The 243,793-nt window shown below is 46.8% G+C and overlaps 2 long non-coding RNA genes and 3 pseudogenes across 2 annotated transcripts in view; 2 read left to right on the top strand and 3 right to left on the bottom strand.

The window, feature by feature from the left end:
- Positions 1-12,345, bottom strand: part of LOC144106612 (uncharacterized) — a 15,768-nt gene extending 3,423 nt beyond the window's left edge. The window contains exons 1-3 of the long non-coding RNA XR_013309061.1: positions 12,301-12,345; positions 9,824-9,963; positions 7,673-7,737 (exon numbers count right to left, since the gene is read on the bottom strand). This is a non-coding gene — a long non-coding RNA (uncharacterized LOC144106612). The remainder of the gene's footprint in view (positions 1-7,672; positions 7,738-9,823; positions 9,964-12,300) is intronic.
- A 66,538-nt stretch (positions 12,346-78,883) lies between these two features.
- LOC144106618 (uncharacterized) lies at positions 78,884-81,186 on the bottom strand. The gene is made up of 3 exons (XR_013309064.1): positions 81,032-81,186; positions 80,466-80,559; positions 78,884-79,205 (listed from the first exon to the last, which is right to left on the bottom strand). It is a non-coding gene; the product is annotated as an uncharacterized LOC144106618 (long non-coding RNA).
- A 45,547-nt stretch (positions 81,187-126,733) lies between these two features.
- LOC144128196 (lysosomal alpha-mannosidase-like) lies at positions 126,734-228,451 on the top strand (annotated as a pseudogene).
- Positions 149,271-150,570, bottom strand: LOC144129157 (P2X purinoceptor 7-like; annotated as a pseudogene).
- A 7,206-nt stretch (positions 228,452-235,657) lies between the features above and the next one.
- On the top strand, positions 235,658-238,548 carry LOC144128197 (uncharacterized; annotated as a pseudogene).
- Positions 238,549-243,793: the final 5,245 nt, after the last annotated feature.

Genomic DNA, 243,793 nt, shown 5'->3' on the forward strand with positions numbered 1-243,793 from the left:
GACAAAGGCTAAAAAAACCAAAAAATTTTGAACAGAGCAGGAAAAAGCAGAGCAAGAAGATGCAAAAAACTTTACCAAGTCATTTGAAAGAAACACTCCGACACGTGAAAAAATGGGGCAGATGACAGACAGAATTTTGAAGACGGTTCCCGAAAACACTGAACCAAAATATACGCGTATAACAAAAATCAAACGTGGCGAAAAAAGAAAAGCATAGTGGCAAGCAAAAACCAACAATGAAAAAGCACAGTGGTGATTGGATAGGCAAATGAAAATTTAACGATACAGGTGAAGCCTACAATTAACGCGGCTAAACACAGAAGATAAAATGCACTGGATAGATAAAACGGTAAAAAACTGGGAGGAGCATGAAAGATGAAGCCAACAAAAAACACGGCTAAGGCTAAAAGATGAGGTGCATAAAAACAATAAAAGCGAAAAGGAGAGAATAGTGGGAAAAAAATTTTTGTTTAACTCCTTTGTAAAACCATTACTACTTCAAACAGGCCCCGATAGAAAGATTAACTCTTTTTTCGACAATGAAAACGAGGGTGCACTTACACATTCACCTTCGTGCCTAGCAATCTCGGTTGCTTCCACTATTTCACGTGTCAACTTGTTCCTGTGCTTTTTTATTACAGTGGCTTTTTCGAACAAAGGATGGCATGGATTTTGTGGGTCACAGTTTCGGCAGTGTACGGGCAGATTCCTGAGTGAAGTACCAGATAAATCGTTCTTGTGTTCCCTCAGCCTATCATTGATACATCGGCCTGTTTGGCCGATGTATACCTTGCTACAAGACAAAGGAATTGAGTAAACGACGCCTTCCACGCATGCAGTAGATGGATCTCTGTGCCGAATGGTGCAGCCTCTTTTTCTTTTCTCTTTTTCATTTACAATCCTACAGAGCTGCGAAAGGCGCTGAGGGGCGGAAAAAACGACGTCCACTCCTGCTTTGCTTCCAATTTTTTTAAGGTTGTGTGAAATTTGGTGCATGTAGGGGATAACAGCAACCTTTTTATATTGCTTGCGCGCTTCAGCCGGAGCCCTCCTATTCTCGCGCTTGATAATTTTCAGAACTTTTTCAGCAACAGAACTAAGCAGTTGTGGCGGGTACCCTGAGTGCGTGAGCCTGCTTATCTGGTTTGTGAAGCTTTCCTGAAGTTTGTGCTCACATGACTTGTTCAAGGAATTAAGAAAGGAAGACTGGATAATACCTCTTTTCACCAGCTTCGAGTGAGCGGAGTCATAAGGTAGGATGGCCTTTTTGCCCCTCGGTTCAAATGCCCAGCACACGTGATTGGGCGTGAAGAAAATCCTTAGCTCCAGGAAGCGCAAGGAATCATTGTCCGGCAGTTCGTGGGTCAGTTCGAGTGGAGCTACAGTACCCTTAAAAACACTAAAAATTTGAGGCACTTCCTGAATAAAAGCTTCGTTGTCGCAGTCTAAAAGGACTAAGAAATCATCGACGAAGCGGAAAATTTTTTGAACGCTGGAATGCTCAAATTGGTTCCCGAGAGCTCTGTCATGCATGGCAAGAAAAAGATCGCTAAGCACGGGGGCAATGCATGATCCTATACAGCTTCCTTGCTTTTGAATGAAACGTGACCCATTCCATTCAGAAACAGTTGATTTTAGGTATACAAAGAGCAATTCCAAGAACCCATCCACTGAAACACCACACTCATTCTGGAAGGTTATGGCGCCGTGATTGTCGATAGCTTCGCGAACGCATTTCATGAGGTCATTTTGAGGGATAGAATAAAACAAATCCTTGACGTCTATAGAAAATCCGCGAAAGACTTTACCTCTATTCGCATTCAAAAACCCAATGACTTGTTCCGTGTTCTTCACCAGGAAGGGATCATTAATAGAAAGCAATTTCAAGTTATCTTGCAAGTACTTAGCTACATCTTTCTGCCAGGTATTTTTCTCCGAAACAATAACACGCAGATAGGGTGCCCTCTGCGTGTTATTGTTTCGGAGAAAAATACCTGGCAGAAAGATGTAGCTAAGTACTTGCAAGATAACCTGAAATTGCTTTCTATTAATGATCCCTTCCTGGTGAAGAACACGGAACAAGTCATTGGGTTTTTGAATGCGAATAGAGGTAAAGTCTTTCGCGGATTTTCTATAGACGTCAAGGATTTGTTTTATTCTATCCCTCAAAATGACCTCATGAAATGCGTTCGCGAAGCTATCGACAATCACGGCGCCATAACCTTCCAGAATGAGTGTGGTGTTTCAGTGGATGGGTTCTTGGAATTGCTCTTTGTATACCTAAAATCAACTGTTTCTGAATGGAATGGGTCACGTTTCATTCAAAAGCAAGGAATCTGTATAGGATCATGCATTGCCCCCGTGCTTAGCGATCTTTTTCTTGCCATGCATGACAGAGCTCTCGGGAACCAATTTGAGCATTCCAGCGTTCAAAAAATTTTCCGCTTCGTCGAAGATTTCTTAGTCCTTTTAGACTGCGACAACGAAGCTTTTATTCAGGAAGTGCCTCAAATTTTTAGTGTTTTTAAGGGTACTGTAGCTCCACTCGAACTGACCCACGAACTGCCGGACAATGATTCCTTGCGCTTCCTGGAGCTAAGGATTTTCTTCACGCCCAATCACGTGTGCTGGGCATTTGAACCGAGGGGCAAAAAGGCCATCCTACCTTATGACTCCGCTCACTCGAAGCTGGTGAAAAGAGGTATTATCCAGTCTTCCTTTCTTAATTCCTTGAACAAGTCATGTGAGCACAAACTTCAGGAAAGCTTCACAAACCAGATAAGCAGGCTCACGCACTCAGGGTACCCGCCACAACTGCTTAGTTCTGTTGCTGAAAAAGTTCTGAAAATTATCAAGCGCGAGAATAGGAGGGCTCCGGCTGAAGCGCGCAAGCAATATAAAAAGGTTGCTGTTATCCCCTACATGCACCAAATTTCACACAACCTTAAAAAAATTGGAAGCAAAGCAGGAGTGGACGTCGTTTTTTCCGCCCCTCAGCGCCTTTCGCAGCTCTGTAGGATTGTAAATGAAAAAGAGAAAAGAAAAAGAGGCTGCACCATTCGGCACAGAGATCCATCTACTGCATGCGTGGAAGGCGTCGTTTACTCAATTCCTTTGTCTTGTAGCAAGGTATACATCGGCCAAACAGGCCGATGTATCAATGATAGGCTGAGGGAACACAAGAACGATTTATCTGGTACTTCACTCAGGAATCTGCCCGTACACTGCCGAAACTGTGACCCACAAAATCCATGCCATCCTTTGTTCGAAAAAGCCACTGTAATAAAAAAGCACAGGAACAAGTTGACACGTGAAATAGTGGAAGCAACCGAGATTGCTAGGCACGAAGGTGAATGTGTAAGTGCACCCTCGGTTTCATTGTCGAAAAAAGAGTTAATCTTTCTATCGGGGCCTGTTTGAAGTAGTAATGGTTTTACAAAGGAGTTAAACAAAAATTTTTTTCCCACTATTCTCTCCTTTTCGCTTTTATTGTTTTTATGCACCTCATCTTTTAGCCTTAGCCGTGTTTTTTGTTGGCTTCATCTTTCATGCTCCTCCCAGTTTTTTACCGTTTTATCTATCCAGTGCATTTTATCTTCTGTGTTTAGCCGCGTTAATTGTAGGCTTCACCTGTATCGTTAAATTTTCATTTGCCTATCCAATCACCACTGTGCTTTTTCATTGTTGGTTTTTGCTTGCCACTATGCTTTTCTTTTTTCGCCACGTTTGATTTTTGTTATACGCGTATATTTTGGTTCAGTGTTTTCGGGAACCGTCTTCAAAATTCTGTCTGTCATCTGCCCCATTTTTTCACGTGTCGGAGTGTTTCTTTCAAATGACCTGGTAAAGTTTTTTGCATCTTCTTGCTCTGCTTTTTCCTGCTCTGTTCAAAATTTTTCGGTTTTTTTAGCCTTTGTCATTTTGCCCCACCTGCCTTATCATCTCTGTTTCCACGAGCGCATAAAGCTTTCGCCGCTTGGTGGCGTCTCTGTCATGGGTATATATGCAGGGTTTCGATGATTCTTGAATAAAGTTGAAGTTCAGCGCCTGTGACGTCGTCCTCTGTGTTTCTTCTGTCCCTGTGCTCTAAACGCGCTGTCAACAAGAATTGTTTTTGACGCACCTCGATTTACAAGTGCCGAACAGCAGAGGAACTCCAACTGCCGCTTCAAGTGCTAGTTAACCTTTGAAGGAGCCTGTTAAGGCTGGTCAAATGATCGCCACGGTCGATGAAAAACTATCATGGCACGATGGTCGATGATCGTACAAGGCAGTTCGCAGTATAAAGAGCACTTGTGTCTTCACACGCTCGCCCGGCGAAACATTCTTGGCTGTGCCAGTCAACTTCAAACTACTTAACGGAAATCGTTTATTAGGGACGGGAGACAAGGTACAAGGCAGTTTAAAAAAAATTATGGCCCAGCTGTGTTAGGCCACGATATACGTAGCGAAATCGCGGAGATTTCTGCATCGGAAGAGTGCATTCACTAGATGCGCCTTTATTCATGGTTAAATCTTGAGCCGTCGTGGCGGAGTGGTAGAGTCTCCGCCTCAAACTACAAAGGCCCTGGTTCGATTCCGAGCCTCGGCACAGGTTTCTTTTTTCAGTGAGTGGGCGGGGGGCTTCAGTGGCTACCATAGGTGCCGCCACTGAATACGTTGGTTAGCGGTTAAGCGCAGGCTCTGTTAAGGTGCGTTTACACTCCGGAGTAATGCGCGCGCGCGCTGCATGGCGACGTCACGTCGGCCAAACCGAGACCCTCTATGCTCCAACTGTGCTTGACCGCCGACGCGTTCGGCAGTTTCGGCGCACTCTGACCGCACTGGCGGAGACTTTAAGCATGTCTCCATTTTGCGAAGGGTGCGCCAGCCACTGCCGGCCCGGCCAGACCGATTCAGCTCTGCGGCGAGGAACGTGTTGTGACGTCATTCAATAGCTTCGGCAGTTGGACGCAGCTGTTCTTTTCGAGCTCTTGGATAATTTAATCCATTCACAGTACACATCTGAAGGTACATGCAAGTGGGCGAGAGAGCCCGATCCAGTAGACCCCGTATCGCCGGAAACGCGCGGAAGCCGTTGAAGCGTGGGCCTTACTATCAAGCCGCCAACTTTAAACGCAAGCGCCCTTGAGTACATATCCGTTTTTTTTGGCGAAAATAAAATAAATAACCTGGCCCTTGCAACCGTGGGAGTCCTCGATGCCGCCTGCTGCACCGTGCAACCGCGCCGTTCAAGGAATCGCAATCTGTTCGCCCCTAAGCCCCGGCCAGCCTCCAATGGGCGCGACTCACCGACCTTGTCCTGGCCCCTTGTGACTCCCCGCACTGGGGTTATGATATTTGATTTGCAACGGCTGCTCATGGCGGAAGGGGGAAACAACCCGCCGGCACCTAACCTAACCGTGCTCCCTCAAAAGCATTGCACGCTCTGTGGGGCTGAGGTCGCTGAAATGCAGGCCGGAGTTTTTGCGAGAACTTCGTCGTCAGGTTCGGGAACGGGATCGATCATAACGCAGACAAGACGCCGGTGCAAACGTAAACAAAGCGACGGTAGCGACCCCCGATAGATGCCTTCAACGTGCGGCGGCAGTAGCTTTCATTTCGGCTGCTAGACCACACTGCTAGCCGCGAGAAATCACGTCTGCGCTTACGTCACTGCGTCCTGTAACGTCATAAGAGTGCGCCGTGATGTCATAAAGTTCTTGAGTTTGAATCGGAGTGGCGAGAAAAACCTTTTCAACTTTGAATCCAAATTTCTTTGAAATAAATGCATCTTTCACTCCCGGACAGGCGGCAACAAAGCCTTGAAATGCCGAACTATCAGATTTTGCTAACAAAAATAATTTGATAGAGTTCTCCTAACTGCCCCTTTAACAGAGCATGCGCTTATCCGCTAACCAACGTATTCGGTGGCGGCATCTATGCGCGCCGCTGAAACCCCCCGCCCACTCACTTAAAAAAAAAAGAAAAACCTGTGCCGAGGCTCGGAATCGAACCAGGGCCAATGTAGTTTGAGGCGGACTCTACCAATCCGCCACGACGGCTCAAGATTTAACCATGAATAAAGGCGCATCTAGTGAGTGCACTCTTCCGATGCAGAAGTCTCCGCGCTTTCGCTACGTATATGCTGGCCTAACAGAGCTAGGCCATAAGCATATTTTTCTTAACTACCTTGTACCCTGTCTCCCGTCTCTAACAAAAAAATTTCGTTAAGTAGTTTGAAGTTGACCGGCACAGCCAGGAATGTTTCGCTGGGCGAGCGTGCGAAGACACAAGTGCTCTTTGTACTGCGCACTGCCTTGTACGATCACCGACCATTGTGCCATCATGGTTTTTCATCGACCGCGGCAATCATCTGACCAGCCTTAACAGGCTCCTTCAAAGGTTGACTAGCACTTGAAGCGGCACGGAGTTGCTCTGCTGTTCGGCACTTGTAAATCGAGACGCGTTAAAAACAAAACCATGAGGCACACAAAGCTCATAGACGCGAAGCGCCATAACAAGTCGAAACTCTCCTGGCCGCCTGTGGCGCCGCCAAGCATCGGCGTTCTTTGCTTCCAACATTCAGGTTGTCTTTTGTCTGTCTTCCTTGTGTAATAAAAGTGCACTATCGGTTTTAAAACAACACTTACTTCAATATTGAACCGCGCAACCTTCCTTTGTCAGCCTCAGAGATTCGCAGCGTCATGTAGAAAGAAAATTCCTCCAACATGGCGTCTCTTGTCCAATGACGTCATCACGCTTGTACTTGCGAGATTGCCCTGTGGCGGCGATACCTGTATTTTGGTTCTTGCTATTTTCTACTTTACAAGAGCTTTATTTTTCAGTAAGAGTAGCGTTTTTGTGATCAGGAGCTCATATTCTATCGATACAAGCCAACTTCAATTTCTCCTCAGTGTTCCTTTAATTGGCATCTCCAGGGGATTTTAAAGCACTTTGAGTTTACTATCACATTACGCTTCTTGAACCTTGTCTCAGTTGAAAGAAATAATTCTGCAAAATAATGAAATGTCAACAACTAGAACACAAACAAACACTGCATTTCGACCACAAAGCCATCGCTAAGCAAAACTGCTCTGAGCTGCCACAGGTTAAAATTGTGCCTAGGGCTGCTCTGCAGGCAATTTTTTTTCTGCTTCATATCATTCGGACAGAAAATTTTCCATTTCCGAGAGGTCTGCAGTGATGCTCATCCCCATGTTTCCAGTTTCTAGATTGTTTGCCTGCATTTATCAAGGATGAGAGCTAAAAGCATTTCAAGCTTACAAAATCATTCTTGTAAGATCGACAATTGGGCTTTGATGCCCCAGCGCCCCGTGCTGAAGAAGGAGCAAAACACAGGCGGAAGACGAGGCTGACAAAGTTCAGTTTGGCGCACAGAACGCTTGGCTACCGAGGTGCGCTGTACTAGCAAAGATTGTGGCCGTCGACACTTCTTGTTAGCACGGTGCACCCAGCCCCTCCACAAGTGTAAAGACGCAAATCAAACAAGAAGTGTGGACGGCCACAATCTTTGTTAGCACGGCGCACCCCGGTAGCCAAGCGTTCCTGAGCACCAAACTGAACTTTGTCAGCCTCGTCTTCCGTCTGTGTTTTGCTCCTTTATCAGCACTGGCCGATGGGGCATCAAAGCCCACTTGTCTTACATTCTAAATATGCGACACCTTCATACCTGGCTGCTGACCTCAGCAAGATATCCGGGTTCTGTGGTGCAGCAGGATCCATGCTAGTGGAAGACTGCAAAGTATGAAAAGTGTTCACATTTGCTACAAAAGACTAATGTACAAGGTAAATTAAAGGGCAACTTCAGAGGATTTTCAAACATATTCTGTTTACTATCACATTACACTTCTTGAGCCTGGTCAGAGTCCCGAGAAATAATTTTCCAAATAAGGAGCAAAGAAATAATGAAATACCATTAACTAGAACACAAAAAAACTTGATTTCAATCAACAGATCAAAATATGATGTTAAAGGGTTTGACTGGTAACACTGGTGACTCACATTCTGTAATGCACCAACTAGCTTTAAAGGAGTATAAACACCCATCTTTTGGGTGTGTGTTTTTGCTTTCTAATGAGGCATCAGGCATTATTATACATGGATTACATTGTCGTATTCTCCTATTCTCAAGTCTAGCAAGAGAACAGCAGTTCACAATTGGTAGCGAGCTAAGAGAAAAGGTAAAGGAATACGTCTATTTAAGGCAGGTATCAATAGTGACAACTGATCCGGATCATGAGGGAATAACTAGAAGGATAAGATTGCGATGGAGCGCATATGGCAGGGTCTCTCAGGTCATGAATGGCAGTTTACCAATATCCCTCAAGAGAAATGTGTACAACAGCTGTATCTTACCAGTACCCACCTATGGGGCAGAAACGTGGAGGCTAACAAAAAGGGTTCAGCTTAAGCTGAGGACAACGCAGTAAGCCACGGAAAGAAAAATGATAGGCGTAACGTTAAAGCAGCATAACACCTACCGTTTGGGTGCGTGTTTTCTTGTTTGTAATGATGCATAAGGCATTATTATACATGGAGTAGCAGCTAGTAATCTCTTACGACCGCTTAATAATTTATAATAGCATTTATTTTTCGTCCAGTTTCGGCTTCAGCACTTGAACAAGGACAGTGACGTCAATGTGTGCTTACACGTCACGAGACATGAAAAAACAGCAATATAATCGCTGCTTGCACATTTGTTGTCATTCCTGTAATTGAGGAAGGCTGATTTCAAGACTGCAGTAAATTAGAACAATGAAGCAGCGATTCTATGGACATTTTTCCATAGCTCACGTGAGGGAAAAGCCCTCTTTGACGTCAGAGCCATCGTTCGGCTGTTCCAAACCTGAAACAGCATGACAGGAAAAAACAATTATAAATTAATTAGCGGTCGTAGGCAAACATCACATGGTGATTCATGCATAGTAGCGTGTTCTGCATCATTGAAGAAAAGAAAACATGCCACCAAAATTAGGTGTCTATACTCCATTAAGAGACCAGAAGCAGGAAGAGTGGTTGAGGGAACACACGCGGGTTAATGACATCCTAGCTAAAAACAAGAGGAAGAAATTGGCTTGAGCGGGGAATGTAATGCGAAGGTAAGATAGCTGTTTATCCTTAAGGGATTCCAAGAGAAAGAAAGCATAGCAGGTGGCGGCAGAAGGTTAGGTGGGCGTATGAAATTAAGAAGTTTGCAGGCATAAGGTGGGCGCAGCTGGCAAGACATGGCTAATTGGAGAGACATGGGGAGGCCTTCACCCTGCAGTGGGTGTAATCAGGCTGATGATGATGAAGATTCTCCCATGACTACTAAAAAATTTATAATCGAATTTCTTTCTCGCGCTGTTTCAGTTTCAAGAGCTGAATGGGGACTATGACGTCAAAGTGAGCTTATAGGTCGCAAGGCATGAAAAACTGCAATATAATCGGTGCTGCTACATTTGTCATTTAGACTATTGAGGAAGGCTGGCTTCAACACTGTAGTGAATTAAAACGATCAAGCAGCAATCATATCGCATTTTTCCCATGCTTCACGTTACATATAACCTCTCTGATGTCACAGTCTTCACTCGGCTGTTGAAACCGAGACAACATGACAGAAAAATTCGATTATAAATTATTTATAGGTCCCAGGCAAACACCACATGATGATTCATTCATAGTAGTGTCTTTTGAATCATTGTAGAGATGAAAACATGCCACCAAAATTAGGTGTCTATACATCTTTAAATTATCATTGGGCTTTCTAAAACTGCCGTGCTCGGAGAGCCTGTTCGCTGCCAGAAAATTCACTCCTGACAGGAAGGTGCATCATGCTCACATGAACTGGTCGCCGCCAGAACCAGCCTGCTGGCAATCATGGCGCCAAGGCCGTCCATGGATCACGGAAGGCGAGTGCCCTCTGCTGCTTTGCTTGCTGTTGCGTCTCATTGCTCGCATGCGTACGGTAGAAATCTGATCCTTGGGAGCGAAAGAATGGACGTTAGTTATTCAGGGCAGCCGCGGACTCTTGCACTCAGATGCATACATCGGCGGCAACAACGCAAGTATATGTCCTTCAGTGCGTTGTGTGCTGTCGTGAAGTCTGCATGTAAGCTTCGAGATATCCTCAAAAGCATATGTGACGGGCAGTCGCACTCTAAAGACTTGCATTTGACACCACATAGGAGGGTTAATTGGACAGCGTTAATTGGAAAGACATGGGAGAGGCTTTTGCCCTGTGGGTGTAGTGAGGCTGATGATGAGGAGGAGGGAAAAACGGCGCATGCACTGCTCAAACAACATGCTGTAGTCTCAGATTATTGCATATTTGTTAACTACACACTAATTACTTGGGTGCCAATGATCGACCCTGCCTATACTGACTCTCCTGTGGTAGTTGCAATTTCTGTTTGTGAACTAATTCCTGAGGGCTGTAAGCAGGAAACAATCAGGATATGTTCCACTTGTAGTCTGCCGCCCTCCAGCTGTTAATATTGCTGCCAGCAAGTAATGCAGGCATTATTTTGACAAGCGTGCATATAAGCTGGTTGAACATTTTTCTGAAGTGCGTGCACTGTACAAATTTAGCTGCACGTCATGTCTGTATGCTATGGCTTTTACTGCAGAGCTAGCACTCGAATGAAAGGCATTACAATCTGACCTTGCATGTAGGCCCCGCACTGTGTGTGCAGTCATGATGATCACACTGGGAAATTTTTCTTTTTGATGAGTCAAATGCAAGGTGAAGTATGCATACGGTATTTCTCAGGTATTTTAAGCACTTGTGGCAGAAGACCCGAGCACCAAGCTTTATGGCAACGACCGAATCGGCACACGCAAGGTTATGCTACATCTTCAGCTGTGAAATGAAAATGACCTCCGTAGAGAATAAAAATTTTGAACAACAAATTTGGCAGAGCACACATGCACGCCAGCCGGCAGTCACTACTTAAAGGGCCCCGACCACCCTCTGGCTGAAAATGTCCTCTACCAAGGTTGTTGTGAGGCACCGTCCCCGGAACACACAACCGCAAACAATTCTTTAATAAAAGACATAATATTGGAGTTACATATATGGCAAACTAGCTACTTTTCCATGCTCCTCTCTTTCCATTCCCTCTCAGAGGTTTTTCTCCCTTCCGCTTGGTCTACTAGCTTTAGTCCTCCATCCCTGCTTATTCTGTGTGGCTGCCCTTCCGTTTACAAGAGTAGACAGCACCCCTTTTGTTTGAAAGTCAAATGGGGAGCTTTCGGTGGCGTCCGCGTTGGGCCTGTTATGAACGGAATGCACACCAGCCGAAGAGGATTAAGGTGCAGATCCCATCGACAGGGATGACCACGGTGGCGCAGCAACAGCAGCGACAATTTCGACAGCGTCATCAGGTGGACGACGACTGCACAAAAAGAAAGGATGACTAGCTGGGAAGGAGCCTGTTCTTCCCACGCTCGGCTCGATGCAAATGACCTTCCCCCTTTGACTTGTTCCCTGCAAGAAGCGACCGACGATGGACAGATGACGGGAAGAGGGGAACGGTGCCTTCCAGTAATTAATCGTGTCTTGACAAGAGCCGGCCCGACCGGAGAGAGCCCACCGCAGTTGTAGCCCACAGCGCGGCACCGGTGTTTTCGATAGACACGTGAATAATTATTATCACCCCTCGTGAATAATAATTATCAGAGGCCCTATCCGTGTCTCACGTGGCCCGATTCGCTTTGGTAAGCCGCATAACCGAAGAATAGCAGGGCTTATAAATTTCCAGCAATACATATATTTAACCAGTATCATGGCACTGAGAAAACAGGCCACCGAGTTGCAAGCCGAAGCTAAGACAACGTGCTGCAATGAGAGAAGTGCGCTGTCCCGTAACGCCGTATCGGTGGGCTCGATACAAAGCTCTCTGTTGCTGAAGGCAGCCTGGCTGCTCCCCCAAACAATAAATATTTTAGACAACAATGCGAGGAGGCAATACGAAAAATGAAACTTGGACCTGACATGAAGCACACAATATATGAGAGAACAAAGAACATAACGATGCTTCCATTCCACATGCGGTTCTCTGGTGTTCTACGCAGTCTTTTACAATGGTAGCATTTAAGCAATATATCTATACTACAATTCAAAGATCCGCTACAAAGCTCTCTGTTGCTGACGGGAGCCTGGCTGCTTCCCGCAACCATAAATATTTTATACACACACAAACAGAGACGCCTGTTTGGCTCTGAAGTATGCTGCTATGTAATGTACATATTGCGACTGGTAAGCGTGCGAGTGGCAGTAGCAGAGGCATCCGCAGTAGAACTTCGCTCAGTACATACATGTATCTGTGCAACTGTTGTTGCTGGCTCAGACTTTTCAAGGCCCATTGCAGTGATTTTTCTCTTCGACATCCTGTGGATAAGCTCCGCTTTGTTACTGGAACACAAGAAATGAGAGATAAAATAATGAAAGCGACAACAAACACACGGCAAGCTACGGAAACGGATCAGTTAGTGTGTCGCGTTTATTGCTTTCCAAAAATCATATGATGCGAAAAATTAGCAGATCTGAACACAGCCGATTTCTCCCTGCCTCATGCAATTACTTGAATTCATGAAAAAAATCACGATATATTATTTCGCTCAGAGTGACGCTTACGTCGAGACCTGCTACAACGCGACCACGCAGTTTTTCCCTTCTTTGGGAAGCATGCGCTGGGCTGCTGTGTGCTCGGATCGCAATCACAGAGGAAGTGGTATCGTAAGCGTTCTGCAAGTGCTCGCAGCAGTAAAAAAGCATGTGCATCGACTTTATGTAAAACGCCACCAAGCTTTGCTAAAAGCGTTAGGCTTGACTGTACACGCATCACACGTTTGGCACTTCTGAAATCTGACCACGTAGCGAAGTAACTGCAAAACTCACCTCCAAGCTCCATTACTTGGGCGGAATAGAATGCCTTCTCATCTTTTCCGCCGCGCCAGTAGACGTCCTTTTTTTCGCCAGGTCGCTAACGCCAGTCGGTGAGGCATCATGGATAGGTGTAGCGCAAAGGAAACAAGGACGACATAGAGACGTGTACGATAGCTTTTGCGCCGTCGGTCGAAGTATTTCACGTACGCATAGCTCGCCGCAGCTGACGAACCCATAGTGGAAGTGTCACATGTGGCTGCAAAACACACAATCTAATAACTGTTACAACCACATACACCGACACGAGTGATGACGCAAACGTTGGACGCAAACGACCGCAGACTTGGATTGGCTTGGCGACGCGCACCGCAGAGGGCGCTGCATACGATGATGATGATGACCTCTTCTTTACAAACCAGAATAATAAATACGTTTTATTCGTTCAATTTCGTCTGTTTGTTTCCTGCGGCAGAACTTGCGTCTCCGACCGTGATCTCTATACCGCTCCATGTCGCAGCCTCCTCGTGCAGCGCACCCGGCCATCCAGTTGACTGCTGATTGACCGCATGTAGTAGCAGACGACGCAGGGCTCTACACACCATGAAATACTTATAGTTGAAAAGTTACAAATACTACTTTGAAGGGGAAATAGTTATGAGTTCCGTGTAAAGCTGTGCCACAGAGCGTTGGTCCAACATAAGCAGAACCAACTGCAGAACCAACTAGCCCGTCAAATCGGTCTTGCACCTGTGACTGCCCATGGAGTGTGAATAGGGTGGCTTAGTGTAACTCTATGGGCTCTATCATGTATGAGCTTTATGGTACCGCTGTAACCTAAATGTCTGAAGTGTTCTGCGATTTTTGATCGCCACTGCATTAAACAAAGTAGTCGCTATGTGACAAATCGCCTTTGGTTTCGGTTTCAAAGCTGGAAGCTATAGTGGCGCGCGGTGCCTGATTGTGCTTTGCGCTTTTTACTTAGTGCTTTAAGCAGAAAGTTTTGTGTGGCTTACGACAAACAGGAAGCGCCTATAAAGTCTGGGCCTAGCCGTCAGACGACGCTAGAACATTTTCAGTTTCGGTTTCGAAATTTAAAAGCTCCTGCTGCGCAGCTCTTGATCATAAATAACGCTGGGCGCTTCCCTGTTCTCTGCGCTGTAAACAGCAACTTCTGTGTTATCTACGATAAAATAAACACTTCTTTTAGAACTTCCCTAAATGCAGCAAGGGCTTGAAAAGTCTGTAATTGCTGCTAAAAAGTATTTTCTGGCACGGTGCATGGTAGATATCATAAGAATACTATATTGCCACTGACCTGAAATCAGCGACTTAGGACCAGCAGAGGGGGAAATATAGATTGCTGAATAGGTAAATTGATGCACTGAAAGAATTTATGTTAAGAAATCAGAAGTGTGCAAGGTACGAGGAGGAAGAGGCTCTCAAAAATATACTGCTAGTGTGCGCTAAAACACAGGACTGGGTAGCACAACCGCGCCCTCGATCGAGGTGCTTCGGTCGAGGTGATCGAGGACCTCTATAATTATAGTTTCGCAGTGTTCTTTGGCACACCGCTGTCGCGTCCGGCTCGTAATGGCAGTGGGTGAAGGTTTGGGCTATGCTCGAGACAATTAGTATAGCCAGGGACTCCGGAACTCATTTTTTTTTAGTGGGAGGGCAGGACATCGAGCTTAATTATTTTGTTATTTATTTATTTAATGCTCATTTACATAATAAATTATATATATATATATATATATATATATATATATATATATATATATATATATATATATATATATATATATATATATATATATTTTCAACGTTCAAAGCTTGATGCAAAGTATCACGATGCGGTGACGACACTCCAGCTGTCAGGAAGACAACGAAAAGGCTTCCAAAATTAACTGTTTAAGGGGCTGACTCACGCCCACTAAGAACTGAATTACTCGGCGGCTGCAATAGGCTTAATCATGCGTGCTCGGCGGTCATCGACCTGAATGCCAAGCAGTTCTTGGTCGTGCTGAATTTAAAGCTGGCAAGGAACCTTCGAGATAAAGAACCAAAAGCAGCAAGAATCTGAAAAAATGTGGAATCATTTGCACGTGGCCATGATCAACGGCATAAGTCTGGTCGCACCTCGCATTCCAAAACAAAATGATAAAGCCGCGTGCCGGAGGTTGTGAGTGCGAACGAACAAACGGTGCAAAGATTTATGGCAATATAAAATTAATTGAAATGAGGAGCTTATAGGTGGGAAGCTGTACGCACGAGGAGTGATCAATTCCATTAAAAAAACATGTGCATAGTTTGTTTAAATTCTGCTAATCGTGATCATGTACACGGTCAGGTCGATATATAGTCGATCGAATTCTGTAGGGACATGACCGGTTTAGGTTACTCATATACAAAATTCTTTACAACTGGCTACTAAGCCAAGCAGCTCATGCAGCCCCACTGTGCTTTGAATTAAGAGTCCTAGAACTAATATGTGTTTCAATTTTCAGAAATCTGATCCAAGTAGAAGCAAAGGGAGATTGGGGGGCACATCCCCCCCCTGAAAAATGTGGGAGGGGAGGCGACCTTCCCCATTGCCACCCCCCTGTTCCGTGGATCTTGAGTATAGCCCACCTGAACTCGGGTAGGCAGCCCTATAGATACGTGATCGGCCCACTGGAGTGGGTATATCTCGCATATTGTATATATGAAATTGGTCGCAAAGCCGATGTCTATTGGTAAACAAGTTTAAAACGTCCGAGGTGTCCTGAGAGATGTTCGATCTGACGAAGCATTCGGTAAGGCAAGATCTTTGAAGGCAGTTTGCAGTGTATACCGGATTGTTTTTTTCCGAATATATAGCTTTCGTCGAATTATAGGAACTTTTTGGAATTCTTTTATTGACATATTTCAAATAAACCCTTCATTTCTGCAAGAAAAAAAAACACACACGGGTAGGCGGCCCTAGTAATAGAATGGTTAACAGAATAACAGAATGGTTAGAAAGGGCCAATGCAACATATTTTTACTAAGAACAGAAATTATGTGGACATGTCCTTAGTGTTCCTTTGAGAAGCAGTATTTTCTTTTGTGTGTTGTGTAAACTATAGTTGAATACAACCAAGAATGAAGTGGCAAATGCTTCTCTATAATTCACTTCGCAAGTTGTTTGCATGGAAGGTACGACGACCTGAGCCAATCAGGATGACACACACTTATAATTGGGTTGCTGCATGCCTATCACACCCATTGCCTTGTGACAGGTAGCTCCATTTTTGTGAATGAAGGTGTGCTAGTGTTTCGGCTGTTTATTTCTTCAGCAGGTGACACTTGATGTCTTTTTATTTTTATGTTTGTTTTCAGATGGGCGACATGTTCACACAGTGAAGAGGGCATATATGGCACACTTTTCTTTTTGTCATTACCTGTGCATATTCAGTTCTTTAGTTCTCACGTCACAGTTGTTTGGATGGACATTTATTCACTCCATTGTGGTCTATGCCCAAGGAAGCTGAGTCAAATCCAGGCGAGAGCAGCCACATGTTGATATAGGTGAAGTGGAAAACACGCCTCTTTGCTGCGCTTTGTCAGTGCACATGCAGTTGAAGTTAATCTGGAGCCCTCTACCATGGCCTCTACAATAGCTCATTAGAGACATTGTCATTCTCATTTTTGCTAATCTCATTGTGGCAGTGTTCGATGTGCTCGGTTTGTATACGCAGACGTTTAATGGATCACATTGGCCTGTTAACGGGCTCACATCTCATCGTCATCATCAAAACTCGCATGAACTGCTGGTTGTGTCCTCCTCCTCCATGCTCATTACAATGCCTGGTCCTTTGAGAGGCATCTGCCACTTCATTCTTAAGTTGTATTTGAGTATAGTAAATATGGAGAAATGTAACTAATATTGTATGTCACTTGCTGCTGTGTTGTTCGTGTGGTCTGTGTACAAAACTCTTACTCATGTTCCATGATATAGTATATATGTAGTGTTTTTGTGTATTATGTAGGGTTGTTTCATTAAACAGATGGTATTGGTGGATTCTGTTTATACGAGGGGTGATCAGTATATTTTTTACCTCCTGGTCTGTAACACATTTATCACCTCGTGAAAGGGAAAGACGTTACAATGAAAAGAAAGTTTGTTGTTCCCACTTTTCATGATATTTTAATTTTGCACATGGCACCACTGATATTGAAATAGTCACAAGGAAAATGTTAGTATACATTAGTGTACGGTTATAACAGTTTTTCGAAACCAAATTTTGGATGGCAGAAGGTGTTCACCCTATCATTATCCACCATCGAATGAGTCCAATTTAGGGTAATGGGTATGTTATGTTTCCAGTCAGAAGGTGGGTACAAACTGTACGTACATGCAAGATCCAGCTGTGTTGAGTGTGAAAGACGAGGAGTGCAGTGGATGCCCACTGTCTGCATCTCGCATCTGAGCTCGTGGCACATGTGGATGAATTTATTTGTGATGATTGTCACATTAAGCAGACGGTTATTGCGGGCATTCTTGAACTTGAGGATGCTGAAGGACTGTGCACTTTTTCTTAACGTTTGTCCTAAAAAAATCCATCATTTAATGTGACAATGCTTGGCATGACAACAAGTTAGGTGGCAGTACCGCCGTGTTGAATAAGCTGCAGTTTCGGGATGTTCTGCATCACCCACCAATAGTTCTGACCTAGTGCCTTGTAGCTACTGGCTATTCCGTAGCTGAAGAAACATTTGAAGACCTTTAGTGTCCAGTTGGGGCCATCAGCCTCATTCTTCTCTGAGGGCATGTAAACAACAATAATGCATCGATGACGCAAGGGCATCAGTGTAAGTGGGGGACGATATCAAAAAATGAATTACACATCTGAAAAAAACATCTGAAGCTTCGTTTATAATTATATCTTTCACTTTCAGTAATTAGCATGTTATAGACAAGGAGGCAAATTATTCAACACACCTCTCAAGCTTGGGATATATGTATGGGAAATTTTTGCATCTGTATAGTCACTTCCTTATTATTGGAAGCTACTTGAGTCATTTATCCCATGGACCAATGTTTTGTGGCCTCATTATCTATTATGTTTTAGATGGTGTCCTTGGCTTAATTTTACTTTTTCTGAGGGTGTTCTAAACTTTTTTTCGAATGCGTGCGCTTCAACTGAGATGTAGCTTTGAAACAGGACAGTATTGGAATGCCATAAGCTTCTCCATTCATGTGCTAAGCTGATACAGCGTAAAATGATACTATACTTGGGATTTAACATCCCACCACGTTAGAGGGATCTAATTTGATCACCTGTGTTCTTTAATTATGAGCTCAAGTGCACCGCGTGAAAGACAAGATGAAATGTTATCCATTTAATTTCATGCGAGCCTCATAAAAGACACACATATTGTTACGTGACGGCAAGCATGGTGAAGAGTACTACATAACCGATGGCGATGGAATGATTTAATGGCAGTGGGCCTAGCGCGAGAGCTCCGTGCCGCGCCACTGCCCACTTTGTCGTCTTCGAGTCCGTGACACTATCCGGGGCTGCCGAGCGATCGTCCCGATCGCGCGAACTGAAAGACCGGCAGTGAAGACGAAACGCAGGGCGTGACGATGAGCTTGACAGGACGGATGAACACGGAAGAGAAGAAGATGCAGGGTTTGCCGTCACGATGAAAGAGATAACAGATGATGATCAGATGAGCGCTGGTCCAGGAAGCTTCCGGGCCGTAGCTAGCTAGGTCACCTTGAGCCGACAGCCGAGGCCCATGAACACACCGAACGGCATGGGCAGGGGCTGTGTTCGAATATGTTGGCGACTTCTAGGGTCAGTGGGGTCACAGGTTCGAGTAGCGGCGGCGTCGTCAAGTTGTCTTGTCTTCTGGCCGGGGCAGCTAGGGGCGGGGCTGGGATGAACGACATGGTCGGTTCTGGTCTGGCGGGCGGGGGCACAACCGGGCGGTGCGGGCAGGAACACACGACCGACGGCCACGGCACACGCAGGACGCCGAAGCTCCAGGACCAGGATGGGGATGAACTCCACACCTCACGCCAAATGTTACGTGACGGCAAGCAGGTGAAGACAGTACTACGTAACAGATGGCGATGGAATGATTTAATGGCGGTGGGCCTAGCGTGAGCGCTCCGTGCCGCGCCACTGCCAACTTTGTCGTCTTCGTGTTCATGACATCAGCTGACTGAGACACGTAGTGCACCCATATGAGTGATACGAGAGCTGCATATTGGCTCAAATGAGTGATACGAAAGACACATCGGCCCATTCGGGTGATACGAAATCCATATTTCGGCTCAAACAACTGATACGATAGACACGCATCAGCACATAGAGGCATACGAGGGACACATATGCCCATACGAAGGATACGAAGGACACATATGCCCATACGAGGCATACGAAGGACACATATCAGCCCATATGAGTGATAGAAGGACACATATAAACCCATACGAGGGATACTAGGGACACATATCAGCCCTTACGAAACACATATGACACACATATCAGCTCGTATGACCACATACTAGACACATATCATCTCGTATGACCACTTACTAGGCACATATAAATTCATACGAGACACATATGCATCCATATGAGATTTTTCGAGGCGCAGTCCCCCAGAAGATACCCGCCATCGCACATTGTGGCAGCGTTCTGAAAAAACGAGCTTTCCCTCAGCACACGCGCATCGTGTGCAGACCCAGGAAAACCGATGAAAACATGCGTGAATTTGTTCTTATTGTCGCAGATTCCCTGGAGGATAATTGACGGAAACTTCTTCCGGTTATAGTAGGAATGTGCAGACTGATCCGGCTTGATGATCTCCACATGACATCCATCGATGCACCCGATAGTGTTCCGTGGCCCCTTGCCACCACTCTTCCGCAGCAGATTACTTGATCTCTGATGGCGTGCAAAAACTTGACGACTCGGTTGACACAGACATGCACCGACGACTCCGTCACGTCAAACTTCTCGGCAATAGAGTACATCGAGCTCTGGGAGCCTATGTATACTAAAGCTATCAGGCATGTTTTTTCTGCCGAAATCTGCCGCCTACCTTGTACGGCATCCGGGAAGAAAGCGGATGCCATGAAGCGAGAGCTCAGCTCGTCGAAAGTCCTCCTAGACAGCCGGAACAGCCTCTTGAACTCCACTTCGAAGTACGTTCCCACGACAGTCTCGCAGTAGCCAGGTACACTGTGGCGACCGTTTCTCGCGACAACACGTGCAACTAAAATGCACATTTCGTTGAATTTTTCGTCACTGTCGGACTCTAGCAGCTCCATAGCCGCTTGTAAGCAGGAAGCCATTACAGAATAACGTAAAGTTCGATGCATCACACAAGAAAAATAGCAGCACGAAGACAGCGGAGCATAGAACACAAAGCCAATGGAGCCGGCGATACACAGGCGGAGCGAGCGACGCTGCGACGCACTGCAGACGACAAGGCCTGCACTTTGTGAACTTGCCTATTCGTTTTGACAGCGACCGTGCGGTGCTAGTGTGTGAACTACTGGAACCGGTCTTGCGCGCTCGTTGCACGGTGCCGGAACTGTTCGGAACTAGTGCAGCCAAATCGAAGAGAGCAATATATATATATATATATATATATATATATATATATATATATATATATATATATATATATATATATATATATATATATATATATATATATATATATATATATATATATATATATATATATATAGCACACAGGTAGCGACTATTTACGGGACATTTAGGGTCTCGAGAACCTTTCTTGTACATACTGGAGCTTTCATAAACATTCATGCGGAGGTAATTAAAAAGCCCTACACGTCCTGTGAAATAAAAAGTCACTACCGTTGTATATAGCGGTCACAAATTTGTATATCTGCTAATTGGTTTGGTTTGGTTTAGGGGGGTTTGACGTCCCAAAGCAACTCAGGCTATGAGAGACGCAGTAGTGAAGGACTCCGGAAATTTCGACCACCTGGAATTCTCTAACGTGCACTGACATCGCACAGCACATGGGCCTCTAGAATTTCGCCTCAATCTAAATTCGACCGCCGCGGCTGGGATAGAACCCACGTCTTTCGGGCCAGCAGCCGAGCGCCATAACCACTCAGCCACCGCGGCGGCGTATATCTGCTAATTTGCATGAAAGATATAGAGTTCATTGTTATTTGAGCTTTACAAATAGCATTTGGCCTAAATCATTCACAGCACAAGCATGCAATTAAGTGCACCTGAATTGAACACAGGTAAGCATGCATTTCTAAAAAGCAGCAGGATAACAGGCATGAAACAACACATGTCGTGCAAGTCGCAAGTTAGGTTACATAGTGTTATGTGTACACAATTGCCAATCTTGCTTTCTCCCTTTCTGCATCTCACAAACAGAGGAAGCTACAAAACCCTGTGTTTAAAATGAGGAAAGCAATGTGGGAGGATGTGGCGACATCGCTGAGGGACCGCTTTCAAGGCAACACAGGTGTCACCCTGCTGCAGGCCGAGAACAAGTGGGAGACGCTGGAGCAGGCGTACGAGCATATAAAAAGATCACAACAGCAGATCTGGCCGCCAGCACAGAACTTGTGATCATGAAGAGTAAGTATGCAGAATGAATGAACCTTGCAAAAAGCAGCTAGGTGCCCAAGTAATTGCATATTGTTGTATTCAGTTCATCCTTCCCTCATCCAGAGGTCATACATCACTGCATCATTAGACTATGAATTGAATTCATCACATAATCATGTAGCACACGACATTTGATTAATCACTACAGCATTGCAGGAGTACTGTTAGAAGGACCAGTTGCCACGTCAAGGTTGAAACAGCAAAAAAAAAATAAACAAGTGAAAGAACAAGTAAGATGAAACTAGAGGTAACTGCCATCTGATTTATTGTAATAACACCCATTCTTTGTGCGCACGAGTGCACCATTATTGAGCAAGAACGAAAAAGGACTTGAAACAGGCACTGAGCAAAATAAATACTACAACCATTCTATGTCAGCGAATCGTATATCTATAGCCAAATGGTTTAAAACTAAATCAGCATGTGCCTACTTTATTGTTCTCTCTGAGATACACACAGCTAGTGTCCAAAGTTACCTGTAAGTAGCTGTTTTCATGTGGAATCTAGGCTTCAAGATTTCTGCATTCAAATTTGTGTTCTTTTGGTAAACTGCGTTGTTTCATAGTTGGGCTGACACTAGCTGCAAGTGGGCCATCAGGTGCCACCCGGAATTATTCAGCAACAAACGCTGTCCTTGCTGTCCCACTAAACCTCTGTAATCATACAAGAAATATTACAAGCGTAGAGCCTGTCATTGAGGCAACAACTAAAACAATCAAGCATGCAAGTAATTAGTCCATTATATTTTGGTGCAAGGAACGTGACCAACAAAATCATCTTTATTTGCAGCTCAGTGTGTGCACATGTAACTTAGACTGAAAAAACTTAGATTGCCACAATTCGACTGTCGTATTGATTCAGATGTGATCATCACTGTATACCGCAATCAATGCATGCAGTTGCACAAACATTAGACTCTTGAAGTACTCACAGCAAATATGCCACTTATGAAGCGCTGAAAGGAGGTTATGTAATGCATGGCTTATACGTTGTGTTTCTTGGTCATGGCATATGCAGGGAGCTGGCTGAAATCCTCGAGCACCACATTCAGCCATGCTTTGTGGCAGGGCAAATAAGGATAAGCTCAAAGTGGGGCACCATTTATTGCCCTCTTTTCGGTGGTGTCCATAGCCTTCTTCAATTAACAAAGAACACCACCACCTTTTTAAGAACAAAAGGTATGAGGCTGAATCGTTGCAACGAATTAACCAGAGCTGTTAATAGTGCCTCACTGCAAGGAACATATTGCTGGCTTAGGACAGGAAAGAAAATGTCATACAGGCTCCGCACACCACTGCAAATAAATTCTCCGTGAAACTATAGCTTTCCTTCTTTGCCGCATAGCATATGCATTCACGAAAAGGGCTTTGGACATCACAACAATTAGACAGGCCAGTCTCACAGAGTAAGTCAGTGCTGTGCTGAAGGCAGTACGTGCTCTCCGAAATCTGCGAATAACTGGCCTATATGAAACAAAAGATGCAGCTCAGTCTAAGAGTAGCCGTGTGATATGGAGTTTTTTTTGTTTGCAATGAGCAGGAGCAATGAACTGTACACACGTGACTGGCTCAGCCTGTGCTGTACCGTTTGCTTGATTCCTGATGTATACAGTACAAAGATATGTACTGCGACCAGTGTTATGTATTGATGTCTTGTGGAGAATAGCAGTTTTGTCTTTCACTGTCCCTAGTTTGGACGAGGATCCCCTACCGGGACCAAGTAGGAGCCAGCAGGCACCAAGAAAGGAGGGCGGGCGACCCACGGCAAAGAAATGCACCAGGCGCCTGGCAGACGCAGTGACAGAGAGCTTTGCTGCAATAGCAGCAAAACTTGATGAAAGCAGACACCGGTGGGACCGCGAGAGAATGGAAGTGCGAAGGGAAAAGCTTGCCTTGCTAGAAAGGCTTGTGTGTGCTGTTGAAAAAACAGCCAGAGCCACTAAGGACAGCATAGCCATATGGCAATCATATAGCGTCGATATTAGTTCTACATCTGATGCACATTTCATAATGCAAAGCTCTCCTTCCTTTACAACTGTGTTCTGCATTGCTTACCTTACTTATGTGTTTACTTATGTGTTTTACATCAGATATATTGTTTTAGAGTACATTATAATGTTCACCTATTTGCGATGACAACACAATCAGTGATGAAAGAAACTTCTACACCTGTGAACGAATTAATACGCACCACAATTTGGCACCCAGATACTTCTGACCTGCTTGCAGTGAACATTGATGGGTATTTCAATTCGATCATTGGATTCCCACCCAGAACGCTGTATCAGTAACTGAATGCTTAGGGCAGTGAGACGCCATAGTGGGAAATTATGCTGCTTGTGCTTAAGGGTAGTGCCCCTGTTTAATTCTCAGCTCGCAACCTGTGTCAAGGTCGACCGCTCAAACGGCACACTAATGCTTTCACCTTCTTAGCACGTAAGCAGCCTGAAGTACCTTCTGATATTTTTTACCTTTTGTAATCACTGCCATCGCCTGTTTCTGCCATTACTGCCACGGCTGTTTTACACTGACTGCATCATGGCCTCCAAGTTAGGAACAGCCTTTTGCATGCAACATCTTTCAGTGGAGACTTGAGTGTCAGTTCAAATAAGCGCAACACAACTGGAATGTTTCGAAGCCATTTTAATTCCAGTTTTTCCTAACATCCATCACTACAAAGGAGTATGTGTTGCGTGAACAACCTGCAACAATTACCTGGCAGTGTACAAACAAGCTACCAAGGAAAACTTTCTCACTGAGAGCTAGCTGTCATGTCACACGTATATACAAACACTATGTACAAATGCTATGTACAAACACTAAGAAAAATTGCAAACGAGTATGCGCTGTGTAAACGACCTATAAGTGTACAAACAAGCCACGAAGAACTTTACGAGCAAGAGCTAGTTGTCATGTACATTATTTACAAACACTATTTACAAACAGTGCAAAGAACCGCAAATGAGTATGTGCTGTGTACCTACCCATATGTACAAACAAGCCACCAAGAACTTTGCGAGCAACAGTTACAGTTTTCATGTCGTTCATACTGACAAACATGATGTACAAATATAATGTGAGGAATTGCATATGTGTATGTATTCTGTACCTGCCAGAAACAATTAAGCTACCAAGAACTTTCTGAGCGAGGGCTAGTCGTCATGTCACATGTGTATACAAGCACTACGTACAAATAATATGAACTGTAAATGAGTACTATTTATGCGAATAAAACCTGTCAGTGAGGGAACAAACACTGACATAACATTGTGGCCCTACTGTATACCAACAAACGGTGCAGTTGAATAAATAAAGCATTTTACAGAGACTGCGCTATGTCATCTCAAGACTGGCTTGGGCAAGGTGGAATGTCACCAGCTTCTCCAACATTACTCACATCCAGCCCTTGACTGGGCAATTCATCATTTTCAGCATCATCATTGGATTCTGTGCACATGTGGTGCAAGACGCAGGAGCCAATAATAATTAAGGCAATTTGTTTAACAGATCGTGAATATATATACAAAACCCATGAAACACATGACTTCTATAAAACATCTTCAAACAACTCCAAATATCTAGCAACGTCTAATTCTAGATTGAAACATTTAAAGAACATCTCAGCAGTGGAGGTTTATCCACAAACGTTTTAATAATCTACTGACAAAAGAGGTTTATTCACAAACGTTTTAAAAGCATACTGACAAAAGAGGTTTATTCACAAATGTTTTAAAAACTTCTCTAAATAAATGTTTTCCATAGGGGTGTGCGAATATTCGAAATTTCGAATACGAATCAAATATGTTTGATATTCTATTCGTATTCGGGAAATTGATATTCGAGAATTTCCAAATATTCGAAAATTCTCGAATACTCGCCAGCGGTCGTATACTGCGCAGACTTTCATAAATTTGACCGTTGCAAAACCACAATATCTGGGAAAATTAGCTGATTATCGAGTTAAAAATTCTAGGAAAATTGCCTATTCCCTTCCCTCTCTGTCGTTTATCACGCGGACCAATCGCATTCCGACGCCACTAGGCTTGACCTCGCGAGAATTTCCCCATGTGGGCTTTCCCACATATCACACGTGCTGTGAACAAGAACATGACGGCCGACGGCCCGCATCGAACAATCACAACGCGAAATATCGCTTTTTTTTAACCCTTCCATAATACCTTGCATATTTAATGCCCACATCCTAAGAATGCGTCCTGTCGCCTTCATAACTCTCCGAGCGTGAACTCCGCCATCCAGTTTTGTAAACTACGCCATGCGGGAAAGCCTGCTTGCGGAATGCCGCGGGAGCCTCCTGAAGGGGCGCGTCGAGTTGTCACAACAGGGCAAGCGATCCTGTAAAAATCTCGCCTATTGCATGGTGCATTGTAACCCGCGCACCTCTTTAGTGGGCATAACGCGAGGCGTGACTACGATCGGAAGGCCCCTGTCGCTATAGGTAAAAAAAATAGCCTGGCCGCGTAGTTTCGGTTTCTGAGCTTCGCTGCTGCCCCGCGGCAACTGCAATTGTTGGCCCGCGCGTTCGCGGTAATCCAATCCCAGCTCCGCGCGGCTTTCGGACTCCGACTGGCGCGTCGCAGGTTATTTCCTTTTCCTTTTTAGAAATGGTCTCGCCCTTCCGATGCCAGTGTGTCTTCCCCGGCCCTTTGCTTGCATTTGTGTTGTTCTTTCAGCACATTGAAACGGGTGGCTCGTCACTGGCTTACAGGTGTTAGTGTGATGAAGTTCCCCTCATAAGGCCTTACTGCATCTTTGCATTTTCGGCAGGTTGATTTTTTCCGGGGGGGGGGGGGGGGGCATGGCTAATTTTATAAACCGAGGCCTTCGGATGAACCGGGCATTTCTTCCGGTCCCTTTAACTCCAAATGAATAAGGTTTTACTAGTCATCATGTTATTTTTTTGTTGCCAGTCTTTTCATTTTATGGATTTTGTTTTGCATGACCTCATTATAGTTTGGATACTGTTATGCTGTCTAATCAAGTAGTATATATTTCTGTGCACATCATTTTTTTATATAGTACTGAGGCAGTCTAGTTTTGTTTATTTTAGTTGCATAGACCATACACTATTTTGAAAAAATAAGGGCAACAACATTTGCTTGTTTATCATTTTCTGAAATTTTTTTGTACTGAACAGATATTCGATATTCGATTCAATATTCGAAGCCATTTTTTCTTCATATTCGTATTCGATTCGTATTCGAAAATTTCAATATTCTCACACGCCTAGTTTTCCACGCAACGTTTAAAAAATTTCTCTGACGAAAAGTTTACTCGGGTACGTTTTAGCGAGGTTTTTTAACAGCAATTTGTTCCGAACGGGAGTGATCGATGCCTAGCGCCATCTATCTGAGAAATTACGATGCACGTCTGCCCGTTGTCGAGCTACACCCCATCAGGATATGTCTCAAACGGAATTTGCTTCGTTTGAGGGGCAACGTGGGCCTTGAATTCGGCCTGCGGTGTGATATGGTAGCGCTTCAATTAGTACTTGCATGTATACAATGTTTACATATGTATTGTGGTTTTTATTTCTATACCAACACCCATAGGGTTTTATTTGTCTACCAAATTAGGTATGCAACTGTCCCGGGATGGGTGCCCGTTGTTGGAGTGTATATATGCTCTGATGCTGTGGCTCATACCTGATACCTGATTTAATATCTGCAGCGGGTCCTTGGACCCGAGATATTAAACTTATTTTTGGAATATGGCGGAGTGCTTGGCTTGAAGCACTCTTGCACAGGTCGGCCCGGTAGCGTGTTTCCGTTTGCTAGCCGCTGCAGGCAAGCCAAATGTTGCCCTTGCCCATGGAGGAAAGAAATTTTCCTTCCTCCATGCCCTTGTCCGTTCCCGACAGCAACTTTAGCCACCTCCTGAGCGAAGTTGTGAAACTAAAACTGCCTAAGAACGTAGTTTCGTATAGCGGACACGTACTAGCATAGAAGTATACCAGTTTACCAGACGCTGGCTGCAGACACGCAGTGGCTGGGGTGGAGCCAGGCGGGGCCACTGTGCATGCGCAGCCAGCTTATGTCTCTGCTATGCTAAAAACATGAATGGCAGTTTAGCATTGGTAAGCACGAAAAATTGTGCAAAACCACGGTTTTTTTAACCTACATAGGTCAAAACGTGATTGAGGTGTCCACTGACCCAGGGAGCCAGTTATGCGCCTGTCCTTTCCTCAAGAACAAGTCTCAGCCACTCAGAGCATGACTAAGGTGTTCACTGACCCAGTGAGCCAGTTACACTTGCTACGCAGAGGCTTCACACAAACCCAGACACACAGGGCTGAAACTTGGGGAGTGCACCTAGAATTGTTTACGCGCTAAAAAGTCTAATATCACTGCATAGTATGTCTTGCCGTTTCAGTCACAAGCATAAGCATAAGTGAAGTTTTTGTCCAGTAGACATATCTTTACTCGTTCATTGCATGTACACCAAGCAACTAAAACCAAGTTCCATTATATCTGATCCTTTAGTTTCCTCTAAAGGAGAGCTTGCATTTTCTGACTGTGGGTGAATATGAGTGCCAAAAAATAAGCTTATTTTTCTTTTTTTAACGATTTGCTATCTTTTGTCCTGCGTGAGTTCTGCTTTTTATCGTGAACTTTTTTTTTCTTTATCTTTGGTACCCTGTTTTTGCCACATGTTGGCTGCCAACCGACTCTCCTTTGCAATGCGTCTGTGCTGAAGAGTGAGTAAAAAACAAAGAAATATAACGAACAAAACTCGTGTCTTCCGGACACTGCTGGTGTCCATGATCCGTGGGATTTGAGGTCTACCGGGGTCTGCTAGCCTGGGCCTCCGGGATCGGGTCTACCGCTCAGTTCATGAGCACCATCATCATCATCATTATCATCAGCCTTACTACACCCACTGCAGGGCAAAGGCCTCTCCCATGTCTCTCCAATTAACCCTATCCTTTGCCAGCTGCATCCACCCTTTGCCTGCAAACTTCTTAATCTCACCCGCCCACCTAACTTTCTGACGCCCCCTGCTACGCTTACTTTCTCTTGGAATCCACTCCGTTACCCTTAAGGACCAGCGGTTATCTTGCCTTCGCATTACATGCCCTGCCCAAGCCAATTTCTTTCTCTTGATTTCGATTAGGATGTCATTAACCCGTGTTTGTGCCCTCACCTACTCTGCCCGCTTCCGATCTCTTAACGTTACACCTATCATTTTTCTTTCCATGGCTCGCTGCGTTGTCCTTAACTTAAGCTGAACACCACCGTGGGGGTAATAATGCGATCCGTGGGGTGGCACACGGAGGGGCCCATGTGGGGTAGCACGTGTGGTGGCACTAGTGGTGGTATGTTCCGTGGCACACGAGGCGGCCCATGGGGTGACAGGTGGGGTGACCCATAGTGTGCCGTGTGGGTGGAGAAGCACCCCATGGAGTGGGGGAGTGGTTGGCTGAAAACAGGGCCGGCAGGACATGCGGGTCGCTGCCAAGGGATGGGGGCGGCTGGTAGTTACTCGGTGGCAGGAAAGAACCCTGGGGGTGAGGATCACCGCCGGCGTGGCTGGGAGAAGGAGCTCGGACGTCTGCGCATTTTTTCAGACACCCTTTTATGAGGAAGTCAGATGTCCGGACGCCAGATCGGGTGCGGTAGTAGAGGTACATCTCAGGCCCTTCGAAGTTGTAGCTGCCTGCATGTGAATTCTTCGTCACGAAACAGGACAAGCCGTACGTGACGCAAATGACATCTCACCACTGCACGGCTTGGTTATACTGACACAAAATGTGCCGTATGGATGATTTTTTTTTAGATTTTTCTGTGCAGCACGAAAATCCAAGGCCAACGCAAAATATTTGATGAAACAAAGAAACGTACAGAGCATTCGAGAGGCATTTCGAAGCGATAGCGGCGCCTTTTATGACCGCACGTCCCACCCTACCACGTGGAAGGTTGTACGAGACAAGAGGCATGAGGTACTTGTGCAGGGTGACCATCTGAAACAGCAAACAAAAGTTTCCGAGCAAGATGGTAGCTCTTTTGCTGCATGCAGAGAAGTTACATTTTCTGCATGCAGCGTTTATGAATGGCAGCTTTTAGTCACCATGTTGAGAAAGTCGTTCGGGGCTGCTTTAACGATGTGTGATCAACAGACGGCCCAGCAAGCATAGTAGTGGCCAAGCTAACTTGAACTAAGAGAGCGATGACCATGAACTCCTGGTTATAATTCTAAGGGATTCCATGGACATAAGCTAACAGTGAGATAAACATCGGCAGAGGAGTGCTGCTCATGTCTCAGCTCGATTTAATAACAGGGGGGAGTGACTTATGGTGTCTTCGACTGGTCGTTTTAGATCGCTCTAGAGCGCTCCGAGAGGCGACTGCACATTCGGCTGGTCGAAACCGGCCGCTCTGGTTACATTCGGCTGGTTCTTTCTGAGCGCTCGCCCCAGCTCCAGAGCGCTCCGACGCGCTCCGAAGAAAAAGTAGGAGCGGCTCCGAGATGAGTTCACGTGACAGAGCCATTTCCACCATTTTGCGAAAGCGATGCGAGGCCTCGGCGTCCCCTACGTGTAGGCAGAAGCAAGTGTAGGCTTTTGACGCAGTCGCGCAATTAATGTAGCATCCTTGCTGCATTGTGTTTTGAGGGTGCCACCATGTGCGAGGCGAAGATGTCCAAGAGACGCCGGATAACTACGCTAGGAACGCGGTCTGTGTTGCTGTCACATGACAACAGCGATTCCAGCAGCAGCTCAGACGAGGACGACAGTGATATCCACAAGGCGATGTTCGAAAAATGAGCATCCCGTGGGACGGAGAGCCGGGGTAACGATCGATACAGGCTACGCGCCGACAGCGATGCAGACTGTGTGCGACCACGTGCTGCTACTATTGACATCAGCAGCGGTGCCGCGTCGTGGTTCCGGAAGTTACGTCCTCCTTCTGCTTCCTGCGCTTCTGCTCTAAAAACTCGCTGATCATTTGGCTTGACTAATTTCACGACGCTCTCAGAGCAAGAGCAGATCCCACTCTGCCAAAACCTAACCGGATCACGGAAGTGGCCAGTCGAAGACACCATTAGTATACCTCCCAGCGGCCACGAATTGCAGACGGTAGCGCCAATTTCTCCTTCAGTTACGTTCATAATGAATGGTGTACGAGTTATCTCCATGCCAACGGACGACCGAAATACGCGAGCATGGGGTGTGTTTGCATGGCATCTGCTTCACGCATGGACTGGTCCAAAACCAGGTCCGCTAGGGGAGGTGGGCGGATGTATCATCATCCACCTGCTCCGCGCAGCCGTGCGCCACGCTTTACTTGGGTTTTCGTACACCCTTTCTCTGCTGCTGTGGCATGTTAAAATTGGTTGCGCTGCTGGTCTACAATGTAGCGCTGGGCCAATGTATGGAGAACACAAAATATATTTCCTGGATTTATTGACACATATATCCTTCCCGTTACTTTCAGTCAAAAAAAGATATTTCTGAAAGTACACTACACGTCTACGTTACAGCATTCTGTACAGTACAGACAATGCGTGTCAACACACCACAGGTGCTAAGTTTATCTCAAATGGCGCAGCTGGCACTTTCGGTACATCATTTTGCGCATCATTCACACAATACATGTGCAATCATTAATGCATAATGTTGACTCAGTACAGAAGTATCAGTCTGTGCACAGTGAGCGCATGCAATTTAATGCGTGCACGATGCACCTTACAATCGTATATATAATTCAAGAGAACATTTCTTTAGTATTTATGTAAACGCGTGAAAGCAAACCACTGCCACGCAATGGCCTTCACTGTCCGTGCTGCTATATGCGACATCAATAAAATTCAGTTAACATACAGTTGCATAATCGGTTCCCATGATGTGCCGACTCTTTGCGGACCAAACCCGATAGCTGCTTCGTCAGCAGCAGTAACTAAATCATTGTTCATGATTAACGGTGCCTAAATGAGTGGTGGCTCGCGAGATAGCGAGCGCAGGTAGCAGTTCCCGTCATATCCGTGCATATCGCTGCGCTCTTCACAGTTTCGAAGGTCACGAGCACAAAACCAAACGCCATCGTAGTTATCGCAGCACCGACATGACTAACACATGAAAGAACACGACGCCAAAAAGTCTATGACTGAGGGAGTTCGCAAAATCCACAAAGGACGCGTGGCGGTCCCGACGGCCGCTCGGGTCAAAAACTCAAAAGGGATAGAGAGTGAGAGAGAGAGCGAGAGACTTTTTCTCTTTTCAGACCTTGTCCTTTACGACAGACACTAGTGCCAATTTTCCTTCACAACAAATGGTGTACAGAGTTACGGCTTCAGCGGAAGTTTCTCCAATTAGCCGGGACGGAACTGGCTTGTGCCTTCCTCCCCGTGGTAATAACTCTGTGGTGAATATTTGTGGCGCTGCATTCGCAAAAGTGAGCAATAGCTGCAAGACACCATAAAATTGTTTGAGACAGCAGAAGGTGCTCCGAGACTGATTGTATAAATAACGCAGTAAGGTGCAACAAAGGTGCACCTTTCGTCTCATCTAAGGCTGTTTATAACGGTATTCGTATCCAGGTGCGCTTGCCTGCACTCTCATGAAGGTGCTTTATCACGTGAACGGTTCATGTAGACAACTCACGGCACCGCCGGCACTTATTGGTCTGTGTCACCTCATTTCAGGTGAGCTTGTCAGAGACTGCACATGGACTTTCGAAAAGGCAGAGGATGAGGAGTAAATCTTGTTCTCGAACGAACGTCACCCACTACTTTCGCACTATCCTTGCATACATTGGGTAATAAGTAAAAATGACACAGTGATTTCGTGCAATCACAGCACACATTACCAGAGGCTAACACAGTAATTTTGCGGTCCAAAGCTTCCCAACTCAATGCTTTTGACGTGAATACGGGTTGCCCCGCATAAGGTCTACGCCATGTGCAGGTAAATGAACGTTAGAGGCATCAAATTTTAGTTGTGTTTTTGCATTTTAGAATGACATGCACAATATTAAAAACACATAGCCCTGTGTATTGCGTCAACCAGCGGCAAATAATTTATAATAGACTTTTTTCTCTCATGCTATTTCGGTTTCAACAGCCAAACGACAGCTGTAACGTACAATGCAAGTTCAGGTCACGTGAGGCAAACAAACACTCTAATATGGTTGCTGCTTTGTTCACTTTAATTCACATCAACTCTTATGCAAGGCTGCTGAAGATTTGTAATGACAAAAAAAAAGAACAAGGAGAGATTATATCGCAGTTTTTGCATGCCTCACATGCCCTGAAAGCGTCTTGTACATCACACCCGCAGTTCGGCTTTTGAACAGAAATGATACGAGAAAAAAATTCAAGTTATAATTTATTCAACTGCGGTAGGTGAATTCCACGTCGTGGCTTATGTATACCACTGTCCAGCGCATCACTCGAAAGAAAAAAATATGCATCCAGAACTTTGGTGATTGAGTTGATATCTTACTTTGAATTGCAAAGAATTAAACGGGCCTGTACTGCAAAGCTAATACCCCTGTCACACGGGACTTCTTCACGGCCTTTGCCGTAAAGTTGTCTTAATGTACTAAAGGAGGAAAACCTAAAAAGGGGCAGCGGCGCTGCTACACGGAACATCCAAAGGAGCTAGAACGCGGCCTCCGTGAATGCCAAAAGTCACCGCTGTGTGTGAAGCGGCGCTAGTAACATTATGAAATTAAGCAGACTGTAGCAGTTCAGCTAAGAGGATAAAAGTGCTTTCGTATATGTTTGAAAAAGTAGCTATCACGATAATAAACGAGCGTTCTGACGGTGAGAAACAGATAGTTTGAAACAAAAGTTTCTTTTTTTTTTTATCGTTCCAGGTCCGACCACGGTAGGCGCACTTTTCCGTTCGGCTCCTCGTTGTGTGTGAGAAGCGTGCTTTGTTGCTTATGTCCTTGTGTGTATTTCAAAGAAATTAGGTTGTGCCTGGTTAGCGTGCTGCCGTAATCATGTGCGACGAACCGCAAGACGTTAGAACGAATTGTGTAATTGCCATGAAGAGCAAACGAAGAAAAAACAGCAAAGCGAGAAGCGCAAGCACGTGTGTGTCGATGCGGCTGCTGAAATGCGTTCAAGTCCTTTCTTAGCAGTGTAGATTCTTAAGTCATCCTCCTCTATGGTTAAGTGCACTGTAACGCAAAATTAACCATTAACTAAGATAAATTAGATAGTTTTTTTACGTTTGCAAAACTAAATATTGCGTCATTTTTTTTATTCTTTGAGCTCGCTAGCTGGCGCTGCCGTCTGGGTTGCTCCTTTAAGCCACTTTAAGGCCGCTGACGGCCGCCTTTGCGGCTACGGACCTTTTTCGCAAAGGTCTCGACGCTTTGCCGTGTAGACGCGTGTCAGGCGCCTTTGGGGCAAAGGACCTTAATTCCTAAGGCCTTGCACGTGCCCGTGTGACAGGGGTATAAGATAACCAATTGTCCTTACGGGTAACGGACTGGATTCCAAGAGAAGGCAAGCATAGCAGGAGGGGACAGTGTTAGGTGGGTGGACGAGATCAGGAAATTTGCGGGACAAAGTGGCCGCAGTTGCGCATGACAGGGTTAATTGAAGGGATACGGGAGAAGCTTTTGCTCTACAGCGGACGTATAGTTAGGCTCATGATGATGTTGGCGGTGCTGTGGTTATTGCATGCGGCAATAAGTATATTGGGACACAAGAAGTTACACTCTTTCGCTACCGTGCCGTAGGCGACCGGGCGCATATGATCGACGTTTTGAAAAAGCCGCTGAAAATTTATTTTGCGCTTGCGGACACGTTGCACCATCCAGGTTGTGCGCTCAACAACTGTTCTTTTGATTGCAGTTTTGGTTTCAGTGTTTCGACATGAGGAGGCGCCGTGAAAAAGGAAACTTTCAACGGCTCCAGCAACGTCGGCCGGTGAACACGGTGTCCGCGTCACAGCGCGCTCCTCGAGATCGAAATCTCACACCGAGCGCTTCGGCCGCTTTCAGTTCCGGTTTTTGCAATGAAAGCAGCAGTGATAAGTCAGACAACGATGTACAAACGTCGGATTTCAGTACTGACGGCGAGACTTTGTCTCAGGGGCCTGGAACGTCAGTGTGTATTTGCACGAAAGTTTTGTTTTCATTCGTTCTATGTTTTCGGCTTTGCATGCGGTTTGTAACTGATGAGGGTGGTTTATTTTTGTGCTTCAGGGCCTTCACAACATATGGCCAAGACAATTTGCCAAATGGTGAAGGTCGCATCGCGTTTTTTCAAACGAGACGACAGCCAGGTGTCCATGTCGGCGCATCGCTGCGGAGCGACATTTGGAGATTTGCTCGACCTCTTGACTTTTTCTTGATGTTCTTCACAGCGGAGGTGATAACGACTGTGTACGAAAACACTAATAAGTATTCTAGGATGAAGATTTTGGACAGGCAAACATGCTCGGCGTGACGGCTCATGGGAAGAGGCGAATCCGTTAGAGATGCTTAAGTACATTGGAATCAATCATGCACATGGGAATTGTTGACCTGCCGCGACTATATCTCTATTGGAATACAAGAATAATCTATTCTGGCCTTCAGCCATCAAATAACATTTGCCAAAATTGGTTTCTCGTTTGCTTGTTTTTCTGCACGTAACGGACCTGGAGGACTCGGTGGCGGCTGCCTCTAACGGCAAGACTTGGAAAGTGTCCTTACTTTTGAACCACATCAATGAAAGTTCATCAATCCTGATGTTCAAGAGCTTTCCCAAAACCCCAAATTTGGTCAGCTGGCTTTCAGGAAGCAGCTCATTCAACAAATCTTGGAGTATGGATGAGGTAGAAGTCCATGCCCCCAATCCTCCCATACAATCCATTCGTCACCAACCGAAAAAAAATGGAGAAAAGGAATTGCAAGCTCTGCTATCAGAGAACAAAACACGAACAAAGATCAAACGCTATGTGCAGCACCTGTCAAGTCTACCTCCGATTTACATCTTCACGTGATTAGTGGCACCACAGTCATGACCACTGACTTAGCCGGCTGTGGAAAATGGAATAATTTTTCCTCAGAGCTGAAACTTGGAGGAATGACAGCTATAAACTTGAGAAAGAGTTTGTATATTCCAGTTTTCCTGTAATCAGTTCGCGCTTAGTGCAGTCGGTAATATTTGTTTCTCTTTATACTTTTTCCGTGTTTTTCCCACATTTGACTAATGTTCAAGTACAGTGATCCCTCGTTATAAAGCAATTGGTTTACTCGAAAGATCATTTTATTCAAAATTTCTTCCGGTCCCGACCCAAACGAATGCATTTTAGGTCGCATTACTCGAAGCGCACGAAGAGCTTAACCCGCTTAGAACGAAGTGTCGAGCGGAGGCATCGCCGCCACGGCGGTGACCCTTTCGCGCATGTAGCGTCAAATTAATAGAGCCGACGAATTAGCCTCAGGCAGGCACAGAACAGGCCACAAAAGTACCAAACCTACGACCGATGACCTGACTAGCAAATAGTAAGCGTGTGCCGAGTGCCCCCAGCTGTTTACAGCGGATATGAACAGAAGCGCGCCCGAACCGGTGGCAATCGCGTCGCTGGTGTCCCCTGTGATAGAATCCAAACGAAAATGAAATTTTCGTGATGCTTTGCAATGCCAGAAAACCGCGGTCTCTTGGATGCCGAAAAGTGGCCGAAAGACCACGGGCAGACTTGCGACGTAGCATTCCTTGGGGTGCACTCGGTGAGCAAAATTTTACCGCTCTAAAGAACATTTCTGGAGCTGAAACGTGCCAAAAAGCACAAAAGAGGTGTGCCTCCAATTATGAGCCCATTCACGCTTGCGAGTAGCGAGCGAGGTGAGCTTTCAGCAACGAACTTAGCTGCTCCCTGGCTGTCGTAGTCACCGCTAAGCCACATCGTTTCACATCGGCCAAAGCAGACGAAACTCTCGAAAGCGCTCGAAAACGTCATACCCGAGAGTTTTTGCTTCAAACGATAAGGCGAACGACCCGCAGGTCGCGCTTGCAAGTGTGAACAACGGTTTGTCGAGCTGCTGCCTGGTCGCAAGCGACTGCTGGTCGCACGCTGTTTGCCGTGTTCGACGCGATGAGCTACGTTAACAAATCGGGAAGGCGACTTTGGCGAAGCTGGTCTAGAAATCTGCTTGCTGCTCGTCATAATCGGCCTGCACCACAATAAAACACCGTCCCTAGCTTCGTTACACTTTTGACGGTGCAAATAAATCATCGATAACTTGCCGAAAACACGAAAAATCCGAGCGTCACCAGCGGCGAGTCAGGCTGTCAACATGGCGGGTCAACGCAACCACGGTGTTTCCCCGGCAATTTTCTCCAGTCGGTCATGCTTGATTTGCACCGTCCGACTAGACAGACTGGCTAAATGCATGGTAGGGTCATTGAATTTTGTTCCTAGACATCTGTCAACGGCGCGGACGCGACGCTGCGCGAACACTGACACTCGAACCGTAGAATTAGCACAGTGTCGTCGACAACGGTGCGCCGAAAAACTCAATTTCTAACTTCACAGTTGTACACGTCGGGAAAAAAAACTGCCCAGTAATCATACGAAGCCCCTGTTGCAAAACCGTTCAGTTTTCACGATCGTGCTGCGTACCTAGAATGAGCGGCTAATCGTTTTTTGAGCACAACAAACACAGCCTTAGACTCGAGCCACGGCAATTTCCGTGCCCCCCCCCCCCCCCCCCCGCATGAAAGCGGCCACTGCCTTCGAAATAGCCCGAAATACTCCCATAAAAGCGGCCACTGCATTTGCGATTCGAAATACCCCGAAGGTTGAATGCATGGACGTAGCGACCGCGGCCTCGTGCAATGCTTGGTCAGATTAGAGCAGGGGTTGCATGCGCCCGGTAAGAACGTGAAACAGCCAAAGCTCACTGCCTTTTTTGCACCTGAATAAAGTTTTGCTTCACTGAATACATTGTATGTTTGACTTCCTCGCCGTTGAGGCGCAATTAAAGCTCGACTGCTTTAGATTTTCTCGGGTGGTCGTTTATATCGATTTACCGCTTACAACGAATTTTTTCGCCATCACGCTGACTTTTTTATAACGAGGGATTACTGTACTTTTGCGCATTCAACTCCGCTGTTTGTTTCATTCAGAAGTGTAACTAATGAGCTACAGTTTCATGTGTTCCAATATGCACTGGGTTTGTTATTTCTTGTGAAAAAAATTTCTTTCAGTACACTTCAAATCGTCCACATTTCCATGGCAGCGAAAAAGTTAATCAGCATGCAAGAGAACAAGCGGTGTTATTGAAACCAGTGTCTGCGGGCCACCTTGCTTCCAGTACACTGCATACTATACCTAAGCAGCATGCTGCTTCACAAGGCCATTGCGGCGGAAAGCAAGGATTGGCTTGTGCAAGAAATAACAGAAGCATTCGTCACACATTACACAGGCAACGAGTGTGTTACCGACCCATCTGTCTGCCTGAGCTACTATAACAAGTGATGCCTGGCTACCATCACCATGGGTGTTTTTACTGCCACGTGCAGACGTTCATCAGTTTAGCGTTTCCTTTTCACCTTGCAGCAAATTTGCTTTTCGGCAGTAAATCATCATCAGCATCATCAGCCTCACTACACCCACTGGAGGGCAAAGGCCTCTCTCGTGTCTCTCCAATTGACCCTGTCCTTTGCCAGCTGCGGCCACCGTATCTCAGCTCTAGACGCTTCATCAGATAGGCAGTGATACTGTTTCAATGTTTTACCCTACCCTGATCGTGCACAGAAGTTTGGAATCATGCAAGTAACTGAGCAGAGCGTTGCCGATGTTGGCATGAACTGAAGTCAATTTTTAGGGGGAGTGTTCTTTCTGCAATGAACTTACACAGGGGCAACGATGAATGCATAACGCTTACACTCAGTCATTTCCTTCCCCAGCCAGAGAGAACTGGAGCCATGTTCTCAGACTTCCATCGCAGTTTTCCCCCATTTTTCAAATTAAATAAATGTGTACAAGTGATGAAACGCTTAGTTGTACTGCACCAGTCTGCAGTCTATCTGTCTCAGGGACCACATATGTTTTGCACTCACGCGTGGAGCAGTGGTCCAGCCTTCCGCATATCTGGACGTCTTGAACCCTGAATTGGTCCTGGCTGCAATCCACGTCGAAGCGCACGAACAGCTACTCCAGCTGGCATTCCTCACGCCTCTGCCAGCGCACGATGAACCTGCGAGAATGCTGTCATTTCTCAACGCTCAACAATGCCTCTCTTGGCTGCGCCTGTTTACTGAAGATCCTCACTGTAGCTGTAACTACTTCATCAAAAGGATTGTGGTGACGAGTACGGACGCCTTTGTGACACTACACAGAAACAGTTCACTGGTTGCCTCATATAATCCAGACAAGATCATTTAAAACGGTTTGAAAACCAACAGGGCCGATTCCTGAGGTCCTGTGACCTTTAGCGATGTGACTTCTTTTTAGTTCGGTCAAGTCCCGTCGAACGGTGCGAACGGCGCTAGAGTCGACCTTGTGTCGTAATGGGGATCACATAACTCTTTCTCCAGGAGCAAAGGGTGCTGGAAATATTTGTGCCCCTTTAAAGCAAGGGCGCAGTATCTGTCTCATATCGTTGGACACCCGAACCGCGCCGTAAGGGAAGGGATAAAAGAGGGAGTGAAAGCAGAAAGGAAGAAGAGGTGCCGTAGTGGAGGGCCGCTTCCAACTTCTAACAGTGCGTACTTTCCTCAAGTCTTTTGACCCGGCCCCACGCGTTAGTATTCCAATTTTTGTATCCCAACCACACCTTTTTTTGACTAATCACTGGCCACGTTATCAGCTTCCGCAAGTTAGGTTCACGCAGAATCTGTTAGCTCCGCTTCAGGTTGATCTGATCTCCTTGCAACGAGTTGCTGACACGCAGGCTGATCCCGTCTTCTATTACGACTTTATTTTCCCGTCCCATGCGAAGCATATGCCCGCACATACCCTAAATGGTCTTCTTTCTGAACACCTACAGAATTTTCCACATCATACTGTTCTCTCCACTGATGCCTCCGGCAGCTGTGAGAAGGCGGCGATTGGCATATATTCGCAGGATCTAGATTGGAGCTACTCCGTTCGTATCCCTGATTATACTCCTATATTCTTCGCAGAGTTTTTGGCCATTGGTTTGGCTCTTCTCAAAATTCCCAGACATGTCGCACGGGTTCTTATTCTCACAGACTGCCTTTCAGTTATTGTCTCTCTCCAAAATTCGGAAAAATCTTTCTTGACTCGTTCACTTAGGTTTTTTGTTCCGAGCACAGTGCGCGAGATCCGTTTGGTCTGGGTACCTGGGCATTCAGGCGTCTATTTTAACGAGGTGGCTGATTTATTGGCAAGGTCAGCTCTCAGCGCACCTGTAATATATCCCGTCCCTCACCTCATTCTGTTAGCAGCTTCACGTTTCCAGCGGTTCCAACATATTTCAGCCACTTTGAGTGATCCGTTGCTGAATACCGTGGACTTTCAACACCTAAAGTACCCATGGAATATCCGGTGGTGTAAGTCAAGGCTTTGTGAAGTGTCCATGACGCTCCTGCGATGTAGAATCTCTCACTTAAACTTGTACTTATGCAGGTGCGGGTTCGCTGCGACAAACCTTTGTGTATCATGTGGGCAAGTTGAATCAATCGATCATTTTCTCCTCTCTTGCCGGCGGTTCGCGGTTCAGAGAAAGCAATATCTGGAGGTTCCTCTTTCGAGACTAGGACTGCCTCTGTCTCTTACAGTTCTTCTATCGTTCGGTGCGAGTGCCAAGGGATTCCCGTTAAGCAGTGTATGCGGCTACCTTCACGATTACACAAGTGCAACTAATCGATTATCTTGTTAGCTATACACAAAATTCTTTCGCATGTCCAAAAAAGGCTAGATTGATTCTATTCCGGATGACTCATACCTCTTGAATTCATTTTATTTTTCCCAATTTTTTTTATCTTGATTCAGTCTTCTGACGTTTCCTTCCCCGCGCAAATGCTTCATTGGCATTCTACCCTATACCTTGGCCAATCCCCCCCACGTGGGTATGTGCCATATTACTTGAGGAGAAGAAGAAGAAGAAGAAGAAGAAGAGGGCTCCGGAATAATTTCGACCACCTGGGGATCTTTAACGTGCACTGCGTTGTTCTGCTTATTTTTATGTATTAGCGAGTTCCTGCGTTGCACATTGTGATTATATGTAATTGTCGTAACAGCTTCTGTCACGGTGGCTTATTAGTGGGCCAATGCCAGATGTACACGACAGAGCTCGGTGCAAGCTCACATTTCGATTCAGAAAATGAAAAGCTGCGACAGTAGAGGTTTGCGTTGAAAATGGGCAAAAAAGTGAGTTGACACTGTTGTTTGGTTTAATAATAATTGTTTTTTTTGGGGGGAAAGGAAATGGCGCAGTATCTGTCTCATATATCGTTGGACACCTGAACCGCGCCGTAAGGGGAGGGATAAGAGAGAGAGTGAAAGAAGAAAGGAAGAATTAGGTGCCGTAGTGGAGGGCTCCGGAATAATTTCGACCACCTGGGGATCTTTAACGTGCACTGACATCGCACAGCACACGGGCGCCTTAGCGTTTTTCCTCCATAAAAACGCAGCCGCCGCGGTCAGGTGCGTTTTTATGGAGGAAAAACGCTAAGGCGCCCGTGTGTTGTGTGCGCAAAAATAATTTCAGAGAGCAAGGTTACGTTCAAGTAGTTGTCGCTAAACTGCTTAGTAAGTAGGAGCCGACAGCGAAGAGCTGGCTGAAACACGCCTCCTCAGTTTAAGCATTTAAACATTGCTCTGTGTCGTCTAGGAACCGGTATCGTCTACACTATCCTACCCGCCTAATCTAAAACAGCTCAAGGGAGCAGTGTTGCGCCGTTTCATCTGTCGGCACAAGCCGAACCTGACTAGCGAGCATTTGATTGTACTGCATCGGCATTACTTGGCCCTTTTCACAGCTCCGCACCTGAACGTAGAAATTCTCTTTTCGGTGGGACTTAGTGACCTAGTGACAATAAGGTTTCTCAATATTACCTATAGGGAAAAGTGGCGCAACCGTCTGTGCCAATTTCTTAAAGAGTGCTTCACCACTGCGGGAATGCCGGGAAGATGAGGTTTCATTTTTGCTTGGTTAGTGTTGGGCTGACAGCGTGGATTCTGACTCTGAATAGGTAGCTGCGGCTCGGCGCTCTCCTCTGCGTGCAGATTAAATATTTTAATAGTGTGTAAAGAAGAAGATGACAAAGACAAAGCAGATGACTCGTGACAATGAAGAAGATGGTCCTGCGCGCCAGCCGTATTGCTATCGCCACGAATGTATGTGCCCGACCTGGTTGCCCTCAGACTGTTCTCACCGCTGCTCCCGTCCTCCCAGCTCTTTTCAATAAACCCCCGCCTTACATTTGGTGGAAGTAACAGCTCTGGAATCGTGCAACCGTACGCTCCCGCCACCTGCAATGCCTAACGACGTTCAACATCAAGCCGTGCAAGAGGGCCCAGCTGTTACCTGCGCCGGCTTTCTTCGCCAACGGGACCGGCCATCTTCAGCGGGACCGATGGGCAGGATGTCGAAGATTGGCTCACGTATTACGAGAGGGTGAGCCTTTACAACAAATGGGGCGATGTGACAAAACTAAATAACGTAATTTTTTATCTCACCGGCGTGGCTAACCTGTGGTACCGGAACCTCGAGGTGGACATCCGAACTTGATCTACTTTCAAGACAACCTTCTCCGAAGTGTTTGGTCATCCTGCTGTCCGGAAACTCCGCGGTGAACAACGATTGCGCGAACGGTCCCAGCAGGTCGGCAAAAGCTTTACCAGTTACGTAGACGATGTCACTGACCTATGCAAGCGTGTCAACCTCAACATGTCAGAAGCTGACAAGATTAAACACATTTTGAAGGGTGTTGACGACAACGCCTTTCAGATGCTGGTAGCGCGCGACTTGCGCACCGTTGCTGAAGTCGCCACCCTCTGCCAAAGCTTCGAGGAGCTGCGGAAGCAGAGGCTCCTGACTCGACAGCACCCCTGACAGGTTGAGTCGCTTGCTGGACTGATGCCAGCACCTGACACCTCATCGCTGCTGCAACAAAATCAGACTTTGTTCGGGAAGAAGTGGCGCGTCAGCTTTCTCTTCTGCCGAGCCCTACAGAGCGATCTCCATATTTGGCTCCGGCTCTTCGACACGCCATCCAAGACCAGGTTGCCGAGGCTCTTCCACCCGCCCATCCGCCACCACCTGTCGCTGCTCCACTGACATATGCCGACGTCGTTGCCCAGACGCCGGCCCCTATGGCCGCTCCGCTGACATACGCGGACATCGTCGCAAGACCTCGACCGCCTACCAATTCTCTGCCTCCAATACCTGCGCGAGCGGTGGTTCCTTCTCTTTGACCGGCTCCGCGAGTCAGCAATCCCTGGCGCACCATCGACAACCGGCCCATCTGCTACAACTGCGGCTTGCCTGGTCATGTGACCCGGCTTTGCCGTCGTCGTCTCCCAGTCTACCCGCTACCTTTTCCAGTTCCCGCGTACTGGCGTTCCACAATTCAGTACTTCGGCACTGCTGAGCCGCCGTCTGGCCGTCCTTTTTCTCCTGACCGTTCGGCCTTTTCTAGACGCCGTTCACCGTCACCGAGGCGCCGCTCCGTTTCTCCTATGCGACGTCGCCCCAATACCCCTCAGGAGGAAAACTAGGTGCCGCAGTTCCTGAGGCGAGAACTGCGTTCCCGTCGAACTTTCCAAGGACTCGCATATCCCCTGCTAATCTGATCGAAATTTCTGTCGAGGGCATTTCTGTCTTGACCCTTGTGGACACCGGTGCTGCGATTACTGTTATGGACGAAAAGTTTTGTTGTTCGTTGAAGAAGGTAAAGACACCGATTGCTAGACTGTCGCTGCATACGGCCAGCGCTGAGCACATCAAGCCGTCCGCAGCGTGTACCGCTCGAGTTGTGATTCAGGACTCCCTCTACACGATAGAATTCGTCGTGCTGCCTTCCTGTTCCCATCCTGTTAGTCTGGACTGAAATTTCCTTTCTGGCCATGAAGCTCTCATCGACTGTGCTCAAGCGAAAGTCGGGTTCTCTTCTCTGTCCAATCCTTTGCTGGACGCGACTTGTGTTGCCTGTGTTAAAGCCCTCGCCGCCGGAGACATCGACATTCCCCCGTGCTCTTCCGTTCTTGTACATCTGCCTTGAAACTCTATCGGTGACGACACTGTCCTCTTTACTCCAGGCCATACTTTTCTGCACCGCAAGTGTCTCTCTCTGCCATACGCCATACTGACAGTGTCCGCTGGCCTCTCGATACTTTTGGTCTCTAACCCGTTTTCCTGCCCTACCGCTCTGCGCTTTGGTGAATGCCTCGGCAGTGTGCAGCCCATCGCATCTCTGCTCATCCACGAGAAGACCGACGATACACCGCTTATCGCCATGAACGCGCTCAGCCCTCCTGCCTCTACGCCAGATCCCCCTTCTACCGAATTGTTCTTGGGCTCCATCAACGCCGATCTTCCCCCGCCGCAAAGAACAGAGCTCCCCACCCTCCTTAATCAATTGCGCTGTTCCTTCGACACCCACCAAACTTCCTTGGGCCGAACTTCCACAGTCACCCATCGCATTGACACTGGTGCCCACGCGCCGCTGCGGCAGCGCCCCTATCGTGTTTCTCCAACCGAGCGCCACACTATTGCAGAGCAAGTCGACCAAATGCTACAAAACGGCGTCATTCAGCCCTCAAGTAGCCCTTGGGCATCGCCGGTTGTCCTTGTGAAAAAGAAAGATGGCTCCATACGCTTCTGTGCCGATTACCGCCGCCTTAATAAGATAACGCTCAAGGATGCCTATCCGCTCCCACGCATATATGACGCTCTGGACTGTTTGTAAGGGGCGGAGCTCTTTTTATCCCTCTGTTTACGTTCTGGGTACTGGCAGGTCCTCATAGAAGCGGCCGATCGTCCCAAAACTGCTTTTTTGACCCCCGACGAATTGTACTAATTTGCTGTGATGCCATTCGGCCTTTGTAATGCCCCTGCAACCTTGGAAACGATGATGGACACCATTTTGCATGGACAAGTGGAAAATGTGTCTATGCTACCTCGACGACATGTTTTGACCTGCCTCTCTGACGCTGGCCTGCAGCTCAACTTGAAGAAATGCCGTTTTGCTGCGTGTCAACTGACAATTTTAGGCCACGTTGTCTCTAAGCAAGGAGTTTGTCCCGACCCAGCCGAACGTCGCGCTGTCGCTGCCTTTCCCAAATCTACTTCCATCAAAGACCTGCGTAGCTTCTTAGGTCTGTGCTCTTACTTTCGGAGGTTTATTCGCAACTTTGCTTCGATTTCTGCGCCTTTAACACAACTGCCCGGCAGTTCCGACTTACTGATGTGGTCTCCGGCGTGCGATGATGCGTATAAGTCCTTGCGGCGCCTCCTCACAGCGCCGCCCATACTGCGGCATTTCGACTCGACCGCTCCTACCGAGGTCCACACGGACAGCAGTGGTGTTGGCAGTGGTGTTGGCCTCGGCGCCGTACTTATCCAGCGCATCTGTGGTTTTGATGAATACGTTGTTGCCTACGCAAGCCGCACTCTTACGAAGGCTGAATCTAATTACTCTGTTAGTGAAAAAGAGTGTTTGGCCATCGTATGGACCCTTGTCGAATTCCGCCGGTACCTCTATGGCCGCTCTTTTGACGTTGTGACGGATCATCATTTGTTTTGTTGGCTTTCCTCCTTGGAAGACCCATCTGTCCGCCTTGCCAGGTGGGCTCTTCGTCTGCAAGAATATGACATCCGCGTGGTCTATCGCTCCGGCCGCATGCATCAAGACGCTGATGCATGCCCTGTCCCGCTGCCCACTTCCAGCCGAGATCGCCAGCTTTTCCACCTCTGACGTCTCCCTGCCGTTGCTTCACATCAGCGCCATGCCCTCAGCGCAACGTAGCGATCCCTGGATCACTTCTCTTCTCGAATTTCTCTCCAACCTCACCACTGCTTCTCTATCCCGCGCTCTCCGCCGCCATGCTTCCCACTTCGGGATTCGCGATAACCTCCTCTATCGCCGGAACTACAGCACCGACGGCCGCAAGTGGTTACTCGTTATTCCTCGCCACCTGCACACGCACATATGCGCCTATTTCCAAGCTGACACACAATGCTGTCACGCAAGAGTTTTCAAGGCATGCACCCGCATCCGGCTGCGCTATTACTGGTGCGGCATGTACACCTTCGTACAAATACGTACGCCCCTGTGTCGCCTGTCAACGTCGCAAGGCATCTCATCGTTCTGCTGGAGATTTGCATCCACTTCCTTGTCCACCATGCCCTTTCGACCGTATCGGCATTGATTTATACTGCCCGCTTCCGTACATTGTGGCCAGCAACCGTTGGGCTATCGTTGCGGTTGATCATTTCACGAGGTATGCCGAAACTCCTGCCCTTCTGTCTGCCACAGCGACAGATGCTGCCTCATTTCTGTTGCAACCTTTCATCCTTCGTCACAGTTCATTTCGTGAGCTGCTTAGCGACCGCAGACGCGCCTTTTTGTCCAATGTCGTCACAGTCCTGCTCCACCAGTGCAACATAATACATTGAACCACTTCCGCCCATCATCCGCATACCAACGACTTCACCGAGCGATTTAACCGCACTCTTGGGGACATGCTCTCTATGTATGTTACATCCAACCACTCGAATTGGGATCTCATCCTTCCTTATGTGACTTTTGCCTACAACACCGCCCAGCAATCCACTACTCGCTTCTCTCCCTTCTTTCTTCTTTACGGCCGTCATCCATCTGCTACAATGGACACCATTCTGCCTTACCAACTTGACGCCTCCGAATATACCCGTTTCCGAAGCCGCGTAACACGCAGAAGATTCTCGCCAAATCGCCCGGTCACTCATGACTGACACCCAGTATCACCAGAAATTCTGCCACTACAACGCTCACACCACATCGTACTTCTCTCCTGGTGCGCTTGTGTGGCTCTGGATACCATCAAGTACTACTGAACTGTCCTCAAAATTTCTCGCCAAGTATCACGGCCCCAACCGTATCCCGCAGCGCACATCTCTTGTTAATTACGTCGTCGAACCCCTCATGCCACCTCCCGATCTCCGCCGCTGCAGCCGCGAGACCGTTCACACCCAGCGTCTGAAGCCTTACTACAACCCGCCTTACTACAACCTTACTACAACAACAACAAAAAAAGAGCTTTCGAACTACCGCCCAGTTTCGGTGCTGCCAGTTATCTCAAAGGGATTTGAAAAAGTCATCTGTAAAAGGATTGTCATTTTGTAATAAGCATAATGTTTTGTCGGAGCGCCAGTTTGGTTTCCGCCAAAATCTGTCTACGGAACTGGCTCTTCTAACCCAAAAAGATTTCATTATCAAAGGATTCGAAGAAAGAAAAATAACATTAGGTGTTTACGTTGACTTTTCAAAGGCTTTCGACAGAATTAATCATCAAACTCTTTTCGCTAAATTAGAGCACTACGGTTTTCGTGGCATTGCCCTTGCTCTCCTAAGATCTTATTTAGAAAACAGAAAACAATGCGTTTCTATCGGAGAAGAGCAGTCCACATTACGAAGCATAACATGCGGAGTACAACAGGGCAGTGTCCTCGGACCGGTACTCTTCAATATATACATTAATGATATAACACGGGTATCCCCAGAAGCCTCTTTGGTAATTTATGCAGATGACACGAGCTTTTTCATTCAATGTGACGATACGACGGAACTCGAGAAATTAGGAAATATTACCCTGAATAAATTGTCAGAATGGAGCAAAATTAATTATTTAGCAATAAACAATAAAAAAACAAAGGCTGTCATTTTTTCGCCATCACAAAAATTTGTTGACCGTTATCTTAATCTCTATTTAGGATCTCAGAAGATAGAAATAACAAAAGAAGTGAAAACGCTCGGTGTCACCTTTCACGAGAACTTGATCTGGGATATCCATGTAGACTGTGTGATTAAATGTCTGGCCAGGGCTTGCGGGATACTTTGCCGATTTAGACAAGTTCTTCCACTCAAAATAAAGCTGCTACTTTATAATGCTATTTTAAATCCTCACCTAAACTATCGTAATCTTGTATGGGGAACTACATCACTAACGAACATCAACAAACTCCTTCTTTTACAAAAAAGAGCTCTCCGTCACATAGCAGATGCTCCATACGACGCTCACACAAGTGACCTGTTCCCCTTACTTGGTGTTGTTCCTGTGACACATATGTACGAGCTGAATGCCCTATTAAAATACAAATATTCCCTGAAATTTAATCGGATGCCTTTTCTACGATTATGCAATTTAACAAAACCACCCGAGGTACCGTACAATATAAGAACAAGAGAAGTATGGTTGGTGCCGTTTTCCCGCACGAATCATGGTCAGAACAGACTACAATACATTATGCCTACTTTACTTAACAACTATCATAATTCAAACACGGACATCCACACACTATCGAAACAACACCTTAAGCGTTTGTTCACTTACAATTTAGGAAGGTAACATCAATGTTTTGAAATCTTGTTTATTGCAGCCTTTTGTACACGTATTTTCAATGATGGCTGCATTACAGCTGTGTGTCGTAAAACTGTGGTCTGCGCTTCTATGCCTGCAAATGTAGCAGGAAATGTTTGTAGTCCTGTATAGCCATATGTCAATTTCGTCGTTATATGTTCTTCAGTGTGCAAAATATTGGTGATTAAGTATTAGTATTCGTCTTATTGAATCCATGTCTATCAGTTACATTGAACCGGTTTTATTACTTTTTACTAATATGCGGCATTTTGTGTTTGGAATTACTATGTATATTATGTATTTTGTGTTTCTATATATTTTGTGTTTACAATTTCTATGTATACTGCATGCTCTTATCTTCGTACAATTTTCAATCGCAGCTTTGTATTATTTCTGCTGTTATCCGTTTCCAAGAGAAAACAAGGGGTAAGAACCGTTGTCAAGCTGCTCGAGAAGCAGCTTTTTGTTCTTATCCTTGCATTTATTTCTGTATTGAAAGAAATGCTAAATAAATTGATTGATTGATTGATTGATTGATTGATCTTACAGTCGCCGTAAGTCGCCAGGATGGCTTCTCTTCTCCCCGGGGGTGATTGTAACGAAGATTACAAAGACAAAGCATATCACTCGTGATAACGAAGATGGTCCTGTGCGTCAGCCGTATTGCTACACTGCTACGCTGCAGATAACCTATTCAGTTGTTGTCTACATTCATCAAATAAATATAAAATGTGATTGATTCCAGAGCAGGGTTATGCTTCGTAATGTGGACTGCTCTTCTCCGATAATCCCTTTCGCCCTTCGTCACTGGTTGAATCATCGCAAAGTCCTCGTTATCGCAGGGATCTGTTAGAAGATGCGGCGGACGAAAAGAACCCGGGGGAAAGACTTGATGTGCTATACCAGCCCAGATGTCTAGTGTGTTTAATGATATTGTCATGTGTCTTTTCTTTCCTTACAATCCAACGCTCCCTTCCTCCCTTCGCACCCTTTATCTACAGGTCATTCAGCCAGCCCTTACCTATGTAGCCCCTGGACGCCTCCCAGGCCCTGTCGGTGCAGCGTGTCCCACAGCTGGCACTAACTGGCGTGTTCCATATCACACGTACGGCGGCTCTGCCCGCACGTCAAGGAACTCCTCCCCTCCCGTTAGAGCTCAACCGCCTTTGCGCAGAATACCTCCTCCTTTACTGTCTGAATCCGGTCACCTTTCGCAATCACACTTTCTATCCCTCTCATATTCTTCCCTCATATATCTGGTCTTACCACCCATCCCCTGTCTGCGCTTTTCCTTTCAGCCGCCTTCTTCCCTCAGGTTTCCCCATGCAAATCTCCCAACCTGGTTTCATATCTACACAGACGGGTCGTACACGTCGCATTCTGCCGGAGCCGCATGTGTCGCTTTTTCATCTGCTGGCCGCTTATGCCACGTAGTGCGGTACCGTGTGTCACCCGCCTCCCGTGCCTTCTGCGCAGAAACGTTAGCATTTTATGAAGGCTACTGCTCTGCTTGAAACACCTTATCTTGTCTTCCCATTCACTTTTATTCCTACAGTTTGTCGTTACTCCAAGCCCTCCTCTCGTTCTCCACCCGAGACTTCCCTGTCGGAGACTAAGCGCACACTCACAGAAATTTCCCTTGATTGTCCCGTTCTCCTCTGCCATGCAGCAGCACATTAAGCAGTTTGGCGCAATGGGCTAGCCGGCAGAGAGGCCTGGATTGATCAGACCAGAGGTTTACCCCGTCGTTCATGGCTATCCACTCTCCATCCGCTCCTCTATACGCGTGACGGCACGTAGGCTATGGGCTAAATCATGAACTAATTCCCACTTCGACACCCTCCTATACACTTTCGGTGCTTCCATCCTTTGTATTCTCCCTCCCCCTGGTCCCCTTGTCCCACTTCTGACTGGACACGGTCACTTCCTACCTGACTGGACACGGCCACTTCCTACCATATCTTTACCGCCTTGACCTCATATCTTCACCTTCTTCCCCATGCGGTCCAGAGAACGGCGATGTCCTGCATTACCTAAGAGACTGCCCACTAACGACCGACCTCGCACACCAGTTACCCGACTTTCCAGACTTTACTCCCCCAACGGCTTTGCCTCCCTTTTGGCCTCTCCACAGTCACGCACACTCCTCCTTCGAATAGCTTCTCGCATGTCCTTGCGACTGCCTTCTGTCTGCCGCACGCGTACCGCTGTTGCTAATAGCTGTGTTCCCACATTCGGGCTCTCATGTCGTGTGTGGTCGGGAGCACCAAAAGGCCAATTTTGGTACACCGGCTTCACGGGGTGTCTCCAAGCGCTGCCTTCGCAGGAAATCATTGGACACAAACAGCTAAAACAGTACAACTGATAGGCATGTCACTAATTAGCTCGATTCATCTTCTGCTCACTGGATGCACCGCATCCGCACCTGCAGTCGAGGTCGCCTGCTCCAAGGTCCGCAATGAGAAGCTTGAGGTACGGTTCACTCAAGACCCAATTGCACAGGCTGGCGTCGGACGGTGGCTTAGACGGAATGGGAGGTCTTGTCCCTGGAGGGGGCCCTGGGTGGGATGGAGGAGCACGCATGCTTCAGCTTTCTTTTCACAGAGACAAGTGCATGAGGAACATCATGCGGGCCAGATGGCATCACAGAAAATAGTAACCGAAAGCTTTTTCGTTTGCATCCTGCCCAAAGAGAATGCTGCCCAGATTGGCCAGGCAGAAGTGCTCCGTCTGTGGAAGAATGGTGGACCTGGGAGAAGCGGAGGATTGCCAGTGACACATCGTTCTTTCTAAGTCTACGTCCATGGGGAGGAAATAGTTTTACAGCAACCACTGTTAAGTGCCCGTTCCTGGGTTTCGCATCACATTAGCATGTCGCAGTCTGTAACAGTCGTCAGAGTAACCGGCGGAAGCGTTGCCATGGGAACCACTCGCAGGGTGGTTGCGTGCCTGGGCCTGGGCCTGGGCCAACCACCAAACTGAAATAAAACTTTCAGGCTGTCGCTACGATATTCGCTTTTCAATGATCCTGTACATGTACGGTCTGCAAGAATATTACTTCCAATGAAGTAATGCATACTCTGCATCTCCGACTGGTTGCGCTTTTTCATCACAACGGTCGAGGTAAGACAGGTGTGCATATGAAGCATGAAAAAAGTTTCTATCGCCGCTTTGTTTTTCAAAGTCTTGAAAAGTTATATGTTTGGGACAGGAAATCGCATCTGAAAACGCAATGATAGGTCCATCTGCAACGAGCTGCAGAACTTTTCTACCGTATAAACGCCTGTAAAGGCCGCATCCATGTATGTGCCGCGCCCTCTTTTCTCGAAGGAATTATTAAAAAAATAATATCCGTGTAAGGGCCGCGCACAAACTTTCTACGACCCACGCGGGAATAACCTTCGAAATGCACGCGCTGTGGCCTCCGCGATCAGCTCCGGCTGAGAGCAACGGCGCACTCGATTTCAGAGGCCACGTATGAGCACAAGAGCTTCCAGGTGCCGCCCCCGGATGGCGCCCGAAGTCACGGCTCATCATCATCATCGTCAATTTTTACCTCCGCCGCGAGCTGCCGCTATCCATATCGGCATCAATATCAGCAGCTCCAGCCTGTTGTTACGGTGGCTACTTTTGTGGCTGTCAAGGGCACGTGAGTTGTGGTAGCGTCAGTAGCGTGTTAGTTCACCGTGGTTGTGGTTTTCGTGTGCTTTCGCCGAGCGTTGCAGTTTTAGCACGATGGGCAAGCACCTTAACAGCTACATGGCTGGGAGTTTGCTGTCGAGCACGGTAAGCGTGCGGCGGGCAGGAAATTCGACGTGGCCGAGAAGTGCGTCCGACAATGGTGCAACCAAAAGGATGCATTGAGGAACACAAGCTGCAAAAAGCGCGGTTTCCGAGGCAAGCCACTCAAGTTTTCCGAACTGGAAGAAGAGCTGCTCTGCTGAGTGATGGAAACGGGGAACGTTAACGCATTGACAGGAGACATGTTGCACTCCAGCTCGGAGTCGGAATACTCCGCGAGTGATGACTGTATGTAGAATAAATGCCACTCATTCCCTGATTGATGTGTTTTTACTTAAATTTTTTTTTCTCGCACATCGCATGTATGGGCCGCACCCCGAAAATCAGCCCACAAATCTAGGAAAAAAAGTGCAGTCCTTACACGCGTTTGTACGGTATGTTTAGCTCCTCAAAACAGATAGCTAGCTAATGAAACGAGAAGGAATCAAGTGCACCCGAAGTTGGCATTGCAAGCAAAATGATCAGAACTTGCTAGTCTTCTAGATCCTGTTACGTCTCGCCTACGACGCGCGGTATAGCCGGCGCGGATGCAACGGACGCCGCGGCTTCGTTCATCGCTGCCGCGACGCCTCCCGCCAAGCGCGTCCAGGCAGGTTTCAGTGCCACGTGTCGTCGTGCGTGTGTGTGTGTGTGTGTGCATGTTGGTGCTCACGCTTGTCAAAGCGCGGCAGCCGGGGAGAGGAGCTCCCCAACTGGGAGGCGAGGAGGTCTGACCGGCGCCGGCCCGGCGGACGCGCCCGTCACGCCTGGACATGTTCAAGCGTCGCCGTATCGGACGCCTCTTCCCAAGCCGTTCCTTCTTGCCCTCGACTCCGTGGGTATAAAGAGAGCTGCCCCCGACGCCAAAGAGAGACTTCCTTCCTTCGAGTAACGTGGTCGCCCTGACCGGCTGCTCTTTTGCGATGCCAGAATAAACAAGTTGTTCTGTTGCCAGTCGACTCATCCTTTGCCGGGACCTTCGGATGTTTCCAGCTGTGCCCCAGGCCGCCAGGCCAACGCTACCCTTGGGGCTTGCAACCCTTTTGCAACAACTGGTTGCCAGCGGTGGGATCCCGACAACGGAGGCCAGCAGCGAAGATATGCGGTCAACTGTAGGCTGAGCAGCACAACGACCATCCGGGAGCAGTGCAACGAGCCCTGTGTGATGACTGGTTGCCTGCAGCGGAACGACTGTGCTGAATTCTTGGCTGCGAGGTTTGGTGAGTGCGGGACTTTCTTCTTCTGAGTTTTGCCAGGCTTTTGTTAGTGTCAGAAACAGAGCTGGTAATTGTGGTTGTCGTTGCTGCCGGGTTAGTTTGCGGCAAGACAATAGTAGGCAGTAGAGAAAGCAGCATTCGGAGCAGCCATGGATTTGAAGTCGTTGCGCAAACCGAAATTGCTGGAGCTTGCAAGAGAGTTGGGTCTTGATGTCTCAGACAAACTCAGAAAACCAGAACTGCTAAGGGCGATTCTTGAGTTGGAGGCTGAGGATGACGAGCTGTCGGAATGCCTTGAGACCATTGAGGAGAGGGAGCAAAAAGAGAAAGACGAGCGCGAACGTAAAGAGCAAAAAGAGAAAGAAGAGCGCGCTTTGGAAATGAAGCGTCTCGAGGTAGAGATGGAACGCGCTCGTAATGGAAGTCAGGCACACGGTGCAGGAGAACGGGTATCGTTCAAAATGACTGACCTGATGCGGCCGTTTAAGCTTGGAGAGGACATTGGTTTGTTCCTGGTTAACTTTGAGCGAACGTGCGAGAAGCAGGGGTTCTCTCGGGAAACGTGGCCACAGCGCTTGCTCACTTTGTTACCCGCCGAGGCGGCCGACGTAGTCGCTCGCTTGAAGAGAGAGGAGGCAGAGGATTTCGACCAAGTGAAATCGAGTCTGCTAAAAAAGTACAGGCTGTCAGCGGAGGCGTTCCGTCGGAAGTTTCGGGAAAATGAAAAAGGCAGAAATGAGTCATATACAGAGTTTGCCTACAGGCTTATGTCAAACATGCAGGAGTGGCTCAAAGAAGAGAAAGCGTTTGGTGACCACGAGAAAATTCTGCAGTGTTTCGGGCTGGAACAGTTTTATAGTCGATTACCTGAGAACGTGCGGTACTGGGTCTTGGATAGGCCAGACGTTAGTACAGTGGCTAAAGCCGCCGAGCTAGCCGAGGAGTTTGTGACGCGTCGGGCTCGCGGAGCTAAGGACGGTCAAAAGGGTGAATTTGGCTCCAAGTCTAAGAGGCCGAAGTTCACACCCATGAGAGCAAGGGGGGACACGCGTAGTGCGGATGCGAGTGAAAGCAGTCCGACCGAACGTAAGGAGACGGCGGCAGCCGAAGCCGAACGCAGAAAGCGGTTCGAGGCGAGGCAAGCGCGCGTGTGTTATACGTGCCAGAAGCCGGGTCACTTTTCGGCGCAGTGTCCAGAAACAAAAACAAAAGTCGTGTTTTTGTCATTATGCAGCACTGACGAGAACATGAAGCTTCTCGAGCCTTACATGCGAGACTTCCTCGTGAACGGGAAAGAGTGCCGAGTGCTTCGTGATTCCGCAGCTACAATGGATGTAGTTCACCCCTCTTACGTAGAACCCGATATGTTCACGGGCGAGTGCGCATGGATCAAGCAAGCCGTGGAAGCTCACAGCGTGTGTCTGCCCGTAGCAAAAGTGGTTATTGAAGGACCTTTCGGAGCAATTGAGACGGAGGCCGCAGTGTCATCTATGCTGCCCCCCCAGTACCCGTACCTATTTTCGAACAGGTCCGATCACCTCCTGCGCGAGAAGGGGCTTTTGTTTGGTGAGGCTAGCGTTCAGGCCTTAACCAGATCGAGAGTTCGGGAGCTCGCTGCAAAGGCGGTAGTTGCGGGGCCGACGTTGTCGAACAATGAGAAAGGGTCGGAGGCGCAGCAAGCTGATATTCAGAGCACGTCCGAACTGAATAAAATTGAGCCTGTAGCGCATAAGGCACCAGGTACTGGAGAGGAAACGCCCGACACGGGAAAGTTAGAAGAGCTATCTGCAGATTTGCTCATTGCGCCTACGTCCGATGGACTTAATAGGTTGCTAAAAGTCAGCCGGTCGGCTTTGATAGCCGAGCAAAAAAAGGATGGCAGCCTAGAAAACATGCGCTGCAATGTCAAGGAAGGTATCGCCAAGAAAAATGTTCGTTTTGTGGAAAGAGGTGGGGTCTTGTACCGGAAGTATCTAGACCGCAGGGGAGTCGAGTTCGATCAGCTGATCGTGCCTCAGTGCTACCGTCAGGATCTGTTGCGCTTGTCGCATGGCGGTTCGTGGTCCGGACACCTAGGAGTTAAGAAGACTAAGGACCGTCTCTTGCAAGAGTACTATTGGCCAGGGTGTTTTCGTGACGTAGAAACCTTTGTGAGGACGTGTGACACCTGTCAGCGGGTTGGCAAACCAGGGGACAAATCGAGGGCGCCGTTGAAGTTAGTACCTATCATTACGGAGCCTTTTAGACGGCTCGTTATTGATACAGTGGGACCTCTGCCGGTAACAGCCACGGGGTACAGACACATTTTGACTGTGATCTGCCCAGCGACAAAGTTCCCTGAAGCAGTGCCGCTTAAAGAACTCAGCTCAGTTGAGATAGTCAATGCACTACTGTCCATATTTGAGCGAGTTGGTTTTCCTGCGGAAATCCAGTCAGATCAGGGCACAGTGTTTACCAGCGCTTTGACGACAGCCTTTCTCGAAAGGTGTGGGGTAAAGCTGTTACACAGCTCAGTGTACCACCCACAGTCGAATTCCGTTGAGAAGCTCCACTCCGTCATGAAGCGCGTGTTGAGAGCATTGTGTTTTGAGCAACAAAGTGATTGGGAGCTGTGTCTGCCTGGGGTGATGTTTGCATTAAGGACCGCGCCGCATGCGGCTACGGGGTTTTCGCCAGCTGAGCTGGTGTACGGTCGCTCGCTGCGGTCTCCGCTTCGCATGCTTCGAGACTCGTGGGAAGGCAGGGGCGACGACCCAGTCGTGGTCGAGTACGTGCTTAGTCTCCTCGAACGCTTAAGAAGGGCACAGGAGTTGTCAGGTGAAGCAATGGCAAAAGCCCAGCAGAGGGCCAAGGTTTATTATGATCGGACAGCCAGGGCCCGTCGTTTTGAGGTGGGCGATGAGGTAATGGTATTGCGCACATCGCTAAAAAACAAACTCGACGTGCAGTGGGAGGGCCCAGCACGGATTGTTCAAAAACTGTCGGATGTTAACTACGTGGTGAGTCTGCCAGGAAAGCGGAAAGCACAGCAAGTTTACCACTGTAATCTGCTCAAACCCTATAGACAACGGGAAGCAGTGGTGTGTATGATGGTAAACGTTCCCGAAGAGCTTCCGGTCGAGCTTCCGGGACTAGGCTCAGTGACGAACAGGGAAGACACTGATCAGGTCATTAGTGACTTAATCATTAAAGCACCGCTGTCGCCTGAGCAGAAAACCGAACTACACCAACTCTTACAAGAGTTTCAAGGTCAGTTCTCTGAGAGGCCTGGTAGGACTTCTGTCCTTACTCATGATATAGAACTTACCTCCCCAGAGCCAGTACGATCCAAGGCGTACCGGGTGTCACCCCGCCAGCGCGATATTATGGAGGCTGAGGTAAAGAAAATGCTACAGCTCGGTGTTATTGAGGCGGGTGAGAGTGATTATACCTCCCCTTTGATTTTAGTTGAGGTACCGGGCAAGGAACCTCGTCCTTGCGTCGACTACCGCAGGCTTAATTCCATTACTAAGGATCAAATTTATCCGATCCCTAACATCGAGGAGCGCCTTGAGAAAGTTAGTAGCGCTCAGTTTATTTCCACCCTAGATCTTGTCAGGGGTTATTGGCAGGTTCCACTTACAGAAGAGGCTAGTAGGTATGCGGCGTTCATTTCACCAATGGGAACATTCCGTCCTAAAGTTTTGAGTTTTGGTTTGAAGAACGCGCCATACTGCTTTTCAAGCCTCATGGACAAAGTGTTTCGGGGACAGGAAGAATTCGCTTTACCGTATTTAGACGACGTAGCGATATTCTCCGCCTCCTGGTCTGAGCATATGGCACACTTGCGGGCAGTGCTAACCCGCCTGCGCGAAGCGGGCTTGACAGTCAAGGCTCCCAAGTGCCAATTAGCACAGGCCGAGGTTGTCTACCTCGGTCACGTGATTGGACAGGGTCGTCGCCGCCCCTCTGAAATAAAGGTGGCCGCTGTGCGAGACTTCCCGCAACCGCGCACGAAGACCGATATTCGGTCGTTCTTAGGTGTCGCCGGCTACTATCAGAGGTACATCCCCAGGTACTCCGATATCGCGGCTCCCCTGACGGATGCTCTAAGAAAAACAGAGCCCCAAACAGTCGTCTGGAGCGAGACAAAGGAAAGAGCTTTTAGCGCCCTAAAGAGCGCCTTAACAAGCCAGCCTGTGCTACGATCGCCAGACTATACAAAAGGGTTCGTTGTTCAGTGCGATGCTAGTGAGCGAGGCATGGGCGTTGTACTGTGCCAAAGGGACAATGGAGAAGTGGAACACCCCGTCCTGTATGCTAGTCGTAAGCTGACCTGTCGTGAGCAGGCGTACAGCGCCACCGAGAAAGAGTGTGCGTGTCTCGTGTGGGCCGTTCAGAAATTGTCATGCTACCTAGCCGGCTCGAGGTTTATCATTGAGACGGATCACTGCCCTCTCCAATGGCTGCAGACCATATCTCCCAAAAATGGCCGCCTCCTGCGCTGGAGCCTCGCTTTGCAACAATATTCCTTTGAGGTGCGTTACAAAAAGGGGAGTCTCAACGGTAACGCCGATGGCTTAAGTCGAAGCCCCTAACGTAGGAATCCGCCTCAAAGTTGTTGGTTACTGATGTTTTCTTCCTGAGGCAGGATTTTTAACATATTGCTTTTGTTTAGTGTTTCAAAGTGATTATGTGCTTTCTAGTGCAATTTTCCAATTTGTGGACGCGTTCCGAGTGCTGCTTGACTACTGTAAGGAACTAGGCAGTAGTATAAAAGGGGAAAGAGCCTGGCAGAGCTTAGTGAGGGTTGTCTCGTGCTTGCTGACTGTGCGGTTGCGTTTCGGCGTAGTTCTAACGCTTGCTGGGAACGAGCACAAAAATGGCAACTCTCCCGAAGTGACTTTGCAGTGTCCTATGTGATCCTGAACCCGAGAACGAGGCCTTCTCTGTGCGCTGCGCTCAAGCAACGTCGAGGGACGATCGGTTTCGATTACGAGCATCATCGAGCGACATCCCTCTGGACAGCGGATGCAGTCCCCTGACCATCGGGATCTCCTTCTCCCGGCGGGGCGGTCTGTTACGTCTCGCCTACGACGCGCGGTATAGCCGGCGCGGATGCAACGGACGCCGCGGCTTCGTTCATCGCTGCCGCGACGCCTCCCGCCAAGCGCGTCCAGGCAGGTTTCAGTGCCACGTGTCGTCGTGCGTGTGTGTGTGTGTGTGTGTGTGTGCATGTTGGTGCTCACGCTTGTCAAAGCGCGGCAGCCGGGGAGAGGAGCTCCCCAACTGGGAGGCGAGGAGGTCTGACCGGCGCCGGCCCGGCGGACGCGCCCGTCACGCCTGGACATGTTCAAGCGTCGCCGTATCGGACGCCTCTTCCCAAGCCGTTCCTTCTTGCCCTCGACTCCGTGGGTATAAAGAGAGCTGCCCCGGACGCCAAAGAGAGACTTCGATTCCTTCCTTCGAGTAACGTGGTCGCCCTGACCGGCTGCTCTTTTGCGATGCCAGAATAAACAAGTTGTTCTGTTGCCAGTCGACTCATCCTTTGCCGGGACCTTCGGATGTTTCCAGCTGTGCCCCAGGCCGCCAGGCCAACGCTACCCTTGGGGCTTGCAACCCTTTTGCAACAATCCGCATCTCTGGACTAGGCAGCGAGGTCTTAGTGGTCAGTTATAGCAATGTGCATCACGGCCGCGATGGCATTAATCCAGTCAGCAGTACACTTCAGGCCCTAAGCCCTCAACGACTCGTTCACGCCTCTGGAGCTATCAACATTAGGGCCCGTTACTATGGGTGGCCACCCAGATGTGGCATGACAGGACTTTCCTTGTTTTCAATGCATAAATGCATTCTTAGTCTACACTTTGCAATTTTCATGTCCGCAAAAAAGAGGCTGGATTTCAATCAGGTCTGCCGCTTTGTGTCACTTCTTTTTTTCCTTGTCCGTTCTTTTCTCTTCAAAATTATTTAAATTAAACCTCATCGGCTTATTTACCCGTCGCTTTTTCATCTATCACAAGATCTGGGATTTCCTTCTTGCTCTTTTTTAAGCCAGTTGACATGTTAAATTCCTGGCAGGTTTGAAGAAAATCTTTAAAGTTAAACTTGCTCCTTCTGACTTGACACCCGGTGTCATTTGGCATCCGCTAAATTCAGGATACAAACCACCCAGGGTTTCAATTCAGCCAACAATATTTTGAGCAGTGATCGGAAAGGACTTAACTCAGCTAACGGCTGTCTGCGTTACAGAAATCTGAGAAACCGAGCAGCGGACATGCAGCATGACAAAACCAGGGGACATCGCGTGGTCCATCTCATCGCTTCCGCGAGTGATGTGTTGTTCGCGGTCTCAGGCTTGGTAGAGATTCGAAGTTCACTTTGCACATGAAGCTCTGTCTACAAATAGAAAACATTCCCCAGGTTACCCTCTGTTGTCCCCTCCCGGCCTTTCCAAGTTAGTACACAGGGCCCTTGCAAGGAACCGTCCTCCCCAAGGCGCCAAAAGAGAGCCCCACACCTGACATTCGAAACGAGACTCTGCAAAAGACCAGCCTGAAGTAGAATATTTCGCAGACGTGTATCACACAAAAAAGTAGTCAACCGACATTATAGCACACCGTATCGAGAGGTGGTAACGGTCTGCGTGAAATTAAATTGCGCACCATGTAACGAGCCATGGAAAGCAACCTGACAGGGGTAATGTAAAGAGACAGGAAGAAGAGTGAGTTAGGAAACGAATGCGAGTAAATGATATTCTAGATGAAATCGAGGAGAGGAAAAAGTCGTCTAATGCGGAGAACAAATAACCGATGGACACTTAGGGTAACGGAGTGGATTCCAAGGGAAGATAAACGTAGCAGGTGCTACAGGATGTCATGTGACCAGAGAAGATTTGGAAGTTTGCGCGGATGGGCAGCCGCAGCTCGTCCAAGACGGCTGATTGGAGGTGGTGGGAAAGGCCTCCTCCCTTCAAGAGAGATAGCTGGGCTGATGATGTCGACAATTTGTGGCATGTGTTGCGCACATGTATTGCGTATCCATTGCTTTTTTCATCATATTATCCAGTACCATTTTTTTCTCCTTCGATATGAACCAACGGCTGCAGCAACGCCAGCTACTTGTCGTTTTTCTGTCTGCAAAGGGTTTTTGTTCTTCCATATGATGACCGCGGCGTTCGGCTGTGAAGTATGGTTCTCTGGTTCAATTTCCTATCCCGCGGCCACGTTTTGATAGAGTAGAGCTACAGATAAATAAAAACTCCCGCGTTTTGCTGCACGTTAGAGGGCTGACCCGGAGCCCTCAACTTGCATGCCTTATAGCCTACATGTGTAGCTTAGGCACCTAAGAATACATCAGTTACACCTGCAGTCAAGAGGGATTTGCTCCTGGGCGATACCATGTGTTTGTTACACATCAACAGCGTTCAAAATCTCTTCAAAGTTAGAGGAACTCTGGTCTTCCCTTCTACAAAGGTGAGGACTACAGCTCAGACAATTTACCGTATTTACTCGCGCATAACCCGCACCAAAATGTTTAAAAACGCGTTTAAAAAGTGGGGGTGTATCTGCGAATTTTTTCTTTGGGGGGGGGGGGGCGGTGTCGCCTTCACGGCAATGCGCGGCGGCATCCCCCATGTAGTCCGCCATCCCCATCGTCATCGACGCTTGTCAAGCCGATGAGGGGCCAACAAAAGGCATATCCACATTTATAGTCTCCTTATTCTTCCCCATGCCAATGGCCACGTTTTCTTCAGCCAGCGTTAATTGTTGAGCCTAGTGTCAGGCACTGTTTCGTGTACTACACACCAGTTTTCAGTGCTTGCCTGCTTTGTTTTGGTGCAATGACTGCAATTCGGCGGCAGTGTTTCACAACCAAAGAGAAGCTAAAGATTATAGCCACTGCCGAAGAAATCGGCAAAAGAGCTGCTGCGAGACAGCATGACATCGATAAGTCGTGCATTCGCGACTGGAAAAAGAAAAAAAAGAGTCTTGAAACAACGAATCGGGACAGGCGAGTGTTTCGTGGTCCGAAGACTGGCACGTACCCCCACGTCAAGACGAAGCTTGCAAAGTTCACTGAGGAGCAGAGAAGTCGTGGCCAGCTGTTTCAACTGAGATGGCGCAAATGGAAGCCCTGACGTTGGCCCGAGAAATGAACATTCCACGCGAGTTTCATGGAAGCCGTGGAACGCTTCAGCGCTTCATGTGAAGAGATGGATTTTCTATGCGGCGCGGCGAACAACCATATGCCAGTGGCTTCCTTATGCCTGAAAACGAAATGATCACTGAGTGTGCAGTTGTAGCTTTCTAGCGCTCATTTTTTTTTCGTGGAGTTCAAAGTTAGGGGTGCGGGTTATACGCAGGGGCGGGTTAAATGTACGGCATAACGTAACCACTTCTAATGCGGGACCGGATTATATGCAGCTTTTTGTCACATCCCTCATTGGATCTGCGCTGCAGAAACAGACGTCCATCACGGACTTTTTCGCAAAGAAAAAAATTTGTGTTTTGACAAGCAACTGTCTTTAAAGCTGTGGTCCACTTACTACGAACTTCAGGATATAACAAACGGACGCCGCGTGACGCTCATGTTCGTTATAAGCGGGCTCGACCGTAGTGCGGTTTCTGGAAAGCCTGGCGGCCCATGTACCGGCACGGGCCCGTGAGTATCCGCGGGCGCAACGAGCGTGCTTCCCAGATTGCGCAAGAAGGGGCCAACAGGCAGGGCAGGGGAGCGTTGTCAGTGTGGTTCAAGGCAAGGCAGAAGGAAGGAGAGGATGGGAAAAAAAAGAAGTCTCAAAGCAGGCGTTTTTCCTCACTCTCCGATGCGCCTCCGTTGGGCACACTGATTGGACAAAACTTGAAAGCACGTGATGGCACGGCCTCACTGATCCTGAGTGGAGCATGCTGTAGCAGCGGCGGTAACGGCGAGCGCATGGCATGACGCTGAAAGTGCTGCTCGTACCACGTGCGCGTGCGGCAGCATCTTGTCACACCTGAGCCCATGAGCGAGGTGTGTATCGTCGAGTGTAGTGAAAAGTTGACAACTTAGGCAAGTCAGCTGACAACACGAGCAAGTCTACCAGCCTTGGTTGTCTTCAGTTCCGATGGCGTCTGCTCCTCCAAAAGCCAGGAAACGGCAAGCTCTCGAAACCAAACAGAGTATTGTGAGGGACGTCGAGAGCGGTTTGAAAAAGGCTATGGTGGCAAGAAAGTGTGGTGTCGCCGACGCTACTGTGTCCGCCATTTGGAAGAACAGCGACAAGTTGCGACAACAGCTGCAGGAAGACTCTGCGTCGCTCGCAAGGAAGCAGATTCATACGTCAAAGTACAAAGATGTCGCCGCTATGTTTGAATGGTTTCACAAGGTCCGGGCACAAAGCGTTCCTGTGATTGGCTCGATATTACAAGCCAATGCCAGGTGCCTTGCTAACATTTTGGGGCATGACGGTTTCAACCCATTGCATGGTTGAATTTGTTGTTGTTGTTGTTGTTGTTAGTGTTTCAAGGAGCGGCACGAGATAAGCTCCTCGTCGTCGTCGCCGATCCCGACAGCATTGTGTGTGAAGTAGCTGCCACAGATGAAGGCATCGTGGCAGCGGTGCGCGGCTGCGATGGCCTCTACCCGAGAATGAGGCCGACGAAGTGAGTGAAAGTGCAGCAGAAATTTCATGCAAAGACGCGCTCAACTGTTGCAACAAACTGCGCCTCCGACTGCGCTCAGAGAAACCTCAGCGAGCAAGCTCTCAAGCGTTTCATTGTTTTTGAAGATGAAGTCATTAGCAAGTTCAGTCGCAGCGCCAGACTAAAATAACGCCGTTCCTTCATTCACTACGACGCTTCGACAAAAAGATCAAATAAACTGCTTTGTTGCCAATGATTTCAGTGCTGTGAGTCTGGTGTGTTGTCAGGGGCACTTTGAAAGGTAGGCTGGCCATTCTGAAAATGCAAATGCATGGAAAAAGCTACATTTTGGTTACAGTGCAGTACCGCATATAATGAGGATTTCCCCGACTCTTGCGGTATGCGTTACAAGCGATGTATTGTGTACCACGTTAGCTGCCGCAACTGTACCACATGGCTTAGAAACAAAGCCCACTGGGCACTAAATTTTTGATAAAGACTACCTCACCTTGTGCTGGGTGAGTGCCACAGCAAGCAGAATTTCACGCAAACATGCTTTCAGTGCCACGGAAGTGGATTCATGGCGTTACGCAGACTGACCTGCCAGGCCCCTAGAGGGCGGATAGAAGGCCGGCTCTCCGGACGTAGCAAACATTCCTGGCCCCAGCGGGTGCCCCCTCTGTGGTCCGCTCGCCCGGTGGTGCGGTGCGCTGTCTTCGCCACAGGCCACCTGGTGCACGCACAGCGTGAACCCCCGGGCCTCAACGACCTTGTTCGAGTGAAGCCAGAAAGCGGCCTGGAAGTCCCGCAGAGGCACCTGCTCTGCGGCCAATGAAATAATGAAAGAAATCACAGGAAGGTTACGAGTTTGTAGCACGAATAATCGCAGACAAGCGGAGACATACAGTTGACGAGCGATTTTTCGGACCCTCTATTGACTGCGAAAACGACCGAAAAATCAGGCAGTCCGGAAAATCAAATTTCACTGAAAAAAATTGCCAACTTGTTACAAATATGGCGGAGTATAGGGAGGAAGGAGTTTTGTGCGCATTTTGATCGTTCTTATGACTAAATTTCGCCGTGCGTCGTGCACAGACGGCGGACAGCAACCGCTTTCACGAGCTCGGCCTGGCTGTGCGGCCCTTGGCATGTCGCCGAGGAACGCACGGGTTGGAAGAACGTCTAGACGCAGAATCAAACACACCACTGTAGAAACTGCGCTGTGCCCACAGTATGAAGGGCCCGGAACATGAACGCGAAGATGGCAAAACAATAAGAACCGATAAACGGCGGAAGCAAGCGCTCCTTCGGCGTAATTAGGCTTAGCGACTAAAGCCAAAACAGGCATCATATCCGGCGATATGCACTCTGTGGTGGCTTGCGTATATTGAGAGGCGTCTTGCGTGTCGTTGAAACGCCAGTTGTTTACAGTTTTACAGTAGAAAAGTCCGGGTTGCGGTGCGTTTTGCTGTGGGTATGCATAGCTCGGCGTACCCGCGCCACCATTAATGTACCACCATTTTCTTCCGCGCTCGTCGTCTCCGTGAAGCTGTACACCTCCCACGCACTTCACTGCTACCTCTTCCCGCATTCGGGACGAGACTCGGCACAGATGAATTCCACAATTTCTGACTACTGTTCAAGTTTGTGTGGCAGACGGCATTCAAGAACAGTATGAATTCGAAACCACGCAGGCGCAATGTGCCGGCTCGCGCATAATTTTAGTCTCGCAATTTAAAAGGCTGTCTTTAAGCTTGAATTCCGTTTTGTTTGATGAAGTTTTCGATCTCTCATGAAGTTTGAATTAATGAGGTTCCACTGTACACATTTTATGACAGCTTGGGTACTGGCGGCAAGTGCAAATGAGGTCCGAAAAATCGAGCAGTAAGTTGCAGTGCGTCCGAAATTTCAGCCGCTCTAATACATTGGCTCTATGGGTCATGTGGTCTACGCGTAGCATGGATTACACCGCTGCGTTTTCCTTAGCGTCTGTGTTGTTTTTGTTTTGCTCTGCATGTTGCGCACAAATCCCTAAGGGAGCTAAACGACAGTGCACATATAAAATAAAACCTCTTTGGCTCTTCTCTTGAGGGCTTCTTTGGAGATGCCCTGGAATTCTCGGCGAGGCCTTTCTGGGACGTACTAGAAACCCCTCCCATGTAGTTGGCATGAGTTCACTGCCATTTGTTGTTTCCTTGCTGTTTCGTAAAGGCCAGCCCTTCCTAGGGGCTTCGCACTCCACGCAGCCTCCCCTTGATCGTGAGGGACACACCCACAACAATGTCACGCACTTGTGCGGCCCCTAGCCAAGTACTGGAAGCTCCCGGATGCGCGTTTTAGTTTCCTGTACATGGTGCCGATGCTAGAGAGAAAACGAGAGTGAGGAAGAAATCAGGCAACCTCTTTGGCCGCAGGACTCACCGCGGATGTTTACCAGCGGCGGCTATCAACCCCCAGCGGTGCCTTTTTCTTTTGCCACCTGAACAGAGCAGCCAGCTGTTCAGCGTGATTTGAACAGTGCTGGCCGATCCATGAGGAGCTAGAGCAAGGTGCTGTGGCTGAAATACAGCAATTTGGGTCCCTTTTTGCGCTGATAATCTTTGAATATGACACTGTCGTATTTGCACTCATTAAAGTCTTTCACACCACTGTGCCCTAAAATGCATCACTCGTTCAATATCAGTGACTTGTCGAGGTTACGTAACTTCAATCGATCCCACCAGCATCATTTACTCCTACTTGCATTCCGCCTGCTCTTAATGCATTGAGCATAAAAACAAGTAATTGTAGTTAACTATGTCTGTAGTTGGCTCATCACCTTAGTGAGGATGAGGAACGTCCGGGCGAACGGGGACACTTTGTGCGCATCTTGTTGTTTTTGTCTCGATGGACATCTGTGGGAAAGATGTCCATCGATTAGACCTATGTTTCTGTTAACCATAATCGAGTTGCAGGTCGTTACTAATGTCGCTGAAAAAGCTCGTTTACATGAAGTTGCTCCAAGCCTTCCGCTCACAAGCCTTCCAATTCGGTAAGCATGGCTTGCTAAGCTGAAACACATGGCTTCACAAACCCTTCTGCTGTTAGAATCAAGTTTGAATTACCCACAACAATTACCCATCACCATCTCATGAAGACACACTGGTGGCTGCGTGCGTCTCGCCTGCAGCGTCGCCGTACCAAAATGTGACTTCACTGAATGCGCCTATAAGTAACCCCTCGTAAACAGTCCCCTTCAAAGGACACGGCAAACTATAGGCATAATAATGTGACTTCACGTGCCGTTCAGTTTGACCCAAGCTTTCCTGTTTAGCGATGTCGGAGTACACACTATGCAACGTTAATCAGTGAAGTGATGGTATGCAGCATTCGAGCTGAAACTTTTCAAGTCTCTGATGCAGATAAAACGTGATTACTAATATTAAACAGCAGCATAAATTATAATGAACTCAGATGCACTCCTGTTTGGCCTACGCGACGGGCAGCTATTCTCTTACAAGTTCATTCACGCAACCTGCAGCAATTCTCTTTATGCTTTTGGCTCCCACAAGCTGGGCCATCCTGCTTCTCCTGACGCACATGGCACACTCGGTCGTGCGGAGAATGCTGCTCGGCCATAATCCAGTATCATTTAATTCACATGGTACTCAGCACACTGCAAAGGGACAGTGGCAGGCGCAACAGGAAGTCATTAACTGGATAGGAAAGGCAGAGAGCACCAAGCATATGGGGGTACCGAAGCACTCTCCACTTTGTAGCTCAAAGCACTGTTCGCATGCGGGCGAGAGAGCGTTCGTGCATGGAAGATTATAATTAGAGCTACTGCATTCTTGTCCGCACTCCTGGCTTTTGTTCTGCCCTGGAAGCTACCTGTACAGAAACCGGGGACTAGAACAGCGAGAAAGAATCCAAACAAACGTCTGCATGCATTAGAGCAACGAAAAATTTACCCACCTGGTTTCCCAGCGGGTAGTTCTCCGCATATCTTGTGGTCAGCCAGTTCTAGGTAGTCGTGGTGGCAGCCAGAGCTATATTCAAGATCTAAGGCTTCTAATGTGACCAGAAGTGCGCACCTAGCGTCACTGGGCCACCTGATGAAGTAACGGCAGTCGAGAACCGGCTGGTACTAGTCCGGGTAGCCCGGGCTCTCCAGCTCAAACTCCTCCAGCGCGTACAGCCGATCGCAGCTGGACTGCTGCTGATGCTTGGTCGCCGGCTGGTACACCTTACGCGGCCCACCTGCAAGTGACGGTGCGTCAAGCGGGGGACAATGCCCCCAAGTGAAAGAGCTAATTATTCCCAATTTGATTTTATAGGAATTTTAGAGCACGCCATGTGGTGTCACCACGGAAGCAACGTCACCACCTTGCAGGTCAGAAAACGCACAAAGTGGAAAAGTGCTTCCTTCAAAACATTTTTGAGCGACGCCACTTGATCAATGTGCAACATGGGAAAGCCAACATAATCAGCTCTCAAAAACATTTTTTTTCACGTTTGGTATCTGGAACAACAATGCCAGTTCCGACATTTAGTAACTGAGCTCGTCCTCAATGTTTGTGGCCTTCAATTTCGCAATATAATCTTAAACCCTGAATGGCGTCTATTGCCTCAGATGTGCACTATGTTTGTCTGAGGGGCAAAATATAAAGTGCTCCTAAGCTTACACTGTTGCCATACCTCACACCGAAAGCCCTTCATGCCGCCTGAACTCAAGTAAGCGTTGAAGGGAGCCATTTAATTTTAGAACCGTCCTTAGCCGCTCTTTAGGTAAGGAGGCGCTCAGAGTGCCAAGGAGCAGCTTATACGAATCTGGTGTAGAGAATATGTGTCAAGTATTAGAGGTATATTCCCTATATCGGAAAATAAACAACCACACACCTATAACTTTGTATCTTTTTTCAGTCATGCGCACTTATGTGTGCTCGTTTCGAATTTCACGCCCCTTTGAAAAGATATATCCGGCGATATCGTAAAACGTGCACGCTGCGGATACGAAGTCCGGCATAGATGTAGCCGATATTTTGAACTCGACGTCAGAGCACCCGCCGGAGCTGCCTTACTGCGTAAGCACAGAGTGAGTGATTGTGTGGTGAAGAAGGCGTTCAGGACAAGGAGCGAGGTAAGGAACCATCAAGGAAGGGTTCCTGAGTAAGTATTTAAAATTCAATCGAAGGAAAGTGAGTCGCTCTTAAGGCATGCTCACAGCGGCAAATGCCATTCTAAAATATGACCGTGCTTCTTCAAAGCAGTCCCTCTTGCTGTGATTTCCTAGCTCTCCAGCGCTGTCATGTTCTTCTTGCCGCGATCCCTGCTTCCAACAATGTGCTTTAGAGATGCGATATAACTATTTACAGTTGAAGCGTTCATGGCGGGTGGTGCTTGGTTGCCCTTCTGGCAGTCGGGCAGTGCTCGTACTTAACGTACAGCGGCTTCATCAGAGCACGGCTCTGCGATTCTGGTATCCGCACAATCGAAGTGACCCCAGGCGATATGAGATCAGCTATGTATCAACGACGCGTTGCCACAAATCCACATCTATCTGGCCAAATGGGTTTTCGAAAACGTCATCTCTCGTTCCTGTTCCATGCAGCAAGAAAAGTAATATAGTGTATTGGTTCTGGTTTGGTTTTATGGCGTTTAATATCCCAAAGCGACCCAGGCTATGAGGGATGCCGTAGCGGAGGGCTCCGGATAATTTCGATCACCTGGGGTTCTGAAGGCGCTAACAGAGGATGTGTGAGCGAGCCGCCTGCAATTATAATAATGACGGTGGTAATGGGTGAGTCAATGCAAGGAGGATCGAAACGTGCATTGCCGCTATCACAGCTTCGTCAACTTAAAAATTAAATTTTTAAATATTGGTAAAATTTAATCCACCCACAAGGTATATTTATTCTATTTGTTGTATTTATTGCGGCATTTCATACTGTAGACACTTCTTGCCACTGTTATTGCTACCTCGTCTGAAGCAACCAGTCAAATTCACTAGTTGAGACAGAATTTTACGGAAAGAGTAATAACGACCCCAAGGTGAATTTGCATTCTATTTATTATGAAGTTTCAGAGTGTCGTTACTTCTTAAAATTTCTGACCCAAAAACTTCAGACAATAAATCTCGCAGGGCAGACGTTACGGGCATTCTGCTTTGAAAGACTTGCCCCAACTGGAGCTGTGTAGGCTGCAATAGACCTCATCTCAGGACGTCGCAAACATGATGAGACGCTGCCCCTTTAACGCATGTGCTTGTGATATTTCGTAGAAGCTTACTATTATGAGGCAAAAATTTTGATCTGCCTTGCTGCCACTCCAAATCCACGGTGCAGCGGAATGCAAAAAAGTACAAAGGGTTTTCTCGGCGCATGAACACTAAAAAAAAGAGAGAAATGCGCACTAGACGCGACCGAGGGTAAACAATAAATAATAAATCTCAGCCTGCATCATAAAAACCGTCCAGGAGAAACTCAGCGGCACGTTCTCTATTCTATTTCACTACCACCTGTGTCAGCTCGCTTCTTGTAGTGAATGGCGGGGTGTCTGGCAGCAGGTGTTGTTCGCGAGCCGCAGTATACGGACCAATTGCCATGACGGGCGGCAGTCTGGAGCCGCAGTTGGCCTGGCGTGCCTTGATGTGGAAGCCAGGGCGGCTTCCAGCCTGGTTGAACCGAAAGCGAAGCACCACCTTGTGAGCTGCTGAACTGCACCAACCCAGCGAGCACAAGAGCACCATGGAGCTGGTGCCGCTGTGTTCTCTCCGGGTTTACACCATGCAGATGTTTGTCGTAGCAATCATACCTGGCGCTTGCAGTGCAATCGAGGCATGCACTGGTGGGCAACAGGAATGCATTGGGCACCGCCTATCTGATAGTCATTGCTCTCCCTAGTGCACTATCTGAAATTCGATTTCACCCATCAAAAAATAAATTACTTAAAACATGAAACATGAAACGGCCGCATGGCAAGACCCAACACAAATACACACAAAGCAGCGTCGCATGCCTGCGCTCCCGCGCATATGCCGGAGCCGGTGTGCGCATGCTCGCAGCTACAGACGCGAGCAGGCGGAAGCGTGGCGCCCAGATCTGTACTTGCCAGGTGTCTGAGGCCACGCTACCCGTGGTGTGCACGCGCTGCAACCACGCTCGGTGGCAGCAGGCATCAGTAGAGATTTAGCATAGCGCGATAAAATTCCTCGCGCCCCTAGTGCGTACGCGCTGACTGGTCCCTATGGGGCAGGGGCGCGAACGGCTGGCTGGCGCCCTGTGGCGTCCCCAGGGTGATATGCGCATGTGCAGTGGTTCCCCGCCAAATCCCATCGCCACAGCGGCCCCAGATCGCGCTCTAATCGGAGGGTGCCCGGTTCCCTTGATCTCCGCAAAACGAGTTTGAGCAGACTGCAGGTGCTCCAGCTGCTGTTCTCCACGTGGAATTCGCGAATCAAGTGCGACGGCCCGAGCCCGAGAGGAAGCTAGCACGAGGCACATTTTGACGGGTGTCGCTTTCCGAAGCCTAACGCGGGGCGGCACTCGGCGCGCAGTGCGTATGCTTAGCAGGCATAGGTGTGCGCACAGGGGATGCAGCGGACGACACCTTTCCCCCAGTCATCTAATGGTGGCGCGAAGTTTCCCCCATGCGTTTACTCTTTTGGACCTGCCCCATTATTTAAAGTGCAGGGCTATAGCCATGCTCAATAATATTCTGAACATATTGCAATACCATCACATTGAAATAAATATGTTATAACCATCCGTCACCTTTGCACTGCGTCTTGACCGCAGGGGCCTGGGTGAGAGGAGGTTTGGAAGGTAGGGGGGGAGCGCTGCAGTGAAACTTGGCTACCTCTAATGGAGAACCCTGCAGACTCGCTAGCAGCTGTCCATGGAGTTGTCGCTTAAAAGCAATAGCTGCGCAACTACGATCAGCACTCAGTGGTCTCAAACCCTCCCAAATGTGCCGGCTCCGCATGTAGGCCAACTCCCCAATTTTCAATGGCCCCTTTTGCAGGATGTCGACACGCTTCAATGAGTGCGGTGAAGCTCAATGCATTTTCTTTTTTTTCTGGTAATGGCCTTGAGTGTTTGAAAAATGCATGATTTTTAAAGTGCCTATTGTGCCCTTCAACTTATTTTGTTTGCTAGAAGCATTTGAAATAGTATTCACTTTGAAATTGTTCGAAGAAAATTACTATTCAATTCGAATTTGCTTCGAACCAAAAATCGCTATTCGCACATGCCTACGCATATCATGTAGCATGCAAGCTGTCACAGCAAAAGCATTGCAGAACTGCACACATGCTCCAGCTTTGCCCATACAGCTCTCCTCTGAAAACCCTCTCCCCTCTTCCAAGTGTCCCTTATCGTTACGATCTAAAATGATAAAAAGTACTGGAACCTGTTCCCTTCTTTCATCAGTGCGCTCACAAGGAGTCATTTGGGATAATGCAATGGCATGCTGCGTGGTGCACCTTACCATCTGCAAGCTGTGGAGCAGCCGTCGCAGCTCCCAATGGCCATCAACACATTGGTTCAAAACAAGGCCTAACATAATTGCGTGTGCACTTTGGCAGCATGCTGGCAGTCGACCCTGTGAGTAAAGAACAGACTGACGTGGCAAGCATGACATGCTAGTACCAGGAAGCACCATTCAAATACACACTGTTTGACCAAGGGTACGGGTGTACAGAAAAATTTGCAGCTTTCAAATGCTCACAACATTTGAATACAGTCGAGGCCGCTTATAACGAACATGAGCGTCACACGGCATCCTTTCGTTATATCATGAAGTTCGTAGTAAGTGGACCGCAGGTTTAAAGACAGTTGCTTCTCAAAACACAAAATTTTTTCTTTGCGAAAAAGTCCGTGGTGGACGTCTGTGTTTGCAGCGCAGATCCGAGGAGGGAGGTTTCGAGTTTATTTAAAGCAGAAGCATGCTCTTTGCCGAGGCCCTAGGAATAGGCAAGTTGTCTGAGGCTCTCTAAGTAGCCCATTGCTACAGGCGTGCTTATAGGTGCTGGCTCCAATGTTTCATCCTTATCTGATTCCTCCACGTCACTCTCGTTTCGCACTTCAGAAACGATGCACTTGTCCGTGCACGGTTCTGCGGTGTCGGCGTTGTCATCGACAGAAATAAAATCATTACAATCAATGTCATGACCCCCCATGTCGGAGTCGACGACGCGCTGCCACAAATCGCCACCGGGCTGGTCATCTTCTGAAGAATCAGGCTCGGCATCAGACACTGTGTCGACGAAGCCGGCCTTGCGGAAGCAGTTCTGCTCGCCAGTGGCCGTCATCTCCAACCAGGCCACTTTAATAATCTCTACCGCTGAATGCAATGGAAATTGGCACGGTGTTCCCGTCCGCCATCCCGAACTACAACCAGGGCCCGAGATTTGAACGAAGCCAACGAAACGTCCGCACCACAACAAGAGTGACAAAAGCATGCAATGGGGTAGACATGCAACGCACACATGTGGCAATCAAGCCAATCAAGCTAAAGATACAGACGCACCGCACCAGCGGAGAGACCAATGAGGGGCGTCCGTGAGCGTCAGTGCAGCCACCTCTTGGCTCCCATGGAAGGCCTGCTTCATGGGTCGGTCAGTATGGCAGCTTTCGAGATGTCCGGGTTTGCTGCCAGGATGTCAGTCGCGAGGGAGATAGCCGCTAGTTCCGCTGTTAGGGATGACGCCGGCGTTTTTAGCCGCGTCTGTCGGATCGCTGGCAGAGTGGGGGCGATGCACGCCACTCCCGCGGCCTCCTCTCTCACGGACCCGTCCGTATATATGATGGTGTGGGCAGCGAAGTCCTGATGGAGTTTTCCAGCAACCTCCTGGCGCAGGGCGCAACGCGGGGTGCTGCGTTTGGACATGACGCTCGGCAGCGTTGTGGCGATTAGGGGCGGCCGATACAGTTGCTGCGGCGGAAAGCGGGGCGGCGGAGGAGGTGGCGGGCCCAGCAGTTGGTGAAAGTGTCGGACCACCTTCCCCATGTGACTGAGGGGTTGCGCCTTCAGATGGGACAGCAGGTTTTGGCACGTGCCCGATCGTTGCATGCGCTCGGCGTGGTGGAGGGCGGTGAGCTTCGCTCGCAGTGAGATGGGCCAGGAGCGGGTTTCCGCGTATGTGGCCGCAGTTGGGGAGCTTCGCGGTAGGCCGTAGAATTGCCGGATGGCGTTGCGATGTGCCATGTTCACTCTGTTCCACTGCGCCCTCGAGAGGCCGACGAGAGGAAGCGCATACAGAGTCTTGGCCGTCGCCACCGCATCGTAGACGCGAAGGCAAAACGCGGGAGAACAGCCGCCGCCCTTTGCCAGGAAGCGCCGTGCTAGGGAGGCGATCAGGGCTGACCTGCCGCGCAGATCTCTCAGGGCGGGTCCCCAGTTGAGCCTCGCATCAATAGTGAGCCCCAGAGTTGAGTTTCCCCTTCCGGTGGCGATGAGAGGAAACTACTTGATGATGGAATCGGGGTTTCTTGATGACCCGGTGGTTCTACTCGCAAACATTCACATTACTCAAGGAAAGGAGAAGGTTAACTATTTATTTACAACATAGGTAAAAAAAACGAGAAGAAACAAAGCAAGGAGAAAACTATTTACATGACTAAATCGTGGATCAGACGAATTCAGCCCCCACTCAACCCAGAGCGCTTGGTTTTAAACCCTCTGTCTCCGCCCTTAGCGGGGACAGCAACCAATAAGATAACAAACGACACCCCTCACCAATCAGTGGTCAGGGAAAGGAAAATAAGGTTTCCGCCAACTTATCACAGATTGGGGAAAGACTGCTGATTAAACATTTGGGAAAGGAGAGGTTGCAATCAAATACACGAACAGCACAAACGCGACCACCCTCTCTCACGGCACCCACGGCCCAGCCGTTACCACTTTCCTATCTCTTTCGCACACGCGACAAAACGATCCCTAAAGTGTTTACAGAATACACCGCGCGAGACGAACACAGTCGTTACGGGAATAGTGGGCTTCCGGTCCCTCGGCTAATACTCAGCCGTATCTCGTGCGCCCCCGAAACCTCGTCAACCCCTTAACAACCACATGTCGACAGCTGTACATGGTTAGCGTTTTTTCCCGGAGGGTCATCCCCGTGACGGCGCGGCGTAAACGAGGCCGTCCGCCGCACGACGGGGAGGCAGGGACGGGACGGGCCCCTTTGTTGGGGACTTCCGACCCCACTGGAGCGGCCTTCCTTGAGAACACAAGACCAACGAGTTCGCAGAAAGGTCAGCGAACTCCACACCCAGGTAGCGGACGGTCTTGCGCCACGGGAGCGGGGTGCCATCCAGGAGGAGTGGGCGTGTCCAGCGTCGAACCGCGGTGCTCGGATTAGGGAGCCTACATACATGCCGCCTGCCGCCTGGCTTAGGGTGGTGACATCTCTCCCAGTGTTGCCGAAAACGGCCGCTAAACATGACGGGCAGCCATGTTGTTCCCCTTGAAGAGAGCATCCCCGGCTTTCAGTGGCGTGGTCGCTGGGGCGATCTACAACATTAGTTTATATTCTAGTTTATCGGCGTTTCTTTCGAAGTTAGTACCAACAGATGACGCCGTTCCGACGACATAGAGCAGTTCTCAGCGACGGTGCATTACACTCCGAACGGGTCTCTCCTCTGCGCGCGTCATCGCGCCAAAAGGCAGCGCTTATCAATTACGTAAAAAGGGTTCCTCCTCACGATGAGCACTAACCGAGCTTAGGTGTTGGGCGTTCAGAATTTAATGTTATGACGGTAATCAAAAGATTACGCAGGCCCACTTTTTAATGCTTATCAATTACTTGGTTCATGCGCGGCCTGTACAGAATGTGGCCGTAGTGGCTGTGTAGCTTATGTCGGGCATAATCGCCGCAAGTGTTCTATCGTTGGATAGCTTATGTCGAGTATAATTGCACCGGACTAATTGTAGGTGTCAATTAATTACCGGTAATTAGTTAATTGTAATGTAATTGAAATTTACGCTACATCACTAAGTCGCTGGATAGCTTATGTTGAGTACAATTGCACTGAACTAATCTTGTCTTACCGACCATTAATTAGATAACCGTGATTAAAAATCAATCGTTATGCTCCATCATCAAGCTATATATCGTTGGATAGCTTATGTCGAGTATAATTCCACCGGAATAATCGCAGGTCTTAATTACCATTAATTATTTATTTGATTTAAAATTGAACCTAATGCTATAGCATCGTCATATATCGTTGAAAGGTCTCGATGAGTAGAATCGAAAATGTAACGGTAAACCGAGCTAACGCTGGTCTATGTAGGTTCAAAATAAAACCACGCAACAGAAGCAAAACAGTAGCACCTAATGCTTATGCATTCACAGCACGGGAAGAGACTTAAGTGCCCCAGTAGTTCTATTACCGACATCACAATGGCATTTGCGTGTGCAATGTACCATTAGTTTGTGCATTTTGCTCTTCTGTGAGCAATTACACATGCTCTACGCAATGAGCTATGCAACCCCATACTAGCACACTGTAGCTTCAGCAAAAGGTATAAACATACTTAAAAAAATTTAGGGAATCTTGAGGCTGATGTTAACAAATTAAGATCGAGTGTTGTAAGCGTCTTAGTTTTGTACAGATTGCCATTGAGTTAACATTAAAGCAGTGCTTCATTTCACATTGCCTACCATTTTTCCACGTGTGCTGAGAAACTAACTTACACAGGGTGTTCAGTAGGAGGCTCAAATGTTCAGAGTGTAACATGAGACTTGCTGGAATGGAATCAGAGAAAGAGGAGCAATACAAACAATGGGACAAGTGAGAAAACCTAAAATCAAGAAACCAAATGACATTTTCAGACGCCTTCGTGTAAACATTCAAGAAGCTTCTTTTATTGCCGACACACTTCTGGCAACTGTCAATTAAAGGGGAGGTGCTCATATTCTTTCTCAAGCAAACTGACAGAATATATAAGCATCCGCACCCAGCTAAAGTGCATATGAAATTACATTCTTCCATTATCAGCATCTGTGAAACCAGTGAAATTTTTGTACACATATCAGTCACTCCTGTAAATCATATCTGGTGCGCACACTGATGATGTAATTGCAAACAGGCTTATTATTTTTAAACATTGACCGAAGTAAAGCAGCTTCGTTGCTCAATGAACACTTCTACATAAAACAAAATATACTGATAGCCATGAACAAATTGCATGAGTGCAGTACAGAGGACACAATAAATGGGCTAAATTAGCAGGACTAGTAATGCAAACAACTCAAATGATAATGAGAAACACCACGGCAACTCTGTGGGAGCGTATGTTTTACAGCCCCTAAATAATGCAAGGCATGGTAGTGATGCTCCAGCCACAAAAATAAGACTGTTACGCACTTCACAAAAGACTTGAAACAGTGGTTTACACATTTGCATCTAGTTCCAACACTTGCTCCTAAAAACTTCACCTTTGATGAACACACTAGTGGCACGCAGTGTAAATCAGTTTGCTATTTCCAAATGCTGACTGAAGCAAAGCAGCTTCATTAGTGCACACAATCTGCAAGCAACAGCTTGCTACAGAGAGGTGACATAAAAATATGCTGAAAGACGTGAACAATTTACAGGCGAGCAAAGTACACACGACATACACAGTGAAAGTGTCAGAGTGCTATATTCGGGTACAACCCAAGGAAGTAGTGGCAGATGCCCCCCGACCGTTTCCCTCCAGCCAATAGCGGTGACCGATTTTCATGACAACGCGGTCAATCCGATTAAGCCACGGTTAACTGCCGTTCATCTGCTACTCCCAGCGATGCAACTTCCCAGCATTAAACATGGTGTCATGAAAATCGGTTGGCGCCATTGGCTGGATAGAATTCTTTAAGGACATCTCCCCTATTTTCTTGAGTTGTGTCAAACTATAGAAAAACAACGAAAGCAAGGCCAAATCATTAACTAGCTGACTGCAAGCATCTAAGCATATGATGTTACCATCCTTCTCAGAGTTCAGACCAGGTTTGTTGCGGCACATGTTTTGCTAGACATTCCATCCACCCTCTGTGCATGCTGCTGTCGTAGATGGATCCTCAGTCTTGTCCTCACATATTTTGTCAGGAGGACCTTCCCTGCCTGAGCATGATGTGTTTCACAGCAACCTAAGTTCAACTTGACAGCCTTGCACAGGGCATTCAGAATGCTAGCAAATGGGGTTTTGAGCACCATGATTTCCTTCATATCTGCAAAAGTCTTAAACTGCTCCTCACATTCTATAAGGACATTAATCACTGCTTGCGTTGGATAAATGAGGTTCTCAGAATTTTTCACGTACTCTTTAAGCTTAATAAGATTGCTATACTGATTTGTAGCATCTCCAACAAGGGCATTTTTGCAGTCACTACAGTTACCAATGGACTTCATGACAGACTTGACCAGGAATCCTCCTAGATAAGCAAGAATGTCACATTCTGCTTCTGTGAGAGCACACACAAACAGGTTTTCTAGCTCTTCAGGCTCTTGGTTTTGTCCTTCATGTCTCTGGATAGTTGGGTCAAGGAGGTCAGCTAGATGCAAGCTGTCATCAACCTCGTAGCTAGAATTTGTAGGTGTGTGCATGAACTGTCCAACACAAATCAGCTTCAGTGCACACTTAACGTCGTATGCACTAGGGACCGGCTTCTTGAGTCTCAACACATAGAATATGTTTTCGAGACAATCTTGTACGAGCCGGCCAAGAAGCACATACTTGTAGCTTTGGTTGTCCAAGAGGTCTTGCGACAGGCTGAGAGCAACAGTGGTCGATGCCAGAAGGCCAGCTTGTGAAGGCTTCCAATGTGCCGTTGCTCCCATTTTCATTTGACGGAAAGTGCTGCACGTCAGTTCCAAAAGCGCAGTGGCCTCTTTATGCTTTGAAGGATCTATATCGCTCAGAGCAACAACCGGATGTCTGGCCGACATAAGGGTGTACCACCTGCTCACGAGGTTAAAAAACCACGCTGTAGCCTCTGCTTCGGGGGGCAAAATTTTTTGTTGGATTAAATATCGGATAGCAGCAGGAGCCTCACGGAACAATTGCACAGCAATGTTCACTTTCATGGTAGTGAAATGTCCACTGCTGATGTGGATTTCCGACAGCCTATTTGCAATCTTCAGCTCATTTTGACAGTCGTACTTCAACACTGCTTCAACATGCTCCACCTTGACAGTGCCAGAAGGAAGACTTTGTTCCTTAACAGTTTCTTCACCCAGAGTGAATTCTCCCACTCGGAGTAGTTGGGCACGGATGTTCTTCAAGACGTGGGCGGGGTCAGCCATAAAGAATAGTTGCCTGCCACGGAGGTGCGGGTGCGGAATACAGCAGACAGTCTGTGAGTTTCTGTGGTTGGACAAGCCAAGCAGGCGCCAAACTGCACGGTGGGCAGCTCCCATGTCACTTGTGACAACAAGCACTCTAAGCGAGATTTGAAAACAAAGCTCAATCAAGTGGAACACAATGTCCTTCAAAATAGAGCCATCTATCGACCTTCCAGTGAAGTGATAGGCGATAACCTGTTTCCATCTCGTGTTCACGCCACCAACCATGAACACAAGAGCATGGTTGGCAACATCTGTAGCGGACACCGGCAATGTAGTGCTCCCCAAAAAGCAATCAAGCGAGCGATCGTGGTCAAATCCTTGGGAGATTTCCATCTCATCCATGAAGAGCACACAGTCTTTTTCTATGTCTTGCATTGTGGCTACTTTGGATTTCAGGACATTAAAAACTTCATGAAGAACTCCAGGCAAAAATTTAATATTTTGAAGCCTTCGTATTAATGTCCTATTGCATGGCAGTGGATATGATAATGATCTTAATAATTCATAGCCTGCTGTTCCACATGCGTGCTTTATTTGAAGGGCCTCTCGAATAGTCTTCTCAGACCACTTAAGGCCCTTCGTAGTTTTCACCGTCAAAGCCCTTCTCTGGTCGTGTTTGAGGAACGGTAATTGTTCCAAGGTTATCATTTTTTGTTGTGGCGACTGTGACGTCTTTACAAGACTGCGCAGTTTTCTCTTTGTTTGCTCGTGAAGCCTCTGTAGGTTTCTGTACTTTTGGGCCAAGTCCTTATTTCTCTTTCTCAGCTCAGCATTCTGTCTTTGAAGAGACAAGTCAGTTGAAGCCGTACTTGAACCAAGTGTGAATGCAGCTTGAGGTATTTTTTTACTTGATCGCTCATTACTATGCTGTGACCTTTCAGCGCTTAAGGATTCGGCCTCCATGGGTGAAGCTGCGGGCAGAGGAAGTCGACTTGCATCAGTGGAATCTTCTCCACTGGCTTTATCTGTTCTCAGAAAGGAATGGGCAACGCTGTCTGCATAGATAACAGTGTCGACAGCTTTGGGCGGCAGCAAGGTGGTTGTTAAAGGTAGATCATACCCTGGTACCTGAGCACATTGTAGTGGACTGACAGTGTCCTGGGAACTCATGCTGTCACTCACAGCCGAGTCTTGTGTTTGTTCGGCTGTTGATGCGAAGACAGGCTCTAGAGCAGCACTACCACATGGTTCATTTCCAGTGGGGTCAAGTACTGGGCTTTGCGTTGGCGTGGCCGGACGAAAGCAAGACCGCTTCTTCGGAGGCTTCCGGTGTTTCGGGATGGCTGAAATAAAAAATTCAGTCAATAGGGTAGCACTACACTCAAGAACTGCAGAAATTCTGCATTTACAGAAGAGCAACCTAGTACCTGCATAAAACTTCCAAATAAACTTCAGGAGTAGTAATATCAGTTGGGTTTTAAGATCCCAAAGCTGTACTGGGGGGCTTTAGATTTCTTACCGCCAGTGCATATTTAACAGCGTCGGAAAGCATGCTACAACTGGCAATGATTCAGTCGTGCAAAATTGTGCTCAACAGCAGGTTGTGTTAGCAGCTGAGGTACCATTGATGCAACTATAATTACTAATCGTCCTGAATTTTGCCATTTTAGCTTCTGTGCCAGGTGACATAGAACAAATGAGACAGCACAGTATGCAGTCTGCTTTAGGATATTTGTTTGATTCTAGACGCCCCCTTTCTCGCAGGCGTCGGGTGAATTATAAAGAAAAAACGATGCTATACAAAGTATAAACACACTATAGGTGGCCTTGTGCTCTTTGAATACAAGGCTATATCTGTGTGTTACGTTTTGGATCTTAGTATCATATATATGAGTGCATTCAATGTGTAGAGAAGATAAACAGTAGTCCCTTAGGGAAGCAGTGGGTGTTCAAGAAAAGCAAATATAGTAGGGGTAGGCAGAGAGTTAGGTGGCAAAAGTTTTGTTTAGTGCCATACTTTATACCTTTATGGCTTACACGGAAGATTTCAATTGTCATTCATTCATTTTTTTTTCAATCTACAGTGAAAAATGAGCCAGAGGTAATGCAGAAGCCGTTAAAACACGGCTTAAGGTGATTTTATGTTTGAAGGTGCTGTTCGAATGCATGATCCTACAATAACATGCAATATACATATTTTTTTATGCCCGCGATTTAGTTTTACAAGAAATGAATTGCATGGATCCCAACAAATTTCTAGCTAGTGATCTAGATGCTGATGCAAACATGCGCTGTAGGAATGCTTGGATATAAAAGCCATATCAATAGACCAAGAAGTTTGTGTGGATAATGTGGCCACAGATGGCACAGGAACCGGTTAAAGGGAAGTCAGTAGGATAGGCTTCGTCCTGCTATGGACCTTGAAATGCTGATGGTGATGAACCTTTCTTTGCAGCCTTCTAAAAGCAGATGAGCGCACATTTTTGAGCTTGCACAAAGCAACCACAGCACTACCGTATACGTGTAGACAAATTTCTTTGCAAACATTTCATATGAATTAGGCAGAGTTGTATTTAAGAGATGGATCAAAATTAGAAGCTTACCTCGATAAGTAAAAAGTGTGGGAACCGCATCTGGCCTTAGCTTCTTTAAGCCATCCTGTCTGTTTTGCTCGAAACTTGTTTCTTCAAAATGTGCCTGAAATGAATGGCAGCAAGTACTTCATAAGCATCAAGAAGTATATTCATACCTGCACATAACTGTGACAAATGCTGCAAACCGGAACATGACTAGCGTTACAACTACAGAGCTGTTTCTACCTGCTGTAATGTTTTCACATGCTGTCTTTTACCAGGCTATAGTGCCAATATATCGGCACCAATATATATCGGGCGCCAATATATCGTGAGTGCACTCGCGTGAGAATTACAGTCAGCGAGGGCGAATGCGAACCGTTGCTTCTCGCCCTTGGTGCTCGAGACACGCCGCCAGCGCATCTAAAAACTAACGAGAAGATTGCACCCACGCCCGCAATGCGTAGCCTGTTATCAAACCCACGCCGCGCACGCCGTTCGAGGCGGCCGTGGTTTAATTATCGTAAACGTGAAGCACAGTACACCAAACATAACAAGCGAGCAGGTAACAAAAGAGAAAAAGGTACGGTACTCACAGAACATATGCGAGAAGCAGCAGTGGGTTCCCAGCAGTCTCGCTTTACTTGTGCCAGCCAACGTTTTCTTCGGTTGGAGTCAGCCGGGAAACGAAACATCCGTGTGCCCTTCCTGCAGTGGTTCGAGCACTGCGGAACGCAACACCCGGGCATTGCTGCTGCGTAAGCTTCCTGGCGCACTTAGTGCAACAACCGACAACATATGACTGTCCCACTCAACGATGAACGGCGATGAAGACGCAACTGCTGCAGCAGCTAATGCGCGCCTATGCACGGCGGGGAACAAGATGGCGCGGCGTCTTCCCGTAACCATGACAACACACGCGCTGGCAACATGGGTCTTAGCGGGAGGCGGCATGTGCTGTGTCAAAGGAAGTCACCACCCTAAGCCGGGAGGGGGCGCGACATGTAGGCTCCCTAGCTCGGATGCACCATCAGCGCCTCACTCTTTTGCGGCGACAAGGCGAGGCCGATTCCCCGAAGGTAGTCCGCGATGGCGCCGAGGGTCTCTTGGATCTGGATGCGGGCAGAACGGCCGTGGCAGGTGGGCGCCCGTGTGAAGGCCGCGATGTCGTCCGCGTAGATTGCGATGCGCACTCGGCCCCGCGCGCGAGGTGGAATGCACTTGGGGAGCTGCGCGAGCACAAGATTGAATAAAAAAGGGCTCAGCACACTGCCCTGGGGCACGCCACACGGAACCGAGTGCCGGCAGCTGATGGTCTCTCCCACGCGGACACACATGTAGCGGTTCTGCAGGAAGGCCTGCAGAAAGCGGTGGAGGCGGCCGCAGACGCCCAGCACTTCGAGGGCGTCGATGATGGCCCGGTGGGGCAGGCAGTCGAAAGCGCTCTTTATGTCGAGCAGCACGAGGAGGGCCACCTCTCCGAGGGCGCGAGCCTGTTCGAGTGTGGCCACCACATCGGAGAGGCAGTCCGCGGTGCTGCGCAGGTGGCGGAAACCGCTCTGCTGCGGGGGGAGCGCGTCGCAGGCAGCCGTGATCCAATTAAACCGGCCCAGTGCCATTGCATCCATGGTCTTCACCGCGGCGGAGGTGAGTGATATGGGGCGGTACGATGTGAGCAGCCTCCTCTGTCTGCCCCGCTTGAGGACGGGGATGACGACCGCTGTTCGCCAGGTGTCTGGGAGTGCGCCGCTCGTCCACACCTCGTTGAACGACTCGAGGAGAGTCTTGCGCTGCGGCACGTCCAGGTTGCGCAACATTTGGTATGTTAGGCCGTCCTCCCCCGGTGCGCTGTTGCGTTTGCGCGTTGATAGGGCAGATTGTAGCTCTTGGATGGTTAGAGCGCCCTCGCATAGCGCGAGGATCTGCCCCTGAACTTGCTCGGAGATGACACGAGCAGGGGGAGGGGGCAGCGCAAGATCTGGCCGTGCAGGTGTTGCAGCGGGGACGAACTGGAGCGCCAGGCGCTCAGCCAGCTCCTCGGTGCTGATGCCCAGGTGGATGGCTGCCGCTAGGACGGGGTGTCTGGGCAGCCCTGGGTTGGCATCCCTGCAGGCACTCCACAACCCCGAAAGAGGCTCTCGCCTGCTGCGTATAGCAGCCCTTAAACTTCACCTACTCGGGGCTCGTGGATGCAACATCGCCATGCAGTGGATCCCCTCCCACATGAGTATAGAGGGCAACGAGGCGGCGGACGAACTGGCCCGTGTTGCGCTGCACCCAACTGTCCCGCTGTCGCGCATTGTCACCCCTTATGACAGCGCTAGGCTGGCTCTGCGCCGCATTGTGACGCGCCTGCTCCCTGTCCACCGAGTGGCCTCGGCGGCACCTTTCACAATGGTCAACACAGGAAAGTTCGCGCGAGCCGACTACGTCCTGCTCCTTCGTCTGCGCACCGGCTCCGGCTGGACGTCGGATCGCCTCCGCCGCCACCGTGATCCCCCGGCGGTGCTGTGTGCGCTGTGCGGGAGCGCCGACTCCCTCGAGCACATTTTGTGCACGTGCCCAGCTTCCTCGCGGGAGCGACTGGCGCTGCGGCAGGCGTATGGTGAACACTGGGACTGCCCTGCAACACGCTGGATCAACTGCTGCCCCCCCCCCCCCCCCCCCGTGAGCCAGACCACAGCACTTCGGCACCTACTGAAGTTTATTGGCAGGTGCGACCTCCGCCCCCGCCTTTAGTCGGCACGATGGGAGACTACTGGCGAGGCCGCATCGGGTCGGATTCTGTGTTGTGAAGACGGACGGTGTGTGCGGCGGCTGTGGCGTTGCGGGTTCGGCTGCATGGGGGTGGTCCCCAGACGGGTGCGGGCGCCTGTGTGCACTGAGGGTGGCAGAGCGCATGGCTGTCTCCCCAAATAGAACCCTGGGCCCATCTGCCCCTTTCCGCCGCCGCCTGCTCCCGCATCGCCGCTCCTGACGCTCACAAAACATCATTTTCCAGCATCCGCCGTCTCCGCCGCCCTTCCCCGATTGCCCGCGGCGCGTCGCTCCCCTCGCGCCCGCCCGACTCGGAGGCCCCGCCCACCGCAGCCGAACCGGTCGCGCCGCGCGGCCAGCGGTGCGCGGCTCGTTGTCGACTCCTGCAGTGCGCGCCCCGAGATGCGCTAATCCGTACTCAGCGGCGCCCGCTTCTACCCCTCCGCCAGGCCTGACAGACACCTGGCTACCCCCTCTGGCCGTTCTGACGCGCATGATGGTGACTCTGGTGCCCGTGTGCGTCTGTGTGTGCTCCCTGTGAGCGGCTCTAGCTGCTCGGCTCCCGAGGTGGGACACGGCCGCCCGTGACAACTGTGGACGGCAGGAACCACGGCTGTCCCCCCATCCCGGATTCGTCTGGACCTCGGAGCCAGCCGAACACTTCGCCGCCGTCTGCACTGGGGATGCTCCTCGCTGGCGCACGCGGGCGCCGCGTTGCCCAGGTGTTGATATGGACGCCCCATATGGCATGCCGGCATACCGGCCTGTCTTCCCCCCCCCCCCCCAGTGCCCCTTCTCCACCCCAGACCCGCCTCCTTTCTCCCTCTACCCTATCAATCCCCCTACCCAGCGAAGCCCAGTTGAGGTGACCCCTTACAAGGAGGCAATTACCGGGCAGAGCTTTCCCATATTTCCCCCATCCCCATCCTGATGTACCTCCTCCAATCGAGAATCACAATATTGTGATGACCCCCATAATGCGCAGGTCCACACGGGACGGAGAGGCAAAGAGACACCGTATGGCTCAGTTTAAACAAACAGGTATATTCAATAATTACACATGGTTAAGGTTATACATAAGAGGCTGGGGCGTCCGAGCTTACGTGCCGACGACTTCATGGGGGCGATGGAGTGGCTCCGGAGTTGGGCTCGAGCGGTTGCTGGCAGAAGCTGCACGCCGTCGGGCTTCGGCGCTGAAGGCCCTCTTCGCTAACGATGTCGTCCTGAGCGTGGATGCAGTAGAATTTCAATAGTCGTCCGTTTCTTCGAGGATGGATCACAAACCCTTCCTCTAGTGTCGTTCGGCTTGGAAGATGAACAGGAGGCGAGCTTGTAGATGATGACAGCAGAGCATAATTTTACAACAGAACAAACTTTGCACTACTTTACTCATCGACCGGGCAGGTTAGTGCCTAAGTAGCATCACATTACATGCTAAGCATGGAGCCCCAGCTCAGACTGGCCTGCATCCGTTTACATGTGCTTTTAAGCACTTGATTAACAAAGGACTAAGGGCGGTCATTTCCAGTGGCCCGCCCAAAGCATCAATTCTCCAATCCAAAATAACATGCGAGATGGGGACCACCCCTTTGGGTTGGGCTTAGCCTCGAACCCAGAGTCTGTTAACAATACAAACTAAATAAACAACAAAAACGCCACCACTCTCTCTCAAGTGAGAGTATACACAGGCTCTCTCTTCGGAGCTAATTCACTAGCGCCTGTCTTTCCACATTCTTGGCGAGTACTGCCTGTCCGCCATGACAGGTGTCCGTCGCGGCCCTTCTGGGAAGCTGTGGGTGCCTTCCCGGCGATAGCCCACGACAAAGGGGGGGAGGGAAAGAATGTCGTCTTCGCGGTAGCGCATAGCGTCGGCTGTGGTACGGCGCGCTCTGGCCCGCTGACAGCTCCCTTGTCCTGGAATGTAACCGGAAATTGGGGAGGATAAAGCCTGTTTCCCCGGGGCGGCGGCGGGTCCGGTTTTTCTGGTCGTCACTCAAAGAGCATGGCTGGGTAATTGATGATGCCGCTGTCACGGGTCTCCGTCTACGCCGCGCCGTCGAACGTGGATCCTCGTAGCACACACGGAATGTCACACTCGCTCACCCTCCAGAAGAATGTTCTCCGAACATTTGAGTCCACGCAGCTCCCCTTGTCTTTCTGAATCGCCTCGCACAGTGCGTCCGACAAAACACTTTTCGCTGCACTCAACACCACTGCACAACACCATATGCCTCCGCTGTCAATACTGGCGTCTCCAGGGGCAGCACTGATCTTCTTTTACAGATAAACATGAAACTCAGCACCCAAGCCTCTCCTTTCTAGTCCAAACTGGACGAAATAAATTTACCACAGTTACAAAGGAGCTCCCACTTCTAGCACGATCACGGCACAGACAAAAATATAGATAACGAAAGGAAGTAGGGCAGGTTCTGCATGCGCTCCGCATGCTCTCCTGTGAAGGTGTTACTTAATGACAGAAAGGTTTAACTACCAACTCCGATAACTTAACACATAAGCACATAGCAATGTTATGAGCTGTGGCATTACACAATTCTAACCAGTTCAAAACTCCGCTCTGTTTACGCCATTAGTCCGACTTAGCTTTCCGATTTCGCAGCGGATATCGGCCTTCATGAGTCATACTAAGTGAGTCTGTGCCCCTTTGTCTGCTTTGGGACTCGCGAGGGCTCGTGGCAGGAGCCTCTCCTGGCGTTATCTGCGCGGCAACCTCGCGCGCTTCTTCTTCTAGCAATGCATGAAGTAAATCCGGTGGCATTCTGGCCGTCACCTCTGGCGCCTGCCGAACAGATGCAGGAGAGGGCGTTTCTTGCGAACTATCTGCGCGCTCCGCTTCACTTCTGTCCCCATCAAAATCCGCGCTTTCCCTTTCCTCATTTCGTGAATACTGAACCGGTGCCGACTTGAGGCGATTTGCGTGTATCCTTATCAAGCGCCGGTTCACGTCTCGGACTCTGAAGTTTACCGGAGAAAGCTTCTCGACAACCTCTCACGGTCCTCTCCACTTCGTCTGGAACTTACGAGCTAGCCCAATCTGCCTTTGGCAGTTTTCAATGTACACGCTGTCCCCCACATTAAACGGCGCGTCTCTAGCACTGCGATCGTGCACCTCCTTCCTGCGCTTCGCCGCTTTCTTTAAGGCCTCCTTTGCGATGTCCCTCGCCACTTGCAAGCGCGATTCTAGCTCCACCTTATAGTCGTCCAGTGAAGCGTATGGGACACGACGGGGGCCCTCTGGCACTTCACTAGGCTGGTCCGGGTCTCGGCCGTAGAGAAGAAAGAATGGCGATTCGCCCGTGCTCTCGTGTGCTGCGGAATTGTAGGCAAACATTGCATACGGGAGCCACAAGTCCCAGTCCCGCTGGTCGCGCGAAACAAAATGCGACAGGAACCCGGCCACGGTTTGGTTCAGTCGCTCCACCGCGCCGTTGCAAGCCGGATGGTACGGTGTTGTCTGCTTCTTAGCGATCTTAAGCAGCTCGCAAACTCTCCTCATTAGCTGCGACACGAAGTTCGTTCCCCGATCTGTCAAGAGTTGCCTCGGGGGTCCATGTCGGAGCACGATCTGTTCGACAAATGCTCTTGCAACCGTGTCTGCCTTCTGATCTGGGAGTGCTACCGCTTCCGCGTATTTTGAAAGGTGATCGACAAATACTAAAATGTACTTGTTTCCGGAAGTGGTCGTGGGCAATGGGCCCATTATGTCCATACCTGTCCGCTCGAAGGGAGCCGAAACCTCAGGGAACGGCTGAATTGGAGCTGGTCTTCGTCCCTTGGGTGTTTTTCTTTCGAGACAGGAATGACACTTCGCACAGTAGTCTCTAACATCCTGTCGCATGCCACTCCAAAAGTACAAACGCTCCACACGCCTGCGTGTCTTCGCTACGCCAAAATGACCGGCGCATGGCGCATCGTGAAACGCGCGAAGAACCCTTTCTGTCCACGACCGAGGTATGACGACTCTCTCCCAAGCGGTTTTCTCTGGTCTCCCTTTCCTGGTTGGCCTCGTGCGCCGACACAGGGTGCCGTCTTTGCCAATGAAATAACCTAGCTGTTCGGGGTGAGACGGTGCGTCCTCTAAGCTTTCGATTATTCGCTTCAGGTCCGGATCTTTGCACTGCTCTGTGCGTAATTCGGCGGGGTCGACTACGGGGACAAACTCATCTATAGCTGCCACGGCAGCTGTGCGGCTGAGTGCATCAGCATTCAGATGCGTCTTTGCTGACTTGTGCTCAACTTCAAAGCAGTATTCCTGCAGGTGTAGATTCCATCTAGCGAGTCGCGAGCTAGGGTCCCTGACACTCATCACCCATTTCAGAGGATGGCAGTCTGTGACTAGCTTGAATTTGCGGCCGTAAAGGTAGCATCTGAAGTGCTTTACTGCCCAGACAACGGCGAGGCACTCCCTTTCCGTAGCTCCGTACTTTTGCTCTGTGGGGCTCAGCTGTCGGCTAGCAAAAGCAACGGGATGTTCTTTGCCCTCGATAACCTGAGATAGCACGGCACCCACTGCGAACTTTGACGCATCTGTGGCCATAACGAAGGGCAAATAAAATCCGGGTGGCGCAACAGCGGTGCACTCATTAGCTTCCTTTTCAGGGCCCCAAAAGCATTCTCCGCGTTTTCGTCCCAGCGAAAGGCGACATTTTTGGCTGTTAAGGCGGTGAGCGGCTTAGCGAGCTTGGCGAACTCCTCTATGTGCCTTCGGTAGTAACCGATCAGGCCGAGAAACTGCCGGACCTGGCGGACGCTAGTCGGGGATGGAAAATCCGAGACACACCTTAGTTTCTCAGGGTCCGGTCGCACGCCGTCAGCTGAAACAACGTGCCCGAGGTATTTCACCTCGTTTTTGAGGAATTGGCACTTAGAGGGCTTCAGCTTGAGACCCGCTGCTCTTAGTCGCACCAAAAACTGCTCAATATCGCGCAAATGGTTATCAAAACTGTCACTGTATATGATAATGTCATCCATATACACGAAGCACAGCCTTCCCAGAAGACCTGCCAGGATAACATCAGCGGTTCTCTGCCAGACAGCAGGGCTGTTGGCCAGACCCATCGGCATTCTTTTCCATTCATAGTGCCCTGAGGGCGTGTTGAATGCCGTTTTCTCGGCATCTGCCGGATCCATTGTTATCTGCCAGAATCCCGCCGCCATGTCCACTACCGTGAAGTACCTGGCAGAGCCCAGCTGAGAAAGCGTCTCCTGTATATTGGGGATGGGGTATGGATCGATGCGAGTTACGGCATTTAGTTTGCGGTAGTCCACTACCAATCGATACGAGCCATCTGGCTTTTCCACCAATAGTGCTGGTGCTCCCCAGGGTGACTTTGAGTGTTCGACAATGCCGCGATCAATCAGGTCCTGCACCTGCCGCTCCATCTCCTCACGTTGGGAGTAAGGAATCCTGTACGCACGCTGGTAAACGGGCGATGAAGTGCCGGTTTCTATCCTGTGCTTTATAACGCCACAGCAGCCCAAATCCAGGTTGGACGCGGCGAATACCTCCGAGTAGTGGTTCAGCAAACCAGCCAGAGCCTCCCTCTCCCTGGATTTTACGTGAGAAAGATCGAACGACACCTTTGGAGCAGCCGAAGGACTAGCATGCTCTACAGTTGCGAGTACCGTATCGGTGGGCTCACGTTGCTCTATCGCAGATGTGAAGAAAGCCAATGTTTTGTTCTTGGGAAGGCTCAGTGGCTGCTGGCTACAGTTAACCACCCGTAGGGGCACTCTGTGGGCGTCATTAACTGTCACGAGGCACGCGGCTGCCTTCAGGCCATTGCTGAGAGAGTCGACCGGCTCAAGCACTCCCACGGCGCCGCTCTCTACATCTGAAGGCACAAACGCGTACAAAATGTGCTCCGACCAAGGAAGGACGACCGCCTCCTCGACCAGCCGGACGGCAACCCGCGAATATACCTTCTCCAATGATCCCACTGTTTGACGGGTGTCAATATCGGTAATGCGAATCTCAGCCCCTCTCCTGTTCAAAAACGGAACTTTTGAGCCGCCCGCATTAACCTCTTCCTCAGAGAATGAGACTACTACCTTCCCTTTTCTCAAAAAATCCTGCCCTAATATACCTGACACTCCGTTTGGCAGAGACACCGTGTCCGGGCATACGTAGCAGGGGTGCTCCAATGCAATTCCGCCGAGAGAGAAGTGTAACCGGTAGAGTCCACTTATGCCAAGAGGATCCCCCGTTATGCCTACAAATTTGGTTGCCATACCACCAGACGCTTCCAACACCTCGCGGTCCCCCTTCCTTCGAAGCGTGTTAAAACTGCTCTCCTTAAGCAATGTCACCTTTGACCCCGTATCTATCAACAATTCCATACAACAACCATTTAACTTGCAACGCACAACAGGGCATGCCTCGTCGGCCACACAAACTACCACCACCTCATCATCTACTGCTCCCTCCCCACGCTCCTCGGGCTGGGGAGGACTAACTAGTTTTTTGACTCGGTATCTGGAGCCCCGCTGTAGGCTTGCTTAGGGCGTGTCTCGCCTGCTTCTCTTTGTGGCTCCCCACGGCGCACGTTTTGGCAGAACCTGGCGATGTGTCCGCGACCCTGGCAAGCGAAGCATACGATTTCTTCAAAATCTCGCATACCGCGCCTGTAGCTTTGTGGCGGTCTCCGGTTTCCAGCGAATGGGCGCTGTTGAGCGCGCGCTTCAACCTGGCATTCTACCTGCTGAGATAGCAGCTGTTCTAAGCGATCTAACCGCTCTGTCAAGAGAGCAACCTCAGGGTTGAGCACCGCTCTCTCTATGACGCGTACTCTCGCTGCGGCTGTCGTTAACGCCTCATTTTGTTCCTCATCCAATGCGGCCTCCACGGCTTGGTCGAAATTGCTCGGCTTGCGCGAGAGCACGAACCGGCGCACGGGGTCTTGCAGACCAGCCACGAACAAAGCGGTCATTTCCTCTTTAAGTATATCCTCCGCGTATTTCTTCTTAAGCTGGTCTCCTTCCTCCTCCCTGCTTAACGTATCGCGCGCTAAGCGCTGAAGCCGCGACGCAAACGTTCGCACGTCCTCCCCTACCATCTGTCCGGCGTCACGGAACCTCTGTACTCGCACGTGACGTGGTTCAGTGTCAAAATGCTCAAACGCGAGCTTCTTAAATTCCGCAAATGATTTTGTGGATTTTACTTTTTCGTCTCGCCATGCAAAATCATGAGCAGCTCCTGCCATCTTACACCTCGCCATTCCCAGCATTTGAGCATCGGACCATCCCCCCATTTTCCCAATCTCTTCTAGCATGGAAAAGAATTCGCAGATTGGAACCCCTGTCTTATCTCCCGTAAACGTCGGAATGACGCTTCCTAATGCCAGCATGCTTGCTCCGAGCGACGGCTGTGGAGTGGGAGCTCCCTCAGATACAGTCATTTTTTTTTCAAGCCCTCCAGTGCCTCAAGCCTCTCAAATGGGGGTAAAAGTCCCACAATCAGTCCCGTGATTCCCTTTTGATTACAATTTTGAAGTCATGAATGTCACAGCATTCAGAGGACATTTGCTTTTGAGACCCCACTTCTGACACCAGTGTGATGACCCCCATAATGCGCAGGTCCACACGGGACGGAGAGGCAAAGAGACACCGTATGGCTCAGTTTAAACAAACAGGTATATTCAATAATTACACATGGTTAAGGTTATACATAAGAGGCTGGGGCGTCCGAGCTTACGTGCCGACGACTTCATGGGGGCGATGGAGTGGCTCCGGAGTTGGGCTCGAGCGGTTGCTGGCAGAAGCTGCACGCCGTCGGGCTTCGGCGCTGAAGGCCCTCTTCGCTAACGATGTCGTCCTGAGCGTGGATGCAGTAGAATTTCAATAGTCGTCCGTTTCTTCGAGGATGGATCACAAACCCTTCCTCTAGTGTCGTTCGGCTTGGAAGATGAACAGGAGGCGAGCTTGTAGATGATGACAGCAGAGCATAATTTTACAACAGAACAAACTTTGCACTACTTTACTCATCGACCGGGCAGGTTAGTGCCTAAGTAGCATCACATTACATGATAAGCATGGAGCCCCAGCTCAGACTGGCCTGCATCCGTTTACATGTGCTTTTAAGCACTTGATTAACAAAGGACTAAGGGCGGTCATTTCCAGTGGCCCGCCCAAAGCATCAATTCTCCAATCCAAAATAACATGCGAGATGGGGACCACCCCTTTGGGTTGGGCTTAGCCTCGAACCCAGAGTCTGTTAACAATACAAACTAAATAAACAACAAAAACGCCACCACTCTCTCTCAAGTGAGAGTATACACAGGCTCTCTCTTCGGAGCTAATTCACTAGCGCCTGTCTTTCCACATTCTTGGCGAGTACTGCCTGTCCGCCATGACAGGTGTCCGTCGCGGCCCTTCTGGGAAGCTGTGGGTGCCTTCCCGGCGATAGCCCACGACAAAGGGGGGGGAGGGAAAGAATGTCGTCTTCGCGGTAGCGCATAGCGTCGGCTGTGGTACGGCGCGCTCTGGCCCGCTGACAGCTCCCTTGTCCTGGAATGTAACCGGAAATTGGGGAGGATAAAGCCTGTTTCCCCGGGGCGGCGGCGGGTCCGGTTTTTCTGGTCGTCACTCAAAGAGCATGGCTGGGTAATTGATGATGCCGCTGTCACGGGTCTCCGTCTACGCCGCGCCGTCGAACGTGGATCCTCGTAGCACACACGGAATGTCACAATATATTCATGGAGCGTGGCCTCCCCGATCGGCACCGGCGGTGGTACGGTTGATCGCGGAGGCCACGTGTGCATTTGCAAGACAGTGAGGAGAGGGGAGCAGAGTTGCGAGGAGGGGCGGGAGGGCGATCTTGGAAGGCGCACCATATGCACGCACACCACGCACAGTGTGTCGGCGGGGAAGGGTAGCTCGCTTGAGAGCGGCGCGTAACGAGGCGGGCAGTTGGCCTGCGATTAGTCTCGGAAAACATGCCGCGCGCCGGGCGCACAAAGGGGTCGGAGGCAGGTTACCTCGCATCGCGGCGCCGGGTTTACGCCGTCCGTTCGCTGTAACCGGTCAGCAGGGCTTAATGACGTTCGTGATACGTGTGATTCTGGGCCATTGAAACAATGTATATTTGTACGGTCGCGTTGGCGTCGTTCATTATAAGTGAAAGTTCATCTTGAGTGGGACCGTTATATGTGGGCTCGACTGTACCTTGAATAGAAAAAGTGTGGTGCAAGTTGGATTGCTATTTAAATTTTTGTATATTCGCACACAACTATGTTTATGTTCATTTCAATACTCCCACCAAATACTTGCCCATTGTAACTACCAATTGACAACACTGCTTGAAACTGTACAACTGCCTCCCGAAAATTTGCGGCTACCATAAACGGTTATGGCTGCAATCCTGAATCTCAACTGCAAAGTTTCCTTTCATGTTGCTGTCCTTTCCAGTCCTCAAAATTTGCCTTCTGAAATAGCCTCGTACCCCTGCAACCAGGCATCCCATGGCGTTTCTACGGAAGGTGCTTCTATTCCCTTCGTTGTCTATGGCGCAAATGAATAATGGCATTCTTTCCGAATGGCAGGGCCACTAGGGCGTCACTCACTTGTCCGTCCGGCGTGCATTGCCTGAGCCTTGGTGCCCCACATCCGAGTCCCCGGTTGGCTTTCTTCTGAAACTTGGAGTAAGTCTTGTGACAGCAGCATGGGTAGCCTGGCCTGATGATCAGGTATGAGACTGCACGACAAAGAAAAAATCCCAAGGAGATCCGTATGAGAAATGCTCCAGTGTGCAAAGCAGACTGGCTCACGTTGCGCAATCCAAGTCACTCATCGCATACGTGATGAGTACTACTCTCCTTAGCGAGGTGCCTTTCTTCCTTTCACTGCAGCAGGCAATGATGGACACACGTGAGGCATTCACTCACATACAGGCTGCTGCAATGCACCGCACGATGACATGAAACACCACCACCAACCATTGCACCTGGAGTGCACCTAGGCAGCGTCTCGACAGCAAGCCTTTTCTCCTCAAGGCAACACAGAGCACAAGTTCAGAGTGGGAGCCATGCCTTTCTGCCATGAAACACTTCTTTCCAACCTCTTGCACATCTTTCTTTCCACGGCAGAGAGCAAGCACAAATTCCTTCTGTGTGTTTTTACAACTGCATTGTGAACTTGCTGCTCATTTCACAGGCACTGAAACCCTGTCGAGTTATAGAAATGTCACAGCAGGTCAAAGTGGTTCGCCTCATTTCAAAGCACGTGCAATAAAACGGGAGTTACTGCCATTTTCTATGGCCACACTGCTCCCATAAAGGCCCATGCATAAAAAATCTTGTTTTTTTTTGCTGCAGTTTAAAACAGTGGCACCTGCAATGATGCCAAAGCACAAGGACGCACTGAAAGGACACTTCTGGCTTGGTTTCCTTCACATATCTCCAATAAGACATTGTGAGGGCGGTTCCAAAGTGGTCCATTTTTTGTAGTGGTCTGCTCTGCAGAAACCCAGCCGCAAGATGAGCTTCAACAAAACCATGGTCTTTGGCTAGGAAAGGCAAAGATGCAACCAACTGATAGCAGCAGCTCAAGCATGCAGTCTCATGCAGTAGTAGTGGGAATGGCCATGAGTGTTTCTGACATGTGCAAAGGCTTGACTTTATAGTCGCTCCCTCATATTTTGTAGCAGAAACCCCTACTGCCGAGAAATGACACGAAAACGCGAATTAATACATTAGCTAGGGATTCCCACTGAATAAAAGATGGTACACGCCCAGCATGTGAACTGCAAAACTTGCAATCACAAACAGGCTACCAGGAAAATTATAGATGCGAAAAAAATTCAGTGGCGCACGCCAGCCCTATGCCACCCATTCTCTTTCATTCACTGAAAGATACTTGGAGCCATTCAGTCTCTCCAGCTTCAATCAAAATGACTTGGTCACATACAAAGTCACTCCAGTTTTTTAGATCCATAGTGTGTCCCACTGAACCAACCATGACACAGATTTGCTGCTCTATAGACACAGCTGTGATATGGGCACATTTAGTTTTATGATTTATGGGTGTTTAATGTCCCAAAACAACTCAGGACGCCGTAGTGAAGGGCTCCAGAAATTCTGACCACCTGGGGTTCGTTAACATGCACTGACATCGCACAGTACAGGGCCTCTAGAATTTCGCCTCTATCAAAATTCGAGCGCCGCGGTTGGGATCAAACCCGTGCCTTTTCGGTCAGCAGCCGAGAGCCATAACCACTGAGCCACTGCGTCAGCTTGCACATTTAGTGTCACTTCGTTTGTTGTGTTGTGTTTTATGGCACATAGGCAACTAAGGCCATCATGTGCCAAGCTCCAGGTGCAAGGAAATTGTTTTAAGCAGAGTTTTATAGAATATTAAAATCATCGGTGGTGCAGAGTGCTTACAACATCGGTATGTAATACGTAGTGATTTCAAAGAAAAAAATTGTATAATTGGTTATAATTGGTTCTCTGCTCCCGCGTTGGACACATCTCTTGACATTGCCGCCGCCCATGGTCTTCGTCTTCCCGCTGTGGCTTCTCCAACTACCGACCTGACCCTCAGCGCCGCTTCTCGCCACACTCCCAGCCAGACCAGCCTGCACCCTTCTTCCGCAATTGCCGCTCTCTGTCATCCCAAGGCCGTCGCTTCACATGCACCCCGTCTTTCAGCAGGTGCCCCTACGTTCGCTCCACTTTGGACAACTAGCTGATGCAGCTCCCGGAGGTGACGCTGCATCAATGACCCCGACCAGAAATCCTCTACTGACCACCCGACCGAACTTACTGGACGTCACAGTCGACGGCTTTCCTGTGCGCACCCTCACTGTCACCGGTGCGCACGTATCTGTAATGAGTTCTGCCCTTCGCCGTCGCCTCCGCAAAGTGCTCACGCCTGCAACGTCTCGTGTGCGCGTGGCGCATGGAGGCACACCTGCTGTCGACACGCTATGTACTGCTCGCATCACTGTTGCCGGCCACAGTACCCCGGTTCAGTTCACCATTTTGTCTACCTGTGCCCACGAACTCATTCTCGGCATTGATATCCTCTCCGACCATTCAGCTCTGATCGACTGCTCGCATGGTGTCCTCCAACTCGAGCTCCCCCAACTCGGTTCCGAGCCCATCGATCCCTCTATATGATTGTTCAATGCAGACAGTGCTCGCCTGTCATCTCAAGCCGCCTCCTTCTTTTCACTAACACCCTCTTTCCCAGTTCTCGATGGCGACTACCTGGTTGCGCCTAGTACCGATCTCCTGCTGACCTGAAATGTTGGTCTGCCCTATGCCATCGCCTCCGTCATGGCGAACGCACTGTCTCGGCCATTCCTCAACTTCGGCTTCTCTCCTCAAGTTCTTCTATCCGGCATTTGCGTTGATACGATCTCTCCTCTCGCACTGTGCCAAATCGCTATATTCGACACCGCGCCTTCTCAAGATCACGCAGGCCATCCCCAGCCTACCTCTCTTTCTACAGACGCCTTCGCGACCATGATGCCCTCCGACCTGCGACCCGCCCAGACAGCACAGCTTTGAGCCCTTCTCGATTTTTTTTCGGACGAACCCTTTTCGGACATTTTTTTAATCTGAATAACATCCCGCTGGGCCAAGCTCTCTCTGTGAAGCACCGCATCGACACAGGGGATGCCTCTCCTATCCGTCGTTGACCATACCGAGTCTCCCACGCTGAGCGCCAGATCATTAATGCCGAGGTTATGAAGATGCTTAATAAGAATGTTATAGAACCCTCTTACAGCCCCTGGGCCTCGCCAGTCGTCCTTGTGAAGAAAAAAGATGGCTCACGGCGTTTTTGTGTTGATTAACGCCACCTAAACAAGGTAACCAAAAAGGACGTGTACCCACTCCCGCACATCGACGACGCCCTCGATTGCCTATACGGTGCCAAATTATTCTCCTCCATAGACGTTCGATCCGGTTATTGGCAGATAGCAGTGGATGGCCAGGACCGTGAGAAGACCGCGTTTGTGACACTTAATGGGCTGTATCAGTTCAGAGTTATGTCTTTTGGCTTATGCAACGCGCCGACCACCTTCGAGCGTATGATGGATGCCCTTCTGCACGGATTCAAATGGTCCACGTGCCTCTGCTATCTCGATGACGTCATTTTCTTGTCTCCCAGCGTTTCCTCTCAACTCGATGACCTTTCCAAGATTCTTTCCCTGTTCCGTCATGCCGGCCTGCAGCTCATCTTCAAATGCCATTTCGTGCGTCGTCAGATCACAATCTTGGGCCATGTCGTCGATGCCACGGGTGTTCACCCTGATCCATCTAAGATCCATGCCGTGAAAGACTTCCCGGTGCCGCGTTCCTGCAACAACGTACGAGCTTCTTGGGGCTGTGCTCCTACTTCCGCCGCTTCGTGCCCGGCTTTGCTGACATTGCCCGCCCCTCAGTGATCTGCTAAAAAAGGACATGACTTCAACTTGGGGACGCCTACAAGAAAACGCCTTTGCCGCCCTAATCTCGAAGCTCACCACCTCGCCCGTCTTGGCACACTTCGATGGCCGCTCCCACTGAAGTCCGCACTGACGCCAGCGGTCACGGAATCGGCGCTGTTCTTTCTCGGCGGCAATCTGGGTCTGACCGTGTCATTGCCTACGCTAGCTGCCTCCTCCCTACATCAGAGCACAATTACTCCATCACGAAACGCGAGTGCTTGGCCCTTGTGTGGGCCGTTGGCAAACTTCACCCGTATTTGTACGGCCGCCCTTTTACGGCTGTCACCGACCACCATGTGCTCTGCTGGCTCTTCTCACTGAAAGATCCTACTGGCCGGCTAGGTCACTGGGCTTTACGTCTACAAGACTACGGCTACACCGTGGTCTATAAGCCCGGACGGCTACACACCGATGCTGATTGCCTGTCCCGATATCCTGTTTACTCTTCTGACTATACTGGCAGTGACTGCACCGCCGACCTGTTCTCGCCTTCTGCTATTACTCACTTTGGCGATGAGCAGCGACGGGATATCGAGCTCTGTTCTATTACTGACCACCTTAACTCCTCCCCATCTGACCCTGCTCTGCGCCGGTTTGTGCCGCATCATGACATTCTATACCGCAGAAGCCTCAACCCCGCCGGCCCCGACCTCTTGCTCGTTATGCCAAAGCACCTGCGCACCGATGTCCTCCACGAGCTCCACGATCTCCCCACTGCTGGACATCTGGGTGCCTCGCGTATTTACGCCCGCGTGCATTGTCGCTTCTTTTGGCCCCGCCTCTAGCAGTCCATACGCCGCTATGTTTGTGCCTGCGACCAGTGCCAGCGCCGGAAACGTCCTGCCACTCTCTCAGCGGGTATGCTCCGACCTGTTGATGTGCGCCCTGAACCTTTCTGTAGTGTTGACTTGGATCCTTTGGGTCCGTTTCCTGAGTCCACCTCCAGAAACAAATGTATTTCCGTTGCCACAGACTATGCCACTCGCTACGCAATCATGCAGGTGCTCCTCACCAGTACTGCTACTGACGTTGCAGACTTTCTCCAGTACGACCTCATCCTCCGTCATGGTGCACCCCGCCAACTTCTCACCGACCGTGGCCGTTGTTGTCGACGACATTCTTCGTTCCTGCTCGACTAAGCATAAGCTGAGCACCGCCTATCATCCCCAAACCAACGGCCTCACAAAGCGCCTCAACCGCACTCTCACAAATATGCTCGCGATGTACGTTTTCCCGGACCATCGGGACTGGGACATTGCCCTTCCTTGCGTGACTTCTGCGTACAACTCTTCCCGTCATGACACTACCGGTTACTTACCGTTCTATCTTTTGTATGGCTGTGAGCCCCAATTACCTTTGGACACGCTGCTTCTGACATTTCCTTCACTGCTTTCTGAATATGCGCACGACGCAATTGCCCGGGCCGACCACGCCCGTCAGCTGTCTTGATCCCGACTACAAGCATCGCAGGCCTCACAGCAGGACTACTACGACCGCCACCATCACATGGTAACTTTCTCCCCTGGAGCCCTCGTCTTGCTTTGGTCGCCATCAGGCCGCATCAGGCTTTGCGAAAAACTTCTGTCCCGGTATGTTAGCCCATACTGTGTGCTCCGCCAGGTCACCGCTGTCACCTACGAGATCACCCCGGCCTTCCCGTGCACCTCAGCGTGACGTCGTCCACGTCTCTCACCTCAAGCCCTACCTCTCAGCATCCCTTGACACGGCCTAATGTACACCGAGACGGTGTTTATGCGACCGGGGGCTGTGCAACAGATGTTCTTGGTGAAGACGAGGTGAACAAAGTGTCTCGGAAGTGCGCGTGCTCTGTGCTTGGGTTCTCTGTGCAGGACCTGTGCTCTTTGCCTGTGTGCTATGCCCGGGGCGTTCTTGCGTCGTTCCCACCTTGAACGACGTAACAATAGTAAAAGCTTTAAAGAAGGTCAGGCAGCTTCAGCAGCTACCCTTGGCTGGGTAAGAATGTTGAGCCTCCGAATCAGCTAAATAAAAACCTCAGCGTTCTTCTCATGACTGAGAAGGTGGCTGAGGTGCATCAAAAAATGAAGCGAGGCAGTGGGTAAAATTTTTTAGTCTGTCGAGAAAACGTGCTTCTTTTAAAATGCTAAACACACAAGACATGTCAACAATTGCATCTTCTCCCAATAGTAACATTGGGTGTAAAAGAATGTGATTATTATAAAACTGTGTAAAATACTTTTCCCTTGGTTTTTCAACTGTTGCATATGAGAATGAAATATGATTTACTGTTAATTCATCTACACACTTTTCACGAAGAGGTTTTTCTTGTTTTGTCAGTATAAAGTTATGAGTGAAGCGTGTGTGTCCTATACGAAGATGGCAGATAATCACTTCCTTGAAACGTTCCTGGTAGGTGCAGGACTTTATAACTGGTTTATAACAGGTAGTTTGTTATTTACTTCGTTGTTCCATGCGGCCAGCCATTTTTGTGTTATGCTTCGATTAACTAAGTTATTGCATTCTTTAAACAGTATATTTACTTTTTTGAATATCTTATCACGAGCTTGAGCAGCGTACAAATCTGCTCTTTCATTGCCTTTTATGCCAACATGACTTGGTACTGTTGTGCCCGGACAACCAGCCCGGATTCCAAATCTACAGGATGCAAATTTCTCCTGCGAACGTTCTTGGACAAACCCGGTGCTGCGCCACAAGGCATCCGCGCCCTAACGCTCCCTTGACAAGCAAAGATGCTGCGCCGCCATACAGCGGCGCCCTATAGAGAAGCATCGGCGAGCGACATGCTCAAACGTGCAGCGAATTGCTAGAGAGCCAGGCGCCGGTTCCCCTTTCACCCTGGGAGTCACCGCGCGTGGCAAACTTGAAGCGGGTGGCCAGCAAGGTCGCTGGTTGGACCTCTCGGACGGCTGTCAAGTGCAGGCTTTTTATTGGCCCGTTTGTGTGACGACCGTTTCTCGGGACTATATAAGCCCCAACGCTGCCGCCTGGAGGACTCCGGGACTCCGTTCTACCTAGCCCGTTCTAGAGAGACCAACCAACCGTGAGCCGTGTGCCGCTCACGAGTGGAGTGTGACGTGTGCCGCGTTGGAGCCTCGCCGGACGTCGCCGTGCGAGAACAGTCGCGTTTGCTCTTAGCTCTCAGCCCCCGTGCCGATTTCGTCCTGTATAATGCTCTGTACATAATGTATAAAATCTCTTTTGTTGTTGTCACCGACGCCTGGCTCAAACAAAGTCTTCGCTACCGACTATAGAGCTGGCGACGCTCTGTCGCAAAACGGGTGGCGAGCATTACGGGACCACCTCAAAGTCGCAACATTGGCGCCAGCGGTGGGATCCTAAGTCACAACATTGGTGGCAGTGGTGGGATCGCCAGTCGCAACATTGGATGGCAGCTACGGGATTGACCGGCATCAGCTACATCGGCGCGGTGAGTGCCTGAAGTTTACCTCAAAACCCCAGACTTTCTCTGACACAGGTCATTGTAGCTTAGAGAAGGACTTTGTGTAGCATTGTGTTAACCTTGTGTGTCTCAAGCCTAGTAAACGTGTTTTGAAAACCAAGGGATGCTGAGGGGGTAAACAGGGCAGTGATTGAAATACTTGCGCGTGTCTTACTAGTAACGTTATAGTAGCATAAGCAAGTATATTCTAAAAGGGTAAGCAGCAAGAGGACAGTGTGAACGATGAAGAGGTACAAGGTCAAAGAACTCCAAATTTGTGAGGAGTTGGGCATTGAGTTGGGCTCAGCAAAAAGAAAGAATGCGATCCTTGAGGTCATGAGGACTGAGGACGTAACGGCTGAGGACTGCTGCTAAGTTCAATTTTCTTTCTTATTTTTTCGATACATGAGCCGGATTCAGGAATGGGATTATCAGTGCTTTATTTTGGTTGGCCAGCAAAGAGTGTGTTCCCAAATGCCTTCTTAATTGCTGTAAGGCCGCGATCGAACAAGACCCGGCAAAATCTGCCGCCAGGAATCTGGTTAAACTTCAGAAAGCTATGCTGGAGTTCAAATTCCGGTGGCAAGTGTCGTTAATATGTCACATAACCAAAAAGGGCGACCTGAAAATCTTTAAAGTTTCAAGGCGACACTATTGGAAATGGTTGGGGAAATATACATTGCTGTTTACACGTGACTGAGAACTACTGTTGTTTTCGGTGACAGTGAGGGTTTTTTTTAAGGCTTCACATGACTGACCCAAATTTTAACAGACTCAATATGCGTCCCAAGTATTTGGTTCCAAGTATTTAACGGTAGAAGAGTGAACTCTATTCAATAATTCACAAACATGCACGAGTCATTTTCCCGTTGGGCAGTAAAGCGAAATACTTTCCCAGAACCACTACACATCAAAAATCGTTTGTCCAAAAGTGCTACGTACAAACTGAGACAGTTTCCGTTAAACAAAATAAAGAGCACCCATTAAGAACATCGGCAGGCATGCCTGCAGGCTCAGTCTAAACTTGTTATGCTTCGGGATATAGTTCATGTGCGTGCCACTGCGATCATATCAGAGCTTTAGTCTTATGAGCTTGGCGGAATGAGATAGGAATACCAAATTGACGCAACCACACTCGTTTAAACGCGCGTTCCTGCCGCGTTAGTGAAACTATAGCGCTGTGCACACATTTGCGGAAAATTTGCAGTAAACGACACACACAGACAAAACGGACAAGAAGTTGGGGCAGAATTTACAAGTGCTGATTCCATTAGAATTAGACAGTACTGAAATTTGAGATGTTTTCTCCACTGGGCCGCGATAATACGTCGGCCCGCACAGCGTGCAGAACGACTCTAGAATATTTTCTGACACGGAGCTGCAACGAAAAAATGCACGAGTACAGAAGGTAGCTTGAAACACCTGAGTACTCCTAAAAAGTGACAGCAGCGAAAGGGAAACTTTCCACACACAATGCAACGTGCACTAACATTGATTACTCGACACACGTTTATTTACCACTAGGGGCAAGTAAAACGGGTGCTGTTAAACAGCCCGAAAGTCATTATGTAGCACGTGCCCTGAAACTGTGCGTAGAAGGCATCTCCCGTGACATGAACTACTGCCTATGGTGAATGTCGCACATAAAGTGGCCGCATCACACATCGCATTTTCACGCTCGTTTCTTAAAGCTACCACAGACAGATGAGAATTGCAGACAAAAAGAAAACTAGTGATACCAAAATCTTAGCGCTCTTTGCAGCGACAGAGCTGTATGAAGGTCTTCCTCTTGACGCAACTGAGCAATTGACCAAACCTTGAGGTTGGGGGCAGAGCCCCTACACCCTTCCCCCTACCTTGCTCACTGCCGCCTCCCGCGCATGGTTATTACAGCTCCAGAGTCATAGAGTATCGGCGTAACTGAATATACCTGAAGCTGAGGGTATTAGCCATATGCGTATGCTGTATATGTTCGTTATTTTAAAATACACTGCACCCGCCGCTATAGTACGCTCTTACAAAGAAAACAGCGCATATGCAATGGCTACACGTCAGCTCTCTTGGCGGCCTGGAGTGCTTTGCTCACTCAAATATTCTTCGATCGCGAAAGGCTTGAAAGGAGTTCTTTAATGTGCAATCAGAATCAATATGTTGATGATCGGCCTACCGTCGGCCAGACAATGACTATAAATCTTTCCTGGTTTGAACGTCTCTCGCGCTCGAATAAAATTGACGGTGCAAGTCACAAGAACAAAAGGGTTAGCTGTGGTCACTTAATTTAATTTTTAATCTTGTTGCAAAAAAACCCTCGCTCGATCAATTAAATCTGGGTAGGTAAAGACCTAAGCCATTGCCATGATATTTGCCCTGGTCGTACTCCCGCCTCAGAAAAACAGGATGGACCAGCACTCCTGGGTTAGTTCCAGACAAAACCAATTGTGCGACGAAGTCAGCAGTATATGTCTTAACCTGTGAGTAAAGACATCGTATTGTTTTGGCAATTATTAATCTTCGTTAATGTAAGCACTTAGGCAGCGCAAAGAAACGAGTCGTATATTACGTCGACAGACTTTCTCGAGAGAAAAGATTGATTTTCGCTAGGTGCGCCAATCCTATTACCTCTCAGAGACCAGTTCAAGCAACGTGAGACACCTCGAATTTAATTCTTCGGAAAAAGCACCAGCCCCAGCTTTTATAAACAACCAAGGATGTCTTATCTTCATGCAAATGATAAGCTCGCACAATGGATTTCAGACAATTGTATCTCCGAGCAGTACACTTTCCGCTTATCTCTCAGAGTTACAAAAAGGGCAGCAGCGACATGAACAGCTGCAGGGAAGAATGAAAGCATGAAAATCGAGCAGAATCCTGTCGGCGCTATGCTGAACATCAGGCTATCGCGCCTGTACCCACATCTGGCGGCAAATTGACACTCACTGTAAGAGCACATTACAGGCTGGATGCCACGACGCGATGCGCCGTGAATGCGTTCGTACACAATTAAGATATAGTAATGCCTCGAGAAACACGTGCTATGTGGGCAGAATGAAAAGCATCTACTCGCGCTTCACCACGCTTCCCAGTGATAGCCTGATTGAGGTTCCAAAGGCTAGTGTCAGTGTCGAGATTACCAGCCGACGTTTCATCCCGAACTAGCATAGCAGTGGACAACCTGCGACTAGCGGCGTGCCATACTAGTCAAAGCTCATTCTATCCCGATAGTACAGAGTCGGTACAACTACATATTAGCGTGTTGGCATCCGCACAAGTTGACAAACATCGACGACAGTTAACTCACATTCACACATAACACATTTCAGTCGTACGGCGCACTATGCTGGATAAAGCGTGCCAAGAAACGATGAAAGAAAACATTTTTGATTATTTTTTCATGCAAAATTTTTAACAAGTTAGGTGCCGTTGCAACCACATATTTCCCGACGTGCAGTGCATCTCTCATAATAAGAAGTGCGTGAACCGTTAGTAAATATATATATATATATATATATATATATGCCTTTATCACACAGCTATAGATTTCTTCCCTTCAAAAAATTAGCAGTAGCTTAGCTCGGCTATGCCAGGATATACGTAGCAAGAGCTACGCTGAGCCGCTGAGCAGCAATTTCGCTCTCCTCTATGGCTATACCACACTGGCAAACGCCCCGCTATATGTATGCCCCCACTGATATCTCTGCGCATGCGCACAAAATGAGAGGCGCTATCAAGCGGCCCCGGCGCAGCGTCAGACTTTTTTAATTGATTGAATTCAATTGAATTTTTTAATGGATTTTCTCAGAAACGTATGCCCCTTTTGCAGCCGGGCAAACGTCACCATGCCAAGAAAGAGGCATAGAATCTATTTTTACTACGTGCAATAATTTAACGGAGTTGTCCTCAGTGACACTTTCAAGTACGGGGTTGCCCTCGACAGCCACACATCGGGAAAGTGAAACGGTAGCGGGTGGCACGCGTATCTCGGGATATGCGTTTCTTATATTCAGCGCACCGAGATCGATGGCAGGCCCAGAAGCGCAGGTGAAGATCTCATTACTGTAAGCGCATAAGGGGCAGATGTGACGTATTTGAGTGCAGCAGGTGGGGGCAGACGCAAAGAAAAGACCCAATTAATGGAAATATCTACCAAATAAATTACAAAAATAATAGCAGAAAATGTATTACACAGCCATGAAGAATAAAATACGCAAATGATACAACGCAAACAATCTCAACCGTGAAGTTGGAGAAACGAAAATATCTTAGGCTTGTGCCGAGGAGCAATTGCAGATGCGAGCACGAGCGCACTTTAAATTCAGTGCTGAGTGCACAGCCACGATTGTAGCAGACCTGTGGCTGCGACAGCGCACATTTCTTTAGCATGGTGTCGAGGTGGCACCGTCGTAGCACGGATACGGATGGACACTGAAATACGCCACAGCTGTTTTTGAAGACGTCCGGCTCTGCGAGCCGAGTGGCGTACCTTGACGAGTGTTTAGTTGACTCTGCGGCCTAGGTCGACGGGCTGATCGTCCGCAGGGTTGAAACAGTAGGCGCCCGAGGGCTTCTCCACCACGCCCTCGTAGGCCATGTACACGAACAGCGACTGGCGGAAGGGCACCTCCAGGCCCGTGTTGAGCAGCATCACGCTGCTCAGCAGGCCCGTCACGGGGTCCACGAACAGCCGGCACTTCTGCTCGGGCGCCAAAGGACGCGCGCAGTCATTGCGTGAACAACACAAGCAGTCGTCTTTTCTACACATCTCTTGCGAGGCCATAAAAGAACGCCTTCCATCGGTGATTATTCCATCACTTCCCTCCTCCACACAATCACAGCACCCCTCCCCCTCACATTCTTTCCTTTGTTTCAAGGACTATCGGTTTCTTTCGGGTACCCTATCTACGACAGGGGTATCTCATAATCTGACCAGCTTTACAATTTTCAAGTACATCTGTCTATGGTGCATGGGTGGCTCTGCGTTCAAGCTTGCAATTTCCCCACCTGGCGCATCACCATCAGGGCTGTTCGAAAAGCTCAGATGACAAGTTCAAAATGCGCCTGACATCATGTCCCGGCTACTTCGTCCATTAGGCCAATGTTCAGCGTCGTGTGCGTGTTGCGTATACTCCTAAACAAATTCGCCAAACAGCATGACTTTAGGAAATCTCTACAACTCTACGCCAAAACGCTGAATCAACGAAGTTGCTTCGGATATCACGAAAGGTCACGTATACCACCGCAGAGACACTTGCTTTTTTTGTACCACACACACACACACACGCACGCGCGCGCGCACACGCGCACAAACACGCAAAATACTTCGTCTGAAGCTTATTGTGTATTAGGGAGATGGTTTCTGGCACTGCCTCTTGCACTAATGACGACAGTGCGACCTGTACGCTTTAGCTTTTCTGACCCTCCCCCCCCCCCTCCTTGTATTTTGTCGTCTGTGTATACCAACAAAATAACGCACAATTTTTTAGAAACCCTCACTAAATGAAAAGTAACATCCTGGAATGCTAGATAACGCATAAACTGCTGCTTAGTGGCGCAGGTGCTGCACTTTTCGGGAAATGAAAGCCGACCACGCAAAGTAATTCTGGAGGAGTCATTAGTTCATGCTGCTTTCATTAAGCGTGAAGTATGACTTGGAGGATGCAAGTATATGACAAAATGTTAGCTACGAGGTTAACACAGTTCCCTCACATGAAACTGATCATGCGGTTTAGCAACAAAATGACACCTAAAGTGCGGCAAAATATGCGCTCCGTTTCACTGCAATGCATCTGTGCACGAATATTTTCGTAACCTAAAGGAACCGGAAAATGCTTTCCGTGTGCTTCACAAAACAAATCGGAGTCACCACAGCAGTTTTTAAAGTTTGTCGACGCTGAGTTCTGGCATGAATCGTCGCCAAAATCGTGCTCTGATAGAGATATGCGGGGTCCGCCACGGAACGGTGTCAAATGGCAGTAAAGGGAGATAGATGTCTTGCAATAAACAAATATTTCAAAAAATTATGCACTTACGCCATTGTCTATCGCCGGCGCTTCGCTTCCAACGTCGAACACAGCGCTACTTTCGCTGTCACGGAGCGTGAAACCTGCATGAAAAAAAAAAATCAACGTCGTCGTAGTAGAAAGCACACCTAAAAGCCAGTCGCAAGAACGGCATATAGATTTCGAAGCTGTTTAATATCAACGCGAAAGAGCGTGACTCGTAATGTGCTAAAATTAAAACGTAATTTACGAGAAACTAACGCTTGCTATGAAAAATGTGGCAATAAGTGCTAGCAGAAGACTCATGAAATACATACGTAATCAAGCCTGAATAAGTGTGAGTAAAAATTGAGCTATGATAGCGACGCTTTCTATACAGCAACAAATCTGCTCTTGGAGCACGCGCAACTCGAAGCATGACGCGCGTTCAGCGGCGCGCGAAGCTGCGCCGTCGCTCTCGGGCTTGAAGCCAAGTGCGAGAACTCGCGCATCGGTCCCTTAAAGCCCCAACTCGATGCACACATCCTAGGCGTACGGCGGAGCGCCTACGCGCCCAGCGCCGCGCCGTGCCAAGCGTCGAAAAAAGTCATACACTTCCATGCTCCCTGTGCTGGGGCGTTCTCCCTCTCGAGCCGACCGAAGGAATTTCAAGCGTGAAGTAAAGGGATTTGGGGGGCGCTGAAAGGACAACTTAAACCGCGAAGAAACGTTCCAGGAACCTGGGATAGGTTCAAGCCATAAAGAAAAGAGTCCCCGAGAGCCCCCGCCGTCCTCCTATTGTTGTAAACGAGGACCCCGCTTCCGACCCCGCTTCCGCTTTGCGCATGCGCAGACAGGATCCAGCGTACGCCCGTGCGCGTAGGCGCTCCGCTGGTACGCGTAGGATGTGTCCATCGAGTTGGGGCTTAACTTGTGTGTGCGGATCGAGACAGTGTATATACATGTTCCACTCTGGGCGATGGTGGCGCGGCGTGGGCTCTTTTTCCGGAGTCCATTCGCAACGATCTGCTTTTCCGCGGTAACTGCTCTGCCCGAGTTGTTTCCGTATCGCCGGCGATCGGGGCTGATGGAAAACGCCGCGGAGAAACCGAGAAGCGCGGAACAACAAAGGAAGCAGCTCCTTGTGCCGAGGGATGGCGTTGGAAGATAGGGCCAAGGCAGATTTTGAATAAAAACGAGCCGGCGGTGTAAGCCGTGTTTTTCTTTCCTTCGTTCCGAGCCATTGTTGTCTCGTGAAAAGCGAGCCTGTGAGCAGCTCTTGCCACTTTCCTGCCATTTCTTGTCTTTTTTCATTTTTTAGCTTGTTTTCATTTAAGGATAATAGAATGATACAATGCAGGCTTCTGAAAGGATTATCGGACTAGCAAAAGGCGTTTGTGATGTTGAAGGGAGAGTTTCTGCGTGTCCTTGGCTGACTCGTGAGGCTCGTTTGACTACACACTTCTTAAAGTCTCTAGATCTGCCTCATTTACTCCAGTGGAGCGTCAGCGGACGGCACATGTAATCATTGTTGACTACGCTCTAGGGACAGGCACGTCGACTGTACGTACCGCAGCATAACTGAACCTGGATCATAAGATGGCCGCGTAAAATCGACACTGAACACAAAAGTAATGTCACTGAAGAGAGGACGGGCGCTGTGGGGTCGATTTTGCGCTGCCCCCGTATGATTAAAATATGAACCCACTGGCTCGAAGAGTTATTTTAGTCAATAAGTCAACCTGTCGTTTCATTCGCTTGAGGCGTGTACCTGATGGCGCCAGTGAAAGCGAACGATGAGCGGCCATTTGCGCATCGTCTTCTTGAAGGTGCTGCGACGTAGTCGTGAATGGGGCGCACGATGCGCCAGTTCGCCACGGTATTTTCTCCAACTAGAATTTGATGACTCCAGACAAAGGTGGTAAATACTGGAACATCACGCTTCGTTTGCTTCTTAAGGACATAAAAGTGCGGTTAAATGTTCTGGGCCAGTTAACACTGGGCCATGGTCCGCGGCGTACTGTATTACTCCGCTAGCCAGTCGCGAAAGTGAACGAAATCAGCTTTTTAATGTTTGACTTTATTGAACAAGTCAGGTATCAAAATTCTAGAGCTTCTAACTTTTTCTCGTGATCAGTTTCTTGTTTAGGTGAATAGAGAAGTTTTAGCAACGGACTACTTTTCTTGTCGCGGAGGAATTCTGTTCGCCGGTCCTGAATGTGGACGGAGCTTCACTGCAGACTTAAGTTGTATCCGACTATAGTAATATTCATTAGCTGTCGAGACTTAAGCCAGTATCTACGTCTGCTCTGCTAACTTCCTCACCTGGGCGGCAAACGACGGCTCACAGTTTGAAAGTCTCACAGCGCCCCCTGCCAAGCAGCCTTCGTGGCAGTTCTCCTGAAGCCGTTCGCACCATGGGGAGACAAGAATGCGACGAACGCGTCACGATGGAGCGGAAGCAAGCAGGCGGCGTTGTTTTCCTGAGCACACCGGTTGGACGGCGCTTGTCGTTGCCCTGGTGGGAACCACGACGCCCACTCTTTGAACTGCAGCGGCTCGTGGGTGCCGCTCGCTCATCAGCCCCGCTAGGGTGCCCCGCGGCCGCGCGCGCTTCTGCGAGTTCCTGCAATGCAGAGTTACGTATGGCGACAGTCAGAGCTTGACATGTCATCTCTTTCTCAAAGCGCGCGCGAAGCGAACCCGAGTACACTCGAGAGAAGGCAGAGTAGAATGAGCCGAAAAAAGAACGAAAAGAGAAGACAGAAGGAATGGCGTGCACGTGAGGGAGAGAGCGAGAAAGAGAAATCGAAAGGCAAAAACACTGCATGTGTTCGGCCATCGGCCGCACCATCCTGAATTCCCGCGCTCTGGTTCGCGCGAGCGCGCGCGCGCGTCTCCCACTGTAACACCTGGACTCCATGTACGCGAAAACTCACGCGAACGCGAAGGCGACGGCGGCGCCGACGGCTGGCGTTCGCTCCGTCGCCCACCGGCCAAGCTACATGCGCGAAACAGACGCGAACGCGAAATGGCGACGACGATCAGTGTTGCTGGCATAATACACCACAAAGCTGTTTGCGCCTATAACAAGAGTCACTTTATGTGCAAGGTTTAAAATATTGCGCATGAAACTCAAAATAAAATGTGTTTACAGCTTTGTGCATTGAGTGTAGATTGTTTAACTGAACACTCACGTAACTTTTTGGCACTTGGTTGTGGAGTTTGTTTTCGGCTGTTTTCCCCGCGCGCTTTTCCCCGCGCTTTTCCCCGATCTAAATGGAGTGGCAGCAGAAAGTAGCAGCTCTACGTTTGCGCCTAATTCTGAAAAGAAAGAAGGCCCTTACACGCAAGTACTGGGTTCGACCAGTCTGGGAGCAGCGCGCTGAGGAAAGCGGATTCTTTACAGCGGTAAGTTGTTCCTGGCGAAGAAATCAAAGCAGCGCAACTGCATATGGTTCAATGCATTCTTGCAGATGAAGGTGATGCAAGACGGGGACGCATCGCTGTTCCACAAGTTTTACCGCATGTCCCCGGAGACATTTAACCTCCTCCACTCAATGGTTGCAAGTCGTCTAACAAAAGAGTGGCTGTGCAGAGAGCCCATATCGTCTGGCGAGCGCCTCGCCCTGACGCTGCGGTAAGGACGTACTGTTTCTGAAGGGACACTGTGCGACGAGCGGCTCTGAGCAGACGACGCTTGTTTGGGGACATTGTACAGGATATTGCTTGCCTGTAATAATTCACAGAGTAGCACAGCGCGTGCGTGTGCGTGCGTTTTGGAACTTGATGAAATTCTTGTTATTGTCTATATTTTCAGGTACCTGTCATCAGGAATGCTCATTAAAGATGCCGCAGTGGCGTTCAGGGTGGGCATCGAAACAGCCAGACGGGCAATCCATCTGACATGCACAGTGCTCTGGGAGGTGCTTGCTCCAACTTACATGAAGGTGTGTCAATTAATTTTGCCCTCTAGTACAGTACAGCTACGATATAGGCATTTCAGTTTTCATTAACCACTAGTCCTCCGTATTGCAGGCTCCAACAGAGAACGAGTGGAGGGAAATTGCTGCAGACTTCTGGAGTCTGTGGCAATTTCCGAACTGCCTGGGAGCCGTTGATGGGAATCACGTTGAAATCAAATGCCCCAAGAATGCTGGAAGCCTTTATTTCAACTACAAGGTATGAAAGCAAAGTATTTGTATGATGTGATGTAAAAAAAGGGAGTAATCCATTTGTTGCACTGCTGTCAAGGCCCAAAGAGCATTGTGGAAAGGGTCACATTTGACTGTGAAAGAGTCACACTGAGCTGGTGTTTTGTGTGGCGTGATTGCAAGTGTGTATCCTGAGGAGGCAAAGTCTTTTTTTTGCGAAAACTACTGCATTGCAATAATATTTGTAACGCACTGCAAGACTCAAAGTTCATGACACTCCAGCAGTAAACTCAGTACGAGGGGAGGGTCAACTGCTGTGGGTGCAGAGTGAGCACCAGGACGTGGTAGAGGGTGGGATGACATGCCAGGTCACCGCACTTGCTACTGCTCACTCTGGTGACACATGTGGACCCCAGCCTTCAGTGTTTGTATTCGCACTTATTCGCAGGGTACCCATTCCATTGTTCTGCTGGCCGTGGTGGACAGCAGGTATCTTTTTCGGCTGGTGGACGTGGACGCACCTGGAAGACTCAGTGATGGGGGCATCTTTAAAGATTCCCCCATTGGCCAACGTCTGCATGAGGGCAAGCTCAATCTGCCTCGTGCAGCTCGACTGCCAAAGTCGGAGAAGGTGTGCCCTCATGTTTTCGTTGGCGATGAGGCCTTCCAGTTGCGCCCAGATTTCATGCGGCCACTGCCAGGGAGCCGCACAGACGCCAAAGAGGTGGTGTTCAACTACCGCCTCAGCCGAGCACGGTATGTATCACTCAAGTGAGAACTTAACAGTAAATTTAACTGTGTTTCTGGCCTCACTCAGTCACCAGTTAGCATCATAGACTTGCAGGCGTGCGATATTTTATAAGTGCTAAAACCAGCCTATTGAGTCACAAAAAGGGCTTTGCTTGGTGTGAGAAAAGTGAGACGCATACTAGTTTTGCAAGCAAAATTGTGATTGTTTCTTTTACAGAAGATGTGTCGAAAATGCATTCGGCATCTTGGTGTCTCGGTGGCGCATCTTCGAGAGAAAGATCAACCTCGAGCCCAAAAATGTGGACAGTGTAGTAAAGGCAGCATGTGTGCTCCATAATTTTTTTTTTTGTATGGAGAGCAGTTCCGCTAGCTACTACTGCCCTCCTGGCTACGCTGACTGCACCGACACGTTCGGAAATGTTCACGAGGGCTCCTGGCGGGAGGCTGCGTCTACCTCTGCAATGTTCCAGTTGCAGAGGACGAGGGCACGCAACTGTGCACAGGGTGCCACTGTTGTGCGCAACACATTTTTGGAGTTTTTTAGTACTGAAGGCCAAGTGCCCTGGCAGTGGAGCCTGCCTGGTGTCAGCAAGCCGTAAGGCTTGGGCAGTGGCTCAGCCATGTGTGCGTCGAGTGCAGACTACTAATTGTAGTTGCACGTTTCCTTCTCATCCATTCTCTTAGATGACAGTCTATCATCATCTTGCATTAGCTTTATGGTTTTATGGGTGTTTAATGTCCCAAAGCGACTCGGGCTATGAGGGACGCTGTAGTGAAGGCCTCCGGAATAATTTCGACCACCTGGGGTTCTTTAACGTGCACTGACATCACACAGCACACGGGCGCCTTGTGCATTTGCCTCCATTGAAATGCGGCCGCTGCGGTCGGGTTCGAACCCGGATACTCCGGCTTAGTAGATGAGTACCTTAACCACTAAGCCACTGCAAAGGGTACCATTAATGATTTCATTGTTTGATCTGCCATAATCTGGTATTTTTCTAGAAGGTGGTCTGCTTTTCATTGATAATGAAAAAGTGGTGTGATAGAAAAGGAATAGTGATAGAAAAAAAAAGCCATACGTTGTTTAAACAATGTATCATATTTACATCCCTCAGCCGAGCTATTTAGTCAGCATCATATAATCAATATGCACTCCCTTTATAATTACCGTCTCCTCCACCAGTTTCATTTTGGTAATGCAAAGTATAAAGAATTCTTATTGACACTTTCAGGTGCAATGTTATGCTGCAATATTTTTAAAACGCGTGCCTGAAAAATGGGAAATTGCACACCGCCGAACAAATTACCTTCTACAGTCATTAAGCTATACATGCCAGTGCTACTCAATAAGCTCAATGTACCCAGTTCTTTTAATCCTGTAATAACCCGCAAAGTTTTGCGTTCAATATTTCTAGAATGACTTGCGCTTTCGTGCTATAAACATAATAATCTTAGCTTTATGTCTAACTTGAAGGCAGTGATCGGGTTTGTTGTAAGCTCGTGTGCATGCATACGCTAGTCTTTGTATAATGGCTTCATGTCTTTTTTTACTCTTACTTCTGCTCTTATTTTTGTACATTTATGATAAAATGTGTCTTTTTCGAAGCAGCAGAACATGTATAACTTTTCTTTTGTACGGCTGTCACTGTTGCCTGCCGCCGGCTTTCAGGCCTCGTCAAGCTGTCCCCAGAGCTTTTTGCCTGTAAGACCGTCAACATTGTGAAATGTTGAAAATGAAGGTGAATTTTAATTTGAAATTTGAGGAGGTTGTGATCGCTGATAACAGTTATCAGATTTATACTTGTTACATTATCAGGGGTTTATGTCAACAGGAGGGCCATATCATCGCTCCCTGAAGGTAGTGATCCTGTACTAGGCTCAAAAATTGCCTAGATTGTGCTCATGTACTGGACAGACAAAAGGAAGAAGGTAATAGGGTAACTGAAGTCGCTGAACAAGATGGGTACCAGTACCATGCAGCAATGCACCTCCATTGAGAGGGTTTCAAATTCGGCTAGTTGGTAGTTAACATGGTCAAACATAATGCCAGAGATAAGACAATCTGCTTATGCTTGGAATCGGGAAAAGTGGGGACTTGTGTAATTGGTTGGTTGGTTTTGGGGGGAAAGGAAATGGCGCAGTATCTGTCTCATATATCGTTGGACACCTGAACCGCGCCGTAAGGGAAGGGATAAAGGAGGGAGTGAAAGAAGAAAGGAAGAAGAGGTGCCGTAGTGGAGGGCTCCGGAATAATTTCGACCACCTGGGGATCTTTAACGTGCACTGACATCGCACAGCACACGGGCGCCTTAGGGTTTTTCCTCCATAAAAACGCAGCCGCCGCGGTCGGATTCGAACCCGGGAACTCCGGATCAGTAGTCGAGCGCCCTAACCACTGAGCCACCGCGGCGGGGCGGACTTGTGTAAGAGACCCTTCATTTTTGCTTTCCAAACAAGAAAAGCAAATCTTGGAAAAGTAATATCAAAAGAGTAAAAGTAATATCCGATCTGCTGGGAGAGTTTTTTTTTTTTGATGCTTGTTGATACGATAGAAAAGTTGCTGCTTTCAATGTTTTCTTTTATTTATGTTTTGACATGTGACCCTTACATATGTGTGCAAACCGCAATAAACTTCAGTTGACAGTTTGCGCACCAGTGCTTGTGTCGCCCCTGTTGTCCCGTCAGTTCAAAAGCGCAATTATGTTTGACCATCTGCATTCTCTGTATTACATTGTCTTTTTTCCCCAGCGAACTTTGTTGGATATCGATAATTTACAGCCTCAAGTGCGTGTGTGTGTAAAAATTAGGAAATTATTTTGTGGCGTTTGAAGACTTTCTTTTATTTTGCATGTGAGCCTCTGCATTCAGATTATGTACCTTTACATCTTATGAATATGTCCTTGTGTATTAAATTTTTGAACCATAAAAGCTCTGCACACTTGATTCTTTACATTGCCATGCAAAGAATCCATTATGCCATTATGTTTTCCAACCTCTTCAGTAATCAGGGAGTTCGAAAGCAGTAACTTGCTAGATGCCACGACTAGTCAAGCTGCTGCTGCAGCTTTTTGCTTCGCCCCGTATTTCTGATGGAAAGAAATGAATTTGTAAACACACTGTTCTCTTTGTGATTGTAACAGATCACTGTATCCACACACTAAATTTAGAAACTTTAAAGACGCCTTTTATTTCACAAAAATGCGGACATGTAAGCATTGAAAATGACCACTGCAACTGCATTGTCTACAGTGGCAAAGCTGACTATAAATAAAAAATGCATAACGGAATGTAACCTTGATTGCACAAAAGTGTAAAAGCTGCTGCATTCACAGCTATTGCAGCTTCACTGCAGTCAGATATCACTAAGCGCACAATAAAATGAGAAACTTTAAAGACTCCTTTTACTTCACAGCAATGCGGACATATAAGCATTCAAAATGACCACTGCAATGTCTACAGTGGCAAAGCTGACTGTGAATAAAAATGCATACAGGAACATAACCTTGATTATTGCCCAAAAGTGTAAAAGCTGCAGTATTCAGTTATCACATCACTACAGTCGGGTATGACTAATCATACACTAAAATGAGAAAACTTGTACTTCAGAAAAATGCAGACTCCTAAGTAATCGAACCAATCATTGCTACTGCAATTTCAGAGTTGACTTTAAAATAAGAAATAAGTACAGAAACGTAACTGATTACTGTGCAAAAGCTGCAGTAATCAGAGTTATCACAGCATCACTATAGTCGGGTATTACTAATCATACACTAAAATGAGAAAACTTGTACTTCACAAAAATGCAGACTCCTAAGTAATCAAACCAATCATTGCAACTGCAATTACAGAGTTTACTTCAAAATAAGAAATAAGTACAGAAACGTAACTGATTACTGTGCAAAAGCTGCAGTAATCAGAGTTATCACAGCATCACTATAGTCGGGTATTACTAATCATACACTAAAATGAGAAAACTTGTATTTCACAAAAATGCAGACTCCTAAGTAATCAAACCAATCATTGCAACTGCAATTACAGAGTTTACTTTAAAATAAAATAAAGAAACCATAAAGGAATATAATTTCGATTATTGCACAAACGTGTAAAAGCTACAGTATTCAGAGTTATCCCAGCATCACTATAGTACAGTTCAAAACGAGTGACACCAACAGTCACCGAAAGCAATGAAAGCATAGTGAGTTTGTATACATATACTGTTCTCCATTTTTTCGTATTGTGGTGCTGCTCGCTTGGAAATTAGTACTGTAATCTCGTTATGCCTGAAAGGTAACTGATTACAAGTCGGATCAAAAACATGAATATGCCAGCAATGGGAACCAAACTCGCGACCGTACACGACATGGAGGTAGTGGGTTCGGATCGCAATGGTGGCAATTGCTTGCCTTTGTTCCAAATTGTAATCCAGCCGCCACGGTGGCTGAGTGGTTATGACGCTCGACTGCCGGCCCGAAAGATGCGGGTTCGATCCCGGACGCGGCGGTCGAATTTCAATGAAGGCGAAATTCTAGAGGCCCATGTACTGTGCAATTTCGATGCACTGCGCAGTGTCAATGCACGTTAAAGAACCCCCTGGTGGTCCTTTTAGGGAGCCCTTCACTACGGCGTCTCTCATAGCCTTAATCGCTTTGGGACGTTAAACCCCCATAAACCAAACCAAACCAATTTGTAATCTGTTATCTTTTAGGCATAACCATATTACAGTAATAATTTCTCCATGAGCAATACCACAATATGAAGAAATGTATATGCATCTAGTTCCCTATGCTTTCAGTGACTGTTAGCTCCCTTCATATGATCTCCCATGCATGATGTATAGCTAGAAGCAATATAAGAGGGAACATGGGAGCGTGTGGCCTCCTTGCTTTGCAAAGTACTGCCAGGGACAGAAGGCGAGAATTGTCAGTGTAAGGCGCACGCAAAGTAAGCATGGCCGCCTATCCTTCCCGAGCATGACCCTGATGCCACCTGTTGTAGTCTGTTGGTGGCTGCACTTTGCAAAGAACGGAGGCCCCATGCTCCTGTGTTCCCCCTCATATTGCTTCCAGCAGTTCACAGGATAAATCAAGTAAATTACTTCTCCAGTATGAATTCAAATACACACTGCAATAACTTCATCTGCATTTCATTCTGCAGCCTCTCTGGCACTTCCCTCATTTTGTCGACTAAGTATGCTCCGAAATGATCGAGGCTGTCCGGTTTTTTTTTCTGAGCATTGCTCCAAGCATATCAATCTGACTATCAGACTTCTCTATTCTGCTCCTTTTTTTATGTGAGCCTGTGCTGGGCATTTCAGCCACAAGCTCAACACTGGCACTTGGGGCATTTGGTGTTGGTGCTGCGCTTGTCCCAGGACTTGATGGCAAAGAGGCAGACTCGGCAAACATTTGTTGAAAAATCGCCTCTGCACTTCCCTGTGGCGTGTCGCTGATGTTTTCTTCGGGCACAATATATACCGCTTCCGCATGCGGCAGCGGTTGCAAGTTGCCAGAGGTCCTACAGTAAGGTAAAAGATAAGTAAGTACCTCCAGTTTCAATCGGGAAAATGAGGCCCTTTAAAGCTTAATGCACTTGAAGACAATGGTCTGCACGAATTATTTAGGAGGCAGCAAATACAAATAATTTGCTACAATAATTTTCAACACGGCAGGCAGGAAATAATATTGGGCCTTGGTTTTCTTGTTCTGTGCAAAACGGTAAATCAGCGGCGAAACTGCACATAAAACAGCATACATTCAGTGAAATGTAATGATAACCTCCAAATGGACTTACGGTCTGCTGAGCATCGTGTCCCGCAGGAAGAGCAGCCTTTCGAAGAAAGGCCAGGTTGTCTCTTCAACCTCGTCTGCCCCAGTCCCGCTCTTTTTCGATTGGCGGAGCCCTTTAAAAACCCTCCTGAATGTGTCGCGCAGATTTTTCCAACGGTGCTTCACGTCAGGAACTGCGGAGGCATGAAAAGCGCAATAATAATCGGCTATCAGGTGAAAGCCTGTATCGATTTGGCATGCAAATCTGCTGCCCGGCGGAGTGCATTTTCTAGCGAACGATAACGATCGCTCGACGTTACACAACTTGCCACGTCGTAAAACACAGCAATTGCGAAACGTGGCACTCGGCGTACGGTCAGCATTTCGTATAGTCAATGGCACCGACAGAGTGATTTGTTTACAAAACCTCACCTGTTGCACCGACGGCTTCGGCTACTCGGCGCCACGCCGCTTCCGAAACGTTGCGGGCCTTATAGTTTTTTTGCTGCATATCCCAAAGGACCCGCTCGCACTCCACGGCGTCGATGAGTTTCTCATTGAAGGCTTGGGCTTGAGCGTGTGCCATGGTAGCGTAAATGTGATACACCTACGAGCACTCGAAAAAACTTGCCAACAATGCGGCACTTTCGAGACAGCGCGCGAAATTACCGGCAGTGACGTACGCTGCCTTAGCTGCTATTGGCTAATCGCGTAAGCAACTTCCGGGCGACGAGCGAAATTTTCTGTGGGTGCAGATCCGAGCGACACGGCAAGCGACACATGCATTTTGCTTCGCGCGACGGCGTCGCTCGTCGCTTGCCGCCGTCGCGTTCGCGTGAGTTTTCGCGTACATGGAGTCCAGGCTTAAAGACGTACAACCGAGAACAGAAAGAAGGGGGAAGACAAGCGGAGCGCAGACCAGGCGGCTCAAGCACCGACGCGTTACTCGGCTGATTGATTTACAAGTGCGGTGCCCGCGCCGCCGCCGCCGCACGTCGTCTTTGCGGTGTTCCGCGTCGCAGCAGCGATCCTGCGCGCCTCGACGGCCGCGGGGGAGCCCTTGCGACGCGACTGACCACTCAGCGGCCGCCATAAATCTGGACGACCGCCTGCGCCCCGCTCATGATACGGGTATCTGATACGGGTCCCATTTGAACCCAACATATTGAACTTATTTTTGGAAATGTGGCTGGTGCTGGAAGGTTGCTTCACTTCCGCCACCGGTTAGCCCGGTATTGCACTGCCCTCGGGATCGGGCTGGGAAATTATAGCGCGCGTCTTTTCTATCCTATCTTTAATCTCTTTAACAAAACCAGTTGTTGGGCGAGTTGGTGCTGACGATGATCCATAACAGCGCGACAGACGGGACAAAGAAGAGGAGACACAACACACAGCGCTGACTCACAACTAAAACGTTTATTGGCTGCCAGCCAGTATAAATACTGGCCTGGTGGCCGGGAAAAAAATACAAGCACGCTTGACTTGCGTGATATCAAAACATCGCCAGTTCATCAGGCACGTGTCAACATACAAGAGTCATCTGTGCAAAATATCACCCCTACAGCAGGCACAAGTTTTCATTCACAATCAAGGTAGCGGGTTTCCTTATCCGACAAGGCTACAGAGGGAGCGCTGATACACTGATCTGAAGTCCTAGCTATCAGGTGGGCTTCTATTATTTCCCTGGTTAGCGAGTCGCGGTTCTTACCTAATACAGAGCATTCCTTGTAAAGAGGAAAACAAGTTTTTGAGTCGTCGTTGTCTTCCTCGTCATCGTCATCTTCGTTGTCTTTGCAGTTTCTGCAATGTTTTGCTACGTGGCCTGTGATAGCGACACGACAGACATTATATTGGTGCTCCTTTAATCTTTCGTTAACACATCGGCCAGTTTGGCCGATGTAACATTTGCCACATGACAGAGGTAGAGAGTAGATGACCCCTTCCCGGCAAGGCACGAATTGTTTCGCGTGCCTTATCAAGCAGCTGCGTGGTTCCCTTCCTACTGAATTTACTTTTTTGACCATGCTAGACAGTCGCTTAGGCGCCGAGAAGACAACTTCGACACCAGCATGTTTCCCTACTTTACTAGCATGTTCTCTCCTACTTTCAGCACGTGGTAGCGATTGTGGCTCAGCTTGAGCCAGTGGGCAAGCCTGTGCACTTTCCTTGTCATTCTTCCTGGAAACAACAGAAGAAGAAGCCCCGCTCCAGGGAGCCCCGAGACGGCGGGAACAAAGGCTTGTTCCCCATGCAAATAAAGAACGCGCCGCGGGCAAAATAAAGGAAGCGAGCGAGGAGTAAGGAACGGCGTCGCACTCTGATACGCGAAGGCCTCCGCGCACGCGGCGCCGGTCGTATATTTGGCGCCGCCTCGCTGCAGTGCGGGCCTGCATTGTTGTCGCTCTCGTCGGAAGGAATGATCGTTTGGGGCAAGCCCCGCGGTTAGCTGAAACGGCCGCCGCGGGCGTGCGTATAACTCTCGGAAGATCCCTGCGGCTCGGTGCGCCAAAACCAACTAGCCCAGCAGCAAGTGCTCTTAGGCGCTGATGTTAGCAGCGACTTTCGCATGGTAGGCAAAACAGGTTCCGCTTGCCCGTGCCTACCGCAGCTGCCGCAGCTACCGGTGGCTGCTTCAAGCCTGTGCACTGCAGAAGCAGCATGTATTGACCAGCTGCGTCACTGCTGGATCCGCGCAGTAGCATAAAAAATATTAAATTAGCCTCGATAGGTTTCTCGCGCATAAATGCCGCATTCGGAAACTGGCTAACAGACATTGGGCCACGGTAGTAAAGCGCGAAGTCTGGGAGTCGATAGGCCCTGCCGCTCAATGCACTTAATAGCATGTAAGTTACTGCGTTCATTCACCTGAACTTCAGGATAGTAGGCTGATAATTGCTCAAGGAAAAAAAAAAGACATATGCAGCTGCACACGTACTTATCACCTTGAGCCGGAGTGCACGGGGCGCCGACAGGTTCACTCACCCCCAAGGAATGCGTTTTTTTTGTTAATAGCACCCCATGTTTTAATGGCGCGTTTTATGACATTTAATATTGTTACGTACTTTGCACGCACGGGGGTTTATTCAAAGAGGGGACCGGTCGAAGCAGGATGGAAGCAGGAAGCCTAGCAGCGTCCTTCAGCTCTCTCTTTTTCTTCCTCTTTCTCCGCGGCTCAGTCCTTCATCTTCTGCTTCTTCCGTCGAGGTTCTGTGGAAGCACGTTACATTTCCCTCCTCGCAGACGATGCCCGTCGGGCGAGTTAAACAGACCGTCTGGGATGGAATCGCTTGAGGCGGGCTACATGCACCACCTGAGATTGGCGTGACCGTCGACCACTAGCAGTTAGTCGTGCTATAACGTAATTAACGTCACTTATGCACTCCAACACAACAAATGGTCCAGTGTAGTGGGATAGCAGTTTCTGACACAGACCACGCTTGCGTAGAGGGGTCCACAACCACACAATGTCACCAGGAACATAAGAAACTTCTTGGTGTTGGACGTCGTAGCGGTTCTTGGAACGCTCTTGCGAAGATAAAATTCGAACGCGGGCAAGCTGGCGAGCTTCTTCAGCTCTGCAGAGTGTGGTCGCAAGAGAAGGTTCATCGTGGATGAAAAATGGTAGCATGGTGTCAAGGCCGCAGCGAGGCGAGCGAGCATAGAGCAGGTAAAAGGGGCTGTAGCCAGTTGTCTCATGTTGCGCGGTGTTGTACGCATGAGTGATGAACGGGAGTACGCCATCCCAGTCCTTATGATCTGCAGCGACGTACATGGCAAGCATGGTGGTGAGCGTACGATTAGTGCGTTCTACCACACCGTTCGTTTGGGGATGATATGGCGTGGAGTGGCGAAAACTGCAGCTGCTGAGGCGGAGAAGTTCTTCAACAACGTCCGCTGTAAATTGACGTCCACGGTCGCTAATGAGAACTGCAGGAGGGCCGTGCCGAAGAATGACGAATCGAAGTAAGAAGTTAGATACTTCAGACGCAGTAGCAACTGGTATCGCGGCTGTCTCACAATAACGGGTTAAGTGGTCTACGCACACAAGAATCCATCGATTTCCTTTAGAGGATCGTGGGAAAGGTCCAAGGAGGTCAATGCCAACTTGCTCAAACGGGGCTGTTGGAGGTGTGATTGGCCGCAATTTGCCCGGTGGACTTGAAGTCGGCAGCTTAAAGCGCTGGCATTGCACACAGCTGGCTACATAGTGCTGGATGGTTGAACGCATGTTAGGCCAGTAAAATCGTTGTTGTGTGCGGTGGAGTGTGCGTGTCACTCCCAAGTGCCCAGACGTGGCGTCGTCGTGCATCATTTCAAGAACTGTGATGCGTAGGCTTTCGGGTACGACAAGAAGCATGCGTGCTCCTCCAGAAGCGAAATTCTTCTTATAAAGCAAACCGTCGCGAATGCAAAAAGTATTCTTTACAGAATCTTGAGCGGCATCAAACAAAGAGGTTAATGTTTGGTCCTTGCGTTGCTCAGTTCGAAAAACTTGAAGATCGGGGAAGGCTTGTGAAAGTGACGACAAGTATTCAGCAAAGTTGTCTGCGTCGTCCTCAGTCGTTAGAAGCGGCAAACGGGAAAGACAATCGGCATCTGAGTGTTTACGGCCGCTTTTATGCACAACAGTGAAATTAAATTCTTGTAGGCGCAAAGCCCATCGAGCAAGCCGGCCACAGGGGTCACGAAGACTCACTAGCCAGCAAAGCGAGTGGTGGTCGGTCACGACGGTGAAAGCATTCCCGTACAGATAGGAGCGGAAGCGCTGTACAGCGAAAACAACGGCGAGACATTCTTGCTCAGTAACCGTGTAATTTCTTTCGCTCTTACTCAACGAACGGCTGGCATATGCTACCACGTGCTGATCGTGACCATGGCGTTGTATAAGTACAGCGCCGATACCGATACCACTTGCATCAGTGTGCACTTCAATTGGTGCAGATGGGCAGAAGTGGCGTAGGATGGGGCCCGAGGTCAAAAGAAATTTCAGATGCCGGAAAGCTGCGTCACATTCGCTGGTCCAATTGAACGGTGCATCTTTATGCAGCAAACACGTGAGTGGGTAAGCGATGTCCGCAAACCTAGCTATAAAGCGTCGAAAGTACGAGCAGAGCCCTAAAAAGCTCTGCAGCTCTTTCACTGATTGAGGCACCGTAAAACTTTTGACAGCTTCAATTTTCTTTGGATCTGGTCGAACACCTTCTTTATCAACTAAATGACCAAGAACAATTGTTTCACGGTTCCCAAAATGACATTTCTTGGAATTGAGGATAAGGCCAGCTCGTTCCATGCAATCAAGCACAATATCCAGACGGCGGTTGTGCTCACTAAACGTTTTGCCAAAAATTACAACGTCGTCCAGATAACATAAACAAATTTGCCACTTGAGGCCACGCAGGATTGTATCCATGAACCGCTCGAATGTTGCAGGTGCATTACATAATCCGAAAGGCATAACGTTGAACTCGTAAAGTCCGTCTGGTGTAATGAATGCCGTTTTTTCCCTATCTGCAGCGTGCACGGGGATTTGCCAGTAGCCGGATCTCAAATCAATAGAAGAAAAGTATGAAGCGGAGTGCAGACAATCAATTGCGTCATCTATACGTGGAAGCGGGTAGACGTCCTTCTTCGTGGCCGTATTTAAGCGACGGTAGTCAACACAGAACCTCCATGTGCCATCTTTTTTCTTAACAAGGATAACTGGAGCCGCCCAAGGACTGGAGGATTCTCGAATTATGCCTCGCTTTAGCATCTCTTGAACTTGGTCATCTATTAACTTACGTTCAGTGGCTGAGACTCGATAGGGCTTCTGGCGTATAGGAGGTGCGGAGCCGGTGTTGATCGTGTGATGAATACGACTGGTAGGCGGTGGTGTTGAATCGTCTTTGGCAAAGTCGAACACGAACACGTGTTTCAGAAGGAGTTCCACTAGAGTGCGACGCTCGGTTGGGGAAAGAGCCTGATTAATCATAGCCTTAACTTGGGTCTCCATATCTCTTTTCACGTGCTGCTCACTGACAGAGTTGGTTAACGCCGCGACGAAACCTGACACACCTTCCTCGAAACGGGCGAGTTTGAGGCCCCGGGGCAACACAGCTGGCTCTTCAGAGTGGTTCACTGTCCACAGCTCGGTACGGCCTCTCACCACGGGAACGACGCAACGAGGCACGACGATACTCTTCTTAGAGCAGGCGAGTGTCGTAGGCTCTACCACAGCTTCAAAAGATTCGCACTGATTGTGAATAGAGGAAACCCGCACGAATGCTGCAGAGAAAGCTGGTACAATAGTATCTTCTTCCACCGCAAATGCTCCAAAATCCGGTGTCGAGTTATCCACAAGAGCTTAAAGTAACGAAGAATTCAAAGCAACTTCTCCCGTACGACAGTCTAAAGTTGCACCACACTCTTGCAGAAAATCAATCCCAAGAATCACATCATGCGTTGACCGTGGTAGCACTGCGAATTCTGTTCTAAACGTTAGACCACCAATAACAACATCCGAAGCACACACACCAAGTGGAACCAAAGGTTCACCACCGACACCACGGAATAACGCTGCACGGTCACCACTAAACATCACTTTCCTACCTAAACGATTCTTAAACCTCAAACTCATAACGGATACGGTAGCACCAGTGTCCACAAGAGCCATTGTTTTCACACCATCAATAAACACTTCCAGTTTGTTCTTCAACATAAACACGGGCAGAGGTAGATTGGACGTCATCGACTCGCCGGCGGCCTCACCTCCATCGGCCGCGCCTCCTAGTTTCCCGGAGGCGGAGGGGATGCACGACGTCGAGGAGAAGGTGACCGCCGTTGGCGCTGAGGTGGCGGCGTCACACTGCGGTCAGATGCGGGTGATGAACTCCGCAAATTGCTCGGACGGTACGGGTCCCAAGCGGACGTTGGGGGTCTCTGCTGCGCGGTGTGCAGTTGCCCGTAAGTATTCGCCGGGGGTTGGCAGTCTTGAGAAGTTGGGAAACGACGGCGGCAATATCTAGCGATATGCCCTGCAATGCCACACCGGTAGCACAAAGGTTGAGAGCGCCAGCGACCGCCATAAGAGTCCTGGCGAACAAAGTCGCGACGTTGGCTGAAGCCAGGATCTCGCTGCTGACGAACCACGTCTTCTGGGTAGGTGGGCCTCCTTTCTGTCGGCTGGTGGCGATAACGTTGGGCAATGTTCCGATCGTCCATGGGCAAAGTGCCGTTGGGTGGAGCCCACGGAGTCGACAGGGCGGCAACATCTTCCTCCGGTGCAGAACTGTGCCGCAGATATTGTGTGTGGCAGAAGGTATCCCGGGATCTGGACAATTCCTCGCGCACAATCTCTCGAATCATATCAGCCATAGAATTTGGAGGACTGGCTTCAACACTGGCTATAGAGGTGACATTGGCCAATCTTCCGAATTTAGGGGTGATTCGACGCAGCTTAAGAGCTTCAAATGTTCTGCAATGTTCTATAACGTCAGCGGTGGTGCTCAGGCTCTCTTTGCTAATCAGGAAATTGTAAACATCTTCCGCAATTCCTTTTAGAAGGTGGCCGACTTTGTCTTCTTCAAGCATTCTGGAGTTAACTAGCTTGCATAACTTTAAGATGGCTTCGATGTATGCCGTGCAAGTTTCTCCGGGTACTTGCGCGCGGTGAAGCAATGTCTGTTCCGCACGCTTCTTCTTTGCCGATTCATCCCCAAAATTTTTCTTTATCTCGGTCGTAAAGGTAGCCCATGAACTCAGTGTATCCTCATGATTGTCGAACCAGTCAAGGGCAGTGGCGGCAAGGAAAAACACAACGTTAGCCAGTTTAGTAGCAGCGTTCCATCGATTGTATTTGCTCACCCGCTCGTAGTGTTTCAGCCACTCGTCAACGTCCTCTTCAGGTTTTCCAAAAAATGTGCGGGGCTCTCGATAATGTGGCCAGTTGTTCGCTGTGGATAGCCCGGGTTGCTCAGCATTGTCGTCTCCAGGCATGTCCGATGGCAGTGGTGGGAAGCCTGCGAGTCTACGGCTCCTTCGGTAGATGGAATGCTCCGTGGTCGATACCCAGCACCTCCACCAACCTGTTACGTACTTTGCACGCACGGGGGTTTATTCAAAGAGGGGACCGGTCGAAGCAGGATGGAAGCAGGAAGCCTAGCAGCGTCCTTCAGCTCTCTCTTTTTCTTCCTCTTTCTCCGCGGCTAAGTCCTTCATCTTCTGCTTCTTCCGTCGAGGTTCTGTGGAAGCACGTTACAATATTTACTTGAAACTGTTTCTTGATATGACGACGTAATTATTTCATTCGAGTAGAAAGAAGTCTGGTAAGTTGTGTCAATCTTGCGTGGTTGCGTTGGTGTGCTTAGAATAGCGTACCTTAAGTGTGCTAAACGCCATATGCTTTTTCATTGCATCATGCATGTGTCATGTTTCATGAGGTAGTACATGATCGCGAAGCTTGTTTGGAAAGAAGCAGCCGCAGGCGTGCTACTAACATACACGTGGCAAGATTGAAAGGGGACGTGACAATGAAAAGTGTTTTCGTTATTCATGCATGCGATATGTAACTAAACTTGGTGCAAATATGAAATTCCTACGCTAGTTTCAGTACTTACTTTTATTTATAGCTATACCTGGTGCAGTTCTGGGTAATTATAATTAACACCGTCGTCAAGTCCCCCCAAGGTCTCAAATAATTGAGTAGATAGTGCGGCAGTTTTTTTTATGCCAGCATGTACATAAAGCCCTGTTCTGTACGATGACGCGATTAGTTCTTTTGCTATATGACAGTACTTATGCATGCATAGTTACATGAAAGCGTTTCTTACAAGAAATAACTAACACAGTACTGCACGTGTAGGGAAAAAAATCGAGATTTATTATGCTCCTCAACGTCTCAGGAATAGTTTGCGACAAATGGAATCATTTGATTTTCATGCGAATTACGAAGGTGAGTGATCCAGTCGCAGAAAATGTGAGAGGTCACAAAACATACCTTAAAGTTTATGGCATCTTCGCTTTCGCTTTGGTCAAAGAAATGCGGCACTGAAATCAAATAAATTACCTCACAATTTTGGACGACCACACTTCTAAAAAGCGTAATTTATAAATTTGTACTCAATATTTTGCTATAATTTTTCGTCACGAAACTAGACTTCAGGGCTAGGAAAGAAATAATTCTAGAAATAAAAAATTTTCACCAAATCGACCAGCTTAACAAGAGGACAAGTCGGCTTGGCTGGTGCGTGGAAGCGAGACAGGAGATCAGAGACACGACGCTGTCCCCACTTTTCGCACAGCGCGACACGCATGCCAACAGATGATGAGCGCACGTCTGCTCCGACGAAACAACCAGCACTTTCCCTCACTATTGTCCCGAAGTAAAATCATTCCGGCTAGTGCAGAGTGTCAAAACTTGTTTTATTCAATGCCTAGCGCATAAATAAACGGCAGGAACGCTTTCTACATGTTTACTACTAACCATATATACAATACAGTGGCAAACTATTTCTCTTTATAGGCCGCACGTGGCCAACGCGAGCTCGTGTACTTCAACGAATTACCAAGTTGGAAGCATCGACCATTGCTATGATTCGCAGAAACTGGAAACGCGCCTACAAGCCTTGAAAACCCGCGCTCAACACCTATCCGCGACGCCACTCCCCGACCTTTTGCCTACCACGAGCTCGCTAGCGACTGCAGCGCCACCTCGTTTGTTTACAAACATGCAGGAGGTCCATACGCATAGCAATGCAGCGGGCTCGTGACCGGGGGAATTGTCGTCTACCGCTGCTATATGGGCCTTAATAAAGTATCTGAAACCAGGAGCGGTTAGCGAGCGCTCTAAATAAAAGTAGGGTGCTGTAACCCGTGTTCCAAATGGTTCGCGTTATATAGTTTTGCACTAAGAAAAAACCTGATGGAGGAATGCTAAAGCATGTGTTTTGAGGAAAGGACGCAGTAGCTCTCAGATCTCGACATCTCGGTGGACACCTTACCGCGCCCTAAAGCATGCAATTGAAGGTGCGTATGTCACTGGCACGATCTCCTGTCGGTAGCTAGCCTCCAACTTGACTAAAACATGTAAGCTATATGCAAAGAGAAATGCTATGACACCACCCAAAATGCTGTACGACGAACGGTTGATCAAAATTTAGGGGCATGTAGTCGGGAATACTGTCACCACATTGGAGTCCAGCAGTGATGATATGGCGGGGATTTCATATGCTCCTGCGATATCTGTTATTCAGTACGATCCAGCGTCGCTCTAGCTTCGACGGACGCGGTTTTGCGCCGCGCGTCGCTTTCCATCATTAAATAGTGATGATGTTACCGTTTTTAATTTTGTGAAACTTTACTAATTAATTTAATAACTGCTTTTACTAATTATCGGTGTGACGACATCATTCTTCATCATGGTACATAACACCATTAATTTTTTACTCGTTATCACTAAACTTTTACACATCATTGTGTGGACACATTTGGAAGGGCAAGTTTATTTGCATACACAACTAAGCCGTATAATGCTTTCGCAGGAACTCTTTACTGCACGATTTTTTGTTTCATCATAAAATTATTTCAGGAGACGTAGGCCGCCGAAAGAATCATGTGCACATGGAAAATTGATTCAGTGGTTTTGTATCCGGAGTTCCCGGTTTCGAACCCGACCGCGGCTGCTGCATTTTTATGGAGGCAAATCGATAAGGCGCCCGTGTGCTGTGCGATGTCAGTGCACGTTAAAGATACCCAGGTGGTCGAAATTATTCCGGAGCCCTCCATTACGGCAACTCTTCCTTCCTTTATTCTTTCACTCCCTCCTTAATCCCTTCCCTTACGGCGCGGTTCAGGTGTCCAACGATATATGAGAAAGATACTGCAGAGATTAGTATACTGCTATCATCGGCGTATATTATAAATTTCGCTTTCTCATAAATATGCACATGTCATTTATATAGATGTTAAAAAGCATCGGGCCCAGAATGCCGCCTTGAGGCACACCATTTCGCACCGCCAGTACGAGTGTTGCCAAATGTGTACTGGCCGCCAACCGGGTTCTGCTTCGACGCCTGGTGCGTGGACGAGACTCTCGACGTAAGGGAACAACCACACACTAAACACGAATGACACGAGATGGGAGGTTTATCGGTGTTCGTCCGTTTTAAAACTACGCATCGCCAGACGAGAACACCGGTAAAACGGAGCACATGATATCATAAACACCAAAGCAACACCAGCTAGAACTGACGGTGTGCTAACGAGGTCCGCAATCGTTCATCAGCCCTCTCTAACGGAGTGGTTGTCGCCATTCCGAACCTTCCGAACGGTGTAGAAAAAAAAACACCGCACGCAACTGAGACGGAGCGAGGACGAATTGCTGCTGCTGTTCAAAAGAACGCGCCAGTGGAACTGTGTACCTTTACCTGTTTCGCTTAGTTCCGGAACGAAGCAGCAAGTTTTGGTTTCGGTCGAGATGCAATCGGCAGCAGGGGACCCGGCCGTGCAGACAATCGCCACCGGCCGGGCTGCCAGTGTTATGGACCTTAGGGACATAAACACTTGAGTGCAGTGGGGTCGTGCCCCGACTTCATCTCCAACAATAAAGTCTTTATCTCTCTCTCTCTCGGCACAAAGGATCCGAAGACGGCGAGAGAGTCAGTATCACGTGAGTGCGGACGCTGCAAGTGCGAGCAGCGTAGGCGCTAGGCCTAGCAGCGCCAGTGGGGCCGTCTCGGATTGCGTCGTAGAAGTGGGCACTGCGGGTTGTCTGGAGTCTCTCTTGGAACGGATATCGTGAGCGGCGACTTCGCGCTTGACACTGCTGTTTTTTGATGCGTGACGGAGAAAGGAAAGATGGATGCTTAACCGAGTTCACTGAAGTGGATATCGTAAACGACGGCTCAGCTTGCCCCTCGGTCTGGTTTGCGAATGGCGGTATGGCGCCGTTGTGAGCGAATTGAGACAAGCGCTGGCTTTGCCGCGCCCTTGGCCAGCGGGAAATTTCTACCTCGACACTGCTGCCCGGAAGGATATTCTTGAATCCCTGCGGTCTTACATCCGTCTCGCCGTCATGGTAAGTGATTTTGCGTCTTATCGTTGTACGATAAAGACGTGAGCAGGCTTGTGTGGAGCGCTGGAGCACTGTGCTGCGGAATGGAGCAAAACATTAGCGCAGTTTTCTTAACGACGCGCTGCTAGTGTATGGGTTGTTTTATATGACTAAGCGCCAGCGCTTGAGCGCCTGCATTGTCAGTCAATCCCACTGCCAGCGTTATAAGTTCGCCTTCATTCCTCAAAGCACCGCACGAGCGCTCTGTACAAGTCTGCTTGCGTCTGCACTGAAGTACACCTTGCAAGCGGCTGTAGGTTTTCGGCATTTTTATTTTAGTGCTCTCCGAAGCATTTGTGTCATTTTAGTTTGGAAATGTGCAGCATTTTGGCCACTCTTAATTTCATGCATGTTCGCAGAACGAGGTATGCGGCATCACTATTACATAAAAAAAATCAGGTTGATTTTTCTAAAATGCCACGGTTCCCCACAAAAAATATAATTTTGCTTATCGTGCGCGTCGCAGCAAATGAATGTGCTCAAAGCTTCTGGAGTGCATACTTGTATTCTGCTGTCATAGATTCGCTGCCACATTTAGAATTCCAATCTGATTATTTGTTGCTTTCAGCGCAATGGCGCAACCTCTTTGTCACTGGAACACGAGTGAAAGCGAGAAAGCAACGGCTGTCAGTTCTTGCCTTATGTTTTGCGGTTCGTTGCGGCATAACTTCGATGGGTGCAGTATAAACGTGCTGTCACTATTTGTGAAAATATAACAGCTGCTTTAATTTCAAAGCATCACATACTTCATTGCCTTGTTCACCTATCACTATTGGAGTCAGTAATTCGAACGACATACATTTTATTCATAATGATTTGTTTGGTATCAAACCTGACTGGACATCGTTCTATCCAGGTTCTAATCTATGAAGAACTCCAAGGTTGCATCAGTTTAATCTACAAGCAGTACCAAACAGTTCAGAGTTAAGTCGCAAAGAAAGATGCCCCCTGCAACACTTGTAGGTATTTTTGTGCAAATGATTGGTAAACATAGACAGGAACTGAAATTTTTGTATGAAAATAGCAGCTCAGTATTTATCTGAGCATGTAATGACTACCTTTTAGGCGCAGAATTTACTCGAATTTAGGCATTGATGTCACGAGCTTTAGCAAAGCTTGGGTTTTGCGATTATTTATTTTAGAATGGGGCTGGCATAAAGCCCTGGTGTTTCGTTATCTTGCAAAGAGGCAGAATGCAAACAGTGACAGTAAGGAGCTGCTGACCCCCAAGGGATTTTCTTTAAAGGGACACTGAGGAGAAATTGAAGTTGGCGTGTATCGATAGAAAAGCAGCTCCTGATCACAAAAACGCCACTCTTACTGAAAACAAAGCTCTTGTAATGTAGAAAATAGCAAGAACCAAAATACAGGTATCGCCGCCACAGGTCAATCTCGCAAGTACAAGCGTGATGACTTCCTAGGACAAGAGGCGCCACCTTGGAGGAATTTGCCTTACTTCATGGATGTCGCGAACCTGGCAAAGGAAGGTTGCGCGCCGCACCGCTAGCCGGCAGAAATCACGGAGTCTGCGTTTACGTCACGTGGCACGTCACTCCGTTTTGAGACGTCATAAGAGTTCCCTGAGTTTGAATCAGAGCGGCGGGAAAAACTTTTTCATCTTCGAATCCAAATTTCTTTGAAATAAATGCATCTTTCGCGCCCGGACAAGCAGCAACGAAGCCATGAAATGCCGAACTATCATATTTAGCTAACAAAAAAAATTGATAGAGCTCTCCTTAGTGTCCCTTTAAAATTGAGGCGTAGTTACTTGTGCAATTAAAAAAAAAGACAATAGTAGGAATAAGGAGCCAGTGTAACTGCTGCAACTATGCTCAGTTCTGAAAATAGAGTACTTTCATGACTAAACCAGATGCAGCGTACTGACACGCTGCTATTTTGGGATTTGCATTGCTTCTGTCTCATTTTCACGCATGTTCACTACCACTCTTTTCAAATAACCAATAATCCAATGTTGAGACGGTTGTGGTTTCTTTTGACTTGCACGAAACTATGGAGAGGCGATCACCATTATTTGCTTTTGCGACTGTGGTTTTTTCATTTTATTGACAAATGGTAATGAGGTCTGGATACGGTGTAGCTATTTTTTATTTTCAGTTGGAAAAGAGTGCTTTGTGTTGCAGTCTTCGATGGCATCCAATCATTGTGGAGTGCTACTTCATAAGCTGTGTATAATGGCGAAATACACTTTGAACAACACCATACCAGTTTTGTACTTTTAGGTCTTCATTATACACACGCAAATATTATTCATGGACAGTACTGATTGTTGCTTCACGGCTGTTATAGGTGCTCAAAATGTGATTCCCTAGAGAACATTTGCTTCTTCGATGCTCAGCAAAAATTCCTGTAGTCACCATATGTATCAAATGTCACGCAAAAGCAAGAGTGGTAATTTTCGTGTGCAGCTGTACCTTTCGAATACGCACTTTGTATCACGCTCCCTTATGAGCAGTGGCTCACCATTGTTTCTTTAGCCTCTAGTTCGATTACAGTTAGGCTGTTGCTGCACTGGTTGCAATTAAATGAGATTGAGCAGCTCAGTTGTCTTATAGCTAGAATATGGTTTTCAAATCTTTGGTAGGGAGGCCATTGCAGCATTTTGTTTAACTTTTGCATAGTTGTGATAGCCCACTAAATGTGATCATGGCTCTAATGGACAAATCATATGTACAGTCGCGCCTCTGTAATATGGACAATTCGGTTTCCGAGCAAAATTCTCGCAGTGATTCATCCATACTAACGAATCATGAATGAAAAAGTTCTGATACAAAACTTGTCGCCAAGGTCTCCTGCACATAGTGGTGGGCAATGAAGTGGAAGCTAGACAGTTATGATAGCTCCAAGTACATTAGCCTGGTTACCATCATCTTTAAAAATCCGTCAGTGACATGTTTGAACCTTGTGTTTCTTTGAATTTATTCTTGAAAAAATTGGGTTGAGCATGGTTTTTTTATGTAAAATTTCTCACTTTGAGGAGGGGAGACCACCCCCTCATGAATTCATCTCTAGGATAGTGTAGTCATAATGTGCATTATACTGAAATGCGACAGTATTTTTTTGCACTTCTGCAAGTGTTAGAAATGTCAGTAATATTTCGTTTTTAATTTTCCAGGACCAATCACTTACAGCATGCCTCCTCACCTATCAAGGCGCAGTTTTCCTGTTCATTGGTCATCACCTTGTAATGAAAACCTCATCGCTTCTGTGGGGATTCTGCTGTTTGCAGCCTTCTGGATGTTCCGTTTGGAAAATCTAAAGAAGGCACTCTGTCTGCTTACCTTTCTTGAGAGTGCTTTTAGAGACTTGGCCTAAAATAAACCACGCTTCAATGGTTTTGAGCTCATCAGTTTTTAAAAACCACTTCGTCTTTCCTTCACAGCTGCCTCTTCTATCCGCCTGTACATGTTTTACATGTCTAGTTTTTTAGTACAGTTTGGAACACTGGTAGTGGAACACAAACTGTGCTGCTATAACTTATCATTGTTAACGTGGTACAGTTGGCCAGAGTGAAGAAAAAGGAAAACAATATCAGCATGAATCTGTGAGAAAACTGATGTATAGCCTTTGTCAAAAAGTACAGAGCCAAAGGGTTTGGCTTCTAAGCCGTGTAATAGGCCTCTGAGCATCCATAGATGTCCAACATTCACGGTGGTCAGGGCAAGATTTTCTGTACCTTTAAGAGATCAGGAATGCTAGCGATGCACAACAAGGCTCAGAAGCAAATTCCTTGGGCTCTAAACTTTGACAAATGCTGTACTCTCATTATGCGACAGCATGGAAAGACATGACAAACAGGAACAGCAACATTTCGTTGACCCTAAGAATCATCACCCCACTGATTTCTTGTCCCTGCATGGGCTAATCATGGTTTTTATCTTTTTGCACCTAGCTCGGACAGCTTCTTGGGAGCACTGTCAGCATTTTGTATTTTTTATGTTTTTTAATAGACTTCCCGTTCTGCCAGATGACACATTTGCTAGCATTTATACATATCCTTTAATTAGAAAAAAATAATAGTGATAATGGATTTGGTGAACAATTAAGTTTTCAAGCAAATATGTGCTTAGACACTGATCTGCAGAAATTCAGTTACTTATTTAATCACAAAGTTTCTAGTCCTTAGTCTGATCAGTTGCCATGGGAACTTTTCTGGAATTTTTCTTCACTTCGTCCTAAAGCGAAGGTGATGAATGCCTTTCTCCCGATCAAACAGAATGCCTGTGTCCTTATCGCTTTGACCTTAACCTATATGTTTTTGCTTTGCTTGTAGTGCACACAGTCAGGTAATACCAGATTGACTAATTCTGTGTTTCAGCATTAGTCATTACTTTTTAGCTGGATTTAAAAGCATGTGTGCATGTGCTTCTGTATTCTAATTTTTTCCATATAAGTTATGAGTGCTGCATTTTATTTGCGACAGGCTTCTTCAAGTGGGTGGCTAACATATTTTTCGGGCCACATAAACTTTCTCTAGAGCATAGGCATCCATATATTGAGTGTAAAGTTTTGTTTTGTGTTGTTTTTATGTGATTGTGTGTTAAACTGAATGTATTTTACACGTTTTCTAAGGTTATGTTCGTCCTATGTGTTTCTCAAGAACAAACACAAATGTTAGAGGTTGGATACCTGTGATATTTTACTGTAGATTTAGTGGTCTGCTTTAGGATGTCTGTTTAGCATTCCTTTTACTGTAGTTTGTAATCTGCATCTTGAAGTTAGCCACTTGGAATTAGCCACTGGGAATCGCCTGGTCATAACATTTTTTAGCTAATCTTATCTGACAGCACCAGTTAGCCTAAAGTGTAGCGAAGAAGTTTTCAAGTCAACTGCGCATTGTTTTTCAAGATTTGCTATTGTATCGTTCTGATTAATTTTAGGTGCTGATTTCAAGTTAGTCCCTATCTCTAATACATGTCCAATAGTTGCGGTTTCAAATGTTCTTTATTGTCCTCCATTTAAAAAGTGAAATTGTAATCTACAGGTCTTCGTGACCTTTTGTTTACTTTATGCAGGCTCTTCAATTTCTTTTCAACTGAATAAGCTTGACATGTTAAACAGCCTTTTAATGCTGCTGGTGTTAATATTTCAGATATGTGTGTAGGTTAGTAACTGACACTTGTGATAATCCAGTGCTTTTTGTAACGGTGGTCTGTGTAATTCAGTGTTTTCGAACATCCAATGGAATGAATGTAAGTCGCATGCACAAGTTAAATTGCGAAGAGTGTTTTGAGTACGTGCTAGTAACAATGTTTTGTAAAGTGCTTAAAACTGCAGTTTCAGAAAAAAAAATGTCTAACAAACTTACACAGCTACGTTGCACTATAAAGGTAAAATCCAAAAATTATAATTTTGTTCGAAAATGAAACCACGGAGCACAAGCTATATGCCATGTTTTTGTGTAATCCTTAGTGCGAATCCTTCTCCTTTTATCGACTTTGAGGACTTATAGACTGGATGAAAATAGTGCTCTAAAAATATTTTCAATGCGCGAGTGGAGCACGGAATTTAAAATGTTCTCTAAAAAGGTCCATTATGGACTGCAAAAATAGGTGACAGTAATGAACGGATTTTAAGGATACAATATACAAATGTATTCTTTTTAAAAACTTCTAAAGGCAGAGAGATAGCAAACAATATTTGTCCAATGTGGAGCTGCCCGCAAGTGGCGTGTGCACCATTCAGGTTCTTTAAAGGGACACTGAGGAGAAATTGAAGTTGGCTTGTATCAATAGAATATCGCCTCCTGATCACAAAAACGCCACTCTTACTGGAAAAAAGCTCTTGTAAGGTAGAAAAGAGCAAGAACCAAATTACAGGTATCGCCGCCACAGGCCAATCTCGCAAGTACAAGCCTGGTTATGTCATAGGACAAGAGGCGCCACCTTGGAGGAATTTTCTTTCCTACATGGAGCCACGAATCTCTGAGGCTGACAAATAAAGGTTGCGCGGTTTAATATTGAAGGAAGTTTTGTTTTGAAACCGATAGTGTACTTTTACAACACAAAGAAGGCAGACAACAGACAACCTGAATGTTGAAAGAAAAAAGATAATTGGCGGCGCCACAGGCGGCCGGGTGAGTTTCGGTATGCCGGTATGCGTGCCCGCGTGGTTTCGTTTTTGAAGCGCCTCGATTTACAAGCGCGGAACAGCAGCGGAACTCCAAGTGCCGATCCAGCAGCTAGTCAATCTTTGAAGTAGCCTGTTAAGGCTGGTCAGCTGATCGCCACGGCCGATGAAAAACTATGATAGCACGATGGTCGGTGATCGTACAGGGCAGTAAGCAGTATAAGAGCACTTGTGTCTTCGTAAGCTCGCCCGGCGTTTATTAGGGACGGAAGACAAGATACAAGGCAGCTAAGAAAAAGAGATTTGGAAGCTGACGATACGGAGACTGCGCGCTCCTCCAACTCGTTTGTTTGCGGTTCCACTCAATAGCTTATTTGGGCTCTCGGCCGATTCAATCCATTCATCGTGCACACATGAAGGTACTATCAGTAACGAATGAAACGCGAACAAGAAAACTGAGGTGGTCATACAAAAACACCAACATATTAGCTCCTTGAGTTGAAACACAAGCGAGGTTGATTAACTCTTCTGAAAAAGACTCTTTCCGCCTTCGAAGGTAAAAGAATAGCTACTACAGTATTGAGCTTGCCCTGGCTAAGAGCTGTGTATTTCTCTGTCTGTGGTTCAAATGTCTTGTTCGCGTTTCATTTCTTGCTGATAGCACACGCGCAAGTGGGCGCTAGAGCCCGATCCAGTGGACCCCGTACCTCCGGGAACGCGCAGGGCGGTTTCGTGTACCCGTTGAAGCGGCCTGCGTCGGCTTTACTTTCAAGCCGCCAACTTTAATTGCGCGCGCCCTTGAGCACCCGTCTGTTTTTATTTATTTTTTCGTGGAAAAAAAGTCTGGCCCTTTTCAACCGTGCGAAAACTCCTCGACGCCGCCTGCTGCACCGTGCAACGGCGCCGTTGAAGGAATCACAATCTATTGGCCCCAAAGCCTCGGACAGCCTCCGATGCGCTCGACGCGCCGACCTTGTCCTCGCCCCTCGCGGCTGGGGTTAATATATTTAATTAGCAACGGCTGACCACGCCGGAAGGGGTAAACGACCCGCCGGCGCCTAACCTAACCATGCCCCCCGGACTAAGCTGTTCCTGGGCAGCAATTTGTTGGCCTGTACCGCAGTTCACCCTGCGCCGGAGCAGTGCGCGCTATAGACTTCGTGCCTCCGTGCGGCCGCGCTCACAGCCAGCGTACGCGGACGTATTGCGTCGTCGGTCTTTTATCAACACTTCGGCACCGTAATAGCAACGCAGATGGAGGCTGCTGCACAGCAAAATATCAGACAATGCGACGTCATAAGTTGTCGAAACTGCCTTGCCGCATCACACCAGGGCAGTGGCAGTGGGGTTGTGTACCACAATGTGCCGAGAGATGAGCCACGGCGGACCACTTGGTTGCGTGATATGCCGCTACGAAAGGTGAAAGGCAGAGTACCGTCGTATGCGCACGTGTGTTCGCTGCATTTTCGCCCCGAAGACTACGTGATGGATCAATCCTTGAGTCAGTCTTTCGGGATTCCATGGAAGCGCCGTAAACTATCCCAAGGCGCGGTTCCATCAGCTTACCTCCTGCCCTTCAAAAGATGTTCCAGCTCCTTCATCTGTTGTGTCAACACTGGCCTGAAAGCCGAATGAGCTGTTTTAAAAACACATTAAACTGTGTGTGTGTGTCATTGCAAATTTTATGAATGACAGGAATATTTCTGCAGAGGAAACCTAGTCTATAAGTCAAAAGTCATCGGAGTGCTGGTGTTTTGACGCTCGTTATTTTACTTTCGGGCAAAGAATTTGAATACTCACAGAACTGCAGTCGTCGCACTGCAGCAAGGGCTGTTGTCCACCTCCGGCAGCAAGTGGACAACAGCCCTTGCTGCAGTGCGACGACTGCAGTTCTGTGAGTATTCAAATTCTTTGCCCGAAAGTAAAATAACGAGCGTCAAAACATCAGCACTCCGATGACTTTTGACTTATAGACTAGGTTTCCTCTGCAGAAATATTCCTGTCATTCATAAAATTTGCAATGACACACACACACAGTTTAATGTGTTTTTAAAACAGCTCATTCGGCTTTCAGGCCAGTGTTGACACAACAGATGAAGGAGCTGGAACATCTTTTGAAGGGCAGGAGGTAAGCTATATAACTAACGATCACAGGGCACGTTTTCGTTATATCCGAAGTTCGTAGTAATAGAGATTCCCCTATCACAGCGAAAAATGCAAAGTTGGGCAAAGGTGGCATTTATTTTTCGAAAATATCTGTTAAGCACATCTGCGTCTCTTATGAAAGTGTTTTTCAAGCTCTTCAGTGTGATAAGTGCTCCTCATCGAAATTATTTCTGCCAACGAGCTGCTCTAGGAACGCAATGCATACTATAATTACGATGTGGGTGTTCATGGCAACTGGTGGTAGGTCGGCCTTCGCTCTCCGATATACTCGGCAAAACTTGCAGCGAGGAAGCTCGTGCAACTCGCGCGCGAAGGACGTATCAATTGCACTGCTTGTGTTTCCACTTCGACTAACTAGCACAGGTGCATAAGCACCGACTTACACTGCAGCGCGTACGTCGATGCGCGCTTGGCCGGCGGTTTCGATGTAGACTTTCTATCGCTTTTTTTGTGGTCGACATGTGGTTTTAGAAGAGGGCGGGCATGTCACGGAAGCTAGAAAACGCTTTTCGGTATCTATGTACGCCGGCGGGAAGGGCGCGTTTTTCAACTGCGAGGCCGAATATGCGGCGTCTCCTAGTTTGCTTTAACCGAGTTGTACTGTTATGGTCGTTCGTTGATCTGAGACGCAGTGGCACTGCTCGAATACATATTTTAGGGGTGATTCGACGCAGCTTAAGAGCTTCAAATGTTCTGCAATGTTCTATAACGTCAGCGGTGGTGCTCAGGCTCTCTTTGCTAATCAGGAAATTGTAAACATCTTCCGCAATTCCTTTTAGAAGGTGGCCGACTTTGTCTTCTTCAAGCATTCTGGAGTTAACTAGCTTGCATAACTTTAAGATGGCTTCGATGTATGCCGTGCAAGTTTCTCCGGGTACTTGCGCGCGGTGAAGCAATGTCTGTTCCGCACGCTTCTTCTTTGCCGATTCATCCCCAAAATTTTTCTTTATCTCGGTCGTAAAGGTAGCCCATGAACTCAGTGTATCCTCATGATTGTCGAACCAGTCAAGGGCAGTGGCGGTAAGGAAAAACACAACATTAGCCAGTTTAGTAGCAGCGTTCCATCGATTGTATTTGCTCACCCGCTCGTAGTGTTTCAGCCACTCGTCAACGTCCTCTTCAGGTTTTCCAAAAAATGTGCGGGGCTCTCGATAATGTGGCCAGTTGTTCGCTGTGGATAGCCCGGGTTGCTCAGCATTGTCGTCTCCAGGCATGTCCGATGGCAGTGGTGGGAAGCCTGCGAGTCTACGGCTCCTTCGGTAGATGGAATGCTCCGTGGTCGATACCCCGCACCTCCACCAACCTGTTACGTGCTTTGCACGCACGGGGGTTTATTCAAAGAGGGGACCGGTCGAAGCAGGATGGAAGCAGGAAGCCTAGCAGCGTCCTTCAGCTCTCTCTTTTTCTTCCTCTTTCTCCGCGGGTCAGTCCTTCATCTTCTGCTTCTTCCGTCGAGTTTCTGTGGAAGCACGTTACAATATTTTAAATGACGATTATTCCCAACCTCGTTCGTAAACACGAGCGTTCGTTATAACCGAGAACATTATATGTGGGTTCTACTGTATTTGTTTCATAGCATTTCTCACAAAGCGCACTTAGATATAAATGTGCCTGAAATACGACTCCTCTATGTGGTCCCCAAGGCCCACAGTGAAACGACTCCTGTGAAACGTCTCCGTCTGGACATTCAGCAGGAGTCCAGCCCTTTGGTGTCACCTGATGTGTCACCGGTTCATGTCAGAACTGATAACGAAGACATGTATGAGCCAAATGATTCAACATGGACATTAGACGAGACATTGGAAGACGAGTAAGTATAGTAGACTGCTTGAAACTAAAAAAGAATATACCATTTAGATACCTCTCCGTGTTCCTCAGTAAAATTACTGAAAAGACAAGAAAAATGGCAGAATGCGCAAATTGGTATTCCTTCATAATTTTCCAACAGTGCTTCAGAACCAGGGCAGAGAACGAAAAGGCACACACAAATGCCGTGTGCGTGTTCCCTCTCATTCTTTGTCGCAGTTCTGAAGTGTTCCTGCAAAATTGGGAATGAAAAGACAATCTGCTGCCTGACTTTAGAGCCACATCTGATAAACTGATAGGTGTCAACACCAAGCAGTCGCATTAAGAGGAAACAATGTTCTCAATTACATTACAAAACTATAACGTTGCATACAGTGCTGTAACCGAGCTCTGCTGGCAAGTTGTCAATGTTAAAAGTGCCAATCAATCTATGCCATCTTTCCTAAAGAAATAGTTCAACACGGCACATTATTGCACAATTTAACAGACTTGACAAAACGGCCTTTTGCAGGGACAGCGATGAAAATGGAGACACAGAGAAGGGCATCTACTACATTGTTGCCCATACCTATCTCATGGTGCTGCTGAAAATATGCCTGACCTGCTTTGACCGCTCCTGCAAAGTGAAGCTGCGCTACATTGGGACGTGCATCAGTGCACAAACAGAATGCCCCAATGGGCATATGTACACATGGTCAAGCCAGCCACTGATCGGAAGAAAGCCAAAGGGGAACATTGAGCTTGCCACTGCCTTGCTGTTTTCTGGTTCAAACCCTGCAAAGACCCTAAGACTGATGCAGATAATGAAAATCAAGGCAATCAGTGAACACACGTTCTTTGATTACCGGAAGGCATACCTCTTCCCTGCGGTACACATGGTAAGTGTGCAAGCTACCATATTTCACTATGAAAAACCCCCAATTTACGACGTGCAACAGAAAGAAAAGTTAACAATCAATCCCACACTCAACCTTCTTTCAGGAGTCTGCAAATGGCAGTGCAATGCAGGACTACTTTCTAATATTCGTATTTTTCCAAGCACTTTCAAAGTTCTGAGCTGTCAACTGCTTAATTTCATCGCATTCACTGGCACTGCACATACTTTTTTAATTGACTGGATTTCAGCAAAGGATAAGGTGCACTGCTCTCCGAGTTAACTCATCAGAAAAGTCTAAATGAACAAACGCTCCTGCACTCCTAGCCACTGTGGTGTGACTTCTTTATCAAAATTAATCAGGCTTCCGTGACTACAGAAAAATAAGCTAGACTCAAAGCACTGAAACTTCTGTTGCCAGCCTTCACTGACTGTGAGGATAACCTGTGCGGTGTGAAGCTGCGTCATCACAATCCTCCTCTGAATGGCAAGTCTTCTGATAGCATAAGAAGCAGTATACGTAGCCTTGTTACTTTTAGCAAAGACGGTACATTATTTGAATATTGCTCATAATAGTCGCTGCGACCAACTGTGGCAAACTAATTCGTACAAAACAGAAAGGCTGTTGGGCTTATGCTTCAGGTGGTGTTGGGTAGAATATCAATGCATGCACCAGTTCATCACCTCACAGCCAACTGCACAGCCAGTCAGGGTAGGCAAAACTTGCAAAATGTTCAGTGAAAGAGAATGAACTGACATTGTTCAGTCATGCGAGACTTTTAACCGAGCTCTGGTGGTCCATTAGGCCAGCCCATTATTGTGTGGCAAGGGTCTCCTGCCCAAGTAATTCATCTCCCAGTCCTACATCCAATTCAGGCAGCAGCTCACTGCTGGCCCAAGCTGGCTTCTCATGAAGAGAATAAGCTCGGCCTGTCGTGGCAGGAAGAACATGCTTTGAGCACTTGATTTGTGCTTTGAAATAAAGTGTCTTACTACTACTGCTATTACATGGAGAACAATATGACAAAGTTTCGACTGAAGCTGAACACTGCATTTCCCACAGGTCTGGCAAGAGCACCAAGAAAAACTACTGGCATCCCTAGCTGACAGTGAGGTGGAACTGTGCGGTGATGGACGCTGCGTCTCACCTGGCTACAGTGCGAAATACCTGACATATTCATTTCTGTTCTCTAGCTTGGGAAAAATAGTACACACTGAACAAGTGCAAGTGGGAGAGGTAAGTGCAAAAATGCATTGCTCTGAAAAGTGAGCAGAATTTATGATGGTACTGTGAAGCCCAGCATTAAAGCTTAATCGCATTTTAATTAAAATATTGCCGGAGTCCATGCGAATGCAGTGTAGGAACATTGCAATAATTTTATTATTCCCTTTTTTATTGATGGCTTTAGACCAGTGATGGCAGCTGTTTACAGTCATATCAACTCCTATGCTTTTCAGACAGATGCAGTGCAGGCAATTGGTCACATGGAGAAGGAAGGCCTTATCAGAGGCCTTGCCTTCTTTTCAAATCTAGGAACTCGCATCAAGTTACTGACAACAGACAGGCACCCAGGAATAAAGAAACACATGCAGCAGTACCAGTCAACTGTGCACTACTTTGATGTTTGGCATGTAGCAAAAGGTATGGAGAGATTTTCACCTTCTTCAAATTAATATGTAATGTAGAGCACACCATGTAATGTGGAATTCACTAATCACCTTCTGTAATTGCTCATACTTTTCTTGTGGCATTGAAACTGCTTATTTGTGCCTTGCAATTTTTTGGAGCAACAGCACAAAAAATATCCCAATACAAACCTTACTGGATGCTGGCTAGATTTACTTGGGCATTCGTAATGTTTTTAGGCATGAAATAAGTGAACCTATAATGTGAACAAAACTGAATATGTACAGTTTCCAAGCACTAATGCTCATTTACAGCTGGAATCAATACGACGATGATCACTCTCAGAATAGACAAAGTGCTCTACCACAGTTTTTATTTAGGAGAAAAGCTAACAAAATAGATTAGAATAGCTGAATCCTTCAACCCCACATCCTCTACCACCACTTGTTTTCAGAAATTGAGGATTCATTATGCCAGGAAAAAAATGTTTTTGTATAGCCGCGACAATAGATATCTTCATATTGACACTGACTGTCCTATGCACAGCTGTCTCCATCAATGACAGTTGTAGTGGAGACAAGAAAAGGGAAGATGAGGGGCTCTTTAGGATGCATGATAGAATAGCCATCAGTTCCTGAAACCAAGAAAGGCAGAGGGAAATATCGCTTTTTTTGGTGTTACAGGAAAGGTAACACTTGCCCAAAAGTGTGCTTCCAGCAGCACGCTTCCTTTTCTTGCCCTCACCAAAATAGCTATGAACTGCTATTCTACAAGCAACTGTAAACAAACATGTCATACATCATACTCATAAAAGCACCTAATCAATACCATTTCATGACAAAGAGGAGCATTGCCTGCCGCAGGACAGCTCTGAAACATGCAGCAGTGGTGGCGAACAGGGTGGCAGGCTGTGGGAAGAAGAATACTGACAAATTGCATATGCTCTGTATATTTACTGTCTTGTATACATGATACACCCAAACTCATCACGAGCTCCTTTTCATTCTTGCGTAATCTTTTTTTGGTAAGTTTTCAGCACTGTGTTCTTCCTACTAAGTGAATCCTGCAACTAAAAATACAGCTGATGTGCCTACTAAGGAGAAATTTGGACGGTTTTTCAGGGATCACAAAGAAGCTGGTCGCTGCTTCAAAAAAATCTGGCTGCAGCGATATAGAAAAATGGAAGCAAGCGATTAACAATCACTAGTACTGGTGTGCTTGTGCTTGTGGTGGGGATGGCGACCTGCTTGCGGCAGCATGGCAGAGTCTCGTGAACCATGTCAGCAACATTCACGAAGGGCACAACAACCAACTCTATCCGAGGTGTCTGCATGGGCCTTTGAGCAGCTTTGCATGGCTCAGTGTTGGTAAGTGCAGTGAACTCCTTTACTCAGCTTTCTCAGGACTTTAGTGGGCTTTTAGAACCACACTAGTCCACCAGTAGAGATCTTGTGCGCCTACCAATGGTAGTACAAAATAATGCCACTGTTACCCCATACTACTCCATTAGTTAGCACATCATGCAGAATATTTTTGTGCAGTTGCAGAACAGTGCAAAATGTTGCGTATGCTTTATTTCCAGGTTCGCTTCCACACAAGGAAGTGGAAGCTATTGTAAAAGCAGCACTGCTTTTCAAGGATATTAAGCGGCTGTCACCACGAGTACAGACATACGGCCTGGAGTCGTTCCATTGCGTGTTGAATGGGTTCGTCCCCAAATCTACCGCATTTACATATGAAGGTATGAGGGCTCGGTAAGTCTACATAAGGATACATTCAGAATATTACTCATCATTTCATAGCAACGCAGCACATAAAGCAAAATGAACATTTTTTTCAACGCAGTAATGATGTCTGAAAGTCTCCGGTGATATCTGTTTACCTTCTAGCACACTCCTGGCGGCTCTTCATTTTAATGAGAATGGCGACACGGACCAGGCGGTTACAAGTGATGGCACACCAATGTGGCACATAAAGACCTCAAAAGCCAGGCACAGTGCCACATTTGTCACCCCAAAGAAGACAGCGCCAACATTTGGCAAGTCGCTGTAATTTGTATAGTATTATATTCCTGTGTAGTTTGTGATTGTGTGTAAAAGTGCATAGGAAGCAGCCGCTGCTGGTTCAAAGCCTTTAATAAAGCTATTACCAGTCTTCATCTTGTAAACAATGCACAGTACCACTGTTTTCAAGAAAGCAAAGCAAGGCATCAGCATTCACGACTACGTCAGGAGCTTTGTTGGGTCCCACATGGCAGAACTAGTCAGGCTCTAGTTTCCACAGACTGTGGAAAAAAAGCACGTGAAGTCAATCACTGAGAGACCAATGCCTTTGTCTATTGCAGGGTTTGTCTATTGCAGGGTATGCAAAGGACCTACAAATCAAGGTCATCGAGCTGTGTTTGTATCCCAGTTTCCAAGATGCCATGGAACACACTGAACCGAGAGTTGGGCCAGCATACGCAAAAAATGTGCAGTCCAGGCCATCTAAGGCATACCTGGTAGAAGCCCACAAAGCGCGCTTTGCAAAGCCGTGAAATGGCTGCTGCACTGAGAAAGCTGTGGGTGGTGGTGGTAAAACTTTATTGGATGCACTGAGGCGGGTTTTAGCGAAGAGTGGAGGGTTTCACCGCTCCCTAGTCTGGGTGGTAGTCCTCATTCCGTGACACCATTGGTGGTAGCCGCTGCCCACGTTCTTTGGACCAGAGCCCTCTGGGACTACAGGTCCAAGCAGCCGGACAAAGTCGCCTCCCAGTACTCTCTCATTGGCAGATTTACTCTCTTTATTTGCAGATTTTTTTGGCAGGCTCCTACCATATGATATGTGTCTTCCCACATCTCACAAAAGTTACTGTACCCCGAAAAAGATGGGTCTATGTGTTTTAGAATCGCAGGGTTTAGAAACGACCCCGTTTCCTGCATTATGAGGTGTCCTTCCTCAGTTCTATCTAGGCCCTTGGCGGCCTTTAAGAACGTCTGCCTACTGAGACGCAGATATGTTGTGATATCCGCATATGTGGCAAGCGGATTCGGTACAGGAGTCCCGACAGAGTCTGGGAATTCAGTGAAACTTCGGGGGAAAGACGCTCGGGCGGCTTTGTGAGCAGCCTCGTTCCCTTCTATTCCCTGCTGTCCAGGCACTCATACCAATTGCTTTGTTTCCTGCATTGAGCAATGTTGCGCGTGTGCTAAAATTCTGCTAGCAAGCGGAGCTATTCTTCCTCTTATATAATTTCGACAGGCGTGTTGAGAATCAGAAATTATGTGCGTGGCATTGGAGTGAGTGGCTGCCAGCACTATCGCCACTTCCTCGGCTAATCCAACTTCACTAGTTTTCACCGAGAGTCCATCCACCTCGCTACCATAAATCATTTCACGCAAAAATGAAGATTTTAAATACCACGAATTTACCTTGTGCATTGGTCGTGATATTTGTTTTCTTCCTTTACCTTCTTTGGCCTTTTTGTCTGACGTTTTATGGCAACCTATACTTGTTAGTATTCTAAAGTAATGTGTCTCATTAGCAATTTGCACTTTTATTTCCTGTAAGCTTGTCTTGCAATTCTATGTTTTATTATTGACAAGCAATTCCTTTAGTCTATGCCCTAGCAGCCCCGTACATTAAATAAATGCCAACTGCTGAGGTAACAAACACCGCTATGGTTTTGTCATCAACTACCAGAGTGAACATCCTGCAAGCAACACAGAGTAAGCTCAGTCAACAATTTTTAAGGGTTTTAGTTCGTTAGCATTCCTGAACGTACCTTTCTTTAAATGAATGTTAGCTTCATCTGCTAACTTGCTTATTCTGTGAAAAGTGAAGTATGAGGTGAGTCAACATTTCATACCTTGCCACAATATCGGTAACATTGCAATGGCCTGATGCACTGCAGAGAACCTTGTTTGAAACATTTTTGTTGTGCTTATCAATGTTACCAGCTGCACATTTTCTAACAACTAAAATTTAAAACTAATTAGTGGGCAAACTGGCAAACTGTTAAATGGAGGCTGCACCTCTGCCAGGAAAGGACACATGTAAGAGTGGGCATGCACAGCACTTCCTGAAGCTGGTTTATTTGAGAAGTGCTATGTAAGCAACATAGGGCTCTATGTTGCCCTGGCATGATGTTATACCAATGTGTGCAGACTACTTACATAATGTGATAGAAGCAAAAAGCACACAGCCTTTAGTGCTTTTTCAAACAATTCAGGGAGACGGTGACGGTTAGGCAATTCTGGTGTGCTTGAAACTATATTTCCCTCATAACAGTGCGATCACACAGCGGCACACACGAACAGTCATACCAATGCACTAACAACCACTAAATCACCCCCGCCTTTCGTTGTCCTTTCTAGTTTTATTCAAAAGACTTCATTTTAGTTTTGTACATTTTAATTATTTTCACAAAGTTGTGGGCATTGTTTTTTTATCCATATGTAAACAACACGGCACATACTCTACATGCGACCTGCCTGAGGGTAGCGTTTTAGTTTTTAGATATGAACATTGAGTTCTATATGAATTGGGTGCACCGGTGTTATGCTATGTGTTAAAAAAAAAGGGGGGCTTCTGCCATTCGACTCCTTACATACATTCAAAATTAGTTAAAAAAGGAATTCCTTCACTTTGCCTTGAATCTCTGTTCAGGAAGCCATGCACCCACAAGATGCAGTTGAGCTTTGAAAACCAATTGGACAAGCTGTGTTTAGGTGGGTTTCGTCATTATCTTATTAAAGGGGTCGCCAAAAGCCTCATGCAGAAAATAAGAGAACAGTAATGAGAGCTGGGCCAGAAGTCCCCCGAGAAGAGGTGAGGCTGGCAGTGGTGCTATATGTGCACAACTGGGCCCACAATTTGAAAAACTTTGCTAGCAAGCATGGGTTACCGCTCGTATTTTCAGCCCGTAGGAAGCTCAGAGGCTTTTGCTCTTGGTTCAGAAAAGGAGGAAAAAAGAAAAGGGGGATGCGGAACCAAGCGTGAGTGACCTTTCATGTGGTGCACCATAGGGGTACTATATGAAATCACCTTCTCAAGTGGCTTTTTCCTATAGAGGATAAACCGGGCACTGTGTAAATGAGCAAATTTCAGGGAAAATCAACAAAACATTGAACAAACTAAAGAGGGCCGAAATTTAACAAAGCACATCAGAGCTTGCCCTTCACACTATTGTGAGCCATGCTTTGCTGGCATGCGATTTCTTGCCAGAAGTAAGAATGCAATAGCCAGGAAACCTATTGAAGCATTCTGCATCAGAAAGGCAGCTCGTGCATCAGTGAAAATCCTATAACATTGTATAAGGCAGAGAAGAAGTTTTCTGAGCATCCTTTACCACATCGCACTTGATCAGGACAACCTTAGAAAATAGTCAGGACAACCTTAGACTTCAATTAACCAACTGATCAGGCAGGAAGAGAGCAGAGTGGGTCAGAGAACAAAATGGGTTAATGACATTCTAGTAGGCTAGGGCACGGCAAGTAATATGAAGAGAAGATAATCGTTGGTCATCAATAGTAATGGACTGGATGCCAAGAGAAGGCAAGTGCACCAGGGAGCGGCACAAAGTTGGGTTCAGTTAGTTATATTGATTTTAATGGCACAAAAGCAACTGAGGCTAAGATGCGCCAAACACAAGGTTAGAGCTTTCATTAAATTTTGCGCTTTTTATACGTAGAGTTTGTTTTAAACATTAGCTTCTCTAAGAAGCTTAAGAATACTTGAAAAATCAACCAGTGCTTGATCTCCTAAAGCAACTTGGGGTGCAATGGAATGTATTCATTGTAGAATGTTGTAAAATATTTTTTCCTCAGGTGTTTCACTTCTGTACATGAAATTAAAATGTTGTTTACCGTGAGTTCATTGCCACACATTTCGCAAAGAGGTTTGCCTTGTTTTGTCAGTAAGAACTTGTGTGTAAGGTGTGTATGTCGTATGTGTAGCCGACATAAAGCAACTTCAGTGAAACGTTCTTGATGTCTACGTAATTTCCATTCTCCTAAAACGGGCTTTATAGAGTGCAGTTGTTTGCCTGTTCATCCCATGCAACGTGCCCCTTATTTCTGAGTTTACTGAGCACTAATTTCAAAAAATTCCTGTGTGGTATGTTAACTTGTTTTATTTGACAAATTTGAGCTTGTGCTGCGCATGTATCTGCTCTCTCATTACCGACAATTCCAACATGGCTAGGCACACAGCAGAATATGATGTTATGTTTTTGTTTTGTGATTTTAACCATGTTATGTATAGTGTCTCCTATTATGCGTTCAGCAGTAATTCTAGAGTGCAGTGCTTTGAGCATACCCAGGGAATCAGTGTAAATGATGATATTTTTAATGTTTTATTTTACTATTTGTTCTACAGCACAAAGATGGCATGACACTCGGCAGTAAAAACCGATGCATACGGTTGCAGTCGTATCATTTTTTTCTTGAATTATTGCACTTGCAACATGACTATTTTTGAGCGATCAGTGTAAAATTCAGTGAAGGTGTCACATTTTTCTTGTAGTGCAAAGAATTCTTGCAGTATGAGCTCATGTGGCATTTCCTTTTTATGCAAGTGTGTCAGTGTGAAGCCACATACTGAAGGGAGGCTGTACCATGGTGGCAAATATTCATGTTTTTGTGCAATATTCGGCAGGGCATCTAATACAGCTAACTCTTCCCATTTATCTTGAAAGCCCATTAATAGTGGAAGGATGAATTGTGGTTTACTGTTAGTTGAATAGCCTTTTAGATGGGCATTTGGTAACAATGGGATGGCAGAGATGTTCAGGAAGAGAACAGGTTTTTAGAACGTATGCGCATGTGTGACTCTTCTATCCTCAAGTGCAGGCTCATTAGCTTCAATGTACAGACTGTTTACCGGGGATGTTCTATATGCTCCAGTTGATAGGCGCAGGCCAAGATTATGAACACGGTCCAGTTGTTTCAAGTACGATGCTCTTGATGAACCGTGTACTATGTGCCCATAGTCCAGCTTAGAGCGCACCAGAGAGTGATAGATTTGTAATAGACATACTCTATCGCACCCCCAGTTTTCTCAAGATCACCTTTAATACATTGAGGGCCTGGGATGCTTTCTTTTTAAGGTGGTTAATGTGTGGTAGAAATGTGAGTTTCTTGTCAAAAGTGACCCCTAAAAATTTATGTTCTTGTTTAGTTGGTAGTGTGGCTTGATTCAAGTAGAAGTTGGGATTGACTTGTAGGCCTCGTTGGAATGAGAACAGAACAGCTACTGTTTTTTGAGGAGAAAACTTGAATTAATTTTTCTCTACCCAAGCAGCCAGTTTACCTAGTGTGATTTGTATTTGTCTCTCGCAGGACGATATGCTGGAGGAATTGCATGCTATCTGTAGGTCATCTACATAAACCGAATACATTATTGACTTGGGTATTACTTTGCCTAACGAATTCATTTTTACTACGAAGAGTGTCATGCTTAGAATGCAACCCTGGGGTATGCCATTCTCTTGGTTGAAAGACAAGGAGAGATTTGTTCCTAGGCGGACATAAAATTGGGTGGGTGGATGAGTTTAATAGGTTTGTGGGGGCAGGGTGGCCGCAGCTGGCACAGGCCAGGGTTTATTGAAGATTATAGCAGAGGCCTTTGACCAGCAGTGGACGAAGTAAGGCTGATGATGATGATGAATTGAGGATACACGTGCATGTGTTTACTGTGAAATAAAGCAGCTCTGAGTGGTGCTTTGTCCCTTTGTCCACCATTGTGGGATGTGTAGTTGCTTTGGCAACTTTAGATAGTCACAATGAGCACCTACCAACTCACCCAATAAGAAGCTCTCTTGAAATGTAAGGAGAACCATGTTTCTCTGCTCTTACCTTTAAGATCATGGATTCTAGACCACACTACAAGATGCTGAGAAATCGGCTGTACTTGCCTCCTAATATTCAGCATATCGGAACCCTGTCGGTGTGTCTGTTGGGAATGATGCCCTTATCTCTGCCACAACACAGGCTGGCAAGATGAGGCGGTTTTTTCCCCAGGCGACGCCAGAGCCACCGAACAAACTGTCTGTACGCTGTGTACCGGTATCTTCTGGGAATAAACAACAAAGGCACTGTGATGACAATACACATGTGCATGCATGTTTGATGACACCCAAGGATGAATAAAGTGACATAGTTGTTAAAACTGAATATGCTACAAGACTTATTCATAAGCAATGCAGTGCACTGGAAATTAACTTTTCTTGCAGTGCATGTAGCATGAAACGCTTATGCATAAAAATATAACTTCACTATAATCTAGTGTAAAAGAAGAAGAACATTCAGGGATGAATGCCCTGGAATGCTAAGCAGACTTTTTTCATACGCATTGCAGTGCACCGGATATTGACTTTTTTTACTGTGCGCGTGGCATAAGACGTTTACGCATAAAAAATAACAGCACTATAATCTAGTGTAAAATAACATTTGGGGACGAACGCCCTGGAATACAAAGTTGTACCGTATGCTCAGCCTAACGCAGCATCAAACGAGAACCGAAGCTCACTTGTGTATATCGTCGCTCATAGTTTCCCGCTGTGCGCGTAGCTCGAAGTAAGCAACGCGTAGCACGGCGATGTTCAGGCATAAAAGACTGAATTCCGGGTGCTCCGTGATGCAGCCCTCCGGATAAGCCTCGATGACGCGGTCTATCTCACGGCAGCACACACACTCGAGCTCCGCAAAGTTCGAGAGAACTTGGCACTGTCCACAACTGCACCTGAAACAACAGCAAAGTTACGGTGCAAAAAGAAGGAAAAAAAAGCTGACTGCGTACGCTTATCTACAGCAGCAATGCAAACTTCACTCGTGAGACTAGCGTTCAGCCGGTAAATGAATAAGAGGATTTATCATCACAGCACGTCGTGACGGTAGGCGACATAGCTGCTGCCAGATTTTAAACGTTGCTTTCGTGCACTATGCGGTCATATGCTACGGGGAAGGAAGAAGAAAACGCCTATGGCTAGCTAATGCTGCACGACCTTCGATATTAGCAAACCAAGACGCTGGGCAGCACTACGATCTACGAGGACTATTACAAAATTCATACGTCTGCACGTACCAGTCTCTACTCATCAGTCGTGACGGTAGTTCGGCGATGACTGCTCCCGCACTCGCTGCAGACAGTGCCGGCTCCTCGAAGCCCAGACATAATTGATATCCGGTCACACCAGCCGCTTCAGCCCTCAAAAGCATTGCACGCTCTGTGGGGCTGAGGTCGCTGAAGTGCAGGCCGAAGTTCTTTGCGAGGACCTCGTTGTCGGGTTCGGGATCCATCGCAACGCTGGCAAGACGCCGACGTAAACAAACGAAGCGACGGCAGCGACGGTGTACCGACAGGCGGCAGATGCCTTCAACATGAGATCAGCGGTAGCCTTCATTTCGGCTATTGCTAGAGCCCACCGCTAGCCAGCAGAAATCACGGAGTCTGCGTTTACGTCACGTTGCACGTCACTACGGCCTGTGTCGTCATAAGAGTTCTACGTCATAAGAGTTCTCGAGTTTGAATCGGAGCGGCGGGAAAAACTTCGAATCCAAATTTCATTGAAATAAATGCATCTTTCGCTCCCGGACAAGCGGCAACAAAGCCATGAAATGCCGAACTATCCGATTTTGGTAACAAAAAATTTTTGATATAGTTCTCCTCAGTGTCCCTTTAACTTCAGGGATTCGGTTTTTTTTTTTTTGGACCACAGCGAAGAGATGGTATACCTTCAAGAGAAGAAGAAAAAAATGTGTTGCAGGAATTTGGCACGTAGATCCGTTACCAAGGTCTTGTTTTCAGTTTCATTGCCTGTCGTCTCCCCAACTCTGCTTTTCTTGCCCATTACGAACCACCCTGTCAAGATACTTTCGGCTAGCGCCGGAGCCATGGTTTGTGTATTTTTTGCAGAAGTGCCGTATACGCAGCGGAGCCAAATTAAAGACGTTTCGTTGCCGCCGCCGCTGGTCTCGTTTTATTTCCGCGATGTACGGCAGTACGCTGCGACGTGACTGCGACGTCCTGTGTATGCATGGCGCCACGATCGTGCAACGCAGGCATCCAGGAGGAGGTGAAGACAGCGGTCCGATGTACTTTGTAACCAGCGTTTTTGCCCTGTTCCTTACACTACTACTTCGTAACGGCATGGACGGAACGGGGCCCAGTTATATCTCAACATTGAAGTTCGATTGGGCTTTGTTCATGATTACAAAGCGCATTCGAACCTGATTATTGTGATTAATGAATTAGCACCGTTCCTCCTATATAGTTGGCAGTTCTAGTAGCCCTGTAAGAAAGAGCAAAAATTCAATAAAGAAAAACGGACCGCTGTCATCACCTCCTCCTCCTGGATGCCGGCGTTGCGAAATCTTGGCGCCTGCATACACACGACACCGCAGCCACCGCTCAGCGTATCGCCGCGGTTGAAACCTCCCATTGCTAACCGGACGTGCTTCGTATTTTTTGGTGTAAAAATCTACACCAAATATGATCCCATTGTCAACCGCAAGGGCTTCATATTTTTTGGAGTAAAAGTCTACACCAAATCTGCTCCCTTCGCCAACCGTAAGTCCTCCGTATTTTTTGGGGTTGAAATCTACCCCAAGTCTAACGGTGCATATCGAACCTCGATTTGGATGGACGCTAGAGGACAAGCCAAAAACACCCATCTGGGTTGATTTGTGTTTAGTGGGCACTTCATTTCATTTCTCCGCGCTACTCTTGCAGGACTATATATAGACACCAAATTCGAGCGCGAAAGCTGTGTACTCCAGACGCACCAACCCCGATTGAGTTCTGCCTGATCTTCTGGAGTATTAATTTGTTTATAAACGATGCAGTCATCTGCATACAGTCTAACTGGAACGCTCAAACCAGCAGGCAAGTCGTTGATGAAGATCAAAAACAAGAGAGGGCCCAGAACGCTGCCCTGGGGAACACCGGAATCGACTGGCATGATGTTGGATTTATACTCTTGAACCTGAACATACTGTACTCTAGACGAAAGATATGACCTGAACCACTTAGTTATAGTTTCATTTTTAAATATGGCACTGATTTTTAGTAATAGCTTAGGGTGCGAAACCTTATCAAACGCCTTTGCAAAGTCCAAAATTACGATGTCTGTTTGCATGCGGGAATTAATTGACTGGGAAAGATCATGTACAGTTTCCATGAGTTGTGTGATGGTAGAAAGCCCCTTGCGGAAGCCATGCTGGTTTACAAATAGGTGATTGTTACTCTCAAGAAAAGTTGATAAGTGAGCGTACATAATATGTTCGAGTAACTTGGAACACGTGCTAATGAGGGAAATGGGTCTATAATTTTCAACGTTAGAAGTGGGACCATTTTTATGCACAGGCACTATTTTCGCACATTTCCAGGCAATGGGAACACCACAACTACTGTCGATAGACGATTGAAAGATTTTGGTAAGAAATTTAGAATTCCACTCTGCATATCTATATAAGAATTCATTCGGGATACCGTCCGGTCCTGAGTTCTTTTTAGTGTTGATATTCAAAAGGAGTTTCAGAACTCCTTCTTCACTTATTTCTAAATCGGGTATAGGAGGGCAACCTGGAGGCTCAAAAAACGGTGATTCGCCGTCATCTTCAGTGAAAACAGATGCAAAAAATGAATTAAAACTTTCAGCCCTTTGGGGGCTCTCTTCATTAGAATGGTGAGGTTTACCGCCGCCATTTATATATCGCCAGAACTTACTGGGCGCTTCAGTAAGAAATCTGGTGAGAGTCTGACTGTAAAAGGTATTTTTACTTTCTTTGATGAGTCGCTTTAACTCTTGGCTCATACGACATATGGAGGTTTTTAATTCAGGGCTTGGGTATTGTGAGCATCTTTTTCGTTTCCTTTTGAGCTGTCGTTTTTTGTGAATAATGTCTCTATTAATCCAAGGATGCTTCCTTTTTGTTATTTTCGTGGTTTTAGGAATGAACATCTCAATTGCTTTCGCTGTCATGTTTGCAAAAAAATTCCACAACTTATCTGTGCCAAGTCCGTCTCGATATAAACACATGAATTCATCAAACGAGATTTCAAGGTAGTCCAGTAATCCGACATCATCGGCAGCCGCAAAATTCAAGTCTTTCTGCAAGATTTGTGACATATTTCGTGAGTCATATTGAGCGACATAATCACCATTTTATGGTCAGACAATCCTTCTTCAACATCACAACTCAGCAAAAACTCTAGTAGACCAGATGACAAAAAGACAAGGTCTAGTATCGAGGATGTTGTCGTACATACTCTCGTACTCTTTTCAACAATCTGAGTCAAGCCATAGCAATAGGCGAGTTCGATCAGATGTTCACTGCTAGCTGTATCAACTCTGCCGGGAGAAAGCGACATCCAATCAATTCCTGGCAAATTAAAATCACCTGTCAGCATAATATTGTCACCAAAGTGTACATTTAGGTCCAGTAACCTTTTTAGGTTATCAAGCACGTCTATGGTTGAATTGGGAGTTCTGTAGAAAGCACCCGCTAAGACAGTACGACCATTCAGTCTGGTTTTAATCCATGCAGTTTCTAAATCATCAAACCCTTCTATAACTGAGAATACTATATTACTCTTAACCAGTATTGCAACACCGCCACCCCTCCTTTCACGGTCTTTTCGTACTATGGAGTAGTTTGGGGGAGCAACTTCACAGTCTCTAATATCTTTATGTAGCCATGTCTCTGTGATTACCATAATATCGGGTTCATGTTCAAGGCATATACTTTCTATGGCGTCAACCTTGTTAAGCATGCTCCTAGCGTTCATATTTATAATTTTAAAGCAGATCGTCTTATGATTGTTTAGTCACTCATTGCTAGTGCTAGTGGCAACCTGGCATTTGAACCGCTGCTTGGTCTCCTCGTTCCATGCGTATAAGGTATTCTTGACTTTTAACTTATCAAAAATTAACTTAGCTTTCACGCCGTTCTTTCGTTCATCGGCACAGGAGTTCCAAAGGTTTTTTCGTATTTCCACAACCCTTTTAGAAAAATCTTCATTTACACTAAATTGAGTGCATTTTAGGTTGAAACAGTTACTCATTATTTTCATCTTATCCCTAAAGTCAGTAAGTTTAAAAATAATCGGACGGTCTCTACCTGGTTCCCTCTTTCCAAGTCGGTGAATCCTTTCAATAGTGTCCACCCTTTGTTTCAGAATTTTATCAAAGATGTCATTGTTTACTTTCTGCAGTAGGTCCTCTACACTCTCTGATTTCTCCTCCTTGACTCCGCGTACAATCAAGTTATTGCGCCGCGAGCGGTTTTCCAACTCATCAAGTTTTCTTGAAACTGTAGTCATTTCTATTTCACATCTTTCAGCAAAAGTTTCTAGTTTCGAAAGCCTATCCCGAGACTCGTCAAAGGTTTGTAGCTTTTGTTCTATAGGAGACAGCCTGGATTGCATGTCCAGAATTCTTGCTTCAGACGATGTTTGGTTTTCCTGTATTTCGCTTAATTTGCTGAGGATTTCAGTTTGAGAAGCAATTACTTGTTGAATCATTTCCATTGTATCCGGGCCAGGATTTTCCTCAACATCACCGGATAACTTCAGCAACAGGCCTACAATTGAGATACAATCACTAAAGCAAACCAGCAATGTGCGTGGACACGGCAACACGATCAAAAAAAGGCAGTTGCTACGGCAGCAATATTTTCGTCCACCAACCTGCACAAATAGTGGCACATCAGTTGACATTGTCACGACGGGGTTTCCGTGTCCACTGCTGATGGAAGGCGCAGGCGTCCCTTTTATAGGCAAAATCCGGGCTGGAAGTGTGGATGACGTCGCTGTGCTCGAAGAGGGTGCGCAGAAGGCAGTATCCACGTGCCACGACAGCAGCTCGCAGTGTGAAAAATGTACGCCCCCCCGCGCGCGGCAGTCGAAAGGCATCGGCAGAAGCTGGGTGACAATTGAAGCCGCTGTCTGCGCTTACTGCACGGCCCAAGGCGATGGAAAAGAATCCGATAAGTACCTGCACAAATAGTGGCACATCAGTTGACATTGTCACGACGGGGTTGCCGTGTCCACTGCTGATGGAAGGCGCAGGCGTCCCTTTTATAGGCAAAATCCGGGCTGGAAGTGTGGATGACGTCGCTGTGCTCGAAGAGGGTGCGCAGAAGGCAGTATCCACGTGCCACGACAGCAGCTCGCAGTGTGAAAAATGTACGCCTCCAGCGCACGGCAGTCGAAAGGCATCGGCAGAAGCTGGGTGACGATTAAAGCCGCTGTCTGCGCTTACTGCACGGCCCAAGGCGATGGAAAAGAATCCGGTAAGTACCTGCACAAATAGTGGCACATCAGTTGACATTGTCACGACGGGGTTGCAGTGACGAAAGGAATGAAATGCTTCACTTATGTCCCATTGCTTTGGTACAGTCATGGTTCATTATGCAATGTAAAATCTGATTTAGGAATATTTTGTTACTTGTTGCATGGTTTGTTCCTGAAATTCAGCACATCCGCCAGTGTTGTGTTCCCGCGTGGTTTTCTTTTTTGTTAATTGAGTACAGAAAAATAGCCACCGGATTCTTCGCCGATCGCCCAGTGTGGGTATGTGCGATCTTTTGATAGGCTAACAACAACAGCAACATTGGCCAGGCTATCAGCTTCCGCAAGTTAGGTTCACGCAAGCTCCGCTTCAGGTTGATCTGATCTCCTTGCAACGAGTTGCTGATACGCAGGCTGACCCCGTCTTCTATTACGACCATATTTACCCGTTCCATGCGAAACATATGCCCCACAAATATCTTAAATGGTCTTCTTTCTGAACACCTACACAATTTTCCTCATCATACTGTTCTCTCCACTGATGCCTCCGGCCGCTGTCAGAAGGCGGCGATTGGGATATATTCGCAGGATCTGGCTTGGAGCTATTCCGTTCGTATCCCTGATTATACTTCTAAATTCTTCGTAGAGTTTTTGGCTATTGGCTTGGTTCTTCTCAAAATTCCCAGACATGTAGCACGGGTTCTTATTCTTGCGGACTGCCTTTCAGTTTTAGGCTCTCTCCAAAACTCCGGAAAATCTTTATTGAATCTGCCGCTTAGGTATTTTCTTCCGTGCACAGTGCGTGAGATCCGCTTTGTCCGGGTACCTGCAGGCATTCGGGTGTCTATTTTAACGAGGTGGCTGATTTATTGTCAAGGTCAGCTCTCAGCGCTCCTGTAATCTTAATCTACCCCGTCCCTCACCTCATTCTGTTGGAAACTTCACGTTTCCAGTGGTTCCAACATATTTCAGCCAGCTTGAGTGATGCGTTGCTCAATACCGTGGATTTTCACCACTTAAAGTACCCATGGGATGTCCGGTGGTGTAAATCAAGCGTTTTGAGGTGTCAATGACGCTTCTGCGATGCAGAATCCCTCACTTAAATTTGTACTTACGCAGATACGGGTTCCCTGCGACAAGCCTTTGTGTCTCATGTGGGCAAGTTGAAACATTAGACCATTTTCTCCTCTCTTGCCGGCGGTTGTTCAAGGAAATCAGTATTTGGAGGTCCCTCTTCCAGTCTCTTCCAGTTCTTCTCTCGTTCGGTGCGAGCGCCAATTCCCGTTAAGGAGTGTTTGTGGCTAAGTTCATGATTACATAAGTGCAACTGATCGGTTACCTTGTTAGCTGTATACAAAATTCTGTCTCATGTCCGAAATGCTTGGTTCTATTCCTGGTAATTCATATTTCTTAAATTTCATTGAATTTTCCTATCTTTATCTTGATTCAGTCTTCTACGCCGCCGCCTCACGTCTTTTTCCCCGTGCAAATACTTCACTGGCAAATCTCCACTGTACCTTGGCCAATCCCCCCGCGTGGGTATGTGCCATATTTACTGAGGTGAAGAAGAGTGTGGACTACAAACACTATCTGTACTTGTGCTCTATGTGTTTTTTTTGTCTGTTTGCAATGTAAGCCATTACTAGGTGGAAAGCCATGCACGTAATGGGCATACCCTGTGCACATGAATGCGGAAAGCTGAGCATGGTTGTCCAAGCATTGCCAACAAAGCAACGGGACTGTGGAGTTCGCTGACCTTTCCGCGAACTCGTTGATATTTTGTCCGCAGGGAAGGCCGCTCCAGTGGGGTCGGAAGTCCCCAACAAAGTAGCCCGTCCCGTCCCTGCCTCCCCTTCGTGCGGCGGACGTCCTCGTTTACGCCGCGCCGTCACGGGGATGACCCGCCGGGAAAAACGCTGACCATGTACAGCTGTCGACATGTGGTTATTAAGGGGTTGACGAGGTTTCGGGGGCGCACGAGATACGGCTGAGTATTAGCCGAGTGACCGGAAACCCACTATTCCCGTAACGACTGTGTTCGTCTCGCGCGGTGTATTCTGTAAACACTTTAGGGATCGTTTTGTCGCGTGTGCGAAAGAGATAGGAAAGTGGTAACGGCTGGGCCGTGGGTGCCGTGGGAGAGGGTGGTCGCGTTTGTGCTGTTTGTCTATTTGATTGCAACCTCTCCTTTCCCAAATATTTAATCAGCACTCTTTCCCCAATCTGTGATTAGTTGGCGGAAATCCTTATTTTCCTTTCCCTAACCACTGATTGGCGAGATGGGTCGTTTGTTATCTTATTGGTTGCTGTCCCCGCTAAGGGCGGAGACAGAGGGTTTAAAACCATGCGCTCTGGGTTGAGTGGGGGCTGAATTCGTCTGATACACGATTTAGTCATGTAAATAGTTTTCTCCTTGCTTTGTTTCTTCTCGTTTATTTACCTATGTTGTAAATAAATAGTTAACCTTCTCCTTTCCTTGAGTAATGTGATTGCTTGCGAGTAGAACCACCGGGTCATCAAGAAACCCCGATTTCATCATCAAGTAGTTTCCTCTCATCGCCACCGGAAGGGGAAACTCAACTGGCGCAGTCGACACAGAATCTCAACTGGCGCAGTCGTCACAGGATCGCAACTTCTTTCTACTCAAGGCATTGGACGGAAGGTGAGAAGAACAAGTCTGTGGACAAGCTGTTTGTCCTAAAGGATAAAACGTGAAGCTGCGTCGAAAGACTGACGTCGAAAGCTTCAGGATCACGGGTCGAGTTCGAGAGGACGTCGGAGGCTCAAGTCAGCGAGGAGCTGAAGGAGCCGGGCAACGACAAGCCATCGAGGGTTCGAGTCAGCGAACTGCTGAAAAGAACCAGGCGTCCACCTCGAAAGGGTTCGAGTCAGCGAGCTGCTGAAAAGTAACCAGGCGACCAAGTGAAGCGAGGTCCGAAGCGATGAGCTGCTGAGGGACCAGGATCAACTCGTGGGTGTCTACCTTCCCGGGAGCCCGCTGTCATCACGCTGAGATCGACAGTGCTGCGGTCGTCGGAGCATCGAAAGAGGTAGGACACCTTCTTGCTTTCTCCGAATTTGCCCTGTCTGTGTAATAGTCGTACGCTATACGGTAGCATTGAAATGACTGATGCAGGGATGGATGCCGCGAGGGGGAATGGTCTATAGCCTATCGAGCAACTCGTGTCAACAGAGCAGGCACTAGGAAACATGACGCAAGCTTTGTGGAAAGAAAAGGAGCGCAGGGCTCAAATATTTGAAATGGAAAAGTTGAAGCTCCAAATTGAGCTTAAAGAAATAAAATTAATGCAAATGCAGCTTCCGCCTCTGGCGGATGCACAACATCAAGAGCGGTTGGGCGATGATGCAAATGAATTGAAAACGGTACTGGCTCCTATGCCAGAAAAGGACCCATTGGCGCCCGCGGGCCATACGGGCGGAGGTCAGAAGAGCGCCGCACCATAGGCGACATCGACGCGGTTAGCGATACTGCAACTGCGGTTGGAGATCGCAGAAGTAGAGAGGGAATCGCTGAAACTGAGGCGCGAAACGTTTCGTCTTAGTTCGGAGCGTATAGCACGAGAACAGGCCAGCGAGACAGAAAAAGTGCAAGTGCTGGAAACACAGTGAGCGAGGCCGGAATTAAGAGATGTTAATTCTGAGTCTGACGTCGCTGTCCCTGGCAGATTAGTTCCCCAGAACTGCGAAACTGCACGACAAATTTTAAGGGTAACAGCAGGTTCTGATGAAGTTGTCGCCGAGGTGTCCTGTAGGCCATCACTGTCAGCTGAGGACGCGCCGCTCGTGTCGGTCGAGCTGTCGATACAAAGAACGCAGGTTGCGCTAACTAGGACAGTCGTATTGGCAGACACGTTGAGCGCGCCGGGCGACAGCAAAGAGCTGCGTGAGGATTCAGCGATGGTTCCCATTTATGATCCTGGAATAAAGGAAGCGCACGCAGAAAACCAACGGACACCTAAAAAGAGTCGTCGCCGCCGAGTGTACCCTAAACGCAAGAAAGCCGAGTCCCCTCAGACTACTCCTATGGGTTACTCAGACGGTATCAACAGGAAGGGCAAGGTGAAGGCGTGCTTATCGGCCGCAAGAGGCGTTTACGTTGTGGATAGGCAGCGGCAGGCGGGAAGTGGCATAGCACGTTATTCAGTGGGAACAGCAGTGTGCGCGGAAAAAGAGGGGCGAGCGAAATCACGACGTAAAAGATTTCAGAAAAGGCTTGAGCGCCGCCCGAAACTGAGAGTACCTGGCAGGCGACAGTCAGAGCTAACTGGTCGCACGCCACGCATTAGAAAGCAAAAACACTCATCGGGCGCGCCAGATTGCCGATTTCTGCCAAGGGGGGGCAAGCTTGACAGTCAAGGGCGCTATTTCGGAGTCTTTGTACGGCCGGACCGTTCGAAAATCACCTCCCTACCGGGCCTTTGTAGTTTTATTACCGGAACGCAGAGGCGCTTGCAAAGGGGGCGTGGGAGTTGTCCCTTTTTGTGACCGGTCGGTATCAGTGAGACTGCGTCCCAGCCGGGCACGGCTGAAGAGATTAAAGCATGCGAGCTCTCCGAGTGCTCAATGTTTGCATGCGTAAGTAACCAGTAGAAGTAATGTGGGAAGTGGAGGCTAGGGACCAGCTTGGCAGTTGGCGTACGGAGAACGGACATGGCAAGTTCTGGAATGTGCAGACTGGTGTTCTACCCCTGTGTGCGGATTGAATTAACCACAATATGCGTGTGTGTGTGCACGGTTGTGTGATTTTTTTGTGTGTTCCGGCAAATTGTGACTGAACTTTTATGTCACACTGACAGCAAGTGTCCGCGTGACATTCTTGGTTGCGAGGTGTGGTGTTCGCTGACCTTTCCGCGAACTCGTTGATATTGTGTCCGCAGGGAAGGCCGCTCCAGTGGGGTCGGAAGTCCCCAACAAAGGGGCCCGTCCCGTCCCTGCCTCCCCTTCGTGCGGCGGACGTCCTCGTTTACGCCGCGCCGTCACGGGGATGACCCGCCGGCAAAAACGCTAACCATGTACAGCTGTCGACATGTGGTTGTTAAGGGGTTGACGAGGTTTCGGGGGCGCACGAGATACGGCTGAGTATTAGCCGAGTGACCGGAAACCCACTATTCCCGTAACGACTGTGTTCGTCTCGCGCGGTGTATTCTGTAAACACTTTAGGGATCGTTTTGTCACGTGTGCGAAAGAGATAGGAAACTGGTAACGGCTGGGCCGTGGGTGCCGTGGGAGAGGGTGGTCGCGTTTGTGCTGTTTGTCTATTTGATTGCAACCTCTCCTTTCCCAAATGTTTAATCAGCACTCTTTCCCCAATCTGTGATTAGTTGGCGGAAATCCTTATTTTCCTTTCCCTAACCACTGATTGGCGAGATGGGTCGTTTGTTATCTTATTGGTTGCTGTTCCCGCTAAGGGCGGAGACAGAGGGTTTAAAACCAAGCGCTCTGGGTTGAGCGGGGGCTGAATTCGTCTGATCCACGATTTAGTCATGTCAATAGTTTTCTCCTTGCTTTGTTTCTTCTCGTTTTTTTACCTATGTTGTAAATAAATAGTTAACCTTCTCCTTTCCTTGAGTAATGTGATTGCTTGCGAGTAGAACCACCGGGTCATCAAGAAACCCCGATTTCATCATCAAGTAGTTTCCTCTCATCGCCACCGGAAGGGGAAACTCAACTGGGACCTTCAAGAAACAGGATAGAGTTGTGACCACTCACATGCAATGATTTTCATACAATTTGAAAATGTGGCAATTTACAGCAGTCCCGTGGTTATATTGCTGCAAAACAAGCCAACTCATTTAGGCGGAAACATTTTTAGAGGCTGCCAAAAAGGAACATGTCAAAAAGTTACACATAGCAACCTGTTTCATTGATGATGCTTATATGTGTGGTAAACGATATGAACAAGCATCTCTTTGTTGGTTAACTGCTTTGCTATCCACGCACTGTCATGCACTACATACACAATCACAGTCCAGTGATTGCAGAGCGGTCTGCAATTAGTAACTTGCAACTTTACAATGCAGCAAGCTTCTTTGCACGGTATTTGTTACATTTATCGAACGATGAGATGGAATTGGTATGGCTATTTCTACACAGTGCATTTCCTAAAGACTCCTTAATGCCATACTGTACTTTTTACCCAAAAAGCTTCCTACAGAGTCATTTACATTGCTACGTATAAAGATGTTTGTAGCAGGTGCGTGAGCCCGAGCAAAAAAAATGTTTTAATTTTCCTTATTTCTTCAGTATTCCTGATTATCACGACATGGGCATCTATATGTTGGTACAACTTTTTTCAGGCATCACAACTGATGCACCGATGTGTTTGGTACTAATTCATCTTCAGACCTGTCATGTCTGTTAGGTAAAAAAAATACGAAATAATAGTTGGCTGCATTAGTTTTCACTGAGATAACTAGCATCACACAGTATGCTCTTGAAATTCCTCTAGCTGTCTGTAATTGGCTTCATTGTATACCTTCATACTTGTTTAATTTAAACTCTGCACACTGCTCTTTTCACCGCACATGGCGACATGGCACGCGGAGCCCCGTGGGAATGGGCGAGGAGGATTCAGAGGTCGGCTGCTACTTCCCTGGAATCCAAACACAGCTATAGGCACCTGCAATTCACGGTTAATTTCGGAAAGGCAGCTTTGCCCGCTTCCTTTCGTCGTCTTGTCCGTCGAGCGTCGCGTGTCGCGGCGAACCCGACAAAGGGGAGGCCATCAACCCCCCTTCCCCTCCCCCTGCCCTCCTGAAGCAGAGGAAAGATCCCGCAAATAGTTTCCTAAAGAGGTCCTTTTTTTTCGTGCGGTCAACGAGGGGTCAAACGACAGGCCCAAGCAATGTGAGGCAACGTTCTCTGTTCATACTAGAGACGCAAGCTTACACTGCAAAATGAAACCTTGTCTTTCTCTTCCAAATGCAATTTCATTTCATTTTTACAAAATGCAAGTTACATACTACAGAGATGCAAGGGCTAAAAGCTGCTAAAAAGCAGCTTGACTGGGCTCAAGCGCCTCTGAATCGGTAGTACACGACAAACGCATTCCAAGCAAAAAAAAAAATGTTTACATATACGTATAAAAAAGCATTAAAAATGTTTACGTGCTCTTAACGCAGCGCTATCCACGTTCTTTTATTGATGACGCCATAAGCAGAGCTTAAAATCTGAACCGTAGTCAAATACTCCAGGGGCACCGAAGAGATAACCGAAATGATTACACTACAAACCTTATTCTCACATTTAACAGTAACGCACCGAACATAAACAGAATTCTTAATAAGCAATTTAATATTCTCCAGCAAAGTCAACGACTATCGAAAATATTTACATGCGCACCCCGCGTGATTTACAGGCGTGCCAAAAACATTCAGAACCATCTAGTTTCACTCCAAGGAACACAAAACCCCAAAATATGGATGCCAGCCCTGTGGTAAAGGCCGCTGCAAATTTTGCAAGCACATGAAGACTACGTGTTCCGCAACTAGTACGAGGTCAGTTTTCCAGCATTCAATCAACGGCAAGTTTGACTGCGACTCATCAAACATTATTTACCTTCTTGAATGCACTGTGTGTAACCAGCAATACATAGGAGAGACAAACACTGGGTTCCGCATTCGATTTAACAACCACCGAGCACACACCAAGTCTCTCCCCAATCTTCCCCTATCCAAGCATGTAAACTCAGGACACCCATTTGACCAACTAAAAGTAACAATTATTCAAGGGGGCATCAAAAACAGGCGAGAACGTGAACAACGTGAATTCTATTTTATCCACAAGTTTAATACTATTCGAATGTCTTAACGAAAAGCCTGGTATCCTTTCTTTTATTCACGACCTCCAAACAAAATAATACTGCACCTCTCATTAATTGGCTAACTCAGATATACCCTTTATAACTCCTAGTGTATATCCGAGGCAATCATACCCTTCCTTACTTACACTATCTTGCCTCGTGCAGTATTGATAAGCTTTGACGTTCTTTCCTCACTTTTTTCCGACAATTTGAAATCTTTGTACACAGCTAGCCCGGCCCTCCTCCACTACAACCAAGTATTCCCGACGAATTCGGTTCAACGACCCGCCTAGGGAGAGGGGTGAACCGTTCAGTGAAACCCAGACCCCCTGAGTAAGTTCTTACACATGTGCTCGTTAACGTAGCCCACTCCTTCTTTAGCGTTCTAGCCTTCGGCTCACCGGAAATTAGTGAGACCCCCCAAAAGGCGCCTGGTTTGGCCTGTTCGTCCCTGCCAGTGTCATTTGCGCAGCGGCGCCTCTTTGGCCACGCATCTATCTTTGTGCATTTTGTTTGTGTCTTGTTTGCACGTTTTGCTTTCGTACGCCTGTGGTTGCCGCGCTGCCCATGTCCCCCGCACCGTCTTCCTCTCCCTTTCTCTCGTTTCGCCATCTCCTTTTTACCCCGTCCTTGGTTACTATAATAGTTCCCCCCCTTTTTTTCTTTTCTTTCTATTTTTTGCTTCCTCCCCCAATCTTGTCCCTGTCTGCTCCCCACACCCTATCTTTATTTTTTTTAACTTTTTTGTTGAATTTTTTGAACTGTTGTTGCTATTTGCTTGTTACACTCCTTTGGCCCTCCTCTGCAGCTCACAAACTTAAAACGTTCATTTGACGCGAGACCACTACAGTCCTGAAGAAGACCGCACCGTGGTCGAAACGTTGATAAATAAATGTGTCCCTGTAGAAGTGCCCACTTCTCTTAAATCTCTCTCTCTCTCTCTCTCTATATATATATATATATCTATATATATATATATATCTATATATATATATATATATATATATATATATATATATATATATATATATATATATATATATATATATATATATATATATATATATATATATATATATATATATATATATATATATATATATATATATATATATATATATATATATATATATATATATATATATATATATATATATATATATATATATTAGAACAAACACAAAAACAACGAAGCAAGTGACATATAGATTAAATGCAATGAAAACAATGAGAATGTATGTTCACTAACAATAGTTTACAGACGCAGGAAAACAAAGAGAAGACCCGAGAAAAATAAAGAGAAAAGAAACACTCAATAGGCTTACATGGCACCGGCAGACAACAGAGGAACATAAAATGCAACCTGGCTATATATTCACAAAATACATTTTTAACTCGCTTGGTTTAACACTATCCAAAACTTGGTACTTATTAAGAGTGGTCGGTAAATTGTGTTCAAGCGTTTGTAGTTTATAATTAATTCGAAAATATCGAATATACCAGAGATCGGTATTTCAGGTGCAGAGTCGATTCGAAGCGGTCCTTAAATGTGTTGTACGTATTAAGAAATCTCTATAAGCAGGAGAAGAATGGTAAAAGAACCTCAAAATGCGAAAAACATATATATGTTCAAAACGAATTATGTTATAATTTCTAAAAGCAGTTTGCGTTGGAGAGACAGATAAGGAAGGTTTGATGGATCATTTTCTTCTGCAGAACCTGTATTTTTATCACATTTGTTTTTGTGGTGGTTGCCCAAACAGAGTTACGGAACCGAAAAGAGCATGATAAATTTGAATTTTCACGTGAGTCTGAAGGAGCCATCGACATCGTGTTAGAACACCTGGTACTGAAGAGAGCTTTTTGCAAATATTTTCCACATGTCGATCCCACCTGAGATGCGAGGAGAAAGTAACTTCAAGGATTCTGTGGCTGTCTACAAATCGAATTTCATGACATGCGTATTTAGGAGCGCGTTGTAGTTCGACTGGCTTGTTCCTTGCACGGAAAATTATTACCTTAGTCTTTGTAGGGTTTATTTGGAGGCAATTAGAAGAGGACCAGTTCTCTAGTTTCGTAAGGATTACATTGCACTCTTCAATTAACTTGTTTATGTCGTGACCAGGGATTAGTAAACTGCTATCATCGGCGTATATTATAAATTTCGCTTTGTCATAAATATGCACAATGTCATTTATATAGATTTTAAAAAGCATCGGGCCCAGAATGCTGCCTTGAGGTACACCATTTCATACCGCCAGAAAAGAAGACTGATGGTTGGGGATATAGACATTGTTTTCGATTTTGCAGGTATGATTTCTTGAGGTCTAAAGGTATTCCACTAACTCCGTTTTGAGAAAGTTTATGAGTTAAAATTTGATGGTTTAGGGAATCGAAAGCCTTACTAAAATCAATGAAGAGTCCGACAGTGAGAATACCTGCTTCAGTGTTTTGCAGGATACATTCCTTAAGTGATAACAAAGCCGTTTCGTCGACTTTCCCCTTCGGAAGCCAAACTGAGCATCAGACAGGAACGGGAAAAAATTACTTTTTCCAAGCCCTTTGAAAAGACTGGAATCACAGATATTGGTGTATAATTGGACACTACATCTAAACACAACTGTCACTCTTGCTTTCTTCATTTCTTCCGGGTAAACTCCCGTTTCAATTAACAAATTGAACATGTATGCAAGCACAGGTGCAATATATGATTGTACATATTTGACTGGTTTTATCTGAATATTGTCATCATCTATGGCTTTGCTATTATTCAAATTCATCAAGGTCTCATTGGTGGGCTCAAGGAAAAGGCTTTCGAAAGGGCTACAAGATGATGGAACTTCAGGTAGATGCATCATAGGTAAATGGGTAGTTAAAAAATTGCTGTTTAAATGGCCAGCAAGAGCCTGACCGGATAATTCAGAGCCCTTATAGATTATTCGTTGAGCTGGCGCATTTTTCGTATTGCGACGTAACAAGTTATCTACAACTTTCCACACATTGCGTGAATTTTTCATTCTAACATCAGAGAACAGTTTTTGATGATACACAACTCAGCACGCTTAAGCTCAGCATTTAGATTATTTCTTGTTTTTTTTTTTTGAATAAGAGATTCTAGAGAGCGATTATTTAAAAAGGCATGGTACTTGTTTTTGCTCTATATCATTCTTCTGAGCTCTGGCGTGATCCATGGTTCTCTTATTCATTTAGACTGCTTAATGTTCTTTATATATTTCTACAAAAACCTTGATAAACGCTGAATATGCATTATTTGAGTCTTATATAGAATAACTAGGACTCCCGCCCAAAACCATTTCAGCTTATCTGGGTACCGCCAAACTTTTTTATTTGCGTGTAACTCAAGCCCCTCTTCATCTTTGTTATTGTAGCCGCTATTGTTTCTCAAGTACCTAATTCCTAATTCAAGCCTTCTGCAGGGTTTAAAGGACCTGTTTAATTGGAAATGAGGAGAACACGTGCACAGGGTGGAAACCGTGTGATCTGCCAGGAAACACTGAGGCGGCCCCGAGAAGGGCCTTTGTTAAGGTTGACAGCCGTTTTGTGCCTCTTCACTTGGCAGCGACGACACAGCGTGTGCGGTCCCCATGGTTTTGCCTCAGCTGTCGAAGCAATCCTCGGGCACGACCTTCGACATCTGATGTTTTTATTTAAAAAACACATGGACCAAAGTCGTGCTGTATGCAGTGCGATCGCCATGTGGTTCCACTGACGGCGAACAATCATCCACCTAGCCCGGCTCTTTGGACAGATTCAGGAAACGACTGAAAAGAACAAAAGTAACGAGCAAACAAGTTAGAACGCAAAGAAACGAAGGCGCTCTGCGCTAATGCTGTAGCGAGGTCTAATATGTAAATTTTCACGGCTGGCGTCGATTTCTACAAAGCGCGGGTAGTCGGTACGGAAATAAACAAAGGCGCACTGGAGCTGGGTAAGTCTGCAGCTACAAGCACGAGTTTTTTGTCTCTACCGCCGATTTCCACACCGCGCGATCGTCATAACTTTTCTTGGACTTGCTGTTGAAGCTGACAGCGATCATAAAAATTAAGGCCCAGACTGTAGTGACAGAGGCTTGCCATTGAAAGGAACAAAGCCGTGCACTTTGTCAACCAGGCAACGAGGCCTAGCGCGAGTTTTAGAGTCGACTTGGACAAAGCGCGAGACGGCGCGCGCTTCTAACGCTTGCCAACGCAAAGAAACAAAGGCGCGCTGCGCTGGGATGACGCCGTAGCGAGGTCTAATATGTAAATTTTCACGGCTGCCGTCGATTTCGACAAAGCGCGAGAAGTCTCTAAGGAATTAAACAAAGCTGCACTGCACTGGGTGAATGCTGGACACTTAGGCCAGGCGCGATTTCCACAATGCGCGAGTCGGAACTTCTGGACTTACCGTTGCAGCTGATAGCGATCCTAAAGGGCAGATTGTAGTGGCAGAATTATCGTGGCCACTTTTACCCTGGACTTGCCACTGCAAAGGAACAAAGGCGCACTGGGGTCGATGCCCTGGCGTCTCGCCACGTGGTATCGGTCCGTGGCAAATAAGGACAGCATCGGCTCGCAAGAAGCATCCAGGAAACGATGCTGCAAAAAAAGTTACGTTACAAGCGCCGCAATTTGGCGAGTTCTGCACGAGAAAACTTGCGAAAACGTTGTTCAACCCTTACCTCGTGATTGAGAACGTGCACGCCCGACAAGCGCTTCATCGTGACTGTCAGACGGCGGTTCAGATGGCGACGCCGGCTGTCCTCAAACCGCACCTTATGTGGGTCGTCGTAATGGAGTTGTAAAATTTTGAACACCAGCACGACACTAGCCACGTGCTCCTGCAGCAGGAAAACGAGGTCCTGGAATGCGCAAGGCATGTAGGTAAGCGGTACAGCACTTCATGAAGCGAAATTTGAGATAAAATGCGTACCTTTATGTCGCTGGCGATTTCTCGCGGGTCAGCGCCTTTTGGGGGTCGTCGCAATGTCGTGGAAGCAAGAACTGTACAGAAATTTCAGCTGGCTGTCGCCGACGAGCGCACCGCGCAAAAAAAGCCATACCTGGACAGCTCCCGAAACGCGCGCGTCGCCGCCTACGCTCACGAAGAGAATGCCCGCAGACCACGCACGCCCGGCGGCCGGTCGGCCGGCCGCCGGGCGCAAACTTTGCAGCGACCTTTACCACAGGGCTGGCATCCATATTTTGGGGCTTTGTGTTCCTTGGAGTGGACTAGATGGTTCTGAATGTTTTTGGCACGCCTGTAAATCACGCGGGGTGCGCATGTAAATATTTTTGATAGTCGTTGACTTTGCTGGAGAATATTAAAGTGCTTACTAAGAATTCTGTTTATGTTCGGTGCGTTACTGTTAAATGTGAGAATAAGGTTTGTAGTGTAATCATTTCGGTTACAGTGCATTCAAGAAGGCAAATAATGTTTGATGAGGCGCCGTCAAACTTGCCGTTGATTGAATGCTGGAAAACTGACCTCGTACTAGTTGCGGAACACGGAGTCTTCATGTGCTTGCAAACTTTGCAGCGACCTTTACCACAGGGCTGGCATCCATATTTTGGGGTTTTGTGTTCCTTGGAGTGGACTAGATGGTTCTGAATGTTTTTGGCACGCCTGTAAATCACGCGGCGTGCTCATGTAAATATTTTCGATAGTCGTTGACTTTGCTGGAGAATATTAAAGTGCTTATTAAGAATTCTGTTTATGTTCGGTGCGTTACTGTTAAATGTGAGAATAAGGTTTGTAGTGTAATGATTTCGGTTATCTCTACGGTGCCCCTGGAGTATTTGACTACGGTTAAGATTTGAAGCTCTGCTTATGGCGTCATCAATAAAAGAACGTGGATAGCGCTGCTTTAAGAGCACGTAAACATTTTTAATGATTTTTTTCACGTATATGTAAACATTTTTTTTTTGCTTGAATTGCGTTTGTCGTGTACTGCCATTTCAGAGGCACTTGGGCCCAGTCAAGCTGCTTTTTAGCAGCTTTTAGCCCTTGCATCTCTGTAGTATGTAACTTGCATTTTGTAAAAACGAAATGAAATTGCATTTGGAAGAGAAAGACAAGGTTTCATTTTGCAGTGTAAGCTTGCGTCTCTAGAATGAACAGAGAACGTTGCCTCACACTGCTTGGGCCTGTCGTATGACCCCTCGTTGACTGCACGGAAAAAAAAGGACCTCTCTAGGAAACTATTTGCGGGATCTTTCCTCTGCTTCAGGAGGGGAGGGGGCGGAGAAGGGGGGTTGATGGCCTCCCCTTTGTCGGGTTCGCCGCGACACGCGACGCACGACGGACAAGACGACGAAAGGAAGCGGGGAAAGCTGCCTTTCCAAAATTAACCGTCACTTGCAGGTGCCTATAGCTGTGTTTGGATTCCAGGGAAGTAGCAGCTGAATCCTCCTCGCCACATTCCCACGGGGCTCCGCGTGCCATGTCGCCATGTGCGGTGAAAAGAGCAGTGTGCAGAGTTTAAATTAAACAAGTATGAGCTATACAATGAAGCCAATTACAGACAGCTAGAGGAATTTCAAGAGCATGCTGTGTGATGCTAGTTATCTCAGTGAAAACTAATGCAGCCAAACTATTATTTCGTATTTTTTTTACCGAACAGGCATGAAAGGTCTGAAGATGAATTAGTACCAAACACATCGGTGCATCAGTTGTGATGCCTGAAAAAAGTTGTACCAACATATAGATGCCCATGTCGTGATAATCAGGAATACTGAAGAAATAAGAAAATTAAAACATTTTTTTTGCTCGGGCTCACGCACCTGCTACAAACATCTTTATACGTAGCAATTTAAATGACTCTGTAGGGTGCTTTTTGGGTAAAAAGTACAGTATGGAAGAGAGGAGTCTTTAGGAAATGCACTGTGTAGAAATCGCCGTACCAATTCCATGTCATCGTTCGATAAATGTAACAAATACCGTGCAAAGAAGCTTGCTGCATAGTATAGTTGCTAGTTACTGGTTGCAGACCGCTCCGCAGTCACTGGACTGTGATTGTGTTTGTACTGCATGACAGTGCGTTGATGCGTTGATAGCAAAGCAGTTAACCAACAAAGAGAAGCTTGTTCATATCGTTTACCACACATATAAACATCATCAATGAAACAGGATGCTATGTGTAACTTTTTGACATATTCCTTTTTGGCAGCCTCCAAAAATGTTTCCGCCTAAATGAGCTGGCTTGTTTTGCAACAATATAACCACGGGACTGCTGTAAATTGCCACATTTTCAAATTGTATGAAAATCATTGCATGTGAGTGGTCACAACCCTATCCTGTTTCTTGAAGGTCCCGTTGCTTTGTTGGCAATGCTTGGACAACCATGGCCAGCTTTCCGCATTCATGTGCACAGGGTATGCCCATTACGTGCATGCCTTTCCACCTAGTAATGGCTTACATTGCAAACAGACAAAAAAAAAACACATAGAGCACAAGTGCAGATAGTGTTTGTAGTCCACACTCTTCTTCTTCAACTCAGTAAATATGGCACATACCCACGCGGGTGGATTGGCCAAGGTACAGTGGAGATTTCCCAATGAAATATTTGCACGGGAAAAAAAAAAAGACGTGAGGCAGCGGCGTAGAAGACTGAATCAAGATAAAGATAGGAAAATTCAATTAAATTTAAGAAATATGAATTACCAGGAATAGAACCAAGCATTTCAGACATGAGGCAGAATTTTGTTTACAGCTAACAAGGTAACCGATCAGTTACGCTTATGTAATCATGAAGGTAGCCACAAACACTGCTTAACGGGAAATCCTTGGCGCTCGCACCGAACGAGAGAAGAACTGGAAGAGACTGGAAGAGGGACCTCCAAATACTGATTTCCTTGAACAACCGCCGGCAAGAGAGGAGAAAATGGTCTGATGTTTCAACTTGCCCACATGAGACACAAAGGTTTGTCGCAGGGAACCCGTATCTGCGTAAGTACAAATTTAAGTGAGGGATTCTGCATCGCAGAAGCGTCATTGACACATCAAAACGCCTTGATTTACACCACCGGACATCCCATGGGTACTTTAAGTGGTGAAAATCCACGGTATTGAGCAACGCATCACTCAAGCTGGCTGAAATATTTTGGAACCACTGGAATCGTGAAGTTTCCAACAGAATGAGGTGAGGGACGGGACAGATTAAGATTACAGGAGCGCTGAGAACTGACCTTGCCAATAAATCAGCCACCTCGTTAAAATAGACACCCGGATGCCTGCAGGTACCCGGATCAAGCGGATCTCACGCACTGTGCACGGAACAAAAAACCTAAGCGGCCGATTCAATAAAAATTTTCCGGAGTTTTGGAGAGAGCCTAAAACTGAAAGGCAGTCTGCAAGAATAAGAACCCGTGCTACATGTCTGGGAATTTTGAGAAGAACCAAACCAATAGCCAAAAACTCTACGAAGAATATAGAAGTATAATCAGGGATACGAACGGAATAGCTCCAAGCCCGATCCTGCGAATATATCACAATCGCCGCCTTCTCACAGCGGCCGGAGGCATCAGTGGAGAGAACAGTATGATGAGGAAAATTGTGTAGGTGTTCAGAAAGAAGACCATTTAGGATATTTGCGGGCATATGTTTCGCATGGGACGGGTAAATATGGTCGTAATAGAAGACGGGGTCAGCTTGCGTATCAGCAACTCGTTGCAAGGAGATCAGATCAACCTGAAGCGTAGCTTGCGTGAACCTAACTTGCGGAAGCTGATAGCGTGGCCAATGTTGCTGTTGTTGTTAGCCTATCAAAAGATGGCACATACCCACACTGGGCGATCGGCGAAGAATCCGGTGGCTATTCATCTGTACTCAATTAACAAAAAAGAAAACCACGCGGGAACGCAACACTGGCGGATGTGCTGAATTTCAGGAACAAACCATGCAACAAGTAACAAAATATTCCTAAATCAGATTTTACATTGCATAATGAACCATGACTGTACCAAAGCAATGAGGCAAAGTGAAGCATTTCATTCCTTTCGTGACATAAATGAGTTATGAGGTTTGTTGAATAATTTAAGTGATTTTTCATGGCAGCCAGCATGGGTCATTTCAAGTTATAGCTCAAGATTAAAATCACATCTGATATAGATGACACGCATGCTATGAAAGCAAGATAATTTTTTCCTTTTTTTTATGAGAAATGCACAGGCAGTTTCAAGGCATGCTTTACAATTTGATTTCTGACGTATACACAAAGGCATGCCTATAAATTATTCGTGTGTTACACGAGAACCAACACTACCTAAGTTGGTAAGTCATGTTCATTACCTGGGTGTCATTAATAGCAAACGTATACTAATGCTGCTAATCCTACAGAAGAACAAACAGCGGTTTTATGAAGAAGTTAAGTAATACGTGATACCGTTGTGTCCATCAGGTAATGAACTGTGCGGCAGTTTCAGTTTCTCTTCTCTTATTTTCAGTTTTAGTTCTCTTACTTTCAGTTTATCTTCTTCAGAGTTTCAGTTTCAGTCACATGCATGTTGCTTGACACCACGTATACGTGACGCAGGAAAAGTAAAGGGGGGGGGGGGGGCGGAAACTTGGCGTCAGCATGACATCGTTCGCTCCGGTGTCTCATTCGAACTTGCATCTACAATACAACAACGTCCCGACGAGGTAAACCATTACTATGAGTTTCACGGGATCTTACGCCCCCTCGTACATTCCTGGGAACCCCTGGCCAGCCACCAGTACCATGGAACCAGTGGAAGGCACTGTTTTCTACCTACTTAGAGGCGTCTGGCGCCGGAGTTTGCTGCATCCCGGCGCAAAGCTATGCTTCTGCATTCGCGCGGCGTCGAAGGTCAGCGTCGTAGCAGAGCGCCTCCCGCCACGGGCGCAATTTTAAAACGAAGGAGCAGGGACCTCAATTAAATGAATATACGAAAGGCGAAGAGGCGTTTCTAACCGCGCTAAACACTTGCGACCGTCTGTTCTCAGCCACGACGGAACGCCAACGTGGTTCAAGATGTTTACAGAACCCTGGTGAGCCTGTCAGATGTTTATATTGCTCAGTTACGCGAACTTGCGAAGAATTGCGACTTCTACAATTCCTGCCGCTCCCCGCGACTGCTCGGTGGACTGGGGGCGACAGCGCGTTTTTCTCTCTCTCTTTATTTCTCTTTCTTCCTTTTCTAGTATTTCTCTTTTGTGCCCATCTTCTTTTCAGCATCTGATTGTTTGTTGCTATTTTCATGTGGCGGACATGTGTGCCAATTCCAACTCCTTAAGAAGGGGAGGAAGATCGCTGTAACTTCAGTCTTGAGAAAGGACAGGCTCTGTCCGAAACGTGGACTCAAAATAAATGTCTAAATAAAGCGTTTCTCAACTTTGCGCGCGCGCGCGCGCACGCGCACACACACACACACACACACACACACACGCACACGCAGAGATATATATATATATATATATATATATATATATATATATATATATATATATATACACATCGAAGTATACGCTTCATTTAAGGAAACATTTTTATTTGACTCGACGTTTCGATCGGAGGACCGATCTTTCTCAAGAGTGACCATACAGTGATCGGAGGACCGATCTTTTTCAAGAGTGACCATACAGTGACCTGTATGGTCACTCTTGAGAAAGATCGGTCCTCCGATCGAAACGTCGAGTCAAATAAAAATGTTTCCTTAAATGAAGCGTATACTTCGATGTATATTATTTTAAGCAGTCAAGTACCTCATGTTTTCACAGCTACTATATATATATATATATATATATATATATATATATATATATATATATATATATATTAGTTACCCTTGATGTAGTGTCTCTGTACACCAACATAACGCATGATGATGGCATTCGAGCTCTGGTCACATCCTATGGAAAACAAACAAGCGCTGATGCTCCTAGCCAAGGTACCATCGCTGCACTTACTAATCTGGTCCTCAAAATCAACTCTTTCGAAAGTTCTACAGCTCCTTTTACCTACAGACGAGTGGTACCACTATGGGAATTAAAATGGCGCCAAATTATGCCAACATATATATGCATAGCATTGAATCGGAGTTTATCCGCTCATACCCAACAAAACCGGCTTTTTACAAACGCTTCCTAGACGACATATTAATGGTATGGACGAAAACCGAGGACCAATTCATCCAGTTTATTTCACCATTTAACGACATACATCCAAACCTCTGTTTCACACACACTTACTCCACCAGTCAAATTATTTTCTTGGACGTCTCAGTTCGAGTGGAGAAGGGTAGCTTAATCACCTGTGTCTACAAAAAGCCCACGGATAGACAACAGTACCTTCATTACAAGAGCTGCCACCCACGCCACTGCAAAAGTTCAATTCCATATTCCCAAGCCATCAGATTTAAACGGATCTGCTCACGACCAGAAGACTTCAAAGAAAATTCTAACCGTATGCGGGAGGTTCTGAGGGACCAATGCTATCCGCGGCCTCTATTTTTGATGATGCCATTAGGGATGCGGAAGCAAAAAGTCGTAACGAAATGTTTGGGGATCCCCCATCAGCAACCGCAAATGACACCGCTCTAATCTCGTCTTAACCATCGCAAGAAACCTTCCTAATTTCAACAAAATTAAAAAAAACATTTCAACATAATCGAACAAAACGACAGACTGTCAAAAATTTTCCAACAGTTCCACACGTTACCTACAGGCTACCAAAAAACATATATGGTTATGTAGTTCACTCTACTGTCTATAAGGGAAAGCCTGTTGGTTGCCTACCTTGCAGGAAGAATCGGTGTCAAGTTCGCCAGCATATGCGGACAACACTAGCTCAAAGCACGCACTCTAAACTTCAAACACTCCATCCGTGAAACCTTGAATTGAATTGTGACAGTGGTAACGTAGTGTAGACGCTCGAGTGTGGTGATTGTCAGATGCAATACATTGGCCAAACCGAGAATTCCTTCCGAATTAGATTCAACAACCACCGCGCGCACACCAGATCTCTTCCTCTCCTCCCCCTGTCGAAACATCTTTCCCAGGAAGGTCACGAGTTTCACAAACAAAAAGTTACGCTGATACAGAGCGACTTCCAAAATACCCGTGAGCGTGAGCAACGAGAATCATACTTTATATATCTGTTTAATACTGTGCAGGCCGGTATGAATGAAAACCCTGGTACTCTCTCCACACTTCAGAGATCATAGCACTAGCCCTACTGAAATTCACAGCACCCCGACTGCATCGCCTGAGGTCATGCCAATTTACGTGCTTGCTTCCACATGCCGCCCTTCTCCTCCCCCTGCCATTCTTTCTTGCTCATGACCAGAGAAAACAGTTCTGAGAGCAAAGCATATTGCCTAGTCCCCCCACAACTTTTTATATTTTTTATATATTTTATTTCTCTTTCTTTTTTTTCCTGCTTCGCAGATAGTAGAGCGCGATGCTCCATATAGGACAGTAACCCATTGCAATAACGGACACTTGGGCGATTTCGCGCCTTCGTTCCCCATTTTCTATCTTCTCTCTCTCTCAATTTCTAGGAAGGAGCCCTCTTTTTGTCTCCGTGACGGAACGCGGGGCGGAGGCGCCCTTCTGACGCGAGGCAGCGCGGAGACATTTGCGCTTTGCGCCGCCCGGCTGCGGGATCGGGTTTCTGCGGTGCGTTTGGCCGGCCGCAACACCGCCGTAAGTTACATTTTAACTGTTAACAGCCGCACCCGCGGGGAGCGCATCGCGCTCTGAGGCATATGCGCGCAGTGTAGTTTTCCGTTTCTTTGTTCTTTTGTTGCTGTTTTCTTGTTTATTATATTTTCATTCCTCGTTTTTGAACCTCTCGCTTCCGCCGAAGGAAGCTTCCCCCCATGATAATTCTTGTCGGCGCCCCCCCCCCCCCCCCCCCCTATTTTCCATGCGGACAATTCTCCCCTCTCCGCGCCCGCTGTCTCTAACCTCTGCTTTCTATTTCCCCCCCCCCCTTTTTTTTTCGTCTGTTCCTTTAACCACCCTCACCTTTCCCTCAGTCGAGAGAGGCGCTGGTCGCTCGCTGTTTGTCTCTTGTGTGATCTGTTTGTTTGCTCGAAGGAGAGCGTTTCTCAAAGGAGAATGAGAAATAAAGAGAAAAAGAAAAACGCGCTGTCGCCCCCTGTCCACCGAGCAGACGCAGGGAGCGGGCAGAAAAAAAAAGAGAAATGAAAAAAAGGAAAACGAGGAGCAGGAGTGGAGAATAGGCGCCCTCAAGGCAGAGCGGCGTCTAGTACAGAAACAGACGGTGGCGGATTCGCGGAACAGATAAGAATTATAGATGCATGTACTCGCGTGCCGCTGGCCAAAACGAGTAAACAAATAAACAGAATCAAACGCAGACAGGGCAGACTTCCTTGGAGCCTCTTCGGCAGGAATAGTCGATGCGGAATCAAGGGCGCAGTTAGCTTAACTAGAGACACGTGCAAGATGCGCTTTTTTTTATCCCGCGCGCGTTGGAAAAACGTGGGGAATTCCGAGAAAAGCCTAAGAAAAATGTGTCTCTCTCCAACCGGTCATGACGTCATCAAAAGTCACGTGACCAATACGTTTAAAGGTGACGTCACATTTTAAAAACCAATCAGCATTTCCAGCCTACCGACCCGCAATCGCTTGTGGTGGGATGCGTGTCTGCGTGACGTTTTTCCGCTTCGCCCTTGTTCTCAACCGGATGTGGTGTCGCCGCGCCTCTCTCGGCCTGTCCCTAGAGTGCCTAGGGAATCACTAGGGCCGGCCGACCGGCCGCCGGGCGTGCGTGGTCTGCGGGCATTCTCTTCGTGAGCGTGGCGGCGACGCGCGTGTTTCGGGAGCTGTCCAGGTATGGCTTTTTTTGCGCGGTGCGCTCGTCGGCGACAGCCAGCTGAAATTTCTGTACAGTTCTTGCTTCCACGACATTGCGACCACCCCCAAAAGGCGCTGACCCGCGAGAAATCGCCAGCGACATAAAGGTACGCATTTTATCTCAAATTTCGCTTCATGAAGTGCTGTACCGCTTACCTACATGCCTTGCGCATTCCAGGACCTCGTTTTCCTGCTGCAGGAGCACGTGGCTAGTGTCGTGCTGGTGTTCAAAATTTTACAACTCCATTACGACGACCCACATAAGGTGCGGTTTGAGGACAGCCGGCGTCGCCATCTGAACCGCCGTCTGACAGTCACGATGAAGCGCTTGTCGGGCGTGCACGTTCTCAATCACGAGGTAAGGGTTGAACAACGTTTTCGCAAGTTTTCTCGTGCAGAACTCGCCAAATTGCGGCGCTTGTAACGTAACTTTTTTTGCAGCATCGTTTCCTGGATGCTTCTTGCGAGCCGATGCTGTCCTTATTTGCCACGGACCGATACCACGTGGCGAGACGCCAGGGCATCGACCCCAGTGCGCCTTTGTTCCTTTGCAGTGGCAAGTCCAGGGTAAAAGTGGCCACGATAATTCTGCCACTACAATCTGCCCTTTAGGATCGCTATCAGCTGCAACGGTAAGTCCAGAAGTTCCGACTCGCGCATTGTGGAAATCGCGCCTGGCCTAAGTATCCAGCATTCACCCAGTGCAGTGCAGCTTTGTTTAATTCCTTAGAGACTTCTCGCGCTTTGTCGAAATCGACGTCAGCCGTGAAAATTTACATATTAGACCTCGCTACGGCGTCACCCCAGCGCAGGGCGCCTTTGTTTCTTTGCGTCGGCAAGCGTTAGAAGCGCGCGCCGTCTCGCGCTTTGTCCAAGTCGGCTCTAAAACTCGCGCTAGGCCTCGTTGCCTGGTTGACAAAGTGCACGGCTTTGCTCCTTTCAATGACAAGCCTCTGTCACTACAGTTTGCGGCCTTAATTTTTATGATCGCTGTCAGCTTCAACAGCAAGTCCAAGAAAAGTTATGACGATCGCGCGGTGTGGAAATCGGCGGTAGAGACAAAAAAATCGCGCTTGTAGCTGCAGACTTACCCAGCTCCAGTGCGCCTTTGTTTATTTCCGTAGCGACTACCCGCGCTTTGTAGAAATCGACGCCAGCCGTGAAAATTTACATATTAGACCTCGCTACAGCATTAGCGCAGAGCGCCTTCGTTTCTTTGCGTTCTAACTCGTTTGCTCGTTACTTTTGTTCTTTTCAGTCGTTTCCTGAATCTGTCCAAAGAGCCGGGCTAGGTGGATGATTGTTCGCCGTCAGTGGAACCACATGGCCATCGCACTGCATACAGCACGACTTTGGTCCATGTGTTTTTTAAATAAAAACATCAGATGTCGAAGGTCGTGCCCGAGGATTGCTTCGACAGCTGGGGCAAAACCATGGGGACCGCACACGCTGTGTCGTCGCTGCCAAGTGAAGAGGCACAAAACGGCTGTCAACCTTAATAAAGGCCCTTCTCGGGGCCGCCTCAGTGTTTCCTGGCAGATAGCACGCTTTCCACCCTGTGCACGTGTTCTCCTCATTTCCAATTAAATAGGTCCTTCAAACCCTGCTGAAGGCTTCAATTAGGAACTGCTAATATCAAGATGGTATTTGAGAAACAATAGCGGCTACAATAACAAAGATGAGGAGTGGCTGGAGTTACACGCAAATAAAAAAGTTTGGAGGTACCCAGATAAGCTGAAATGGTTTTGGGCGGGAGTCCTAGTTATTCTATATAAGACTCAAATAACGCATATTCAGGTGTTTATCAAGGTTTTTGTAGAAATATATAAAGAACATTAAGCAGTCTAAACGAATAAGAGAACCATAGATCACGCCAGAGCTCAGAAGAATGATAAAGAGCAAAAACAAGTGCCATGCCTTTTTAAATAATCGCTCTCTAGAATCTCTTATTAAAAAAAAACAAGAAATAATCTAAATGCTGAGCTTAAGCTTGTAAGATTGTGTATCATCAAAAACTGTTCTCTGATGTTAGAATGAAAAATTCACACAATGTGTGGAAAGTTGTCGATAACTTGTTACGTCGCATTACGAAAAATGCGCCAGCTCAACGAGTAATCTATAAGAGCTCTGAATTATCCGGTCAGGCTCTTGCTGGCCATTTAAAGAGCGATTTTTTAACTACCCATTTATCTATGATGCATCTACCTGAAGTTCCTTCATCTTGTAGCCCTTTCGAAAGCCTTTTCCTTAAGCCCACCAATGAGACCTTTATGAATTTGAATAATAGCAAAGCCTTAGATGTTGACAATATTCAGATAAAACCAGTCAAATTATGTACTATCATATATTGCACCTGTGCTTGCATACATCTTCAATTTGTTAACTGAAACGGGAGTTTACCCGAAAGAAATGAAGAAAGCAAGAGTGACAGTTGTGTTTAAAGGGGGAGATAAAGATGTAGTGTCCAATTATAGACCAATATCTGTGATTCCAGTCTTTTCAAAGGGCTTGGAAAAAGTAATCTTTTCTCGTGTAGTGAACTTTTTTAATGCAAAACAAATCCTGTCTGATGCTCAATTTGGCTTCCGAAGGGGAAAGTCGACGGAAACGGCTTTGTTATCACTTAAGGAATGTATCCTGCAAAACACTGAAGCAGGTATTCTCACTGTCGGACTCTTCATTGATTTTAGTAAGGCTTTCGATTCCCTAAACCATCAAATTTTAACTCATAAACTTTCTCAAAACGGAGTTAGTGGAATACCTTTAGACCTCAAGAAATCATACCTGCAAAATCGAAAACAATCTGTCTATATCCCCAACCATCAGTCTTCTTTTCTGGCGGTACGAAATGGTGTACCTCAAGGCAGCATTCTGGGCCCGATGCTTTTTAAAATCTATATAAATGACATTGTGCATATTTATGACAAAGCGAAATTTATTATATACGCCGATGATAGCAGTTTACTAATCCCTGGTCACGACATAAACAAGTTAATTGAAGAGTGCAACGTAATCCTTACGAAACTAGAGAACTGGTCCTCTTCTAATTGCCTCCAAATAAACCCTACAAAGACTAAGGTAATAATTTTCCATGCAAGGAACAAGCCAGTCGAACTACAACGCGCTCCTAAATACGCATGTCATGAAATTCGATTTGTAGACAGCCACAAAATCCTTGAAGTAACTTTCTCCTCGCATCTCAGGTGGGATCGACATGTGGAAAATATTTGCAAAAAGCTCTCTTCAGTACCAGGTGTTCTAACACGATGTCGATGGCTCCTTCCCACTCACGTGAAAATTCAAATTTATCTTGCTCTTTTCGGTTCCGTAACTCTGTTTGGGCAACCACCACAAAAACAAATGTGATAAAAATACAGGTTCTGCAGAAGAAAATGATCCATCAAACCTTCCTTATCTGTCTCTCCAACGCAAACTGCTTTTAGAAATTATAACATAATTCGTTTTGAACATATATATGTTTTTCGCATTTTGAGGTTCTTTTACCATTCTTCTCCTGCTTATAGAGATTTCTTAATACGTACAACACATTTAAGGACCGCTTCGAATCGACTCTGCACCTGAAATACCGATCTCTGGTATATTCGATATTTTCGAATTAATTATAAACTACAAACGCTTGAACACAATTTCCCGACCACTCTTAATAAGTACCATGTTTTGGATAGTGTTAAACCAAGCGAGTTAAAAATGTATTTTGTGAATATATAGCCAGGTTGCATTTTATGTTCCTCTGTTGTCTGCCGGTGCCATGTATGCCTATTGAGTGTTTCTTTTCTCTTTATTTTTCTCGGGTCTTCTCTTTGTTTTCATGCGTCTGTAAACTATTGTTAGTGAACATACATGCTCATTGTTTTCATTGCATTTAATCTATATGTTACTTGCTTCGTTGTTTTTGTGTTTGTTCTAATATATATATATATATATATATATATATATATATATATATATATATATATATATATATATATATATATATATATATATATATATATATATATATATATATATATATATATATATAGAGAGAGAGAGAGAGAGAGAGAGAGATTTAAGAGAAGTGGGCACTTCTACAGCGACACATTTATTTATCAACGTTTCGACCGCGGTGCGGTCTTCTTCAGGACTGTAGTGGTCTCGCGTCTCGCAGTTTTTAGCCCTTGCATCTCTGTAGTATGTAACTTACATTTTGTAAAAATCAAATGAAAATGCATTTGGAAGAGAAAGACAAGGTTTCATTTTGCAGTGTAAGCTTGCGTCTCTAGAATGAACAGAGAACGTTGCCTCACACTGCTTGGGCCTGTCGTGTTACCCCTCGTTGACCGCACGGGAAAAAAAAGGATCTCTCTAGGAAACTATTTGCGGGATCTTTCCTCTGCTTCAGGAGGGGAGGGGGAGGGGGGTTGATGGCCTCCACTTTGTCGGGTTCGCCGCGACACGCGACGCACGACGGACAAGACTACGAAAGGAAGCGGGCAGAGCTGCCTTTCCGAAATTAACCGTCACTTGCAGGTGCCTATAGCTGTGTTTGGATTCCAGGGAAGTAGCAGCTGAATCCTCCTCGCCCATTCCCACGGGGCTCCGCGTGCCATGTCGCCATGTGCGGTGAAAAGAGCAGTGTGCAGAGTTTAAATTAAACAAGTATGAAGCTATACAATGAAGCCAATTACAGACAGCTAGAGGAATTTCAAGAGCATGCTGTGTGATGCTAGTTATCTCAGTGAAAACTAATGCAGCCAACTAATATTTCGTATTTTTTTTACCGAACAGACATGAAAGGTCTGAAGATGAATTAGTACCAAACACATCGGTGCATCAGTTGTGATGCCTGAAAAAAGTTGTACCAACATATAGATGCCCATGTCAGGATAATCAGGAATACTGAAGAATTAAGGAAAATTGAAACATTTTTTTTGTTCGGGCTCACACACCTGCTACAAACATCCATGTCGGGATAATCAGGAATACTGAAGAATTAAGGAAAATTAAAACATTTTTTTTTGTTCGGGCTCACACACCTGCTACAAACATCTTTATACGTAGCAATTTAAATGACTCTGTAGGAAGCTTTTTGGGTAAAAAGTACAGTGTGGCAGAAAGGAGTCTTTAGGAAATGCACTGTGTAGAAATAGCCATACCAATTCCATTTCATCGTTCGATAAATGTAACAAATACCGTGCAAAGAAGCTTGCTGCATATTATAGTTGCAAGTTACTGGTTGCAGACCGCTCTGCAGTCACTGGACTGTGATTGTGTATGTACTGCATGACAGTGCGTGGATAGCAAAGCAGTTAACCAACAAAGAGATGCTTGTTCATATCGTTTACCACACATATAAACATCATCAATGAAACAGGATGCTATGTGTAACTTTTTGACATGTTCCTTTTTGACAGCCTCTAAAAATGTTTCCGCCTAAATGAGCTGGCTTGTTTTGCAACAATATAACCACGGGACTGCTGTAAATTGCCACATTTTCAAATTGTATAAAAATCATTGCATGTGAGTGGTCACAATCCCTATCCTGTTTCTTGAAGGTCCCGTTGCTTTGCTGGCAATGCTTGGACAACCATGGCCAGCTTTCCGCATTCATGTGCACAGGAAATGCCCATTAAGTGCATGCCTTTCCATCTAGTAATGGCTTACATTGCAAACAGACAAAAAAAAACACATAGAGCACAAGTACAGATAGTGTTTGTAGTCCACACTCTTCTTCTTCAACTCAGTAAATATGGCACATACCCACGCGGGGGGATTGGCCAAGGTACAGTGGAGATTTGCCAATGAAGTATTTGCACGGGGAAAAAAAAAGACGTGAGGCGGCGGCGTAGAAGACTGAATCAAGATAAAGATAGGAAAATTCAATTAAATTTAAGAAATATGAATTACCAGGAATAGAACCAAGCATTTCAGACATGAGACAGAATTTTGTATACAGCTAACAAGGTAACCGATCAGTTGCGCTTATGTAATCATGAAGGTAGCCACAAACACTGCTTAACGGGAATTCCTTGGCGCTCGCACCGAACGAGAGAAGAACTGGAAGAGACTGGAAGAGGGACCTCCAAATACTGATTTCCTTGAACAACCGCCGGCAAGAGAGGAGAAAATGGTCTGATGTTTCAACTTGCCCACATGAGACACAAAGGTTTGTCGCAGGGAACCCGTATCTGCGTAAGTACAAATTTAAGTGAGGGATTCTGCATCGCAGAAGCGTCATTGACACCTCAAAACGCTTGATTTACACCACCGGACATCCCATGGGTACTTTAAGTGGTGAAAATCCACGGTATTGAGCAACGGATCACTCAAGCTGGCTGAAATATGTTGGAACCACTGGAAACGTGAAGTTTCCAACAGAATGAGGTGAGGGACGGGATAGATTAAGATTACAGGAGCGCTGAGAGCTGACTTTGACAATAAATCAGCCACTTCGTTAAAATAGACACCCGAATGCCTGCAGGTACCCGGACAAAGCGGATCTCACGCACTGTGCACGGAACAAAATACCTAAGCGGCCGATTCAATAAAGATTTTCCGCAGTTTTGGAGAGAGCCTAAAACTGAAAGGCAGTCTGCAAGAATAAGAACCCGTGCTACATGTCTGGGAATTTTGAGAAGAACCAAACCAATAGCCAAAATCTCTACGAAGAATTTAGAAATATAATCAGGGATACGAACGGAATAGCTCCAAGCCAGATCCTGCGAATATATCCCAATCGCCGCCTTCTCACAGCGGCCGGAGGCATCAGTGGAGAGAACAGTATGATGAGGAAAATTGTGTAGGTGTTCAGAAAGAAGACCATTTAAGATATTTGTGGGGCATATGTTTCGCATGGGACGGGTAAATATGGTCGTAATAGAAGACGGGGTCAGCTTGCGTATCAGCAACTCGTTGCAAGGAGATCAGATCAACCTGAAGCGTAGCTTGCGTGAACCTAACTTGCGGAAGCTGATAGCGTGGCCAATGTTGCTGTTGTTAGCCTATCAAAAGATGGCACATACCCACACTGGGCGATCGGCGAAGAATCCGGTGGCTATTCATCTGTACTCAATTAACAAAAAAGAAAACCACGCGGGAACGCAACACTGGCGGATGTGCTGAATTTCAGGAACAAACCATGCAACAAGTAACAAAATATTCCTAAATCAGATTTTACATTGCATAATGAACCATGACTGTACCAAAGCAATGAGGCAAAGTGAAGCATTTCATTCCTTTCGTGACATAAATGAGTTATGAGGTTTGTTGAATAATTTAAGTGATTTTTCATGGCAGCCAGCATGGGTCATTTCAAGTTATAGCTCAAGATTAAAATCACATCTGATATAGATGACACGCATGCTATGAAAGCAAGATAATTTTTTCCTTTTTTTTATGAGAAATGCACAGGCAGTTTCAAGGCATGCTTTACAATTTGATTTCTGACGTATACACAAAGGCATGCCTATAAATTATTCGTGTGTTACACGAGAACCAACACTACCTAAGTTGGTAAGTCATGTTCATTACCTGGGTGTCATTAATAGCAAACGTATACTAATGCTGCTAATCCTACAGAAGAACAAACAGCGGTTTTATGAAGAAGTTAAGTAATACGTGATACCGTTGTGTCCATCAGGTAATGAACTGTGCGGCAGTTTCAGTTTCTCTTCTCTTATTTTCAGTTTTAGTTCTCTTACTTTCAGTTTATCTTCTTCAGAGTTTCAGTTTCAGTCACATGCATGTTGCTTGACACCACGTATACGTGACGCAGGAAAAGTAAAGGGGGGGGGGGGGGGCGGAAACTTGGCGTCAGCATGACATCGTTCGCTCCGGTGTCTCATTCGAACTTGCATCTACAATACAACAACGTCCCGACGAGGTAAACCATTACTATGAGTTTCACGGGATCTTACGCCCCCTCGTACATTCCTGGGAACCCCTGGCCAGCCACCAGTACCATGGAACCAGTGGAAGGCACTGTTTTCTACCTACTTAGAGGCGTCTGGCGCCGGAGTTTGCTGCATCCCGGCGCAAAGCTATGCTTCTGCATTCGCGCGGCGTCGAAGGTCAGCGTCGTAGCAGAGCGCCTCCCGCCACGGGCGCAATTTTAAAACGAAGGAGCAGGGACCTCAATTAAATGAATATACGAAAGGCGAAGAGGCGTTTCTAACCGCGCTAAACACTTGCGACCGTCTGTTCTCAGCCACGACGGAACGCCAACGTGGTTCAAGATGTTTACAGAACCCTGGTGAGCCTGTCAGATGTTTATATTGCTCAGTTACGCGAACTTGCGAAGAATTGCGACTTCTACAATTCCTGCCGCTCCCCGCGACTGCTCGGTGGACTGGGGGCGACAGCGCGTTTTTCTCTCTCTCTTTATTTCTCTTTCTTCCTTTTCTAGTATTTCTCTTTTGTGCCCATCTTCTTTTCAGCATCTGATTGTTTGTTGCTATTTTCATGTGGCGGACATGTGTGCCAATTCCAACTCCTTAAGAAGGGGAGGAAGATCGCTGTAACTTCAGTCTTGAGAAAGGACAGGCTCTGTCCGAAACGTGGACTCAAAATAAATGTCTAAATAAAGCGTTTCTCAACTTTGCGCGCGCGCGCGCACGCACGCACACACACACACACACACACACACACACACACACACACACACACACACACACACGCACACGCAGATATATATATATATATATATATATATATATATATATATATATATATATATATATATATATATATATATATATATATATATATATATATATATACACATCGAAGTATACGCTTCATTTAAGGAAACATTTTTATTTGACTCGACGTTTCGATCGGAGGACCGATCTTTCTCAAGAGTGACCATACAGTGATCGGAGGACCGATCTTTTTCAAGAGTGACCATACAGTGACCTGTATGGTCACTCTTGAGAAAGATCGGTCCTCCGATCGAAACGTCGAGTCAAATAAAAATGTTTCCTTAAATGAAGCGTATACTTCGATGTATATTATTTTAAGCAGTCAAGTACCTCATGTTTTCACAGCTACTATATATATATATATATATATATATATATATATATATATATATATATATATATATATTAGTTACCCTTGATGTAGTGTCTCTGTACACCAACATAACGCATGATGATGGCATTCGAGCTCTGGTCACATCCTATGGAAAACAAACAAGCGCTGATGCTCCTAGCCAAGGTACCATCGCTGCACTTACTAATCTGGTCCTCAAAATCAACTCTTTCGAAAGTTCTACAGCTCCTTTTACCTACAGACGAGTGGTACCACTATGGGAATTAAAATGGCGCCAAATTATGCCAACATATATATGCATAGCATTGAATCGGAGTTTATCCGCTCATACCCAACAAAACCGGCTTTTTACAAACGCTTCCTAGACGACATATTAATGGTATGGACGAAAACCGAGGACCAATTCATCCAGTTTATTTCACCATTTAACGACATACATCCAAACCTCTGTTTCACACACACTTACTCCACCAGTCAAATTATTTTCTTGGACGTCTCAGTTCGAGTGGAGAAGGGTAGCTTAATCACCTGTGTCTACAAAAAGCCCACGGATAGACAACAGTACCTTCATTACAAGAGCTGCCACCCACGCCACTGCAAAAGTTCAATTCCATATTCCCAAGCCATCAGATTTAAACGGATTCTGCTCACGACCAGAAGACTTCAAAGAAAATTCTAACCGTATGCGGGAGGTTCTGAGGGACCAATGCTATCCACGGCCTCTATTTTTGATGATGCCATTAGGAATGCGGAAGCAAAAAGTCGTAACGAAATGTTTGGGGATCCCCCATCAGCAACCGCAAATGACACCGCTCTAATCTCGTCTTAACCATCGCAAGAAACCTTCCTAATTTCAACAAAATTAAAAAAAAACATTTCAACATAATCGAACAAAACGACAGACTGTCAAAAATTTTCCAACAGTTCCACACGTTACCTACAGGCTACCAAAAAACATATATGGTTATGTAGTTCACTCTACTGTCTATAAGGGAAAGCCTGTTGGTTGCCTACCTTGCAGGAAGAATCGGTGTCAAGTTCGCCAGCATATGCGGACAACACTAGCTCAAAGCACGCACTCTAAACTTCAAACACTCCATCCGTGAAACCTTGAATTGAATTGTGACAGTGGTAACGTAGTGTAGACGCTCGAGTGTGGTGATTGTCAGATGCAATACATTGGCCAAACCGAGAATTCCTTCCGAATTAGATTCAACAACCACCGCGCGCACACCAGATCTCTTCCTCTCCTCCCCCTGTCGAAACATCTTTCCCAGGAAGGTCACGAGTTTCACAAACAAAAAGTTACGCTGCTACAGAGCGACTTCCAAAATACCCGTGAGCGTGAGCAACGAGAATCATACTTTATATATCTGTTTAATACTGTGCAGGCCGGTATGAATGAAAACCCCTGGTACTCTCTCCACACTTCAGAGATCATAGCACTAGCCCTACTGAAATTCACAGCACCCCGACTGCATCGCCTGAGGTCATGCCAATTTACGTGCTTGCTTCCACATGCCGCCCTTCTCCTCCCCCTGCCATTCTTTCTTGCTCATGACCAAGAGAAAACAGTTCTGAGAGCAAAGCATATTGCCTAGTCCCCCCACAACTTTTTATATTTTTTATATATTTTATTTCTCTTTCTTTTTTTCCTGCTTCGCAGATAGTAGAGCGCGATGCTCCATATAGGACAGTAACCCATTGCAATAACGGACACTTGGGCGATTTCGCGCCTTCGTTCCCCATTTTCTATCTTCTCTCTCTCTCAGTTTCTAGGAAGGAGCCCTCTTTTTGTCTCCGTGACGGAACGCGGGGCGGAGGCGCCCTTCTGACGCGAGGCAGCGCGGAGACATTTGCGCTTTGCGCCGCCCGGGCTGCGGGATCGGGTTTCTGCGGTGCGTTTGGCCGGCCGCAACACCGCCGTAAGTTACATTTTAACTGTTAACAGCCGCACCCGCGGGGAGCGCATCGCGCTCTGAGGCATATGCGCGCAGTGTAGTTTTCCGTTTCTTTGTTCTTTTGTTGCTGTTTTCTTGTTTATTATATTTTCATTCCTCGTTTTGAACCTCTCGCTTCCGCCGAAGGAAGCTTCCCCCCCATGATAATTCTTGTCGGCGCCCCCCCCCACCCCCCTATTTTCCATGCGGACAATTCTCCCCTCTCCGCGCCCGCTGTCTCTAACCTCTGCTTTCTATTCCCCCCCCCCCCCTTTTTTTTTCGTCTGTTCCTTTAACCACCCTCACCTTTCCCTCAGTCGAGAGAGGCGCTGGTCGCTCGCTGTTTGTCTCTTGTGTGATCTGTTTGTTTGCTCGAAGGAGAGCGTTTCTCAAAGGAGAATGAGAAATAAAGAGAAAAAGAAAAACGCGCTGTCGCCCCCTGTCCACCGAGCAGACGCAGGGAGCGGGCAGAAAAAAAAAGAGAAATGAAAAAAAGGAAAACGAGGAGCAGGAGTGGAGAATAGGCGCCCTCAAGGCAGAGCGGCGTCTAGTACAGAAACAGACGGTGGCGGATTCGCGGAACAGATAAGAATTATAGATGCATGTACTCGCGTGCCGCTGGCCAAAACGAGTAAACAAATAAACAGAATCAAACGCAGACAGGGCAGACTTCCTTGGAGCCTCTTCGGCAGGAATAGTCGATGCGGAATCAAGGGCGCAGTTAGCTTAACTAGAGACACGTGCAAGATGCGCTTTTTTTTTATCCCGCGCGCGTTGGAAAAACGTGGGGAATTCCGAGAAAAGCCTAAGAAAAATGTGTCTCTCTCCAACCGGTCATGACGTCATCAAAAGTCACGTGACCAATACGTTTAAAGGTGACGTCACATTTTAAAAACCAATCAGCATTTCCAGCCTACCGACCCGCAATCGCTTGTGGTGGGATGCGTGTCTGCGTGACGTTTTTCCGCTTCGCCCTTGTTCTCAACCGGATGTGGTGTCGCCGCGCCTCTCTCGGCCTGTCCCTAGAGTGCCTAGGGAATCACTAGGGCCGGCCGACCGGCCGCCGGGCGTGCGTGGTCTGCGGGCATTCTCTTCGTGAGCGTGGCGGCGACGCGCGCGTTTCGGGAGCTGTCCAGGTATGGCTTTTTTTGCGCGGTGCGCTCGTCGGCGACAGCCAGCTGAAATTTCTGTACAGTTCTTGCTTCCACGACATTGCGACCACCCCAAAAGGCGCTGACCCGCGAGAAATCGCCAGCGACATAAAGGTACGCATTTTATCTCAAATTTCGCTTCATGAAGTGCTGTACCGCTTACCTACATGCCTTGCGCATTCCAGGACCTCGTTTTCCTGCTGCAGGAGCACGTGGCTAGTGTCGTGCTGGTGTTCAAAATTTTACAACTCCATTACGACGACCCACATAAGGTGCGGTTTGAGGACAGCCGGCGTCGCCATCTGAACCGCCGTCTGACAGTCACGATGAAGCGCTTGTCGGGCGTGCACGTTCTCATCACGAGGTAAGGGTTGAACAACGTTTTCGCAAGTTTTCTCGTGCAGAACTCGCCAAATTGCGGCGCTTGTAACGTAACTTTTTTTGCAGCATCGTTTCCTGGATGCTTCTTGCGAGCCGATGCTGTCCTTATTTGCCACGGACCGATACCACGTGGCGAGACGCCAGGGCATCGACCCCAGTGCGCCTTTGTTCCTTTGCAGTGGCAAGTCCAGGGTAAAAGTGGCCACGATAATTCTGCCACTACAATCTGCCCTTTAGGATCGCTATCAGCTGCAACGGTAAGTCCAGAAGTTCCGACTCGCGCATTGTGGAAATCGCGCCTGGCCTAAGTATCCAGCATTCACCCAGTGCAGTGCAGCTTTGTTTAATTCCTTAGAGACTTCTCGCGCTTTGTCGAAATCGACGTCAGCCGTGAAAATTTACATATTAGACCTCGCTACGGCGTCACCCCAGCGCAGGGCGCCTTTGTTTCTTTGCGTCGGCAAGCGTTAGAAGCGCGCGCCGTCTCGCGCTTTGTCCAAGTCGGCTCTAAAACTCGCGCTAGGCCTCGTTGCCTGGTTGACAAAGTGCACGGCTTTGCTCCTTTCAATGACAAGCCTCTGTCACTACAGTTTGCGGCCTTAATTTTTATGATCGCTGTCAGCTTCAACAGCAAGTCCAAGAAAAGTTATGACGATCGCGCGGTGTGGAAATCGGCGGTAGAGACAAAAAATCGCGCTTGTAGCTGCAGACTTACCCAGCTCCAGTGCGCCTTTGTTTATTTCCGTAGCGACTACCCGCGCTTTGTAGAAATCGACGCCAGCCGTGAAAATTTACATATTAGACCTCGCTACAGCATTAGCGCAGAGCGCCTTCGTTTCTTTGCGTTCTAACTCGTTTGCTCGTTACTTTTGTTCTTTTCAGTCGTTTCCTGAATCTGTCCAAAGAGCCGGGCTAGGTGGATGATTGTTCGCCGTCAGTGGAACCACATGGCCATCGCACTGCATACAGCACGACTTTGGTCCATGTGTTTTTTAAATAAAAACATCAGATGTCGAAGGTCGTGCCCGAGGATTGCTTCGACAGCTGGGGCAAAACCATGGGACCGCACACGCTGTGTCGTCGCTGCCAAGTGAAGAGGCACAAAACGGCTGTCAACCTTAATAAAGGCCCTTCTCGGGGCCGCCTCAGTGTTTCCTGGCAGATAGCACGCTTTCCACCCTGTGCACGTGTTCTCCTCATTTCCAATTAAATAGGTCCTTCAAACCCTGCTGAAGGCTTCAATTAGGAACTGCTAATATCAAGATGGTATTTGAGAAACAATAGCGGCTACAATAACAAAGATGAGGAGTGGCTGGAGTTACACGCAAATAAAAAAGTTTGGAGGTACCCAGATAAGCTGAAATGGTTTTGGGCGGGAGTCCTAGTTATTCTATATAAGACTCAAATAACGCATATTCAGGTGTTTATCAAGGTTTTTGTAGAAATATATAAAGAACATTAAGCAGTCTAAACGAATAAGAGAACCATAGATCACGCCAGAGCTCAGAAGAATGATAAAGAGCAAAAACAAGTGCCATGCCTTTTTAAATAATCGCTCTCTAGAATCTCTTATTAAAAAAAAACAAGAAATAATCTAAATGCTGAGCTTAAGCTTGCTAAGATTGTGTATCATCAAAACTGTTCTCTGATGTTAGAATGAAAAAATTCACACAATGTGTCGGAAAGTTGTCGATAACTTGTTACGTCGCATTACGAAAAATGCGCCAGCTCAACGAGTAATCTATAAGAGCTCTGAATTATCCGGTCAGGCTCTTGCTGGCCATTTAAAGAGCGATTTTTTAACTACCCATTTATCTATGATGCATCTACCTGAAGTTCCATCATCTTGTAGCCCTTTCGAAGCCTTTTCCTTGAGCCCACCAATGAGACCTTTCTGAATTTGAATAATAGCAAAGCCTTAGATGTTGACAATATTCAGATAAAACCAGTCAAATATGTACTATCATATATTGCACCTGTGCTTGCATACATCTTCAATTTGTTAACTGAAACGGGAGTTTACCCGAAAGAAATGAAGAAAGCAAGAGTGACAGTTGTGTTTAAAGGGGGAGATAAAGATATAGTGTCCAATTATAGACCAATATCTGTGATTCCAGTCTTTTCAAAGGGCTTGGAAAAAGTAATCTTTTCTCGTGTAGTGAACTTTTTAATGCAAAACAAATCCTGTCTGATGCTCAATTTGGCTTCCGAAGGGGAAAGTCGACGGAAACGGCTTTGTTATCACTTAAGGAATGTATCCTGCAAAACACTGAAGCAGGTATTCTCACTGTCGGACTCTTCATTGATTTTAGTAAGGCTTTCGATTCCCTAAACCATCAAATTTTAACTCATAAACTTTCTCAAAACGGAGTTAGTGGAATACCTTTAGACCTCAAGAAATCATACCTGCAAAATCGAAAACAATCTGTCTATATCCCCAACCATCAGTCTTCTTTTCTGGCGGTACGAAATGGTGTACCTCAAGGCAGCATTCTGGGCCCGATGCTTTTTAAAATCTATATAAATGACATTGTGCATATTTATGACAAAGCGAAATTTATTATATACGCCGATGATAGCAGTTTACTAATCCCTGGTCACGACATAAACAAGTTAATTGAAGAGTGCAACGTAATCCTTACGAAACTAGAGAACTGGTCCTCTTCTAATTGCCTCCAAATAAACCCTACAAAGACTAAGGTAATAATTTTCCATGCAAGGAACAAGCCAGTCGAACTACAACGCGCTCCTAAATACGCATGTCATGAAATTCGATTTGTAGACGGCCACAAAATCCTTGAAGTTACTTTCTCCTCGCATCTCAGGTGGGATCGACATGTGGAAAATATTTGCAAAAAGCTCTCTTCAGTACCAGGTGTTCTAACACGATGTCGATGGCTCCTTCCCACTCACGTGAAAATTCAAATTTATCATGCTCTTTTCGGTTCCGTAACTCTGTTTGGGCAACCACCACAAAAACAAATGTGATAAAAATACAGGTTCTGCAGAAGAAAATGATCCATCAAACCTTCCTTATCTGTCTCTCCAACGCAAACTGCTTTTAGAAATTATAACATAATTCGTTTTGAACATATATATGTTTTTCGCATTTTGAGGTTCTTTTACCATTCTTCTCCTGCTTATAGAGATTTCTTAATACGTACAACACATTTAAGGACCGCTTCGAATCGACTCTGCACCTGAAATACCGATCTCTGGTATATTCGATATTTTCGAATTAATTATAAACTACAAACGCTTGAACACAATTACCGACCACTCTTAGTAAGTACCATGTTTTGGATAGTGTTAAACCAAGCGAGTTAAAAATGTATTTTGTGAATATATAGCCAGGTTGCATTTTATGTTCCTCTGTTGTCTGCCGGTGCCATGTATGCCTATTGAGTGTTTCTTTTCTCTTTATTTTTCTCGGGTCTTCTCTTTGTTTTCATGCGTCTGTAAACTATTGTTAGTGAACATACATGCTCATTGTTTTCATTGCATTTAATCTATATGTTACTTGCTTCGTTGTTTTTGTGTTTGTTCTAATATATATATATATATATATATATATATATATATATATATATATATATATATATATATATATATATATATATATATATATATATATATATATAGAGAGAGAGAGAGAGAGAGAGAGAGAGAGAGAGAGAGAGAGATTTAAGAGAAGTGGGCACTTCTACAGCGACACATTTATTTATCAACGTTTCGACCGCGGTGCGGTCTTCTTCAGGACTGTAGTGGTCTCGCGTCTCGCAGTTTTTAGCCCTTGCATCTCTGTAGTATGTAACTTACATTTTGTAAAAATGAAATGAAATTGCATTTGGAAGAGAAAGACAAGGTTTCATTTTGCAGTGTAAGCTTGCGTCTCTAGAATGAACAGAGAACGTTGCCTCACACTGCTTGGGCCTGTCGTGTGACCCCTCGTTGACCGCACGGGAAAAAAAAAGGATCTCTCTAGGAAACTATTTGCGGGATCTTTCCTCTGCTTCAGGAGGGGAGGGGGAGGGGGGTTGATGGCCTCCACTTTGTCGGGTTCGCCGCGACACGCGACGCACGACGGACAAGACTACGAAAGGAAGCGGGCAGAGCTGCCTTTCCGAAATTAACCGTCACTTGCAGGTGCCTATAGCTGTGTTTGGATTCCAGGGAAGTAGCAGCTGAATCCTCCTCGCCCATTCCCACGGGGCTCCGCGTGCCATGTCGCCATGTGCGGTGAAAAGAGCAGTGTGCAGAGTTTAAATTAAACAAGTATGAAGCTATACAATGAAGCCAATTACAGACAGCTAGAGGAATTTCAAGAGCATGCTGTGTGATGCTAGTTATCTCAGTGAAAACTAATGCAGCCAACTATTATTTCGTATTTTTTTTTACCGAACAGACATGAAAGGTCTGAAGATGAATTAGTACCAAACACATCGGTGCATCAGTTGTGATGCCTGAAAAAAGTTGTACCAACATATAGATGCCCATGTCAGGATAATCAGGAATACTGAAGAATTAAGGAAAATTAAAACATTTTTTTGTTCGGGCTCACACACCTGCTACAAACATCCATGTCGGGATAATCAGGAATACTGAAGAATTAAGGAAAATTAAAACATTTTTTTTTGTTCGGGCTCACACACCTGCTACAAACATCTTTATACGTAGCAATTTAAATGACTCTGTAGGAAGCTTTTTGGGTAAAAAGTACAGTGTGGCAGAAAGGAGTCTTTAGGAAATGCACTGTGTAGAAATAGCCATACCAATTCCATTTCATCGTTCGATAAATGTAACAAATACCGTGCAAAGAAGCTTGCTGCATAGTATAGTTGCAAGTTACTGGTTGCAGACCGCTCTGCAGTCACTGGACTGTGATTGTGTATGTACTGCATGACAGTGCGTGGATAGCAAAGCAGATAACCAACAAAGAGATGCTTGTTCATATCGTTTACCACACATATAAACATCATCAATGAAACAGGATGCTATGTGTAACTTTTTGACATGTTCCTTTTTGACAGCCTCTAAAAACGTTTCCGCCTAAATGAGCTGGCTTGTTTTGCAACAATAAACCACGGGACTGCTGTAAATTGCCACATTTTCAAATTGTATGAAAATCATTGCATGTGAGTGGTCACAATCCCTATCCTGTTTCTTGAAGGTCCCGTTGCTTTGCTGGCAATGCTTGGACAACCATGGCCAGCTTTCCGCATTCATGTGCACAGGGAATGCCCATTAAGTGCATGCCTTTCCACCTAGTAATGGCTTACATTGCAAACAGACAAAAAAAAACACATAGAGCACAAGTGCAGATAGTGTTTGTAGTCCACACTCTTCTTCTTCAACTCAGTAAATATGGCACATACCCACGCGGGGGGATTGGCCAAGGTACAGTGGAGATTTGCCAATGAAGTATTTGCACGGGGAAAAAAAAGACGTGAGGCGGCGGCGTAGAAGACTGAATCAAGATAAAAATAGGAAAATTCAATTAAATTTAAGAAATATGAATTACCAGGAATAGAACCAAGCATTTCAGACATGAGACAGAATTTTGTATACAGCTAACAAGGTAACCGATCAGTTGCGCTTATGTAATCATGAAGGTAGCCACAAACACTGCTTAACGGGAATTCCTTGGCGCTCGCACCGAACGAGAGAAGAACTGGAAGAGACTGGAAGAGGGACCTCCAAATACTGATTTCCTTGAACAACCGCCGGCAAGAGAGGAGAAAATGGTCTGATGTTTCAACTTGCCCACATGAGACACAAAGGTTTGTCGCAGGGAACCCGTATCTGCGTAAGTACAAATTTAAGTGAGGGATTCTGCATCGCAGAAGCGTCATTGACACCTCAAAACGCTTGATTTACACCACCGGACATCCCATGGGTACTTTAAGTGGTGAAAATCCACGGTATTGAGCAACGGATCACTCAAGCTGGCTGAAATATGTTGGAACCACTGGAAACGTGAAGTTTCCAACAGAATGAGGTGAGGGACGGGATAGATTAAGATTACAGGAGCGCTGAGAGCTGACTTTGACAATAAATCAGCCACTTCGTTAAAATAGACACCCGAATGCCTGCAGGTACCCGGACAAAGCGGATCTCACGCACTGTGCACGGAACAAAATACCTAAGCGGCCGATTCAATAAAGATTTTCCGCAGTTTTGGAGAGAGCCTAAAACTGAAAGGCAGTCTGCAAGAATAAGAACCCGTGCTACATGTCTGGGAATTTTGAGAAGAACCAAACCAATAGCCAAAATCTCTACGAAGAATTTAGAAATATAATCAGGGATACGAACGGAATAGCTCCAAGCCAGATCCTGCGAATATATCCCAATCGCCGCCTTCTCACAGCGGCCGGAGGCATCAGTGGAGAGAACAGTATGATGAGGAAAATTGTGTAGGTGTTCAGAAAGAAGACCATTTAAGATATTTGTGGGGCATATGTTTCGCATGGAACGGGTAAATATGGTCGTAATGGAAGACGGGGTCAGCCTGCGTATCAGCAACTCGTTGCAAGGAGATCAGATCAACCTGAAGCGGAGCTTGCGTGAACCTAACTTGCGGAAGCTGATAGCCTGGCCAATGTTGCTGTTGTTGTTAGCCTATCAAAAGATCGCACATACCCACACTGGGCGATCGGCGAAGAATCCGGTGGCTATTCATCTGTACTCAATTAACAAAAAAGAAAACCACGCGGGAACGTGACACTAGCGGATGTGCTGAATTTCAGGGACAAACCATGCAACAAGTAACAAAATATTCCTAAATCAGGTTTTACATTGCATAATGAACCACGACTGTACCAAAGCAATGAGACAAAAGTGAAGCATTTCATTCCTTTCGTGACATAAATGAGTTATGAGGTTTGTTGAACAATTAAAAAAGTGATTTTTCATGGCAGCCAGCATGGGTCATTTCAAGTTATAGCTCAAGATTACAATCACATCTGATATAGATTACACGCATGCTATGAAAGCAAGATAATTTTTTTCCTTTTTTTATGAGAAATGCACAGGCAGTTTCAAGGCTTGCTTCACAATTTAATATCTGACGTATACACAAAGGCATGTCTATAAATTATTCGTGCGTTACACCAGAACCAACACTACCTAAGTTGGTAAATCTTGTTCATTACCTAGGTGTCATTAATAGCAAACATATGCTAATGCTGCTAATGTTATAGACGAACAAACTGCGGTTTTATGAAGACGTTAAGTAATACGTGATACTGTTGTGTCCATCAGGTAGGCAGTTTCAAGGCTTGCTTCACAATTTAATTTCCGGCGTATACACAAAGGCATGTCTATAAATTATTCGTGCGTTACACCAGTACCAACACTACTTAAGTTGGTAAATCATGTTCATTACCTGGGTGTCATTAATAGCAAACATATGCTAATGCTGCTAATGTTATAGACGAACAAACAGTGGTTTTATGAAGACGTTAAGTAATACGTGATACTGTTGTGTCCATCAGGTAATGAAATGTGCGGCAGTTTCAGTTTCTCTTCTCTTATTTTCAAATTCAATTCTCTTACTTTCAGTTTCTCTTCTTCAGAGTTTCAGTTTCAGTCACATGCATGTTGCTTGACACCGCGTATACGTGACGCAGGAAAAGTAGAGGGGGGGGGGGGGGGGGGGGTCGGAGGAACCTTGGCGTCAGCATGACATCGCTCGCTCCGGTGTGTCGTTCGATCTTGCATCTACAATACAACAACGTCCCGACGAGGTAAATCTTTACTATGAGTTTCAAGGGATCTTACGCCCCCTCGTACATTCCTGAAAACCCCGGATCAGCCACCAATACCATGGAACCAGTGGAAGGCACTGTTTTCTACCTACTTAGAGGCGTCTGGCGCCTGAGTTTGCTGCATCCCGGCACAAAGCTATAGATGCTTCTGCAATCGCGCGAAGTCGGAGGTTAGCGTCGTTCCGGAACGCCTCCCGCCACGAGCGCAATTTTAAAACGAAGGAGACCTCAATTAAGTGAAGTTACGAAACGCGAAGATGCGTCGAAGGTGCCCCCGCCCGCCTTCCGTCGCGGAGACAAAAAGAGGGCTCCTTCCTAAAAACTGAAAGAGAGGGGAGAGTAACAGAAAGAAAATGGGGAACGAAGGCGCGAAATCGCCCAAGTGTGCGTTATTGCAATGGGTTACTGCCCTATAAGGAGCATCACGCTCTATTATCTGCAAAGCAGGAAAAAATAAATAAATAAAATATATAAAAATATAAAAAGTTGAGGGGGGAATAGGCAATATGCTTTGCTCTCAGAACTGTTTTCTCTGGTCATGAGCAAGAAAGAATGGCAGGGGGAGGAGAAGGGCGGCATGTGGAAGCAAGCACGCAAATTGGCATGACCTCAGGCGATGCAGTCCGGGTGCTGTGAATTTCAGTAGGGCTAGGACTATGATCTCCGAAATGTGGAGAGAGTACCAGGGTTTTCATTTATACTGGCCTGCACAGTATTAAACTGATATATAAAGTATGACTCTCGTTGCTCACGCTCACGGGTATTTTTGAAGCCGATCTGTAGCAGCGTAACTTTTAGTTTGTGAAACTCGTGACCTTCCTGGGAAAGATGTTTCGACAGGGGGAGGAGAGTAAGAGATCTGGTGTGCGCGCGGTGGTTGTTGAATCTAATTCGGAAGGAATTCTCTGTTTGGCCAATGTATTGCATCTGACAATCGCCACACTCGAGCATGCATACTACGTTACTACTGTCACAGTTCAAGTTTTCACGGATGGAGTGTTTGAAGTTAGAGTGTGTGCTTTGAGCTAGTGTTGTTGTCCGCATGTGCTGGCAAACTTGACAGCGATTCTTCCTGCAAGGTAGGCAAACCACAGGGTTTTACTTATTGACAGTAGAGTGAACTACATAATTCTGCATGTTTTTTGGTAGTGTGTAGGTAACCTGTAGAACTGTTGGAAAAATTTTTGACAGTCGATCGTTTTGTTCGATTATGTTGAAATGTTTTTTTTAGAGTTTTGTTGACATTAGGAAGGTTGTTTGCGAAGGTTAAGACGAGATTAGAGCGGTGTTCATTTGCGGTTGCTGATGGGGGATCCCCAAACATTTCATTACGATCTGTTGCTTCCGCTTTCGTAACGGCATCATCAATAATGGAGGCCGGATAGCATTGGTCCCTCAGAACCTCCCGCATACGGCTAGAATTTTTTTCGAAGTCTTCTGGTCGTGAGCAGATCCCTTTGAATCTGATGGCTTGGGAATATGGCATTGAAGTTTTGCAGTGGCGTGGGTGGCAGCTCTTCTAATGAAGGTACTGTTGCCTATCCGTGGGCTTTCTATAGACACTGGTGATTAAGGTACCCTTCTCCATTCGAATTGAGACGTCCAAGAAATTAATTTGACTGGTGGAGTAAGGGTGTGTGAAACAGATGCTTGGATGTACGTTGTTAAATGCTGAAATAAACTGGATGAATTGGTCCTCTGTTTTCGTTCATACCATGAATATGTTGTCTAGAAAGCGTTTGTAAAAAGCCATTTTTGTTGGGTATCAGCGGATAAATTCCGATTCAATGCTATGCATATATATGTTGGCATAGTTTGGCGCCATTTTCGTTTCCATAGCGGTACCACTCGTTTGTAGGTAAAAGGAGTTGTTGAATTAAAAAAAGTGGAGGTTGAGGACCAGATCAGTAAGTGCAGCGATGGTACTTTGGCTAGGAGCATCATCGTTTTTGTGTTTTCCATAGGATGCGACCATAATCGGATGCCATCATCATGCGGTATGTTTGTGTACAGAGACACTACATTAACGGTAACTAAATATATAAATATGCAAAGTTGAGAGACGCTTCATTGAGACAGATTTATTTTGAGTCGACGTTTCGGACAGAGCCTGTCCTTTCTCAAGACTGAATTACAGCGATCTTCCTCCCGTTCTTGAGGAGTTGTAATTGGCACACATGTCCGCCACATGAAAATAGCAACAAGCAATCGGGTGCTGGAAAGAAGATGGACAGAAAAGAAAAATACTAGAAAAGGGAGGAAGAGTAATAAATAGAAAAAGAAAACGCGCTGTCGCACCCTGTCCACGTAAAAGCCGCTGGGAGCGTGCAGAAAAAAAAGAGAAAGAAAAAAGGAAAACGAGGAGCGGGAGGAGAGAATGGTCGCCCTTCAAGGCAGAGCGGCAGCGAGTACAGAAACAGACGGTGGCGGATTCGTGGAGATGCTTGTACTCGCGTGCCCCTGGCCAAAACGAGTAAAAAAAACAGAATAAAGCGCAGACATGGCAGGACAATTCCCTGGAGCCTCTTCGGCAGGAATAGTCAATGCGGAATCAGCGGCTCAGTTTGCTTATGTAGAGACACGTGCACTGTGCATGCAAACACAAACACACAAAATAAAAAAAAAGGCGACAAAACATCCGAGTTCGGGAAAGTGTCGTGGGGGGGGGGGGGGGGAGGCGGGGAGTAAACGTGAATGGCGGGAGCATTTAGGCAAGGGTTCTTCAACTGCACCCCGCTCGGCAAAGTGGTCGAACTGGGTGGGGTGGAGATAAAGATGCGCTTCTTTATCCCGCGCACGCTGTCACAAACGTGGGGAATTCTGAGAAAACTCTAGGGAAGATGTGTCTGTCCCCGACCGGGCATGACGTCATTAAAAGTCACGTGACCATGACGTTGGAGGCGTGACGTCATTTTTTGGGGCCAATCAGCGTTTCCAGCCTACCGACCCGCAATCGCTTGTGTCGTTGAGCGTGTGGCCAGGAGGCAATTTTGGAGACGCGTTCCTCATGCTCACTGTGAGCGCTTATCAGCTCCATATGACTGCCAGGCACTTCCTGTGCATGCGGGGGCGTCAGGAAGAATTGGGGAGCGGTGGCGCCTTATGTGGCCCCTCGGGGACGGCTTTCGACAATCTGTGCGGTCCTCGCATGCTCTTTAAGCGAGTAAACATGCCGCCCCGAGGGGGAGGATGGTGTGATCCGAGAGGGGAATTACGGTTAGTATTCGTGACAATGACCAGTCCCCTCTCCCTAATCTTTGATTGGGGCGTGCTTTACTCTCCTCTGTCTCCTTGTGTTTTGACCTAATTGGTTGGTGTCCCCACTGAGGGCGGGGACTTAGGGATTAAAAGAAGACGGTTTGGTGGGACCGGGGGTTGATTTCCTCTGGTGATTCTGCGGATCAATCAGTATGTACATAGTTGTTCTCCTTGTTGTACCTTCCGTTCTGTCTTAACTATTTTATATGTGATTAAACAGTTTACTTCCTGAAGTTCCTCGAGTAATGTGACTGAGCAAGTTTAGAACCTCAAGACGTCGGCATCCAACAACTTCTACCTTTCCCCTTCGGGCTGACATCAAAGAAGAGAAAGGGGTAAAAGGAACGCAACTGTCCCCTTAGACACCATGCCCCGATGACAATCGCTGCTGCAGAAACGGTCCGAGAATGTCACACTGCTCATGGAGCGCTTTTAATCTGTTCTTTTCATTGCAGCTGTCCACTACATAGCAATAGTAAGACGAAAGCCTTTAATGGCTCATACTCACGGCCATGGATCTGTCCGGCGTTCGTTACTTCCAGCAACGCGATAAGAAAGAAAATCTTTGTGCATGTTGGGATTGGAACCACCATCCTTCCGTTCCGCAGCCGAGCGTGCTAACTACGCTACATCCTGCCAACGCATATGTAGTTCTCCTTGGTTAGGATGCTGGAGAGTGTTTGTGGAAATGCGTCGAATCAGACGGATGCCTCGCAAATGCCCTCCCGTGTCTCCAGCATATAAGATTCACAAACAATTGTGTACTTAATCAATATCCTAACCGCACATCAGTGACACAGCAGCAACACCGTGCTAAATGCATTCGCCTCGCCGCACTTTAGGTCAACAAAGCCCCCCCCCCCCCCCCCCTGAATTTTTTCCTTACTAAGAGAAAATTTAAGAAAGTCAAGCAGCAGCAACCTATATGACGTCGACAGCGGCCGACGGCTGTCGTATTCTTCCTTAAGCGGTTCGCCGGCACTTGTTTGCGCTTTGGAGGGAGACCAATTTGTACCAGCTTTGCAAGAGTAAAAGGAAAACTTGGCGCGGAAGAGTCTGCCGACGCTCCACAGTAGTTAGCCAGGCTACAAACTCACAAGGAACGTCGCGTCACTTGGCGACAACCCTACTGAAAAGACCATCGCTGCGAGCGCTATTCGTAAAGTCGTACGCCGCCCGGAAAGCTATAGTGACTGCACCAACAGCGCCATTTCCCTCATTCCTTATAGCGACTGCAAGCCTGTGTAGACCGTCCAATATAAGCGCAAGGAACGAAAAAATAGTCAGCGACGGCAAGCGACAAATAAACTCGCAGAGAAAGACTCGGAGAGCAATCGCGTTTGGTTTGGTTTGGTTTATGGGGGTTTAACGTCCCGAAGCGACTCAGGCTATGAGGGACGCCGTAGTGAAGGGCTCCGGAAATTTCGACCACCTGGGGTTCTTTTACGTGCACTGACATCGCACAGTACACGGGCCTCTAGATTTTCGCCTCCATCGAAATTAGACCGCCGCGGTCGGGATCGAACCCGCGTCTTTCGGGCCGGCAGCCGAGCGCCATAACCACTCAGCCACCGCGGCGGCTATCAATCGCGTTTGGTGGGGTCCTCCGGGAGAAACACGCAATTTCGCAATTTTCGCCAGCTTTCTTCTTCTTCTTCTTCTTCTCCTCTTTCTCCGCTCTTCGTTTTCCTCTTCATGAGTGCAGACCGTCTCCGCTCGCTGGGATAACGCGGGGTATGTGCGACTGGTGAATTTTATTCGCGCTGCTGTCTAAATAATCTCGAAGAAATCTGCCTAATCCTTGATAATGTGATGGTTCATTTCTGATTGCCTTGCGTTGTTCACTTATTCTGTAACCATTTCAAGTTCTCTTTGATTAAAAAAAAATAAAGCTTCTCAAATAATTTTTCGAACAGTAGCGGGCTGCTGTCACGGAAGAAAACTGCTTTCAAGAGGTAGGGCATTTCGTTTCGCTAAAGAGAACGGCCTGTTATTGTATTTTCATGAGTTTGTCGTCCTGCCGCGGCAGCTCGTGGCTCGCCAAGCATTCATTGCAAAACGAATTCATTATGACTTTTTACAGCTTTTCTTCTCAGCTCTTTGCAGTCTTTTATGCTGTGACGTTCCTTGTGTGTGCTACGAGGGTCCGCGTTCGACGGCGCGGCGTAGACGGAGCCCCCAGTGGCGGCAAAAGCACTCAAGGGAAAGCAATTCAGCTGGAAGAGAGGAGATCGGCGACAGCCGGTCTCGTTTTGGAAGCAGCCAGCACAAATGTTTCTACTGTATATGGCTGCAAGCAACTTGAGTGGGATTGCTTTCGGGCCTGCCGCCATGGACCGCACGGAGAAGACCCAGGTGACAGCTGCGTCCAATTACCGAGCCATACTCGTTGAGAGTGAACGACCAAAACGAAGGGGTTTAAGCACAACCGGACCCCCTTTCCATAGTGTCGGCACGTGTCGAACGCCGCCGCCGCCGCCGCCGCGGGGAGACGGGCGTTACCTTCCCCAATTGCCGTGACCGTGCCGGGGACAAAGGGCCTCGTTTCGGCGGGCCTGGCCCCGTGACAAGACGGCGGGCATCATCACCAACACTCCCGAGCACATCCTAGGACAAGGGACCACTTTCCCGGCCTTTTAGTGACCTCGCGTTCCGGCCTTGAGTGGCGAGTGTCATTTGATGGAGAACGGAGGTCGGTGACCCGCGGGAACCGTCAGCGGGCCAGAGACCGTCTACCACAGCCGACGCTACCTCGACGACAACCTTCTTTCCCTCGGACTCAACACGTGACGGGGGCGAGACCATAAGTGCGGTGGTGTGTTTGTGCGCCCAAGGGAAAGCCCTAGGCCCCTCCCACTCCGGCGTGGGCGTCCTCAACCTAGGGAATGTGGGGAATAAGAAGGATATAAAAATCGACAAGGAGTACGGAAGAAAACACTCTGAGGACGACATTGTTCGCCAAGGGGGCCTTCAGCGCCGAAGCCCGACGGCGTGCAGCTTCTGCCAGCAACCGTTCGAGCTCAACTCCGGAGCCCCTCCATCGTCCCCATGAAGTCGTCGGCACGTAAGCTCGGACACCCCAGCCTCTGATGTATACTCATAATAATGTATAATTATTGAATATATCTGTTTGTTTAAACTGAGCCATACGGTGTCTCTTTGCCTCTCCGTCCCGTGTGGACCTGCGCATTATGGGGGGTCGTCACAATGCTAATAAGGCGTTCAACGCGTGTTTCCTTATATTATTGGATAAAAGTGTGGCGTTAGAGAGAATGAACGGAGCTTACTTTATCGTGCCTTCTAGTGACGTCATGAAATGCGGCGTGCGAGGTAAAACGAAGCAGCTGCATAAGTACATAAAGCACCCGTATTATCAGAAACATGCCTTCCACGTGTTTCTGGTGTCTTTACGAAGCTTGAACAATGTATTCCTATTTCATCGTAATTAATCATGGGACCTTCGGGCCAAACGCGCATGCATTCTGCGTTAAAAACGAAATTAAAAAAAAGCATTTGAAGCTCTAATCCCAGACCCCTCGGGTGGCCTTTCTAACTAACGGTTATCCCGCTGGGTTTTATGTTTTGTTTCTGTTTGTTATCCACGTGCTTAGGCAAAGTACTACGCCACGAACCACACAGTGTTCACCATGGGGATGGACTTCCACTACAGGGACGCGTCCAAGTGGTTTCGCAACCTGACAGCCTCATCTACTACATCAACGCCGAGGTGAGCCGGGTTCGGCAACGGCTTTCTTACCATTAGCGACGCCAGTGACATTGAACCGCGTAGCGCTCCAGTAAACTTATCTGGCTGTCGAGGGAGCATGTTTGTTTCACTGTGGCCACGTTTAGGGGGAAGTCAAAGTTGAGACTACGTACACACAGTGGCGTTGCTGAACGTTACAGGGCCTATCCTATAGACAGAAGCATGCCGTATGAACAAAAGCGAAAGGCATATAAGGTTATTTCGTGCGGCGCGTTCATGTGTCTGCGGCCACGGCCCAACATTACAGGACGAACAGTACGTCCATACATGACTGGCAATTTAAGCGTGTCCAACTTCAAAATCAAAATTCTAAGTGGTTTGATTGGACTGCATTTTAGTGACACTTTTTTAAAACCTCCCCCGTGCGCCAACTTCTACAACGGTTCACAGCGCATTTTAATGCTTTCCTTTTAGGGCTTTCCTGCCGAACGTGTATTGGAGAATGTACCCACATTTACGGCCGTACACATGTTTTTAACTTCTCGCCACTCCCGCATGCCATCAGCCTGTGGAACGATCTTCCGGACTGTATCGCTCTGCAGCTCAATCACCCAACAGCTAATTCGCGAACATCTACTTCGTTGATAACGCTTAGCACGTGATTTCTGTACTCATGATTAATATAACAGTGTTTTCAACCAGTTTAGCCGCCTGATGCTTGGTTGGGTTCTGTTTATGCCCAGTTATACTCGCGCATACGTGCGATGTTTTTTTTTTTTCGCATGTAGAATACTTTGTGCATTTCCCTCATTGTGTTGTGTTACATGAAGCACAGCTGTTGGCTTGTGCTTATATCACTTCTCGTGAACTGCGATAACTTATAACCTGAGCTCACTAGTTTTGGGTCTGTTCTGCTGTACTTGCCATCATGCTTTTGATTTCTAATCTTTTTTACGCGGGCTTTTGTATTCGGTTCCTCTTACACAATGCCTCTCTTGAGGCCTGCAAGTTATATCTAAATAAATGATAATAAAAATATGTTTCTACCTTTTGTGTTTGTTACGCCTACTATTAAGTAAGCTTTGGCTATGCGACGTTAACAATGCTCGAGAAGAAACATTCGCAGCAGTTGGCTGAGCCCAGGTTTGCTTGGCGCGAAGCAAGCGAACGGGTGCCGCGCGCACGCCTTCTACTCGCCTGCTACCTGAAGGCGCTGCACGACAGCGGTGTGGGGTGGCCAGAGTTCTCGGCCGACTTCTTCCCGTACGCCGACCAGGAACACGCCTACTGGACCGGCTACTACACCAGCAGGCCAAACTTCAAGTACTTCGCGCGCCAAGCCAACGGCATTCTCCAGGCACGTTCACGCGCGCCGAGTCGCTTTTGTTCCGCTTCCTGTACGCGTGTGCACAATACGAGTGACCCGGGGCCGGCATGGGCAGCGCACACAAGGAAATAGCCAATCAAGTAGTAATTGCTTGTTAGCATCCGCATGGTCGAAGCCGATCGGCTACACGGAAGCTTCTCGGGGAATTCCCCTGAACACGTTGTACTAACATCGTTCCCATTTCGGGCTCATCGATTAAGGCTCGTAATCTGTAGCCAATCTGTGGCCTTCGCTCCCCTTGTCGAAAATACGGTTGGCTACTATATACATATGCACACACATGGTGCAATGTCTCCTCTCCCTTAATTGCTCTGTGTGGCCCGGATGCATACTAGCTACAGCGATCCGTCCAGGAAATGAACTACGAGCAACGCCGCTTACTCCATGTGTATCCATCAATCTCAATTTGCTGACACAATTATTCACGGAGTTTAATGCCTACACCGCTTTTGTGACTGTGGCTAACCTAAAAAAAAGAAGTAGCTAGACGAGAGCGCGTAAAGGCGAAAGGAGACAGCTGATATCCGCTGGTCTTGTGAGTGTCCTTTATTACACGCGCGATCTCAGAAAATCACGCACGGTAAGTCAGTCGGAGCTTTTTTTCCCCCTGCTATTGTTACTTAAATGCACCTGCAAACTCAGGGGTAATCCTGTGTTCCATTAATTGTCTGGCATTTCCGCTGTTCCATCGCGAGTTTTTAATGCGTTTTTACCAAGTGTAACCTGCACGCAGCATTACTACATTGCGCTTCGCATGTCCTGTCACCTTCCCTACCTGAACAGGCGTGCAAGCAGCTCAAGGCCATCGGGCAGCTCGATGATTCTGCGGATGTGGACACTCTCGGTGAGCAGTGGTCGTCCTTCTCCGTGAGCGCAGGTTCCGTCGCCAGAGCAGGCACAAAACATTCCAGGCCGAAGGGTTGGAATCTGCGTTGCCCCATTGATATGTGCGGTGCTGTTCACTTGTCACAAGCAACGCGTGCAGTGCAGCCTTTGGGCGATGACGTATCTTTCAGTCCAGGACCGGGACACCGTGGCTGGTGCCGTAGAGATGGCCTCTCAAAAGCTTAAGACTCATTTCCATTGACCATTCCATGGATTCGTGGTCACATGGGTATTCGCGGCAATGAGCTGGCTCAACAGCTTGCCTACAATACTATACATACAACCGGGAGCCGGGGACCCTATGGACGAGCCCACCGACGGTGAGCGCAGTCGGGGCTTACAAACTCACTTTCCACGAATACTACACGCAGCAAAGATTGTACTTAGCTAATTTACTACCGCCACACCCAGCCTTATCGATCCGTGAAGCTCGCATCCTTCGCCGAATAAAACTTAATCTGCTGCATACACCAGCCAAACTTTATTTGCACCGGTACACTTCCACAGTTCAGTGCTCAAACTGTTCACACATACGCATATATACAACACTGCCTTACACAGTGCTACTCAACCTACCAGTCCCCGCCAATTCTTTCTCCACACTTCACTGTGGCCCACCTGAATCGCCTCCAGGGACTTGACCCTGCGACGCGCCATTGTCACCTTGGCCCAGGACCTGTTAAATGACTCACATAAAGGCTGTTTTGATAACGTGTCACACCGCCACCATGCACCATCATGTGCCACGTGTTTTAAGGCGGCAAGCAATTAATGCGCCTTAGAAATTACTATGACGTAGAAAGTGCAAAGATAAGTGCTTTCGATTTTCAGAAAATCTCCATACTCCAGTGCTGTTCTGACCGCTGAAGTGGCGTTTTCGACGTTCTCCGCGCACGGTGTATATTCCAGCCGTATAGTGATGCTTTTAATAGTGATTGTAGGTGAATGATCGCTTAGGTCAGCCCCCACTATACTATTTTATCGCCATTTGAAGCAGCACTGCCGGCTCATTATTTTAGAAGTGCTTTACCGCATATCACTAACGTTTTATGGGAGCGTTTCACGTCCCTTCCAGCTAATGGCCACAAAAGATTTCACAAATATCAAGAAATGAAAGGATAAGCGATAATCGTATTCCTCTTAAAATATGTGCTGACTTTTGGGTGAAGTATGTTGGAATGCTTACAATTTCTTGCTCTCGCGTACCTGTGCAGCAAGGGCCGTGGCTGTATTGCAGCACCATGACGCAATATCGTAAGTACGCATTCATTTTTGACATGCAACAGAAAACGTTTCCCAATTAAATTGCACAAGCACTGCAATATTGCTCTATTGCAGTTTATGTGGAGGATTACGTAACTATTTTATTTTAAGAAACTAAAACGAGCCAAACACGCGTTGGGAGGTAATAACACGCTGCATTTTTATCGTATAGGCGGGATGAACGGGATGAACGCCATATGGACAAAGTTTATACGCCTATCCCCTTGGTTGCCCAATTTCTCTCAGGGAATTTACGTGAAAAAAAGTCAGAAAATGGTGTCACCTACGGCCAAGCAGCCTTACGAGAAAGACTGAATCCACATCTACTGTAGTAGCAGCTACCGAGGATGTGAAATTTGAACACATATGCGGGAGGACAAATGGAGCTTTGCTTGGGCTAACTGCAATAATCGAATGAACTAAAGAGATATGAACAAACCAAGTGACGCGTCTGTAATTAGCCGGCAGTTCGATGGATTCCTATTTTCTCATGCTTCTAGGCAATCTTGTTATCGCTATTCTTAAAAGGAAGATACTAGAGCCCCCTTCTGTTCGCCCATTGCAAGAATCTGCGTCTTCATTGCAGGGGCACTCAGAAGCAGCATGTGGCTGAGGACTACGTCTACATGACTGACATGGGAATCAGGCAATGTGAGGTGCGTCAGGAGCTCATTTTCATTCTCGTCCGCTCAGTGCGTGCTTTCTTATGCATACCGCTTTCTGCACCTTATCCTCTGCAATATCACGGCGCCGGTAGAATGTGACAGAAACTGCCTGTGCCACGACGCCACACATTCACAGGCTACTCAAATATGAGCACAAGTGACGGTGCTGCAGTGCAAGATCTGTCTGTGCGCAGTACCGCTTCCAAGGAAAAAAAAACTTTCTAGTGCCGTTCTGTCGCGAACGACGCAATGCGTCATTCATTCGAATGATTATTTAATAAGACACCATTTAAAGCCGGAGCAAAAAGGAAAATTGGGGCACGATGAATTACTTGTCGTTGCATCTCTTTAACGACGAAAGCCGTCACGCGGAGAACGAACTAAGGACCACCGCGTCACATTATCTAATAAGCGAGCCGCGTAGATTTTCCTCGGTTATATTCTAACCGAATTTCGCCTTTTGCGGCTGCAAGCAGCCAGTCGCCGTTCTGAGCCAAAACTATAAAATTTGTGGTCCATGTTTTACGAAGAGAACACATATCATATGAGGCTTTTAAGAACGTCTGCTGCCCTGGATACCATGTATTTTGTCGACAACGAGGGACGTGTGCAGGACGTGTTCAACAAGGCGCACCGACGACTGCTGCTGTCGAGCAGTGGCGGGACCGCCTTCCAGCAAGACATCTGCTTGACTTTCTGCCCGCTTCTCAACATCAGCAGCTGCTAAAGCACCGGAGCAGACGCAGTATGGGATAGCGCATAATTTCCACAGCTATTTAAATGCGTGCTTCAATGCATCTCAGTGAACTGTTCTTTTTTAAATATTGAATGGCATTTTCATAGCTGGAGGTAAAATCTAACAATGGAAAGTTGTTCATACGATAAAGACCAGCGTAGAAACAAAGTAAAAGGCATTTATAAACAACGATATAAACAACAAAGAACAGCGTGAAAGGCATTTATAAACAACGGTCCTTTACAAAAATTTCTTTTGACAGTCTATAGACTGTCCATAGACTTCTGTCTATAACGTCTGTAGACTCGCTGTAGACAAATCTTAGAGGACACTCTATAGGCAATACAAATCCTATAGAGATCCTATAGATAATCTATAGATTTATGGCCATATACTTTTAGCAGACTTTTATCTATTGAGAGCCTATAGACTATGAATATACACAAAGTAATATCTATAGGAAGCCAATAAAGCCTACAAGAAGTCTATAGACTGTTTATAGACCATTTTTGTAAGGGTTATAAACAACAAAGAACAACGTAAAAGGCTGTTATAATTTCAAGAGGCGCGAGGAGGGCGCCGGCATGACTCCTGCAAGGAATGCTTAATAACACACCCTTCCGGCTTATCTGTCATAGTATTGGATGGCGCCTCTCAATTCGCTCTTTTGTCCCCCTCTGTTCGTGTACAACCCGCTGTCGACGCCTGTGAGAACCTATGCGCGGCTACCAATTTCGGGCGACGGCTACGAAGTCAAAGAACTGCCGGAATAGGTCCTGGAGGCGCTGGTAAGAGGTTCGCCTTCTGCCTTTGGGATCAAATCAATGTATAAGTGGCAACCTTATCGGCGTCTTCCTGCGGCCCGCAGTTACTGAGGAAGTAATCCGTTGCCAACAGGTGCTCTACTGCTCCTGGAGCCAACGCTAGTCCACTGTAGACATATGTTATTCATTACACGCAGGCATTGCAGGGAAGTCTTTTTAATTTAAGGCTGCTTGAATGCGCACCAAGCGTTACTTGTTTAGTTTCTGTCACTTTCCGGCATGGCAGCCTGCACTTTAAACGTACTCCAATGACATAAAAGGGCCTCCGCGGTGGCTCACTGGTTATGGTGCCCGGCTGCTGACCCGAAGGACGCTGTTCGATCCCGGCCACAGCGGTCGCTTTTCGATGGAGGCGAAATGTTGGAGGCTCGTATACTGTGCGATGTAAGTGCACATTAAAGAAATCCAGGTAGTCGAAATTATCCACAGCACTCCACTACGGCGTCCCTCATAACCTCAGTCGCTTTGGGTCTTTAATCCCAAAGAGCCGAAACCAAAGGCATTATTTTACAGGGGTTCTTTTCACGATTCATTCTTTCTTCTGTAACCACCGGTCAGCATCGCCTCTCACAACGGCCTGCGAATGACATTGCGCAAGAGCTATCAGCCGTGACGTCACAGGGAGTAGCTACCGATGGGAAGGGCAACAAAAAATGAATTGGAGAAAGACGCATTACAAAATACAGCCACTAAGCACTCTACCGCCATGCTTCACGCTGCGCGTGCTCGAAGAGCAGATTAGTTGCTGTATAGAAAGCGTCGCTATCATAGCTCAGTTTTTACTCACACTTATTCAGGCTTGATTACGTATGTACCTATTTTATGAGTCTTCTGCTAGCACTTATCGCCAAATTTTCCATAGCAAGCGTGTTTCTCGTAAATTACATTTTAATTTTAGCACATTACGTGTCACGCTCTGTCGTGTTTATATTGAGCAGCTTTGAAATTTATATGCCGTTCTTGCGACTGGCTTTTAGCTGTGTTTTCTACTACGACAACGTTGATTTCTTTTTCTTTTTTTTTCATGCAGGTTTCACGCTCCGTGACAGCAAAGGTAGCGCTGTGTACGTACGTGTACGTTTTAGCTTGCTGTAAAATTTGCTAACAGTGCCAAATACGCTCTTATCTGCCTTCGTTTAGTCAAGCCCTTGCGTCTAACTTTGCATTTTTTGTACCCGGAATTTTTTTTCATCTTTGTGCTTTTGAACTTTTGTGGGAACTTGGCACGTTCTCGTTTCTTGTAATTTCCTTTTATTTCAGTAGCACATTTCAAGATAATTGGCTATTGAATACTCTTTGTTTCAGCTCGTGTCTTTGACTGCTTTTTCTGAAATTTTCTATTTTATTACAGTGTGTAGAATGAAATTTGTGCTGTGAAAATTCTTGCTACAGGTTGTGTGCCCCAGCAAGGGTTTACATCTTATGTATACAATGAGAGTTGCTGGTTGCAAACCTCGTATAGTGCAGCAGGGCATGACCATTTTTCTTTGCTGTTCCTGTTCAGATACTTTGGAGAACATGTTCAGAGAAACAGTCTCATGCATCTTGTCACTCAGTAGATGCATTTTGCGTCATGAAGACAAACAGCTGGTATGAAACTGTTTTTCGTAATTCATTTTTAGGTAGTTATATTCATGACTACGGAAAGCAAATAGCTTTCACCGAATATTTTCTAGTTCTTCATTAATTACAGGCCAATTACAAACTACTGTCACATCTTTCTCCCTCCCATTACACACAAAAAATTCAATCAATCACTTTTCTTTGGCCTCATTGACTCGCTTCATTTAAACCTGTTTTCCCCACTTGTTCCAACTTCGATTCCGTAAATTATTTCATGAAAACCAATTTCTAATGTTCAACAATGATTAACATACATTTGGAGCGTCTGGGTTTGGAAAGAGCTTTGTTCTTAGATGTCTTCAAGGCATTTCTCACTGTTAAGCTCCAGGTTTCTATAATAAAACTAAAGCACCGCAACATTCACTACTTGGATCTCTACAGGATCACGGACTTCCTTTTTAACTACACAACATATGACTGCTAATGCAACCAGCTCATGGTTTTCCCACCCTTTCAGGCATGCGTCAATAATGTGCCTTAACATGTTTATTGTTTCTGACCTGCATTAGCAGTTCATTCAGTGTTGTTTCTGGTTCTACAATTTATGCTGCTAATTGTTCTGATAGTTCTGACATTGCATCACTTCGGACTGAATTCAATAACACTGTGTAATGGTTTTGCTTGAGTGTGGAGCCTTACTTTTTAAATTTGAGCATTTCTCATAACCTGTCACCCTGTCCCTATTATTTTCAAAATATAGTCACCTTGACTTCTCCCTAGCATACAAGTACTTTGACATAGATATTACAACCTTTAACAAAAATTCATGGGTCTAATATTGACTACCTAACATGAAAATCTAGTTGCATGCTACTGCATTTATTACACAATTTTTCCAGTGAAACTGAAAAGGCCTACCTATACCCAGCTTAATCTACGATATGCCTGTCCTATGTGTGCCATGGCTGGTCTTCTTATAAAATCCCTCAAGAATGTGCACACTTGCTCAATGCATTTCAGCCTGCCTTCTTACTGCAAACATCATAGACATGAAAAAACCAAATATCCTCCCTCACTCTTTGCCATAAGGTGTCTTCTGTCTTTTTCAATACACCACAACTGGCTCTCATTGCACTTTGTCCTAGCTGCTACTTCATACCTGCATGCACCAACCACCCTCCTGAAGTCAGCATACGTCACCCAATATGGTGGTATACGCATGCTCATTCCTGCTGCGATTGGCACCACTGTCCCACTGCATTATTTTTTGGATACGGCTTAAGAACGAAGCGACAGATGTCCCTCCATCCAAAGGCGGGGATCGATTATCATGCCACAGCGGTTAATCCCCGTTCATCAACGACGTCACACTAGCTGGCGCAAATGGGGTAACACCCACGTCATGAGAATCTGTTGATGCTAGTGGATGGAGGGCCTGCTTTGAGAAGGCATTTGCCACTTCATTCTTGAGCTTTATCCGTATGCAGTCACCAGCCAACATTATTCACTATTGATCTGCACATTCTAACTTCATTGCAAAAGTATGGTTGCATATATGTACTTGAAATTCTTGGTTGTCGTCCTTGTGTTTGTTTGCTGAGGCTTGGGTTTCTATCTTCATGTTAAGCATTCAGGCTATTGCATGTGATCTTTGTACTCTAAAACCCTTGTCTGGATTTAGTTTTACCTCTGGTAAGGCTGAAGGTTATAGTGGATGCACGTTTGTGTACTTGGCTTCTATCGCATGCTTTTTTCCTCATTACTTTTCAGAAAAGATACTAAGCCAGTTGGGTGAAACATTAGCTTTTGCATATTCTTGTGCACCCGTTTTTTGTCCGTATTTCCTGCTGTGTCATTACTACTGTTCAACACAATGCACTGTTATATTCACAGGCCTCCGAGGACCTGGAGTAAACTTCACTTCACTTTATTTCCTTAAAGACCCTCGTGTGAGGGTATTACATAAGGGGTGGGACACATATAGATTAACAACAGAAAAAGTACACAAAACTTGAACGAGTTATACAAAGAAAAATGATTATCATGATGCAAGCAAACGCGTAATTTGGTTAAGAAACATAGTTTGGCATGTGATGGCAGCAAGTTCATGGGGAAGGCCGTTCCAGTCGCTAGCAGTCCGGGGAAAGAATGATGAAGAAAAAGTTGTTGTGCGTGCACGAATGAACAGCAACAGAAGCTGATCATTATGGCTACTGGGCAATAGAATATGGCTGAGGGCAAAACAAGTGAATGAATTCATTGACATTCTTCCATACTCGAAGCCTGTGCCTGTGCATATTCCTTGCCCGCGTACTGCCTCTAGGTGCAATATTCTGAAGAAACTAGAACTGCAGCTGTTTAATTAGCCTGTTATTTTATGCGCTGTACAGCTTACAAGAACAGAATGAGTATGATGAAAGATCACAAAGTCACAGAGAACGCAAACTAATCACTTCACTACACATGAATGTTCTATCTTGCACATACTGAAAATGACACTTCTTTGTGACATGTTTATGTTATTGCATTGATCAGAGCCCAGTGTGTAATTTTCTCATAATGCACCTGTTATTTGAAATGCTATTCCCAGATCATGTACAAAATATTGAAGTTTCCTGAGTAATGACCAACTGTTGGTTTTTGCTCTGCATCTCTCTGTCATATCTTGCATCATATTTGTTTTGTTGTAAGATGTACACCACACAAAATAAATGCCACAGCATCCAGCCCCCAACCTGAAAATAGATTGGCAGAATATCTGGTTAACATCCTCTGAATGTCTAGGAATCGTCACATGTGGGCACAATATGAGTATTATATGGACGTCCACTATGATCAAAATGAACATTGTATGGACATTACATGGACGTAATATCAGCATTTGTGAACTTTGTAAGGACATCAGATATCTTGTGGAGGATATTATATGAATATCCACTGGATATAACTTGGTTGGCTGTACAGGTCGCACTGTCATTAGTGCAAGAGGCAGTGCCAGAAACCATCTTCCTAATACATAATAAGCTTCAAAGTATTTTGTGTGTGTGCGCGTGTGTGCATGTGCGTGTGTGCATGCACGTGTGTGTGTGTGTGTGTGTGTGGTACAAAGAAAGCAAGTGTCTCTGCGCTGGTATAGGTGACCTTTCGTGATGTCCGAAGCAACTTCGTTGATTGTGCGTTTTGGCGTAAAGAGTTGTAGAGATTTCCTAAAGACATGCTGTTTGGCGAATTTGTTTAGGAGTATACGCAACAAGCACACGACGTTGAACATTGGCCTAATGGACGAAGTAGCCGGGACATGAAGTGAGACATATTTTGAACTTGTCATTTGAGCTTTTCGAACAGCCCTGATGGTGACGCGCGAGGTGGGGAAATTGCAAGCTTGAACACAGAGCCACCCATGCACCATAGACAGATGTACTTGAAAATTGTAAAGCTGGTCAGATTATGAGATACCCCTGTCGTAGATAGGGTACCCGAAAGAAACCGATAGTCCTTGAAACAAAGGAAAGAATGTGAGGGGGAGGGGTGCTGTGATTGTGTGGAGGAGGGAAGTGATGGAATAATCACCGATGGAAGGCGTTCTTTTATGGCCTCGCAAGAGATGTGTAGAAAAGACGACTGCTTGTGTTGTTCACGCAATGACTGCGCGCGCCCTTTGGCGCCCGAGCAGAAGTGCCGGCTGTTCGTGGACCCCGTGACGGGCCTGCTGAGCAGCGTGATGCTGCTCAACACGGGCCTGGAGGTGCCCTTCCACCAGTCGCTGTTCGTGTACATGGCCTACGAGGGCGTGGTGGAGAGCCCTCGGGCGCCTACTGTTTCAACCCTGCAGACGATCAGCCCGTCGACCTAGGCCGCAAAGTCAACTACACACTCGTCAAGGTACGCCACTCGGCTCGCAGAGCCGGACGTCTTCAAAAACAGCTCTGGCGGATTTCAGTGCCATCCGTATCCGTACTACGACGGTGCCGCCTCGACACCATGCTAAAGAAATGCTGTGCGCTGTCACAGCCACAGGGCTGCTACAATCGTGGCTGTGCACTCAGCACTGAATTTAAAGTGCGCTCGTGCTCGCATCTGCAATTGTTCCTCGGCACAAGCCTAAGATATTTTCGTTTCTCCAACTTCACGGTTGAGATTGTTTGCGTTGTATCATTCGCGTATTTTATTCTTCATGGCTGTGTAATACATATTCTGCTATTATTTTTGTAATTTATTTGGTAGATATTTCCATTAATTGGGTCTATTCTTTGCGTCTGCCCCCACCTGCTGCACTCAAGTACGTCACATCTGCCCCTTATGCGCTTACAGTAATGAGATCTTCACCTGCGCTTCTGGGCCTGCCATCGATCTCGGTGCGCTGAATATAAGAAACGCATATCCCGAGATACGCGTGCCATCCGCTACCGTTTCACTTTCCCGATGTGTGGCTGTCGAGGGCAACCCCGTACATGAAAGTGTCACTGAGGACAACTCCGTTAAATTATTGCTCGTAGTAAAAATAGAGTCTATGCCTCTTTCTTGGCATGGTGACATTTGCCCGGCTGCAAAAGGCGCATACATTTCTGAGAAAATCAATTAAAATTTTAATTTTCCCACCATACGATGCAATCTCGCGACTTCTGCACCGATTAGGACTGCTCGCGGCATCTCTGTTCGTGATAACGCGTTGATGTCGAACTTGTAGCGCCTTATACGAGTATATGCTGCAGCCGGGAGTTGAAGAGGCTGTTGCCGGGACCAAACTTAGAAGCGAGTACGCATGACGGCGCTAATTCTTCGATATACGGTCATATACTGGTTTTGATCTCAGTGCGATGGGAACTAACTAAAGTTCTGAACCAGCCCGGAAGGTGATAGTTTTTCAATGAACTTTCTTGTAATTTTCGGATAGCCGGTGCATAATGTTGGGTGTTACAACGTCCGACCTGGCAAAATGAGGTTGCGAACAGTGCGCCAGTTTTCGAGGATGCGTGATTTATTAGCTTATTTGGAACGCCGATAAGGGCTGAACGACTTAATTCCAGCAAGCGGCTTTTCATCTTTATCAGCAATGCACGGCAAATCAGCATTTTACGCTGCTTCGGAAACCCAGGTTATGATTCTGTTCCTGGCAATGCTAAGAAAATATGCGAGGAACGCTGCTTATGCCATGGGCACTGCTCACGAGTTCCAGTGGATAGAGGAGGCGAAGGCAGTTAAGTGTATTTCAGGCGAATTTCAACTTTGCATGGAGCATCGCAGTGGCTACGATGAGTATTTGCGTCAAGTAATTGCTCTGTTTTTATTTTGAAAATGACCGTGCACTGTTAGTGATGCTCAGCGCGCAAGGCACCGCAGCGTCATTTGGTCGTCTTGATTTTTCACCGCCACAGGGTCCCCTGGTTCAAGAGATTCATCCGACGTTCAATGATTGGGCCTCTCTAGTCATCCTGCCCTACAAGGACGAAGATCTCATCGAGTTTGACTGGGTCATCAGACCTATCCCGTTCATGTGGGCGTACCAGCGCAGTGCTTTGGAACACACCGCCCATACACATGCACTGAACCGTGCTTATAGCTGCGATGTGTCGGAGTTTTCATGATCGCATTAACGACTCTGTCAGGTACGCACATATGCTGGGTAAAATGGCAGCAATAAGCTTTTGCGAAACTCTTTGCAACCAACGTCCACACTCTGCGCCGCTGACGTACACGTTCCGGTACATATGATCTTGTGTTCATGGATCAGTGGGACAACTGTCTTCTCGCGACTGAACATTAGTTCTGGTGAAATCGTGAGATATTCGGGCATAACAAATACAAGTGGAGAGGGCACAACCCCGGACGTTTTCCAAAAACTGCTTCAGTTGCACGATTTCTGCCTGGGCCTGTTTTGGTCCGGTGACGTCAAAGTAACGATCTTTAGTAAACCAGCTATACTTGTGAGACGAAAAGGTACAAATGAGCAAAAGCCAAAGTGGACAAATGTCACACACGAGGCGGGGCCATATATGACCCCAAATATTAACGCTTCTAATAAACTGTTGAACGCACTGAAGGCGCATACGCGGAAAAGTTATGCACAGTTTCTTGTGACTTCTTTGATGAACGTGTATTTGCGGAAAATTCATGCGCACCAAAACTGCCCCTTTTGGCCTTGGCACAGATTTATAACGTGCACGTAATTGTGCTGCCTGGAGCTGCGGCTGGTGAAGAAAACGAGAGTATAGCTTTACACTCGCCTGTTAATTAGAAAACGTTCACCGAGACTGGGACGTATCGTTCCCGGAATCCTAGATGATCATAGCGATTACGAACGGGGGCACAGAACAGCAGAGCTCGGAGGGCACGTGCTATCTTGCAACGAAGTGTTCGCAGTTCAATGTGCGCCACATTCGCAGTACAATCCCCTTCGTTCATCCCCAGTTGTCTCTTCTTTGTATGCGGTTCGTGCCACGCTGCAGTAATCTGAGAATCGCGCTGCACGGACAGGCCCTAAGTTCCGCGTAAAGTACTCCAGCCATACTGCAGCGTGTTTGCCCTTATGTTGACTCCTCCCTCCCCTTCTATTTTATTACCCGAGCCTTCTTTCGGGAGTTATTTGCGTGACCTCCATTGGGTATGCTCTTCGCCGTCACTGCTGCGCGTGGCGGGCGTTCTTTGAACTGCCCGCGGGTTCGTGCAGATAACTGAATTTTCCGCTGTTTCTTGGTGCCAGCGTTGCTTTGCAACCGATGTCAAGGGCTTGAGCTGTGTGTGACAGACGCTCTTGTTTGCTGTGCCACCATTCCTCGGGCTGGGCTGCCGGCTCTTGGGAGGGGCTTTACTGGCCATTCTCCCTTTGCTTGTATGGTGGGAAAATTTATTTTTTCTACCTTTGAACAATTATTGCAGCACTTGTGTACGAGACTTAAGCGCGCTAAGACTATAAAATTAATTAAAGTCGCATTATCATATGCTGTTACGTGACTGACAATAACTCCGAAGCTACAGCTTTGACTACAGAAATTATGGTAGAACTAGCTGTGCACGTTTTCTTTAAGCCCTTCTGCAAGAAAAATAATTAAATGACTCTGAAGTAGAAGAAAATTTTGAAAATAAAATAGGCTCAGCTGGGAGTAAATCTATTCGTGAAAATTTCCCGCGAAGGCACTAACGAGTCAGAGAGTTGAAAATTGGCGCCTATGCGTGAGCCGCAGCCATCGTTTATTTGAACAACTGTTTTCGTTTCGGAAATAATGATCCTTGGCATTGCATTGGTTTCTTTAGTACATTTTTTTTCTCCACTTTGCTACCGATTTCTCCCTGCAGTGAAGGCAGAGAACCCAGCGGTGGCAAGGAGATCATTTCCCGCTTCCAAATGTCCATATGGAACAACGAAACCTTCTACACCGATTCCAACGGATGCCAGAACATCAAGAGAACGTGAGGGCTTTTTATAGGCTATCGGATTTTCTGGCTTTTCTTAGAGTGTTTCTGCCCAGCGAAGGTTAGGCGACATGGCTGGAATGCTAAAACTGCCATGCGGACATGGAAACATGTAGATTTTTTTGGTGTTTACTTTGCTGGCTTTTCTAACGGATGTAATACGTGATTAGTGGATTCTACAATCGGAAGCAAGTGTGAGAGACGGAGAACAAAAATAAAACTCTGCTTTCAGTCACTGCACGCGTTTCGTGTGATCGGCGCGGCTCAGCGCTTTGTTCGGGCTGTTACAACGTGAAACTCGTGCCCTGGTAAACCTTTCAGCACCCGGCGCTAACAAAATTGCGACTTACTGCTGATAAAGGCAGACTTTTTTCTATATCGAGTAGCGTTTATTGGCGGTGATATTCGCGTTGGAACGCCCAGAAGGGCCGACGCGTGAGGAAAATTGTTGCGTTGTTAATTTTTTGTGCTGACGCTCATTGGCGCACAGGCTCTACACAGGCAAGTCCGAAAGCGCAAAGGAAAAAAGAAGAAAAGCATTAAAAATGATGCGCAGGCGGACCGAAAAACAGCGGCTTCCATTTTATAAGTCAAGTTTTATCTTTTGGTTAAATTGTGAACGCTATATGTTGCCATATTTTCCCGTCCCGTTTCACTCTTCAATGTGGCGCTTATAAGATCGACATTTTTGACGGGTTGGAGCACTGAAGCTCGTTCGCCCAATCCCCTCGACCGTAATCGCTTAGATGGATTTTTCCGTTCGCAGGCTGTAAGGATTATTACCGATTCTAACTTTTTCTGATCTGCAGATGTATCTTTTTTCTTCCTGTTAATGACTGTCAAGATATCGTGGACGGCTGTGGTGTTGGTTGGCGCCGAAGTTACAATTAATCGGGCCAACCTGCCCACCACTGCACTCTCCGTAAGTTCGGAGGTGGAGGAGCGACAAACTTCTCCACCCCGCGTGCGAAAGATTGTGATTCGACTGCTGACCGGCGATAGGGGCCACGCCTGATTAGTCGTTGACCGGAGGCATGAGGCGTAGGCAAGTTCCGTAGCGAATTAATTTAATTACGCAAACAACAACCAAGTATTACAATATGCCCGACAAGGTAGCGCCGTACACTGACGTGACGCAAATAACACAAGCACCAACTGAACACGTTAACACAACAATTAACAGAAAGAAACATCAGGGCGATTGCTATACAAAAATGTTACGAGACGGAAATACAGTACAAAGGATTACAACGAGAAACACAGAAAGCAAAAATACAAAGATAAAAGAGTTGGAGTGGTGAGAAACGATGGCTTAGCTGCGGAGTGGCAAGGTCCGGTCGCAGGGAGCGTCAGGCTGCGGTTGCTCGTCGCGGGGCTGATGGGGGCTTGCGGATACGGGCGAACTTGGGCCTCGCGTCTTCGGGACCACCGTCGCCGCGCTCTACGCGTCAGATCTCCGCCTAGGCTCCTTGCCGACCACTTCCCTGGCTGACCTCACTCACGACCACACGCACCAAAATCTCCAGACCAACTGCCAGCGCGCGGCGTTCCCGTCGCCCCCTTCGCATGGCAAAGAATGAAAAAAACAACAACTCAGGGAAAAAAAACTCTTCAGGAGCCACGCACAGAGGAATGCAGCTCCCAAAAAGAAAAAAAGAACACATGAAGGAATGTCGAAAGAATTTGGCACAATGCCTTAATCCCACGAGGAGTCATTGGGGGCCGCGAACAGTGCTGGGGCATTCAATCCGCTTCTGCTGTTCCCAACACGTGCAAGCGCTTGCCACCTGTATGGAAACAATGCTAGGAGGGGGGGGGGGGGGGAGTAGTTTTGAGTGACCCCTCCAGCGCTATGGTGAGAATGCCGTTCCCCCACGGGGGAGGGGGAAAAAGTCGCCGACGCCGCTCCACGACGTTTCTGGGAAACAAAGGTCAAAGCTGGACAGGGCAGGCATGAACTTTGTGACAATGACGAACCACTTTCTTTAAGTTTTTCCTTTAGCGATCCGCACTTTAAATGCGACAGGAGAGGGCGAAATTTCATCGTGGATCTCAGCGCGGCCGCCAGAAGTACAGAAGCACGGAAAATTAAAATAACAAAGACCATTAACGAACCCTGCAGAAATCTTTAACCCTTCATAGCATCGCCTGTAATCGCTCCGTACTTTGAGATGTCACCGTCCGCGTATTGCACTTGCTGCTCGGGCACATCGTTTTTAGTTTTAAGTGACGGAATTTGCGCGCAGTCGTATAGTTAAGAGGGCTTTTTTAATTCAGTGTTGGGCTGTCATCCCGTGCACGGCGAGACGAGCATCCGACGCGCGATGGCGAGGTCTTTAACAGAATTACTTTTCACCGGCAGAGAAGATCCATGCAGCGAGCATACCGTGAGGCGAGCTCGTTTAATGCCAGATTCCAATTTAAACCCTTGGATGCTGGTGAAAACCTGCGCTGCTAAACACATGTTGAATTAGATTAATTTCGGCGCTTCAGCCTGCAGCGCAATCCAGTTAGCTTGTAAAGTGATCCCCCGGAGACAATAAAGTAGTAAGATTAAATTTAGGCGCCCAAAAAAAAAAAACAAGCGAGGACCACAACGGTGGATACGTTTTTGTACATAAATGAACGCGAAGACTGGTAGAGGGCGCCTGTGGTCTTCGTTTGCTGCGGTCCGCACAACTGCGTAAAAGGCAGAAAAAAATGGGGGATGCAGGGCATGAAGGGGGCCATCTACCGCTGAGGCGCTCGATGAAAGGTCCAGCTCATAGTGTGCTGTACTTTTTTCTATGTTCTATGCTTAACGCTAATCCTTGATTGTGATTTTTCACTTAAGTAATTAGTATCAGCGAAGGAAGAGACTTTATACTAAGGGGGGGGGGGGGTGTTAAGAGATGTTTAAAGACTGTGAAAGCGCTAAACGGAGAGGGAATTATACATAGTTTTCACGGACGTCACAAACGAGAGCTTCTGGGATACGTGCCGCCATCTTTAGGTACTTAGCGGAACCGCGGGCGCAGGGCGCCAAGCCACGCAAACCTACAGGGGACGCGGTCCGTCCGTGCATTCGTATTTCTGGTTCTGCGCGGTGTCATCGTGTCGATGTGTGCCATGTTCGGCTGCGCAAGCAAAAGCAAGTCTTCTGCACAGAAAACAAACACCGAGCCGGGTGTTGGACTTCACTGTTTACCGAAACTGATTAGCTGGCAGTGCGAGCGCACGAAGCTCCTTTCGGAGGAGCGCCGAAGCCTTTGGCTCGCACGAATCAACTGGAAAGATTTGAAAAACCTGGACAACGTTCGCATATGCGGTCGGCACTTTAGCACAGGTAAGAAAAAGTAAACTTTATTGATTGACATAAGCCTACATACGGTCGCTGTCGGAGATGTTTACCGCGGCAGCTGGTAATGAACTGTGGTACACGAGCCTCGCTGTCGCCTATGTGTTTGCTGAGACGGTGTTGTCTGTGCACACTCGTGAGTCTCTGAGACGTACTGCCATCTCAACAGTGAACAATGTAGCACCAATGTGAGAGCAGGCTTCGCCTGCACCGGCCATGCAAGCGCAGTGCGCTGTCACGATGGCTCCATCAGGCCCAGCCAGAACCCACAACTTCAGTAGTGCCTCCCTTAGGCTTTGTGAATTGGTGACCTGAGAAAAAATGACCAGTAATTAGGTGCTGACAGCAATCTACATCCTTCATAAGATGTCACTGGTCTGAGGATTGCTAGTACGATTCCGGCCCCGGCAGCCGCATTTCGATTGGAACAAAATGCAGAAAAATTCTATCGCCTGAAAAAGTTATCGGGATGTGTGTCCTCGGGGAAAAAAATGCTGAACTCCACTGCCTCGCGACCCAGTTGCCTGGTAATGTTACCAGCTGATGAAGCATGCGCGTTCATACTCTCTCTCGGTCATTTCAGGTCAGTGGCATGCGTGACTCCATGGCATGACTAGTCGCCCAGCTGCAGCATGAGCACGTCAAACACCCAACTACGAATTTCATCGATAATTTAAGGCTACAGTGAATTGAAGCACTTAATCCGAGGCTGTAAGCGTATGCCGATAGCTCCATTTCTTTTCAATTGCAATCATTTTGCACTCGCACGTACCCTACATACACGAACTTGTACCTGCCATTTGAAAAATGCGACTGCAGTCTAATGCGTGCTGCGGGCGGCACGTTAGCCTCAAATATTAGAGTACAAATCGATATTTTAAATACACGGACACACAAACGTGCGCTACCGCGCATACATGCTTCGACGTTAAGGAAGCTCACCTCGTTCAGAACGACGACATGCTTCGATGGCACTCGCATGGTAGTCACACATTTACCCGTCCACTGGTGAAGTGATTATGGGCCTCAAGAGACTTGTATGCCTTCATCTGCTGAAGAAACACGTAGCTAGTTGATAACACTAAGTAATTGATGGTACCAGCGTGCGTCGTGCTTGGCAGCAAGTCGGCATCGGGAGCGGGGTCCGTCCCAACGCGTAGTGTGTAGGGGTCCACGCCGCCACACATTTCCACCTTGCATTCATACCGAGCCCGCGTAGGCTCCACAAGCTCGTCGAAATAGGAGCGGCAAAACTCACGCCGGTCGGAGTTTGCTATGGTCTTGCATAGAACAGAGCAGCGAACAAACGCGCAGGCGCCGCGAGCCCAGCCAGTCTAGCCCAGCCATCTTCAGTGCCTGGCAATGGCGGACATCCGGCGGAAGTGGCTGGCGTGACGTCACATGAAAACTATGTATACTTCTAAATTACATGACTAACCAGACTGTGTAGGGGAGGACAGAAGGGGGACTAGGATTTTGACACCCCCGTTTTCTACTAGCAGGAATACGTCCTTTTGGATTTTTCCTCGCAACGCACTGGAATCTGCTTATCCCCGCATGTGTGATTGTTGACCTCTTTTGTTCGCTTACTGAACGAGCAACGCATTTCCCACTGGTCTTTTCGTTCTTGCATCTGTACGTTTTTAGGCCTGAGCCTATGAGCGTACTCCTTGCATCCTTGTTGGCGGCAGCTTCGTTTTAACTGCTCGCTGCTCCGCTACAGCAGATAGTCGCCCCCTGGTCGCGACTTCAGGACGTTGATGCGTAGAGCCGGAAAACTGTGCCGCATATGTATACACGGCACCCCCGCGCTACTTCACAGTGTCCCATTGGCCTCGCGCAGGAGGAATGCTCAGCGGCCTTGGACGAAGGCCATCGTGTAGCCAACTACGTACTACTACCCTGTGGTCTCCTGGATTTATCTCAGGGTGCGTGCAGCTGCTGGGTTCACGGGGCGGCCAGAGCTGCCAATGAGCGGCTATTGACAATTTCCTAATGAGCGAGTCCCGATTTTGCGTACACTTACCGCGAAATATGGCGACAAACACGAAAAAAGGCAATCGATAGGAGCAGAAGATAGACAACCGGGCGAAGACAATTTAATATTTGTGAGTGTTTTTTGATGGCTGCTTTGGAGATCGTCAATGACCCCCCCCCCCCTTCATAAAGCCCAGCTGCGACACGGGCTGTTCCGTACTTATTATTTGCACGAACGCACCTTGAAAGGACAGGACACTCTGCGAAGAACTTCGCTTTTTATAGAGCATTGATAATCGCCACTGCAGGGAGCGCATCATGTCCCGTCGCGTGTATGTATGCATTCATCGCTTAAACGTGAGCACAATGTCTGAGTCGCGGCGCCTGATAGAGTGAAAATAAAATGCGACCGTGTTCTCAACTTGCGAACTTCGTAAAGGCTTCTCGCGAATTAACAGTGATCTCATGCACTACGCAAGATATAACTTACGCAGCAGTGCTGAAAAGAAGCTCACCAGTCTTCATTCGCATTTTTTTAGAATGAGTCGCACAACCTCCACTTGACAGCGTTCCCCGACAGACCACAAGGTGGAAGCAGCTTGCATGAGGGCGAACTGGAATTAATGGTAAGTGGTCTGTGCTGAGCACTGTGAACAGCAAGAATGCTGCATCCTCCATTTGTGGGGCATTTGTTGGAGACAGCTTCACACAGGAAATTTAAAGTAGCTTACAGACACTGTTAGTTCGAACCTAAAAAAAAAATCCTTGGAAATGGTGAAGCACTCTCATGACAATATATAAAAGGAGTTTCTTGAAAGCGCCACTTATGAACAGAGGCGTAAACAGCAGTACGAACTGACGTTTTTGGACTACTAGCCTGAAGCGCTGGCAGAGCAATAGCGCGCCACCGTATGGCATTTTATAGTGTTTCTTGGTGCTTCCAGTGCTTCCCGCGCCCTCCGAGCTCCACTAAATGAGTGGCACATGTTCGCGTATAGCTTCCCACCTTGTTCGCTCGAATGAATTGGAGTGGGCTAGTTTTTGACGTAAGAACTATATGTTTAGTATTTGCTTATGAAGAAGCAACTTCATATTTCGCTGAGAGGTACACGTCGGCATGCTAAACCTGATAAGCTTGAATACTGGCCCCTTTTATTGTGTGCTTTTTACAGTCAACTCACCCATAGGAATCGCGAACGGCCTTTGCGCTGCAACGTTAAGTAAGGGTCGTATCAGATGCTTTATAAGCCTCAGTTAAGCATGAAATTGTACCTAATGCATTCGGAATTACATCTAAAAGTGGCAGCATGCATAATCGCTAAAGGTGAAGGATAGGTGTAAACGGTTTGTTTTGATGTTTAGATTCGCGGTCCGTAGTTGGCACTTCAGTTCGTCATCAGTCTGTCACGAGCTGTTTCTTTACGATTAGCATTTCAATTAGAGAAGGCTGTGATAGTTACCATTTTTTAAAATTATTTACTATGCTACCGGCACCGCAGCTGCCCGGAAGTATGAGCGCTGTTGAAAAAGAGCAGTTGCGCCAGGCCACACTGTTGCCGAAAGGAATGCAGTTTCAATACTTAGTGGCGCTTCATCGCTTCCTTGCATCTGTGATTTCTGCAAAGCATGTTGTGGATGTACTGTTGGCAGTGTTTGTCTTTAACCAACGTCTTGGCCATTTTGCATACTGCCAACACTGTACGTGGCATAGCGAAACGCGGTAGTGTTTTGTTATTGTTTTGCGAATTGCTGACAAACTTCGGTAATCACCAACCTGTGCGCTTCGATTTATTCTTTGTGCCGGTACCGTGCCCGTCGTTTGTTTGTTCTGTGTGCCTTAATTTAGTTTATTTTTTATGTTTGGGTCTTTTTTGTCTATCCTAAGTTTCTTGTTTTCCTGTTTTTGTCGTGTTCAGAGTGCCGCCTTATTATTGTCATTCTACTTCTACATCATTCCCCTTGTGGAGCAGACGGGGCGTTGCGCCTCTTCGGGGGGCTGTTCTGCTTCCTTTTCCATTTCCTTGTTCCTCACGTTTATCGCACCAGACAGTAGCAATAATAAACTGCCTCGACGCAGCTTCACTGGCGGCTGCAGTATGACGACTCGTTCGGCGTCGAGGAACCCCTGAACGAGATTGGCGTGGACAAGCGGGGCTTGGTGGCCCGCGGCACGCATCGCGTTTTCTTGGGCTCCGTTGGACTCTGAGCGGATGCTGCGCACCATGGCCAACCGGATGGTGCTCGGGCCCCAGTTCACCTTCCACACGCGCGACCGACAGCTGCTGGACATCCCTGTGCCACGGGTGGGCTCAATTACTCGCCCATCCGGAAGTGATCACCTCGGGCTCAGCCTAAGCCAACTAAAGTGCTTCGTCGCAGCTCATTCTTGAGTGGAGGCAGGAAAAAGAGTCGTCATTTATACAAAGGCAGTGCTGGCATACGACGGACAAGGACAATTAAAAAGTGGACACAACTGCGTAGTTGCATCCACTTCTTGTCTTCCTCTGTCGTCCTCCAGCGCTACCTTTTTAACAATAAGAAAAGCCACCCAACCCGCCCAGTGACGTACCTTGCTCAAATCGGCATTTATCATCGAGCCTGCACGTTCAGTTTTGTTAGGAAACGAGTCTCTGCCGCACTATAGGAAATGCCGATACGCAACCTGTCACCTTCATGTCACTCCAGGATGTAGCGCACATGGTAATTTTACGGGTTCACTTTTGCGGCATCCTGCATCTTTCAATTGATAACTACTGAGAAATGGCGCCTTGGACTGCTCAATTGACTGCAACACCTGGCTGTTTCCATGAATTTATATGGACTGTCAACATGCTGAACAGACTAAATGTTTTGGGGTGCTGGAAGTGTCGATACTGTTTTCCTGCTAGCGTATTTTGCTAGTGCTCTCGATACCCTCGATACACCAGCACTACCCTCAACGATTTGTCCGTTTCCTCATACACGGTGGCACCAAGCATCAAGCATGTACGAAATGCTTTCCATTCGCTTACATATTTGCCGCTTCGCATGGTCATGCGCGGAAATATACGGTGCCTTCAAAAACGCTTCACGTACGCACTGGTATGGCGGGGTCGCAGCTTCCGCTCTTATTTTCTTCCGAGTCAAAAGCTGTGCTTTGCAAAGCCGTTTGAAGGGGTCTGCTGGTGAGTCTCGCTGTTAGCCTATACAGCATAACCTAAGTTCGACGATAGCTCATTTGGTCAGGCATGAGGTGAAGTGAATCACGGTCACTGGCCAAGTTTGTTGAAGTATTGACGGTTTGGAACTGCTTACGGGTTCCTTGTTCAGTGAACAAAGAACCCGTGCGCGGTTCAGAACTATCGATACTGCATCCAATTTGGTCATCGAACAAGAAATCCGTACGCGGTTCCGAAACGTCAATATTTCATCAGACTTGGCCAGTGACTGCGATTCACTTCATTTTACCCTATAACAAAGGCTCGAATGAGCCAGCCATCATCCAGAGAAGCATGCCGAAATTAGTTGAAGGTATTAGAACACTGTGTGCCCCAACGTTAACTTCCTGCGCATACACTGTGACGCAGGCAAGCGGGCTGCAGTACCCGCTGCCAGCAAACCTACACCTCCTGACACTGGAGCACATTGGAAACAGCCGTGCAATCGTACGCCTGGAACACCTGTATCCCGGCGTCAAGGACAACAGGCTCAATAGGCCTGCTTCACTATCCCTAAAGGTGAGCCCCATCCCGCTCTCCGCAGTTTTTAACAAAGCGTAAATTAGAAGCTTGAAATTTGTTCTTTAGATCCCCAGTCAGCTTCTTCTTAATGGCTCGCCTCGAACTCATCGTGTGCCTTGCCACTCGTTTTTTTTTTACATTTCTAAAATTTTTTGCCGTTGGTTTAGCTTCTTTATTAACATAATTGGAACACCATCTGGTCCTGTTGATGTGCCACAAGGAACCTTCTCTGCCCTTTCCCACTCTCTTTGCTCAGGTGAAGCTATTGCAGTAACCTGTCTATCCTCCTTTGATAAATTATCTGCAACATTTCTTTCTTTAAATTTTTCTGTCATCCTTGTTCCTATGTGTTTTATCGCTTCATCCCCTTTTAGTCGAATACCCTGATCTGTAACAAACCTTTGTTCTAGCCTAGTCTCATTACTCATTGCATTTAGATGCTTCCAGAATTTTTGAGCTGCTTTTCTATCCTTTTTATTTACTTTTCACATCCATTGAGCACCCTTTCTTCTAATTTTCTCATTAATTAAAAGAAATAGGATGCTTCCCTTCTACACTTTATGAAGGTATCCCATTTTCTGTCTACTTCAACCTCGGGTTCCCCCTCTTCTTGGAATATCTGTGTTCTCTGGACGCTTCCTGACGTTTCTCTATCGCCCTCTTGACCTCCTCATCCCACCAACTCTTGGGTTTGCGTCTTTTCCCTTTTAGCTTTACTCGCACCTTAGCTAGCTCTAGCTCCAGAAATCGAGTTAATTTGGTATAAGTCCATTCTGTTTCACTATCCTCAAAAATTACTTTCTCAATTTGTTTGGCTGCTGCTTCCAATTGCTTTTCTGAGTAAAAATTCTCCTCTGATTGTTCATCTCGCTTCAGTCCTACATGGGTTTCTCTTCTGAAACTCAACTTGTTATGCTTGTGCTCACTACCTAGGCTTCTGGAACCATGTTCATCTATGCTCATTACCCCTAATCTATTATACATTTTCTGTGACATTAGTGCATAATCTATCGTCGTGTGCAGACTCCCTCCTTCCCATGTTATGAGTCCTTAACACTTCTCGCTACTGTTGCATACAACTTACTCATGCCTGTCACACATATCCAGCAGCACGTTTCGTTTCGAATCTGTGTACCCGTCCACATCTTCAGTGTATGCATACATGCCACCAAGTATAGTTATCTCACCCTCTCCTCATAGCTCATCATTGTCGCTTACGATACATTCTATCATTTTTTTGTTTTCCTCTTTGGCATTAGCTCCTGTCCACAGATATACAAAGCCAAGGAATGTTTGCTCCGCTCCCACTTTTCCTATTAGCCATAAATATTCATTGCATTCCTGTTTGACCCTGTGCCACATAATAAATTTATGAATGAATGTCCCAATTGGGTGCCTTCTCCATGTCCCTAAGATGTGTTTCTAGTAAGCGATATACCATTCATTTGTCTTGTCTTAACTGTTCTTGTGTTTCCTCCCATTTCAGCCTATTCCTGCTGCCTTGCATGTTAATGTACCCTATATCTGAATTAACTTTGCACTGTGTCTATTTATTATCCCATGGGTCCATTATTTCCTTCATCTTGGCACCTTCCTTGGTTCGTCCTTGTCTGCACTGGCTCCCTCAGAGCTCTGCGTTCCCCCCCAAAAAAGCTGTTGCCTGGCGACCTATCCTACCCTCTACCTTCTTGCCACCGGCACCACTTAGAAATCATAAGTCGACAAACTTGGTCGGTACTGCGAATCTGCGATATGCTAAAAAAAACCAAGCGAGCGAGTAACGACACTGACTCCTGAAACCAAGCGGCTCGCTGCGGCCGATCTCAATCACCATACCGCGTATGCCAACGCGGTTTCAGCGTTCTATTTCACTTTGCCACGCTGATGCTCAGCGGACGTCTGTCAGTGGCCTGTAGCTGACCCTGGTCATATTACAGTGACACGATGCCTCACTTTTCCTACTGACCTACACCCGTCTCTGTCTTCACTTCGCGCCGCCCGCGCAGCCGCGCTGCGAGACTGCTCAGGGTCCCGTGGCTGCTGATCACGATATCTGATGGTTGTTTAGCAGACAGTCCATGTATTGGCTAAATGAATGCTTCCAGACAATTGTACAGGATTCAGCATTTACCGCACGGATACGTAACTCCTACAGGAATGCGCCCATGACGACGACTGCATCTCGGCGCTACTTTTGTTTACATATCTGCATCTGCATACAGGCAGCAATTGCGCGTTATTTCGGCAGGAATTGCAAGCTGAGTTCCACTTATGTTAAGCAAGCTCATCTCTTTTGCGCTGGCTGCGGCTTTATACTTGTTTGTGCAGTGCGATAACTTTTCTAGAATCGACGAAGAATGCGAGTGCCAGCCGATAGGGAATGCTTCATAGCCAGGTTGGTGATAACACGTAAAACCGGCGTTTCTGACTCGTTGTAGCTGCTTTTTTTTTTGCTTTTTCCGATGTGTCCAGTACTTGAATTTAAATTGGTTTATCTAGAGGTATGTTCGGCACCCATTTAAGATAAACAAAATGGCTTAATTTGTTGCCCTCGAGCGACGCCGATGTAGCTCCCGCCGTGGGCGCCTGCAGCATTGACCGACAGACTGGGTCACACCGCCTAGCAGCGGCGCTTCCCGCTTGATGTATTTGCGTCCTAAGATGTAAACAATCCTCGATTTAAGGTCACTGTTGTCAAAACCACGCTCGATGACCATACCTATCTGCTAAAACTTTTGAACTCGCTCTCCACAATCGCTGACATCGCACATACGAACCCGGCGGACTCTCTAGGCCTATATATATATTCGTACTACAGCCGCGCCGAAGGGTGAACATAAGAAATGTAGTCGCTCGTTTCGCTTATTCGTATAACGGAGAAGGTGCAAACAAGAGAGTCATCGTCTCATCGACGTGAAGGGTTCGCTCGGCCGCCGATATAAGGTGCTGGCTGGTGTGTCAGCAACGGCATATATGCCGATCAGCATACCGACCGCTGAGTCGCCGAAGCAGCGCCTCGCTGATGTCGCGTGTCGCCGTCCATAGCATGTCACGTTACTCTGTTGTGATGTCACTGCTATTCACTGATATCGTTCCCAGGGCTCTATGTTACTTCCTATAGCGCTAGCGATGGGCATCGATTGAGAGAAAGAGCACTTAGGGACTCTTTGGAGCTAAATTAAAATATATTTTAAGCGCTTGTTGCATCCAATACTTCGCCATAGGTGACCTTACATACAGACGAAGCCTATAACAAGCTTACTATAGCCTCAAAATTTGATGTCCCAACCCCTTTAAGGCATCCGCCATGGTCCCTCTAAATCACTCTTTCCATCGCTTGAGCATCAGTACAAAGTGGTAATGGGGCAGTTTTCTGCATATATGTATCATGTGAACATAACAGGTGTTATTTTATTAGTGAATATGTCCCACCTGAGAATGTACGTCCAAGCCCAAAATGAATGCTTTATTAAAAGCAGAAGTATGTTGTGTTGTTAACTGCATAAAAATTAGTATTTTATAATTTTCAAATTGCATTTATTTGGCTTGTGGTTACATTAACGTTAAACTGAAATTGAAAAACAGTCATTTGTAATACCAGGCAGAAGCGACATGGAACTCAATTATAAGGTCTGTATTAATTAATTGGTAGTGAAAACCAAAGCTTTGAGAAGCAAGTATTAGAAGAACCAGTAAGATTATGGGTCAGCCATTATAATTAATGATGCAACCAACTTAAGCGAACTTGAACAAAGAATAAGCACTGATACCATGGGTAGAAAATCACGCCCTGTCAGGTGAATTGCATGAATAGCCTTCATTTTGAAAATAGTTGACGTCGTACTCCCATGCAGCTGATGCTACATATCCGCCCATTCCATCAGCCATGAAATGTCCAACTATGGAAGGGTAGCTATAAAATTTCATATTAGCATTATAAGAACGCCTTGAGCGCATGATATTTTATAGCATTATAAAATTTTCACGAATAAAACTACAGCCAGATTATTGCATAGGAAAATAAATACCAAGGATCCGGTGTTGTGTTCTGAACCTCAACGAGTGCAGCGAAATAGTTGAAGGCACTTGCGGACTCATCGTTCAAGAGCTATTCTATTCCTATAGGATAGGATATTCCTATATATCCTAAGGAAGATATTCTACCTGACCTTCTTGGGGAAAAAAATAGCGAAACAAAACCCTGGAAAACCAAGATTGGCAGTTGCCTTTTTTCAAATACAACAAACTTGCAGCCAAATGTTGTAGGTTATTGTTTTACCATTCCAAGGAGGGTTGCCCAGGTTATCCTACGGGGTGGCGTACATCGAAGGGGGAGTTAATTTTTGTGCATTTTTGTGCAGGCGAAATAAAAAGAACAAATTGCGGCATAGAGACAGCGATATATTGGTTTCGCACAGCAACGCAAAGATTAAGCAGCTTAGGTGCTTGTGAGCGAACAAACTCAATTCCTCAAGGGACAGAAAGAAGCGCCGGGCAAATTTTCGAGGTAGCGGCCGCCATCCCTTGCCTCCCGTGGGCGCAGTCAGTGAAACACAGCCACTGATTTCACTTTGAAAGGTTAAAAATAATTATCCATTCGTTTTGTGCATCTTCATTGCCAGCCAAGCGGTGATGCATTAAAAGATGGGATATTTATGGAATAACGCCATAACAAACAGCCCGACTGTCCTGTCAGCCCCTCGTAGCCACGCACCACGCGTAATGACGACGCGCTGCTCCTGCTCAATGGATGGATGGATGGATAAGGCTAAACCCTTTAAATTGGGCGGTGGCTCAAGCCACCCTAGCCATGACTTATGAAATTTTACTCTTGTCTTGATTTTAGCCACCAATCTGATAACCTTCGCTTGGTTACTTCTACCCGCTTAATCTACTTTCCCTTCACTGTCCTTAAACCCCAATACCCTGGGTAAATCAGCCCCACTGCTTTTCACTGTAGGGTGAAGCCTTTTACAGAAAAGTATCAAGTGTTCAGCCGTTTCCTCCTCCTCTCCGCACGCAATGCACAACGTGTCTATCTCGTGGTACCTGACTCTATACGTCTTAGTTCGCAAAACTCCAGTCCTGGCCTCAAACAACAAAAAGCTTCCCCTGCAATTATCATAGATATTTTCTTTGGCAATTTCCTTTTTAAAGGTCCGGTAGTGCCGATTTCGTCAGCATCCCTATTTTCCACAGAGCTCTCTCTGTTTCTTTAACCATTTTATTAACCGATAATTGCTTATTTGCCCCCTTACTGCTGTCCAGATATTTGCTTGTCAATTTTCTAGTTCGCTTTCTCCATTTCGTGTCAACATTCTTTATATACAGGTATCTGAAAACTTTCCTAGCCCACCGCTTTTCCTCCATCCTTCGCAATCGTTCCTCAAATGCTATCTTACTGCTAGCCTCTCTGCTCTCGAAAGACGCCCATCCCATATCACCCTGTACCCCCTGATTTGGTGTATTGCCATGTGCTCCCAAAGCTATAGCCTCCCTACGCCACGTTGTTTAATTTCTAACCTTCCTTGAACATCTGGTCTCATGCATGGCGCTGCGAAGTGTTTCGCAAGCTTTCGTTTCAAATGTGTCGCCGCTGCGCGTTTCCAACCGCTATGAAAAGCAATGTTGCTGGCAAAAGATATGCTTTTGCATTCTGCAGAGTATATATCTGGGTGAATTTTGGCTAGTTTTGCGGGGCATGGGAATGTGTGTGTTTGGAGCTGCCTGAGTGTGGTTGCTTGCTCTAGCGTGAGCATGGGGCTGGGAGCGGAAATTCCCTTCTGCTCCTTTGATAGAAAGTGGTGATTTCACCAAAGGTGAGTAGATGGTCCCTCGCTGATCTGGCCCCGTGGTTTGGGAACACGCGTGGTCCTGCCCGGATAGCTAGTTCTCAGGCTATGTTGTTGACCTTTTCATTTCCTAGGAGGCCTGAGAGTACAGGGGTCCACATTAGTTTGATTCGAGTTTCTGGGCAGCATTTGCTAATTAGTGTTGCGGCCGGGGGGGTGTACTCTGCCGTTGAAGGTATTGGTGAGCGCTACCTAAATATGGAAAGGGACGAACACACAGGACAAGCGCTTTCAAGCGCTATTTTTTCCTTCATATCGCTCTTGTCAGCGCCGTGTGCTCTTCCCTCTTCTGTGTATGATTTGGCGTTAATATGTGTATATAGTCATGCTTCTTCAGAGAATAAACAGTTGTTAGAAAGCGCTTGTCCTGTGTGTTCGTCCCTTACCATATTTTGGTAGCGCTCACCAATACCTTCAAGGATGCATTTCCAACTAGCCCCAGTTGTAGCTCTTTTGACTCTGCCTTTTATGAAGTCATTTACAGCAGTTTTTGAGTCGCTTATTGTGCTATTTTCTTGTGAGACTTTTAGGCACATGGTGCTGCTGCTTCTACTTCTTCTAGACTTTTTGCTGGCATGGTCACAGCTGCTACGCGTTCTCTTTTGTGGTCAGCTATAGCCACAACATATGACTCTGTGCCTGTACTCGGCAGCGTCGACATACAGCACTGACTTGTCGTCTTATCCATGGATAGTATATATTGACGAAGAAGAAGGAGCGCCGACCAAAGAAAAACAAAAAACAAAAACAGACGTATATAGTATATATCTGGGTGAATTTTGGCTAGTACTGCGGGGCATGATGTTTATTGTGCATATTTGCCACTCGAGCTTTCCTTCTGCTGATGTTGTGAGAGGGGTGCATGTTTTTTGGGAGGGGTGGTCTTATGAATCTTAAGATACATCCCCTTATTTCCCTATCGAGATCCATGATTCAAGGTGAGTTTTGCCTGCATTTTACGTTGGCAATTTCTGGAATTTTTCTACCGGCTGCAGTTTTGGAGAGTCGTATTATCTGCCCTGTCAACTGCGCCTCAATGAGTTCTTCTGCCGTATTTGTTATGCTTAGACCCTTGAGCCTAGCTATGGGGTGTTGGGTGGTAGTCTCAAAGCCATTTCGTATGCCCTGCTCTTTAGAGCGTCTATTCTATTTCTTTCCTTTTGCGTGAGTCTGAGATATGGGAGTGCGCAGCATATGCGGCTTAGCACAAAGGCTTGCGCTAGCCTGAACGTTTCCTTTTCCTTTAGTCCTTTGTTTTTGCTGGTGACTCTCTTGATGAGCCTGGCTGTGTGGTCAACGTAGTTAGTCATATTTCTGATGAAGGTAGAGTTTTACCTATTGCTTTGCAGTCGCATTCCCAAGATCCTGACTTCTTTGACCATTGGTATGCCAAGATTGTCTATCCTGAGTTCGATTTTGTTTTGATGACTTTCTCTGCCCATGGGGGGGGGGGGGGGGGGGGGGATGATGAGCAGCTCAGATTTGGAAGGAGAGTAGGCCAGTCCGGCTTTTTTGGCTACTTCGATTACTACGTTGGCACCTGTGGCAAGTTAGGAAAGACAGGGTGGACGGGGAGCTAGTGCAGTGCGAGGAGTGCAAGCGTTGGTGCTATTTAGACGAGACGGTTTTCGGGAGCGTAGCCGAGGCAGAGAGGGGCTAGCTTCGCGTGCAGGCTGTGTCAGCAATTTGAGGAGGCCATTTGGAATGGAAGGGGAACGGGCAGCTAGAATTAAGGAACTCAAAGGAGACCTGAAGGTGGAGCAAGAGCTACGGGTTAAGCTAGAAAGTCAGGTCACCGAGTCGCTTAAGAGGGAGGGTGCTAAGGCCGACCTGTTGGAGCGAATTGTGGGCGAGCTGAAAGAAGAGCGGGAAAAGCGGGCCCAGCTAGAAGAGCAGGTGGAGGCGCTCAGGTCGCGGCCGGCAGGTCACCCCAGTTCGAGGCAGCGTCACGTGATGGACGAGGACAGCGTAGTACACCTTAAGACCGTGCAGGCTGGGAAACATTATTTTTTATTTTTTCTCTGCCCACACTAATATATGTCCCTCCGGCAGAACGCAGCAGCAACACAGAGGCTCGTCGTCCCTAGAGCATGGCAGCGCAGCAGGCTTTTAGTGGAGAAGATGGAAAGGTAACGACGGGCACGGTGAAGGGTGACAGTAGCGCATGGCGGCGGGAGAGACAGCTAGCGCAATCCGGAGGGCAAGTCGCAGGCAGGAAGCGAATGGTTATAGCGCTGAAGGGTACTAGTAGTGAGTGAATTGAACGTAGCAAGGGTTGAGGAAGGCATTTTAACAACAGTGAAGGCAGACAGGCGGGTGCAAGTGGAGGCCCAGTCAGAGAAGTGTACTGTAGATGCAGTGGCCAAAGCCCAGGAGGTGGTAGGGGACAACATGGATAATGAACACTTTGTCATTATCCATGCTGGACTCAACAATGTGCTGAAGGGGAGGAGCCAGAACCTCGAAAGACAGAAGTGGGGATGCATAGGCTTAGAAATGCCTCTGAGAGTGTACATGTGACCATATGCACAGTCCCAGAGGTCAAGAGGCAGTCTAGCGGGACGGAAAGCAGGGTCGTTGAAACTAACCGTGTAATTAGGTTAATGAGTCGATGACTAGAATACGGGGTAATGGACGCTAACAGGTACATGTACAAGGCCAGCTCCCACCCTTTTGCACAGGATGGCATTCACTCAGCGGTGCCGGTGGCAAGAGGGTAGGGGGTAGGATAGGTCGCCAGGCAACAGCTTTTTTGGGGGTACCCAGAGCTCTGAGGTATCCAGTGCAGACAAGGACGAACCAAGGAAGGTGCCAAGATCAAGGAAATAATGGACCCATGGGATAAGAAATAGACACAGTGCAAAGTTAATTCAGATATAGGGTACAGTAACATGCAAGGCAGCAGGAATAGGCTGAAATGGGAGGAAACACAAGAACAGTTAAGACAAGACAAATGAATGGAATATGGCTTACTAGAAACACATCTTAGGGACATGGAGAAGCCACCCAATTGGGGCATTTATTCATAAAATTATGAAGTGGCCCAGGGTCAAACAGGAATGCAAGGAATATTTATGGCTAATAGGAAAAGTGGCAGGGGAGCAAACACTCCTTGGTTTTGTATATCTGTGGACAGGAGCTAATGCCAAAGAGGAAAACAAAAAAACGGTAGAATGTATCGTAAGCGATAATGATGAGCTAGGAGGAGAAAGTGAGATAACTATACTAGGCGACATGAATGCACACACTGAAGATGTGGGCGGGTACACAGATTCGACAGGAAGCATGCTGCTGGATATGCGTGATAGGCATGATTTAGTTTTATGCAGCAGTACCGAGAAGTGTGAAGGGCTGATAACATGGGAGGCAGGGAGTCTGCACTCGACAATAGATTATGCACTAATGTCACAAAGGATGTATAATAGGTTAGGGGTAATGAGCATAGATGAATATGGCTCCAGAAGTCTAGGTAGTGACCACAGAGGTACCAAGCTGAGTTTCAGAAGAGACCAATGTAGGACTAAGGTCAGATGAATGGGATCACATGGGATCTTTTACTCAGAAAAGACATTGGAAGCAGCAGCCAAACAAACTGAGAAAGTAATTTTTGAGGATAATGAAACAGAATGGACTTCTGCAAAATTAACTCGATTACTTGAGCTAGAGCTAGCTAAGGTGTGCGTCGTGCCAAAAGGGAAAAGAACATGCAAGCCCAAGATTTGGTGGGATGAGGAGGTCGAGAAGGCCATAGAGAATCGTCATGAAGCATCCAGGGAACATAGACATTCCAAGAGGGGGGAACCAGAAGCTGAAGTAGACAGAAAATGGGATACCTTCATAAAGTGCAGAAGGGAAGCATCCTATTTAGTCAATTATAAAATTAGCAGAAAGGGTGCCCAATGGATTTCAAAAGTAAATAAAAAGGATAGAAAAGGAGCTCAGAAATTTCAGAAACATCTCAACTCCATGAGTAGTAAGACTAGGCTAGAGCAAAGATTTACAGTTACAGATCAGGGTATTGGGCTAAAATGGGATGAAGCAATGGAACTTATAGAAACAAGGATGACAGAAAAAATTAAAAAACAAAGAAATGTTGCACATAATTTATCGAAGGATTATAGACAAGTCACCACAGTTGTTTCGCTTGGAGAGAGTGGGAAAGAAGCAGTTTCCTAGTGGTACGTCGACAGGACCAGACCAGGGCTCCTGGCGGGAGGCTGCGTCTACCTCTGCAATGTTCCAGTTGCAGAGGACGAGGGCACGCAACTGTGCACAGGGTGCCACTGTTGTGCGCAACACATTTTTGGAGTTTTTTAGTACTGAAGGCCAAGTGCCCTGGCAGTGGAGCCTGCCTGGTGTCAGCAAGCCGTAAGGCTTGGGCAGTGGCTCAGCCATGTGTGCGTCGAGTGCAGACTACTAATTGTAGTTGCACGTTTCCTTCTCATCCATTCTCTTAGATGACAGTCTATCATCATCTTGCATTAGCTTTATGGTTTTATGGGGGTTTAATGTCCCAAAGCGACTCGGGCTATGAGGGACGCTGTAGTGAAGGCCTCCGGAATAATTTCGACCACCTGGGGTTCTTTAACGTGCACTGACATCACACAGCACACGGGCGCCTTGTGCATTTGCCTCCATTGAAATGCGGCCGCTGCGGTCGGGTTCGAACCCGGATACTCCGGCTTAGTAGATGAGTACCTTAACCACTAAGCCACTGCAAAGGGTACCATTAATGATTTCATTGTTTGATCTGCCATAATCTGGTATTTTTCTAGAAGGTGGTCTGCTTTTCATTGATAATGAAAAAGTGGTGTGATAGAAAAGGAATAGTGATAGAAAAAAAAAGCCATACGTTGTTTAAACAATGTATCATATTTACATCCCTCAGCCGAGCTATTTAGTCAGCATCATATAATCAATATGCACTCCCTTTATAATTACCGTCTCCTCCACCAGTTTCATTTTGGTAATGCAAAGTATAAAGAATTCTTATTGACACTTTCAGGTGCAATGTTATGCTGCAATATTTTTAAAACGCGTGCCTGAAAAATGGGAAATTGCACACCGCCGAACAAATTACCTTCTACAGTCATTAAGCTATACATGCCAGTGCTACTCAATAAGCTCAATGTACCCAGTTCTTTTAATCCTGTAATAACCCGCAAAGTTTTGCGTTCAATATTTCTAGAATGACTTGCGCTTTCGTGCTATAAACATAATAATCTTAGCTTTATGTCTAACTTGAAGGCAGTGATCGGGTTTGTTGTAAGCTCGTGTGCATGCATACGCTAGTCTTTGTATAATGGCTTCATGTCTTTTTTTACTCTTACTTCTGCTCTTATTTTTGTACATTTATGATAAAATGTGTCTTTTTCGAAGCAGCAGAACATGTATAACTTTTCTTTTGTACGGCTGTCACTGTTGCCTGCCGCCGGCTTTCAGGCCTCGTCAAGCTGTCCCCAGAGCTTTTTGCCTGTAAGACCGTCAACATTGTGAAATGTTGAAAATGAAGGTGAATTTTAATTTGAAATTTGAGGAGGTTGTGATCGCTGATAACAGTTATCAGATTTATACTTGTTACATTATCAGGGGTTTATGTCAACAGGAGGGCCATATCATCGCTCCCTGAAGGTAGTGATCCTGTACTAGGCTCAAAAATTGCCTAGATTGTGCTCATGTACTGGACAGACAAAAGGAAGAAGGTAATAGGGTAACTGAAGTCGCTGAACAAGATGGGTACCAGTACCATGCAGCAATGCACCTCCATTGAGAGGGTTTCAAATTCGGCTAGTTGGTAGTTAACATGGTCAAACATAATGCCAGAGATAAGACAATCTGCTTATGCTTGGAATCGGGAAAAGTGGGGACTTGTGTAATTGGTTGGTTGGTTTTGGGGGGAAAGGAAATGGCGCAGTATCTGTCTCATATATCGTTGGACACCTGAACCGCGCCGTAAGGGAAGGGATAAAGGAGGGAGTGAAAGAAGAAAGGAAGAAGAGGTGCCGTAGTGGAGGGCTCCGGAATAATTTCGACCACCTGGGGATCTTTAACGTGCACTGACATCGCACAGCACACGGGCGCCTTAGGGTTTTTCCTCCATAAAAACGCAGCCGCCGCGGTCGGATTCGAACCCGGGAACTCCGGATCAGTAGTCGAGCGCCCTAACCACTGAGCCACCGCGGCGGGGCGGACTTGTGTAAGAGACCCTTCATTTTTGCTTTCCAAACAAGAAAAGCAAATCTTGGAAAAGTAATATCAAAAGAGTAAAAGTAATATCCGATCTGCTGGGAGAGTTTTTTTTTTGATGCTTGTTGATACGATAGAAAAGTTGCTGCTTTCAATGTTTTCTTTTATTTATGTTTTGACATGTGACCCTTACATATGTGTGCAAACCGCAATAAACTTCAGTTGACAGTTTGCGCACCAGTGCTTGTGTCGCCCCTGTTGTCCCGTCAGTTCAAAAGCGCAATTATGTTTGACCATCTGCATTCTCTGTATTACATTGTCTTTTTTCCCCAGCGAACTTTGTTGGATATCGATAATTTACAGCCTCAAGTGCGTGTGTGTGTAAATATTAGGAAATTATTTTGTGGCGTTTGAAGACTTTCTTTTATTTTGCATGTGAGCCTCTGCATTCAGATTATGTACCTTTACATCTTATGAATATGTCCTTGTGTATTAAATTTTTGAACCATAAAAGCTCTGCACACTTGATTCTTTACATTGCCATGCAAAGAATCCATTATGCCATTATGTTTTCCAACCTCTTCAGTAATCAGGGAGTTCGAAAGCAGTAACATGCTAGATGCCACGACTAGTCAAGCTGCTGCTGCAGCTTTTTGCTTCGCCCCGTATTTCTGATGGAAAGAAATGAATTTGTAAACACACTGTTCTCTTTGTGATTGTAACAGATCACTGTATCCACACACTAAATTTAGAAACTTTAAAGACGCCTTTTATTTCACAAAAATGCGGACATGTAAGCATTGAAAATGACCACTGCAACTGCATTGTCTACAGTGGCAAAGCTGACTATAAATAAAAAATGCATAACGGAATGTAACCTTGATTGCACAAAAGTGTAAAAGCTGCTGCATTCACAGCTATTGCAGCTTCACTGCAGTCAGATATCACTAAGCGCACAATAAAATGAGAAACTTTAAAGACTCCTTTTACTTCACAGCAATGCGGACATATAAGCATTCAAAATGACCACTGCAATGTCTACAGTGGCAAAGCTGACTGTGAATAAAAATGCATACAGGAACATAACCTTGATTATTGCCCAAAAGTGTAAAAGCTGCAGTATTCAGTTATCACATCACTACAGTCGGGTATGACTAATCATACACTAAAATGAGAAAACGTACTTCAGAAAAATGCAGACTCCTAAGTAATCGAACCAATCATTGCTACTGCAATTTCAGAGTTGACTTTAAAATAAGAAATAAGTACAGAAACGTAACTGATTACTGTGCAAAAGCTGCAGTAATCAGAGTTATCACAGCATCACTATAATCGGGTACTACTAATATACACTAAAATGAGAAAACTTGTACTTCACAAAAATGCAGACTCCTAAGTAATCAAACCAATCATTGCAACTGCAATTACAGTGTTTACTTCAAAATAAGAAATAAGTACAGAAACGTAACTGATTACTGTGCAAAAGCTGCAGTAATCAGAGTTATCACAGCATCACTATAATCGGGTATTACTAATATACACTAAAATGAGAAAACTTGTACTTCACAAAAATGCAGACTCCTAAGTAATCAAACCAATCATTGCAACTGCAATTACAGTGTTTACTTCAAAATAAGAAATAAGTACAGAAACGTAACTGATTACTGTGCAAAAGCTGCAGTATTCAGAGTTATCACAGCATCACTATATTCGGGTATTACGAATCATACACTAAAATGAGAAAACTTGTACTTCACAAAAATGCAGACTCCTAAGTAATCGAACCAATCATTGCTACTGCAATTTCAGAGTTGACTTTAAAATAAGAAATAAGTACAGAAACGTAACTGATTACTGTGCAAAAGCTGCAGTAATCAGAGTTATCACAGCATCACTATAATCGGGTATTACTAATATACACTAAAATGAGAAAACTTGTACTTCACAAAAATGCAGACTCCTAAGTAATCAAACCAATCATTGCAACTGCAATTACAGTGTTTACTTCAAATTAAGAAATAAGTACAGAAACGTAACTGATTACTGTGCAAAAGCTGCAGTAATCAGAGTTATCACAGCATCACTATAATCGGGTATTACTAATATACACTAAAATGAGAAAACTTGTACTTCACAAAAATGCAGGCTCCTAAGTAATCAAACCAATCATTGCAACTGCAATTACAGTGTTTACTTCAAAATAAGAAATAAGTACAGAAACGTAACTGATTACTGTGCAAAAGCTGCAGTATTCAGAGTTATCACAGCATCACTATATTCGGGTATTACGAATCATACACTAAAATGAGAAAACTTGTACTTCACAAAAATGCAGACTCCTAAGTAATCGAACCAATCATTGCTACTGCAATTTCAGAGTTGACTTTAAAATAAGAAATAAGTACAGAAACGTAACTGATTACTGTGCAAAAGCTGCAGTAATCAGAGTTATCACAGCATCACTATAATCGGGTATTACTAATATACACTAAAATGAGAAAACTTGTACTTCACAAAAATGCAGACTCCTAAGTAATCAAACCAATCATTGCAACTGCAATTACAGTGTTTACTTCAAAATAAGAAATAAGTACAGAAACGTAACTGATTACTGTGCAAAAGCTGCAGTAATCAGAGTTATCACAGCATCACTATATTCGGGTATTACTAATCATACACTAAAATGAGAAAACTTGTACTTCACAAAAATGCAGACTCCTAAGTAATCGAACCAATCATTGCTACTGCAATTTCAGAGTTGACTTTAAAATAAGAAATAAGTACAGAAACGTAACTGATTACTGTGCAAAAGCTGCAGTAATCAGAGTTATCACAGCATCACTATAATCGGGTATTACTAATATACACTAAAATGAGAAAACTTGTACTTCACAAAAATGCAGACTCCTAAGTAATCAAACCAATCATTGCAACTGCAATTACAGTGTTTACTTCAAAATAAGAAATAAGTACAGAAACGTAACTGATTACTGTGCAAAAGCTGCGTAATCAGAGTTATCACAGCATCAATATATTCGGGTATTACTAATCATACACTAAAATGAGAAAACTTGTACTTCACAAAAATGCAGACTCCTAAGTAATCGAACCAATCATTGCTACTGCAATTTCAGAGTTGACTTTAAAATAAGAAATAAGTACAGAAACGTAACTGATTACTGTGCAAAAGCTGCAGTAATCAGAGTTATCACAGCATCACTATAATCGGGTATTACTAATATACACTAAAATGAGAAAACTTGTACTTCACAAAAATGCAGACTCCTAAGTAATCAAACCAATCATTGCAACTGCAATTACAGTGTTTACTTCAAAATAAGAAATAAGTACAGAAACGTAACTGATTACTGTGCAAAAGCTGCAGTAATCAGAGTTATCACAGCATCACTATATTCGGGTATTACTAATCA

Source organism: Amblyomma americanum, chromosome 1, assembly GCF_052857255.1.
Source record: "Amblyomma americanum isolate KBUSLIRL-KWMA chromosome 1, ASM5285725v1, whole genome shotgun sequence".
Lineage (NCBI taxonomy): Eukaryota > Metazoa > Arthropoda > Arachnida > Ixodida > Ixodidae > Amblyomma > Amblyomma americanum.